Raw genomic sequence first — 288,358 nt, 5'->3', positions numbered from 1 at the left:
AGAAGTCTTCTGAGCTCTATATTGGCAATTCATGGTGTGGCAACTCACTGCAAAATCCGCTTGTTCGTTTTCGCTGATTGAATTTACTGATTGTTAATGTGTATAAAAGTGTTATGTACTTTTGAAGTAATCTCCTGCTAAAGGATTTATAGGAAAGACTATTTTAATGTCACACCGTTTTCTCTGTTGTTATGACAGTATTATTGAGTAAATAGTTTAATTTTAGTGCCCTAGTTAAAAAAAATCCATAATGGCCACTGCATAAATCCTTTGCTGTTTTTATTTCTATATTTAGTTCCCTCTACAGATACTGGAGTTGAAGATAGGCTGGTACCTAAGACATGAATTCTGTTAAATATTAAAGAGATCTCATCAATGATTTTATTAGTCTCAGTACTCAGTGAAGGCCACACTGACATCTGAAGTCTAATGATTTTTTTAATATATTTAAAGCCTTGCACTGCACCTTTAAATATTGAACAATATTGAAAAATATAGAAGTACTTTTTTGTATATTAGCTTTAGGCAGAACTGTTGTATGATTTCCACTCCTTTCATGACATTGTAATGATGTTACCACATACAACTTTATCTTGCATGAAAAGGTGAAGTCATGAGTGATTTCTCCAATTTAAAAGCACTCAACCCTCACAGTGCTAGAAATGAATATTTTGCATATATTCATGCAACAATGATTCAATTTAAGATTTCTATTTTCAAACATTGCTTGAAACCTTCAGTATGTTAGTAGTAAAATTGCCAAAATGTGTAATAAGATTTATTATAGATGAGTAGCATTTTATTTAGTATTTCATGTTAACACGCTTTTAGGGTTACCCTGGTTTAGCAGAAGAATTCATCTTTCTTTTCTAATCAGAGCTAACACTTTATTGTATTATTAAGATACACTTACTGTGTGATTGTATATCATTGTAGGAGCAGAGTTTTCTCTGCCTGGCAAACCTGAGCCTGGTTGATGCACAGCGCCTGCCTCCTGCACCCGAACCCTCCGCTCCGTACTCTGCCACTCCCCACCGCTTTCCTTTTATTCTGGTTTTTAACTGTCCTCCTAAAAGACCATCTTGAGCTCTGCACTGACACACACTCACATCCCCCCCCCTCTCTGCTTTCCTCTCCTCTCTACTCAACCAGACCTCGACTCTGCTCTCGGACCACGGATGGCACCAAACCCTGTGCTGGGAGCTACCACTCCGGTGATCAGAATACAAACCACTCTGAGTTTGTCCTGAGGCTTCTTTTTGTAGCTTCAACATCTGCCCATCACACTGTTTGTCGTGGGACTGGTAGGTAGGAGCCACTGTTTCTCCGGGCATCTGTGGCTGGAGCTTCTGTGTCGATGCATTTTGCTCCCTGTGCTGACACCACCCGGTATTGATTTCATGACTTGGCGTATGGAGGCGTGCACAGCATTGGGGCTGTAGAAATGGGGGATAAAGTAGTGGAGCAGATGCTTAACCCAAAGCATTGGCCATTTTCTTCTCCCTCCCAGCCTTCTTCCCTGCTCTGGAGCAGGTTACATCCCTGCCAAAGTGTCAGTGTCATCATCCTGCATACACAAGCCTGTTTTTTAATGGCTTTGGTGATTAAGGAGTGGTAAGACCAGGCCTGAAAAATTCCTGGCATTTTGATCCTCTGCCCAAGGTCCAAATCCTGGTGCCTTTTTTTGCCTCCTGTAGTCCCTTCATACTTAGCCCTAGTTGCAGAAGGAGATGACACGTTCCACAGGTAAGGGGAAAAACACTATTAAAATGCAAGTGTGAGGGATGTGTGGTGACGAGTTACCGTGCCAGAGTGATAAATATGTTTACATCTTTTAAAAGTTGTAACTCAGCACGGATGAGCTGAGTCCCCCCACCCTTTCACATTCATGTTTGATTCACAAACAGAAAGAAATGATCTACTATTAGGAAAGATTTCTCTTTGACTGGGGAGCTGGAGATGGTGGTGAGAGTGGCTTTCATAGATGAATATAATTGTACACTTTTTGTATTATTATTTTTGGCAAAGAGCTGGCGTTTCAGCTTTCCAGCGTATTACATCATTACTTTGTATAATGCATCATAATGATAGAGTGAATGGAAACGAAGAAATGCCAGCTTCTGTTGCAAGTTTAAAGACAGACACACATTTTCAGCTGGGAAAGCTGCTGTTCAGCTAAGTGTTTTCCTAGATGAAACAAAGCTGCAATCCCACTTGGCATTCGCATTAATTGTGGACTTGCCAACAGGCCAGTTTCACTGGTGTATAAATTAGTGGAGAATTATTCAACTCATCTCAATAACTAAGAGAATATCCTCATAAAGCTTGCTGAGCTGTAAGACATTCCCCCCCCCCCCCCCTTTCCCGGGTTTTTTTCCCCCCATACTTAAAAAAAAAAAAAAAATTTGCTTGCTGTTCCAAAAAAAAAAAAAAAAAAAAAAAAAAGGAAAAAAAACCCATACAAAGAAAGGCATTGGATGTACTGATACCCCAGCAGAGCAATGTGGTGACTATCTGCATAAAATAGCAAGTTTGTATTGATCGTAAACTGTCCAACGGTCCAGATCAAGAGGGAATTTTCTGGTTTGTTGTTTGAGTTTTGAGTTTGGGTGTTGGTTTGGTTTTTTTGTCTTGAAATTCAACTAAAAATGAGAAGTGAAAGTGCCTGTGAAATGCGTCTCAATGCCATCATCAGACACCCGACATTTCGTGTCTCTCCGTTGGAACAAGAGCCCGGGAAGTGCAAACTTCCCCAAACTGTCCTGCCAACAGGCCTTTCTGACCTAAAGGGGGGATCACCTTTATGGTGACAGGATAATTTGATCTCTGTGCCATCTAATCCTTATTTTCTTTACGGAGGCTGCCAGCAAGGGTGCCAATTAGTGCCAATTGTGATGGTGGCTTTTGTGATGCAGACACCTGCCCACTAGGAATTGGACTGGTACCACCAACACACATATGCCACTAAACAGCTGTCAGATGGTAATGACTTTTTGGAGTAGAAGAAAAGGGCAGAATTTCATTCTGAGGCAATTTTCTGAGAAAATTTTGCAATTTTTCACCTCTCTCTTTCCCCCCTCTTTTTCGGTGTCTGAATTCCAGGCTTCTAGTTATTAAACAAAATGTGAATTTTAATGTGTATCTCATAGCACCAACTTCATCCCAAAAACCATGTGTCCTAGATGAGCAAAAGTAGAGTGAGAAATCATATTGACGGTATTCTTACTATTCGAAATCATATTTTACACTTGTTTTTTGAAGTTCATTGCATATTTAGGTTACTTATCCCAACAACAAACAAACAAAATGCTATGTGTTCTTTTACCACTCTTCTGTTTTCTTGGCTAAATTATAAGAGTGAATTAAATGTAAATATCAAGCAACTAATTTTCATTTTTTCTTTTTTTTTGATGGCAAAGTGAAGTGCTTTGCAGCACTTCTACAGCTCATGCCATCACAGGCACAACAGTTCAGGATCTCTCTTGTGCTTCTATTAAATGCTCTTCTAATTTTCAGTCAAATCAACGGTCCCTTCTTTGATGCCTAAACAGGGGAAGTTTACAAGCCTGCTTTGTCCCTGAGGAGTTATATGTGCGTGTGTACGCTTGTAGAAGTGTATAGACATCTATCTGTATAGACACATTCACTTCAGACTGTAAGTTTTTGGGTAATTTTGGCAGCATGGTCATGCATAGACTGGATTTCTTTACGGCAGATGGGAATTTCTGCTCCGTAGTGTTGAGGTTCGTTGTAGCTCGTGAAACGGGTCTGTCGTGAGATGCTGAGCACCGGTTGGTGTTAAGGATGTGGGTGGGAAGTGTGGGTAGTGTCTCACAGGAGGTATTTGGCACTGTGTGAGGAGGGACCTTCAGAGCTGTAAGAGGATTCCTGTATCCTTTCCAAGCCTCGCGAATCGCTGCCGAGAGCTCCCGACGCCTGATAGTCCAGCCAAAGGCCGGGCGCTGGCAATTGCTGTGATCTTTCAGCGCTCAGCCAACACTTACTGCTGCTTCAGCCTTTGCTCTGGCAGGTGTCACACCTTGATTAGTGCAATTGCTTATTGGCATCAGCCACTAAAACGTGGTTCCTACTAGATGGAGAAGGAAACAATCCTAAATAAACCCAGCCAAGGTTGGTACGCGACGATAGGAGATGGTCTAATGCTTCGAGGAAAATGCAGTCACATTTAAAGAACACCACTGTTGCCATATTTAATCATAATATTTATAGAAAAAGTTTGTATGAAGGTTTTCAAGCTAGATAAAACTAGTCAGGGTCATTGGTTTTTTATTAGCATTTGTTCCTGAGGTCTGGGCCATCACTGCTTGTGGCTGTTTCCAGGGAATGTAAAGCTCTGTTACAGCTTTGGACCAGCTCTGTTATTGCCTTCCTATCTGTTTCTCTTCCATTTATTCCTTCCTCAAACACTGACTGTTTTAATGCAGCTGTAACTGGCTGTGGCCTCTGCCACAGAAAGGAGAGAGTTTGCAGATGGACTCGCAGCAGTTTCTGGACTTGGTCATGGAGAACTGTGACCCACGAGGAATGTTTCTATACTGTCACCAGAACATGCTTTGAAATTTCACAGATTTGAAAGGAATGGTAGCCAGAGCAATGAACATTCACGGGTTTGGGAGAGGTAACAGCAAACCTACAGGGGCTCAATCAGCTGTTTTAGTTTCTTAGTAGCTTTTGACTGTGTGTTTTTCTCCACCAGTTAGCTTGTTAAGGGCTTTCAAAACATTTTCTCTACATCTTGGGGTTGTTCCAAGGCTTCTCAGTTAGAGAGGACAACAGTGGGGCTCAGATTTTTGAAACTTCAGCCCCTGTTCTGGCACTTCAGCTGAATGTTGTCTTTACAAAGGCTGCAAATCCCAGCCATTCCTTTCCTGACACCAATGGTCAGATTGTAGAGGGGCTCCTCGCTGAAGTTTTCTTTAATGCACAAGGCACATTATTCTCGAGTATGAAAATGCTCTGCACTAGGTTGTGCTGCTGTTTTTGGGTGGGTGAGTAGTTATTTGCCTGGGTGAGCAGTGGGTGCAAAGTTCAGCCCATTGTTCCATACACTGTCCTCAAATGCAAGTCAAGGAATCCATTGAGCTCAGCAGATCTCGTTACTGGGACTGAAGTGGGGACCTGTGTTCTTTGTTAAGTGTTTTAAACCATGCAAACATGTTTTAAACAGTCCTATTATGTATCTTTTGCACATCTTAACATATAGATCTCTCAGTGAACATATAGCATGGTTTTTAACATGTACTAGTCTTCAAAACATGCAATATTAAAGGAAAATGCGGTAATTCTTTAAACGCCCTATCATTGTGAATTCATATCATATTCATTGTAATAGCATTGATCAAAATGAATTCATTTGGTATTCATGTAAATGTCACATGTACTTCCATAGGTGTTTCATTGTAAATTAGCATTTCTCAGAGGACACTTAAAATAAAGTGTTACTGAAAGTTCTCATTACACATATTGCTGAGATTAGTACATTAAGGATCATGTACTTACATAGTACTAATGCATTTCTGCCACTTAAAATGCTGCATTACCCATTTCTGATATCTAGCAAATATCTAAAGCAATTTTGAGAATTACTGACATCCTGAAGGAAGTGGTACTTTTGTGATTAAAATGGTTTTGTGTGTTTCACTTTGATTTACAAAAAAAACCCCTTATGCCAGATATACTTAATGATTTCTTGATTTAAATTACTTCAGCAGTAAGTGAAACAAAAAAATATGAGAGGCACAACTAATTAGAAAAACAAAACCCAAATATTATAAATGCTTTGGGATCTTTAAACTTGTCTCACAAAACCAAATTAGCTGAGACTTTAGTATACTGTGGCACAAGCTTTCTGATGCATTTGCTTTCAGATTATTACTTCCTAAGAGAAAGCTGAAAAGTTTTGTGGTCTCAGGCAGATGCATTTCTGACGTCTTGAATTGTCCATTACAGCTTGTTTGGTCTGAAGTTATTTTTGAAAAGATGAAGTTTAAAGAAGACTTCAGAGCATTTTATAAATAGCTGACAAAAGGTGCGTTACAGTAACTATAAAAGAGAGCATTGTTTGAGACCTGAAACACTCTAAAGCTGTCTGACAATGCTGTGGATGTCTTCTGAAAAGAACTGATGTAACTATTTTAAGGCTTTTTTGGTAACACTAATAAAAAACTCTCTGAAACTTAACAGCGGGCCTGATCCTAGCCCTTTGGAAAAAATATGGGGAAATGACAGTATTTTGGTGTTTATCTCGGAAAGGAAGAGTCAGATTTGTCCGTGAGGTGTTGCAAAACCAATTCCACAATATAGTCTCTTAGCAAATATTTGTTTGCTCTTCTGGCTTCATCCATGTGTGTTGTGATGTGCAGTGTGGACTTGCAGCAGGTGCAGGTGGGCTGTGCAGGAGGAACCATTCCCAGAGCTGAAAGCACAAAAAAGGAATGGTATTATGGCTAAAACACTACTCTGGGCTGTGCGAGGTTTGAGCCCAGCTCTGGTGTTGTGCCAGTGTGTCCCCCATGCAAAAAAGTGGAGCTGGGAGAGCAAGCTCCTTCTCTCCTGTCGCTTGTCCTGGCACAGATGGATGGGCCTTTTGGGGATGAGCCTCCTGGAAAGGAAGGAGTAGAGGATGTGGAGGAAGAGACCCCCATGCTCTTTGAGATGTTTCTGGTGTCCTGTGCGACCTTAGAGCTCTCATGACCTTCTTCAAACGTGGCCCTCCCCACCCTTGCAGCCGATTTCCAGCATTTGTTGACTGATCCCTGTAGTGAGTTGAGCCACATCTCCAGGAACAAAGTCTGTCACGTCTGGGAGCGGACGCATCCACACCTGAGTATCAGCTGTACATTAGAGCTCCTTTTTGTCTCCTACCTTGCCCATTTTACCAGAAGTTTTCAGTTTTCCAAATGTTTGCCTAGTTTCTGGTGTTTGCCTGATTGGGAGCGTGCAGTGTGTCAGGACATAGGATAGGGTGTAGAATCCAGAGATCCACTTCAGGTTAGAGCCATAATTACCTAATGTAAGATAATAAATAGCTACTAAAATCCCATGGAAAATATGATAGTGCTATAAAGTGTGTTTTTATAATCCTGCTCCTCCCCTTTTCTGCCGCCTCCTCCTCCTCTTCAACGTAACAAGGACCCTAATAGGCTTCATGTATAAGTGCCTATTTTTATTAAAGACAAGTGTAATCTTTTGTAGTCCAAATGTCCCTATCATAAATGCTAACCGAAGAAAATATTAGGACTCATTTATTTATGAACCCGTTAATAATGAGGTGCAGTTATGAAAAAGGCTTTCTCAGCACAAAGCCTACTGAACAAACAATGCACACTGGGGAAAAGGAGCTAGTTAGCCTTCCTGACTTAGATAAAGCTATGGAGAAATGACAAGTGCCAGTAATTAGCAAAGCCTCTTCACCAAGATAACCCTATACATCTTTGTCTTTTTCAATCACCAAAGACTCCGATTCAGTGTAAAATTAAAGCCGGGATGCCATCAATTTCTGTTAACCTCTTTATATTGTTCTGTGTTCATGCATATGTGATAGATAGTTTTTGTCATTTTATTAAATGGTGACATCTCAGTATGCATGTGACTAAAACTGTTTTCTCCTTAGCAAAGTATTTTTAATCATCTCTCCATTGCCTTTATTATCTCGGTCCTAATTGCTTTATTGTGCGGTATCGGAGCTGTTCCAGGGGTGCAAATGTTTGTGCCCACTCCTTTTTTACCTGGAATTAAGAGGTTGGTGCCCTTTCTGGCACTGACGTGAACAGGTAAAGTAGTTCTGCATCTGTCTGATGAGCACCTGCAGAACCTCCTACTGCATTTTTAGGGAACAGGCCAAAATTTGTTTGGTTACAGTTATCAGCACTTACATGCAGTCCTCTGGTGTCCACGAGGGTGGCCTCCCCTCTCCACACGTGTCCAGATAGGTGGTCCTTGTTTGTTTTTTTAGTGATGTAGCTACTGTTTACCTGCTTGAATCACAAGCCAAAGCATGTTGAACTCCTGTCTGCACCCAGGCTGCTTTTTTTTCCCCACCTTAAATGGTAAGCCCTGAATTTTTTTTCCCCTGCAGGCTTCCAATATCTGTGAGCTCATACTCCCTAAATTTCCCTTTGACTCTCAGATAAGTCAGCAAACATGTTCATCTAAAGCTTTGTGAGGGGCAAAAAAAAAAAAAAAAAGTTATAAATCAACCCTGTTTCCTTGACGTCGGGGTGGGTTTGCTGGGAGTGCTCACAGAGTTAGCACTGAGTGACCTGAGGAGTTGCATGTGGCATTGGGTGTCATAACAAAAGTTCCTGCTGGCTCCATTCTCCTGCTCTGTAATGTCTTTTTACTTGTTTTAAGTACTCCAGGCCCTGACTGCTGAGGTTATTAATCTTCATCTGTGCTCTTTTTAAACTTTACTACTAGCACTTTTTTTGCCTCAGATATGCTTTTATTCATTCTTTTCAGCAGCAATAACCTCTCATATTGGCCAAATTAGGAAATAATTGCAAATAATAGAGAATCCTTTTCCAGCACTACAATAAAGGATTATATATGTGCTGTGTGTGAGGGATGGCACAGAGTGTAAATACCAAAATTTGGGAAATAGGCAGAGAAGGGAAGTATGTTGGTTGGCTCTCGCTGTGAATTGCTGTCTGGCTTGGGAGTCTTTGTGTTTAGAGGCACAACCTATGGCAAAAGGTCATGTGTGGTGGTTTGTAGAGGAGAGAAAGGGAAAAGCAGGGGCTGATGTTGCAGATCAGCTCATGCCAGTCCCTGCAGATTGTTTAGGAAAACTGGGGCAGAGTCTTTTAGTCTTCTGTGGTAGAAGCAGGCTTGGGGAATCAAATTAATTCACTTGTAGTTTTTTTAAACAGAAACATCTGATCTATCTTGTTTTTATTTATGTGGCCACAGTAGCCATGGCTTGTTTCTGTTCAGTGCCAATTCCAGGAATTCCACCCCAGTTTTCCTGGGTGTTGTATCAGTTTTGGATCTTTATCAGTTGCTTTGAAACTCCCAGTTGTCCAGTCATGGAGCTGAAGAGTTTATTCCTGCCTTGTATCACAGTCACACATCACAAGCAGCCAATAATCCATCCCAGCTATTGCAAAACTGTTTAGTTAGGCATCATATTAATAATTATTTTTCACTAACAACAGTATATGTAGGACTTTGGGATATGCTTGTGCCATATAAGAAGCCGCTGCTCTCAGGTGTCTGGCTGCTCTCATACATAGGCATTTTCAGGATCAAAGCTCCTATGAATGTTACTCACAACAAATAATTCTACCAGCTCTTGGGAAGAAAATACGGAGAACATTCATGTAATGCTGCCATCTCAGTTGGGGAGCAAGGAAATACGGCGACTGTAGGAGAGAGCAAAGCTCTCTTGGCACTCTCATCACATTAACACTTACCTTCCTTCCTTCCTTCCAGTCAAAGTTCTCTAGCTGCTGCTTTCCATTGTTTTTTATTATTCATTTGAATCAGAAAATAATATTTTTCCTCTCTAATTCAGGAAAAATTGTCATTGCCCACCTCCTGCTGGGAGAAAAAAAGTACCAGAGCCCATCTCCTATGAGCTCCTTCTCACTTCAAATGCAGGCTGCAATGGCTCCTTTGGAAATGTAACAGGCTATTATAGAAATATGTATTTACACAGTATTTTAAGATGCACATTATCCACCTGATAGACCATAACAGCTCACCATTACAGCCTATTGAATAAAACCTCTTTGCACCATTTTTTTTTTCAAAGCGGGTACTTTTTATGTGATAAATTGTGACTCTACCGCATAAAAGTACGAGTTCGTTGTGCAGGACTGTGGGAGGACACCATTTATCTGTAACCTGCTGCAGTGGGAAGTTGGTCTGACCCTGTCCCATGCAATGAATTATTCTGATCAGAGAGATGCAGATAAAAAAAAAGGGGGGGGAGAAAAAAGCTTCATGAACATAAAAGGAAAAGTTGCAACAAATTTTTACCGGTCTGTCTTAAATTATAAGGGAGGTCATGTCCTGCCATGCATGTCTATGAGCTGTAAGCTACTGGCAATCTGAGAAACCACCCTTTGGGGCTCATGCTGTCCTCCTGAATTCCCAAGGAGCTGGGAGCATCCCAGATATTTAAGGAGTTCTCCTATACTACTTTCACCTCCCAGTCCTGGGTCCTTTCATCTCTCCTGCAGAGTCATCTTCCTTCTTCCTTAGCTGGCCCTAGTTTTAAAAGGGACCCCTGTATTCTGAAAACATCTCTGCTTGGCTTTCCTGCCCAAACTTCCTGTGCTTGTTTGACTCCCTCCAGCTAATCCATTCTTGAACAGTTTCTCTCTTCCAGGAATTCACATTAGAACCTGCCCTGCCCTAGGTGCTGTCTCTCTCTTTGTCCAAGTATGCTCCTTTGGAATAGATAATAACCAAAACTTAATGAGCCTCCTTTATTAGCCAGGAGCGAGGCATAAGGGCTCTTTCTGTCATTTTCAGTGATGTTTAACTTAGCGAGAAAGAAAAGACAACAGAGAACACCACAAGACCCCAACTTCAAAATGAAACTCACAGCCAAAGTTCCTATTATCAAACAGACTGAATAAGCTGCAAATAGACAAGATCTCCAACTTGTTGTAAGGTGAAATAGAGCCCAGCCCCTGTTGTGAAACGATTTTACATTGCAGATGTTCATGAATGTGTGGAAAATGTGGTGACTTCAAGTCTCTTTTCGTTCCCTATCTTTCAGGATGTCAAAACTGATTTTTTTAAAAGAAACTCTCTAACAGTTGCAATTGACTCCTGAGAAGGACTTGAATGTGTGGAACAGAAAAAGACTCCCAGCGAGCTGAACAGCGTTGTCTTCTTCCCTCCCCCCACTCAAATTCAGCATACACAACAGAAATACCAAACAGGCACGGGTTTGACATATCATGCCAATTCTGATCCAAAACAGTTTATTAATATAAATCACCTCCAAAAAAGGGAAAGATTTTAAAGGGAAGCAAATAGCTGCCAAAAAGACTTTAGTGCCTAACACTAAACCTAGTGGAAATCATGTAGTTCCATTCTTCATGAAGCCAAGCAGTGGGGAGCCAGCGCTTTGAACCCTGCATGGGACACTTGCTGTGAGTTCCCAGTAGAAAGCATATGGATTGAGAGGAAACAGGAACACCATCCAAAAAAGTGCTGGTCTATAAACCAGCAGATCTGTAAACAGTCTAAACCCATTTTCCTGCCAGAGGGATCGGAAGGGCCCGGTCTAGCCTTTTCCATGACTCTGATGTGTCAGCATGAGCTCCCACCCCTCTGAGATGACTCCAAGCACTTCTGAGAGGACTTTTCTGCCCTCCAGCCCAAGGGTGGAAGCTGATCTCACCTCTGTGGTTTTGTCTCAAGCATCTCCTCCTTTACTCTTCACTCTTGCCTCGTTCACAAAGAAGGACGGAGCAGCCGGAAGTTGTGGTTTTCTGGATTTCCTAGGTGTGTTTGGGAAAACCGTCCTCACTTTTTAAACAGTGTATCCGGTTTAATTTTCATTATTTTTAGATGTTAAATTTCACATCAATACAGTATGTCTTAAACTACTGTATTAGAATGCTGCTTGACTCACTTCCAAATTGAAGACCTTTTAAAAAAATTGAAGCAGTCCAATAATTTTAAATCACTCTGCACTGTGCATTGCAATTTAAAATTATTGGAGTGCTTCAAATTTTTATAAGCCCTTGAATTTGGAAGTGATCGAGGTTCTGGGCATACTCAGTGTAGAGCAATTTAAAATTATAAGAGCTGTCAAATTTTTATATAAGCACTTCAGCTAGAAAAGGGATTTGGGTTCTGGGCATGTGCAAAGGGGAGCAATTTAAATTATTAAAGTGCTTCAATTTTTTTTCTAAGCACCTGATTTTGGAAGGGTTTTGGTTTGTGCAGCCTAAAATGACAACTTCCTTTGAGAGTTTCTTCTTTTAAAGAATTTCAATCTTGCAAACTAAAGTATTCTTTAAAATGTGAATTCACTGATACTTTAAGAACTGATTTGCACAGAGCATGGTGCCCAGAACATCTATTTTTTTTCCACTCATTTTATCATTTTACTATTTAAGGGGCAAATTGATGGTATAGGAATAGCTGCCTCTTTGGATTTTAAATTTTTTCCAACTGTTGCACTCATGCACAAATAAAAAAAATAGAGTGGAAAAATGAAAAATTTGATGAGAAAAACTGAATGCTTTTTCCATGCACTATCCTGCCTGGCCAACAGAATTTAGAAGGGATGCAAAATTGAAACAATTTGTTATTAAATCTCATTTTAATGTCTCTCAACACTCGAAATGAAAGCCATGTGATGGCTGATTGAATCTGAAGGAAGGAAGTTGGAAAGCAGCTTTATTTGCACACTTGTGCTCTGTACTGAAGTGATTCCTGCCAGGAGCCGTGCTGGGATTGCCATCTCTGCCCCAAATTCAGCTATGGCCCTTGAAATTCCAGTGCTGGGCAGTACAGTGGGAAGAGCAGCAAGGGGAGAGGGCAGGATGAGACTGAGGGATGCTCTTACTGAGCTGTCAGAGGATAGAGAGACGGGAGGTGAGCTCTCTGCTCTTGCTTCTCTCTGCTTTCCCATTATAAACCCAGGGATTCACTCTATAGGGCAGGAATTGGGGTAATTAGTCAATTTATAGAGGGCACCGTGTACCTTAAGCCTCGTGTATCAAGAGTATGGGCGGCATGGAACTGTGCATTTCATCAAATGCCAATTCAGTATTTCCTTCCCCTTGAATGCTCCTTTCGCTTGTTACCAGGGAGGTGATAGGTGACCATTTGTAGTTGTTTTTTTTCCCTTGGAAAATGAAGTTTTTGAATAAAAGCCAGTGATCAAATTAAATAGGGGCAAAGATATGTCAGAGGTGAAATTCAAAAGACAATACGTAATAATTGGTTTTAAAGCAGGAGCCAGATTAATCATATAGTCAGGAACAAAGGGAAAAATTCCTGAAAGCCTGTTGCATTTTAACTTGGATTTTTTTTTTTTTTCCTAAAAGGTAAAAGTACAAAAATGGTTTCTTACTGCCCCTGCTATTAACTGTGTCATCCTTTCGGGATGTGAAAACCCGGCGCAGTTCTGTGCGGAAGGACAAGGAACGGGAGACCAAACATATCTTTGCTCGATGTAAGTTGGTTTGGGCTGTGCTTTCTTGAACCCTTCTGGAATTTTGTGGCAGGCACTGGCTGAGCTCTGCCCATCCACACTCCTTGGAGCATGGAGCGGGGCGTGCCAGGGGATTGGTGCGAGCATGGCCGGGAAGCCGCCGCATGAGGCCGTGCCAGCGGCGAGGAAAGGTTTTCCCGGGAAGAGTTTGGTGGATGTGAGCTCTGTCCTTCCCTCTCCTTCTGCCCAGTGCAGTAACACAGAGAAAGACCTGGCCCTGTCTGTCTGAATCCCTGCTCTGGCACAAAATAAAAGAGCGGATCGACTCTGAGCCACCGCCTCGCACAGACACACGTACGAGCACCGAGGCTGCCTTAAAGTTGCCGTCTCGCTGCCTCACTTCAGACGCTGCGTGCTCGAACCCCGCTTTTGGGCTGGATTCATGCTAATGTTGACAGTTTTTTCCTCCTTTGTTACATTGTGCAAACCAAATAGAAAGTGAGGTGAGCTTGTCTGAGCAGATGAAAGATGGCAAGAAATTGGCGCTTGGGGACCAGTGTCTTGGTGACATCGACTCTGCAGTCCTTTTTTTCTCTCTCTCCCTGGCTTCCCCTCTCCCTCTCATTCTCTCTGAAATGGTCTGTGCCTCCAGTAATTTACATAATACTCTTCTGACACCTTTACTTTAGTCATCAATCACGGTACCTTCTCTCAGTCTATCTTTTGTCTGAGCATGTCTCTTCTTTATCAGGCCATGCACAAAAGATTAATTTCACAGTTTTTCTCCCTTCTTTCTTTCCTTGCAAGATACAAAGCTCATGAAATGACAGAAGCAAGATAATGAAAACAACAATGCAAGCAATTTTTTTTTTTGTTCTTGCTGGTTGGATCTCAAGATACTTTTTTTAACCTCATTGTGTGCCATCTGTCTTAGAAAAGGTCTGCTCTGTATTTTTTAATACAATTCTCATGCTGTTCTGAAGACTACCTGGGGAAAAAAATACATATTTTAATCAGGCCATAGGTATTGATTTAAAATTAAATAATAAATAAATAAAAAAGGAATTTGCTGAACAATTAAAGTGAGGGGTCCATTTCTAATGGTGGCATGGGCTACTGCACAGTGCCCATGCCCCAATTAATATTAATGATCTTTTGTGCATAGCAAATTTATGGCATTTGATTGACTCACACAACTACACTTCAAGCTGTCACGTAAAGTGAAATATATGGGCACCATGGCCTAATTTGCATATGCATATGTTCTTAATATTAATTAGTCTAATGGATCTAAGGACCTGGAGATAATTTGAGTACTGGGAGAAGAGAAGCAAGCAAACAAAACAAAACTCGCTGAACGGTGCCCTGGTATGGACTTGTCCTACAATCAAATAACTCTCCCAAAATGCAAAATAATTGGCATGAATTTCTCCTCCTTCCCCATGTCTCTCCCAGGACCTGCTGAATTAAAATCTTATCCCATATAATGCATTGTTTTGGCTCTGACCCTGACACTTTTTAATTTGAAATGCTTAACATGCCAAGTAGATTACAGAATTATGTACGGAGGAGTTTGAGTTCAGGCTTATGGGCGTAGGTCAGGGCTATGAGATTTGCAGCCCTGCGAGGGGGCTATTTCCCAATACACCTGCGTAATTACCATTAATATTAATGGGAACCATGCAAGTTTATTGGGGGGAGCTTGGTCTCCCCAGCTTAGCTTTGTGCTTGCATTGCCTGGTAACAATGGCGCAGATTTCCAGAGGAAACGGCCACTTTTGACCATCGGGTGTTGGTCTTTCAAAGTTAGTGAAAACTCACTTTTCTTGATACTCTGGGGAGCAAGGGGTGCCAGAGCTCCAAAGCAGAGAGGTGTCAGGGTAGTCTTTTTTTGTTTGACCTGTGAATTGGCTTGTGAGAGGGCTGATGTCCAAGTCATGGCTGCACTCCTGCATCTATACAACTCTTCTCCATGCAAAACAGCTTTAAACTTCCCCCAGGTTTGGACCAGTGAGTTGAAGCCAAGCGAGTGGTCAGGGCAGGCTTCCATCAGCCTATGGGAGCACTGACTTGATGTGCCCACATTCAGTGTTGTGCTGGTCCTTTAACATGCACAACCATGAATCTGCAACAAGTCACCTCTTGGAAACTGTTCTTAGACATTCACCGAGAGGAATTACAGGAGTTTACTCTCTTGGGTGTCGAAGCCATCCTACAAACTGGTACATGGTCTCTGCCTGTCTAACTCCCCCTCCTGCAATAAGTGAGTCTTTTCACTGGTTCTGCAGAGGTAGTACGTTTGCTGCACCCTGTGTGCTACCTGTGGCACAGCAGGTGCCACTACCAGCAGCTGCTCCCAGCACAGTGCTGGTGACTTCAGGACAGGTGGATGGGTGCCTTCTTGTGGGTACAGCAAGTCCTGATGCAACAGTGTGACAATGCTTTGTGCAAGATGAGGAGCACATTTGTGTGATGGTGAAGAGGAGGTTGGCAGTGGGGTCCAGGCACTAAGTCCTTCCAGGACCACTAAGTGCTGGGGGAGTTAGCAAGGGAAGGGAGGGAGGGATGCTTTGGTGCCCCTGCAGATTGGCCAAAGGCAGGAGGAGGTGGCTGTCACACTGTGCAGTTTCTCAAGCATAATGTTACCAATGGGAAAGGAGAGTAGGTTCAGCCTTCCGACTGGGAGCTCTCTGGGTGCAACTGTGGCTTAGGACATGTCTGTGCGGCGTTCTGCAGGAAGGATGTGCGGGATATGTCTGGCTGGAGCTCTCTCACAGCCCGGGCTGGTGTCTGTGGGGCTGTTTCTGTGCTGATCGGGAGGTGACAGAGGAGCAACAGCACATACAGCATCACTGTCACCAGGGGAGCTTCTGCACGGGCAGCTTCGGTGTGGCTTGGGCAGCCAGCCGAGGAGCTGGGGCTGCAGCCACAGCACCGCCCCTTCCCGGGCCATCTGCAGGGAGCAAAGCACCACTTTCAGCAGGGGGGGATGAAAATCCCAAAGGCTGGGGCAGAACAGAGGTTTCTGGAAGATTAGGGTGTTTTGGAGCTGCGAAACTGGTTAATGCTGTTCCCAGTCTCAGAGGACGTGGGGGGTGCCTGACTCACCTGGGTTATTTCGGATGCGCTGCCTGACTCACCTGGGTTGTTTCACCTAACAAAGAAAACACCCCACGCGGCTTCAAGCCCATTTCCAACCTGCAAAGCTGTAATGAATCTGCAAGCTGCTGATTGCCTTTACGAGGTGCTAAGCACCGATGGCTGCCTGATACCAGGCAGGAGAGTGCGGGCTCTTGGCCGGATCAGGTCTACAGTGAGTTGTTCTATAGAAAAAAATGACTTTCCTGTACGAAGGCATCACTTATATACCGAATATATATAACAAAACCTGGAAAGCCTCTAGTCACTCATTTTAGCTGCTAAAATGCCTTTAGGCCAACATTCCTGCTGTGAAAGGGGTTATGGACATGTCATATGGGGGTCATCAGTGAAAAATATACCCAACTTTTGTTATTCTTAAGTCTAAATCAAAAACCTCTTTTCACAATCCACTAAGGGACGATTTACTAGAGAGTAGAATGTGGTATCAATTATTTCTGTGGGCATCCTTTTTGTTATAAGAAGCAAAGAGGATTGCTTGAGAGTCAATAGCATGACTCCATCTCAGATTACTAAATAATGAAATGCTAAACTTGGCCTAGAGTAAGGACTATTGCTGTCTCAAAGGGACCAGAGGCTTCAATTAAATCAGAGGACAGTGTTCAATGAATGAGAAAAGGATGCTTAAGGTACGATGACATATTACCGGATTTTACATTTAATTGCAGTGCTTTGTTCTTTTAATAAAAGCACAAGAGCAGTGGATCTCCATTATGGTCATCTGGTAGCATTGTTCACTGTGGACAGTTTATTGTAATTTATTGGCTATGTTTAATCCCTCTATTTTTCATATAAATGAATCCTGTCTGCTTTATTTTACGAATTTTCTTTGCTTAAAAAAACCCAAACAACACCTAATATTTATTTACGCACAAAAGAGCTTTTTCACTGAAATACTCAACGGTGCAAGAAAGAAACAACCCAGCTTCTATGAGACTGGAATGAAAGGGAGAGCTTCTGCCCAGAGGGGTGTAATTCTGCATCACTCACGCAGGTATTGGCACTCGCAGAGCACTGTGGCTTGTGGGGGCAGCATCTTGTGAACGCTGTGCAACCTCAGGGGTGACAAAATGTCCTTGCTGGTTTTCTGGGGCTCTGTGCTGCTGAACCTGCCTGTGCTTGGACTGTGCCAAGCTCGCTGTGGGCACCAGGGCCTGTGCATGGAGTGTGGCTTTCTGGATTTCTGGTCCAGGAGAAATTGGTTTCGAACTCCCCTGCGCCCAGAGGTGGGTTTTCAGCCTTTCTGCTCGGTGCCCTGGGATAACGTACAACACATGGCAGTAGTTTAGCTGGAAAACCACAGGAGCATGTGTATGTGATTATACATGTGTGTGTGCACACACGCATGCATGTATGGATGTGTTTATAGTTTCGTGTTTGCATATAGAGTGATACGTGTTTATTTTAAAATGTAAATCTGTAAGTGTTTTTTAAAATGGTTGTCAGGCAAATACCTCTTTTTAGGCATTTTTGCTGTGACTTGTCTCATCTGAGCACAGCAATCGTATTCCATTATATAAATGATGGAATTGTCAGTGATTTAACTAATGTAACCTGATGCATCAAGGCAACACTGAGGTTACTGTCAGCTTAGGGAGGGAGAAGTTGAGACCTGAAAAACTCAGATCCTCGTCTGTAGTTTTAGGATCTGGTTGGTTTGTTTGTGTTCTCTTTTTATTTTTCTTCTTTTCATTAAAAGGTCCTTGTGCAGGAGAAGGGACTCTTAAATGCAGCTGAAATACCATGTGCATCGAGCACAGGGAGGGGAGACACCCTCTCTTCATACCTGGACAGCGTGTGTCTGTTTTTTGGGCCAGATCCTCCCTGAAACAGGGTCACAGCGAACCCTTCACTTCCCTGTTTAAACAGGTTGGGTGTCTTTCTTTTGTTTCTGCCTTGTTTCAGCTCACCTCGTGTCAGAGCCTGTCTCTGGAAACGTGGCAGTTCAGTGAGGAAGGTGGGATGAGATGACTCTCAGAAGTAATGGCACAAAACGAATGGCAGCCAGCCCTGTGTGAGGTTTCTGGGCTCAGGGGAAAGTTGTGAGCTGCGTTACCTACTGGGAGAGATTTCCCTGTGATTTTATCTGAGGGGTTTTTCGGGTGTGTTGCTTTTCAAGGAGGGTGCAATGCTTTTACCAGCCTGCAGTACCTAATTTTTATAACATCACTCAGCCATGTGGCAGCGTCGGAGTAATGAATTCAGGAAGTGTGCGGCGAGGATTGTCTGTGCAAGAGGGTGCAGGCAGTACTTAACTCCCTATCGATTGCAGTGAGTGACTGATAAACAAGTGAGTGCCTCCTGAGCAGCTTGAAAGGGTGCTGCAGGCCCCAGGCACGTGGCTGTTCAGGTGTGGGACTGGCACTGTAGTCAGCAACAGCAGCATTTTGCTCGTACTGGGGTGGTGGGATTCAAAGGTGGTGGTGTCAGAGAATTCCTCCCAGCTGGGTGTACATCCAGGGCCCGGCTGTGTCCGGGTGTAGGACCAAGAGAACACCCGAGCACCACATGCATGGGGTGTTGTGCTGCACAGAGGAGGATCACAGCTGTGAACTGGGCAGTGGGCTCACCAAAGGCTCTGTGTTTGTCACGGCTTCCTCTCGCAGGGGCTAACGCAATGTGACTCCACCGAGCGCATGTTTGTAAATCACCGTGTGATGAATATGGGGCCGTACCTCGGCGGAGTCTTCCTCTTGACAAAGTGCTGTGCCTGTTCCCAGTTCTGCCTGGCCTCTGTTTTTGTTAATTTTACACTGAAGGATCAACATGCCCAGGATGCACGCGTGCATCCATCTCTCTCCCTCTCAAAGGAAATTAGTGCTTTCCTGTCACCGCAGGTGATATGAGAAGGGGAGGAAGTACACAAACTGATTTATCTGGAGCTGTCAGCTGTTTTGAGGATGTTGACTACTAAGGGTGTCAGCTCCTCCTCAGTAGTTGGCTGACTCTGAAGAAGACCCCATTCCTCATTAAAAGAGCACTGAGCTGCACTTGAAAGTGACTTTCCCACTTGTTCTCCTCTCACAAACATCACAATAACAGATTCGCTGTTTAAAGTGGCATGATCTTCATGCCAGGCCCAGGCAGCTTTGTAAAATACACCTCTGCAGCACTCGGTAGCATCGGTACCATCCATGCAAAATTCATTTGAGGTATAAACTAGAGACTATCATCACAGATGACAGTTATAGCAAATCAGCACGCTGTGTACAGTTTCATCCTTTATTCACATTATGTATCATAATAAACGTCGTCCTAGCAACACAGTTTGTTGAGAGTCAAACACAATACCCCACAATGCCTTGCCATGGATGAATGTGAGGAATTGTGGCTGTAAGAGCCTGGTGCAGCCTGAAAAGGAATCAGCGCTTGCTACTGTCGTTTTAGGGGACTCTTCTCCTCCCACCACAGCCTTGGGAGAGAGATGGGAAGGGAGCCTGTGTAAACTGGGGGTCCCTGCTGCACACTGGTCTGTGTGGGATCAAAGCAGAGTGGTAGAAGCACTGGGAACTGGGTCAAAATGTGTCAAAACTCAGAACTGGAAGGCTTGAGAAACAAGAGGAGGGACTATTGCGTGGGTAAATTGAGTAATATTGGGGAAGAAATATTAGGTGCAAGACTATATTTTCCTTCTTTTTAATAACTGCTTAGTGAAAAAGCACTTCCAAGGTATTGAATGTGGAAAGAAAAAGAAATCTTAATGTAAAAATGTATGTCTTTGGTATAGAATTCCACTCAGACCTGAGAGAGATGTTTCCTGAGCAGAGTCGGGTGTGATTCATATAACATTTTGCCAGCCCCTGGGGAATGTCATCTCCTCCTGATGTCTCCATTTGCAGGAAAGGCTTCATTGCAGGTACAGCACGAGGCTCCCACACCAAAGGGCTGAGTTTGCTCTCAGACCCTGACATGTGCTTGCTCTGTGAGATACAGCAGCCTGTTTTCTGTAATCCTTGCCCTGGGACCTGCTCCAGCATGTGTTTTCCCTTATCCCTGGCCATGAGAGCCCCTGTTCACATGCTCTGTGTTAGAGGGGAGCTGCTCTCCCTGGGGTGCCAGTTAGGCCACGGTGGGGCTGCTGGTTCCTTAACACTGAACCCCTCAGGTGGGGCCAGCAGGATACTGTCCCTTGTCCCTAATGAAGATCATGTGTTCCCACTGCTGGGAAAGCTTTGAGAAGAGAGGCTGAAGCTCCTGTCTGAGGTGTGTCTGGCAGGTGTGATCAGAGATCGTGCTGATGAGCACTCTCACGTGAAACAAAGCTTTTCCAAAATGAAGCACTCTTTTCAGAAGGCCCTGGTTTTCTTTTTCTCCTCCTCCTACCATTTTGAACAAATTTATCACTTGGTATCACTCTGAGATGGAAATATACTAATTAATAGGCTGTTAGAAGTGAGGAAGTACCTGGAAAATCACCCCAAGTGTTGCACCCAATTTCAGAATGAGCTTGGAGCCACGTTCAGAGTGAACCTGATCCAGTGTGTAGTTCTGCAGTTCAAAAGTACCAGAGCCAAGTGAGACGCAAATGCCAGATGAGATAAAGACAACCCTTCCCTGCACAAATCCCCTGGGAAAGGAGGTAACACGGATACCACAGGAGTTCAGCCTTTACACAAAGCAAAATGTAGTACCCAAGCAAAGGCCTGAAACTTTAAAGCCTGGACATCAGTCCAGAACAGAGCCCTCCCAACCTTGCTGGGGAAGTTTATGTCTTTCCCAGGGATGCTGTAAACAGGATCATCCATCATCCTTAAAGTTTATATCTGAGTCCTCAAGCAAAATACGTAGAAGTCTGGACCCAGAAATGGGTTTTGGGGCTCAACTCTGCATAGTTCATTGTTATTGTGGAGTAGTCCTGTAAAACAAAATAAGTTAAATAAGTTATCTTGCCTTTTTTTTTTTAAAGTGTGTGCAGGCTTTGGTGTTACAGCTGAAAGGACAGTTGGGCTCCTGTGGGCAGGAACCCAGAGAAACGCTATCAAAAAAAAAAAAAAAAAGCAAGCCCTTATGGTTATTAATCAGAATTTTGTCTACTTTTCAATTCTCTTCTCTAGGACTGATTCCACTGCACAATAATTAAAAAGAAACCCGTGCTGACTGTGGTGCCCCCCCGCCCGTGGAGCGGTGCCTGGCTGATCCCATTGTCTGCACCCTGAATGCTGAGCCCACAGTTAATAATTAGTGAGCAGGGCTTAAATGAAATCGCACAACCAATTCCCTGGTACACTGGCAGAGGCGGCGGCTGAGCCAGCCAGGACTTTGTCATCTTGGCAGGGAGAGGGAGGACTCGCTGCCATCCTGCAGCCAACGTGCCGTGCAGGGGATCTGGCGCTGCCAGGGTGGTGGGACCAGCAGCAGGCTGAGCCCGGCAGAGGGGTGCAGGCAGGAGGGGAAAGAGAGTGTTTTTGCCACCTTCTTGGGGGGGGGGGAAATGGATAAAAAGGGCTCTTTTTTTGGTAAGGAGGTTTCCAGGAGATGTCCCTCAGGTTCATATTTATTGTTTATTGCCCGTAAAACTGTGTTTCTATGCTTCACAAAGCCATCATTTCGATGTAGTCTGCCTAGCCTGAAATGATAAATGAAAGCAATGAAGGGAGAGGAAGGGTGTTCTGGTGATTAAAACTCTGGATTTGAGTTGAGAAAGTAGGTTTCAGCTCCATCTCTGCCACCAACTTTGGGGTGACTTTTGACCGGCCATTTAATCTCTTCGGGTTTATGTGAGCTGGGGAGAACAGGGATTTCTCCCTTTTTTTTAGGAGTTTTTTTGTGTTTGTTTTCTTTTTTTTTTTCTTGCCTGGTTAGGCTGTCCAAGTGTTCCTGTTGGGATTCCTTTTTACTATGTCAAGTGTGACCAACATAGGATGCCACTGTAATTTTAAACTCCTATTCTCACTATTTTACCAATGGGTCCGTGGATATACAAAGGGAAAATAGTGCAATTAGGAAACTACAAATTAGAAAGGATGTGAGTGGAAAGAGTGTGAACAGTGGCGAATGATGAACTTCAGAGATATCCTTTCCTGACTGGAGCAGGTTTATTTCCCTCAGTGGTGATTGAAATTAATATGGGCTCTTATTTTATGGAGGTACTCGTAAACTGGAGGAAGTGTGATGGCCTGTAGATGTAAAAGGTCAGAACAAATGATCTAATAGTTCTTTTTAGCCTTAAAACTATGGAGGAAAATGAAGGCTTTTAAAAATTATTCTTTTGTCACAGTTAGGCAGGAAATGGAGATGGGGTGGCAAATCTAAACCCCAGGCTTGGACACTACCTATCCCTGTCCCTTTGCTCATTCCTATGCCAGTAGCTTTCCAGCTGGTTTGAAGGTCCCAGAGGGTCTCTGAGCCACCTCTCTAAAGGGTGCCTGCCTGAAAGGCAGCTGAAAAAAGCCTATTGTCAGGAGGCTTTAATTCACTGTTACAGGTGATCACCTCTCCGTGGAGAGTGTAAGAGTCCATAAATCAAGAAATGGTTGAAAACTTCTGCTCTCGTCTTTGCCAGTGGTTAAAGACAGCTCACGTGAGCCACATTTATGTGCCCATCTTGATTCCCCAGGCCCGTTCCTCTTGCTGAACAGGGCACTTCTTGCCACCATTGTCAAACCAGCCCGTGGCCCTCTTTTAATTTTCTCTTTTTCTACTTACCCTGCAATTAAATACCCCTAAAGTGACAAACACACAAAGAGCTTAATCCCCAGCCCTGTTGCATACCAGCCACACAAGTGCACCTTGGTAGGAGTGCTTTACAAAGACACATAATCGCTCATCAGTGCGATTGTTTTTTGCTGCACGTGTGGTCTGGATCAAGGGCTCGGCGTGCACTTGCCAGTGCTGTGATTCCCTCAGGGGTTTGGAGGTACTGCTCCGACCAGGAGCCCTCCTCAACCGCTTCCTTCGGCATCTCCAGCCAGACCCAGCCAGGGAAGGAGGTCCCGTGAGCAACCCACGCCGTGTGGTGCACATCCTCCCTTTGCAGAGGTGATTTTACATCCCTGGTGAGACTCTGCATCACCACAGTGTTGTCAGGATGGAATTGCACAGGGAGGGACCTCTCCCCTCCCCAGCCCTGCCCAGGCAGTGTGTCAGGGACTTCCCAAACCATAGGCTGTGCTGGATCGTCGTGCTTGCCAGTCCTCCTTAGACCCCTCCTGTAAATTTGTCTAATCGTGTTTACAATCCATTTATATTCCTGGTCTCTGCAACCTGCTGTGCACTAAGTTGCATAATTTAGTTATTCTTTGTAAAAGTGTTTCTTATGGGCTATTTTAACCCTACTGCCTCATAATTGGGTGCACCCTGGTTCTTACACTGCGAGAAATAATGACTAATTCTTTTCTATTTGCTTTCCCTGTACTGTTCATAATTTTATAGGCTTTATTGTGTGTTGTCTGATTTTCCTCTATCATTTTGTAGCTTGAAGGGCTACATTTTTTACAGGAGTCAGCACAATGGGAGATAAGTAGAGGATTTGGTGGGTTATTGCAGATCTTGAAATGTAGAAGAAAAATTGATCATCAGCTGAATGAAAAATTAAATTTTAGACTTTTTATTAAAAAAAAGATAAAAAGAAAACCTTTAAAAGGCCAGTTTGACGTTCAACATTAGTTTCTGAGTTTCATTTTAACATTGAACCCTTTTGTTTTTATGCAAGCCGACAATTAAAGAGTATAACAGTCCAAGAGATTTCATACTAAAGGATTGAGACATTTTCATTTTGAGAGTTGCAAAATGTTTGCATACTGCTCTTCAGTTTTCCTCCTCAGCTTGCCCATTCAGTCCAGTCAAAATCTCAGCTATCAGCAAATCTGCAGCTTTTCCACCCAGAAGATTTGGTTTTACCCAAGTATAAAGAGAAGCTGGCTTGAAAAATTTAACCTAAACCACCCATATTTGACTGAATATAAAAACTCTCCAAACACAAGCCCATCAAGGGTCTCATGCCAGCCAGATTTCCCATGGATTTTATTTTATGTGCACTAAACACTCCACAAAATAAAGCCTGTCCAGAGAGGTGAATCCGAGGGCGGTTTAACACCACAGATTTTCCCCTTGTATAACAATTATGGAAGCAGGAATGCTAATTGACATGGGATGCCACATTGTGGATATGTGAATGGTGTTCAACAGCCATCATAATTTCTCATTTTCCTGCTTTTGGTTGTGTCGGGCAGTAGTTGTACATGGTAGGAACAAAACACTCGGCGTTCTAGTGCCATACTACCTGAAGATTATTGCTTTTCCCTGCTGGCCAAGTGTGCCTGGATTTTCTCACCTTTTCAAGCTCAGGCCTTTGTTCCTTTATTTATGTTTTATAAGAGGAAGGAACTAATTAATCTCCTTCCCAAAGAAATGCGGGCGTGTGCTTGTTCCCACCTGAATTTCGCTGAGGGTGAATTCCTCACCGCTGTGGTTTTGAGTCCTTGGAAGCGAATGGGAATGCGTCTGCCTGCTCCTGGTGTCTGCTGGAGCTGGGCTGTCTGTCTGTCCTGAGGTCCTTTTGGGGACCCAAGAGGGTAAAACTTATTGGCAGGAGGTTTGCCCCTTCTGTGGCAATCAGACCCCTGGGTGCCGGGAAGATTTCTCCCAGCACTGATACTATAGGATAGTTTTATGGTTGGCTGTGATTGCACATGAGAGTTCTACCTAATCTAACCAAGCTTTTGTTTCCTTCCCATCCCTGTAGTGTGAGATTCAGTCTTGGTGTCTCTGTATTCTGAGTCTGCCTGAAAACTGATTTTTAGTCATAAAAGGAATTCATTTAAAAATTGATTCAAACCAAATATGTAGACTTTGCTGAAATATATGCAATATCCAGTAAGAAATCCCTTGTATTGTATGCTGGGTTTATTTAGAGTAAATCTAGAGAAGATCAAGACACATTTTAATATACAAATTATATTTGTTTTTAAGCTACAGTGTTCTATCTGGACTCAGCCTGCTTCCATTTTTTTAACCATTAATCTTGCTTTTTGCCCCTAATCCTTTCTTTGCTACAATGAGCTTTCACTATGTGTGTGTGGGGAGGGAAAGCCCTATTAGATTATAACATTTTATGAGTTGTCAACGATATAATGACATTAGCCACCTGACTGAGAAGTAAAAACCTTTGCGGTGTCACATAACAGGTTAGAATGGGCTGGCAAGCCCTTGTGAAATAAACAAGGTAAAAAAAATAAAAATCCTCCAAAATGTATATTTAAATGGGTGACTCTGACCCCTCCCTGCTTATTAGACCACCAAGAGCACATTAAATATTTTATATGTATATATCTTCCTGCCTCTCTAAAATACAGATAGGCACACACACATCCGTACACACACACACACACAGGCATAGACACACAAGTCTTTCAAAATCAGAAAGGTCTCAAATTTAATTGGAATGGAAAATGCTAACTAATTGGCATCCAAATTTGATTTACTGTAGAAACCTCATATTTGTTTGAAACACAACACTGTGTCTTGGAACACAAGCCCAGTCCTTCAAAAATCATACATGAGAACTGTGGAAGAATCAATTAAAGTTGATTTGGCAGATCTGCTTTTGACAAATATAAAGAAATCTCTGATTAGGCTGAGAAGAAAAGAATCCCTCTTTCGTGCTCTCTCTATTCTCTCCCTCTTTAAAGGCAGTAGATGTCAGAAGGGGGTGGGTAGTGATATGCAAAACATGGCCTCCATAACCAAAGTAGCCTGCAAAATTAGGTGTCAGCATGCAAAGCTTATTGATGTATGAATGCGGAAAATGAAAGCCGGCAGTAGACAGACGGGGCTAAAGGTGAGACAGCCACAGTGAAAGCAGCTGTACATCTACGTCAAGGTGTTGCTATATGAGCCTGCTTTTTTTCTGGAGGGCCACAGCCTAACAAGCTGTGCCTGGCCATAAAATGATGAAACAATACAATGTAGGCACACACTGTGTGAATACCAAATAAATTGACTTGGACCCCCCCCCCCCACCCCCCCACCCCTTCAAAGTAGGCCTGTGTGTTCATTAATAAATTCATATTCTGAGTTTTCAATAAAAGAAGAAAATGCAGTGTAAACTGGAGTTACTTAGTGACACCCAGCTCATTGCTTTTTATTGTTGCTTGCAGCTACGAAGCCTTCGCTGTGCACTAGTAGAATTTATTACTGTCTGTCTTTGTGGCAAGTTGGCGAAGTGAGCCTTTTGAAGAAAATTGACCCACACTTCATGAATATGATGAAAAATGCCAATAACACTACAAAGACAAAGCTCTTGACATTAGTGTGCAAAGAACTAAGAGACGGTAATGAAAATATTGCAATTACAAATCATATCCCTCCTCCCCGGCCGAGGGGTGTGGGCATTCGGGGGCCACTGGGGAGCCCCAGGACCCCACTGGGTGTGGGGTGGGCTGAAGAGTGAGGAGGGGTGGGCACCGTTTCACTGTCTGGTCCCTGAAGAGTGAGGAGGGGTGGGCACTGTTTCACTGTCTGGCCCCCTCCCCATCCTCCATGCTTTGAAGGAGGAAAGAGGTGAGAAGAGGAAAGCAAGCAAAGTGCTTAATCCAGCAAGGATTCCCTCCTAGAAGGTTGCACAGCTTCTCTCTGAGCCTGCGTGCACAGGGAGAGTGGTCTTGTTGCTAAGGCACAAGATTAGGAGCCATGGGGTCCAGCTTGAGCTTGCCCTTCAGCCATCCTCCTACTAGAAGCTCCTGGACACAAATCACTGTAAGATTGTGCCTCAATTTCCCCCTCTGTAAAATAATCTTTCCTTCTGTGCTTTATGAATGGAGCTTCTTTGACTGGCATCTCCCCTGAGCTACCTCATTCTTCTTGTGTGCCTGCCCCCCTCCACTCTTTCCGTGTTGCAGGAACAGTGATAGGTTCAAAATTAGCATCTTACAAGCAGAAAGGTCTGTCTCACAGGTTCTGTCCCAGAAAGAGACAACAAGAAGCAATGTGACGTGCAAAAGTTCTTAATTTAATTCTTAACCTGGTAATAAGAAACTTGATCGGTGAAAATACACAAGGATCAAATAGGGTAGGGGTTTTTTTCCCCTCACCCAGCAGCTGATGGAACACTGGAACAAAGCAGCTTCAAGACAAGAAATGTGAACGCTGAGAGAAACTGAGCTAAAAAAAAAAATAAAATAATTAAAATCAACAACTAAAGGTTATTTAGCCCTGTGTTGAAAATTTGCCACTTTCTGAACTTACCATCAATCAAATTTTCCGTCACCAAGATAAACTGTTAGTGCCAGGCACTTTGTTTATGCATTCTGCTCTTATATTTATTGTGGAGAGACCTGCTAAAAATCAAATAAAAAGCAAGCATGCTGTCTACTAAATTTGTATGTGACAGTCATAGGTATATCTTGGATACTGGTGCCAGAGCAAATCAGCTCAGCTCTGCTGTTCCCGTGCTCCTCTTTCCATTGGTAGGAGATGACACTTGCAAATTACAGCAAACCAGGACTGTTTTCCTCTGTGATGTGTGGCTGCTGGTGAGATAATCAGGAAGTCAACTGGAGCAATTCTGCAGGTCTGTGTGAAAAGATGGGCACCCAAATATGGGCTACCTGGGAATGATGCTTCCATCTGACTCCATCAGACCTGTGCTGCTTGTGGATCCTGTGTATGACACCTCATGTAGTACAAGGATGCCCCAAAGCACTCAGAACCCCTGAATGCACGTCAGGGTTATCTCAGCATCATGGCCATCTCATGGTGTGGTGTCATTTCTCTGCCCTGGTCATGGGAAAGACTCACCACATCTGAGGAGTCAGAGTAAATGCTCCTGGGTGGCTGAATCCTTCCATGGAACATCCTTGTTAGAGGCACCTTCAACCCAACAGGAGGAAATGACTCTGCTTTAAGGAGAACTGAATTGGATGTGATACAGTTTTCCATGTTTTATAAATCACTTAAAGTTTTACAGTGCATTATGAGGACAAAAGAGATTGGAAAGGAAAGTGAGTAAAGAAGCAGCATCCAAACAGCAGGAGCAACTACTGTATAACAGGTGAAAAAATAGCAAAATGGACTGATTATGGCTGAACATCCATCCTTCTGAAGCAACTGCAAGTTAGAAATCACTGCTTGTGTTATTGGGCTTTGGAAACAAGGCTGATGCAGAAAGCTCTAGAGGAAAATGTGAGACCACCACATAGATCAGAATCATGCCAGTGTAAGGAGCAAAAAGGACAGAGCCAGCAGATTGCCCAGCTATAAAGAGCAACGTTCAAATCCGGAGGAAAGTTTCATCAAAGGCTGACTTAAGTGCAAAGGTTCAGACCTGACTAAGGAGCAGCTCATTTTTTGTTGCTCTAGAGCAAGACCTGTCTCCCAAGATCTGAGCGAGCGAGTGAATGTTCCCTTGCTCAGCTGAACGAGGCAGTGGCACAGTCTGGCCACAGATGGGGAATCTCACAAGTAAAGATGAAGCCATTAGATAACATATTGGAGTGACTCTGCTGAGCAGGCTGAATGCCTGCTCAGAGAAAAAAGAGGAGAAGAGAAAACACTCTGTAATTATAAACCAGCCCAGTTCTACCTTCTCATTCCTTGTTTCTGTGTTCATCAACATTGGGCTTCCACAATTATTTCCAGAGCATTTTGTGGCTCGTGTCTCTAGCAAGCAACATCCCATTTACGTTAAATAACCTTCCTGATATAGCTACAGGTTTCATGCTGGGACACTCCTTCCTGTTGCTGGAAGCACGGGCCAGCCTTGTGCTGAGCTGATCCCCTGGTCAAAAATGTTTGTTCACCTTGTCCCTGTAGCTCACAGAAAGTGCAAGTAGATAACGGGTCAATTTATTTGGCATAATTGATTATGGCTAATGATGACTGGAAATCCAGTTGTGACATTTCTGGACTTGTCTGCACTTTAGATACGAGGAGATATATTTTTCAGATCCTGGCATGTTTAGCATTTTGGGATGAACAATTTATCTACCTGGGTTCATTCTGCTGCTTCCAGAACTGATTGTATATTAGCATGTCTCACAAAAATCATGCGTGACATTACTCTTGCATCTATATATTGAAAAGAAATGAAACTGGGGCTGGATAAAAGCCCTTTGAAGTCGGTGGAAATGTCTCCCATCAACTTCAATATGAAGAGATGAACCTAGAAATATAGGATTGCAAAGGACCTCCTGGGTCACTGAGTCAGTCCTCTGCTGTCCCCTGCACTCCTTTATATAATCCCTTCTCCACTGGTTGTTTCTCTTTAGCCTGTCTAAGGCTGAGGATGTGCTCAGCATATTGCTGAAATCGTTATCCAGAAGGAGATTTCTGCATTACAGGTAACCAATGGTTCCTGCGTGTTTGATTTGTCAGCTCCTACAGGCGTGAACAATTCCCAGTGCGTCATCTTCAAAATGTAGTCAGGTGAATGGATGCAGGTGTCGGGAAGACTGAAGGGGGGACACGGCTATCTGTATTCAGTCTGTGTGTTTGTCACAACTCTGAATACTCACATTATGGTTTCCAGTAAGTGGTGGATGGGATTCTTCGTCCTTGCAGCAAATAGTGGGGACTGATCACAACAAAATGAAAGGGGCCCGGTTTTGTGGCAACATTAAAAGTTACAGGTAAAGAAGGTCCAGGTTCTTTGGATTTTTTTTTTTTTTGCTCTGCACAGTATTCTAAATGCTGAAGGTGACAAGAAATCATTGAAGGGTAGGACTGGGAGGATTTCATGCCATTTTATTCAATGCCAATTATTTATAAAGAGAAAATAGTAGGGAGGGCTGGAAAGGGTTAAAATTAAAAGCTATTTCTAAAGCCTGCAATAATAATACAATAGGCTGGTGGTAGCCACAGGCAGAATTTACTGTCCTTGGTCTAGTGAACCAGTATTAACCCTTCAAGTGTCCATGATGGCTCCATGCACAGTGTCACTTTCTGCTCCAGTGTAGGGATGTATGGTTTCTGTCAGATTGCTCAATTAATTATAATTGTCCTACCTTTAAAGGGATGGCCCTGGGCATACTAGGGGGTGTGGCCCTCATGGGGTTTTATTTCAAGCCATATCCTACTGTCTCCAACTCACTCAATGAATCTTACTCATCAATATTTAATGACACAAGTGTACCTTCCTTTTTTTTCCCCCTTCCTTTAAATTATTCTTCTGCACAGCCAGACAGGTGCATTGTCTTCCCGTTATGTTCTGGCGACAGAGAAGATGCTGCCTCGCTCTGTGTCAGCATCTAAGAAAGAGGTGGGTAGACCCACCAAAAAATTTGAGCAATGGGCATTACAGGCCTCTTGTTCTGCCTCTGAGATGTGACAATAGGTGTCTCGGTACAGATTCATTACCCAACAGGTATTCATCAGCTTCAAAGCTGCTTTCACTGACTGTGTAGCACACAGGAAAAAATTCGTTTTAAGGAACAGGGCAAGCGAGACATCTCAAAAGACTGTCCTTATTTTATTCTTTTAGTGCTACCTGTGCTGCTCTAAAACCTACCAGTGACACATATTGTGCTGTTCACACCTTGGTATTCTCTTGGACAAGAACCACATCCTGTGTATTATTGATACTTTATGACAAAGTAAAGCAATTTTAAAACATCAGGCTGCCCATCTGCTCTGAACTACTCTCCACAATATTCAAAATAGATGTGTTTCCCTTTCCTGTTTTCATATGAGTGAAATGCAGACCACAGTTAGGTTATGAGACTGGGGGCCAGGAATTTTTCTACTTTTAATCCTGTCTCTGACATTGATTCCTTCATTAGCCTTGGGCAAGTCATTTCACTTGGATATATTCGAATCACCACATCTATAAAATGGAGATGCAGTGAGGTGTCATGGAGATTTATTAGGCTGTGTCTGCAGCATACTTTGAAGAAGTCAAACCTTATACACCTGTTAATGAATGGAATTTTAAAATATGAATGAAAACATTTTCTCGTTTCAGAAGCCCAAGTTCTGATGAAGTGTCCCACAGACCTGTGACTACCACCACAGTCAGCAGGTAGGATTTTACACTTAACTATGTAAACTCATCCAAGAAAAATTACCTGAAAGTTAGCATTGTGGCAGCAGGATTCCAGACAGTTTCCCAGTCAGAAATGTGTTGTTATTGCTGGATCTCTTATTGTCCCCATGAAATGCAAAAAAGCAATTTTTGCAGTTAAAAAAAAATCTCCAGGAGTAATTTGGAGGGTTGCTGCTCTGGGACTGGTAGATGTGCAGGGAAGTTAGATTCCTGCACAGTTTGATTGCTGTGGAATAAAACCTTAGGCTTGTATGAGTGTTTTGCTACCAGCCTCGATGAAGCCAAGATCTCATCCAAGTGACTGGTAAGCTTTGATGGGAGACGTGAAGGATTCACTAGGACTTGAAACCTTTTGCACACCAGTAGCCTGGTCTGGTGAAGGTTAATAATCAATTATTTTAGCCTGAAGATTGTGAGATGGGTTGGTCTCATTCTGTACTGCCCTCACGGGCTCTGCTGAAGTTTTGGTGTTGGCAGAAAGGCATTAAACGGGACGTGTGGCCCTGTCGGCCTCACCAGGCTGAGCTGCACACCTGGGGATGAGGCACAGCTCAGCTCTGGCACCGGCCAGAACCGAAACAAGCTGGTGCCAAACTTACATTGTCTTTAGTCATGCCGGACTTTCTGCAGACAAGAATAAATCTCCTCCATGACTAATCTGTGCATGACTCACTCGCTGTATCATAACGCAAACCTCGAAGAGCTGTGGGAAACAGCGGTGCACTGAGGCGTGTTTTAAATGAACACTGACCCCTCTCAGCAGCCAGAGAGGCTCACACAGAAACTCGGGGCAGGAGGTGGTTTCTGCAGGGATGGGGCAGCAGGAGCACAGCGTGGTTCCCAACCCTCCTGCTGCCCCGCTGCTCGGCCGCTTCCCGGCCGGTCCCTGAGGCTGCCAGCTACCAAATTATTGTTACTGTTTTCCCAGCATCTCTGCCCAAAGCACGTCAGCAACGTTGCAGGGATTTTGAGGAGACCTTGTGAAGTAAAGTGGTGGTGGTACAGCTGGGAACGGGAGCAGGTGATAGGAGCGCAGTCTAAAGAGAGAAGGACACCTGGGTTAGGGAACAGAGGGGATTTGGGGTGCAGTGGGGTTACAAGGACACAGAACAGCCACAAGAAAGATGAGTCTCGTACAGGAGATAAAGTAACCCCCCAAAAGTCATGGTGCAATAATAAGATCAAGTTCATTTTAGTCACCCAAAGCAGTTTGAATTCAGCTCTTCCCTGTTCAGGGATATTTAACATACAGAGCTCAGCTGTGGCTGTTTCCTATGAGAGCTGACAGCTTGCTTCTCCAGCCCCTGCTTAACTTGATAGTCATAACCAAACCCATCATTTCTCCTAACATGTAATATTACAAAAAGAGCGTTTAAAAAGTAAAGAATTTTCCTGCATGTTCTAGTTGTAATATTTTTAAAAGCCTGTGCTCAGGCCTTGCTTCCCTCTGAGCACAAAGCAGCTGGGAGTGTTGCAGAGGGAGCTTGATCAGCCCGGGGGAATGGGTGAAGAGGGTGTTTCTGTGACTTGCTTGCAAACCCCTGTGGCTGTTTTGAGGAGAGGCTCCTGCGATTTTACACAGTCATGTATATCCCTTCTGACTTGGAAAGATGGATTCTGTCCAGGGTTTGGCTAAAAAAAAAAAAAAAAAAAGGAGGGGCCCTGCTCAAAGGCTGAGTTTTGTTGTTTTATAAGTAAAATGTGGGCAATGGACCCACCATTAACCACCTCCTTGCAGTGCTCCTCTACCCATTCCAACATTAAATAAGCAAGCTCAGGAATGAACACCAATGCATCCAAGTTTATTGTGGTCAGGCCCATGGTAATAAGAAATCATCAGGCTCCAGAGGTACTTGGAAGTGCAGATAAGGTCAGATCAGGTCAAAGAGGGATCCTGACAGCCCTGGTCCTGCTCCGTGGAGCGTGATGAGCCCCAGCCCAGCTTGTCAGCAGCAGGTGCCACTGTCTGCTCTTCGGATCTGCCCCCTGCCAGTGAGGTGCCAAGTCCTTTCCCTGGGAGACCATGGGCTGTAGAGGAGGGAAATCACAAGCAAAAGCGGTTATTTCCACTTTCCTTAGTATTCCACTGTGCCCCAAGTTGCTGCTTGCCTGTTAGGCTTCAGGCTGTTTGGCTTTGTTTTTTTGCTTTTATGAATTTGATGGTGTCATTTTTACACTGGAGGCCTGTTTCACCGCGTTTCTGGCAAACCCCATTGGTTAGACTTGTTTCACCACATCATGATCTTTTTTTATAGCCTGCATCTGCCAGGAAAACTTTGTCATTCATCATCTTCCTTTCTGCCGCGTTCATTTTCAGCAAGGCACAGAATGTCCTTGTGTTTCTAAAGTAATGCAAAGCCTTCTGGCTCGGTGGTCAGAGCAGAAGGGATGGATGGTGCGCAGTCTTTGCGCCATGGCATGTAAATAGTTTTCAAAAGTGGGGAAGAGGAGGAAAAAGAAGATCCTCAGCACACACAAAGTAGGCCACTCCTCAGTGGCATCCCTTCAAGAAACAGCTGCCCCGGGCACCTCCAAGTTTACCTGTGTTTAATGCTGGCTCGTCCCGGTGGAGAGCTTTTCCCCACAAGCAGTCCCATGTTTGTAACCTTCAGGGCTGCATTTTTCCTCCTTTTTCCTGTTACTCATCTTGTTATGGATGAGAACCACGTTGGTACCAGAAACTATGTTTAAACTTGGGTCAGAACTGAAGTGCAGTTGTGTTTTGGTCAGTGGGTTTCTACACCCATGGTGGAACTGTTCCAGAAATATGTAATAACACATATAAAGTTGTTTAGCTGCTGTTCATCCATGGTAGAATTCATGGATATTTTGCACAAGGCCTAAAGTGGGAACAAAAGTCCTCCTGACCATGGATTTTCAATCTCTTAGTTGCACCATGTTCAATAAAAAGCCTTCTTGAAGTTCTTTGGAGAAAGCTCACGTGATTTTTCAGCAAACTTGTTTGGGGTGAATCTGGGATGGTTGGCAATTTGGGTATAAAATTGAGGTTTTTGCAACACATCTGCTCCAGGTCACACCAACCTTCATGCTCAACTCAAAGGATGGTTGTGATTGCTCCTCAGTTAAAGAGCTAAAACCATTTTCTAGGCACAGAGCATCATGACCACCTCTGTTTGCCAGAAACTTAGGCATAGGTGGACTAAGGTCAGAATTTAACATGTGAGCAACAGTTCTGTTCTGGTTGTTTGCTGGAGGTGGATTTGGATTCCTGATTTGAAGTACTCACTTTTGATATTTTTGTAGCTGTGTGAATGCCTTGAAAGGAATGAGCAAATTCCCTTTGGCCTTCATGGGCTCCAGAGGAGAAGCCACACTTAGGCAGTGGGAAGGCAGACGTGGGAGCCAGAGCTCTGCTCTTCACCACCAGAGTCTGTCTCGCTCCTCTGCATCTCACTTGTACAGAGGAAAATCAAAATTCAGGGACTTGTGCCACACTCTCTTCATAATGCATGTGTACAAATATTTGCATGCAGCAGTGGTTCAAAGGAGCCTGAAGATAGTATCTTAACTGTGGTGCTTTCCCAGACCATTGCTGTGCTTTGCCTTTGTGAATAAAGGCAGTAGTGTCTGCAGTCAGGAGATCTCTCATATAGATTTAATCTGGCTGCTTTCCTCCCTGGGGAGCAGAGTTGAGGATAGTGAAGTTCAAGGTAGCGTGTGTTTGAGTTTTGCAAGCAGAATAGACATGGAAATTTGAAGCCTAAATTGCACATTCCAGTCTTCTTATGGAAATGGTGAGCAAAGAGGAAGCAGGGCCTTTGGTACTGATCATGTGCCAGTTTTTAAATACCAATACAGATCTAGAGAGTGTATTTATAAACACGGCATGTGTGTATGTGCACATGTACGCCCACCCTGATACGGATACACGCCTATGTGTGATGTTTATAAACATCACACCACCTATCTCTGCTTATAGATTCTATTGATGATTGCTTTATTCATCTCGTGGCAGACCCATTTAAATGAAAATATGTTCCCCATTTCCTTGCTACTATAAATTCTGCGCTATGGGGAAGTAGCGAAGTGCACTAGCTATACATCCATGGAGAAATGCCCTGTTGAGGAGAGGAGTATTATACAGGGAACAATTGACAGCCCTTCACTTCAGTGGGTACATTTCTCTGTACAGCTGCATCACCACTAATGATAAATGAGTAATGTTTGATAGCTGGCTCCGTTGCCTGACAGCTACAGTTTTGGCCAGAGGGCCACGACAGGCTTTAGACTTCTGTTCAAAATGAGTTAAACATATTAGGTATTACGAAGCCACAGAAGCCTCGAGAATGAGTGCTGAAATGAGTTATCAAGGTATGCTCCTGGGTACACAACTTGCAAAGCAGATGTCATTCTAATAATGTGTGATATAGAACATGTCTGGCCTAAACCCTGCTGGATGAAATATGAAGCCCCGTTGGTGATATTTAATACCATTTTATGAGGTGCCATCTTATAAAGACAATGCCCGCCTTATGTGGAATGCTTAAGGTATTTTGCCAAAGGCACTGGGAGGTATCTGAACTAAGTAGAATTTTTATTATTTTATAAGCCTTTACTTTGTAATATTTCTGTTTCTACATTATTGTGGTACTAGCTGCACTAACCCTTTGTGTAGTGAACTTCATGAGCGGTTTGCTGATAGATTGACTGATAGCCACGGCTGCCTGTGGATGTAAAGTCCAGTTCCTACCTAAATATATTCCTAGCAAAAAAACAGAGTAAAGTAGAAAGCAGACTTCAAAAGGAAATAAAGCTTTACAGGAGGCACTCTTGGAAAAGAGGTCCTTGAAGCTATGAGATCCAGAGGTTTCAGTGTTTTTTAAAGGAGTGAGGCCTGGCAAGGCTGTGAGTTTGTGTATTACAGCTGCAGTATTCGTTTTGTCTTGAATTCCTGTTGTAAACTTTGACTTCCTGTTGAGATTTCTGGATCCCTTTGCTGATATCCCAAGGACATGCACTGAGTCGCTTAGTTTAGGGTAGATGATGAGTGTTTTCACTCTCCAGTTCTCTCTTTATTTACATATTTTCATTTAACGCTGCTTTTGTGGAACAAAATTGCCTCCTTGTTCAGGTCTGTTGGAAAGCGAAGGCAGAGTGAGTCCAAGCGGTGATTCTGAGCAAATTAGGTACCTCCTTCCTGGGATGCAAAGACCGTGCTGACAGCGCTGCAGAGTTAAAGACCCCAGTGGGGGCAATACTTACATTTCAGTGATGCTGAGTCAGTGCAAATGGGCTCAGTGCTGAGAGCCCATCGCCGCTGCCGGAGGATTTGGTCCAGCGCAGCAAGGGAGTAGTTTTCTTGTCTTAAATCCTACATAGTTCTGTGTCTCGCAGTTCTTCTAGTCTTCCATGCTTCTCTGTTTTGCCTCTCCCGAGAAAATAGTGCCCATGACCTAGAAAGCAGCCACGTCCCAGAGCACCCACCAGGGAAGCTGATGTGGCCCAGCAGCTGCTTTTGCTCGGTGCTGTGATTCAGTGGGGTATCTCCTGCAGGGCAGGCCAGGACCCCCAGTTCTTCTCCCTCAAGTGCCTCCCGCTCAGCCGTGATCTGACATCATGAAACCCTCACTACCAAGTCCCTGTGACTACTTCTGCTGATTTGCTCGTCTGAATAAACATCAGCACTAAAGAAATTACTCAGCTTGGTGTGCCAGTGACTGCTGTGTACAATTTCCAGCTAGAGAGACGTCCCTGTGCTAAAATATGTGGTGGTTCTTACTCTTAATCCTAACGCTCTCCTTCTGTCTCCCTGGGTAAGTGAACTCTTAACGTGTAGTAGTGCAGCCTGATGCGAGGAGGTGTAAGGTCAATTCCCTTTGATAAAGCCCTACTAACTTTTTTTCTGCCCTTGAAAAACTTGCTTTCCCTTCCAAATGCATCATCCTGTGAGCCCAAGGTTCGCAGATATTCAGATTCATCTTCCTTTATACCATAAACATGCCAGATATATATAATCCATTTGGACACTGGCAAGTGATGACTATCAGAGGCAGAATGGGTACTGAGGGGCCCATAGTTATACAGTAACATCAGCTTGGCAGCAGCTCATCCATCGTGCTAGATGATCTGTCCATCTCCCTGCCTATGGCTTGTAGCACATAAAATACAGAAGAAAAGTCAAACCAAATATTCTGCGTGCAAAGATCTTCGCATCTCAGCCCAGCTTTTCTAGCCTCGGTTTTAAATGCACTTGTGGACCAACTGTCTGGTTGAGACGCTGCTTTTTGAAAGAAACGTGTCTTAGAAATTCCTGAAAGTCGCTGCTCAGTGTATGACATGTCAAGTTACATCTGCTGTGTCACGAAACATCAGCGTGTTGCGAGAGACCATAATGGAAGGTGACAAGATACGCTGTAAACAGTTTCGGTCGATGTTTTTATTTATCCCAGAGCAAATTTCGTGCAATATCATGATCGCGGGGAGAGCTCCATCACTCAGCAAAACTTATGCCTGTGGTGATCAGTCGTGGAGGTAGGTTAGCCTTAAAGCCAAGCGCTCTCAGGATCACTGTCCTTGCCCTGCTCACGTGGCGGTGGGTCTGTACTCGGGCAGACCCCGGGGACCCGCAAGGGGTCAGGAGCTCTGGGTGGCATTTCCCCCCACCCTCAGCTGTGTCCCACCACACACACAGGTGCTGCGTGGGGAATTCCACCCCCCTGCCCCCCCCAGCACACGGGTGCCTGGGCACGGGGCTCCCCGAAAGGACCTGTGTGTGGTGTAAATCAGGTTTCCCACGGCGAGCCAGGCGCTTCTTGGGGCTTTCTCTGCCTCTCAGAGAAAGCTCATAAACTCATTTGCAAATCCTCCGTTTGAGCTGTACAGGTGGCTCATGTTTATCGAGGTTTTCTACTTGGAGCTCATTTCCTTAAAATCTGTCCTTATGTTTGCTAAAATCCACACAGCCCCTGTTCCAAGCTGCACGAAGCTTTTAGCTCCTTTTTTCCTCTCAGCGTTTTTTTTTTGCCTATATTGTTGCAGGAGTCAAATGGGGAAACGCGCAGAGCCGGGAGATTAAAGATGTAAATTTTATAAACAGAAATCAAAGGTCCTAAATCCTGAGCAAAGAAAAGCCTACATAAGTATGAACATTAAAAAACATACATAAATAGTACTTCAAGGCTGAATGTGTTAAATTATTCAACAGTTAAGTCATAAGTGTTCTTAAACTTAAGTATAAAAATGCCCTTGACAATATTTCATAGCTGTGCATTTCTTTAAAATATTTAGCATTCTCATTAAAGAGAATGACTTTATTTTATATATTAGTTACACTCCTGCTTGTTAATATGAAGGAATTTAGTAGCAAAGAGCATTCTTATGTATATAAGCCAAAGACAATTTACATATAAAGTTGGACGACTATTCACTTTTTATTTATTCCTGGATCATCTGCATCCATGCATAGCTATAGAGCATTTAAACAAATTTGTTCCTTAATGTGTAGTATTAATATCTCCTGCCCCAAAAATATCATTTGCTAATGCCATCGCGAAGACAGGTTCATTCAAAGCTACATGGAAGTTCTTGCCTTTGAAAGACTTAATGAACCTTACATTTTTGGTGTACTGCACAGTGTAATGCCTATTACATATTCATTGCCAGAATGGAAGATTTCCTTTAACTCTGAGCTTCCTGGTCTAGTTCACTGTAAAACATTGTCAAAAGTCACAAGAGACTTTCGCTGAAAATTGTGACTCTTGATAGCAGGATGTAATGGGGAGGTTTAGAATAGAAGAACCAGTGGTATATGGGCCCAGGGGGAATCGTTCTGACAGACAAATGGATGGATAATACAGTTTTTGACATAATGGGATGAAAAAGTTTATGCCAGAAAGAACTGAATTAAAGTTATTACTTTAAGGAAATTCTGAAGTTCTCAAGACCAGTGGTATTATCTCCGTGCGTTTCATTTTACTGCATCTCTGCATAACAGGTTTTTAAACAGGCTTGGTTTTGAATTGATTTATAAGCTTACTAACAAACCTGCAATAAAATCACAGTTACTTTCTTGGAAATAACTCCAGTAACATCATTTTACAGGGGGTTGTTTTGGGAGCAGGATTTTTTGATCTATCTGGTTTTTGCAAGTCCTGCATCATCAGTTTGCCTCTCAACTCCCTTTTGTAAGGACAGCAAAACAAAAAAGGCTATTATTCTGCATTTTCCTACGGAAAAGTTGGAGGCTGCAGGGAGCTGTATTATTTTGTATACATTTCTTTTTCTCAGAGCTTCGTGAACTTTGGAAATTAACAGCTCTGTGATCCCCGAGCCCTGGTGAGACACAGAAATCGGCTGATGCACAAACCATTGCAAAATCAAGGCCTTAGTTAATCAAGGCCAGCCAAAAAAAAAAAAAAAAAGAAAAAAAGGACTGTACATTTTTCCACTTGTTATTTTTAGGTGATGGCAGGGCTGAGCTGTCAGTCAGCCACGTTTTTCAGGGGTGTCGTGTGCACGTGTGCACCCAAGGGTTTGACCGCAGGTCCCTGGAGAGGGGACAGTGCAATAACAGCCGCTCCTCCCCGAAGCCTCTGGTGGAGCTATGTTTCATTTTAGCTGGCAGTGACTAAGCCAACGGCTAAAATGCAGAAATAAGTGCGGCGGAGAGAGGCCCTCATAATGGCAGAGATGAAAAATGTGTGAGCGCAGAACAATGAAGTGATGGTAAATCTGAGATGTAGGCACCAGTCACCACTTGTACCATGCTGTTGTCAGAAGTGTGTTGAGATATCGGAGAGAGCAGGCTGAGAAAGGGAAGCTAATTATACCACATTATTCACTTCTGCTCATTAGGTGTAGTACAAAGGCCCTGCTTTTTATGTATATATTAAAGTGCCGAGGACTACAGGAATAGATAACTTCATGTTTCTTTTGTCTCGCTAGTGGGTCAGTTCAGAGAGAAAAATCGTGTTTTCACAGACCTGCAACTTTCCATCCTGCAGAATTAGGGATTTCCTCCTGCATCACCCCTAACTAATAGGAAAAGGCAACTCTCCCCCTTGAAACCCAACAAGCAAAGCTCCTGTGCCCCGTGGCAGTTTCTCACCCAGTGCCTGTGTGAGGGTGTGGGAGATGGTTCCTGCCTTCTCCCCTCTGCTCAGTGTAGTCCCCTGTGTCCATGAAAAAGCTCTTCCTATGTAATCCCTCTTCCCTACAACCCTCCATACCTCCAGGAGCAATTTGGCAGACACCTACCACAGTGTGGGTATCCATCCCTGGGGCACCCTGTCCCCTTGTGCTGTCATTGTCCCTCCGTCGTCCTGAGACCACAGGTATCTCTCCAGCTGAGTTTAAATGAAATTAATTCAGCTGTTTAATCAACTTTGGATTGTACATTTAATGTATTCACTCTTAGATGTTTTACCTGCCTCACAATCCTTGTATTGCATTCGGATCTGTAAATGAGCCATTAGGAAAGATGAACGGGAAGGCAGAGGATGGGTTTATTGAAATTATTTATATATGAGAAATACCTGACTTTCAAAATTCATGGCTCTTTAATGCTCAGATCGCAGAGAACACATTAAATCTGAGAGGAGAAGAACAGGTATTGCACTTCCACTCTGAGGTGAATGAAATCAGATTTGGGCATTGAAATCCACCCTTCTCAACAATGAAAATTGCCTTGCTCTTCTAATTATGAGCATCACAAAAGTCACTGCTTCAGTGAAATACCCTGCAGCTACACAAAAGGATAGACTGGAGAAGCACACATCTACCAATAAGTGGCACTGAGCATCTACTCCATTTCTCACACAGGTTGGCATATCTCTCAGTGGTCCATCTGGTAGAATTGGATGGCATTTATCAGGAAATAATCCAATTGTGGCATGCCAAAACCTGAACATGAAAAGTACTTGTGCCTAGTGTCAATCATTCACCCTCTGACAGTTCAATAAACATCCTTTCTGTGATGGTTTTCAGGAACACTGACACCCAAAATGCTGGAAACAATGCCAGAGATGGAAATGACAATGCTTCTGTGAAACATCAAAAGGGACCGACACAACCTGGCATGGATTTTGCCAAGTGTTGCTTAGCAATACACTGTGCTTTGGGCCGCTGGCTTGTCAGGATTAGCTGCAAAGGGAGTGCTATTCACACCTTTGCTGGGAATGCATCCTTCCCAAATAAAGGAGCACAAAGCAGGGAAGTGCAGCATCAGCAGGAGCAGGGGATGCCGAAGCCACAATATATGATTTTAGGCTTCTGAAAAGCCATCTGCCCTCCCCAGTTGTCTTCCCAAGGCATGGAAAGACCATGTGACTCGTCCCAGTGCCACAAGGACACACTCCTGTCCTGCCCAGCTAGTGATGTGGGAGGGTATGAGGAGTTTTCATGGAGGTTTTCTTTCAGAAGAGACTGAACTTTGCTACCAGCAGCTCTTGCAGGAGGTGCATGCAGGCAGAATTTGACTTGGACTGGCTTGGCCACTGAGCTTAGCAGATGGTGACAACATACAGGAAGAAAGCCTGATCCTGGAACTGGGAGCTGAATGACCAGTATCACTCCTAACAACTGTGAAATAGGGATGGTCATTTTAACAGTGGAACTGGTGGCAGCAAGAGGAGGCAAGGAGGTCTTGGTAGCAAAAGAAAAAACTTGTCCACTTCCCAAATTTCCCAAGTGAGCCCCTCTCCTCAGGTGCCTGGATGCCGCCTGTGTCTCTCCAGCCACCCCTACCCCACCAGGGATCCTGAAGGGTGAAAGCAGCTTTCCCAGAAAAACGAAGAGTACTCAGTGGCCGTAGGGAAAATACACTATTTGGTATTGCAAGCACCACTGGAGGAGGAAACTGAATCGGGGAAAGTGAAATAACTTGCCTGAAGCCACCGACAGACCTGGGAACTAAACTCTGGCCTCCTTCATGTGCCAGATCCTGGAGCAGAGGCTCACGAGGTCTAACCAAATTGCTTTTTATCTGTGTGCCTGGTAAATGGGAGTGGGAGGAACGTCTGCATATCAAATAAGGGGGTTTTGTCCGTCTCGAAATTCCAGGTTTTCAGATCCAGGAATCAACCAACACCTGGAGCGCATAAACTACCTTTTTGGTGTGGTGAGGACCGACCTGCGGGTCCAAACTCAGCCCTGCAAGCCAAGCCTGTCCAAACAGAGGTGCTGGGACCTGCTGCCAGTCTGGAGCCTGGAGGGAGGCAACTGCCTGGGGAGGCACTTGTGGGGTGGCACATGTTTGCTGCTACCCTGTTGGCTCAGGGCTGTCTAATCCATAGGCACCACGGTGGTGGTGAGGCCGCAAATATCATAGAAAAGGTGCTTTCAAAGAGTACTCCGAACAGAAATCCTGAGGTGTGCAGATTCTTATATATACTTATGACAGTTTTCCAGGGAGAAGTGCAAGCTAACTCCATCAGTGCCTTTGAGCCTTGACTTGTTAATTGGCATTACTTCTAATTCCCAGCTATATTTTAAGGTATGAACCTAAGGAATTTTAAAGTCATTATGTGGGTGAGGGACTGATAAAAATAAATCCTTCAGGTTTGAAAGTGGCAGAGAGGGAATAAAAGGTGTTAAGAAATCCAGGAGTTTTCAGCCAATTGGTTCAAAAAAGCATCCGGGTGGACTGCAGCTCCTGGAGAAAGGTCACTGATACTACTCTGGATACCTCTTTTTATGAACTTTATGCATCACATAAAATAAATTTAAAGCAGTTTAATTTAACAGTCTAATTAGTCATGGTTTTTTCATCTTGTCTATTTAACTATACATGGAACAAAGAGAAAGACACAGGGCCAAATTCAGAGCTGGCACAAATCAGCTCTGCAAGTCAAGGAAGCCATTCCTGCTCATCCAGGGCTGAATACGGATGCCAGTGGCCGAATTTGTCCCTGAGGATAACACCCTTAATGTCTGGAGACTTGCACCACAAATGAATTTGTGTGCCAGGAATTAACTCTCTGCAGAGCAGATCCTTGGGTCTCAGTGTTCAGAACTTGAGCCAGGAGAGCTGAAACGTGGGAGAAATGGTTTAAAGATTCAAGGTAGTCTGGAACAAAACTCCTCTGTGTGTTGTCTTTGCAAAAGCTCCTGCAAGCCTTTCCCTTTGCCTCAGTCCTCTTAATTTTCACCCTCTTTCGCTTTAAATTTCAGTGTGCACATAATCTCAGGATCTCCAGCAAACACCAGTCACATGAATGAACCCTCCACTGGAAATGAGTGTCTCTCTGCTGTCTTTGATGTGGTTATATTGGTTATACCATTGCACTAAATTGGCCTTGCTCTTCAGCTCATGTACAAAAACCCACTGCATTAACCAGGTCTTGATGTGGAAACATAAATCCATCCACGTTTACAGAGGTGAAGTTTCTGAGCATATTTCCAGCTCATAAGGTCTTAGGCCAGGTAAAACCTAGACCTCCAACTCTGTAGCTATATTGTGGTATTTGGGAGGGTTGTGGTACTGCTGCCAGTTTTCATTAATGAAACAAATTATTTTTCAAATGTTGTGGATTCCAGCAGAAATCTGCCTCCCATAGCTTGAGGCACAGGTCTCATTTGTTTTGTGATGTCCATTTTCAAGAGCATGTACCAGAGCAGGTTGCCATCTGATGGTGGGAGTCACTAGAAGGGCTTGGGAGGGAACTGAGGTGGCTTAGCCATGTGTCACCCCAACCCTGAGTGACATGAGTCCATTCCAAATATCTCTTTTCAAAGTTCCTGCAAGTTACCATTTCCCCAACCAAAAATAACTACAACAAACAACATGAGAACAATTAAAGAAATTCAAATGTATCTCAAACCACCTAATGATTAACCGTGTTCAATTAGTCTCCGGGCTTTTCTGTGCTTCTGTGTGGTCTCCCTGAAGGCACCACCAAGCACCTCAGAGGTGAGTTAATGAGTTCTGGTTGTGTCTTGTCCGCAAGCTCAGCTGCATAACCACCCTCCTCCTCTGGCCTGGTGTTCCTAGGAAGAACACCCACTTCAGAGGGCTTTCTCCCTTTTCCTGCTGGAAGCTGATGAAACGCTTGGTCTTCTCCTGTAATGCATTTCCAAGGTGCTGCCTCTGCAGGGCTGTGTGAGGTCAGGGCTCAGCAGGGTGCTACCCCAAGCCTCTTCCTGGGCATCCTGACTGAGTTGGTCGGCTTGGTTGTAGGGTGTGGGTCCCCACATCTGTCCCATAAAGCCCAGGTCACTATATTGACAATATAGTTTCAAGACTGTGACTTAATCCTCTCTTTGGGGTGGTCTGTAAACATCAGTGGTTCCAGCCAGGTCTGGCGTCTGTGTAAGTTACTCCTTTTTCTTTTGAAGCTCTGTGTCACTGGACCATTGGGCCTTTTAGCACATCTTTCTCTTACCTCAAATTCATGTTTTGTTTCACTTTTGCACAGCAATACACTCTTCTCAAAGTTTCTTGAAGCTCTGATTATATTTTTTATCCTTCTTTTCTTCAGGTTCAGCCAGCACCTGTGCAGACCCTGGGCCTCCACACTGTCAAGAAATTGCATTTTCCTGTGAAATGCTGCACAATCCGAACAGCGCTATAGGTGAGAGTCCCCAAAGGGAATCATGAGTATGAAGGAAAATGACCCTGTGGACATATCCAACACATTGGACATTAGCCCAGCTTTCAGATGCATCTCTCTGTTAGGTAATGGGAAAGGTACTAATATTATACCTCTATGTAAACACCTGTACAAAAGGATGAGGGGCTGCATTGGCTCCTTCATCCCTGCTCTGCTGGGAGCTTCCATCTTTGACTTTTTCACTTCCTTATTGTACCTTTTTTTTTTTTCTATTAAAATATGTGTGGAGTTGACCCCACACTGACTTGTGCACCACGGCTGGATTCGTAGCCATGAACCTTCTTTTTCCTCTCTGGGCTGAGTTTGCCAGCAGCAGTTGGTGCCAGGAGAGCCCAGAGCTGGCACTGTTGCTGCTGCTGCCATTTTGTTTTCCCTGTGTTCCATGTCCCCTCTCCTGTGTCATTTCACACGGTGGACAGTTTAATGCACCATTTTCTGCAGACTCCAGCATTCCCTGCCTCATGCTGTCCTGGCTGGGATCTGTTTTCTTGCAGTACTTTGCATGAAGTGTCTCACAGTGCTGCTTTCCAGGAACTCTGTTCTGGACATGATTAACTTCTCTGCATGGCAAATTTTAATTGTTCTATCAAGGAATTTTTTTTTTTCCTGAGTTTTCCAGTCTCTTTCCCCGGTGTTTTGCCTCAAATCCCAGCCATAATATGTTCCTTCTAATAAGAGACTCCAACCTGACAGTTGTAAGATTGGCACTGCCACCACACGTTACAAAATCTGGAGTTTGTACCGTGTTATCTTTTTTTCTACGGAAAAATAAGATACTGACATATGGCAGCTCTCAGGAGAGTGGAGGCTGAGAGCGGGAGGCCAAGAGAGCGGCGGCTAATAGAGATTTGGAGGCCTGCAGTGGGAGACTGAGAGAAGAGAGGCCAAGAGTGGGAAGCCCAAAGGCTGAAGGGTGCCATGATCTGCTCTTCAGCCATGCTCTTGCTGGTTTTTCCCCGAATTTCCCCAATTTCGCACTCAGTGCCTGCTGATGCACACCTGTGTGTGACCCCCCCACACCTGAGGGGAGGGCGTGGTCACCTCAGGCCTCTCGCTGTGACTTCGGGCTCTGAGAGGCTCGTAACCCCTGAGCTGTGTCTAATCAGAGCACCTGAGATTAATTGTGAGGGCTTTTCTCTACCCACCCGCAGAGATAAAGGCAGAGGAGTCATTTTGGTGCTTGCATGTGTCTGGGTGCTGTTTGGAGTTGCTCCTGGGCCAGGGTAAGTCCTGGTGAGGGATTATTTGCTGAGTCATGAACTGGACGCTTGCTGTGGGCCCAGCTGATAAAGATACTGGGGCGTCTTTAATGGGGTAGAGCCAGGGAAACAGGGACCTCGTGGGAGTGGTGGGCTGGGAAGGGGTCAGGAAGGTTGTCGCAGGTGAACACCATGATGTTAAAAATAAGAGAGGGGAATCCCCTGCCTTGGCTTTGTTTGGCTCCTTCCTACTTTCAAACAGCTTTGGAACCTGGGATTTCCTGCTGGATCCCTCGAACCAGAAAGAAGGGGGCAGCCATTTTGATCATCCTCCTTGAACTGGCCACACCTCAGGTGAGATATAGTGGTGACAACTCATCTAGCAACACCATTACCCAAAGGTGAGGTGCTCTTGTTTGGTTTTGTAACCTACGGCTTTGTCAGGACGGTGCAGGACATATGTTGCTGTGTCATCCAAGATGCTGGGGTGTAAAGAGAAATAAAGGATGGGGCGGGACCGATTGGTGCTTTACTGGCTGTGGGTAGGTATAGAGAGGGGAAAAGCAGCCTTGGCACCTGTTAGTGGCCATTAAAAACTCCCATGTTCTGCTAATCTGTGCTCGTAAAAAGGCCATCTGCTAATGCTCAAAGGTCATTAAGTTACCAGCCCTGTTTACTCCTCCTGCTCTGCTGGGCCAAGCCTTTCTCAGAAAAGAGGGCTTAAATGGTTATTATGGTGGCGCCTGCTCACGCTGCTGTGTGGTTAAGGGTCTGTCAGTATTTTCATTAGGAACTTAGACTTTCAGGGCTTTTTAAACTTGGCCATTAAAGTACCTGCTTCTTGCTGCCTGGCCATGCTTTGGAGAAGGAATTTTTGTGTTGGATTGGTTTATGATGAAACTGCTTATTGCCTTTGTATTTTCATTACATGAAACAAAGGAAAAGCATAGACAATGTAAGACCACTTTATGTGTAGCTCTAAGGGCTGTGTTTGCTGTGCTGGGTGTTGGTTTTGGGGTTACAGGAGTCAGCAGTATAATCTGCCCATATAGGTGACACTGTCCCCAATCAGGCAGTGCTTGTGCCTCACAAAGTCCAGGCACTACAGGTGGGTTAGGGAGGAAGCTGAGGCCTGAACTGTGAGTTGCCTTGATTTCATAGGTTTTAGTCAAACCTTTAAGGTTACATTAACATAGTTTTCTTGTGGTTAAATGGAACTATCAAAAACTTTGATAATTCTTTTTTCCTTCTGAGACTTCCCAGCGATAAAATAAGATGTAGCTGCTCAAGTTTTTATCCTTCATTTCCGATAATGATGGTGTCTGTCTCATAAAAACCTGCCTTTTATCTTCCCCAATTAGCTGAGTTGCTGCACCCTTGTGCTGCGAAGTTCTGAGTGTGCTGCAGCCTCTTCCTGAGCACAGTCAAAGCACCCCCTCCCCAGCTCTGTGGGGCCAGTCTGTCCACTGCACCCACCCTCCCATCCCCACTCCCTTTGGCATCAGTTTAATCTTTTGCTTTCTACATAACATAAAGAAGAAACCTGGGTCAATGAATAATGAAAGCTCATTCAAAACCTGGACTCTCAGAGTTTGGTCTCTGCTGCTTTTTATTTTAAGTAGTCCTTCTTTCACAGATCTTTTTAATTTTTTTTTTCTTGTTAATGCAGTCAAACTTTCCCTTGTGGATTTTGTGAGGTTTTTCATGCAGGATTTAGGGGAAGATCACACTGATTCTGCGATGCACTTGTTCTTCAGATTGTTTTTATTTCTGTTCTGACTGAGCTCTGAGGGCAGCCAGGGACAGGATGTTGTTGTCTTGGCCACTGTGTGTAAGTAAGGAATATGGACTGCCTTGGAGAGCTGAGAGTCAGAAAAGGGCATGAAAAATAGGGAAGGAGTGTATCTTAAGTTTTTAAAACAGCCTTTACAAACCATGATGCTGAACTTAAAAGGGAAATCTAAAAAAAAAAATAATTCCAGAGCCTCCCTAACTCAGCAGACATGTTTTTTGCCAGAACCCTCTTCTCATCAGCCAGTCCTTCTTAAATCTGTAACAACCCAACAGGTAGTTAAAATAGTCCCAACTAATTGTAACCAGGACTGCTGGCTTCTTCTGAGCTATTGTTCTGATTAGGCACCACAGCCAAAATCATCAGGAGGTATATAGGCAAAGTAGTTAGTGTAAGAACTCAAAACAAGAACAACTACAGGCCTGGGGTTTTTTAATTTATTATTAAACTGCTGTAAAAGCAGGCCCTGGGTCTCTGCTGCAGATGTGTCTGCCATGGCCCAGCTCGTCTAACTTGGTGTTGCTCTGTTGACTTCATGAGAAGAATGGATTACAGCACGTGTTACAAATTGAGGTTTTAATTCACATTTTCTTGAAACACGTAGAAGTGATAAAATCTGTACAATTTCACACCACTATTCTAACATCAACTGTTTCAGGAAAGGTCTTTTTTTAAAAAAAAATGTTTCAACTTTTATTTTTTTAATTGTATACCGAATGCTAGGCAGGACTCGTGCTTGTGAGAAAACCTCTCTTCTTCAACAAACAAGTGGTAGAGCAGGTGGAAGTGTGAGGTCAGAGGGGTGCAGAGCAGAGCACATAGGTGATGTGATGGTCTGTGGCCTCTGAGGTTGGCTTAGCCCACACGAGGACAGAATTTGCTGGTGACAACAAGGAGTAGAGACTTTAAACTGCTAAACTGATCCGAGAAAATGGATGTGGTTGTCATGATAGCACGTGAAACCAACCTTTGGAATCTCTGGGACAAGAGACTATGGGAGAAACCATCTTGTGGTAGACACTGTTAGGCATTTGCAAAGGCAGTGAGGCAGTGAGCAGCCACTCATCCTCCACACTGGAGTGGTGGGAATGCCACTTTCCTTCCCCCTTTATCCCTCTGTTTGAACCAAGTACTAAAAAAGGTGTTTCATATTTTTGCAGTAGTCAGCACTTAAATATTTTGGTTCCTTATAGGTACTGGCACAGTCTGTTTTGGTAGTACACATGAAAACAAACAAGGAAAGAGACAGAAAACACAGGCAGTTCCTTGGATGTCATGTTTTGCCGAGGCTATAAAGTGGAGGAGGCAGAGATTTGTTGGGATTCTTGCTCGGCACACACAGCCCAATTATTGGTGAGTTTTGGACTTGAGGGAGAACAATATTTTGCCTGGGGAAGGGTGAGGGATTTCACTTTGCAGATATGCTTCTATTTTACTGTGTGTATTTATTTGTCTCTCTCTTGCTTAGGAGTGTTAGGTAGGTCTGCTCCACAGGATTAAATCATATCCCAAACCATCCTGGCTTTGTGACAGTACAAACATTATTGGATTTAGTTTCCTTCTGCTTATCCACCTCCTGTCTTCCAAGATCCCCGTTATTATTATAATAATACCCACAAAACTCCTACTCTGAGATCAGAGGGGTTTTCAAGTGCCAGAGCAATCAACAAAACATACCTGGTCCTTTTAATCTTCTTTAATCCCATCACGTGGGACTATCCCAATAAATGATCACATATCCAAGAATTCTTTCTGTGTAATGACATTTGAGTTTTAGCTCACAGTTCTCATGAAAGTGTCTCAGATATGAAAGAAGATGTACTGGGACCTTCTTATACCATCAATAAAATAAAAGTTTGGGTTGAAAAATTATCTTATGGAATAAAACAGAATAACAAAAATCCATCATTATCTGTGTTTCAGAAAGGGATTGTGTTTTGTTTAGCATTTTGGTTAGAAATGATGTATGACTACATCATAAAACACTTATATTAAAAAGATCTTCTCACCCTGAATTCAAAATATATATTGTACTCTCTTATCATCCAGTCATTTCAGAGTGAAAGTTAAAAATGCCCATCCTGTGGTAGTAGTCGCCTGTGTTATATCTTATAGCTGATATATTCTTCTAATACTTTTACTTAAAAGGGCTTTTACTTGGGGCTCATGAGAGCAGATATTTATTTTCTTATTGATAATGGTAACGCCATGGGTGCTGGTTTTGTGTTTAGATCAGTGTTTATGGTGTTTCCCCGGGCTGCTGAATCAGCCCAACTTGGGTTCCGAAAGTTTGGGTCGTGTCTGTACCTCGTGGAAAAGGAGAAAATATTTCCATTGGATGAGAAGAAGCAGGAAACAGGAGCTTGTAGTGTTTTGCCAAGGCTTGCTCTGTGCTTTCTGTTGGATTTTCTTTTTTGTGCATATGTGAAAACGACTAAATTTTAAAGAAAATCAAGTGTTAGCAGAATAAAGGGTGGCCCATGCCATGGTTCAAAGTGTTGAGGTCTTGAGCTGTCCAGGAGTTTCCACAAAAATCCCTGTGTCAGGAACAGGAAATATGACAAAAAGCAGGACTCTGCAACATCCTGGTTTGATGTTTGAGAGATGAAAAGTTTCTCCTGCCTGAGGCATAAATTTTGGCTTGAATGAGAGAGCCTAACCCTAAGGGAAAGATGCTGGGACCCAGATTCCTGTCCCTGGTTTGAACCACGCAGAGCAGAGACTTAAAACTGACTTTATCTTGTCCTGAGTGAACGTCTTCACCACTAAAAAGTGACTATTGTCAGGGAAAAAAAGGAAAGGGGAGAGGTTTTTCTGGTGGTGGATTTTTTGTTTCGTTTCATTTTGGTTTTTCTCCTAAGGAACGTGGATCCATGCAGAACATCAGCATCTCTGAAAACTCCAAGTTCTACAAGAATGGGAAAAAAACCTCCTTTCCCATGCATCTGATTTTGAGTCAGGTTGTAGGAGAGTGTAAGACAGAACTGGGTAAAGGCAGAACAGTCACTTTTGTGGAGAAGCCAATACTGGGAAAGGAGGGAATTCTGCAAAGTAACTAACCTGGACACTCTGGCCTGCAGAACAATTTACTGAAGGGGTGGTTAAATGGCACAGATTAAGCTCATTAATGGTTCAGATATTTGCTTGGTTTACACAATGCTGTCCAGCAAATTATATTGATGCTTGACAGAATTATTGTCATTATTTATTTTGCTGTAAGCCAGATTTATAGATATTTGTAGCTTTTGTAAGACTAAACATAAGAAACATTAATGGCTTTACTAATTATATCACTGCTTTAGAGATATAAATAGTGATAAAAACGCCAAGTAAAGTGAGCTAGTAAAACATTTTAAAGAGAATTTTAAAGTGAGTTACTGATTGATGATCCCTTGGGTCAGTCTTAACTTTTGAATGTGAGAGCACAAGTGCCTTTTGCCTCCATCAGCTCTTCGGGCAGAGACAAGGAAGAACAAGAGTTGTATTGAACAACTGATTATTAAATCAGATTGCATAATCTGAAAAATATTGAAATCCTATAGTAGCATAAACTGAGGCTGAACTTATTACAGCAGAACAGAGTGGTTTTGTTTTTTTTTTTTTCACCTTTACATCGTCCTCAACCCTTCCTTCCTCCTGGATGGTTTGTCTGCACTTCTTTGTCTCTTACATGTTAAAACTGCAAGCTCTTTAGAGCAGGAGCTGCCTTCTCCCTCTCTCTTATTACACACAGTAATAATCCTCTGATGTGGATTTTGGGGTCCTAACAACAATATGAATAATAACTTTGTTGTTAAAAAACAAATAAAACCTTTAATTGCTAAGCAGAGTCTATACAGGGCTATATACAAATTAAAGGTGTGTTTTTTACACAACTGTCAAATGAAAAAATCTGTTTTCCTAACTATTGATCCCGGTTTTGCTGTGAGCACCCTCTTAAGGAGGGAGATAATGAGTGAGAAAAGAGTTAATAAATGTTCAGCCATTACTGCAAGCATGAGTGGAAATCCATCATCGGTTTAAGTACTGGATGGGCTCTAGAAGATAATCCAAGGCTGTTTGACCACCATCAGTGCCACTGTGAGGAAACCCACAGGGCCCTGGGAGCTGGGATCCTTGGGGATGGCGTGTGGTTCCCTGCTTTCCTCTGATATACAGCACTGCAGAGCCCTCAGTTTTACTTGTCACTGGGTTTAGTGATGACCTGGTTGAAACTCCCTTGAAGCCACTGGGAAGACTCACAGTCTCTAATGGCCTTTGGATCAGGACTGTTGCAGCATTTTCTTGGAGTGAACAGCCAGTGGGAATTTTCTCCCAGGTGTGTGTGGGGAAAAAAACAGTTTTCTTTTTTTTTTCTTTTTGTTTTCTTCCCCTCTTGCAATTTCTGATTAATTGGTCTTCCTAACACACTTGTGAATAGTGTATTGTGGAGGTGGATGTGCCCAGGAGGATGAAGTTGGGTCCCACCTCATCTGTGGTGACACCTTGTTGCTGTTTGATGGGATGAACACAGGGGCAGTGGACTATGGGCAAAGCTTTAGAGCAGACTGGGCCAGGCTTGTCATGAGGATGGGGAATGTGATCCTGAACCCACTGAAATCCTCAAAGTTTGGGCTGCCTCCTTACAGTGTGACAATAGGTCAAGCAAGTGACAGTGGGACTTAACAATCCTCATTGGGAGATCAGGATGATGCATCACCACTGAGCCGGGAAAGCTGCAAAAATTTGGCAGTGGCACCCAGCCACGCAGCATCCCAATGCTCACCCACCCCACAGGGTCTTGGCTGTGCTGAGCAACTCAGAAACCTCATGGGAGCAGGCTTTGGTGGGAGATTTCTGGAGTTTCTTTCCAGGCATGCTGTAAAAATCACAGGGGCTGTTCTCCCTTTGATCCCAAACCAGAGACCAAAGGCACAATTCACACGTGTTGTTGAATCATACAACAAATATAGGTTGATGTTGGTTCCAGAAACAGGCCAAGATGTAGGACAATCTTATTTTTTTTCTGAGATATTTGAACTGTCTCTTCTCACCATGTTATGAAACTTGGCCGTAGCCTTAGAATATAAGCAGAGTGTGCTGTGGGATTTAATTCTTAAAATGTGGGTAAAAGGAAGAGTCTGACTTAGGTTAGCAGAACTTTCTACTCAGTACTGAAGCTCAAAGTCAAATCACTGTGCTACTCTCTGATTCCCTTCTCTAATATAATCTGTAGCACAGAACTGAAATTTAGGATCTTTAGAGGGGAGGTTGTTCAATTCTTGTGGGTTGTGAGTATGGGGAAAAAGCTTCACGTGTGGTTCTAGCTTGGAAAACAAGATAAACAATGCTTTTAATGAGTAGTCCTACTGACTACTACTAGTGTGTATCCTACTTTTATGAGCATGTTTTGGACCACTGCTCTCTACCTTCACTCAGCTTCATGGGCTTCCTTTGCTTTCACACTCATTCCCAAGGCAGGTGTTCAACTTATAGGTATTTTAAAGTTCTTGGAGCCCCAGAATCTGGTCAGCTGTCCTAAAAATATGACATCTGCCAGTCTGTGAGTGTAAATCCCGGTTTACAGGTAAAATCAGAATTTATATTTGCCCTCTGTTGATCTTCAAATGAAATTATGAAAAAATTGTGGGGGCTGAGGCGGTTTTATGGTTGTCAAGAAATGCCAGTCCTGAAGTTCCAGAAGGTTAATGACTGTCTGTATTGATAAAGAATACGACCCCATTTAACTGTCTTGTGCCAATAAGGATAAGGTTTGGCAGTTGAGTGAGATTATGTCAGGACTAGTCAAATAACGTCGATATTTTTTACCTCCACACTTTTTTTACCAAAAAAAGAGGGGATGTAGCATCTTTAATTAAATGTTATATGAATACATTTCAGATAGACCCAAACACAGGGCAACTGTGTTTCGGAAATGCCGTTTCTACATTTAAAATGTATTTGAAATGTAATTTAAGAAAAAAGATAATGGAAAAAAACCCCCTAAAATAACTCAAAACAAGCCAGAATATAGTAGCTCATCATTACGCTAATATATCAAACAATATGAGCTTAGCTTAATTATCCCCTTTGAGAGTTGAGAAAACTAAGCACAACCTTCAATTTACAGCTGTTTGGTGCCGGGAACCTGAATTATTATTTGAGAAGAAGGGGGGATAAAAAAAAAAGTTTATTTATTGTGACCTACACTCAGTTTTTATTCATCATGGAAAATCTGTATATTCACAAATGAGGGCTATTCATCTGCAGACTGCAGCATTCTTCAGCTGTCCGGGGCTGCATCAGCCGCACTTCTTCAGCTTTTGTGTTCATCTCGAAGCCTCTTCATCCAAATTGTTCATCATCTTGATGGCGGAGCTTTATCTTGCTCTAGTGCAGCTGCATTCCCCTTATCCAAAGTGCCGAGAGATACAAGGGAGAGGGAGAGAGGGAGAGGCAGAATAGAAAAGAGAAAAAAGCAATGGCCAGTGCTCATATGAGGATAATTTGTAGTTTCTCAATAATAATAAAAAAAAAAAAAAAAAAGGAGGACAGGCTAATTACTGGCTTAACTAGGGCAGCCTGTGGATCCTCATGTCAAAAGGACTAGCGTAATTATTTGCCATCAAAGCACATTCATATTGTGGTACAAAAGAAGGGCCTTTCGCAAATGGATCTCACTAATAAACAGGGCTGAGAGGAGCATTATGTGTCTCCCTGGATGCAAGCGCATTAACACAGTGACATGGAGCATAACTCTCAGCCTGGAGAGTGGGGGGGGGTGGTGGAGAGGAAGAATGATAATTATCCCCCCTCCCCATCTTTCCTCTCCTTTTTCCTTTGTGCTGGGCTAGCAAGCCGAACGCGACCCGCTGGAAGGCCCAAGGCAGGCTATTAGTGACCTCTGAGCATTGACAAGGTGGCTACACTCTTAAAAGCCCGGCTCTCCATGTCAGGAGGGTCGCAGGAGCCCGGGAGAGGAGCTTTAAATGGTCCAGCAAACACTTCAACCTTAAAGACACCTGGAAGGTCGCGACCAATTTAATGTAGATGAATCTGGCACGAAGAGGGCTCTTTTGAATCCACAGACAAAAGTTTTTGGTTGTTTTTTTTTTTTTTTTTTTTTTTTTCCCTTTTTTTTCTTTTTTTTTTTTTTTTTTTTCCTCCTCCACGTTGTTTTTTTCACAGATCTTAGCTTGAGAGATGCTGGAGAAAGGGACTTGATTCTGGAGGCCACTCCTGCACTCGCTGAGCAGATGTGGTGCCAGGCGGCCTCGAAAGGCTGCGGCTTTTCATTAGCAAAAGTAAACAGGTTTGGAGAGAAAGAGAAGGGACTTGTATGTACCTTCCAGGGATGTCTGCAAGCATTGATGCACTAACACGTTACAAACTCAGATATCCTGCAAAACATGTGTGTGTATCTATAGATATATATGTTATATGTTGAGAGGACTGTCTGTTTCTGGGTTTTTTTTCTTAGTCCTCCAGCTACATCACTTGCAGCCAGTGCATGGTGGGGATGGGCCACCCAACCCCAGCATTCCTTTGCTCCAGTGGAACTCAGAGGTTTACAGTGTTGGTTTTGTTTTATTTTCAGAAAGAACCCTAATTTCAGTGTTCACCTCACAGCTTCTTTTAAACGATTGGGTTCTGTGTGGGTTGTGTGGTGTAAAACAGCCCTACTGGTCATCGAAACTGGGATAGTCCTTTCTTGTGACAGCCTTGCCTGACACTGTAAAACACGGAATGTGCAGCTGGAAAGAGGGAAGGTGTCGGTCTGAGTCGGGAACGCATGGCACACGGTGACATGAATCCCTACATGTGGCCACATGTGACTGGGATCAAGGGATTTTGAAACCCAACTCGTCTGTGTGACAAAGGGCTGAAAGCCAAAGTTGTTTCTTTTCCAGCACTCTTCTAGGTCACTTCTAGGTCATGGCACAGAGAGGAACCCCTTTTCCTTGCCACAGCACTCAGGGACATCCTTGTCCATGTCACGTTGATGGGAAGTAGAAGCTCAGGTCTGCACATGTCTGTTAACATCACTCACCACAGGAACAGCTCATGGAGCCACTGGGTTTAGGATGAGAGTTGCCAAATTGTCAACCTGACACACTTGGTTGTGAATCAGATTTGAAAAATGAGGAAATGAAGTGGCTTTTAAATTTGTGGAATTAAACCAGTGGCAAATCTTTTGTTTCTTCTTCTCACCTTCTTTTTTGTCCTTTTTATTTTTTTGTTCCCCTTTTCCTTCTTGCTTGGTAACCTTAGAATATAGTTGGATGCTTTCTCCATGTTGTGCTATGCAGGGAAGAAGAGTGGTGAACATGGGCTTGAAGGGGGAGAAAATAACCCAGGAGGAGACTTTTTAGTACAGATCACAGAGACCTGATGCAACTCATAGTAAAACAGCAAACATTAGCAATACAGGAGTACAGCTACACTCCTATCCAGGCTGGGCAGTGCTTCTAGGACATAACCAATGTCTGTGACATAAAAAATTCCAAATATTCACCCACCCAGGAGCTGTATAGCCCCCCCAACCCCAACATGGTAGTGCTGGAGGGATGGGGACCCACTGGAGCAGCCAACAGCAGCAGCTCACCACCAAGGAGACACAGCTTGTGCTCCTGGATGTTTCCTTGTCTCTGTAGCCCTGCAAGATTTTTTTCCTTTTGCCCTTATTTCCCTGGATGTTAGAAAATTTTGCATACAACCAATTTTGCCTTTAGTTTGAAGGAAATTTTAACAAGGGACCTAGCAGCAGAATTGGATCCACTGAGGTATGGATGTGCTGGAGTATAAAGAACATGGTTAATATCAGCTTAAAATAAATATTTCTAGGGAAGGGATTGGAAAAGTCACCTCTGTAAAGATGTGAGAGTGGGGGTTTTTTTGGCATTTTTAAATTAATCCAGGTAAACTTTCCTGGCTTAGTTGTATCCAGCCATACCAAGGACCATGATATTGGCAACAAAGACAATGTTATTAGTATCATTACATCAATGTAAAGAAGGTTATAGAGTTAGCATTTGTTACAAAAAATCTGTTAATGGTGACTTTTTCCCATTAACTCGCTCTTTTGCAGTATTTTATACACTTATATAGTGTTTATGAACCTGGATATGTATTTCTACTGTTGCCAAGAATAATCAAAGACAAATATAGCAGTTGCAGGGTTTCTTTCCTGATGAAATTGTACTTCAGCTTCTAAACCCAGAGCTGGCCTCGAGTAAGGGACTGTGTCCTCTTAAAGTCGAAGTGTGGTGCTTGAACTTTGCTATCACATAATGCTTTCAAGGTTGCTTGTCTAAAGTGACTTAATTTGTACTGCAGAACTAGCCTTGTACCCACAAACACGCCAAAAGCTGCAGCGAGCCAGGGCAGCAGGGTTATTACTAATTTTTTATTAAAATCCCTTAGGCGCTCACAGAAGGCCCAAAAGCAGCTTTAATAATAGACAACATACAGCACATTTTTCTTGTATTGCCATGTAATCAAATCTAAAGCTTCTGTTCACTTTCTTTGTTTTACCTAGAGGACCAGCTTCCAATTTAGTTGTGGCCTGCACTAAACTGATTTTTCATTGTAATTAATGCCTACTTTGGCCTCAGCCACTTACACAACTTTCCATTAGAGGTTTGCAGCCATCCGCTGAGAATTTCACCAAGTTACCCTCCCGATCCTGCTACACTTGCAATTTTTGTTAAACTGTTTGGGTTTTTTTTTGTTTTGTTTTGTTTTTTTTTTACTTTATTATTATTTTGCAAAGAATGTTTAAATTACTGGGCCAAATCGCTTTCTTTTTCTCTTCTATTTTTCTCTTCTTTCTCCCCCCCCTTTTTTTTTTTCCCCCCTGCCTGCTGCACCTATTAAAGTGGTTGGGCAGGAGTCCAACTGGAAGGAAAGCCTTTAAGTGATTTCAGAAAGGGCTAGTGGAACTTATTTAGGCCTGGGGTCTGCTGTGGTTAATTTTCAGTCTGTGTTTTGTGCTGTCCATTTCCTCTGAAATACTACCTGGGGTTTAAGGTTCCTCAGCACAGGATGTTAATAGGCCTCTGCAAACATTCAAAAGGCAGCTTTCCCACCACTAACCTTAAAAAGATTGTGGCACCGGGCCCAGGGTCAGATTGAATAGATGAAAAAGTATATGCTGTGCTTTTGCTTGCTCCTTGGACCTTTCCCTGTTGGCTTGCCTGACATTTTCAGTGACTTTTCTTAGTACCTTATTTTCAGCGTGCTTCCTAGAAAATTCTGCTTATTACCTTCTCCTCTCCCCCAATAGCATTACTAACTCGAGAAGCACAACAATTTGTAACTATACTTTGCTGTCTCCTTGGACTTTTCCCTCGCAGCCACGAGCTGCTGCTTCCTGTGGCCCTGGTGGACCATCCAGGCTCCTTGGTATGTCATCCACATGCCATCCCTGATACCTGGGGATACTGGGGCCCCTCCTGCAGATCTCTGGTGTGGTTTTTCCAAGGATAACACCTCTGCTGTGAGGCTAATGACCAGATATGTGTATGCCTGTGCTATATTGTCTCTCCTCCCCAGCACAAGAAATACAGCAGTGGGAACTCCAGGGTAGGCACACGGGTTTTTGCACACTGGGGGTCCCACATTTCCCAGTGTTTGGATTCAGGTACTAATCTTCTTGCCTTGCTGTGGCATTGCTCAAAAGGAACTACAGGGTTCTGGCTCTGTGTGCACCCTCCTACACGGGAGATTAGAGAAACCCAGTGCCAGAAGGTGTCTGGTGTCCTTCAGTCTGTGCCAGCAGGTTGTTGGTTGTACTGGTTGAATGTACTGGCCTGGTGGCTCTGTGCTAAGGGGCCAGTTGTGTTGGTCTCCTTTTTGTAGGTGCAGCTCAGCTTAGGAAAGGGGGGTGGCTGCATTTAACTTGATTTAATTTAAGGGCTCACTTTGGGGCAGCTTGTGGGGTTTTAGAAATGTGTCCTGTTAAACTTCCTGGGACTGAGGAGGAGAGGTGGATGGATACCTGGGATCACATAGGTCTGCTCTGTGTTGTTACTGTGTCAGATGTCCCCACCTTAGGGTGGGAAGAGTAAGAAGCAGGTCTTTTATTTTTGTTTTTGTTTTGGTTTTTTTTTCCAGAATAGTGGTAGCTCTTCCTTAATTGACAGGGGAACGAAAGTACCATTTGAGAAGAGTATGTGGATGTTCCAGGTGTGCACATGATGGCCACAAGCTAGGCTTTGAATCCCAAACAATGGATTTATATTCCTACCCAAGCCAGATGCCCTTCTGGCTTTTGGCTCTGGTCCACAGCTTGACTCGTCTCTCATGGACCCATTTACCATCTCAGTCCTTTCTTGCACCTCTGGGAACCAGAATTGTTTCAGGTGTAGCAAGCTGAGAAGGAAAACAGTGGGAAAGACAGATCAGCACCTGCTCTGTGCGAGGTGGCGGTGTGAGGTGCGGATACACCGAATCTGGGATATACAGGACCCATGTTCTGTTGTGAGGATCTGCCCCCTCACACCTAATGGCACAACTTCCAGGGATGTTCCCTCCAAGGGTGACCTGCAGCACTGTGCTCCTTCTCCATGTACTATGGCAGCAAATCCCTTGCTGTACATGTGCCTGCATGAGCACCCCCCCCACACACATAGAAGCAACTGATATTGGTCTAAACACATTTGTGTATCTCTGCCTGACATTTGCTCTGTTAAAAGGTCAGGCTTCTGCAGCAGAGACAAGAGCTGTCTTCCTCATTATCACATATTACTGCAAATTTCCATTTCCAACTCCAAAGTTTCCAGTGATTTTTTTCTGCCACTGTGTCTGGCGCAATCCAGCGCAAAGTGCCATGTGCCAGCCTGGAAGCTGTGCCTGGTACCACACCAGTGATGCTCTGGGAGAGAAGCAATGACTGTTTGGGGAATATTTGGGAAAACCCAGTGAATTTCTTGCTGCAGTAAGTTCCTTGCTTGCAGTGACAAGCTGGAAAAATATGTGACAAATTCAACTTAGAAATGCAAGTCTGCAGAAAGGAAGGGCCGTTCTGCAAAGAGCCATTCATATTTTTCAGTCTTCCCACGGAAGTGCTGCTCTCGGTTTCTCTGTAATCTCTGATATTTCCTAATATCAGAGTGCAGTGCTGGCAGAGGCAGAACCTGAGGCTAAACTTCAGTCTGTGTTCTTGCTCAGAGGAAGTGGATTCTGGGATCTCTTTGGCTTTTGAACGTCAAGAGACCACACTCAGAAGCAAAGGAGAAGGGGGGGAAAAAAGGCATGTTTTTCCTGTTAAACGAAGGTCTTGCTGATGGGGAGACACAGGTGCCAAAATAAAAGTGTGTATGACACTGGAGCTGGGCAGGCTCTTTGGGAGTTCACTGGGTAGGGTTGTTTGTTCTCTGCTTTCCATCTCACCCCCTCTCCCACCAACCTCAGGAGCAGTTATACAGATCTTTACATATAAAAGGGACTGCCAATGTCCATGGGGTGTCATCACTGTGGAGAGAGCAGATTTTGTTCTTCTTGCATTTATCTGGTTATGTACCCACAAAGAGGCTCAGGAAAAGCATTTGCTTGATTGCTGGATGACCTGGCTGGGACGTGGATGGGCGTCTGGCTGGTCCTGCTCCGAGTCCCACGTGCAGTGTGGATGGCCACTGGCTGACTTCCCGATTTTTCTGCTGACTGCTAACGTGCTGTAAGGTGGCCACTCAGCGGTGGCCTTGGGAGAAGGGATGATAAACTGCTGATTTAGTAATGGAAGAGCTGGGGGAGAGGAAGGACCTTACTTACTTTGGCCTCAGATATGGGTGAGACCTGGGGAGCCCTTTTACAACAACAAAGTCGAAAGAACAAACGCTGTGCAGCGTAGTTTAAATGTAAGGCTGGTTTTTTTTTTCCCCAATAACAACCATAAAGAAAATATACTTTAAAAGCAAAATATTTTTTTCACATTCTTCCCCTTAGTTTTCATCCTTAATGTGGTGGTGGCAGAGCACAGAGCTGCAGTCAGGGAAGGCAAAGTCCAAACTGGTATCTACTCTTAAGATACTCAGATGCTACAGGTTATGGTGTAGTAATTTCTCTAAGAGTGATGCACCTCCCTGTTCAGTCTGTAGTGCAGTTGGGTACCCACTGGAGAAGGATTCCCTTTAAGATGGGCTGCCACCAAAGCTGTGTGAGTCTGCAGGATACTTTAACCATTCACCTTAATAGCCTAATGTGTCCCTCCCTGCCAGATCTGGAGTGACAGCAACACCTGACTAGGAAAGAGTATTTCATATAATTTCCTTGCCCTTGCATTTTTCTCTTATAGAAAACATTATTGGGTTGTTTTTAGGTGCTCAGGGTACCCCTTTCCCCAAAGCATTTACGGGTGCTTTAGGTACAATGCCTTGCACCAGTTTTTTTGTTTTGATTCAGTAAAGCAAAAAGCACTGCATTTGAGTTCTTTGCTATTGAAGTTGTGACTGAGGACAGTTGTAATGTGACAAGATGAGGACGACCTCCCTTTATCTGCTCTTGCCACTGTGGAAAGAAAGTTAGTGGTAGCTTAAACCCCTGGTTGCCATTAATGAAAAATTCCACTATTTTTATTAAATTTCAGAATCACCTCAGCTAGCATGAAAAACAATGATATTGGATTTCTTTTTAAAATTAACAATGTATGTAACACAGTAAAAAAAGCTGACATTTACTTAGTGCCTGGAAGCAAAGAGACTGCGAGGCGGATGGCGAGCTGCTGCGCGGCTCCCCTTCATCCTGCAGCCTGGGAATGCGGTCTGGAGACGTGGGGAGAGGTGGCTCGGGGTGGATCACACAGTATAGGACAGAAGCCAAGAAACACCACCGCTATTGCTACCTTTCTCCAGTAGGAGAACATCAGGGCTCACAGGGGAAAAAAGAAAAGATTTATTTTAGCAGCTGGCCTGGATGTCTGCCAAAATGAGAGGGAACTCTGAAGTGAAGCCGGGGATCTTGCTTCAAGGAAGTGTGAGCTGGGGCTGGACAGTCACCAACTCTGACCTGTGCTGTGATCAGGCTGGGAAGGGACCTTAAACCTCCTTCAGATGTTGAGGGACATTCTCCATCCAACCGATCTAAGAAGCGGGGATGGTGCACGGAGTGAGGAGCCAGCCAGTGAGGGGAGCTGATGTTACTGTAACTTGACTTGAGACTTTTAAGGCATGTTTATTTATGGTTTAAAATTATGGAGTTAGTATTTTACCTTGGGTTAATTTTCAAATTCACTGTCTTTAGCAATTTTCTACTGCAATCAGCAGGATTCCTTATAAAAGTGAAAGCAGGGAGCTGCTTCATACCTGCTTGCAGTCATTGGAGAGGTTGCAGTGTCTGGTAGAGACCAGCCTGTCTTAGGCTGGAAGTGTTATTTGATTAACAGTCTGGGGGAACCTGGAAATGAGCTTGCACTTGAGGAGAGTCCACAGATCACCGGGAACATATTCTTGTAGGGAAGTATCCTCATTGCCTTCCTAATTCATTCCTCCTCGCTTTATCCAACATGCATTACTACTGGATTATTGACTATGTGATTCCTTTGCTTGATGCCACAATAGAAAAGGCATTACAGTACAAGACAGGGAAATAAAGCAGGGCTCTGTGTGTTAGGCTCGTGGTGATTTTGAGGAAGGCTGGTACATGGCATGCTCGTTCTCATTTCAGGCTTGGTCCCCACCCTCCTCTGTGGATGTTTAGGGGATGCTCTGGATGTGCAGAGCAAATGTGGGACCAGAGATCTGTGCCAAGGTCTCCCCTCCACCCTTGCTGTGGGGGACTCTTGATGTCTCTGGGTGGCCTGTATAGTACAGGAACTGCCCAAATCTAATGGGGGGCTGTGCAACAACTAAGTGATGGCAGGCAGGACAAGGCCTTGTGGGTTATAAACTGATTTACCTGGAGCTGGGAAAAGTCATCCCACCTGCAAACACTGAGCATCCAAGGGAGACTGTACAGGAAACACCAGTAAAATTCTGTGTGTCATGAAAACATCAGTGGCACAAATCTGCTCTTGGCACTAGAGGGACTGTAGATACTCACACTCTTCATCCGCTCCAGTTCCCCAGGTACAGCTCAGGAGCAGGATCTCACTGTACCATGTGTTGTGTTTAAATTTCATCCTTTCAAGGACCACTTGTGAGAGGATGCTGCAGATTCCTCCTGTTACCTAACTCAGCTTGCAGTCCTGGTTTGGTTTGCTCCTGCACATGCTAAGCAAGGACAGATATCCATGTAAAGGGTGCTCTATATATCTATACGATCATCTGATCAGTTCTTATCAGCAGTTGGGAATTATAAATAGCCTAAAAGCAGCTAACCATCAGCCTATGCCACCATGGTAATAAATAAGTGCGTATTTTTGAAAGGCTTTTACTCTTAGAAGAGAAAAAGATATAATAGCTTTTTTTTTTTTTTAATATGTCACATAATTTATTCCGAAAAACAGATGCATTTTGTTGTTGCCATTATCATTTGATGAAATACTTTAAAGCTGGTCCAAGGTGGTGCATTTTCAAATATAATGTATACAGTACATCTAGCAGTTAACGAAATTTGGATGTGCAGCATAGAATGGTCATTATTTTTACTGAAAAAAATAAAGGCACTAATTACTTACAGACAAGATACTTAGCACAAACAGATAAGCTTCAAAATGAAAAATTCTCGGTTTATGATAATTATGTTCTCTGCTTTGTTTTCAGAGACTGATAATTTGAGGCTTTAAAATCACCAGGAAGCCATTAATTGGAATTCTTCAATAAAAAATAAATTACATAGAAGTTCATGATGAGTTGTAAAAACACAGAGACTGTATTATGCAGTGAGCGACATTGCTCTACTATTTATAGACATGCACAGCTATGTAACAGCAAAACTGTAAAGAATTTGAGATGTGCAGATAGCAATTATTCACGGATCCCAACGATCTGCAGATATTTCAAATAACTGCTTTTAGCAGATCAGCTATCCAATAAAAGCAGGGCTTTATTTCCAAGTGGCACTCTTCTAGCATGTTGCTTCTTGTTTTTGACATCTTATATGACATTATTCTCCTAGAGCTGATTATAATGAGGAGACGTGGAAATCCAGGTGTCGGGAGCAGAAGAGCCACTCCATGTGTGTGTTTATCTGTAGGAGCTGAGGGATTTTCTCTTAGAAGGGTCACTGTGGCCCTTCCTCCTATACCAGGCTCAGATCCTGAAGCAGCTGACCAAAACAAAGTGTTTGATTTCTCTGTCTTGTCCCATTTTTCTGCTCTCCCCATCTTCTTTACTTTTCACCTGGGATCAAATCCTGAGTGATGATCCTGTGAAAGCTGGTAGAGCAGGTTCAAGGACTAAGGAGTTGCCCAATGGCAGTGATCACAGAATTTCTCTTTGACTTATGAAGCAGCCAGACTGAGTCCTCGTTGGAGCTATGTAAGAAATTTGGAAGAGTTTAGGAGACCTGCTATAGAGATCTTCCATCCACCCATACCCCTTAAAGCACCCACTGCTGTCCTTCTAAACACATGGGGCAGAGCCACCAGGCTTCCAGCAGCTTTCCATCAGAAGTCAGTCTCAAAAGACTGGTAGACACAGCAAAGTGTATTTCTTTATTCAGCTTTTCTCCTGCTTTTCCCTAGCATCTGGGTGAATTCCATGAGGAGACTGGTCTTCCCGCTTTCCTGAGGGAGAGCTGACACCTCTTTGCTATTGCTTGGATCCAGGCCTGAGACTTGAGCTGCTAATGGGACTCGGTTAATTGTCTGACCCAGAGAGTATAAAATACTGTTATATTCCAGCAATGCTCTTTTTGTGACCACTGACACCCTGGGCTCCTGCAAGGAGCTCTTTAGATAAAGCAAGTAATAAAAGTGATCGCAGGGATCCTTGACACATGCCACCTAGTAAAGGAAACAGAGCAGGTTTCAGCTCATTCACCAGTGAGCTCAAGGGGATGCACAAAAGAGTGAAGTGGCCTTGGTAGAGCCTGGTCTAAAGTTACACTTCAGGAAGACAGAGGAAGTATTTCCTGAGGACCTGATCAAAGGCTCTCTCTTCAATGCCAGTATAATGCCTCCTGGCCACCTTCGTACACAGGTAGCATTCAAGGGCTTGGTGTGACTCGATGTGAGTTAATTCTCCCAGGATCAGCAACCACAAGAGCTGATTTAGTATTTTGTGGCTAAAATTAATCAAAAGTATCAGCTGGTTTATTCCCCTCTCCTTGTTTGTTTGTTTGAACGCGAGTTAGTGTGATCACAGGGAAGGCAGGACAATGCAAGTCCAGGGAGACAAGGATAATGTGAGACAGTAGCAGAGAGTCTGCAGGGAGATCACTGTGGTGTCAAGACCAAATGGCTTAGTGTCAGCAGACAAAGCCATACAAAAAAAATATTGGGTCTCTGCTGGCACTTGAGAAGTACGGTAATTCTTGGAGAACAAAACCTACCATACATCATCCAAAATCAATTGATAAGAGATCTTGGAGAGATTAAAAACTGCTCCCTCCCGTTCATTAGTAAAGGTGGCTTCTGTCCAAGGCTGATTGTTGGTGTGGGCCAACGATGATAAATGCTCTCTTACCCACCAAAAAGAAACACTTCCTAATGAGCTATCAGCTTGTGTACATTTTAATTTCCACATTGCTACCGAGGACGTACAGGGTTCCCCAGAAGTGACAGCGCTGCTCAGAGGCACGATATCACAAGCAATACTTTATTTTTTTTTTTTTTCTGAACCAATCCCCTGACCTGATGACTGTGTATTAATTATATTGCAGCAATGAGCTATTAACTTTTGTTTTCACGTATGGCAGTACTCCTTACAGGAAGGTGTTTGGAAGTGGTATTAGCACCTGTGTGTTTGTGGGATGGGATTGCAATGAACGGGCACCCACCGCTCCTGCTTACTCACGAGGCAGGTACTGAGCTCAGTACCTTTGAGTGTCAAAACATTTCGTTGTGGGGAAAGCTGCTTCCCAACAGAATGATTCTGCCTGTGCTCCGTGGCTTGGTTGTGCCCTCTTTGTCCGTGTATTGCTTAGCCTAAGAAATGTCCTATAGTCCTTGTGCTCCTTTGGGAGGGCAGACACCAGGATGTCCCATGGAGCAGCCTCAGAGGAGTTGACAAGGACACATGGAGTCTGCCTTTGCTTTCCTCCTGCATCCCTGATGTTTGCAGCTCAGCAGTGAGCCAACTCTCAGTCCTGGAAAAGCCTTGCATGTCCCATCCCATCACAAACCCCACAGCTCTTAAAGAGCATCGGTGACATTTATCCCATGTCTCTATTCTCACTAGAGTGGTGCTTGGGCCAATGACAGGGATGCTGCAAAAGGTCACTCGATGGACCTCGATGCTCTGTTTTATTTACTTGGTTTATTCAGCTTGCGGTGGAGACAGGACATGCTCAATATGTTGTCCACATAACAGGCAGCCAAGCTCCAGTGCTCAGGACCTCCTTGGATTAGAGCCTTTGTAGGAGGTGTTGGAAGAAATGGAAGGAGTTCAGCATGATTTTTTTGGTATGTCAGAATTTCAAAGGATTTCTGAAATTTAATGAACTCGTTTAATAGGCATAATTGTCTTGAGTACATGTGAGAAAACTTCTGAAATAGCAGAATTAGGCATGCTCCATTTTGTAGCCTTTCAATGACCTCCAGCAAACGTGTGACCCAGATATGAGAGCCTCCTGTCCACTTGCATAAACATGATGTTTTAAAAAGGCAGGGAGGGGGTGGTGAATAAAAGAATTGAGCTCTTAATGGCACATGGACAGAGACATACTGCAATTGCAAAACAAATTCAGGAGCAGATAGAGAATCGCCTCGAGACTCTGCACGCCAAAACTCAGCCGCCTCCTGCGAGACGGAGCTCTGGCGGGCGTGGACCTTCGTTCCAAACTGCTCTGGAATTCCCTGTGCAGAGTTCCAATTGTAGCAAGGGGCACAGATCTGCTCTAGGCCCGTGAAAATCTCTGCTTTAAAACCTGAGCGATGTCCAAGCTGCTGTTACACAGTGTATTCAGGATAACCTGTAACGTACGGCACTTTTTGTTTCTTGGTCTTGTTGGAGGATATGTAGGGGTTGCAGAGGCAAGGAGGTGGTAGCTGCTCTCTCCAGCCCTCCTGCCACTTGCATACCAAGAAAAAGCTGTATTTTTAAAAATCTCACTAATTAACACTCATTTTTAATACATCATTAACTTCCTATCACATGTCTGTCCTGCTCTCTCAGTCCAGAGGAGTTCTGCGGCTGGATTCTGACCACGGACTTCTTCGTCCCTACTTGCAGAGAAGAGTGAGTGGCTCTTGATTAGTTTAGGCCCACCATTACCATAGTAACCAGCCCTGATTGGCAGGGCTCTGAATTAATATGCACACTTAGGAGAAGTGGATGGGGGTCCTGCCAGGCGTGCCCGTGCCAGCACACATGGGGTAGTGCTGCCACTGCCGGCCCTGCTCATCCCAGGCTGCGGCTCCAGCATCCCACCTATCAAATCCCCGCTTCCCGCGTTGTTACGAGTCAGGTTTAATTAAAAGCAGGAACTAGCAAAGTGTGGCTGGGATTTAAAATTATATGCTGTTAGTTATTAACTGCTACAAATTAGGTAGATGTTGTTTCAAGGAGAGCAATTTCCACAGACGGCGCTGGTAAAGCAAGTTGGCGTGGGGGACCGCACAACTTTCCAAAGCAGGGATTGCCAGCTTTCTCAGAAAAGAGCTTTTTTGGCCACTTCTTGGGTTTTATGCATGACTGAGATTTAGCATTGTTCATGCTTGCTTGCAGCAATGATACTTCCCTGTCTATGAAAACTCATTTTTCATTTTAACAATAATTCACGGGCAGGAAAAAACACGTCCCGGTTTCTCTGCTGAGCCAAACGCCGAAACAGAATATTGGGCCAAATTGTGCTCTGATTTTGCAACTTTAAAATATGCCTTTGCAAGTTAGTGCTGAATTTAGTTCATTCCCCTCAGGCATTTTCCATGCAATAAAAATTGTGTTTCTTTTTTTTTTTTTCCCCCCCTTTTTTTTTTTTTTCTGTCATTTGGGGAAAAGGAAAATTCAAACGAAAGAATGAAGTCAATTGTTAGATTAAAATTATCTGAACTCTTGTTGTTAGAGGAAAACCATAAGGAAGGATCATCTTGCCTGGAAATCTGAATTATCAGCGTGACTAAAGCTGCTGATACAGAATGAGGCATTTTTAGTTGTGGCAGCCAGTCATAAAAAAAACCCAGAGAAAAATAAAACTTCGAGACTTCAATCCTTCTGTTCGGCAGTTTAAAGGGAGAAACCAGTGAGCTGGTCTGAAGATTTTCCTTCCCCACTACTTTTGCTGCTTCCACAACCCTGCAGGGGAGAAGCAAACAGTCTTTGAGCTGTAATAGGTGTAAAACTAGGCAAATTCAACAAAGTTTTAGTGAGCGAGAGCAGCGTTCACAACATTTTATTTGGCACTCCCTTTATAGGTACTCAGACGGGGAGACTGGGAGTGTGACACACAGAGACAGATTGCTCTGGGCTGGAGAATGGGGAATTTAAGGTACCATGCATAACACGACTTTTACTGGGCTAAAAAATGCAGAGTGCAAACCATGGTCTTTGGCACAAAAGAAAAAGAAAGAAAAAACTCCTCAGTACCAAAATCTTTATGTTAATCTGGTAAAAACTATTACAATATCTATCATTGCTAGCTTTTTAAAAGCCAATCAGGCTGAAGGCCACAACCTCCACGTATCTTGAGTAGATAAATCAAATTGTATTCCAAAGTTAACTGCTAAATGGCCTGTATGGGTGTGTAGGTGTATGTTTGAGTGTGTATAAGTATGTATAGGCATGTGTACGCTTTTTTGTGAGTGTGAGAAACAAAGTAGTTAGCAAGGGAATGTAAAAGCTTGTTGATATGTGGCAAAGGAACAGAAATTAAAGAGGCTGGAGGGGAAACAAGCAGCTTCAGCTGTACTGACGCCAGTAACTTTTCACGGGGGTGAGTCAAAGCATCAGGATGTCAGACCCTCGTCCTGCCCTTTTGAACTTACTTGTATAGATCACGATGAAATAGAGAAGTGAGAGAAAGATACTCCTGTCCCCGGTGGGGGGGAGAGGAAACCGGCCACTCATGCAAATGTTTCAGATGAGAAGCTGAACACACGCCCTGCCCACATCCGCAGGGACAGCCACGACAAGCAACACCAATATGTTTGGGAGGCAGAAACAGGTACAAAGTAACAAGTACATGAAGGAGAAGTGGGGCTTCCTCATGCCCACTCTTGTGAAGTGGAAAATAGTAATTCAGCCATTACTTGCAAATGCATTAAGTGCAATGGTGGTGCTCCTAAACGTGGGTTATAGGAGGTGCAGGAGGAAAAAGCTCCTCCTAGGACGGGGGAGCATCCTGACCAGGCTGGGGCTCAGCTGTCCCCAGGCACAGGCAGCAGCTTGGTGGGTCGTGTTCTGGCTCTGGGCACATGGATGGTGTCTCTGCCTGCAAGAACCAACGGTGTCACATCCCTGCTGCCACCGGGGCAGTTTACGCTGCATTGGCACCAGTTGCCCTGTGGAGATGTTTGTGCTTGGAGTGTTTTGTCCCTGAGAGCTGGCCCTGAACGTCCCCTCCATGCTGGGACGTGACGTGTCAGCAGACCTGCTGCTGAGACTGCTAGCCCTGCTTTTGATCTGGCCACGGGGCTTTCCACCGGGCCCCGCATTGCAGGTGTCGGATGTGGAGTGGCCACCACACGCCCCAGTAGCTCTGCAGATGTTTTTGGTGTCTGTCTGCTACTCAAATGGCAGTGGTCGAGGTCCCACCGGGCTCAGGAGACTCTGTGCCTTAACGCTGTGTGGCATCTCATGGCCTTTGGTTTGTTTTCTGAAAGCAAAATGAGAAGTGAGAGGTGGCTGGCACACTCACGGACCTTTCATGAAAAGGTGGCCCCCAGCTTGGTCTCTGGGACAAAGAAACAGAGTAATTTGCAAAACTTAAATTCTCCACCGTGGTAGCACAGGCTGCCTTTCACTCATCTAAAGAAACAAAGGTAGCAAGTAATGCGCAAAGTTGAATGATACCCAAGTGTATTTTGCTGTCTTTGGTTAAAACAAGCCACCTCTGAAATCAGATTTCTGCTGAGGTCAAGAGATGCTGCTTCTCACCTGCTCTTTCTGCTTGATTTCTTGCCCCAGTACCTCAAGGTCCCAGCTGAGACACGAGTCCCACCATGGCAGGAACTGTGCACACCCCATTGAAGAAAAACATTTGCTGTCTCACAGAGATTCAGATTTAAATAGACAATGGTGGAGGGGAAAAAGGAAGTAAAGTGACTCAGGGTTGCTGGGCTGGCAGGTGGCAGATGTGGGACTAGACTCTCCCTCTTCTGCTGTTCTGGTGGCCTCAGGATAAAGCCATAGTGCTCTGTCCTGATGTGCTGAGTGTGTGACCTCCTGGTTTGTGTGGACTTCATGATGGCATTAAGCACAGAGAAGAATTGGGGGTTTTATGCATGTGTGCATGGTCAGTGTTGTTCTCAATATTACAATGAGTTATCATTGATTAGAAGTTCAGCTGCATTGAGCTGGCATGGATTGAAAAGCTGGAGACACCTGTATTTCCAGAAAATGCCTGTATTTCCAGACAGCATCACTGCTGCTCCATGGAGCAGTGGAGGAGATATTTTACATGAGTGGATGTGTTATTTAAAAATGTGAAGACCTCTCGTGTTACATGGAGAGGCATGTTTTCAAACAGGGAAACAAGCACAAAATATTCTCTGAAAGTCCCTGGAAGTATGAGTGTCATTAGTATCTCTGCAAAAGTTGCCCTGTCTGCGCTCCTCTCACAGTGCTTTGGTGACAATTTGTGAGTGACACTTCAAGGCTGATTTTAGCAACCCTGATTCTGCCTGCGCTTCCCAGACCTTATTACCCATGCCTCAGTTGTCCAGAATTTGCTGTTATTTCAAAAAACTGTGTGTCCCAAGGAAAAGTCCTCCTCAGTTCTGTGGGTTAGCCCAGAGTTTGATCATCTGCATCTTTTTTTTTAAGTGGCTCCAACAGTTTAGATAGTTTGGGGACTTGTAAAACAGTGAGGGATGGTTGCCCTTTCATGCACTTTAAATTTTCACCCATGCACGTACTGGCACTGGCGTTTTTTCTTTACTGTGAGTAGTTCAAAGGGAGCATTGGTCTGAGTTTCCCTGATGGTAAATATTGCATAGCCATAGCTGCTTTTACCCTTAGCAGCACAGAACATTTTCTGCATTATTTTGTTTTATATTCAGCATTTCTTTTCCAGCAGCATTTTGGTAATTTGGGTCCCAAGCCTCACTTTTAACATATTTTAACACTACTAGGTTGCATAACCTTCTGGAATTAAAATGCAGTGGGCACGTTACAACTGTTTAGTTTGTTACAAAACCCCTTCATGATCCTCATTGCTTCCCAGATCTTTTGGGAAAGTTCCTGAACCACAGGTGTAAGTATTTTGGTGAAACTCCATCACACAGGTCGGTGTTCACCCAAACCTCTGCTGCTGCTGGGGATGATGGACAACAAAGTAAAATACTACATTCAAATGCTGAGAGGTAGAAATGTCCTTTCGGGAAGAAATATTCAAACCAGGTGCACTGCAAACACAAGGAAAAGTGGAGTGGGGCAGGAGTCAGGGAGCAGCAGCCTGTCCCTTGCAAGAGAAAGCAGCAAATAACGAGTTGGTTATAGGAGAGATAAAAGAAAAGCTGACCTCTGCGATAAGCATGGAGGTGGTGGAACGGTGAAGCAAGGAGGCAATTATCGCAACTCTCCGGGATGAAGTGGGTACAAGAGCTAACGTGGCTGAGCAGTGAATTTCAGCAGCAGCAGAAAAAAAAAAAATGGATCGTGCACAGCTGCAGGGGTTACTGCTGGAGACTGTATCAGAAGGAAGAAAAATGGATATTGCCTGCAGAGGGACTCGGCACTTTATTGGGCTTCCAGGAGAAGTCGGCTCCAGCGTACGCAGGAATTTCTGAGGAGATGATTTTCCGGCTACTTTAGATTCACTGCAAACAGGTTTCAAGTGATAAAATTCTTTGGGGGATATGGGTTATAATGAATGATCCGTTTTAGAAGAGGAAACAAATAGTGGGATGTTGCAATGTTTTAGCAGTGAGAAAGCCATTGTTTCCAGATTTGTATTAATGATATGGAGTAGAAGGAGAATGGTGAGATGACAGCGTTTGTAAATGAGGGAAGTGATCAAAGATCAGCGGTAGTCCCAGGAGGAAGGGTGAGAGCAGTTGGAAAATACTAAATTTCAGCTCCAATTCTCACATATCCCTTAGGATATTTTATAAATTTATTTTTTCCCCGAAGAGTTTGCTGGGCACCTCAGCTGGAGACAGTGCATTAAGCCTCCATACCTCTGTTATTTGGCCAGCAGTTAATGCAGCTTCAGCTGCTAATATGGATGAGCCTGGAGTCAGGAGAGCCTGAGACCTGTGAGCGACGGCCACCTGACATTATTCCAAGATTCCCATCACGAGCACAGCTCTCGCCACGTAAACGAGCCTGGATATTACTCACAACTTGTAAGAACAAAGTATAGTATTTGAACTGCGTTTTCCAAACACAGCCACAGGTACTGTGCTTTGAAAGGAAAAATTTCCTGTCAGGAGGCATTTATATGAAGCATCAGGAAAAAAAAATTATCTGCTCTGGAGATATAGATCTGTAGGCAAAAAGATGCTAAGTAGGAAATCCCAAAACACACAAAAAATTATGTTGCTCAACTAACATAATATTTCTTGTATGATAATAATTATAAACAGACGCACCATTTGATGGTTTACAGATTTGTTTCTCTTCTTTACTTAGTTCAGCTAAAATTTGCAAAGTATTTCCCTTCATTTGTGGAATAATTGACTTGTTCTTATGACATCCCCAGGCTTATGATCCAAAGCTGAGTGTGATCTTTCAGTCGAAGCCGGATGTCTCTGTGAAACAAGCACTGGGACTTCATCGCATCTTACTGGGTTTGGTACAAAAATTACTGTTGGATGCAATCACCTGGGCTGTGCAGAAAATGATGCCAGATGAGTGGAGGGATGACTTGCACCCATTACATGCACTGAAACAAGAAACCCGGTGGCTCTCCCCTTTACACAGTGTCCGTAGGGATGCCAAAACCAGAAGTTTTGGAGATACAAATGTTTCAAAGAACTGCATGTCAGGGAACAGCATGAGAAGGCATTCTGTTCCCAGAGCTGTGAAGGTCAAAACCCAGAAATTTTGAAGAGACAAATGTTTTCAAGAACTGCATGTCAAGGAACAGCACAAGAAGTCTTTCCATTTCCAAAGCTGCACAGGCTCTTTGGAGAGACCTACTCTGCTGTGACTATTGGTCAGGATCCCCACACTTCCTTTCCTTCACCTGCTCCAACCACCACCCCATCTTCTCCATTTAAAGATAATTTCTGCTGTTGATGTGTTCTTTAGGTGAATTTGCTGACTTGTTTTGCCAGGCTGTTTGATGCAGTGGGATGCCTTGGCACAACATCAGCTTTGCCACAGCTGGGCTTTGCCACTGGGTTCCTCCCCAAGCAAAGCCCTTGTGTGTTCTTTGTCAGCCCTAACACCTGTGATGCTTTCCTCTAGTTCAGGTGAGGATGCACACGTGCTCCCAACTCTCTGTCCTCTCCATCAGCCCTTCCGTGTTCTCCTTGCAAGAGCATGGACCCGGAAGAAGGCTCTCTGGTACCATGGAGTGAGCAACCTGTCTCACCTCTGAAGGCACAGGTAGCTACCACACTTCTCAGGAGTTCATGTGACACAAAATACCTGTCTATGTATACAAACTGAGCCACCTTCTGCCTGTAGTTGCAGTCCTTGTCAAACATTGTTTCAAGCGTTATCCTTGGCAATGCTGTCTCGTTCAGCTCAGTCTCTTCTCCCCAGTGACCATGCACTGTGGTTCCCATCTTTATCGGAATGGGCAGCTTTGTACTTAAAACCTGCCTTTGTTTTTGCTGCTTTGCTTTTTGTTGGGCATTTTCTGGTGGGGAAATTGTTTTCCCCTTGGACCACGCTCTTTCATGCTGCCAGTTTGGTCTGTGCCTCCTCACTGTCTGGTTTTCCCAAGGAGCTGGTCCCTCTTGTGTGTTTCGAAAATTTGCAAAATATATTCACTGGGAATGAGATACTAAGATATTAAATAGAGTTAGAAGAGGAGATGTTAGTGGCATAATCCCTTTTATTATATTCCCTACAGATCTTAAGTATAAATATTTCCAGTGTTGTACAAGTGCTACCTTAGATCATTCGATCACTCTCTATAGGATGCAGCTCACTCAACAGCAAAGCTTTGTCCTGTTTCCAACCTCTCCTCAACAGGCAATACAGGATTGATCCATCGTATTCTCTGTTTTCTCTTGTGCTTCCATTTTCCATCCTTCTTGGCCTTGTACTTTTTCCCCAGCGGGGCAACTGGTAAGCAACCAGTATCTCACTGTGATTATTTGACTCCATTAATTTAGTCTTTACCTGTAATCAGGTGCAAATCCAGCCACTTGCAGAGTGTCAAGAGCTTTTTTTTGCATGGGTGACACACCATGGATGACTGGGGCCAGGCTCCCTTGGACATCTTGTCTGGTTCTGTCAGCAGAGTTACACCAGGGAAAGGTTTGGCACATGCTGTAAAAACTAAACCTTGACCCAACCATGAGCAAATGAGAGCAAGACAGCTGTTTGAAATGCCTGATGGTGAATTCAGATTAAACCATTTCAATATTGACTGAAATACTTAGTTTTATGAGCACTGGCTACTATGAACGTATTTTCCTCTCAGTTACAAGCGGTGGGATTACTCAGCTCAGAGGTCACTTAAGTGGACTCTCCCTCCTTAGCTCCTCTCTGAGGACAGGGCTGGGAGAAAGGGTGATCCTTCACATGGGTCATCATCCCTGTGTCCTCATGCCTCTGCCCTTGAACACCAGGGAAAGATGAATCAGATTGCAACTGGCTGGTGATCTGGTTTTCAACCCAGTGGTTCTGGCCGGAGGATGTTGGACTGTGTGGCCAGAAGCCAGTTAGCTGCCAGCAAAGTATTTGCACGATAACACATGTAACATCTTTTGGCTGACAAACTGCATTATATGTCTGTCCCTGTGCCCAGGAGAAAGCAGAGCATTGCTTCAATTCACTATGTTACATATATCTCTCTATCTATATAGATCTCTCTCTCTCTATATATATATCTGTATCCAAAAATGTAAACTCCTTGTGGTGGTGATGTTTTCCAAGCTATTGTCCAAGACAAAGCCAATGCCCCTGGGATCTGTCTTGAGAAGGGGAAGGCACTCCGTCTCAACTACTGCTGCCTGATCAACTTGCTGACACCAGAGTCCCTAAAAAATTGGCTTAGCAGCGGGCAATATCCGAGCCAAAAACTGGCAGATCAGCAGCTGCTGGAAGCAGACACTCCTTCGCAAGTTCTGGTCCTCTCTGGTGTCACCCAAGCTGCTTTCCTGACTTTGTAGCAACGGCTTTTTGTTAATTAGGTCACGCGTGGCCCTGTGTGCGAAGTGCTACATGCTCCAGCAGGAACAGTGTTTTGTGCCGGTGTGTCTTTTCACTCTGTTAAGTCTCGCATTTTCTTTGCTCTCCAGGTTATGCTGACACGGAAGGAGGGACTTGGAGAGGGGAGATTAACCTTTCGCTGGCCACGATTCGTTCCCTCTTATCGTGGAGGATTCGGCAACCCACCCCCCTCCCACCCAGCCTATCTGTCTGAATTGCTGAAAGCATAATGCTCCCATATGAGAGATAAGTAAGTGAGCTCTCTTTCTTTTCCGTAGGGATGAACTATAGTGTATGCAGATTATTAGGGGAAGAAAATAATATCAGAGAAAGGTGGCTTTCTTAAAAGGCATCGGTAGCATTAGTGTCATGTGTGAAGCACCCATTTGTGACAACTGTACAGACCTTTCAATGGAAAATTGTGCTGTGCTACCTTTTAAAGTATGAAATGCTAATTTTGGATTTGCAGTTTTTGAACTGGAGGGCTGCATTTTGCATGGAATTTTGTTTAATTTCCCAGTGAAAAAAGGCATTTGAAACACAACTGCCTACAGCCAACTGTCAACAAAAATCAACTGTAATAACACGCGGCCTGTCACTGATTTATGTGGTGATGTGGTAATCTTCTCAATTTAGCTGGATATTTCTTCTTCATACCAAATAGCTGAAAGTCTTGCTAGACATTTATGAATATCGGGAGGTACTATTAGGATGATAATGGGGCAAGATTAAAGAGGTGTTCACTAGTTCAAAGTGCCAGTTAAAGAGACAGCGAATCGAGAGGTGTAGATATATATGGCCCATTGGTATAAGTGAACTTTATATTCTCAGAGTTGCTTAAGATTTGGGAGACGGCATATTGAGATCCATCTGCCATGAGAGCATCTTTCTAAAGGGAGACTGGGGGAAGCAGCTCCACACATTTCCCCCCCCCAGCCCCTAAAAAATATGCTTTTCTTTAGCAGGGGGTGAGTTGAAAATCTTAGGTATCGAAACTGAAGCAAACGATTTATGGGTGATGCTTTGGCAAGCAGGGTGCTGGGAATTTTCCCACCTTTTCTCCGAAGGTTTGAGCCTTAGACATGGTCATTTTGCAGCAGGCTGTGTCTCAGCCAGGACTGAAGAGTGAGATACCACGCTCTGCATATTACAGCTAAGAAAAGTAATTGGCCTCTCATAAAGCGCTAGAACTAATGCAGACAAAACGATACTGCAAGACTTGAGCTGCAAATAAAGAGACAAGTTTGTGTTTTACAAAAATGTATAATTTACCAGGCATTTCATTATGCTGTATAAAAAGGCAAAAATGATAATTGAAAATAAATGCGGCTGCCTAGCTACAGTATATGCTGCCAGCGTTACTGGAAATAGAAGTGCTTTCTTGCTGAAGAGAGTTAAAATTTTCATACAACTTCTGTCTGCAGACTTGTGTAATGTATCTTGTTAAATTTGTTTCAGTTTGGGTATTTGTTAGAGAGAAGCAGGCAAAATGTGAGGCTCTGTCTGTGTATTTATATATCAAGGGGGTTGTACAATTCTATTAATTATTAGCAGCATCTTCTGCAGATGCACACATCTGTGGGCTCTGAGAGAGGATTCATGTTGCTGAGTTTGTTTCAGAGTAGGCAAAGCACATTGGTTGCCTTCAAGGTTGCCAAAGATATTTCATTGCAAGCTCTTGTCTTACAGGGAATGTGGTTACAAATGTAAATATACCAAAGTAACTTCGTTAGGTCATTTTTCCCCTGAAGCAAAGGGAACCTTGAACTGCCATTTTATTTTGGCAGCATACGAAGATGGGGCTACTTGGGCATGCTGAGAATTACTGGAGGGGGGGGAAGACAGGTCTGGGAATTGTCATTGCTTCTACTCTGACAGCTTCTTTCAAGAGGAAGTTGCCACAAACACGGTGTCCATCTGTGTCCTAATGCAGCAGTCCTGGTGCTTTGCATACCCAACATGGGAAAACCTCTCCCGAGGGAGTTTTGGGGAAAAAGCCCTCTCCTGAATTAAGATTTTTTTCCTCCAAGCTCTTCAATTTCTCAGCAGAGAGAGCTGCAAATGGCTCCAGGTTCACTTCACAGTGTGTGCTCGTGCCCTGCAGCAGCAAAGGGCTGGGCAGGTCACCCAAGGTACGAGTGAAACTACTGAGTTTCCATTAGCTGTGGGATTAAGCTGAAAGAGAAAAAGTAAGAGGCCTTCCCTTTACTGAAGGAGGCTTGACATCACCCAGGTGGCTTTAGAGATCAGGGAGGTGGGGTGAGAGAAACAGCAAATGAAATGGGTTGCTGTTGGGATTCCCATTCCCCAGTTCCCCCACCAGGATGGCAACACAGTGGGGCAGAGTACTGGGAAATGAACTATTCAGAAGAAGGGTCATACTTTCACATATTTGTTTAGATACATTGTTTAAAATTATCATTTTTCCTTCTTTCTTTCCATTTGGGCTCTTTTTTATCTATAGGCTCGGCTGGGCCGCATTGTTCAGACAGTCGTGGTTGTGTTTGGATGGGTCAGGCCCTGTGAATTCACTTGGCCTTGAAGCAAAAAACTCATCACGAATAATGAAAGAAAGGAAAATAATGCCCGAGACAGAATGACTTCAAAAATGATTAATATCTATTCTTTCCCTCATAATTTGCCTCCAGACTTTTCTCTTTTCAAAATAGCTTGCCATTAGCAGTTGAACTTTCAATAGTCGGTACTTTGATGGAACTAGTGCTCTGAAGCCAAAGGGAACATTATTATTATTATGATTATTATTATTATTATTTTATGAAACTAAGGTTTGTTTTGAGAAGTTCAAAGCCCTAGATGAATATGGAAAGGACCAAGTCCTGCCCTCAGCCACATCCAGCTTGTTCAAATTGGCCGCTTGAAACACAGCAATGTTTGCCAGAGAGATACTGAAATTCTTGAGACTGTAGATGTGTAAACACCAGCATCAGTTCCCATCCAATAACCACTGACAGAAGAACTGGTCCTGTGCAGAGCAGCACCGAGGGGATTTGCAATTATGAAGGAATGGGATATATCAGGGATGCAACTGACTGCCACTAAGTAGCTCAGCAACTCTCAGGGGCCTCCACTCAGGCTCCCAACGCCTCGTCTCAGGCAGGAGATTTTCTTTCTTCAAAGGCTTTTATTAAAAACCAGTTCAGGTAAATGCTGACAATAAGCAAGCAAACCTGTTGAGCTCCGAGTCCACAACTTGCCAGGCAACAGGATGCTTCTCCGTGACATTTAGGAGAGCTAACAGCTGAAGAAAATATTGCATGTTTTACCCTTTCTACTTAAAATAACACCAAAAAAAAGTGCTGCTCTTGCAATTACATTTAGGGCCATTTTCAGCAGGCTGTCTCCACCTCTGTCCCTGGAATCTTCCAGCTACCTCCTGTTAAAGGAAATTTTTTCATTAGTGCCCTAGCCAGGACTTTTACCTAGAGCAGCTTTATCTACCCCAGAAGGAGATCTACACCAGAAATTAGGGTCAGCTGAGTCAGGGCTCCTGGCAGGTGTGGAGTTATTACAGCCAATGAGCTAAAGGGAGTTAATTAATGTATCCCAAACACCTGTGGAGCTGTTTCCACCATAGTTTGAGCTTCAGTTTGCTCCTGGTGCAGGCAGCTTTACTGTGTGCTGCTCCACATTCCCTCAGAGCAGCTCCATCCAGCCACATGGATCTCCTTGTCCTGGGCCATCCTGAGCTTCATGTAAGTCTTTCTATTATTCTTAAAGTCTTACAGCATTGCAGTGTGGCAGAGCTTCAGGGGTTTTTGAGGTGATAAACAGAGAAAGTTTGATGATTGTTGGGCCTGAAGTTGCTCCTTTCTATGGCAGTTGCAAGGGGGAGTAGCTTCTTGATGTGAAAAATGATGATTTTGTCTTTCTCTGGTGAGATCTTGATTATTTTTCCTTTAATTTTCTTTTAAGCCCTCCTCTCTCTGTATTTATCCCCCATTCCATAATTCTGCTTTGTTGGCATGTTTAACCTTTAGACACCTGTGTACATGTATTGCCTCTCTTGTGAGCATTTGCCCTAGCTGATCATCTGGAGAGAGCAGCAAGATTTTATGGGAATTGGTACTTCTTAAGTCAGACTTCTTTGATTTTCTGTCAAAATAGCGGATGATGATTTTGTTTGTAATGGTCAGGTGTGCCAGTTCTGTGAGCATTATGGTCTTTGCAGTACATGAAGTCAGAATTGTTACAGGCTTTAGTCAGGCATTGCTCCTGTTGAGTCTGCGGATTTTACCCCGTGGTTAAAACGGGGATTGCCCCAAGCTTCCACTTCATCCTTTCCCTGGTCTCCGAGGAGGGTTGGGAGAACAAAAGGTGCATCTTTATTTTTCACTGCAAGAGTTTCAGAGAACCTCGTCAGTGTTAACAAGGCACAGCTGGCCCTCGTTTAAACCCTCAGGGGTAAAGGGTGGCAGTGAAGTCCCGAGAAGCTACCAGAACCTTCCAGGCCCTTCCAATCAGGCTCTGGATTAATTAATCATCTCTACCTGTGCTAGAGGTGGAAGACAGCCTTTCAGTGTCTGCCAGGGGATAAAGCTCCTTTTGCTGCCCACTGAAAGCATGGCAACCTCAGCTTAAATGGCTTGAACCTGTGTCAGGTGCTCCATTTTGGGGACTTTAAGGCTCAGGGGAGAAAGGCTTATGTGGCAAACTCCACCGATTTCAGGGGTGGAGCAGGCTGGGTTTTAAGACATAAAAATGCACTTGTGTATTACCTGCAGAGATAATTGAATGTATAGGCCTGTTCCCAATAGGTACACCTGTGCTGCCTCCCTGGCATGCATAAGTATTCCCTGCATGCCTGTGTGTTCTCTGCAAGCTACACTACACATTAATAAGACAATCCATATATTGCATTAGGACATATCGTATGCAGACAATGCTCCAGGTACTGATTTTTTTTTTTTTTTGTGTAAATCCTGAAATATGGCTGATATGGTCCACTGCAAAATGAACCTATATTGGAAATGGCAAAATTGTAATGTAAAATATACTGGGGTCAGTGGGGTGTGATGTTTTTTGCATACATTTTTTCTCCCTTGACCCATGCCATTCTCCTGCATATCGGGGGAAAAAAAGCTTCATCTCGCACAGAAATGTGATGTCCTTTACTGCCAGAGGCTGTTGCTGTTTTAAATGAGGAAAAAGCACAATGCATGAAGAAGGAAAATTAAAGCATATTCATTTTGGAAATTAGATACGGTGTCAGGAGACTCTCTGGAAATAGCAGGGTTTGAATGGAGCACCAGACTACAAGACAGTTCACTGAACTTTTGACCACTATTTATACTATGGGAGCTTTTGAAATGGGAAGACAGCGAAGTATTTTATAGCTGTTTAATAGTGGATTGTGGTTTTTACTAGACATTTATCTTCCCTCTGAGTGTATATAAGATAAGTAAACATTATGTGGTGTAATTGCGTTATGTTGGGAGCGCTTTAATTTAGGGTTGGTTTATGTTCCCTGTTTGTGGTACGTCTCATCCCCAGCAGCAGAGCCGCCCACTGCTGGGAGGGGGTGCAGTTACCACCTGAATGCCTGACTCCATCCCAGGATCTAACGTGCAACTGAGGCCGCTCCTGGGATCTAAGGGATGCTTTTGCTGTTTGTGTTGGGCAAAAATTTAAGTCTAAGGCAGTAGTGGCTGTGGCCCTGGACTGTTTGGGAAGCTCAAGTAACTTCTAGCTCTGGGCCTGAGTTAATTTCTCTCGTGCTTCTGTGGGGGTGAAACTCATTTTAACTCCTGTATGGCTTCTGTCCCTCTTTAGCATTCCAAGTACACCAAGCAATATACTCTTCCAGGGTTGGCAGCGGTCTCATTACAATTGTAATGATGCATCACCAGGCAGACATGCATGAATGGAACACTGTTTGCAAAACCAAAAATGTGTTTGGGGTATTTTTAGGTCCTATTAACTTGGCCTGTTGTTCAGGGAAGTAACATGGAAAGATCAGAATTTTGGTGTAATCTGAGAAAGTGTGATCTCGGTGTAGTCGAGACTCTTTTTCCCTTCTCCCTTTTCTTTCCATCTACATAAATTTAGCTTCAGGTGGCGTGGGGAATGTTGCACCATGGCTCTGGATCTTACAGGGACCAATCATCAGAGAGGGAAGTACTCTGGAGAAGGAGCTGCCACCGTCAAACCAACTATCTTCTGTAGCTGAGGACTCAAATGGAGTCGTGCTGTACTGTAATAGATGCACATGGTGCTATTTTCCTTTTCTTATTCCTCTTGGAGACAATTATAAAATGGATCTGTTATTGCTTAATACTGAGAAGCAAACCATAAAGCCTTTTTTCCTTTTTTAATATGATATTAGGGAAAGTCTAAGCTGATGGGCACCTGTTGTGTAGTCCCTTTGTCTTTTGTCAGTTAACCTTTCATATAGTTTAGCCTATGTGGGAAAGAAAAAAAGAAATTTTCCTTCTGCCATGGAAGATGCTTTTCTTCCTTGGACCAGAAGCTCCTCTCCTATCACTAGCCAGTAACAACCCTTCTGTTCATCCTTATGTCAAAGCCACACTACTGAGCTAATAGAGATCGCTGACAATTAGAGATGAGCTGAAATGATTTGGCAAACTCCGGGTGCTTGTGAACCTGAGGGTGTTCTCGGATCCCTTGGAGCCTGCCGGGTGCATTGCCAGCCGTGTGCTTCCCACGTCCCCCGTCCTAATGGGGAGAGCAGTTGGGACGTGGAGTCCAGCTGGGCCCGGAGGTTGGAGGAGAAGGAGAGGGGGAGTCTATCAAGATACATCTCCTCCCCACTGAGAGATGCATCTCTTCCCTGCTTCCCTTCTTGGCTGCTCTCTGTTGCTTCTTCTTGCCAAGATGTCCCAGGCACTGTCAGGTTTCTTCTCCCTGTGGGAGATGGATGTGACAAGATCCCAGGAGGGCTCTCTGTCTTTTGCCTGTGAGTAGCTAGATGGGCCATAGCTGGAGAGACAGTGTCACTGGAACAGACAAGAGACAGAACATAGGATAATGTTTTAAAAGGAATGTGAATTCCCTATCAGTGTACACATCCTCAGCTGTTTGGCTTGTTGCCTCCTTTTCGTAATGGTTATTCATTTTACTTTATTTTTCTCTAGACTCCTGAAGTATTTCTTTCTGGTTGCTTTCCAGTCACCCAAGACAATATCATTAAATATCACGAGATCCTATTTGTGCTAAAACTTTATAGGACAAGTAGTAATTCCAGATGTTTTCCTTACTTTTTATTCAGTGTGAGACTGCTTGAATGTAACAACTCGAAGCAATACCTCAAGTAACCACTGGTAAAAAAGCAAACCTACATTAGCATACCTCAAAAAACATCTCAAAATTAAGAGTATGTCATGGGATGGTCTTTCATGGGAAAAGTGTTTGGCTGATGGCTGAGCTGTGACCAGCAGCTTGGCATCAGTAGCATAATTTCCACCTTGAAAGACTGAGTTTACCTTTTATGCTCGTTCAGTCCCGAGTAGCTATTTGTGGTAGTGTGGAGAGAAGCTGCTTCCCCAGCCTCATTAGGGAGCTGTGCTGCAGGAAAATTACTCAGGGAATTTTTTGTACATCATTTGAATCCCGTGAAACTGAAATGAAGAGGTGTATTTTCATTATTTTATTTTACTTTTTTTCAAGGCTCCAGGGCCTCTTTCACCAGAGTGTGGAAATTTGTACCTCAGCGTTCCCGTCTGCCAGTGTGTCTGATATTTGTGGAGGACTTTGGGAGTGCCTTAACCTGAAGTCCAGTAAATCTTTTAGCCTGCACCATGTCTATTGAACAGCAGTGGTAAAGTGCAACAGGTGGCCAAACCCTAGAAACTAGCAAATTTCAATTTGCATTTTGGAGGTGTATGAAATACATCTGTCTGGGCTCTAGAAACGCAGAGAAGGGACCATGCCGACAGTTAGATCTTTACCCTTCATGGCTGCACATGCTTTTCTGTAGGAAAACATAGAAAACCACACCAGAGCGAAGGCACAAAGGCGATGAAACAAAAAACCCAAATGACTTGGCCCCGTCCTTTGCATCGTAGGCCATGCGAACACATTAGACACAAATTCTTTGTGTGCGTGAAGAGATAACAGATCCACATTAATTTCAGAGCTGATTGCTGTTCTTTATTAATAGAAATGTAATGTAGTGCCAACGCCAAGTCCTGCCAGCCTTTCCTTTTTATCTTCTCTTTCAAATGTAGACAGCGTCGGAGGTCTGGTCGGAGCATCCCTGCTCCCTGTTTCTTTCGGAGCTGCTTGTTAAGCTTGAGGGACAGTAGTGGCACCTTATTGTGGCTGAGGTGACGATGTCTTGTCAGCAAACACCGTAAATATCACTTGAAAATTTTTTTTTTGAGGCTGAAAATAGTTTCCGTGGAATAATGCTAATTTAATATAGTTTCATAAATTGAAAATAATTGAATGAATGACAGTAAATCTCTGAATAACTTGCAAATTGAAGCAGTGATAAAATTTGCCAAATAATGTGTTTTCTATTAATAGTTTGCTCTGCTCTGTGTAGCTGCGGAGCCGTCTTGGTTCTCCATTTCTTTTTTGAGGAAAAGCTGGATTCTTTTTATTATTTTTGTTATTTTCTTAACACTATCCCTTTATTTTTTTCTTTCCCCTTATTCCAAGGGCCACTGTTTACTTTTGAAGCAGATGAAAGATGAATTCAGGTTACACTCTGACATTACAATGAAATTGTCAATAGAAATCAATGACTTGTCACATGATGAGTTAGGGGCTATAAGACAGCCTAACAGTGTCCCTATATCTTCAGCCTCCTTCATTGTGCTGCCCTCCTCGGGAGCCAAGCGACTGTACTGTTACAGAAGGGGGTTGTCATCGTTAAGGGGATAGTAATGGAGTTAAATAAACCTGGGAGCCAAGGTGTGGAATCCTAATATGGGTGCCAACGCTATAAAGTGACGTGTTGTCTGTAGGGCCTGGTATTTATATCTGTGTTTATTGACCCTGGAGAGGTCAAAGAGCTCACCTTGAGCTGCTGCACGTGCCCATGGAGTGGAGCAGGTTTGCACGCTCTGCCTTGAAGCACCACCATGTCAACTCTGTCCTCCCAAAGACCTCGGTGCACTTAGACACAGTTGCTTTTTAATGTTCCCTTGGGAATGGCGACAGAATTACTTAGCCTTGGGGAAGTAAGCATTGTAAACATGGTGTTAGCACCCATGGGGGCTGTATCCATCCAAACTGGGTGCTAAGGGGCTGCTGAGTGCTCCCAGGACATTCCTAATGTAGGTCTTGCATCTTAGACCATGCTTGCTGTTTACAGTCTGTTCACTTGGGGCAGCTTGGAGCTTTTTGTCCTCTCCAGCTGTGCCATGGAGCTGGGAGGATGTGGGTGTTTCCTGGCCTGACCAGGAGAGTGGATTCCCCTCCTCCAGAGGGTTGGAGCAGCCAGTTTGCTGCTGATTTGAGGGTGACACCCTCAAATCTGGCCAGATTGTAAATTATATAATTTGACTTCACACCCTTTCTGGAACAAAGTGCCTTCAGATTACACTAGTTCAGCCCCAGAAAGAGATGGTCCTATGCAGAAATTATTATTGTTATTAAATTTAAAAAACCCCAACACACCCAAAGAACACAATTCATAACAAGACACAGGAACAATTTATTCTCTCTCCATGGATTAGAGGGGTGGTACTTGGAGCAGCTTGTTAAACAGAAGTGCTTGGCCCCTGGCCTTGCACTGCTGTTTAATGATCCACTCTTCATGTGCCACCTCTCTAATCCATGGAGAGATAGGTACAAATTGTATCTATAATGTTATATTACTTAACAGTATAATGTATTATAAATCATAGAATTGCATCCCTGCCTTGTAATTGGTGAGATGTGTTGCATGAGAAATCCCCTAATTCAATATAAAGTGGTTGCTCTTATGCATAACTACCTCTCTGGATCAAACCAATTCAGCCCAGAAGTGGTGAGGGGAAAGTTAAAGCTTTTATAATTAAAAAGAAAAAAAAAAAAAAAGGAAAAATATGACTTTGCATGGCTTTATGGGCCACTCATTGGCTTTATAGGCTCCTGCCCTCCAACGGTGGTGGTTTAACAGTCCCCTGCTCTCCAGGAGCTTCTCTCTGCAGCAGGAACTGGTGTGCAGTGTGTCCTGCCTCTTCCTGGAGGGTGGCTCCCTGCACACCAGTCCATTTGCACCAGGAATTATTCTCACTTCTGGTGGTGGATCTTCCCCTCTGCCAGAGGGAAGTAAAAATGGAGGACTTGAACAGCTGTGCCCCCAACCCCTTTTCAGCGCCCGTCTCGGTGGTGTTGGAGCAGTCCTGTGGGTGAGATCCAGACTAAGATCCATATTTTATTAAACCCAATGTCTTGTCCTTCTGTAGTGACCAGAAACAACCACAACTTCAAGAAAGTATCAAAAATATCCTTATTATGTAACACTTTGTCAGCAAAAGAAGTTATTTTCCTGACTCTGATAGTAATCCACTAATGTCCTAAAGTAAGTTGAGTGATGGGCTGTCTGATTTATTCCATGAAGTTGCAACTACAGATGTGTCTGCCCCCACCCAGTAAATAACTAACCTTTCTTTAATAAATAATAAATAAACCCTGGAGCTAGTCTGGACAAACTATGCTTAATTAAAGCCTGTGGCACTAAAAGAAGTTACCTCTCTTTTCAATTAGAAAATGCACTTGTGGCAGAAAAAAAGGAAAATTTAGGAGTAAGAGTCTATTCAAGTGTGTGACAGGAGTGGGCCTTAATGAAGGTAAAGAAAAAAACACTTATTTTGGTTTTAACAAAGCTTGGCTTTGGGGTTAAGGGCTCTGGGTGATGGGTCCCTGCACCCCAGCCACAGGTGCTATCAGGGCTCCTGGCATTGACCTCACTGGACAAGATCCTGTTGGTCTTATATGGATTCCAAAAGTGCTGGAGACCAGTAGTCAGACAGGTATCCAATCTCTTCAAGCCTCTTGGAGGCAAGAAGTCTGGAAGCCCAAGACAAATAGTAATTTTTATTATTTTTTTTTTCTCTCTGCTCATTTTGGGCTAATCCATAAATATTTAGGAAATCTCATCACAGTCTTTCTGCAGTATTTCGCTGATAAGAAAAAAATCTGTTTGGCTTAAAACAAAGAAGGAAATAAACTCTTTATACCTTCTAATGACTTAAGATGGTGCAAATTTGCATTGGGGCTGGGGGGGAATGGTCAGTCTCATTTTAGGAGGAAGTGATGTAGAGTATGCTGCTGAAGCAAGGCACCTGTTCTGCCCTGGATTACTGACTCAGAAAAGTTACTTCATGTCTTTGGTACTTCATTTTAAATGGGAAAGCAAATATCCCCTCTCTCTGTGAAGGGAGGTGGAAGGTTGTTTCTCCCTAGTTTTACATAAAGCACACATCAGGTCCTACCATTTATTAGGTCTTTTGGGGAAATGGGAAAAAACTGAACTGTTTGTGTTGAAAGTTTGTTTTGCTTGGCAGATAGTAAGTAGCGAGAACCCGACAGATGATACTTTTATTTGCAAACAAGTGTTTCCTTCTGAATCTGAAACTTGCAGAGAGGCAGGCAATGCACAAAATTGATATTAGTCCCTGCAAGAGACCTAAAATCTCGATACACTGATTGCTTGTGCTTTGGCTTTTTGCTTTTGAATTTATTTTGCTGAGGTGAAAAGATGCCACCAAAACCCCTAGCGAAATTTTCCAGCCTTTTTTTTTACCAGGTAAAGCCATCAGAATAATGACAACACTTTTCAGAGCAATTAGGCAAGACTGTTTTTCACACAGGTTGTTATATTTGTTTGTGGTACCCAGGTTTCCTTCTTGCTCAAGTTGTTTTACTTTTGCTGAGTACCAGTCGTTCACAAAAGGAATGTTTTTATACATTTCCTTCTCGTCTCCTCTTCTTAGTTGGTTTTACCTGCTCTTACAAGTGAAAGCCTGGGGGTGAGGAAGAAGAAAAAAAAAAAAAAAAATTGTTATGGTTGCTCTCTGAAAGCCCCAAATAATTGTGATAAGTGGGGCAAAGTATTTTTCTCTCCCGTGCCCAGCTGCAGTCCCTCCATGCCCTCCTGAACTCCTTGGGGCACTGGATTTTCCTCCCCAAGGTGGGCAGGGGCTGGGATTCTGTGAGTGACCCTGAGCAGAAAGGGGCCTGCCTGGCAGAGTTGGGTCGTGCCGTGGGGAGCAAAGAGTGGGATGAACAGGAAAAAAAAAAGGGGGGAAAAAATGCTCCTTTCTCAGTGAGCTTTAATCAGTACTCACATCATACATTTGTAAAAACGACTGCCTAACGGGGGGAAAAAATCTATTTCTCCGGCAGCACACGCTTACTCTTAAATCAATCCAACACAGTAGGGCACTTATTTTTTCCTTCTGACTTTTCTATTTATTTGCTTTCTGTGACAACAAACTTGCTTTTTTCCTCGACTGAGTGCTTTGCCTCCCTCCTTTCTGTGGGATTATTGTGACTGGGGTATAAACACTGACTCATTTTGTGGAGTGTTTTTATATGCGTGCCTGCGTGAAAATAGGATGTAATGATTTGGGGGATTAAAGGTACGGTCAGAAACTTTTTAATATGGTATGAAATACTTGCAAGGAGCGCAGCTCTTTCTGACCCTCCAGGACCTCCATACTGAACATACAATAGCAATAAATCCTGGAGCAGATTCAGCAATTTCCCCATAGTGATGTGTCCATTGGAGTTTCAAATAACCCAGAGTGGCTTGAAACATTTGGATATTCCAGTCTGTATCCCATCTGTATGTAGAAAGTTGATGGCAGGGCAGCATTCTGAACTTTGACTCCTTGTAAAAGTTTAAATTGCTGCCCTGCTGGGCTGAGTGAATACTAATTACTTTGTCTCTTACAATACGTCCAGACTACTTATTTAAAAAAAAAAAAAAAAAAAAAATCCCTGAAGACACTGCTTTTGCATGCCAAATATATTGCACTCAACAAAACACACACAAAATAGTGGCCCTGTTTGCATACAGCCAGTGCCACTGCAAATTTAGGGTTTAGCAGCCTTTAAGAATAATTTCAGTTTTTCATGCGAAAACTGGTGATAAGGCCAAGCAGTGCTGGCTTGGGCACTGCCCACAGTGGCAGCTGCGACACACAAAAGCTGTGTGGGTTTCTCCAAGGACCTCGGAGCATGTCCCCCAAACAAAGATTGTCTCGAGACTGAATCTTGTGTATGTCTGAAACAAGCAGAGTTCCTTGCAAGCAATTGGGAGGCTTTTCTGGGCTGGTAGCAGGGCAGGCATTAAACGTACGGTCAAAATAGGGCCAAAGCTGTAACCCATGGATGTGGAGTTTGGAAGGGTGTGTATCTTCCTGGAGATGCTCAAAATCTTTGCTTCTGGACTGCCAGAGTCTAATAATTATTAACAATTCTGTAATAACAATATTAATTACCAGGGAAGCCGAAGTTCACCGGTGGCTGTTTGGCTCCTTTCAGCAATCATTAAGCACAATTAGAAGATCAGAACTGATGAGCTCCTGGCAGTGATGCTCTACGTAGGGGACACTCCTTGTGCCACTGCTGCAGAGCAAGGAGCTGTTTATGGAGTTAAGGCTGAAAACGTGGCATCAGTTTGTCCTGAAGGGAATAAAGGACAAAAAACAAAACAAAACCAAAAAAAAACCCCCAAAAAACCACCAGAACAAAACAAATTCCTGAAAAATAATGGAACTTATGAGTAGGGATGGACAAATCACCCTGGGAAGTGAGAATCTAAATGGTAGCCCCTGCCCCCCTGCTCTGCCCATGCCAGAGTTGTCACTGTGCAAGCTCACTCAAGTGCACCAAAAAGCTGCTTGTTGGCTACTTGGACTTTGCACTGGACCAAAAACCAGCACCCTAAAATTTTCCCGAGCTTTGGTGGAGCACACAGGGATTGTGGTCCTGCTTATTCTCTCATGGACCTTGAATTAACTAGAAAGTGGTGTCATGTCGTGGGGTTTTTTCCTCCTATGCAGAAAGCAAACTTGTTTATTTTCAGCCAGGATAAGCTTGTCCTGCAGCTGGGATTTATCTGTCACCCCGGGGAGTGTTGGGGATGCTAAGATTTGGGGAGGAACTGTGGGTTTCAGCCCACAATAAATACTTTTAATAGAAGACGATCTCCCAGACACTGGGCTGGGAATGCTGCGTGGCTCAGAACTAATTTCAGATGTTGTATCTGAGTCCTACTCCCTTGCAAAGGCAGCCCTGGAAATATGCTCTAACATGTACCAACTGCAGGGAGTTAAGACAAATGTGGGGAAAAGAATATTGGGATGTCCCAGGCTGGAAGGTGTTTGTACTCTGGGTGATGCTGTGGTCCCCTCAAAGACCCTTGGAAATACCCTTGCCCTGGTTTCAGACCTGTCAAGTCTTTATGTTGCCCTGTGGCCCTCCCAGGATCGTGTGAGGGGATGGGCAGGTGCACTGCTGGCCCTGCACACAGGGCCAAGGGAATATTTTGGAAATAGGTTAAATGAAAGACATTCCTAACATGCTACCCACCAAATATCTCTATGAAAAGAAATGTCTTTTATGGATGGAAGCAGCCTGCAAATAATTAATTGGGGGGGGGGGGGGGCAGAATTAAAGAATTTCATAATATTTCAGACTCAGAAAAAGTGTCACCAAATCAACAAACAGAGTATTCATTAGGAAAAATTTGCTTAATTTCAGACCAGGGATGTGTAAGTGCCGTGAGAGTTGTTCTGAGGGAATTTTCGACCCAATCAGAAATGAGAGAGGACCACAATTATTATGGGAGTCTGTTCTTCTGAGAATGGCAACCCAGTTTTGCAGACCCAAGAGGTCTGAACAATCTCAAATCAGGTCTGGCTGTACAACTGTTCCTCCCACCGCTGTCTGTGCCGAGCGAGACGTGAGGTTTCTCGTTACTGTTTTCAAAATCTGCGTGGTGTTTAACCTCTGAGACTCTCCTGAACAGAGAGGGGGGAAGCAGGTTTATTTGGGCTACCTGTGTTGAAGAAAGGTGTTAAAATCTCACCAGCGAGTCAAGCTCAACTCCAGAAAGTTGACTGACTTTGCTGAACTAGGTCTCACACGGGGCAGGGCTGTGGGATTTTGGGAGTGTTGTGTACTGAGAGGACTCGCTGCTGCTCGGGCCAGGATTCAGCTGGTCACGGATGTGCCAAGTGCACATCTGGGCATTGTGTGAAGAGCCACAATGAAAATAATTGGACCACAGGCCGCAGCTCCTCCCTGGAGGAGCTTGCGAGAGGTCACCCCGTAGCTTTTCCCGCTGGTGAGCAGTCCCAAATACCAAGCTGGCAAATGCTTTTTTGGATGCCTCCTCCTCAACAAGCAGCAGCACGAGGATGCACAGACACCGAGCAGGTCCTGATTGCTTGTCAACCAGGGCTGATTCAGTAAGGGACCCGCAGCGCAGGCAGCGGTGTGGTGGCACTGGAATTAACAACTCGGTGTTTTAGATTACTCCCTGGATTTATTACCTTCTGGGAAAAGAAGTTATTTCTAGACCCTCTGCCAACTCTCAATTTCTAGTAAATGAGAATATACTAGTTCTGGGACTTAGGATGCTTTATGAAAGGAGGGGGGGCAAAAAAAGAAATGATGAAGGGAAAATGATTTTGATCTGAGACAGAAATTCAGACAAAGGATTACCTGTGTTGTTTGAACAGACAGTGCATAAACATTACCTTATATTAGAAGGAACAGAGACTTGCAACATCCAGGAAACTACTTTATTCACAAAATAAAACTAGGCCCATTTCTGCTTATTCAAATACCACCCACAACTTTCTGGGGAAAGATCATATGCAGAGCATATTTGGAAACATTATTAGGAATGCATAAAGTACAGTATTAGTCAATTTTATATGCTCAGTTGCATGAAATCTGTGTGTTTAAAAAATATAATAATTTGCATTTCATGGCTTTTGATAACCTCAGGAGTGCACTTGAAATTCAGCACATGCCCACAGCACCTCCCAGCTCACCCCATTTTTAACTGAAGACCAATGGTTTCTATTAAGGGATCAGGCAGGGACTCTGACAAGCCAGTCAATAACTATGTGAGGTTACTTCATTAATGCTATAATGGCTGATAGAGTGAGAGGCAAAAAACAGGTTCCTGACAGCAGCAAATGAAAATGATAGAGATTCCTGAAGCAACGCGCCTTTCCTTTGTCATTGTCTTTTGCTTGGCTTATTCAAAATGTGGCATTTATGTATTCAGCCTTGATGAATGTTGCAGGCTTTAAGTACTTTTTCCATCTCTAATGCAGTGCCGATTGCACATTGTTCTTTCTTCCTCTCCCTCTCTCTTTTTTTTTTTTTTGCCCCCCCCCCTTTTTTTTTTTTTTCCCCTCCTATAACCTCTGCTGTCAAGGCATTGCGGGCTGAAGGGTTGCAGGCACCGGCTAAATAGCTTTTTTGCTGTAAACGGTGAGGGTGACGGGACGATGTATCATGAGCGCCGGCGGGGTCACGCGGCGAGTGGGTGGCAGAGGCTGGAGCTGCAGCGAGGTGGTGCAGGAGGCCCAGCCCTGCTGCTCCCCTCGGGGAGCAGGTCTTCAGGCACAAAAAGGCGGTGACCCACCACCTCATGTGTTACCAGGGTGGTTTAGGGGGGACCCCACTGGTGCTCGGGGAAACTCGTTGCCAAAGGGCCCCGTAGTGAGTGGTGGTTCTTCCACAGGGCAAAGCAGGAGCTCCCAAATCTGCAGCATCCCAAATCTGCTGGGGTGTCCCCTCTGGCAGCTCTCCCAGGGTGGTCTCCAAAGGGGTGCCACGTTTCTGATGTTCCTCCAGAGCAGGGGCATGTGTGGAATTGGAACACTGGGATAATGGGGCTGGATAATTTGGCTTCTTTAAAGGTTTGTGAGTATTGCATCTAAATGCCCATATTGCAGTTGGAAATATGATACTTTTACAGTTTACTTTCACTCTTATTCCCTTTCATTTAACTGTTTATGGTATTGCACATTTTATTTTTGGTCACAGGTCCTTTCTAGAAATTGGGGTTTTTTTAGGACAAACAGACCAGAGGGTCAAGGGAAATCTGGCCCAAGGCTCGCCCCTTGCAGAACCCAACACCTTCGTGTTTGTGCTGTGGAAAAAAGCTGCTAATTTATCACTGGCCAGTCTTTTAAAAGGCAGTGCTAAAGGTGAAACACAAACTTGTCAAAGTCACCATACAATGAGTTAAAAAAATATTTTTTTTAATTGTTCCCTTCTCATAATTATTCCAGATATCTCAGCCATATGTTGAGTATTTTTGTTAAAAATAATCTGTTCCTTTCATAGGGTGTTTGTGACACCTGGTAAATACCTTCCCATCCCCTGATTTTCTATTCAAGGCAATTCTTTATTTGCCTAAAACCAGTTTGTTTAAAGCCAGCTTCTGAAGATACTGAGGCTTAATTCAGTGCAGTGTTTAGGCATGTGCTTATCTTTAAATAGTCCCCCAGCAGTCACGTTGCAGAGGCAATATTAGACACATGCCTAACTCTCTGCTGACTTGAGCCTAAAAGGCCTAAATATCCAAATAATTAGATTAATTTGTGGCTTGATAGTGGAAGACTTTTGGCCTAGGAAATGAGGATGCAAAAAGTATGTAAAGCAGTTGCAGATGTGTATTTCCCAGCTAACTTGGAAGAGACCGCGAGGCAAAATGTTGATACTGGGCGTGCAAGTATGTCTGAACATTAAAGTGCTTTAAGCTTCTTTAAGAAGCAGCTTGGGTATGAACCAAAGCTCGGGTTTAAATTGTTTCCGCAGCAGAAGCAGAGAGGCTCTGAGCTTGCATTATTTATTTTTTTAAAGGCACTGGTAACTTCAGGGATTTTCCCATGTTTATGGTTTAACAAGGAGAGAGCCAAGCGTGCTGTGGTTAATGACATAAGCATTAAAAAAAGAAGGATGCGGGAGATCTGGGCTCACAAACCTCTTTGGGGGTTTTGGGCCAGCCAAACGACCCCCTCAGCAAAGAGGGTGGCCGCTGCTTCCTCCAGGTTTTCTCTGTGAGCTCTCTGGCAAGGACTGCTGCTCTCCACAGGAAGGGTCTCCAGGAGAAAGTCCTTGGGCATTGCTGCAATCTCTGTGATAGCAACTTAGTCACCCAGATTCTGAGAATGGCACAAGCTGCTCGTTTCCAGTGGCATAGGAAGACCTGGTGCACAGAGAAGGGCACTGGTGTTTGTAGCAGGGGTGGTCATGCAAAGTACATTTGCCTCTCTCTGGAGGCTGGAAAGGGAAGCCCAGTTTGGATACATAACTTTTTTTCAGGTGTGTGGTTTAACAAGTCATAAAACCTCCCTTGAGGTGGACAAGCCCATGTTCATCCATATATTGCAAAACGATTTTCCCTCTTAACTAGCCGAGTTCTGGGTATTTCCCACCTATTTGTTGAAACAAAGCTTTGTGGAAACCACCAACCTCTTCCAAGAGGAAGGAAATCTCACTCACCTGACAAATGTTTGAAGTGGCCCAAATTTCCAGCCAAATACTCATCTATTTGAGGCTTGCTAAATGCACTGTGTGTGTCTGTGTAAACTGATGTCAGTCTGTCCCACTGTGGGATGTTAGAAGAATTCCCAATAGGGTTTTCTCACACAATGTCCATCATTTGACTCGGTCTCTGGTTGCATATGTTGTTTCAGTGTGCCTCTGTTGTTCCTCATACAACTAATTCCTCAGTCTGTATTCAGCCCTAAATTATTCCAGCTTCTTCCAGGCACTCAGCACCTCTCTTCCCCAGCCTGTTTCCCAGATGGGAAAGGCTGTGATCCCTCCTGGTGCAGCCAGAACAGGCTTGGCATGTCTCCATCACTGCAAATAATGGAGTTGTGGCAATCCCTCAGGACCTGAGTGATCCCAATGCTTCCTGCTTTGGAGTTGGGATCTAGGACTGTCCTTGGATGAAAGCTGCCTTCCAGGGGAGGACTTGCTCATAAAGAGTGGTTGTGCAAGCAAATTTTGCCCTCCATTAGGATAAAACCCCCTGGAGAGGCAGCTCTGGGAGATACAATTTGCACCTCTCTGCACAGGCAGAGGAGTGAGTTGAGTGAGGAAGCTACCAGGCTTTGGTTCCTCAATGGGAAACCACCAGGATGCTTTTCTACCAGGGAACAAGGGGAAAGGGACAGTCATTTTGCACACTCCAGTTTACCATCCTTGCCCAAGTTGCGTTTTGGGGGCCTAACAATCTGGGAAGTGGGTTTGTGGGTGATCCAGCACCTCCTGCCCTGCTCCTGTAGGGTGAGACCGTATCCCTGGGCTGGTCTGTGGGTGGGAGAAGTGCTGGACCCGGGTGACAAACCTCCCTTCACTAAAAATTGCTACAAGTCCTTTCTGTTGCATTTTTAATTGATATCTGGATGTAAAATCTGACTGTTTTGAAAGGTAGCAGAGATCCATGAGTTAACAGTAATCTAGCATGCTTTTATGTGCAGAGCTGGGTGGTGACAGTCACGTTTTCTTGACTTTTCAAAGTTGCTCAGGAGTATCTAGAAAATGCTTTTCTCCAAATCTGACGGGAAACATTACACCTATTTTACCAGTTCACGTTCACAGAATGTGCTGAGCACAAAGGAGGGCGTTTAATGAACTTAATGAATCCATCAATTAAAGAAAATTCATCTGCTTTCCATGATGTGCTTGTTAATTCAAGGCCAAATTCTATTCATCCCAGCCCAGTAGTCCCTATCAGATATAGCATCAAAATATAATATCAGTTGTTGCATGTGGTTTATTTTTTAAAAAGTGAGACTAAGTGAAAAGCATTAATGCCTGTATTGCACAAAGACAGAGATGTGCTAAATGCTTTCACAGAAATGTGTTTTTTTAAAGAATCTTCTGCCAATTTGCCTGCGTTTATCATTTGCTCTTTTAAACAAAAGTTAGAGAAATTATTGCTAGCAAACAAAAATCTATCTTAGACAAACACAATCTGTCCTCAAAGATCCAGTTTGTCGTGCCGATAGTCTCATTGGCTGTGATTTGTATATTAAAAAGATTTTAATTGCCCAGGTAAGTGCCTGCACCTGCTAAGACATTGAATATTAGAGCACTTTATTCTAATCTCTTATAATATAGGGCACACTTCACCCATAAAATTATTCTCTGCACAATTATAGCTCGGTTTTGCTGAGGTAGAAAGTGCAACTTAACAGTTTGCTTTCACTCATTATTATTAAAATCATGCAAATGAGGATCATTAGGTAAGAGTTGTGTAGTTAACCACTCAACAGCCTGGTCACTGCTTTTCTTTTCCACTACAAACAACTACAGGGATGGAGATGTGGTATCTTGCAGCTCAGGCTGTGCTGGGGTGGCCACTGAATTTTAGGAGCTTGGAATCCCATCCAGTTTCCCTGGGTGTTACACAATCCTTACTCACACACATCTCTCTGGAAGAACAGCACCGCATTTCCTGTCTGTGTTCTGAATCTCTAGAATTGTCCTGGTTCTTCCTGTGCTGCTCAGTGCCTTGGTTTGTCTATTCAGATGTCCCTAAAGTTGCTCAAAAGTCTCTGGAAAAGGGAATTATGTGTAACGTTGCCATCCATTTTGTGTGAGCTGCTTGGTTTTCTCATACATCATATTTCCATTTAACTGGGAAATCTGTGATTTCAAAACAGGGAGATTTGTTCTGAATTGGAACAAAAGCACAAAGTTCAAAATTGCCTGTGAAAAATACATTTCTAGGACATGCTATTTTGAATTAGTCAAAACGTTCTAGTTCAATAAATCAGAAGGTTTCATTCCAATTTTGTACTTCTTTTATAATTAGGGATATAATGTAAAGTAACAGTTCAGAACAACTTTTTCTTTTGCAGTGAATAATTGACTCTCTCTGTTCCAATGAAATTTAATTTTAGAGTTTATTCTCACCAAAACACCGTGGTTCAATTTTGTTCTATGGGCAAGTCTATCAAAACGTGCTGGCTCCTGCACCAAGTTCTTATCTGACAAAGTGGCATTTCCTGATGGAGAATGTTCTATCCCAGCTGCTTTGGCCAGTTCTTGCCTACCTCCCCAAATCTCCAAGCAAAACAAGGTTATTAATTACTCTCCTTATTATTCCCTGTCAATGTGAGGGGGTCACACAGCAGCTGTAAATGTAAAGGGTCTGAAAATAGGAGTAAATATCTTCAGCCAGCTGCTCGCCAAAGTGGTGAAATCCACCCTCAGCGGATCTGTCTGCTTGACTTCTTTAGGACAAAAAAAATTCCATATGTCTCCTCTGAGGAGTTTGGATAGACAAGAAAGCTTCTAGTGTATGTGTAAGAGGAATTATCTGGGATATTTTAAGTGGAAAGGGTAATGGGATGAAACTGAGCTAAGGAAAACTTAAAGCCACAGACCAAAAAAAACACAGGCTCATGGTCTGTGCACTGGTCTCTCGAGAGATCTAGGAAAGCCATGCCATGCTGGCCGGTGGAAACTGCAGTGGGAATAGACTAAAGGAAAATATTTTAGTTGTCAGCAGGACAGACAAGGTGCCCTGTGGGATTTTTGTAGTGATTCAAGGAGTATTTGTTTCCATGTTTTGTTTTCTAATTGACCAAAACATATACAGCAGTCTCTCACAGGACTGTGCTGAGCCAAAACTCCTGCTGAAGTCAGATGAAGAACTTTTGAGCCAGCCCTGTTGGAAAATGTCCACGGGTGAAACTGTAGGAGGTATGAAGCTCAAGAAATTCCCACCAAAAATGCTCATTTTGCTGTACATCCTCCCTGCAGGGGACATGTGTGTAATTAGCAAATGCTTCCAGTAAATGGCTCTCTGATCATGATGACAATCCAATTTGGAGGAAATTATTGTAAAAACACGATTTATGGCTGGGCCCTCACACTGACAAGTGGCTCGCTGGTGGAACACCTCTGCTTCCAGCCCAGCATTTGCCAGACGTCGTATAAAATGTTGGGTTTATGGTTCATCTGCCCCAGGCCTCTGGCAGCGTGGTGGGGAGGGAAGGGCCCTCTTGAAGATGGCTGATCTTCCACTCCGTGACATTCCGTGGGTCACGGAATGACCCGTGCGTGCGTGGTCTCAGTGGATACAGCCCACGAAGAGACCTCTTAAAAACAACTCTCATTCAGGTCTTTTGTTTTGTTCCACTCACTTAGAGTAATATTGTCTCTTGATGTGCTGCTGATGTAAAGCCCTTACTGTTACATGTCCCACGGGGGAAATCCTTTTTCCTTCTCACCAGCTGGAGTGTCTGGGCTTGGTATAATTGAGGATGGAAATCCTTCTCCCATTTATTCCATTCTTTGTGAAACTTTACTACTTCTTCAGGCCAAGATGGTCCCTCCACTCTCCCTGATCCGCAGAGAATGATCCTTGAATCCTGTGCTGATCATCAGTCTCTCCTGCTTGTCTCTTATTCCATGTTTCACCAAGGACACTTGTCCTTGTCCTGTTCTTTCCAGGCCCTTGGTGGTTGTACACAAGCACAGAAGCAGCTTAACACTCTTGCAAAGCTGCCAAAGAGGGCTTCTGATCACCTTGGTCTTGAATTTTAGCCCCCTCAGGTCTAAAATTGCCGTGTCACTGAGTGCCCAAAGTGAGGAGAACACCCTGGATCTTTATGCTATTTTATTACTACTACTATTATTATTATTATTATTGTCAACAAGATCATTATCTGCAACCACATTCATACCTTGTGCATCAGATCTTCAGGCACAACAACTCCTTGCCATACAGGCTGCTTCCCTCTTGGTTCGTTTTCTAAGTAATAAATATTACAAATTGTGGAGAAATTCTATAAACAAAGAGGTTCATATCTGAACTCATCAGGACAATGCTATGTTTATATAAACTGCTACTTGTGGTGAGGGGGTATATGGCATTTTTTATTGCTGGCAGAGGACGTATTATTCAAATAAATGTAGGGAAAATAAAATGAGCTCGATAAAATTGGGATGCCCCTAGCAATCGGAGTTTCACTTTAAAATAACAATAATAATTGAAGCTCCATTGTGCTCACCTGAACTGCAATCAGTGGCGCCGTATTCCATTTGCTTCCATGGGCCTCCTCCTGCTTTGAGGAGGAGTCTGACCCCGGCACAGTCACCTCTTGCTTTGGAGTCTCAGCAAGTCCTACTTGTAAACGAGCACAGAAACCGTGATGGTTTCGCTTCCCATCAGGACCAAGCACAGGAGAGGTGCATCGGCAAGGCCGGTGCGTGCCGGGGAAAGGCAGGAGCCAGGCAAGTTGTGTGGAAAGTCGGAAGCAAATTGCAAATGTCAGAAGTTTCTTATTTTGTGCAGCTCTCTGGTGGGTGAGGAGTTATCCCAGCACAGAGTGAGCATCTTGGGAGTGAGCTGGAGCATCACACCCCACTGCTGGACAGGCTGCCCTGTGCCAGGATCTGGCTCCATGGGGCTGCTGCCTCCTGGCTTTGCCTGCTGACCTCGGTGCTTTTATCTGGAGTAACCACACGTGCATTTATCACACAACTTTATGAACAGTGAAGGTTTATTACATTGCACTTAAACCTCGTTTAACCTTTCCTCAGGAAGCAATGCTCTAAAGTGGGATTGCAGGAGTTTGCAAAATCCTGCGAGCCACTTCCCGAGCGGGGTGTACACAGTCTCCCCCCAAGACAAAATGCAGGTGCAAACCCCCCACATCTGTTGCCTTCGTATTTCAGCTGTGAGGAAAAATACTGCAGTCTGGGAAGGATTTATCAGAAGATGTACCTTTAGATTTTTTTTTTATTTTGTTTTATTTTTTTATTTTCTAATTTAATCTCTGGCTCAAAAAATACGTCTCAGTGCATCTCCCTCTTCCAGGGTGGCACACACCATCCTGATACCCCTCTGTGCAGTTGGCCTTGGGGTAGTCCTCAGGCCCAAAGACCTCCTGTGAGCTGTCACGCTGCTCTAAAAACTCTTCTCCTGGAGGGAAAAGGGAGAAATAGAAAACTAGAGCTGAGTAGTGCAGAGAGCTTCCTGGCAGGAGCAGTCCCCCAGGGGAGCTAATGCAAATCCCGTCACTTGGGATGGTAAAAACTTGAGTGAATGAAGTTCCAACCTAAAGATAGCAGGGAAGCATCCTTCACAGGTGAAAAGGGACTTGGGAGACTCCCAAGCTGGGTAGTGTGTTTCCAAGTATAGTTTCAAGGATTTACATTCATGCTCTGGATGGGCCCTCAGTGTGTAAAATGTTTGTGCCACTTGGGAATGGGAAAACATGATGAAAAAGATCCAAGAGATGATCAACAGTGTTTAGTGAAATTAAGAAAATCTTAATTCTGGCAGAGAAAAAAAGCTTTGAGCATCTCACACCCAATGTCCCCTCCACTTCCTTGAACATCTTCTTTCATGGAAGCTTTTAAGCACGAAGGTTCCTCAGCATCATCAATGAAGACATTTCTCCTTAGAAAGTCAGAGCCCCTGCTAGAAGCAGCCAGAAATAAAGACATCTTCCAAGTCGGTGGCAAATGTTAGCAGAGGTTGATATCAATGATTTTCTGTAGGTTGGGCAATGAGTGGAGGAGTTGTGGGAGTGGCTGTATTGAAGGTGCTTGGGCCAGAGAGTGCTGCTTGCAAGGCAAGCTGAGGATTAAATCAATAATTTACCTAGTGGTACAACTGTGATGGGTTGAGTCTTCCCAAGTCAACTTAGAGGTAAGCAAGTATGTGCCATAACAGCGTGTTTTTGAACCACAGGAATAGAGGCTTAATTGATTTGCTCTTTATTCTTTTCAAAAGACAGCTGAATGTCAAAGGTCTTTCTTTTGTGAAGTACTGGAAAACCCGTTGTCAAACAACCTCTACTCATTTAATAATTTATCCCATTTTGTAAAAGAAAGGCAGCTGACACGCACTAAATCTAGTCCATGTTTAAATTACTGCATTGAACAATAATAAGAGGAATGAATAATCTAGTACATCTATTTAAAATTAAACATATATGAAACTGTTTTTCCAAATGATCACCAAGGGCTATAGTTTAAAGGCAGGACAGAAGCCACGTGCAGAATGAAAATGCCGAGCAGTAGTTTGCAAGTGGCAGCAGAATTATTTATTCTATTTTTTCTATACATAAGGAATAGAGCTAAATGAACAATGTTTAAGCATGTCAGAATTTCATCAATTTTGCATGAGCATTCACAAATATCCTGGTGGGGGTAATTGCTTGCAAATACATTTAAACTAATGATATGTTATATCCTTACTTGATATAAAACTATTAAAAGATACGTTATTGCATTTGACAATGCCATGAAGCTGGGTCAAAGCTTAATGACAGATTTCTGCATTTGTAAATTAAGATACACTCTGCTGGAAGCAAATATTTTGTAAAAATAAAAGCCATCTACTACGAAAGTTTGATCATTGATCTAAGGTTGCTCTTTGGTTTCTCCAACCACTGGGCTTGCAAAACTAAAAGGAAGGGAGATTCCATTGCAGAGCCAACCCTGGAAATCCAGTGTGGCTGTTCCCTATGCAACAGGAGAAACGAGGCTTGTCAAAGATGCTGTGTGTTTTTAGCAGTCTGATTGGAGGCTTCAGGGGTGAAGCCTATGGATCAGCTGGTGAGAGTGCTTGGGTTTCCTGAGGGAAGACCGAGATGGTTAATTCTATCTAGAGTTTTATTCTGCCTTTTTTTTAGCCTGGGAAAAGAAATTCAGAAAACCAGCACTGATGGCATCAAAAGACTGAGAAAGCCAGTTAGTTTGAGGCTAGTGTGAGAAGTTTGCTAAGGACTGGCCATGTCCTCCCTTGCTCAGATCCCTGTCAGAGGTGTCCCTGGCTGGTTCAGCATGGCAGGAGTGTGCCACGGGGCAGCTCCGTGTGCGTCAGCTCTTCATTTGTTTTTTTCTTATGCAATCCATGTGGCATTTTGCTGGTGAACAATTTCAGTTAGATTATAATAAATACGAAAGATGTCCACTGGATGCAGCCAGGCAGCCTTCACCAGGCAATGGAAAGGTCTTGGAGCCGTGCAGACACCTGGGAAATACTGTGTTGTCCCAAAAGAAGCCATAGGAAGTTATGACCATAAAAGAGGTAGTGATACTTTTACTAATGGTTTCTGGGTAGTAACATTGTGACGATGCACTCCATAATAGCAAAGAAAACATCTCCCTTGTGAGGGACAGTGCATCCCACAGCGATGCAGCCACACATTGCTGCTCCGTGCCCAGCAGCAAGTGGAGAGGCAACAGGAGTAATGATAAACCCTCCTTTGCCCCTTGCGAAAAGCTGCCCCAAACCATCGTGGTGGCAATATAAGCAAGCTCAGATGGGTCCTGGCCCATCTTTGGGAGCTGGCTCCGATGCTGGCGTTGTGGTGGAGGTTTTAGCATCTGCTCCAGGATGTTTTATGGCCCCGCTCGCAGCGCCTTTGCCGCAACCCGTCCTCGCTCCGTGGCAATACTGAAATATCCTTTCCCGTCACCTCTCGCGCTCTTTCACTCTCTGAATTGCTCTGATTCCCAACATCATTGAGGATTATTATAACCTCCCCACGTAACGTACTATAAATTTTATTATAAAGCACAAATTCTTTGGCTCCCAAGCCCCATCTTGCAGGGAGACAGCGCGCTGTAGTTCTTCCGCTCGCGGTAATGTGAGCAGAGAGCTAATGAAGGTCTTTATGTAAATTTTCCAGTTATCAGGTGAAATCTTCACATCGAAATCTGTCACATGTTATAAAAATTCTTTATGTTATCAAATGCTAATGATAACTCAGAACACAGAGCCCACGGAGGAGCTTTGAAATCCTTCATAAAAACTGCATTCGGCCCCGGCAACCAGAGCCTTGGATTTCTACTCCGACTACTCCAGTTTGTAATTAGCATAGTGCAGGCTTCTCTGCCCTCTGAAACCATAATGTTAATTACAAAAATTACACTGTGTTTAAAAGTGCAATTAAGAGACTGTGCTGCACAAAGGGAGCCGTGGAACCTCTTTGCACACTTTGAAGCCAGGTCACAACGCAGCCCATGAAAGAGAGTCCAAGGCTCGCTCCCTGCTAAAGGCTTGGGAAGATCATAGGGAGAGCTCAGCTAAAATGAGCTCCAGTGGGCTCTGCTCAGCCCTTAATGAATAATACTCTTACTTGGGAGGGAAAGTGGAAAAAGGCGGAGGGTGGGGGGAGAATATTGAACTAATTAAGGACCTGATCCTGCAGAGGTTCTTGTGTCTGCTTGGGATGGCTGTTGCAGTGGGGAGTAAGTGCAGGATCAGGCCTTTGGAGGTCACGGTGCAATCGCAGCTGCAAGCAGCCAATGATTGTCTCGGTATTTACACAGCACCTGAAAGCAAAATAACCCCATGTTCCTTTGTGTCTTTGCTGTATTGAGTAACTTAGACAAAATTTAATCCTTCTGCCCTGGCCCTTGGCTGAGAGATTGTTCTGCCCGGCAGAGCTGGGGTGTCCCCTGTGGTTCAGGTGGTGCTGGTGCTGAGCACAGTGGTTGCCAGTCGAGGGAGCCCTTGGTCCTGCCCTTTTCAACTCACAAAGGGGAGGAGAAGGGAGCTTCTGAATATTTGTGGATGGGCAAGAGAAAGGTGGAAGGCTGAATTGCACAGTGCCAAGTGTTACATGAAAGGCTTGGGAAAGCAATCACTAAAAGAAAATAGATTTTTTTTTTTTTGGCATTAAAAATCACTTAGTAATATGAACTTTGGTAGTCTCCTCCACCAAAGGCCTTCCAAGTGCCTTGCACAAGGTGTTAATTAATTAATTAAGACCCAGAGCACCCCTCTGTGGTCAGTATCTGCACACCAGCTTCTACAGAGAGAAACCGAGGCACAACCAGCAGCTGAAGGGGGTTTGGGCAGCTGCACCCAGGGCAGGAGGGCTTGTGGGGCCCCATCTCTTCCCTCCACACCACCAGAATGTTGTTCTTGTACACGTGCCTGGCTGAAAAAACTCGGGCATCCCTGTGGCATCGACCGCTGCTGGATGTTTTGAAGGAGGATGATGTGGGTAGCAAACACCCACATCCCACTGTTGCAGCTCTCTGCCCCAGTCAAATTCCAAGGCCACCCATGACCTCCACTGGCACAAACTGGGTGCTTGCAGTGCCACGTGTGGGGCAGGATCAGGGCACGCCGGTGTCTGAAGGCTGCGAACCACTACCTTTATGTAGTCGCTCCTTGAATTTTCCAGTAACTTTTCCATACAGCCTCGTGTAAAAAAACTTCAATAACTGTTCAATAAATCATCAACCTGACCTTTTCCAGTAAAAACGAGCACTGCCACGGGTGACGCCGAGTGTGTGTGTGTGGTGGGGGCGTGGGGGGAAGGCAAGGGGGAGCCCGGCTTTGCTGAGAAACTTCAGTGCAGCTGAGCGGCCTTGGGTTTATTTTGCTTTGGTGCCTGAAAAAATAAAAAAAATCCACTTTCCTTCTCTTTGCCTTCTACCTGCCCAACTGGTTATAGACCCAGACAGTTTACATATGTGATCCTTCCTATTTAGAAAATTAATGGTGTTTTCTGGCTCCAAATCACAGCTTGTGGTGCTCTGCAGGCGATGAAAAACTTGGCCAGCTTCAGCAGCAAAGCAGCCATTAGAAAATTAACCCTTGGTGGCAAAAGAGCAAAGGTACCCCAGCGAGGTCCACGAGAAGTGGCAGGCTGCAGCTTTCAGGTGTACCTACATATGTTAGCAATGTAAAACCAGCGCAGGCAGTCCCCCCGGAGAGTGCCCATCAAGCGTGTTTGTAGCTGGATACTGTGGAGAGGGCATGGCCATATCACTTGGCAGCGAGAGCGACCAATATGCCACGGTTTTCATTAGAGCACAGGAGAAGTGCTGAGTGGAGATTATGAATCAGAGACGCCTCTCTCAGCTCTACCTGGCTGCACAGCACTTGGGCGGTTGCTCTTTGGTGCTGCCCCAATTCCCCACCGGTCCGGCCTTAGCTGTTCTCTCGTCTCTCTGATGTTTGTTGTTGGCAGCGGTGCCAGGGGAGCGGCAGTGGATATCGCAGAAAACCTAAAATGTTTTTAAAAAAAGAAAAATAGGGGAGGTGGAGCTCATGCATCACTACACACTTCTTTCTGGCTTTGAGGTGTGAACTCTTGAGTTGCAAAGGATGCACCCCCAAATCCCGTGGGTTGTGCCAGTGCCACTCATCACCCCTGTCCCAGGGAGCGGTCTGGGGATGCGTGAGCTGCTTGAGGGTTTTGCCAAGATCTTAAATTTCTGCACTCTGAAAGTTGTCGTTTTGTGCCAGGGGGTTCAGTGGGGCTTCCCCAACTTCCCCATAGCACAGAAAAATAAAATAACCTGGAGCATACAGAGGAGCAATAACGCTGAGTCTGAGCGCCTCAATCATGTGCATCTCACATGGTGCAGCTCCCAGGTGAGCAGAGCAGGGGGGATTTGGACCCAACACCCTTCTGGGGATCCACAGGGTGCCCTGGAGCACTGCAGGGTGGCCATAGCATGGGTTAGGGCTGTGCTGGCTCTAATTTGGAAGCAAATGAGGCGACACTGTTTGAGATGGCCTTGGGACAGGGTAAGCAGGAGGATGCTGCAGTGACACCGGTGGTGCTTTTCTTCCTGGTGAGCTGAGGAATCTTTGCAGTGGGGTCTCTACAGTGGCATGTGGCTGGGGGATCATTCTGGCACCATCCCCTCAGGAGAGGCTTCATGGTGCTGTTCCACCCTGTCAGGAGGTGCAAAGGAGAAGGGCCACTATTTGGGTTTTCCTCCTGCTTGCTGGAGGACAAAGCATCTTTACTCCCCAGCCACTGCCCTTCCCACGTGCCTGCTTGCCCCTTGTCCTACAAGAATATTTTTATCACAGCCTGTTTTTTAAATAGAAAGGCATCGGGGCAGGCTGTAGTTGTCACTGCCTACCTGCAGCAGAGAGTGAGGTGCCAGGACCAGGGGTCCTGTGTTGGATGCAACCAAAATGAAGCAAGCATTGCCTCTGCTACCCCTGGTCACATGAACGCTCATCCTGCAGTATTAAAGCTGGTTTTATCTTTGGGCTTTATGATACAGGAAACCACGGCCGTTACTTTTGCTGCCTCTGACTTGGGGCTGTGTGGAGCTCAGTGAAATCAGTCTGTACTCCTTCCTGCTGCCGCCTCCCCAAAACTGGGGGTAAATAACAGCAGAGCCTGAATCACTCCTCTCTAGTTTACTTTGACAAAAACACCCTAAACCAAAGACTAACGTGATTATAGATGATGCATTTTCAATTAGCCTTTGTTAACGCTATTAATAAGATTAATAACGTACAGTAAAAATGTCAATAAGCTTATCTCCATAATTTTTGGATCAGCCTTTTGGCTGGGAGCAGAGAGCCCTTCCCTGCGCAGCCTCGCCGGGCTCGGGAGCGAAGTTGCCGCAGTAGGGTTTGATTTCCAGAGAGCAGATAGGGCACGTTCCTGCTCTCCCTTTGGCAACCGCTGCTGTAACGCTGCCTGTGGACCCAGGGCTTGCGCTCAAAGCGCCGGGGAAACTTGGCACAGCCAGCCCAGGACTTTGCAAAGTTGCTGCACAGCAAAATCTTCTCTAAAAAAAGCTCATTTTGTATTACCTGGGCTGGCGTCGGTGACCCCGTTATGAACCGAATGATAAATCGTGCGAGGAGCTTTGCTTTCCTTCTCTTTTTTAAAAACGTGCGACACGGCAGCGACCACTGTTAATGTATAAAATTAATTGCCCCGGTGAGACATTTCTTCCCAAAAAGTAATAATAGTCAGGATTTAGCCTCGCGAATGTGAAAACCCTCTGGTATACTAATAAAATGAAAAGGTTTTGCAAAATAATATCCCAAATAATTGGGTTCCCTCTACCAAAGGACCCCATGTTGTTTCTCTTAAGCAATGTATAAAAAAAAATTGTGATTATTCCTTTGGACTTAATAAAACGTAATTGGAAAAAAAAAATCTTTAAAGGAAGCGTAAGGTAATCGCTTTCACTTTTCCCAATCAAATTGGTGTTGCTTTCACTCTTCCATCCTCCTTGTAAGGTGAAGAAGTCTTTAACGCATTTGGATCATTCAAGAGGTAAAAAAAAAAAAGGGGGGGGGGGAATTAAAAAAAGAAGCAAACCAGCTTTTTTCTCTTTTTATTTACAAATGGACTCACAGTGTTTATTCGTGGTGGTAATGCACCCACTGCAGCTCCCTTTGGTTTGAAGGGCTGCCTAGTTTGGTGCTGGGGATTTTTTAAAAAAAATTTTTGGGGGTTCCTGACAGTTAGAAGGAGGGGTTTTTGGTCTTGATAATTTTTTTTTTTTTTTTTTAAGGCCCATTTGACCGTTCAAACTTTTCAACGGCCCCGGCTTGTAAATCCAGTGCCCGTCGCCCCCTCCTCCCGCTCCCCAGAAACTGCATGCTCCTACTGTGCTGCATTCATAATCAAATTAGTGCACTGTGAATAGGTTAAAAAAACTGTTATCCAGCCGCTGCCACGAAAGATATTTTAGCCCACTCCCCACAAAGCCCTCCCTTCTCCGCTCCCCCCCCGCCTTTTTTTTTTCCCTTCCTACGTGAGACATAAAGACATCCACGCGGACGGAAAGATCTTTACCTTACTTCTCCTCTGCAATCTTAGCCTCTTTATTTATTCCCCCCCACCCACCCAACATGAGAAAACAAAAGTAAATTCTCCCAGAAATGAGCTGCTGGTGAGAGAAAAAGGGGCGCTGGGGGGGGGAGGTGGGAAGGCGGTGGGGCTGCTGTGCGAGGGATGCTATAGGGAGACAGCGCTGGAGATAGTTGTCCCAGCTACGAGATAAAAGCTACATTACATGAAATTAATGGAGGCTGTCTGAGACATACATGAATCACTGTTTCAACACTAAGAAACCAGCACAAAAGAATAAAGAAATCTGAGTACTAACTATATCTTCAAAGGTCTCCTATTTACCCAGCTATACCGGGTACTGACACAAGTGGGGGGAAAATATAAGAAAAAAGCACTGCTGTGATCGAATGAATGAGACCATATGAGCTATATTGGTGCCGTATGCATTCTATTTAGCTGATATCAAACACAGTTTAATGAAAGTTAAATAGTTTCTGAGGAGTGCATGAGCTGGAACAGATTAGATTCCACCGAGGGGTCTGTCAGCATATTGTTGCTCACATGTATTCCCTGCTCAGAGCTGCCACAATTCCAGCACTCCATTAGCAATACACAAAAGACTTATGCAGATAGCGGGCATAAGCACGTACCGCCATGTTGGGAAATAAAAAAAAAAAAAAAAAAAAAAAAAAAAGGGGGGGGAAAAAAAAAAAGAGAGAGGAGAGGAAAGAAAAAAAAAAAGCCCCCAGATGAAGGGTTTTGTTCGGTGCGTTCATCTGAAAATAGATCTCTGTAATTCGAAAGTGATAAGAATAGATGGAGAAAAGGAGAAGCAGGGGCTGTAAGAAAAATGAAATAAAATTTAAAAAAAAAAAAAAAAAGGGGGAGAAATATGTAAACTCCCTTAAAAGAACAGATATGGCACCAAGTATATAATGAGGTTTTGATCTTTCAGGGGACAATGACATGGGTGAATGCTGTGCCCTTTTGATCTGCAAGTTACATCTGGTCTTAAAGGCACAGCGGTTCCCGTGGCCTCTCTCCCCAGAAGTTGCAGTGGAAGACGTTTTTTGGAGGAATAGGGGAAATTTCTTCCTACAAAACAACATCTTTCAGGCTCCTCTGTCTTATTTTAAGATGCAGAATTCATCCCAGAAATACCGCCGGACAGCCTGTGTGCCTGGTACAATCGCTGTCACAGAAAGTAACATGAATTGAGATTAATTTTTATCACTTCAGAGGATTTTTATTCCTCTCCCTGGGAAAAGGAAAAAAAAAAAATCCTCCTTCTCAGAGGTGTCTGTTTTAAAATTAGTAGTAGGATAAGGCTGGTGGGGGTATTTAGATATCAGATGGCAATTGCTCAGTGATTATTGCATTTTGATTTAATCTGACAGAACTGATCTTGCACCATGAAATCTGTATTTTCACAGGAAAATAGGAGTTGCCATACTGGAACAGACCATTTGTCCACCCAGTCCAGTGCTCTGCGCCAGCCTGAACCCATCCATGGGGGTAGCAAATCTCTCCTCCTGTACTTGCACCCTCGGCAAGTATTTATTATTTATCACAGTGGGGGGAACAGTGTTTCTCCTTGCTCCTGACTGACAGTCCCTTTGTACCCTAGGACACCAGCATTTCTTTACCCTGAAACTTTTTTTTTTTTTTAACCCACCCGAGTGCAACCACAAATATTATTTCTACCCACTGCAAACTCTTTTTGGAGCGTGGCAGGGACATTTCCATCCGCTCAGGTGCGGGAGGAGAGGTGGTCCCCCCCATCCTCAACCCTTCTCCTTCCCTCCCCATCCACCTCTCCTCTAATTTGGTCAAAGGAAAGGGGGCACCAGCGAAAACACGATGATTTGTTCGGGTTTCTTTCTCTGCAGCTGGGAGCCTGCCTTATTAATATTATCTGGGCTGGGAGCGCGCAGTGTTTCCTCAGGCATCTCTTCTGAGTCATTTTATCATTATTCATAGGGATAAAAATGGCCCAAACCGAGGATGCTGAGGATCCATTTAGGGTTGCCTGTCAGATCCACTAAGGTAATTGGCTCCATTTCTTCATTCCCATTCTAAATTAAAATAATTTTATTAAGTGGTACAGTAGGTGTTTCACCTGTGTCACCAGCTGCCTATTAGAGCCAGAAAGGGCTTTTCCACATTATTTCTACCTGTTCCTATAACATTTTGTCATCGTAGTCCGTGGTACATCATGTCAGGGGTTGCGCGATCTCGTGTACTTAAGTCCAATGGTTACAAAATGTAGGTCCAAGATGCCCTTTCCAGGGTGGGGGCAAAGTCAAATACACTTGAGTGTTCCAGCTCTGCTCACTGTTTCCCAGATAGAATTCATACAGCAGGAAAAATGACTGTATAACCAAGAGCGGGGTCCACGGTGTGATTGAAAATGTACTGTGAACCAAAACGATGAACCAGTGGTACTGGTGAGGTTCCCAGCAGTAATATTTGGAGAGGAAGAGCTGATTTTAAAGCTGCACTGCCTGGGTCTGGGAGGAAAACACTTGGGTGGGTCTCTGTGGAGGGGAAAATGTTTAACAGGACTGGTCCCTGCAGGTAGCAGCTACTGGTGGTGCTGCTGCTGGTACTACTGTGGTGCTAAATATTAGGAGGCTGGACAAGTGTGCTTAGGGTTAGTTTTTTCTTCAAAGCAAGATGGTTCTTCCTGGTGGGGATCTGCCTGGGGTCACCAATCACACTTTAAAGAAGTGGGAACTGAGATGAAGCTCAAAAGCACCATGTTGAAGGTGTTCAGTGTCAAAACAAGGAGTTTGCCACTCCAGTTTCACGTTTGGAGCATCCAGCCACGTCAGTCAGGATGAGGTCTGTGTAACCCACAGTGGTGTTTTCATTTAATGTTCAAATACAGCACAAAGCATCTCCAGACAATGTCTTGGCAGTGAGAGCACAGGTGGATGAGTACACATTTGAGCATCCATCTGCATTAGACATCTTGGGGATGAATCCTCAGTGACTGAGATCCCTACATCCCATTGGGGCAGGGGAACCAGGAGCAGTTACAGAAGAAACATCAGAGAAAGCTGCTGATGGATATTTTAATTTAACCTCCCCATAAACCACTAGCTACCAGTCAGGTGGAAGTTTCCACCAGCAGATAACACAAGCCATGCAGTGAGAAAAGGTCACTTTTCCAACGGACAAAGTCGTTTCCGTCCAGAAAAAAGGTGCAGTTGCACAGTAACATTCCTTGTGGTTAGATAGGGGAGGAGGGGGAGAAAAAAAGGCATGTTTGTTCAGTTTTCAGGGATCTTGCAACTGTTTTTCTTCAACCTGCAGGTGGCATTAGCACTAAAAATGGATTTTTCTTTCTTTCTTGAAAAGTGTTTAGCAATGAAAGGAAGAAAGCTGCGAGGGGATCTGTAGTAGGACGGCGTGCTTGGAGTTAGTCATGCTAACTGCAGATGGCATTTTTGCATGTTTTATAAGGCAGGGATATACAAATGTTTTAGCACCCTGAAATATAATATCTCCAGTTTCCGGAAGCAGGCGGGCTGGGAGGGCCACAGGAGCTGAGCTTACGCTAAATCTGTGCAACTGTGAATGAGTTTGTGCCACACTCGGAGCCGCGCTCGCTGCCAGCAGCACCGGGCTGGCACCTGTCCATCACGGTGCCACCTCTAACCAGGCAGCACCTTGAGCTGCCATCCCGTCCCCAGCCCTCAGTTTCGGGTGTCCCACACTGCTGAGGAGCAGCTTATTGCAGGCCAAAACCGATTCCCACTAAAATCAATAGGATAACTCCCTCGGAGCTGGGTGGAGCAGGATCAAACCCTCCCGCACAGTGAGAAGTCTGGGGAAGTGCTGCAGACTTTGATAGTCTGGGCATGGGGGGCTGGAAATACTAATTAGTGCTGAAACAAGGCTTAGAGTGTAAAAAGTTATTTCCCACCCCTCCCTTTTTTTTTTGTGTGTGTGTGTGTGTGTGTGTGTGAGGAATGGGATCGAGCTCCCATTCTAAATTGTAAAATCCATTCCAAACCCTGACACTAACATCTCTACTTCCCCAAAACACTGAGTGCCCCATGGGGCACAATCCCAGTGCAGTTCCTTCCAGCAAGGCTGGAGCCTTGTTTCACCTTGTCCCAGTGGACTGAAAATGAGCCTTTTATGGCCATAATTATTCAGATTTGAATTCCTGTCCAGGGAAAGTTCACTCAGGATGCACACAAAGAGCAAATATGGAAGAATGAAGCCTTGCAAAGGTGGAGCTGAGTCAGTCTTTATCCTGCTGCCCAACTTTTTGTCCAAGAGCATGACAACCTGGGGCAAGGCTGCCTTTGCTCACTGCTCTGTCTGTGGCAGTTCAGGTGGAACTACGTGCAATCAGCTTAGATCGCAAACCTCCTCACATTCCCCAAACTAAAACCATGGAATAAGCATCATAAGAAAACACAGGGGCTGCAGGTTCCACTGATATAAGACCCCAGAAGAAAGCCAGGAGAGCTGGGAAGGACAAGAGTTGCAGCAAAATGTTACCAGTGCAAGAAACCATGAGCTGAGGGAGAACCGAAGCCACAAAGCTCTCACCAGAGGCTGTGTGGAGATAAATTTTTTTCCCTTTTTTTCTTTTTAGGCAAACCATTTTGTTATTGGAAAGTGCTAATTTGTGAAAGCAAAACAACTCCAGGCAAAGGGTGTGCTTTGACGAATTTCCCATATTGAGGAGGGGCGGGGAGAGGCATGAAAAAGAGGAGAAAATAAATGTAGAACGATTGCAATGTCATGGGGGGTAAGTGGTACGTTTGAGACAGGGGCTAAATCACTGTTAAATCACTGCAGGCAGAATTGATGTGAGACTGGAGCACACTGAGAACTGGGCAGGGGCATAAACCTAATTGATTTGAGGCTGGAGCAGGGAGTTAATTGGGGGCCAGGGTGGAACAGTAACTAACGTAGTGCTGTGATAGCCAAAAGCATATCTCACTCTACGCCGACCGCATCACTTGTCCTGCCCGTGCCGGGTGTGAACGCCGCTGGCAGCTGGGGATCACCCCTGTAGCTTAAACCATGATCCCACCGTTTGGGTTTGGAGGGGCTGGCCTTGTGCATTGGGAGAAGAGCTTGAGCACGTCTTGAGAGCTCACAGTTGCTCTCCGTCGTGATGGACCTCGGGAGAGAGACGCCGGCAGCGCTTGTCATCCCCAGCCTGGCTTTGGCTGGGGAGGGGAGGAGCGATTGGCTGCCAGAACAATTATTGCAGTGGTCGTGGAAAAACGGGCACTTCCACAGGGAACTTCATTCCTCTCAGAGAAGCGCCACACGTCCCCAAGGAAACCACCTAGGCCAGGTCCACGGTTGTTGCTTCTTACAAATATTCCCCTTCTTTTTTTTTTTTTTTTTTTTTTAAAGACTGTTGAATTGAGCACTCAAAATTTGAAAATGCAAAGATGAAGGTTGCCTGGGTAACTGCTTTGCACTGAATGAGGAAATGATCTTGTGAAACAAACATTAAGTGATCGTGTAATTAAAGACTGAATCAAAATTCCATTGTACCAGGAAGGAGCCTAAAATAAAGTTGACCATGCAACTTTCTGTTTGGCATTTCCTAAATTTTAAGAATTTGATCTCAATCAACTTTCTTTAATTTATGCAGTCTTAGGGTTTTTTTCTCCAAGGAAATTTATGGCATATTGATGTTTTGTGACCAAGCTCACCTCTAGCCACAATCCAAGTTTCAGCCCAGGAGCTGTAGAATCCCAGATTCCCAAACGCCTACCACTGGGACAGAGGGTACAACTTTCATCTGCTGCCCTTTGGGGAGCGACAGCTTAGGGAACAACGTGACTTTTTGGTTTGTTATTATGTACAGTTTGTCATGCTGTGTCAGATGGGCACTGAATTTATTCTACATCAGATGCACCAAAGGAAGATGCAAGGAAATAGTACACAGATTTAGAACAGTCTGTCCACAAGAAGACTTCACCCAAGCCACTAGTAGTGAGAGGTTGTTTTAAACCCTCGGGAAGAATTTTTATTTCCCTTCCAAACCCAACTTTTTGTTTATTTTTTTGGCAATGGTTTTGGTTTTGGATTTCACCCTTTCACCCTTTCCATTACCCAATGTGTCAGAGGAATGTGGTGACTCAGTATTCCTGAGGTTTGCTTCAAGCTCTGGGGCACGAGTGTGGTCCAAAACAATTGTTAGCAGTCAGCCACCAACAGGACAAGCAAAGACCTCAAAACTGCAGCATTAAATGCCACTTGGTTAAGAAAAACTTCAAAGTGATGTCCAGTTCTGTGTAATGCACAAATCCTTCTGAATAATACCTCCCATTTTGTTCCTCTTGCAAAACCACAGTGGCATCTCCCGATGCATTACAGCGTACTTGCCATTTCAAACCCGTATTTAAGACTTTGCATCAGCAAACTCCTCTCTCTAATTCATCTGGAAACACACACGCACACATTTTTAGCTTGCACGTTTTTTAGCTTACTAAGTGATAGTTGCGCAGGGCTCTGCCATTCTCTTGCTATTTTCAAGGGCAAGAAATGTCCGTACACGCAGCATGTACTGGGGCCTGGCTTTTATTATTATAATTGTTATTGTACTTAGCTATCTGTCAATGCAGAGCTTCAATTTGACACAAATTATCTCCGCAGTGGTGCGTTCCTACCGTGAGAGATGCTCTCACGCCTCCCAGCTCCAAACATGAAGGCAAAAGACTAGTTTTAACCTTCTCCCATCTGCACCCAGTCTATTTTTGCCTAATGATCTCACTTATTTTTTTTTAATGTTCTTTTTTCTTTTTTTTTCCTTGTAAATCCCAGGATATGCAAATAGTTCCTAGGAGTTATAACTGGAAATACAGCGATAGGGAAGTTTTTAGCTTGTATTTATAGAACTGACTATGGGTTTGGGGCACCTCAGTTCCCATCTACCTTTCCAGGGAGATTCAAAGGGAGCACTTGCCCATGACTGCTTGGCTGGTTTCTCTCAGTAACTCTTTCCTCCCATCAGTCAGGTAGTCTTTGTCAATGTAGACTCTTGTTTCTTGTAGTGTGTGCCACCATTATCATAGAATCACAGTATGGTTTAGGTTGGAAGGGACCTTAAAGACCATCTACTTCCAACCCCCTGCCTTGAGCAGGGACACCACATGACTGTGGATCAGAAAAATTCTCCAATATCTAGAGATATTTGTTTTCTCAGTTTGTTTTGCATAACAGTAGCTGTGTTAATTTTTTAATCTTTATGATCATTGTATAATTCCCCCCCCCACCCCCCCATAGTCAGTGTTTGTGCTGGCAGCAATGGCAGAAGTTGATGCTGTTTTGGGATAAAGGGGCTGGAAGACCTCTTCCACCTCTTCCCTTGTGTATGCTGATGAGCACAAATGGTGCCTGTTTCTAAGCAGAGGAGACTCCGTGTCTGCTGAATTCAGCTTTGTACTGCTCTCATTTTTCCAGGATAGGTTGGGAAGTTCATTCCAAGTTCTTCCTTTACTTTGGGACATCCCTGACATTTTCCCATTGACACAGACCAACTGGTGTGATTCAGTGACCTTCTGCACCAGTACTTCAGTTGGATTCAGTTCCTGCTTCCTCACCCAGCCTGCCCCACCATCAGGTCCTCGTCCAGCTCCACTGTTTTGCTGCCACCAACTGACTCCAAGTCTCCTTGCTTGGCCAGGCACAGGGTCTCTCTCTTTTTTTTTTTTTTTTTTTTTTTTTAGTTATTATTATTCATACAAGTGTTTTTATCTCATGACTTTACCCAAACAGTCTTACTCTTCCACTCATCATTTAGCATTAGCTCCTCACTGCAGAGTCTGTGTCCACCCAAGCAAGACCAGCTGTAACCCGTCTTTCCCATCCCGTATTTCAGTTTTGCTTGACCTGTTATCCCATGAATTTCTTTCCATCCTCACAGTCTTCCTCACATGTCCTCTTCTCCCCCCATTAAACGAAGTTGTTTCTGTTTCTGTGTTGCTCAGACCTGGAGATACCCAGGGAAAACCAATTCCTGTTGTTCTCTGCGAGGCCCCTCTTCCAGCAGCTGGAGGCCACAGCTATAGAAAAAGTCTGGTTTGAGTTTGGCAAAGTTATAAGCACGTGAAACAGTCTCTTATAATGGGAAGTGTCATACAACCTTAGTAATAGACAGTGCCATCAGCCCCACCTATAATATGTATGTGAGTGTGTGTAAAAATGAAACCTGAAAACTGAATGAACATGAAAAGGCCTCGACCTACTTTCAAACTGATAGGAATGCTCCCCATCCCTAATGGAACCAGACAGGACAGGTCTTGTACATCTCTGGCTTCATTTTGCAGGAGTGTGTTACAAGTAGAGAATTAGTGTGGAAAGGAGTCTTGCAGACAATAAAACCAGGGAAGGGTTTTTTGCAGGACTCATTTGCACACGGGTAAAGCGTACAAGCTCTTTTGAATCCCATCCGTGGCGGGTCAGACAGATGCTGAAACATGAGGTAACCAAAAGGAGGTCCAAGCCTGGGCCCTCTGGTAGACAGATCTCTCTCCTGACAGTCTCAGAGTCTGCTCTCCAGCTGCAACCCAGAGGAAATTTGGAGGGAGAGAGAGAGAGGGATTCAGAGCGTCCTCTTTAAGCCCACCATTAGCTTATTAGGAAACTGAGAGCTCTTATTCCTGGAAGCAACGTTTTGTGAACTGTCATACTCATTTCCTTCACACGCTGGCACAGATTGCCTGCTTGACCTGAGGGCTGAAGCCATTTACATTTTTGATCTGCTCATCTCTCAGAAACCTCCACAAATTAGAAATACCACAAACCATGTTTGTTGTCGCGAGGGCAGAGAAGTCTGAAGCGGGGTCTGGGCATCGTGTTTGACCTCGGCTGAAATACTGGTTCAGAATAGACCTTCTTTGAAGAATCTCAGAGTCTCTAAACTTCAAAGCGCTGGCTAATGTCTAATTGACTGTAGGTGAGTATTTCTTTACAGGAGAGCTCTTCTGCACCAGAACTCTCAAACCAAGCTTCTCCAGTGCCTTATAGGTGAATGAGAGAATTCAAAAGCTACTGCGATCTCCAAAAAGATTTTGAGTTGAGGCTGCATAATTGCAGGACTATTTCCTCCTGTGTTAAGATTTCTAGTGAGCTTTTTACAGGAGACTCTCAGTCTCTCTGCTGAGAAATTATGTAAGACAGAAACATCGGAGACTTTACTTCCTTAATCTTTATTCTTCCTCGTAGTGTCTGCCATGGGTGTGCTCTGTGTTCTGCTTTTGTAATGAGGACATGTCTGTCCTTTCTGCTTTCCTGTGGTCCCAGCCCCCTCTGGCTGGGACCCTTGGAGCTGGCCCACATGTCCTGGCCTCAAAGGAGGCAGAGCTGAGAATGAAACCTTAGAAGCAAGCTGGTAATGCTGCAAGACTGAGTGTTCAAAACCTCAGTATTTTTCTGTGATGAGGCCGTTTATAATTTACCACCATTCCCTCCTGCTGAAAAATTCCTCTAATTCTTCCCATGTGAATGGAGACCATGAAAGGAGCACCGAAAGTTTCCTCTCTTGTTTTCCCATTCATTTTCTTTCGCTAAAGCCCTGTGGACGAAACCCATTCCAGGTGCCAGGGAGCTTTTCCTGTAATTTACCCACGGTGTCCTTATCAAAAGTGTTACCTCCAAAACTATTTCCTTTTAACATTAATTATCCTTTGAGCCAGCTCACTCGCAGCACGCAAAAGGGTACGGAGGCTTGGCAGGATTTTTTTTTCCTTTTTTTTTCTCCCCTTTTTCATTAAGTACCACATGTGCCTCTCTTTGCATATACAGAGGGGCTTCCCACCACCTTGAAGACATCACAGCATGTACTGCAGGAACCCAAGCTAACAGGTTTAAATGGGTGGTTATTGTTCAGCTATGTGCTGTAATACTTCCCATATGATCTAGTGATGACGCTTGTGCTGCTGGAGGTATAAGAATTAAATCAAAAGTTTAAAGAAATAATGATTAAAAAAAAAAAAGGACATAAACTGCTTCTGGGATAACATCTTTGGAGGCTGAATCTTCCCTGCAAAGTTTGGTGCACCCATGTGGTCTCACCCAGCAAGGGGAGATGAGGCTCCAATCATCCCATGGGCGTGGAGGTGGCTACCTGAAGGCAGTTGGACAGAAGCTGGGAGGAGGGAAAGGGGTTAATCTCTTGTCCTCTGCACCCAGGGGAATGTTTATCACCTTGCAGGGAAGCTCTCCTTTCCTTAGGTGAGTTAAGTCAGCCTGTGCTTTGTTTGATGCTGCCCATTTGAGGAAAGCTTCTCCCTGACCTTCTGCCAGCGAGACTGATGACAAGGACAGTTTGAACTAACCTTGACATTCACCAGGGTAAATGGCTTTTTCCACAAGTAGTCAGCAAGCCAGGAGAGCCAGTCAAGAGCTAATGAATCTGTACCTGTGGGAAACCAAACAACAGTTGTACTTTTAAAGAAAGAAAGTCTTCCTTGGCTCCATCTGTGCTTAAATGCTGGAGGATTAACTCTTCCAGCTCAGGCCTGGGTCTTGCCGTGCTACTTTTTGGCTGGTGGCGGGGAAGCCACCGGTGGAAGCATGGGTGGGAAAGGAAGCCTCAGTGGGGAAGGACAGGTGCTCAGCTCTCTGATTGCTGCGATTCTGGATGAAAATTCTCCCTCCTCTGTCCAGGGCAGGTGATAACCCTCTCACAGCCCCACAGGGTGTCAGCCAAAGGGACGCAAGCAAGGACCGATGGGGGATTGGGTTACTGCTGCCTGCAGGTGCTGCAGCCCCAAAAACACCTTCAAAGGGAGTTTTAAGGCTGAGTTTCCATCCTAGGCTTTAGTGCTGGGGAGTGGAGCAATCACTGTGGCCGTCAGCAGAGCTGGCTCAGGTCTTGGTGGATGAGGATGTCGCACGTGGGCTGGTTTGTAACACAGGGAAGGACCTGGCTGCTGCACCTCAGCCCAGGGTTTTCACTGGGGTCTCCTCACATTGTAAAAGCAGAGGCACCCAGAGCCTGCTGTGCCCTCTTCCTGCTTGAGGGAAAAGGTTTCCTTGGCTCCTCAGCTGATATCTGGAAACAATAGAAAGAGCATTGGCAATCTTAACATACTTCACTTTTCTCAGTACTGTCCAGATGGTGTATTCTTAATCCTAATTAGGTTGTTCAAAGCCTAGTTTTTGTGAATAAGCCATCATTGTGAGAAGATTGGCCTGACAGTCCTCTGGCCTGTTCATTCACAAATCTTGCCTGTTGCTTCGTTTAGTGTTAACTCATTAGGGGATTCCTCCTGTGGCTGGAGGGAAGGGCCAGAGGTGTTGCACTGGAAGGAGTTCCCTGGAGAGATGGATGGAAATTGGGGTGTGGCTGATTTCAACCCACTTTGATGAACCTCACTATTTCTTGGAAACTCACGTTCTTGCAAGAAGTTTGCAAGGGGGACTGGCTGGTGGAGCGAGAGCCCATTTTTCTGGGATGCTCGGGAAGTGACTGCAGCCAGCTTTTGTCTGGCAGCACTTGGACTCGAGGCACAGGGAACTGCTTTTCTGAGTCTGCTACTAATTCGTGTGTGCATAACTCCTACTGGCTGGACTAAATCAGCCTCTGTAAAATGTATTTATTAATACTTACTTCCTAGGGCTGTTTATTTAAATGTTTGCAAAAGGCTTTGGAAGGCTAAGCAAGGGGAAGGCACGAGCTCCAGCACTGAATCTTAAGCACTGGCAATGGAGATGGTTGGCAAAAGCACAGCAATGCATTTTCCTCGGGATAACAAAAGTAGCGCCGATGCCATCTTTGTCTCACAATCTTCTTCCAAGGGATGATTTTAAAAAAAACCCTCCAGTGTTTTAAGGAGGGAATGGAACAACGCTGGGAAAACTAAATGCAGCTGGGATGTGAGCTGCGTGTGTTGGCTTCTGAGATGTCCCCAGTGGGGCTTTGCCCAGGTTTTGCCACTGTGTGCCTGTGGCAGGAGCAGAAAGGGGCGATGTCAGGGATAAACTGGGACTGGAGTTAGAACGGGGTGAGGATCTGCCAGGCTTTGTGTCTGCTGATCAAACAGATGAGAGGGAACAGCCCAAGCACAAACCAAACCACGGTTCTGGCACAAAGGGAAGGACCAAATCCTCCAGGCCAGGCCAGTGAGCACCCTCTGGGTGTGTAACCCTGCAAGAGGCTGGAGATAAACCCGTGGCGCTGGTGAGGCTCCCGGGGAAGAAGTTGTATACACTGGAGGAGATAATATTTCATCTCCCCGCGGGTCAGTTGGTTCTCGGCAGCGTTCTCTGTTTGAGATTTGAGGATTTGCAGACAGACAAACTCCACAACCCAGCAAAGGTCAGTCTAAATATCAGACAGATAAACAGCACCTTCGCTGTAAGCACAACTCCGATTTATGGTGCTCAATTTTCTCTTTCCTTTACATGATAAAGTGGAACGTGTGCTTCTTCAGAGGGCGGCAGCCGAAGAAATTAAAGTAACATAACTTCCTGAGGTGTTTGTGAAGAAATATGCTTTCCTGTAGCCACAGCCTGCTTCCTCTTTAAGGGTTTTTTTTTTTTCTCTCAATTATTTTGCTTTGGAGAATTTCTCCTTCCTGCCCACCCCCTGAGTCCCACAGAAAAATGCAACACCTGCCTTGTAGTCGCTTTTCTAAAGGAAGACCTGAGTGACAGTGTGTCTGTGGGAGCACTGCATTGGCCAGGAGTTGTTGGGGTCTCTCCCTTGGCTTCCTTCAACCTGCCCTCAATAAAGCCAACAAGGTGTAGGGCAGCATTTCGGATCTGATTTGAGTTAATAACACAACTCCTTTATCCCAGGTGAAATCCTTGTAGCTAGAATTTGCTGGTGCCATCCTCAGCAGAGCCCAAATTTCCCCATGCCCTGTGAAGTATCTTCAAAGTGAATATAAATTATGTTACAATGGAAAACTGCCTTTAACAGTACTGGAGTGGGGAAAGGGAGTCACAGTAAATCAGGATCAGACTCCCCATAGTTTTCTTCTTACTGACCTTGCAGACAAGACCTATGTAATCAAACCCTCTCTGCAGGTAGTAAAAGTGCTGAATGCAGAGGCTGTATCAAATACTTTTTTAAAGCTAAACTGTTTTTCATTAGTCAAATAATTGAGGAAATATCGCACTGCATCATAAAACCACTACAAAACCTCCAGTATTTGCACTCTTTAAAAATATTAATGTTGGGGTTTAGTGTTTTGGGGGTTTTTTGAGGGTCCATTATTTCAGTTTGTAGAAATCCTATGTGTGCTCTCGTCAGGACTGAATTCTCTAACCATTTCTAGGAATCTTATGTGTCTGTACCTTGGATTCTGGGACTGATTTGCTTCTAGGCTGACTTTCAGAGCAGTTACTTAGTCAATCTGCGGAAGGTGATTTTTAGTATCGCTGTAAACACGACGTAGTTTAATATTTTCAAAAAAAATCCACTTCTGAATCCCCGCAAGGTAACGTTTGTCAGGAATGTGCGTGGCTATGGGCTGCTTGTCACAGCAGTGATCCCACCGTGGATGCCAATGGAGCATCCTCCTTCAGCCAGTCGTTTAGTTTGCTGCTGCAGCCTCGAGATCATGCAAATTATCTGCCTAGTCTGTAGTACTAATACAAAAAAAAAAAACCCTTTTAAATAATTTGTAAGGTTTTATAGCACAATACAACTGTTGTAACATTACGAAAAATGCTAATATTAGCTTTAAATGCTTTGAAGCTTGTTCCGGGAATTTGGATTTCACAAGGATGTCCCTGCAGCTTTTACAGCCAGTAGAAGACATTTGGGTGCAGAGAGGAAGAAAACTGAATTTTCTTCTCTCTTCCAAGTTTTTGAGGCTTTGGAGGGCTCCAGGCAGGGGGTGTGGGATTTTATTTTTTAAACAAAAGCAACCTTTTTACCATTAAAAGGGAAAACAAAGTTTTAATGGCCTTTTAAGTTCAAGTTTGACATTTTATATTCTGTTTTGTTTTCCTGTTTGGGCGCCAAAAGGTGGGTTTATAGTCCTGATAATTAAATCCCTCATGAGGCAGGTAACCCCCTGGGTCCTGGTGTGAGCAGGTCCCTCCACTGCATCTCTTACAGCCTGTTCACTCCTACTTTACGAAACAGAGCAGTGACATGCTATTAAAATTGGTTATTCTAGATAGTTCACCTCAAAACGCACTGGGGATTTGATATAATTACTGGAATATTCCCCCGCTCCCCGTGGTCAGGGCAGTGGAGATGCAGTGCCACGTTGTGCTGCTGACAGAGCCCGGCGTACAGGCGGCTTCTGGAGGTTGTAATAGAAACATCATCCAGAAATTATTTTCTTTCTAGTAATTTTTGACTCACTCTTCCGTGACTCAAGTGGACACAGCCTGAGGTGCACATCCAGTAAGGTAGTAAATAAATCCATCAGTCTGTAGGCGTGCAAGTATCCTGACCTGAATTCTGGGTCGCTCTGTCGTGGAAGAAACAAGCTCTTTTCTCGTGCAAAACATCACGGGTGAGAGCAGCAGTGATGACAATTACCATTTCATATCCTCTGGAGAAAGTTAGTTTTTAAGCTTTTGAGGTACTGGCTCAGACCCAAGGGCTGTGTTTGTCTCCCAGGGGAGCAGCATTGGGCCCGTGCTGGTTGTGAGCTGGAGCCAACCAGTGCAGCTGGGACAAAGTTTCATGGCACCACTCTGTGTGTCATGAAAAGCCACATGATTTTCTTTTCTCTTCTTGGGATTCCTTCAGGAAATGTTACCAGTCTCGGTGGAAGACCTTGTCGCACAGGAGGAGAGATGAAGGGATATGCGGTGTTTCTGCATCTCTCCTGTGATGCTTTTCTGGGTTTTGTTGGTTTTTCCAGTGTCGGGGTCATGCTCTCACCTCTGTGGAGTCAGCAGGGGACAGACCCCGTGCTGCTCCCCCAGTGCCTGAGCATCACCAACCCAAGCACCGCTGGGTGTTTCCATGGTGACCATAGCGGGGCCAGTCTCCATGGATACAGTGGTACCCTGCCTGTGGGATGGGGAGCTGCTGCTGATGCCTGGGGTACCTGGCCGTCCCAGGACAAGTGGCCTGGGGGGCAGTGGGGCTGGCAGGTTGGGGAGAGCAGCAGGTGAAGAACGTCAGGTCATGGGCAGCAGCTGGAGGACTGTTTGTCACTGCTGCCAGCCTTAGGACACAGAGCATCTCCTCCCTGAGGCCTGCAGTTTCCCTGTGGGAACAGGACCTAAACCCCAGCTCCATTAATCACCTGGCTCCAAATACCTCCCTTTGTGTCTCTGTGTGTCAGGCAGTGGTGGGATCAGTGTCCCACCGCCGTGCAGGAGGGCAGGGGAGCTCAGGAGCAAGACCCCCCACAAGCATGGCAGACAGGGACTTTACTTTGTTTTGGCTCATGTGATGTGACCGTGCACCTGCTCAACCTGATCTTCACCAGATCACGAGCCCTCTTGCCCCCCTCCTGTGAGAAGAGAGGCTGCTCATTGCCACCCATGCAGAGATGCTCGAACGCCGAGCAGAATGTGCTTAAGTGAGCAAATCCTGGTGGTCAGGGATGGCTTTCTGTGTCAAGGAAGGCTCAAGTGGGTAAGGCGAGACATGAAAATAATCTATGCACCTGCTAAAGTGTTGGGTGGTTGTTTTTTTTTTTTAATTTGTACTCAAGACATTAAAGGTGACCTTTGTATTTCTTGATCACTGGGCAGTGAAAGGAGCTGTGTTGGCTGCTTTTATCCCTGCATTAGTTTGGTTGAGTGCTGCTGCATCCCCACTTCATGATGTGTGGACACTCCCTGCTATACTGACCTAACCATGAAATAATCTGCCAGTTCTCAGATAAACCATGGGCTGTGAGACTCAGGAGCAAAGGCACAGACTGGTGCTGTTTCCAAAGTATTGGTGAAGGAGTGGCAATTCATTATTTCAGATGATCTAACCCTGGTAAGGACAAAGAGTGACACAAGGGCAACAGAAGTGCAATAGTAACCAGTGTTAGTGTCACTGAGGGTTCTGGGAAGTGTTGGATCATCTTCATCTGACTTGGCTGGAGGTTTCTTTTTTTTTACTTTGCTCAAAATCTACAGATGATCCAATTCCAATCCCTATATGGCTATTTATCTTGGTGTCTCTTGGAGGGCAGGCAGGCAGTGCCTGCTCTGCCATGGGATAGGGGGAAGGCAGAGGAGAGAAAGATTAACCTGGGAGTGATGAATTTGTGCTAAAATTGATCATGCCAAGTCAAAAAAGATGAGGAAGGTGGACTGGAGAGGCTGAGTTCAGCCCAAACATGTGCCCATTGAGAAGAAAACCTGTCCACTTTGAAGCACTTCTTACTAAACACACGCAAAAATTTGAGGCACCTTCTTCTTTTCTACCCAAGAACCTGTGAATTTGCCAAAGGTTGATGACCAAAGAAACTCCACTGTAGACCATCACCAAAGTTCCTTTTTTCTTTTATTGTTGCAGTTCAGATGAACCCTTGGGTTGGTCCCAGAGGGTCTGTGTGTCCCACTGGGCTGCACAGGGGGCAGGAGTGTGCCCTGGAGCTGCTGCCCCTCAGGGGCACCGTGGCCAGGCAGGGCCTGGAGCTGAACACATGAAAAACTGTGCAAGTGCCTACTGTGCCTCGGGTTGCAGCCTCCCAGATTTCAGCACTTGCTGGAGTTTATCTGCATTTTAAAGTGTATAAAAGAGTTTAAGTGTGTGTCCCGTTTGCCCAGTGCTTGAGGATTAGAGGGGTCTACAGTGCTTAGCAACTTTCTGGATCAGTCCTTACGGGTGGAGCTAAAAATAAAAAAACAGAGGTGATCCCCAGGGATCCCCTTAACAACTCCAGGGAGAGTGAGGTGGCAGGAGCAGCCTCACCATGCAGCTGCACCCCTTCCCCTCTCTCAAACCTGCTTGTAGAGGAAAATAATTCAGAAAACGCTGCCCTTATCTCCCGTCATTCCTGCGGAGCAGCAGCTCCGGCTGTGCCGGGGTCTTATCGGAGGCCCGGGTGCCCCGTGACACCTGGCTGTGGGAAGGTCAGCGCCGGGACAGGCTGTGCTTTCGGCTTTGTTTTCCCTCCTCCCAGGGGTCGGGCTGCAGGAGCGCCGAAAGCCCTGGAGATTGTTAAGCACCGAATTTTGTTTACTCCCTCTTTTATACGAGCATATTTTCACCGGAGAAGCAGAGGGAGGGCTCTGTGGCTTGCAAGGCGAGCATCCTCTCTGCATCCATTTTAGGATTGTGCCTCTTAGGAGGAGTTATGTTGGGGAGAGGAGCCACGGTCTGCAGGATCGAGCCGTGGTGAGCAGGGCTCTCGAGTGTGGGGCCACAGGAGCGGGTCAAATATCACCTCGCCTTCAGCAGGGATTTTTCTTTCCCTCATGAAAACAGAGTGGCCTCTGAATGTCAGCCCAGCCTGCCTGTCAGTTCTCAGCTGCACCATGGGATAAAGCTGCTGATCCCTTTTATCCCCTTCTGGGAGTAGTATTAATAGTATATTCATTTTTGTTCCATTTATAATTCATTACTGCCCAGTTATTTGGATTTACTTGTGTTAAAAGGCATAACGAGACAAAAACTTAGCTGGTTATGAGCCCAGGGAGGAGGGGAAGGCTCTTCCCCTCCCTCAGTCCCTGTCTTGCCACCAGGGCTGGTGAGAGCAGCCAGCCAAGGCTGAGTTTGCAGGGTGAGCAGTGGAGAAGGGAGGTCACTTTGTCCCTGGTCTGTTAAGCTTTGGAGGTCACCATTGCTTTTGTGGCTGTTGCCTCCAAACCCATAGGAAGAGCTGTGCCAGTTCTGTCCAGACTGGCGTATCCTTGGACTGCTGCACCTAAATCTCACTGAATTTAACTGCAAATCAAGCTCCCGTGGGTGTTTAAAATCCCTCCATACAACTAAAATATTTATACTAAACAGAAAGGAGCATGCATTCTAAATAAAAAATTTCTCCTTATTGTTTTAACCTCCCACTTCCCCCCCCCTCCCCGCTCTGTTGTTTTTATCTGCTCATAGTCACGTAAGTCCTGGCTCTCCTCTGGGCACTGCAGGTTCAGGGCCAGAGGGTCTGCTCTGCCCACAGCACACGCTCCAGGAGAGGCCCAGATGTTCAGAGGGGAGGGGAAAAAAAAAAAACCCAAACCACAAGAACAACAAAAAACCCTGTGGTTTTTAAACCACCTTTACGCTTTCCTGCTCCTGGGGCCAGCCCCCTGCATAAGATAAAACAGCCTGGAGTCTGCTTTATCTCACCCCCAGCTGCCCACCATCCCGGGGGACGCTCCGGCAGAAGGGCTCAGCCGGACACGGCAGCTCCATGTGCCTCGTCCTCGGCACCTGGGGACGGTGCCCAGGGAGGGGACTGTCATGGGACCAGTCCCACCGGGACCTCTGTGGCCAGGACTCACCCCCATGGCCAGTTGGGTTGGGTTTTCCTGTCTGGTTGTTTTGCATGAAGCAGCTGGGGCCAGTGCTGGGCTGTGCAGTCCAAGGTGCTCTGCAGTTTTATTTATTTTATGTTTAATTATTTTTTTCCCTCTAAGCCGTCAGGCTGCTGTCCCCGGTAAACTGTGGCTTTGTGTTCCCTCCAGGGACCCTGTTTATGCCAGGACAGGATCTAGTAGATTCCTTCTATGGCTTGGCCCAAGTAGGAACACACTCGCTCTTGCAGATGGTGCTGGTGCCCCCCCACCTCGCTGTTACAGTTTTTTTAGCTGGCTTAAATTAGCTGCTGATAGAGGTCTGGACAGGTCAGTCTGGACACTCACATCCCAAATATTCTTTTGGGAAATGATCTAAAATATAGGCAGGAAGTTTTATTTTGCAGATAGACCCATGCAGAGTTCAGCAGACAGAGATGCACAGATGGACACATCAGTCAGACTTTGATCCTGAAAGCTCCCGGTCTTTGAAGGACTTTTTCTGTGAGATTCCTAGCCTCAGCCATCCCTCTCACCCTGCCTTGACCCAATCACTCCCTTCCCAAAGGGCTTTTGCAGATGTAGACCCAGAGTTGTAGATGTAGATTTGTAGATGCAGAGCTGGTGGGCTCCCAGGAGGAGAAATCCCAGATTGCTAAGGGATACACTGTGGGTTCCCCAACTGTAGCTCCCCTGCTTTTCATTCAACACCCAGAATGGCCTTTCTGAATCCCATGGAGCCTCTTGGGAAGAGGTTTTCATATGGTACTTGCTGTGTGGCTCCATAATTTTGTTTTGTTTCATTTTTGCACGGTAGTGGACCAGAGGGTAATGCAGTACCAAAGGCTCATCTTCTGGACATAATGGTTACTCAAGATCAGTACTGGTAATAAGTATTAGAAATATATTTTCTATTGAATTTTATATTCAGTGTTTCCAATGAAACTTTATTTGTTCTCCAGTAGGACAAAAATGACAATATTTAGGCCCAGGTACTTTCCAAACTTCTTTAGCACTCTGGGCTGGATACTGATCTTCACTGGTAATATTTGGACTCTCTCCCCTGTTTTTGGAGGAGTTACCCAGTATTTGGTTGAGCATAAATGAGATGAGAGCTTAGCTGTATCCTGTAAAATGTCTTAACATATCCTGTTTTTATCTCATCCTCTCTGTTAAGTAAGTCATTGCCTTTGCTATGAATTAGATGGGAGAAGCACATCACAGTGTAGATACATGATTTTTTCTCTTTTTTGTTTTCCTCCAAAATTCACCACTTAAACCAAAGAGAAGCAAAGCCAGGTCTGGACCCCACACCTCATTAGTGGTGCACTTGTCTGACTTTGCAAAAAAGGCCAAAATTGGAGGCCAGCAGCCCATCCCAGAGTGTGGTGCTGGTGCTTTTGCACTCACCCAGATGTGGGAGCAGCGCTTGCACTCAAATCTGTGCTTTGCTTTTGTCCTTGCCGCCACTTTTAATGGCACAGGGAGCAGGTGGCGCACGGAGGAATTATACAGTCATCGGCACTGCTAGCAAGTGCCCTCCCCTTCTGAAACACAGCACCTCTTGACTTTGTCCACCTCTTTGGTATGTCTTTGGGGTCTAATGTATTTCTGAAAGGGGAGCAGAGACCCTTAGAGGGCGGGGGAGAGGGGGCAGGGAAGCTGCTGGCAGCCCCTCTAACAGGAGCACGGTTTGCAACCCCATTCACAGACATTGTCTGGCATTGTTGTACCAGACACGCTCCATTCATGGCCCCTCTCTTGTCCCTTTTCAGCAAGTGCCCACTGGTCCTGCTCTGTTTGTCGGCAAGAATGAGCTGCCGGGAGGAGGAATGTTTCCCAGACGGGGGGTGAGAAGGTCAGTCTGGACCTCTGGACATTTGCGGCGCGGGCTCGCAGCCGTGGCATGTGAAAGCAGGGAGATCCTTTGAGGGCCTGACGGCCGTTTGTTTGGATATGTGCAATTCAGATCCTGAGATTAGCTGTCAGGTCATCTGCTGTGAAATCCATTATGAAAAACACCCGGAAACCGATGCTTGACTTGAAATCCTTAGTTTGCTAAATTGCAGAAATTATCTTTCGCAGCCTTTGTCAGCTCCTGTACAGAGGTATTATATATTTATACACGCGCACATATGAAATAATGTTTGCAGTAATGCCTCATGCAAAACGCTAGTTGAGTAAATCTGTCACTGAAACTTCAATTCCAGATTACTACACTCCAAGATCTGCTATTATCGGTGAAAACACATCTTTAGAAAGTTCACAACAGTCTGAAGTAGATGAGCTATTGAAATGCAATAGAAAATCTACCCCTTACAGATTAGTCAAACAATGAATGTAGTCCTGCACGTAAACATTGTCTAACTGTATTGGCAGGGTAAATGGCTCCTGATTTACTGCTGCAGGGATAGGTGGCATTTCCTCAGACTGTGAATACAAATATCAATTATCTTGAGGAAAAATACATTTCTACTCCGTGAACGCGGTCAAGTGATTCAAATGCCGGTAACAAATCAGTCAATTCTCAAATTATTAAACATTTCCAATATTATTATTAATCTCTGGTTGCAACAGAGTACAATTTGCCAGAAAATAAATCCTTGGTAGATCTTGGAGCACTTGAAAAAGTAGTTTTAATCTGTGGACCTCCTGGAAAGGCACAACTGAGCAAGGGAGATCAAAGAGGAATGAAGAGTCTGTTTTTTTGGATTTCAGAGATATCCTTTTGTGGTGGTAGCTGTTGTTCCCTCCCTCTGTGTTTTCCTCCTGCACGTTGCCTTGTGTGCATCATGGATTTGTGCAGTAATAGCCATATTTACCTTTGCAGCCATTTGAATGGAGCAGCAAAGCATGAACTCCTGTAGGAGAAAAGATAAAAGAGGGAAGCAGAGGGATGCAGGTGTTTCTCTGCTCTCTCAATGAGGAGAGGTTTCTGCTCCATCTGCAAAGTATTTCCGTGTCTTCCACATGATCTTCTCAAAGGATGATCTCAGTCCAGTGTGTTTTGATGGAAATATCTGAGGGACATGGAGAAAGGAAGAATTTAGATTCGTGGTAGATGGAAAGTTTAGATATTTTAGTCGAACCCATTGGAATCTTTACCGAGATGGTTTTAAATTTTAATGCCCTCCCAAAAGACCCTTGGTACCAACTCAGCGTACTTACTACGTGCTCATACACACACAGAGCAGATTTCTCCAGTATCTCTTCTTAGAGTATCAGCCTCATCTCAAACCAGCTTCAGGCCCAAGCAAAAGAAACTGGTATCAAAAAAGACCATTGAACCAATGACGCCGTGGCTGGAGGATGCAGGAAATGCTCTTGGTGGGAACGTGATCACGGATTCATTCAGTCCAGCCCCAGCACAAGCAGATTGCTCAAGTCATGGATGAGCATGTCACCATTGTACTTTTTTATTTGCATAAAACAATTATCCCATGGACAGGAGCTTCGGAGTTGTCTAGACAACATGCTTTCGATGGTATCGCTGACCTCAGACGCACTGGGCTGGCTCTAAATTAGCGATGAGCAGGGCTGGAGGGATGTATTATGGTAGTTATAAACCATAAGAAGGTATTTAAATAGATAGATAAGACACATGCAAATCTTTTCATTGCCATGACAACCATCTTGATATAGGTTTTCCATACGTAGCAAGAACAGCAGAGCAAAAAGGCACTGGAAAAATAGCAAGAACCTGTAATGATAATGAACCCTGACAGTGTATTAGTCTAGATTTTGGTCACTTATTAACTCTTAATAGAATACAAACTTCTATAGTAATACAGTGTTCATTGGGTCAGGGAGCAATTACTTCTAAACCTTTGCTATAAGGATCTCTGCTATATGGCTATACCTAATGTACCAATTCTTCACAAATTGATCTGACTGATTAAAAAACACTTTGCTATTAGATGTAAATTGCTTAGCTGCTCAAAAGCGCTTCGCGGAGCCGGGTTGCACAAAGCATGAAAATATGTCATTTATGGACATCTCTATATTTCCCTCCTGGTTTTATTGGCCGGGCGAGGAATCTCGTAAATCTGAATTCCCGGATAATTGTCATGTAATAGCTGGGACCGCCAGTTTCCGAAGGGAAATGCAGGGCAACCCCCAACACGTGTGTGACCCCTCCATACACCACCACCTGTCTGGGCAGTCCTGAGCTGGGTGTTTATTCCTTTTCTGTTCTTCCTTCATTTCTTCGAAGTGCAAACCCACTTCTAAGTGGTTTGAAGGCCAGCTCACGGCTCTAATGATGCCTCCTGTGGCCAGCAAGGGTCCCCTCCAGCAGTGTCTTCCTCAGATAGATGCACAGGATGAAAGCAGCTGCCAGAGCTTGGACCTGGAGGCGCCTTGTCCAACCTGTCTGAGTCCTCTGTGCTTGTTCTCTCTTAGCCCAGGGATGCTGGGGCGCGGGTGGCCAGGTGGGAAGGACACAGACATGCTACCCCGCTTCAAACAGTTTTCTCCACAGATCAAATGCATCAGGAGTGACTGGGCTCTTGGGAAATGAATTAGGGTTAACCTTGCAGGGCTTTTTTGTTGTTACTGCGGTTTTTCTTCATGGTAGTGAAGATGCTTAAGCTGAGGGGTGACCTAATTGTGGCTTTCCAGTACCTGAAAGGAGCCTAGAAGAAAGAGGGAGAGGGAATTTTTGCAAGAGCATATAGTGACAGGACAAGGGGGAATGGCTTCAAACTGAAAGAGAGTAGATTTAGATTAGATATTAGGAAGAAATCCTTTACTGTGAGGGTGGTGAGGCCCTGGTACAGGTTGCCCAGAGAAGTTGTAAATGCCTCATCCCTGGCAGTGTTCAAGGCCATGCTGAATGGAACCTGGGGTAGTGGGAGGTGTCCCTGTCCATGGCAGGGACTTGGAATGAGATGTGCTTTAAGGTCCCTTCCAACCCGAACTATTCTATGATTCTATGCAGTTGTAGGGACAACCCTGTTGCAAAGTAATTCCTTCTTACCTCTGCTTGCCCTACCTGTAATGGGTAATTTTGTTGTGTCAGGGTGTTTGGAGGCGGATGGCCCACACCATGCTTTCGCATTGTCCTGTTTCCTTCCACCCCAGCAACAGTGGGATACCCCCCTTTCCCAACCTGGCTCTGGATTCAGGGGGATCTGTCACAGCCTCTATGCTGTCTCCTGTCACCACCATCCGCTGCCTCCTTGCTCTCATACCCCACATAAAAGCCTTGTTGTCTTTGTCAGAGCCCTTCCTAAAACACTGTCCTTTGGTTTATGCTCTCAGGTAATAATTTTGGGCAGCACCCTGAGGCTTTGATGGTGCAGCTCCCCATGACACTCACGCCAAGCTTCCTCCTTCGAATTCCTTTTGGGCAGTGACTCCTCCAAGCCCTTGAAGACGACAAGGCAGGTAGGGTGCAGTGACAACTGCTCATTATTTGAGCTGCAGCCATCTCACCACAGCCTTGTGTTACCTCTCTGCCCAACTTGGGCAGGCAGGAAGCAGTTTGGGTGGGCCCCATCCTGTCCTCCCGCAATGTGCAGCACCGAGCACAGCGGCTCCGACCAAAACCCTGCGGGTGATACCGTGGTGCAGAGAATAATTAAAAAGCTGCACTCGTTTCCCAGATGAGATACACTCCTGTAGTGTGTAAATCAGTCACAGTCCTGGAGGAATAATCCAGGCGGGATAATTGTGCAGGGGAAAGGCCCCAGACGTGATAGGGGTTTGCATTAGCAATGCCTTTTCATCCATCTGTCTTTTGACCAGAGCTAGAGAGGGCCAGAATTTGACTTATAAGGATGTTTTGATCAACTGATTATTTCAGTGACAGAGCTCCTGAAGTACAAGCTCCTGAAAATACCTTATTTGTGTACAGGAGCAGCTAGGAGCCAGGGACTGAAAGGTTTCCTTCTTCAAAGATTAATCTGTTTAGGATCTACCGGTTCCCTTATAATCCTGGAGAATTCAACCATCAGCTTGGCTGGGGGAAATATTTCACCTTGACTGTTTATCCACTGAGTACAGTGGAAGCAGAAACAGGACAAAGAAGAATCTGGCTCAGAGCAGGCATTAAATTATATAGTTTATTGGGATGCTGCTGTTATTGATTAATTAGGCTGAAGAGGAGCTGGAGAGCCCTGATCATGGACTGAGCTTGATTGTGCTGTTCGGGTGTGTCAGGAGCCCTGTCGGACACCTGCAACACATATCTCACTTTTTGGTGTCATTTGGGAGGGTTAAAGATGGGGGAAATGGCTGGTACCAACAAGGATCCCGAGAATGAATGTGAAAGCAATGCAAGGGCAAATATATTTGTCCTGTAGTCAAATGCTTTTTACAAGTCCTGTGTTACACGTGTGACTATGCTGCCAAAAGGTGGATTCCACAGTTTAGAAAAGGCACTTTGGTGCTGTGGAGGAGAAAGCATCTATGACACAGTCCACCTATGTATTTTCCTTTTTAAGATCATCTAAACTTTATTGAAGACTAAGCACAGAACTGAAAATTGTTGGTATTAACACTCTAGGGCATCCTGTGTACTGAAGACTCAATTTCTTATCCTGAATACGTGTTCTGGCTGACAAATTTTGGGGTGTTATTTTGCCTTCTAGATATTCAGATGTTCTATGGACATCTGGGAATTTAATTAACAGCTTTTGCATGTATTTAGAGCAAAGTAAACTTTCCTGGAGCCTCGTGTTGGTGAGGAGAAATCTTATTTATGAACACTGGCACCTGTCATGTTAATTTGTACAAAGTTTTTGATTTATCCTAAAAGAACACATTACACAGTGGATTTGGAGGAGTTAAAGGGAACCTGCAGGGTGACTTTAATCTTTATGTCTTTATATACTTGAGGGCATTTTACTGCACCTCTGCACTGCTTTCACTACACAATCATTTTCTGCTTTAGAAATGTAGCCATTTGGATCAATAGTTGCAGTACAATATATGGTACTTCTGATGGGAGCCTCACAGGACACCTAAGAAGCACCGTGGTAATTTCACAAAACGCTTGGCTACACTCTGAAATATATTTTAAAAGCAGAAGTTGGCAAAACATACGCTGTGCAAAATTACAAGAGCCCTATTGAAATTGTGCTTACTCTACTTACTTTTATTAGAATTGGATTAGGAAAAATAGGATGTAAAGGGATGTTCCTTGCTTGAAATGTGGGTGTTTCAATAGGAAGCTCTAAATATTAAGGACTGGGCTGTCTCCATTTATTGTAGCAGCAGTTTTAAACTCCCATGGAACGTGTTGGCTTGTTTGGAGGGATTTTTGAAGGGGAAGATTTCTAGCTGATGTGATAAGCATGTGTTTGCTGGGCTTGATTTAAAATAAAGCAGAAACAAAAAAGGATGTTTGAAGAGACATTTACTCACAGAACAAAAAAAAACAAAAACAAAAAGAGGATCTAAAAATACACGTCCCTTAAAGCGTTAACAAACGTATCCTGGACTTTGCAGATTTTACAGTAAATTCTTTATCTATAAACAAACCGGGTTATCACAGCTGTTTATTGTACTGCTAGCCCTGATCCTAACCTTTATGTCTTTATTGCTTACATACCATTCCCTTGTTTATATGTCTGTACCAGCCTGTGCCCTTGAACTTGGCCCCGGCGAGCCCCGGCCCGGCGCGCTCGCTCACTCACGCGGGTCACGTCAGCGATCACTAAATGGGAGACGGGGCTGGCGGGCGGCCCACGGGCAATTAACACACCACCAGAGCCCTGCCAGTGTGGCTGGAGGGACAGACCACCGGCCACAGGCGGTGGGTTACGGCAGGGACAGGAAGAAACAGCAAGGAAAAGAGTGAGAGGGCAGACAGGATCCCCCTTGGAAGGTGTTTTGGCCGCGGTGTGCGATGCCAGCTGTGTGATGCTCACCAGCGCCCAGCAAACCTGCCTGGAAAGCAGCCCTGGGGGCCACACTAGGAGGGGGTGATGCCTCACCACTCCAAAACCATCAAAGCCCCCTCCTCTTCCAGCTGGGGCCTTGGCAGCGCATCAGAAATGAGAGGAGAGCCGAGTGCTCTTCCGCTGTTTCCCCCCTCCCCGCCGTGGCTGAGAAGCTGACAACCAGGCGTGCCTTGTTCTGATAACTCAGCAAAGTTTGGGGTTTGTGTGGACAAACAACCCGTGCCCTCCAGCATCTCCACCAGCAGGGCTTGAAGGGCAGGACGGAGCGGGCAGTGCAGGGAAAAGCAGGGACAGGGACGTGGTTGGGAAGATCTGACTTCAGATCACTGATAAACTTCAACCGTGAGCCAAAAAGTACTTTAAACACACCCCCCACCCCGATGTCCTACATGCTGGGTTTTAGGGCATGAAAGATTTGGCTCAGCTCAGTGGGCTGTGTCACAGTGTTCCCCATCAGGACTACAGCTGGGGCACGCTGTGGGATGAGCCCAAGAGATGGACTGTCCGAAATGTGGGCAGCACCAAACATGCTGGTGTAGAGGAGTGATATCAGTGTGTGCTGGGAGCCTTCCTCACCACCCCTCGGGGGCATCAGGCTGGGTTTGGTTTCAGCTAGTCAAACTGGTTCTTCACTAGGAACAAACCTCCTGGTGCAAACATCTCCAGGTCTGAATCAAATCCTTCATTTGCTACTAAAAATAATGGCAATGAATGGAGGAATTCACAAATTCTCCCAGGGAAAGGAAATTATGATCCCATTAACCTACATTACAGCCATCACCATTAAGAGATACCATTAACCTGCAGTTCCCACACTGGCTTATCAGAGATACTACAGTCATCCCTGTAATTCTGGAGATGCTACAGCCATCCCTGTAATTGTGTGGTAACTCTTGGCAAACGCTGACTTTTTAATAGGCAGTATTGCAGCCAAGTACTTTGTCGGATTATAAGCCCCAGTCCACGTAGCCTTTCATGAGTGTTTTGGCTGCTCAGGCAAAAGCCTGTTTCAAACCACACTTGGGATGAGAGCTCCAGAACAGGATTGGGTCCCCTCCCATCTCAAATGATAGGATTTTTACTGCCTCACAAGGTCATGAGCAGTCATAATCGATCAATACGGAGGATGACGGGAGTATCAAGAGTTTTAATGACATAACAGCGTGTTTTAGGAGTTGTTGTTTCACTTTCCAAAGTAACATATAGATTTTCAGTGGCTTTTCTTCACACATTTACTGATATTCAGCCACCAAAGTGCTCTTGAGTACCCATATTTGGTGTATGAGTTTAACTGAGTCCTGCTAGTTGGAGAATTGAAATATTATTGTTTTATATATATATATTTACAAACACATGGTCAATATCCTATTTCCTAATCTGTTCTACTTACTTTACACATTTAGGCTCTGATTGCAAACACTGATTCTGTTAAATTTAGTAATCAAATATTCATATATTCAGAAGGTTGAGTTTTCCTCAGCTTTTTACTTTGCACTGTCCTGCCTAACAGCCAAAAATTTTGTTTTGTTTTATTCCTTTGGGGGTTTTTGGGTTTGTTTCTTCCCACAGAGGAAAGAAATGCAGGGAAGTCAGTGTGGTTTTGCAGTAAAGGAGCTGGAGGGGTCTTCAGGACTCATAACTGGACTTACTTTAGGTTCTTTGTTTGGCCACAGACTAAATTCAATTCTTATGCCTCAGTTTCCCACCTGTAAGATGGTGGTAAGGCATTACACTCATGAGTAACATTAAGATATATTCAGTATTTGTCTGCTGTTCTCAGGTTGAAAAGGGATAGTTTCAGAGAAAGCTGATGTTAGAAATGGGCTCTTGGACATCCACAAATCTCTCATGATCTTAATTGTGGTGCCCAGGGGAAGAAACTCTCCCTTTCCTTCCAGAGCAGGTCAAAAAGCAGTTGAAAAGCTCTTGGTAACATCACCAAAGCAAAAGGTCTTGGGGAGCTTCAGGTCTGAAAATCAACCAGACAACATGAGGACAGAGTCCTACAACCTTGGCCTCTGTTGCCACACTTGAAAAAAGGCAATAAATACTGTTTCTGACTAAGTGTGCTCCCTGCAGAGCTGCTAACTATCCTTCCCACTTGCCTAAGGGTTAACTGAGCCCTAAGAATGTGGTTGATATATTATCATAGCCCTGATGAAGTCATCAAAGAGTTCGTAAAAATGTGCAGTTCTCATACCCTTCCGTGAGAGATTTTAGAGGTTTTTTTCCCTACCCTTGCAGGTTGTCTCTTTATAAAAGTAATTTCTCAGAAATGTTCTCAAATGTAAAAATAAGCAAATCCGTATGTTAAAGGCTACAGTAAAGCAGAACCTTTTTTTTTTTTCATAGGTTAAAAAAACCCCCACCAAACAAGCCCAAGTAATAAGATGTATATTTATGTAACGAGAAGTCAGATTTATGAAAAATGCTGTTGTGGCTTGTGATTCCACATGAAATGGTCCAGTCTCGGAATAAAAATCGTTGGATGCTGACATGTAGTGGTGTGCAAACTCCCCTGCCTGAGCTGAGTATATTTCTAACTTTGCTCTAATTATCAATCACTTGATTCATGTCAGACCACTCACATTTAAATCAAGTTTTTGTGCTATTTAGACAGATACTCTGTAAACACAGGGAGAAGAGATGGTTTCTGGAATGATTGGGAATGGCTGCCTGAGTGGCTGTCAGGAGTCCATGTTCTGTATGAACAAATTAAAAGCAGGAGTCTTTCATGCTAAATTTGTATGGCCCTCTGCACAAATTGCCCAATTTATTAAAGTATTTTCTGGTGGCTGGATGTTTTGGGTCACGAGGGTTGATAAGAAGCATTAAATAAAACACTGCAAGTCGAATTTAAGGATAAAATGAAATTCTCTCTGTGTTGGGTTTGATGTTCTTAATATAATCCCTGGTGGACAGTAGTCTGCATTACAAAACCTTCACACATAATTTGGCACAGTTTGGATGATTTGCAATCTCTCCCTCGCTCTCTCTGCAGAGGATGCCCTGAGCAGATCCTGCGTGGAGGCTGAGTGACCTCTCCTCTCTCAGGAGGGTGGTCTCCTCAGGTCACTGTTCAGGTCATTTCTGCAGCAGAGTAAGGAAGCTTTGACTGTTCCTTCTCTTGTGTGGATAAACAGAGGGCTTCCATTTCCAGCACTACCGGTCCCTAACCTTCAGAAGCTCAGCAGTAACCGAGGGGGATGGGGAAGAGATGCCAAAAGAAAGTGCAGAGCAAAGAATGTAAAGAATTTTGCTTATCTGTGACAAGTTTCTAAACGTGTTTGATTATGGTAATAAGGATACCTCATTAACAAAAGATTTTAAAGGCATGTACACCATTGATAATCAACCCTGGCCAAAGTACACTGTACATTTTTAACTTCTCTCCCCCCCCCCATGGGATATGTTTGAAATACAGCAGCACCTTAGTTAAAATGTGGAATTTCACTCGGTGCAGGAGGGTGGGGCTGTGGCAGCCAAGGAAGGAGCCCTATCTACCTAAGATAAAGTCCCCATCACCAAGAGATGACTGTAAAACATGCACAATTCCCAATCCTTAAAACTCTCCCTAATTGCAAATCTCCTCATTGTTTTAACTTATCTCTGCCAGTGCTGTGCTGAATTAGTCCTTTGGAGTCCCTGAATGGCATCAAGGGAAGAGAAGAGGAAAGGAAGGATGGGAATGAGAGCCAATGAGAAACAGAAGAAAGCAAGATAGCCAGAGAAAAGGAAAGGGGATGGGTGTTAAGTGTAATTGCCCTTTGGCTTCCTGTGAAATTGTAAAAGCTTTTTTGAACACCCTTGCTGAACCAGCCACACTGATGTTTTCTGCACCCCTGCTGCATGGGAGGGATCTGGTGCTGATGGGAGGAAAAGGAAAGAAATAGTTCAGCAAGAATTTTCCTCCTCTGTTCAGGCAGTTTCTGGTGTGTGTCTTGCTGGAAACTGGCCCAGTGAATGTCCCCCACCACCAGCCGCTGCACTGATCTCTGTGTTAGATCCCTTGACCATCTCCCCCCCCAGACCCAATTCCCCACTTGTGGGTGGGAGATCCACCACCTCTGTGGTCACCCCCTTTTTAGGCCAGTCTGACACTGTAGCAGGCAGTTTTTTCACCAACAGGCACTCTGTGGGAATTTACTCCAGCTCCACCTGATACCTGGAGTATTCCTATTTTGGCATCCTTATCTCCTAATGAGTTTATAATCTAGAACAGAACAGTACCCCTGCTGTTCTCCTGCCTTCTTATCAAATGATTTCACAATCAGACACATTCAGAGCTGCTTCTGGCCCTTTGTGGGTTCCTCTGTGGGTGCTTTTTTCAGCAGGAATGGACCTGAGCAGAAATTTTGTGTTGTGTCAAACAGGAGAAGAATGAAACCCACCTATGCACGGCGCTCTTGCAGCTTGTTCCAGGTCTAACACTGGAGTGCTGGCTGCCCAGCTCTAAATGTGGATATAACTTAGTATTTCTTCTTCTAGTGCCTTTGGGTTGAAGAAAGCATTTTGACATCCACACACTTCTAATAAACTAAAGCTGTAACGAGGCTTTTTCTATTTGTATTGCTCTTTTGTTGTCTCCTATGCGCATTTACCATTGATTTTTGCCAAACTCCCCTATACTGTAACTGTGCAGTTATAAACTGGTGTTATTGAGGGGAACTGAGGAGGGAAAGGATTGCCATAAAATTACTGGCTGCAAACAAACACTGCAGCTCTATTTGGGTGTTTCTCAGAAACACCTGGAGATTATTGCATACAACCTTCTTGATCAGTAAATCAACCAGCCACTGATTGTTTCCTTAGCCGCATCAGGCACAAATGGAACAGCTGTTTAATTTACCTTTTTTTTTTTAATGGTAGAAAATTCATATCCTGAATCATCGATATCTTTATTTTGCAACATGCTGACATTAATTTTTTTCTTTTCTCTCAGTGTTGCTGTAAAAGACAGGAGGATCTGTCTGCGTGTTCGAGGTGCGGCCTGATGTCATCCTTCAGGGCGGTGCCCGCATGGAAACCAAGCAAAACTCTCTGGAGCTTTCCCAAGTAAGTTGGGACATCCTTTCAAATCCAGGGGTTGGGTGAGGGGGGGACACTTGCTAATGTGAGCAGGAACTGAAGGAGCCAAGGCTTTGCAAGCTCTAGAAACTCTGAAGTAAATGGCTTTGGTTGGCTTGAGACTGTGCAACAGCCAGCTACAACTGAATGCTTTATTGCCGTCTGGAAGTGTTTATTTTCTGAACATAAATTCAAGGGACAGATTCAAGGCATGTCTAGAAATAAAGCATATCATCATGTGAGCTAAGCTGACAAGGACAATTTACTGTACCCTGCATTCGTTCTGGGCCAATCGGAAGAGAAGAGGCTATTAACATCCTGAAATTCCCGCTGTTCGGCTCTCCCTGTCCCTTCACTGAACTCAGGAATGGCATGTATTAACCCCTTGAGGGCCTCCCGTGCACATCCGAAGAAGGGACACTTGTTTAGGCCCGGTAGACATGTGCAGTATGTCCAGCTCTTATTGACAGCAGCAGCAAACTGCTTTAAGAGCCGTGACATGGGCTGCGCTGTCTGGAGGCCCAGCACAGGGTTAACGTCTGTCCTAGAGGCAGTTTTCGGTGCTGTGGATGAGCACTGACTTACTCTGTTTAAATACGAGAGTTCACTGGTCAGCTTGACCTTGAATTCTCTTGCAAAGACAGGAACAAGTTGACATACTGTTCGTGTTTTCAGTGGCTGCAAAGTTCAGGGAATACAATGCAACCGCAGCTCACATGCCGTGAGCATCACTTAGAGAAGAGAAGGGAAAGTTCATTTCCTACTTTTTAAATCCCGCCAGCAAGAAAAGTAACAAAACCAGAAGAGAGTCAGAAGGTAAAACACAAAGGGCACAGCAGCAGATATTGCAGAGGAAAGGTACCATTCACAGTCAGGAATGTGTTATAATAAAATCCACAAGCAAAAGTCCACAGAGGACTGTTTGCATAGCAGCATTACAATATCTACATGTGTAAATAGAGGGAACAGCCTTTAAATCTACGTTACAGCAGCAACTGTTGGGTCTTTTGCCTGCAGACACGCTGCTTGAAGTGCTCCTTCTGACTTAGTGGATGTCCTTGTATAGGACAGCATGATCAGCTCCATTGGAACATTGCAGCTGAGTTTGGGAAACATGTTGCTCTGGCTCCAAATAGGAATATTCTGTGTACAGCAGTGCAGAAGGGCGGTGCACTTAACTGGTCTCCAGCTCCTACTTTTTGTCCTATCCCCTCTCTGCGTGGTGGAGGATACAGATTCAGCACAGCAGCTCATTCCTGTCCCTTGTTCCCAGTGAAAAGCGCATCTCCCCACCTCCTTCTGTGAGGAAAATATAAGCTGGATCCTCATGGAGTGCACGGGGACAGGGAAGCATGAAGAGAAAAGTCCTTATTGACTTTCCTAGGTTTTCTTTTAAATCAAGGCAGGCTCACTTGAAGCCTGGTAAGGCTGAAGGCACAGCACACCCAGGCACTCCTGCAGCTGCAGACCTGGAGAGGCAGGAGCAGGAGTAGGTGCTGGATCCTGGGTCATGGTCAGTCCCTCAGACATCTTCTCTGTTTGTTTATCACTGTGCCTGAGAACACACCGAGTAAGTCCACACATATTAAAAACACACACATTCCCCCCACAGTTTGGTCCCATTTTTCATGTGGGCCTTAGTAATTCCTCTGCATTTTGGCACAGAGTTGTGCAGCAGACTCTCTCTACTATATTGGCACAATGTTCACAGCTGGAATAAAAATATTTGTTCTCCTGCCTCCTCCCAAGTCACTTGGGCTCTCTTCTCCCACTGAGGAGCCTGTGTCATTCATTCCCTGGCAGTACACAGGGCTTAAGTATTGCAACCTTCAGTACTAGACCAGAATAATATAAGAACCACAAAGAATCATTTATCTGGCATGACATATTTTGTGCTCTTGTGTAAGTTTTCCTAAGGGAATTTTGAATGTCCTACTGGGTGACTGTAAAGACACCAAGGACTCAAAGTCATGGGCATCATCTTTATTACAAGCCCTAAAACACTCAGCACAAAGACAAAGCTGGGTGATTTTAACTTTTCTGAAATTAAGAGACTATATTGTGTCACCAAAGTCCTTCCACAGATCCCTTTAAGAGCAGAGTGGTTTGGGGCTGAAAGGATCCTTGTACTGAAATTGATCTTAATCTTCTATTACTATAGAAATGTTTCTGTGCTTTAAAAATACACTCCCCATCTCTTACTTTCAGACTACCCTAATCTCAAATTAGCCTTCTGAGCAAAGGTCAGGAGTGCAAGAGTGCAGGTCTTACTGGTTCAATTAAAGGAAATAACACAAAATCAGACATGCTATTGCAGAAGTCTTTGTCAACAACTTCCTGAATGCTGAGAGGCTGTTCAGGCATAAGCTGTCTATACTGCCGGATAATGCTGTTATTAGAAACACATTAGTGTAAGAAATTAAAAAAAAAAATAAAATAGATATACATGGCTAATAGATACATTCATCTTGTGGCTTTCACAGTAAAAGTCTCAGACTAGTGCTTGTGATTAATTATTAATGTTTGTCATCTTGTTCCTTTTTTTGGTGTGTTTACAACTTAGCCTTGCCTCTCTATTTTTTTTCCAAGCCACTTGCACATAACAAAGCCCAGATAACTACACTAGTAGCTGTCGTGCTATTACTCGCTTTAATAATGTCCTTAATAATGATGAAATGTTAAGTATAATGTACCAATAAATATTTTGGAGTCAGGGAACTGGCAGGTACGTGGGGAAGGCACTTTGTGTTAACAGTTGATATACTGTTGTTGCACTTATGAAAACTGCCTTTAATGCATTTGCGTAAAGATCCTCTTTTTAAAATGATTTTCCTTTCTTCCTTTCCTTTTTTTTTTTTTTTTTTTTGGTTGTGTCCTTGTGCCTGAACATTTGACCCTGGGGGAGTAGGATGGAAAGATTGTTTAAACAGCAGAGAATTGTTTATTTCAATTTTCTCCTTCTTTTTTTCCCCCTTTTCAGTTCTCTTTACAGGTAAATCACTTGCGATATGGGAGAATCTCAGAAAGTTCAGAGGTTTTGGGGCAGGAAACGCCTCCCCTCCCCCCGAAGTTTGGATTCAGAGCTAAATTTATCTGAATGCTGTCATTTCCCTGCTTTTCCTTCTCTACCTCCTTTGCTACATTCCTCTTTCTCCCTCCCCATTCCCAGCCACCCAGATCTTATCCTTTCCTTGACCTGCAGCTCCCCCTCCCTCGCCTTCCACGGCTCTAAAATGTCCGGAGGCCTCGGCTGAAGGTGGTAGTTTGTCCTGGTGTTTTTTTTTTCATTCCTTGGCTGTACTATAGCAAAAAATGCTCTGTAATCCCCTGCCCTCAGAGGTTGTCTCCATCAACAGATGCTAAAAAAAGGTTTGGTGGCCCCTTAAGAGGAGAAGGCAGCAGTGCCCAGCAGAGGAGTCCAGGCTTGCTCACGCCTCGCTGGGTGCAAGTGTCTGCTGGTGATACAGTAAAGGGCTCACGTGGGTGCAAGCAATTTGTTTTAGGTAAAAGGATTCAGAAATAGGTGTGGAAGTTCCTCCAAATTTCCATCCTGCTCCTGCTTTCCATGATACATTCTGCACATTTGCATCACTTATCACTATCTGGAGCTGGTCTCTCCTGGTAGGGAATACACAGAGTTCAACAAGATCCTTTTCTTTTTGTTTTCCCTTTTTCTTTTGTTTTTAAATAATATAGTCTTGCACTGTGGCTATTCTAGTTTTTCACAGAAGTGGCAGGCAGCCAAAGACTGGAGTCATTATTTGCAAACTCTAAAAATAGAGCCAAGATTTATAGGAAGAAAACAGATATGTCTTGTTATAAAACCATGAATAAGGATTGGCACGAACATAACGGTTTATTCTTTTTTGATATTGGTTATTGTAAATTGCACTCTATCTTTCTGGGAGATACACTAGATAGTTACAGTACAGAAACGTTTCCTTTACTCGAAAGTGCTGGAGAACTGCAGTTTATTTGTTGTAAAGACTTGATTATTCAAAGGAAGAGATAAGAGATGAGGTAGCCCCTGGGAATTTTGTGCATTGTTGGGGTGGACAGTTTGTTTTAAAAAAAAATTATTAGTGATCTTCTTCTGCAGGTCACTGCTGATAAAAATTATATTCAGCATGTCTCTTTGCCCAGTGTAAAGGCACCTCATGAATTGCACTTCTGGTTAATACTGCTTGTTATTGTAAACCATGAACATCACATCCCTGATCTAGCTGTTGTTAATAACACTCCCTGCACTATCTCCTTCCTCGTAGGCTCTGGCAGGGCAGCAACGACGGAAAAAAAATAGGGTAAAAAGAAAAAAGGAAAAAAAAAAGGGGGAAGCAGAGGCAAAGAGAGGGAGAGACTTTCACAAAGAGTTAAAAAGGCCTGATGAAATCCTTACAATGTACACCATATGGCTTGACATTTACCAGATTAGTTAAACATTTCTACTGGGGATAAATATTCCTGCACATCGATGTAAAGAAATTGCATGAGACAAGGGCACATACAGCATATTTATGCCATGGAGTAATCTTTTTTTTTCTTTTTTTTTTTTTTTCCCCTCCTCCCTTCCCCTTGGCTAGCAGAATTCAGGTTACTGAATATGTAAGGGCCAAGTGTACTAAACCCAAACAAACCCCGCTCCTGTGCACTCCTGAGCTGCTGTCGATGTGGCTTCCGGCATCGCCCCAAACGCACTCAAAACCCCCAACCCCAAAAAAGTTTTGAATGAGTAATCTCGCTGTAAAAAAAAATACCAAACCCCAACTCTGTGGAGAGGCTGAAACATTAAAGTTTGTCAAAATCTATTTGAGCGCTCGGGTTGCCCGTGGAGCGATGACTGTGATGGCTGCCAAGCTGATTTGAGCGGGTTGATGCAGAGGAGGTGACTGCTGGTGCCCGTGTCTGGTGTAGCCTACACCGCTCCTTGGTGAGCAGCCCTAAAGCCATAGATTTCATCTGATCTTTGCAAAGGCTAACATTTGTCTGCTGTCATTTTAGTGAGATTGATGACAGGCTGGGATAGGGGAGGAGGAGGGGGAGTGCAGCGGGATGAAGCCTGATCCCCACAGCCCTGATCACTGGGGTCAAGTCTGCCCAGAGCTACTGGCCCAGATGCTCTGGTCAGCTGTGGCAGTGGCAGGGAGTTGCTCCTGCACCTCTCCAGCAGGAATTGCATGGGGTTGTTACAGGAACTCAGAGACAGAAAGGCAGCACTTTGCACCTTATGTATCTTAGTAGATTATTCCCGTCACAACCAACACAGAGCTAAATGTTGTGACAACCATAAGAACGTAGTTTACTGCAGCTTAATGTGGCTGGGCAGTACAGGGTAAAGCCATCAAAAAGTGCTTTTTTTTTTTTTAAAGTTTCCAAGAGAAACTAACCAATGTGGACATGCAGCTATTTTTACACAAAAACCTGACTTTTGGCAAACTCTTTCCAGGCTATAGCAGAAAATGCTTACTCTTTATTAGTAGTAGTATTATCTCAGTGCCAAACTAAAAACCATACACTTTCCCTCTTGGAAGCTTTCTTGTAAGCTGGTGTAATAGGGGAATCTTCTACAAAGGACACGTCCCAAGTTGCTGGCTGCAGCATGCAATATCCCTCAGAAAAAAATATCTTTCATACTTAGGCAGGATGAAGTCTGTGTATCTTTTTCCATGAATGAAAGAGTGAATGAGTGACTATCAATGCTGAAATTTGATCTTACCTCAAAATCCTAGAGATTCGTGTTTTACCAGGCACACATATCTACACAAGAGGGACCTCGGCACTTCTGGGAAAGAAATGCAAAGTAAGAGGGTTACTGCCTTTGTGGATTGGGAGTGAGAAATGTAGCTGCAAATCTTAATCCCAATATTAGATTGGAAACCACTGAGGCAAGGGCTGGAAGCAGCCCTAGATCCTCTCTGGGAGCTGGAGGGAAGACGGGTGCATGAGCCAGTAACTCTAACAAACTGGAATTCAAAATATGCCCGACCTAAAACCCCAGGCTGGGACATGTACAGGCTTGGGGGAATGCTCAGCTCCAACCCCTCCTGTTTAGATTTACAGTTCTGAGACCAATACCATGCAGATTTTATCCACCCACTGTCCCATCACAACAAAATGATATCATGTGAGGATGGGATTTCGGCTGCGGACAGGGACAAATGTAGTGTAGAGTATGAAAACAAGCTGTACACTTCTTATTGTTGCTGTTCAGAGCAGAGCAGAGACTCCCACTCGAGTGGGAGGGCTGGCTTGGGCCCCACATGAACCTTGCGCTTGGGTGATCACGGGTGGCTGGGTTGATAAAGAGTGAGCCAGAGAGATAAATACCCGTACAGAGGAAAATAAGAACAGATAATGGATTGGTGCAAGTCGCAGTATATTTCCTCCTGGTGATGAAAGGCTAAGAGTGAGTTATAGATCTTTCCTCACGATAAGAACAGATATTTCTTTCCAAATCATTTATCTATAAGATACTGAGATATTATTTAGGTCTGTGTTTGTATTAATCTGGCTCTTTGCATTCCCATCCCGGTCCTTAACAGGTGACAACATTCTGGTAGGGACCCTAGAGGTTCTGTCTGCATCTCCCACAAGCGAGGTGTTGCTTTTCATCACTGGGAGCTGGGAAGGAAGAGGGAGTGTTTATCCAGGTGTCTCAGGTGAAGGTGATATGGCTATTTATGCATTACCAGCATTTAAGTGTTGGTTTGTTCAGGCCCTTAGTGTACAAGAAGCATCACTGAAAGTGTTATAAGATCTGTTACTGCTCTGGGATAGAATTAACTTTAACCCCCCCCCCCCCCAAGCATTTACATGTCTGGGAGATACGACACGTGTGCAGCACGTGTGTGTGTTTGTGAGGGTGGGAGCCTTGGTCTGGAGAGCATGTGGGGAAAAAAATGCAGCGTGGTTTTGTCAGTCAGGAAATACCGGAGCACCGAGTTTGATAGTGAGGGAAATGGCTTTTAATTTTTTTATTATTATTGTTAATATTTCTACTAAGTAAATGTTTTATATAATTTTAGTAAATGCCTGTTCCTCAGCCACCTTCCCCTGAGGCACTGCTGGTGAGGTGAGGGCAGGGTGGTGGGAAATGGTGGGGGCAGCTCCCACCCCCCCTCACAGTCTCTGTGAGGGGATGTACCTCCGGCATGAGGGGATGGTGGAAACACCTGGGTCAGGTGAAAACACCTGACCTAAGAGGAAAGCACAAGTGAGCTGGGGCTGGCGGGAGGTGCCAGCCAGGGCTCGGGGCTGTGGGATAAGGGGTTCATGGGCAGTTGGGTGCCATGTGAGGGAGGGTGCCATGTTCCCTCTGTGAGGGCGGGTGCCACATCCTTCCATGAGGGCAGATACCATATTCCCTCCATGAGGGCAGGTGCCATGTTCCCTCCAAGAGGGCAGGTGCCGTGTCCGTCCATGAGTGCAGGTGCCATGTTCCATGCATGAGGGCGAGTGCCATATTCCCTCTGTGAGAGCAGATGCCATGTTCCTCCATGAGGGTGGGTGCCATGTCCCTGCATGAGAGCGGGTGCCATGTTCGATCCATGAGAGCAGGTGTCATGTCCCTCCGTGAGGGCGGGTGCCATGTTCCTCCATGAGGGTGGGTGCTATGTTCCCTCTGTGAGGGCAGGTGCCATGTCCCTGCGTGAGAGTGGTTGCCATGTTCTGTCCAAAAGGGCAAGTACCATGTCCCTCCGTGAGGGCAGGTGCCATGTTCGATCCATGACGGCAGGTACCATGTTCCCTCCATGAGGGCAGGTGCCATGTCTCTCCGTGAGGGCGAGTGCCATCTTCCCTGTGTGAGGGCGGGTGCCATGTTCCTCCATGAGGGCAGGTGCTATGTTCCCTCTGTGAGGGCGGGTGCCATGTCCCTCCATGAGGGCAGATACCATGTCCCTGCGTGAGAGCAGGTGCCATGTTCTGTCCAAAAGGGCAAGTACCATGTCCCTCCGTGAGGGCAGGTGCCATGTTCCATCCATGAGGGCAGGTGCCATGTTCCCTGCATGAGGATGAGTGCCATGTTCTCTGAGTGAGGGTGGGTGCCATGTCCCTCCGTGAGGGTGAATGCCATGTTCTCTGTGTGAGGGCGGATGCCATGTTCCATCTGTGAGGGCTGTTTTCCCACAAAGGTGGTGGCGGGTCTAGGGGACTCAATGCTCTGGTATATTTTCACCTGCTGTAATCTCAGCAGGAGCCTTTGCTGTCCTGCGTAAACCTCTGCTTTTGGATCTTAAGAGAAACCTTTGCAGTGGTCAGTAAATCCTATTGCACTTGCTCTAGTTTATGAGATTTCCAGTAGTGCACGGCTTCGGAAATTTGTCACTTGGTGGATCAAACAGCTCTGAGGGCACCGAAGATTTGGGATGAGGGGGGAGAACTCAACTGTCTCCATCTTGTTTAAATGAGCTTCAGGTTCAGTACATTAACGTGCTAATAAGGGAGCCTTGTGTTCCCACAGTGCTCTTACAGGCGTTCTCACACTGCTGACCTGACCTCCTTAATCCTGGCTTTCCTGAAGGAAAAGCTGATCCATCAGGCCTCCTGTACCTAAAATGGGATAAAAAGAAGCAATGGACCTATTTCAACACTGATGTTTCTCAGTTACCTCAAGCAGCCTTGTTCTTTTTTGTATTCATTGCTTATTTCCCTGGGAAGTGAAAAAAAAAAAGGGAAAAAACCCTCTAGATCTGAGGGCTCAAATCACTGAAGATGAGAAGCAGCAAAAGGAAATAAAGAGGTCAAACACCTAAGTTAGCTTATGATTAAAAAGAAATTAGTGGGACTATTTTTAATTTGTTTAAATATATTACTTTCCATTAAAAAGGATCTTAATATTTCACTACGTATGAGATGAAGTGTGTCACCAGAGGAAGATTTTTCAGTTTTAGTATCTTTTCTCTTAAAAAATTAGAAGTCCAACGCCACTGAAGTCACAGATGTGAAACCACTAGGAATGGCAGCAGTGTGGGACCTTACCTGTACAATCCACCAGGGTTGCCTTCCAGTCAGGCCAATTTGCAAGAATTCAGGGGAGAAAGATACAAGCTGTGCGTAACAGGTACAGTAGGGGTAGGTCTGTGGTACCACATAGCCCCCCAAATACTCAACCTGAAAATGTCGTGTAGCCTTGAGAACCAAAACTCTGCATCTCTGCACTCAGACCCATCCTAAGGTGCTGGGTCCCAGACTAAGGAGCTGCTGGGAGCCCTCTTGGGAGGCTGAAGTGCATCTCATATCTGAGTTTAGCTGCCAGAGCTTACGTCTTTTTTTGTTAAATCTGCTAGACTATGGATATTTTCAGGCTGCAGCTGACAGAAATTAGAAAGGAGAGTTGTAAACAAAGTTTTGTAATGCCAGAAGTCTATGACGGAGCTTTTTTAATCAGTGCACAAGCTGAACAGTGATCTGACTGTTCTAAGGCTTTCCATGAGACTGCTTGTTTTTCCATTTTTCTTTTCTTTATTTTGTTAAATGAAGTTCCTTAAGAGTCAGTATAGCAACTGGGTGAGTCTCTGCAAACTCACTCATGGGGGAAATCCACCATAATGTTTAAAAAAAAGTAACAAAACATTTGCATAGGAATTTACCACAAAACTCCAAAACAATGCAAACACCCTCAGTTTCATGTTTTGTTCCCAGCTGGAAAGCCAGGCCAGAGTCACTGAACATTTCACCAAGTCTTGCTAACCTTCTGAGCTGAGTTGTGAGAAATTGTTCTTGACATCACATGAGCTGGGCCACAAGGCAGGACTAATGTGATATTTGCTGTCGAAGGTTTCCTAGGAAACATGCTACTTAGAGCACTCAGCTCTCCCTGCCACCCTTCCCACATCCTCTGGCTTCACCGGCTCCCACAGGTTTTGCAGAGGGCGGCGATGTCCCCTCTGACCTCCGGGCACCCTCGGCACAGACTTTCCCAGCTGAGCAGAGAGGGGCTGTGGAGATTTTTGAAGCTCACCCTCCTAATTGCCTTTTTTTTTTTCTGATTTATCCCTTTCCCTCTTCCCCCCTGCCCTTCCCCAGCAGTCTGCAATGGAAGAAGTGAGAGAAACTAAGCTACATCCTGGAAGACTGGAGGTGGAGAGAAGGAAGTTTTAGCCTTCCCAGCAACCTTAAACTTTCCTGCCAAAGGGGAACTGGTGGAAAAAGGTTAGGAAAATCAGCAGATAACTTACAACTTTACTTGCCACAGGGCTCCTCATATTTTACCTGCAGTTTGCAATGCAGTAGCTGTTATGGTACCTGTAGGGATTTTTCAGTGCAATGGAGCTCCCCAGTTCATTCCCATAATTTCACCTGTAGGTACTGTCCTTGACATCAGACCCACAGAAATGATTCCTGTCATTCAGGCCAAACTTTTCAGCTTGGCCATTTGGAGCACCAGGATGGTTCCCACTGAGGATGAGATGAATGGAGTCGGTTCACACATGTTAACCAAATGCAAATCCATAGATGGAAACTCATGGTCAGCTTTTTCCAATGCTATTTTCAGAACTTCCACAAAAGACTGTGCTGTGATTATATGTATTCATGATATGTATATCATGTATTCAGCTCAAACAATATTTGAATGATGCATTTAGAATTCTTCCTAAAAAAGGACCATGCTTCTGTAAACTGCACCATATTTGTAAAAGAGGGGGAAAAAAATCTAGCTTGCTTTTCCTTTCTTCCTCTCTTTCTTTTTAATCTATCATTTCATAAGGCTGTTAGAATTGGTGTTAATGCTACATTACACACAGACACACTTCTACATAATCATATGCATTTGCCTGTATTCCATACATAAACAACCCTATGGAATCCCGACTCTTCATTGTTAAGTTTGTCTCCATATTTTTCAAAGCAAAGCAGCTCTGGGTGCCAAAAAGTTGCTTTTTTCACTCTCTTTCACTGGCCTTTACAGCAAATACAGCCAAAAAAATAATGCATTGGGAGTTTTGTGGCTTGGGTGGTTTTTTTGTTTTGGTTTGGGGGGTTTTGTTTGTTTTGTTGTTACTGGTTTTCTTTGGGTTTTTTTGTCTTTATTTTTGATTTGTTGTGGTTGGTTGGAGTTTTTTGTATATCTTATTTTATTTGTTATTGTAAATAAACTATTGTTTGTTTATGTGTATTTTATTTTGTTTGTATATATTATTTTGTTTTGTTTTATCTTTCCTACCTGGCCATTTATAACTACCTATTTTCCCTCATGTCTCTATCACTGATAAAAAAACCCAACAAATATTTTTTGGCTGTCATTAAGTGTCCTTCACATTGCCAATATTGATTTCCCTAGCCCCTTGAAGGCCAAGAGTGTCACCTCCATGATGCTCCCTGAAGCCACTGACTTGGAAAACAGGAGTGCTAAGGTTGCTGTTGCCAGACATTGGTTTCCCACATGGTAAGACTTAAGACAAGTAGCCTTAAGTCACTGGACTGATTAATTTCTCTCTGTGATGCCATTCACTTCACCTTACCATGTTTGTGTAGTGAAGCTGTTTGGCCAACATGCCCTATGGGCCTTGTCTTAGTAATGAAAGTGCAGAGGGTGGAAAAGAAATTCCATTCTGGATTGTTTAGCTCTATCTTCAGTTTCTGATGGCATCCAAAAGATTGGGCCGGCTTTTGGGCTGGCTTTTCAGTGTGCTTTCAGGTTCAGAAGAGCAGCATCTCCTAGGCCCTGCAAAGCCAGTGGGGCTTCACCTGTGTGAATCTGGGCAGAACTGGGGTCTTCGTGGCCAGAGAAGGAACACCAGTAATACTCTTCCCTTTCTGTTCAAATCCAGAAAAGTTTCTTCCAAGCATTAAGACCATGATGTCAGTCAGCTTCAGAGAAACAGCATCAGATCACCTGAGAATCAGCATGCAAGCCTCAGGTCTGTACCAATCTCTTACATCAGTGTTTTTCATTGCAGAGTCAGGATTTCCTTGCATGGAATCCTGGTGGTGGATTTGCAAATCAGCCTCTACCTGTGAGTTACCATCATGAAACCACATTGCTCACAGAAGGCAGAACTTTTCTGAATTGTGACAGAATACCCAACACGTGAGATTCTGGAGGGCCACCCAGACAATTTATTGGTTTCAAAGCGCTTTCAGAATGTCAGTCCTCATGGCACCACATAAAATATGTGTCAGGGGCTATTGTTAAACCCCACTGCCAGCTGAGGAAGGGAGGAAAGGAGATTACAAAACCACAACTTGAGTTATTGTTAGAGGCAGGACTGGAACTCGGGATTTCCTGGGCAGATTACCACCCTTCACTTCTCCCTCAGTTGATATAATTAGCAATGTCCTGGATCTCTCTAATTCCCATGCAAGAACACATCTGAATGCATTTTTCTTTGAAATTGTCCATCTTAGGGTCATTTCTGTTGTGTGGTTCTGGCTGTTAATGATCTGTTTTCTGCAGTGAAATGCTCACTAGTACGCTGTAAATCATTAAGAGATGTAAATGTATCCATTTGTGACTACTGATTTAATCTCTCTGGATTTCTGGAATTGGCTACCTGTAAAACTGTGGGAGCCAGGTCTTGAAAAAACGGGTCCTTTGTGTCTCTTTTAATATTTTTGTTCTTGGCTGGTAGCCATTCAGATGGATGGCTTACATCCTTGAGATGAACTTAGTGCAGTCCTCATTGACCTAGCAAGCCATTTCTTCCCTGACGACAAGCCGGGATCACATTTTGTAATGACTGCTGCAAGGTTGTCTTGTTAGGGAAAGGGCTAAGGTGGGATCGTCTTTAATGACAATGAAAGCACCTCATAAAACCTGATTCCTTGGTTTTACAGGCATGGCTCTAGAATTTTAGCCGATGCAGACTTAGTGAATCAGTCAGTCAAAAATTATGTCAGTTGAAGTATAATGTTCATGGCAGTCCAAAAAACCTGAACATGTAGGTGATTTGGAGGGCATTTTGTTAACTCTTTAATTGGTCGTTTGAGTGCTGGAGGCAGTAGCTAATTGCCTGTAGGTCAGAGTAGTCCTAGAGCTTAGGTAAATGTATATTGTCATATGTCACATTTTCATATGGCTCCTTTGCACAGGTTGGTAAAAATGATTGCTGCATAATTAAAATTAAGACAAGGTGGGAAAAGTGATTCAATTAAACCCCTGAAGCCATTGCACAAATTATGTGAAGTACCAAAAACTAATGAATAGTTAAAACTAGTTTTATCTTTTTACTCTTCATTCTTGAATCCTGAGGGTATCAAAATGGCGATTGAACCTCTCTCAAAGTTCTCAGAGGTGAGTTTTTGGGTGGGCAGTGCAAGTATGAGTCAGCTCAGAGGAATCCAGGCCTTTTAAAATACCAGCACACAGAAACTTTGTTACCTAGTTGTTTTGAATTGAAAAGAACCAGACCTTATGCACAAGAGACCTTTTGGTTTCTCCACCAGCCCAGAATTATTTTGAAAACATCTGCAATATTTCACTCTGCGTGCAGCAGGTATTATATACCAGGGAGGGTGATGACAGTAAAAATAAATGAGATATGTTGTAACCAAAACATCCCAAGTTTTACATCATACATTTCACAGCCTTAGCAAGCATCCTGCGCTTTGACTTGAAGGCTGAAGGCGTGTGGTAGTTTTACAAATGTCTATTAGTATTAACAAATATGTTCCATTATTAGACAGTGTGCCACTGCCCCAACCTCCCAGTGCAAGAGGTGAGTTAATATGGCTTATAAAATACAGGAGTGCTGCAGGCACAGGCTATGGAAATCAGAGCCCTGGCTGAGCAGGAGGTCTCTTTACATTTCGTGGGACAGCTTACTAGAGGCCTGAACATGGGCATAAAAGCTGCCTCCCAGCTCAGGCTTTTTATGGTTCCTGTCCTTTCCCAGAGCAATACAACTTTAGGAGGTTTAGAGCAACAAGGTCTGCACCTTTGGATACTGGCAGTGTGCTAATTCTGGCTGGGTTTAAAATGAGAAAATTAAGATATGTATGTATGCGCTGTCCCTGAGATTTTTAACAGAATGTTTTAGTGGCTGAAAGTAGCAGGATGCTGAGAGTTGTGCTCTTCCACAGTTGCTGTTTTTTGGGGGTTTTTTTGCATGGCTCTTTGCTGTTAGCTGTAAACCTCCATTTCTGAGACACAGAGTGTTTCTTGGCCAGGTTTGCCAGGATTGTGAGTGTCTGCACAGAGAGGGCCTGATACATGGAAACTGGATAAAACAGTGCACCTCACGAGGAAATAAAGAAGTCTTGTTGCTCTTCATTAGAACAGATACTTCCCTGGAAGATGCTTAAAATATACCCTAGTAGAGTCTGTCTCCAGCCATCCAAGTAGAGGTGTCTGTAGACATTTCCCCTTGCAGGTGTAGATTTATGGTATAAATGAGGGACACTTTTTATGCTTCCATCTCTTTGGAAGGTATTCTCGCGCTGCATTTGAAAGTAACAGTTAAAAAACCTGTTCTGATGCTTATCCAAACTTAATCAGAAATCTTAAATAGAACTAATTTATTGTCACAGGTAGGATGTTCATCTAACTACTGACTTTATCATGAAAAAAAAAAAATAAAATCCCTGCTGAAGGCCAGGGTGATTCAGGGAATAGTAGGTTATGGAAACATGATGATGTCAACTCACTAGATGAGCCCTTCATTAATGAGTAAAGCTTCTGTAGGTAGAAAAAATAAACCTTCCTAAAGATTTCTGTGGATCAAAACCCCAAGAGATGAGAGCAGAGTAGAGAAGAAGGAGAAAACTGAAACATAGGAGGTGTTCAAATCACGTGAGCCCTCTGCTTTCCCATGCTTCCTGGTGGAAAAGCAAACAGCCAGACTTTGTCAGGAGTGTCCTAAAAAGTCAAAATTGTGAGGGGACACATTGCAGTCTCCCCCCAAAATATTTTCTTCAGTCTTTTTTTGGTGTGTGTTCAGCCTAGCCTGCTGGTAATCAGAGGCAAAATTTCCAGTGCCTGTGATTCAAGAAAAACACTGCTTATGTGATTAAATAGGGTGTTTTTTTCTGAAGCCTTTTCTGTATAATCTTGGCCTGAGACCACCCAAATGCCGGGTAAAGTACTGCATGAGACAAGCCAAAGTTTTCCTTCCATTCCAAAGGCATAAGCAACAGGCTACAATTGCTTTTATAAATGCAGATTGGGATTTTTAGGAGGCTACCAACAGAAACCAGGTTATGGTATGGGCTGTTGTGGATTGCACCAAGAGAGCACTGAAATTCCTGCTCTGCGTGTAGGAATGTGGAAATGACCCAGGAGTGTTTGGGATGCCTTTGTGGATTTCATGTATATATATATATATATATAGTATTGTGTTACATTTATAGAGATGTATATGGCAATACCATACAGGACTAATATGAGACATAAAAGTTGTTATGTGACAGATTCACAATTTTTCCTCTGTGTATAGAGAGTGATTCAAGGTCATGGCACCAAATTCATCTTTCAAAAGGGCCTCATTTCACTGCCTATGGAAGACTTGGACCAGTGTCCTGTATTTACTATAAAAATACATATTTAAATATATATTAAAAAAAAGAAACCAGCAGTATTTTGATCTGTTAATATAGACCTTTTCAAAGAAAAGTGCAAGCTGTTGCCACCAGCCAGGTCCATTCCCATAGCCTGCAAATAGCAAGTGTATGCAAAGAGTTTAAAACTTGGATTGAGGATGCAGCCAGGGTTGCTGGTGGAGGAGCCAGGAGCACAACCCCTGCCTGCTGGGCTTTGTGGAGAAGACCTACACAATCAAAGCTGTGGAATGGGGCTTTGGAGAAATTCTTTTAAAAGCCTCTGGAATTATGAAGACAAGTGAGAAAGGCCTTCCCTAGACTTTCTGGAAAGTGAGTCACTGGTGTGTTCCCCTGGGAACTGAGGGAGGCAGCAGGAAGATAGTAATGGCCTGTTAAACTTGATAGGACGTGCTTTGGTGGTGGGTGGTGGGACCATGGCATTTCCAAGTGTTTTCACAAGCAGGCAGCAGGAGGACGTGCACATTGTACTTCCTTTGGGGTACATTTTCCATGCAGTGAGGTGGGGATGAGAAGGCAGCTGCCTTCTCCCAGAGAGCCGGAAGCACTGAATTTCCCTCTGGAGTTGCACTCCTCTTCATGTGCATCGGTAGTTTAACGGTATTTTCTTGTAAAGAGGAGGTTTTAAAAGATACTTTTAGTACATGAGACAAACTTATACCTCATTAGCAGTGAGTCTGGGGACCCCCCATCCTTGTGTTATCTCAGGGAGGCACAGCCCTTGCTCACAATACCTCCTGTGCAAGGACCAAAAGCATAAACTGTTTGAAGCAACAGTTCTTATGTCAGCCCCAAAAAAGGCAGGGATATGAGATATTCCGTTGGCAGTGTGGTTGCCTGGGGATGCATCTGGAACGGAAGGTCTGCTTTACCATGAGCAGAGCTTTTACAGTGCTGTTACAGCCTTTCCAAGAGGATGAAGTTCTTTGGGTGTTCCCACCTTCTCCTGGCTTACACATACGATGACAACATGGCTGAAAAGACCCTGCTGCATGCCCAGAAAGGGACAAAGTTAGTAATGATCAGCGTGCAAAGAAAGATTAGACATGAACAGAATTGGATTGATTGCTTTGGACAACTTTACGACCTTTGTTTTCCTTCCTAAATTTTTTGTGGGTTGTTTTTTAGTAAAATAAATCACAGCACTATGCAAACCCCCTGTAATGTCACTGTGTTTTTGGTGGCTCACAATTAGCCTTGATAACCCAAAGGATGCAGGCGAGCATATGTCATGGGTGGAGTCAGGAATAATGTGCATCTTTGTGTCTTTTGACGTATGACAGATTTCTTCAGTCAGATGCAGGCCTGGCTGAATTCAGCCACCTTGGCCTGGATATTATCCATGTGGCTAAAATTGCCAGTCCATTTACCCTGGAAATTATTACCGTGGTGCATTGCCAAATGCACAGTTGCATTGTTCCTGTGCTTCGTGCTGTTGGGTGTTAAATGTACCTCTGAGCCTTAAGCAAGTCTAGATTGAGTGTTTTTTGTTTACAAGAAATTATTGGGGGGGAGTGGAATCTTTCAGTGTTCTTTCAAAATCTACCAAAACCTTTGTCATTTACTTCTAGATTAGGTAGTTATGACTTAAAGGATAAGAAGGAAGTAAAAAGGCTTTGTAAGAGTTCAGATGATGGATCACTTGAATTTATAGTGGGAAATCTGCTTCAGTGAAGGCTGGAGTAGGAGCTAGAGTGGGAGCCAGAAAATTCTCCACTCAGCCAGAGATCAGTGACTAACCCAAGTTTGTGAGCCATAAAATGAGCAGAGTGCTGAGATCTTAGATAGGTGCTGATGATAAGTGTCCTGATGATGTGGAGATGAGGGTTCTCCTATCCTTATCTACAACAACAACTGTTTGCACGGGAATACACAGAGAGAGACTTTGCTATGCTAAAAAAACACTGAATGCTGGGATTGTCCTGGCTGGGAATTGTGTGAGTCCCTCTTTAAAGGATGAACATGCTCAGGTATCCCTGAAAAGCAGCCATTTGGGACATCTTGTCTTCTGGAAAGCTGTCAGGATCTGCATGCTCAAGAGGCATCCCAAGCTGGGGAGGAGATGTTTGTTTTCCAGTTAGCTCTCATCTAAGGAATAGACCTAAAAGAATCAGCCCTCCTTTAGGAAAATTAACTGCGAATGACAAATTCTTTGCTGTTGTTCCCAAAGCAGGGAGATTCTTTCTGTCAGGGTCACCCATTGTGCAATAAAAGTTCTCTTACAATTCCATGAGGAGATAGTCTTATGTCTCCATGGAGAAAGGTTCATCTCTCTGTGCTATTCTTCTTTTGGGCAGGATAAGGAAAGCAATTGCAAGGATTAAAGAGTCACAGCTCTCCTGAAGGAAGCAGGACAGCAGCCCTCCCTGGGAACCAGCACTGCCCATCAGGGAGAAACTCTGTTCTTGTCATACACACCACACATTTCACTGTGCAAAGGTTGAACATGATACAAACCTACATCTTAGTCAATAAAACCTGCACACAGAGAAGAAATATTATGCCCTTTCTTGTTTGTTTTGCAGAAGAGAACAGAGGCTAGCTGGCACTAAGAGAAACCTATTTTTTCTTTTAATTTTTGGCTTTCACTGCCATTTTTCCTCTGTGGAAAGAGGGAGACATTCTGGCTGTAGTTGCATCTGTTTTCACTATTACCAAGAACAAAACTTTCATTTTCCAACTGAACTTAAAGTCCAGTTTCCTTCAATAATTCCTGAATCTTTCTCACATGATCAGCTCTTGTCATGATGAGCATGAGAAGGAAACCAGGAAGGGCAGTGCAGCTTTCCAAAGCAAGATCTTTAAGGCTCTTTCCTGGAAGTCTCACAAATCCGGGGCAAGGTTTATTACAAGGTTAAATTACAAAATTACATGGCTCTAGATGACTGGTCTGTTCCGTGCTGCCAGCTCCTGAAGCCTGAAAGGCTCTTTGTTAAGGCGACCACTAAGCCTGGTGGTAGCTTGCAAACCAAAATAATCCCACTGCTCTCTTGCATGGATTCACCCTTGGCTCGTGGCAGTTGACAGTCAGGGTGCATGTGGCCAAGTGTGTTTGAAACAGTGCAAATGGTACATGAAATATAATGTGCCTTTTCACCCCATTTTCTTCCTACCTGCTTTCTTCCATTTCCCAGCACAACAGCATTTTTTTAGCCCCCTTTTCCTCTCCATCTGGCGTTTGCCTCCTTCCTCTTTCCTAGCAACCCACAAATGTTTGCTGCTGTCTTGGTGTTTGATAAACAGGGGCTAATCTTGAAGGAGCACATCCACCCTGCTGGCCATGCAGGAGGAAGTGGTGGTTTTCCTCAGAGCACTCCTCTGGCAGCAAGATCCCACTCCCCACCTTCCCCTTCCACCCCTTCTCCTGCATCCCCATCCCCAGAGTGAGCCCTGGGCATTGGGGCCAGAGAGGTCCCCGCTGAGCAAAGATGATTAGATTCTGTTCAAAATGAAAAATGTGATTGATCAGATGGATCAGACAGAAGACAGATTGATTATTCTTCCTTTTTTTTACTTGAGTAGCTTGAAATTTTAATAGTAAATTGAATTTTTAATAATTGTAATACTTTTTAATTTGTTGGGTTTAGGCTGGCCGAAGGTAAAGAATCTACAATTTGAGCAACACTACTCTGTTCCAACTGGACACTTGGTATTGTTTATTTGTAGAATGAAACACTGTACATGCTCTTCCAGCCCAAATGTGAGTGTCCTTTCTGAAATTTTCTTTCTAGGAGTGAACACCCCCATAATAGTCATTGCTGAACTGTTTGCAGTAGACAAACACAAAAGGGCTGCAAATGCAGCCAGAGATAGAAATCAAAAGAAAGATTCTCAAAAATGTTTGGCACTGTTTGCTCACCTTTGCAATATACATCCTGCCCTTCTTCTTAAAATACTTTATTTTTTTAGTGTAGTTGGGTGAGCTGGTATTTCTTCTGCTCAAGCTGTCTCTAAACTTATATTTCCAACAGTGGCAGCAGATTATGAGACGATACTTATAGAAATGACATTATATCATTCGTTAAAATACCCATCCTGAAAGGCAAAATCTGCAGAAATTATAGGACTAAGAGGCCTCCTTAGAGAGGCAGAAACTATTTTAACTCGTTATTTTTAGAGCTCTGCAAATCACATATTTTTCTCTTCACTGGCAATTCAAAAAAAAAAAAAAAATTGGAAATTGTAATAAGTTTTAAAAAAAAAAAGAATCCTTCACAACTTTTTTTTTTTGGTAAAATGGAAAGTTGAAATATGTCATTTGTGGGCAAATGAGATGCTTCACTTTAATTTCACCACTTTTTTTAGTTCCTTTTCTTAGGAAAAAAAAATTAGTCACAGAATAGTCTATTGTGGGCTGGCTGCTTGTGTGGATGGGATGGGGGTTCTTGGCCAGGACAGCTGTCCTGGAGCACCATGGACACATGGACAAATAAAGGTGTTCTTAGCTGGCTGTGGACCTTGCTCCCACCTCCACCACGTGCCACAGTTTGTGCAAGATTAAACAAAGAGATTTGACCCGGAATATTTCAGAGGAATAATGCTGATATCTCCCTGATTGCCGGCATTATCCTCAGTTTCTTGGATTAGCCTATTAAGTCAATTGCCAGGGTGGGAATCGCTGTGTTGAGCTGTGTGGGGAGGGGTGGATCACCCACCTATGGAGCACCCTATGGATGCTGCCCTCCCATCCTTCCTGGTGTTCTGCCCACCAGTGCCTGGGTGAGTCATGGGAGCAGCTGTTTCCAGTGAGGAGATGGTGCTGTGAACAGAGCAAACAGCTCTGAAAGTTTCTGGTATCGAGAGAGGTTGAGCGCTGATTTCATTTTTATGGAAAGGATTTTGAAGAGGGTCCTGGTTGGTAATAATCAGACACTCAAAACTGATGGGTAGGGAAGAGGTGGGTGGAAAAAAGAGTAATAGTGGTGCAGGAATTCCACGTGGATTCAGGAGAAACTGGCATTCAGTGTAGCACAAAATTTGTCAGGATTTGCTTTGTCTAATGCAGGATTTATGAACAAGAATGCTGCTCACTTGGGACAGTTCTAGCAAAAATAAAAGGTTTGGGGCAACGAATGAAGATATTTACACTGTGAAGCAGAGGGACAGGAGGTCTGGGGAGGGTTAGATGACCAGTGGGGATTGATATGATATTCTGGGAGAAGAATTATGTTTCCTGGGTGTCTTATGGGCAGCTGGTTCACTGGGGTCCCACAGGATCTCACACAGGGAGATCATCATGGGGAACTAATGATCTTGTGATCTCACACTCAAGGGGCAGTGTCAGAGAGCACCTTCATGTGCCAGACACTCTGCTCACAAGCAGATGTCTCAGAAGATAGAGTCCTGAGCTTTTTCCAACTCAGGCAAGGACTGTTTCAATATTCGTTGTCAGTAAAGAACACTAATGCTTCTGTTTCCTTTTTCCTTTCTTCTTTTTCAATGAGAGAAGATCTCAGTCCGAGAAACTTGTTTTTCAGACATCTCACTTTCAAAACTTTTTCCTCAGAGTGATTCAGCCTGCAATTTAAGAGTTTTTGTTTAATTACATTTTTAAACTTCCCGCCCTTAATTGCTCTAATTTTTTTTATTAACACATAAATATGCTACTATTTGGGGCACAAACAGACAGAGATTACAATTAACAGAATAATTACACTCTTTTTGTCAGTGTAACCTCATGGTACAGAAAGTATTACAAATCCATTTTAAAACATATTAAATGTTCATATTAATGAGGATAATAGAGAACAAGTACCAGCAAACTAAATATTGTTAATGATTTTGAGCTATTAAATTCATTACCATTTCCTTTCATAATAAAGTGGTTACTTGCTAATTAGACCTTTTTTAACTCAACATTATTGAATTCATTACATTGTGTGCAGTTAACCCTTGAAGATCTGCCTGGGTGTGCAGATGCAATTAAAAAATAATTTCAAGAGCGTCTGAAGCTGATATGCTGTTCACAATCCCGCTTGTATTTTTGACAGTAGCTCCATGTACTTTTCTTCTGGTACATTTTCTTGACACATCATGCCCAGCAGCTCCTTAGCTGTCACAGCAGCTCCAGCAACACGCACGATGGAAACATGCTGTATTCATTTCATTTAATAGCGTTTAATGTTAAAACTAGAGTAGAACCCACTTGCTTGGCCAGGGAAAAAATTATCCATCAGCACACTAAATGGTTGACGTCAACGAGCTGCTCTTCTCCGAGTGAAATCTGCTGAGAGTTGGGATGATTTACCTCTTCCTCCTACGGAGACGGATACGCTTGTGCCTATCTGGGTATCTGGTCTTTCTCTGCAGCCCTAGATGGAAATCTCATCCCTGCTAGAGTTCATGTCAAAATTTCTCTTGGTTTCGAGGTATCCCTGAACTCATCTTTCAGCAGCTCTGAGGGGTTTGCTCCCCACTTGGGAATGGGGTACACGTTCACCATGCCTGTATCTTATCCTGCATATCTGATTGCTGGAGAGGGCACTCTTGGGGACTAATCAGAGGGTTGCTTTGCTTCTCCTTCTTCCTCCAGTTCTCACTTATTCAAAGGAGGGAGAGAACAGAGCCTTCATCTCTTAACTTCTTTCTTTTTTCACCGTGAAGCTTTTTATTCTTTTCAAAAAACCCCAAAACACAAGCAACACCCCCTCACACCAACCGCTTTGAAGTTATAGGTACTTATATAACACAGGGATGCTTATTCTGCAAATCCCTGGGGTTGGTACCTTGCCTGGTTGTGGCACAGCAACGTGGAAGGAAAGGGGTAATAATTTCTGAGTGGAAAACACCATTTTTGGAGCAACTGTGCCGTGGCAGCAGCGGCTGCCGCAGCACCGGCCGCACTGGCAGCCAGGCGTGCGCCGCTCGGGTTGTGTGCCGTAAGCAGCCCCACCAAGGAATAATTTTACTTGGGTAGGAAAGGCTTCCTGACACTTATTGCTGCTGTACCTGATGGCTGGAAGCTGGGCTGATGGATACCCTGCAGATCCAACAGATAACAGATTAGATATGCAGGTCCTGTTTGGCTCTGGAGAAACACTGTGCCGTTCCTCAGCTCCGGCCGCCCTCCTCCTGCCGACACGGAGCCGCGTCTCGCTGTGGGTGAGATATGGGGGTGCAGCTCTGGACCCACCAGTGGGGCCCCTGCTCCTTCTCCTGGCTCAGGCACCGCAGCTGCACCACAATATATAACAACAACAACAACCCCACGTATTTGTAACCTCTGTTTTATTTAAAACCAGGTCCCGTTCACCTGTAAATAGCGAGGGTATAAATGTGCCTCACCGATCACGTTGGACTATTGTATTATACAGTCTATTGAGTGTTTTTGGCAGGCACGAGCCCCTGTGCTACTGTGTCCTTATTTTATTATTGTTTTGAGGGTAGAGCTGTGTGATTATCCATTCTTGCTTCAGGCATAGCAAGCCATCTGGAATGCTTATTAAACCCACAGGCAGATCAGAAGGATATAACTCTGATGATGTACATGTACATGGGCTGTACTACATCATCAGAGCATTGCTCCTCTGATGATGTAGTACACATTAGTGGGCCTAGATAATGGATTAGAACTAGCAGAGTGAAAGTTAGACTTTTTGAAGGATGGATATGGTGAGGTTTTTTTCTCCCTCTGGGTAACTGCTGGCATAAGATGTGGAAAGGAAAATTTAAAAGTGAGCCAAGGAGGCTTCAAAACTTGTAAGTGCTTAGCTTGTCAATGGGGAGGGACAAGTGGTGATCAAGAGGCTTAAGGAGACAGCTTTGAAACCCTGAATCATTGCAAAGAGGTCATATGTACTTGTCTGCTCCAGTGAAAAGGGACATGGAATGTGTCCAGAAATAATGCTGCCTCTCCAATCCTCCTTTGGCTGGTCATCAGGGAGTGGGTTTTTGGTAGGACTTTGGCTTTTCATCATACTTCAGTCCCACATCAAAAACCCAACACCCTGTGTTATGACACATAGAACTAGTTTTTCAGCAGTTTCCAAATTTATGCTCATCACATATTTGCAAGTACTATTTAGAAATAAGCTTTTCAAATGAACGAGGGATCTGATCAGCTTTCAAACTAGCCATGTGTCTTCTTTTCTCAGTATGAAAAGAAAATCAACATCAGTAAAAAAGAAAAACAATCTGGGCACTACGTATGGGCTGTAGGTGAAGGAAGGAATAACTATTTGCATCTCTGTGGAGTTCTAAATATAATTTCTATTTCTCTTTGTTCATAACCCTTTTTGCAATGCTTTTCCGAGGTAGCTGATATTTGTCTAATCATGGAAAGGTGTTTCGTGTCTAAACAAAACCTTTTCCTGTGAAAGCTGGAAAGGTTCATAAAAGTTAGGTCATTCAGTCGGGAAACTGAATGTGTGCTATGCAATTTAGATAACAAATTGCACACTTTAAATATCAAACTGTAAATATCAAGTACTCAAAAGAATATTGACATTTTTGAGCAATTCCAAGGAGTAACAGAACTTTCAAAGGGGAGCCGTACATAGTGAGCATATGCTCTGAAAATCAGGGCTGCAAAGTAAGGCAAATGCCTGTTTTAACAATGGCAAATAGCAAGTAGGGAAAGGTATGGGTCACATTTTATTAATGCTTAGTGTGCCTCAGGTTTGTCAACACCCTCACTGTGGGCTGTGTACACCTGTGTGGCTGAGGGGAGGGTGCAGCCTAAGCAGGGAAATGCACGTTTGTTAAAGCAGCAGGTGATTATTTTGGGTGCAGAACAGCAGCTGTAGCAGCACTTGAGTGCCAGAATCTTTATTTTAGGGGGACTGTGTGTCTTTCCAGTTTGATGGTGACCAGGTTATCCTGGAGGTGTAAGGGAGAGTTAATAAAAATTCCCAGTTAGAAGACCAGAGTTCATAATTTACATGACAGTAAACTGATAGCTTCCCTTTGACAGATTTTGAGGTTTTTCTTGGTGAAAGACCATAGTGAACCCCAGTTGTGACCATTATGTGCTCTTCTTTACCTGGGCTTGACAGCCAGTAAGAGAGTTTGTGCTCTCTCATTCTTAGCAAATATCTAGAGAAGTTTCTGTTTCGTTCCTGTGCAGAATAGAAAGAAACTTGGAAAACTCTTCCCTCGCTCTGCAAATCAGATGGCTCCTTTTTGGATAGTCCATGCTAGCACAGCTCCTAGGTAGCAATTTTGGCAGGAGGGGGCTGTGTGGGTGTCTGTGTGTGCATGTTGATTTCCAGATTTGCACCCCTCTTAGTGAAGCATCCAGCTTTTGCCCTTTTTCACGCCTTCCTTCTGTTCTTTCCCTGGGTGCTTTGCCATGTTTGCACTCACAGGAACATCTTCCTTCTCTCCCACATGATTATCCCTCCATCCTCTGGAGTCTGCTCCCTTGCAGCCCCACTGCTGGGCTGTTGCCTTACCCCAGCAAAGCTGTCCATGTCCCCCACTCACCTTCCTGTGCCAGTTTGCTGCTTTCCCTGCTACCACTTTGTCCCCAGCTCCAGTTCACTGGGGAAGGAGATGACAAACTGTCACTTTCTCAAACACCCTCCACCGACTACTCTTAAAGAGGCAGTGGGATAAATGAAATGCAGCATTCGAAAGGCTCAACTCCTCCAGAAAATATTCCACCCACAAGTGGGGAGCTTCAGAATCCATTCCTAGCAGTTAATGCTCCATCCTAAATGACACAGCTTTTCGGTAGTGACATGTGCATTGATCTGCATTACAAAAATAAGAGAAATAGCACTTCTTTTCAGCAGCAGATAATTACCAGCATACATCAGGTTCCCTCCTGCTGATACCCACAGGGTGGAGGGGATGGGAGTGGGCATTAGGTGGAGGGGACGTGGCCGGCTTGCACGTTCAGCCAGATAAATAATATTGATTGGGACTTGTGTGGAGCCTCAGCAACACCCCCCCTTGCTGGTTTGATTAGCCACAGGGGTACATTCGCTCCACTTAGAGGATTTCACCCCAATCATGTCTGCCATGCAAAGGTGCTAGTTAGGCTACATGCAGAAGCAAGCTGAGGGGTTCTTCAGCCCTAAGCAGAAAGGATCAGAGCCAGGTGACTGTGGCCCTGGTGGAAGAGCTGGATGAGCTATGGGACAGAAACATGTAAGAAACCCCCTCAGTGGGGTGCAGGCATCCTGGCATAAGTGCAGAACTCCCCTGTGTCCCTTCCCTAACACATTGGAAGCTTAAGAGGTAAGGGAAGAAATTCCCAGTGGCCAGCTACTGATTTTTGTAGTCTGTGTGATGAAATGACATGCAGCACTGGGGCAGGAGTCTGCCTGATGTGTTTGAAAGCTCCCCCTCTCTGGGGTTTGGCTCTGTGTCCCTGATAAGCAGCCACCACCCTGTGCAAGTGAATTCAGCTTTGCAGGAACTTCTGAGCTCCTCTGCAGTGAGCCCCCTCAGGCAAGAGACACTTCAAATATTTTTGAGGGAAGGGGTGCCACTCACCAGCCACCAAACACCTACACTGCCCTCCAGCAGGACAGGGGCCTTTGCTTGGCTCACCTCTCTTTGAGGCAGATGACTAAAAAATCACTGCTGTCATTTTTCTGGCTGAACCATCAGTACACAAAACCACCTTCATTTTCACAGGAGTGCTGGAAAAGCTGCAGCTCTCAGGGAAAGGGGCTGCTGCTGCCTAAGTGGGACTTTCCCATTTCTCACTTCATAGTCTGTTGTTCTTCAGAGGCAAATAAAGCCCATTGGCAAGGGGACTGAAAGTGCTCTGTGGGTCTAAGCACGCTCCAGTGTGTTAGCTCGGCTGAATTTCCTCTCATCAGTGAATGCAATCTGCCGTGAGAAAGTTTTACTGTCTCCGAGTCCTTATGAAAACATTCTTAGATAATTGAGACATTCCCAAACAATTAAGATAACCAGATGTGTCTGTTATTTGTAATTACCTGAACATGAATTCTTTTTTCAAGAACAGTTCAATTTTTTTGTGCTTTTTGAATTACTCTCGATAATGGATAGGAAGATTAACTCCTCTGAAAAGTAATCTGTGGTTTGTACCTCGTATGTCTCATTCTGATGCAAAATCACCTCCTCCCAGAATTAAGTACTGGGGCTGAAACAATATGTGAAATGAACTTTCCAGTTCTGCTGTACTCGTGATCCATAGCCTGCAGTCCCCTTTCAGGTGACACCATGGGGTGAACTCGGAGGCTTAAAGTCTATGAACAACCCATGAAGAAGATGCTAAAATGATTTCTTCAAGCAGGGAAAATTGCTGAAGGCTCGAAAATGGTTTCACAAACCACTTCGTTAAGTAGCACAGTTTGAATAAAAAGGCTTTTGCACATGCTGCATTTGCACCTAGAGCTTCTGCAACGTTTTCATTTTACAAAGTGCCCAGCTTTCGCTGCATTGCAGCACACGAGCAGGAGGAGGTCGAGGCACCCTGACAAATTCACAGCGTAGGAAAGACACCTCTGCGTTTGGTCACTCCTTCTCCTAGTGCCTCAGTATCAAGTTGGACTTAGCCCACGCCTCAAAATTGTTATTTTCAGGGCAGTAGTCATGACTTCTTGTTGCTTAAATGTGTCTTTGAAGTACTCCCGCTTCCTCACTTCATCAAGCAGGGCTTGAATCAGAATGGGCCGTTCACACTCAGCTCTGGGGGGTGCATTTGACCATCCCTTTTATCGGGAGCCTCCCTCCTTGTGGCTTGGTCCTGATGGGCTTCCCTCCTGCTGTGCGTGCAGGTCCTGCTGCAGACAGGTGTTTCATCTGGACACTGGCTCCACTCCCATGTATTACAGGCTTTTTGTGGGCAGCTCCCTAAATTCAGCTCCCTCAGGGACTGTGTGTCGGGGTCCTTTCTCCACTGAGGGCTGTAGCTCGCTGCCCTGTGCTGGTAATTCCTGATTTGGGGTCCTTACCCCTCACAGTCCTCCACTGACGTTTGCACCACTGACTCCTTCCAAATCCCTGCTTCTGGTCCTTGTCCTGGCATTGTCTCTGGGGAGGGACAGGCAAAGGGGAGCACTACTGCAGCTCAGGGCAGTTAGGCTGCTTAATCACAGCTATACCCTCATCTTTGGTACATATCTTACTGGTCATGGGCACTGGAAATGGGAAGGGAGGGAGTATCCAAATCCCATAGTCCTTGTCTACTTTTCCACTTCTGTTTACTCCACCTTTACTCTGTGAATCAATGGCCTCATCTTTATCTTCTCCCTGACAACTTCCTCCTGTATGTTTACCTGAGCTTATTATTAATAGTGGCAAGACCAGTGGTGATGATGTCACCTCCAGTTATTGCAAGAAAAGTTTATTTTTCAGAAAAAAAAAAGGAGAAAAGTAATTCTTGCATGAGTACTTCATGACTGGTGAGTTCAGAATAGGGTTTTTTTCTTGAAGCTCATTCAAACCTTCCCTCTTTCTCTTGACAGTTTTGCCCTGGGCACTGTTATCTTTATTGTCCCAAAGGAATATCCTTGAGTGTGTTAGTCATGTACATATCAACTGAGACTTTTCACTTTCCAGCCTGCTGAGGACCTAAAGATCACAATATTATCTGGGGGCTGAAAATAAATGGGACTTAGAGATGGTTTGGAAGACTAGTGAGAAGTGGTTGTTTTCAGCCCTGCTGACTAGTTTGGTCTACTCAGTATGAGGTGAGTTCCATCCTCCCTGCTGCCCACACTGAGATATGGCACCCTTGCCCAGGTATGAGGAGTACATGGTGGAATAAATACCTGGTTGTTAAATTGCCACCTCCCTCTCCTTCAAAAGTGGAAGGCATCATTTAGTTAGTACTTGGAATTCCATGATGTTTTCAGGAAGGTCTGAGCATTTTTCATCCCTGGTAAAGCAGGATTTCTGGTGCGCAGAGGCAGTTTATCACTGATTTCTTCACCAGGTTCCTTCAGGACTGATTCTCCTCAATCAGACCACTCCTTTTTATTGTTTAATATTCCATATGGTACCTGGTTTTGTGTTGCAAGAGAGGAACATGCAACTTTCTTTGGTTTGGTCATTTTGTGTTAGTCTGTAGCTCCATGTGGCAATCTTGTGATAAATCATGTGGCAAACTGGTGGGAAGAAGGTGACTTATCTGAAGCAAACCATGTGCTGAAGTTTGCCTTCAGATGAGCTAAGACTTTACAAAGACTGGCTTGGGATTTCAGGAGTGGCTTGAAGACCTATAATGAAATAGAGAGTTACACAAAAGGATTTAATTTTAATAGCACTGTGTGTGAGAGCGAGAGGGAGAAGGCTGGAGTCCAGTCACACAGAACTAAATATAAGGGAAGGGAAGCAGAGGGAGAAGAAAACTGGGCTAAGACAAAAAGATTGCAAAAAAATTATAATAAAAAAGACAAGACAAAAGCATGAGGTATGAAGCAGGCTAGGAGAAAAGTGTTAGTTCAGTTTGAATGTATTTGGTACTGGGGTGAGGTGAGAAAAGGAGGGAAAGGAAATCAAGCCTAAAACTATTTCTCTAACTACTGAAGAGTGGCTTTTCATCCCTTTTCTTGGAGGTTTCATTAAAATGTGTGAATCCCTTTTTTCCAAAGAGTTTTTAAGTGTCTTTTTGTACTAACAGTACATCAGACATCATGGTCCCATGGGGAGCAACATAGAAGGTGTGGCTGCAGGTGCCTAGGAAAACAAATCCATGGAATATGTCTCTTTGTCAACACCTAAATCTTTTGTCAGGTGCAAGTTGGTCTCTTCTAGAGGAGCACTTGGGAGGTCTGGCAAGGCTTGGAACTTCCCAATGCCAGGTCTCTATTCCTCCAGACTGCTCAGCTCCTTCTCTGTCTGTGCCCAACAGTCCTCACAGACATAAAAGGGCAGTTTACATCCCCTACCTTTCAAAAGCACTGTGCAATTCATTGGCTGTTATTTTCCAGCATGTGGAGGGACAAGGAGGAGAACCAAGACAGGGCTAAGCCAAGGATGGCCAAGGATAGCACTGGCCTTGGGGGGTACCACTGAGACTCCCCTGCATCAGCAGCATTCAGGCCTGTTTACCCAGCCTGCCCTCATCACAAATCTTGTGTTTCCAAATGAATATTTTAACGGAAGGGAATTGTGTAGATTGTTAGTGTAGCTTATTAGGTTTTAAAAATTCATGTTTCTAAATTCCCAGTATTATTTTCCCCTTGCTTTAAAAAAAAAAAAGAAAAAAGAAAAAAAGAAAAGCAGGGAGGGATGAATCTCTTTACAATAAGAGTTTAATTGTCTGTTTTATCTGGAAAGCCCTCTGAATTGAAACTCCCTTCTCCACAGTGCTACCTGAGCACTTCACAATTTTATTCTCTTGAAGTGTCTATTTTACCATTTGTCTCACTTTCAAGCTTTTAGCTAGAACTGGACATTTGTGGCCAGACAAAGGAATTTAAACTAAGTAGCGTGTTATGGACGACTTCAGGTGACTCTGCTTGGATTCTGTCACTCTGACACTACAGCAGCTAAAGCAAAGGGCATTAACACGAGTCTATTGAATGTAGACCTGCAACTGAGATGAGAGAATTTCACTGCATTTCCCATTGCGTCTTTCTAATGACCTTACCCCTGTGTTTGGGAGATGCCTGAACTAAGGGAACTATTTTATCTTTTTTTTTTTTTTTGGTTTTTTTTAAGTTCCTAGAGAAAGATGTTTATGTATCAGGAAATGATACATTTAACCTGCAGGGTCTCAGGATATGGGAATTTGGTCTTCTGCCTCATTTCATTACCAGCTTGGAGCTTAAGTTTGAAAATGAAGTAGACTTAGTGATATTTCTGGTGTGGCAGATGGGGCTGCCTTGTAATATCTGGTGAGGACAGACACCTGAATCTGGCAGGTTTTGCAGTAGGGAACAATAATGAATATGAGGGGGTAAATCAGTGAAATGACAGCTAATTCCTCACCAAAAACTCAAAAGAGCCACTGGACTGGAGGTGCTGTAGGACTGTGAAGCAGTAGCTGCCCCAGAAGCGCCTCGTTGTGCTGGCAGGCAGACGTACCAGCACTAGGAGGGAATTTGGGACATAAAACCCCTCTGCTGTTACTGTCAGTACTCAGGTAGGTTGCTGGAATGCCCCTTCCAGTGCTGCTTAGAACCAGTCCAGAAGGCATAAAATATGCTAAGCAGCTGTTAAAGGGGAAAAAATAACATGTGGCAGAGAAAAGATGAAGGATATGCATAAAAATATATAGAAGACACTTCTGATGGGAATGTGAAATGTGCCATTTTTCTGTTTGTGGTGCTACTGAGTGCTGTAGCTGTGCTGGTGGCAGGGCTGCAATAGGGTTGTTTTTCTATTAAGGGCAAACAAAATGAGGGTAAAATTTTAAGCTGAGGAATTTTCTGCTGCTGGAAGGCAAATTACTACACGCACTACTACAAAAGAGCAGGGGTAAACAATACAATATGCTGGGAATTGCAGATGCGTGTGCAGGAACGCCGTGAATACATTAACTGCCCGTGTTGTCAAGGCAAGTGACAGCAGCTGACTGAAATCCAGAAAGGGGCTCCTGTCAGCACAGCCCTCGCCAGGGCAAAGGCACATTGCTCCTAATAACAAAGTCTATTCCGTTTACATCTGACACGGGGAGCCAGAGCCTCTTGTTTGGGGAGTTTTATTTATTTTGACCCAGGGAAGTCCACTGAGCTGCTCCGTCAGGCTCCAGCCTCCTGCCACGGCAGTTAGACAAACTCATCCACGCTGCTTCGTCGGGAGGACTGAGTTTTCTGCACCCTTCTTTCCTTTCAGTACATTTTTTCCCTACTGCTGGACTTTAGGAAGGACAAAAAGAAAAACACAGGAGTAAATAAAGAAAGCACTTCTTGGATGCTCCAACCATTTGTGAAGTTATTCCATGAGGGGCAGTGAACCATGGAAGTCTGTAGTATTTTTTTTGCCTACAATCTGCACCAATCTGTGCAGAAAAGGGACTGCACGGCCCCAGGTTTCTCTTTCCTTCTGCTTTCCTTCTTTCCTTCTCTTTTCCCCAGGAAAACCCTTCAAAGGCCAAACCAGTAGATTTAGTCCATGTCCCAGTTTGATTAAGGTAGGTCTGTAGGTGACTTACCCTGGGCTGAGCATATCCAAGGCAGGAAGGTAAACATCCCATTGTGCTGGATTTGATGAAAGAAAATCCTGGAAAACGTTGTGCTTTTCTAAGAAAACTGCCAGAGGCAGATTATTAGGTCTGAATTAAAATGCAGACGAGATTCATTAAATTGTTGACCCTGCCCCCTCCAAAAAAAAAGTCAGGTTGCCATCTTAAATTGACAGCATTAGAGACAAATTATGTGCACTGATTAATAAGTGTGGGCTAAATTACGGCTCGGAGAGCGGGCGGAGCGCTGTGGGAGCGGGAGCGAGGGAAGGAGCGGAGGAGGCGACAGCCATCCTGCCTGTGGGCACAGAGCAGTGCCAAGGGGTGAGGGGCCCTGTGGCACCAGAGGTGCAGGGGGGGGACAAAGGAGCAGGAGGAAGGAGCTGAGCCTCCTCCAAGGAACCTGTTCCCTCTGTGATGGTGACCTGGCGCCCTGGTGCCAACGTGCTCCTCTGGGACATCAGCGCTGGGGATGTGTGCTGAGCTCAGGGGCTGTGGTGTCCCTTTTCTTTGGGGTAGGGGGAACTTTTCATTAAAAAAAAAGAAGGGAAAAAACCCACCCAAATATTGGAAGACTTGGATTTAAGAAGTTAAATAAGAAAAGTAGGGTAAATTAGAGACTTGAGAAGCTAATTTCTATCGCATTGGTGGAAAAAATACTGACCATTTCACCATCTCAGACAAGAAAAAAAGGGAAAAAGCAGGCATAATAATATGTGTATTGCTCACAAGACATAATTCTCTGAGAATACTATGACCGGTATATAAATAGCAGAATGAATGTTATTAACATGTTAATTTTACTAACCCTTTAACCTATTGATTAGCCAAACAGAAGGAAACAGCATCTTTTCATGCTTCGCCCCCCCCTTGCCTTTCATGTAATTGGATTCAAATCCACATCTGTAGCTCCTAAACCAATGTTTTCAACCTTTCTTCTGCACCTCCCCACCCCCAACTGTTTAACCTCCCTTCTCCAGAGCTGGCATAAATGTAAGCCTTTATTTGTGAATATTCCGATAAGCACTTTGCCTCCAACTATATTGTTCAAGTACCAGCATCATTGTTACAGCTGTAATTGTTACTATCAAGACACAGTTCTTTGTAATTAGAAAGTCAAGATGGTATTCAGCAGTATGGCAGCACAGATTCTCATTTGTTAGGCTATTAGAAAAAAAATGTTTACAGAGAAAACAGTGTCATTGTTTAGTGCTCTTAATTGACCATCTGCCTGGTAAAGAAATGTCCAAAGAAGGATAAATAAGACTATAGTGCACTTATTTATTTATTTTCTTTGTGCAATGAGTAAATTAGGAAAAGCAACAGCAGATCCAAACTAGACAAGACATTGCTAAATCAGGCTGCAAGTGAAATCATGTCATGAATACATTAACTTTTATTTCTCTCAGTGTCAAGACTCATGTCTGCATCTTCCTCAAAGTTTGTTGGGAAGAAAAAGGAGGCCAGATCTTGGTGGGCACTGTGGAGTTGACAGCATTCATCTTTTAACAAAGTCAAGCATATGCTGCTTTGAGTGCAGCATCTTTGCATGCTCAATGACGTGTTTAATGTCACCTTTCCCACTGTAAATCATCCCTGAGTAAATCCACAAGGGAGAGTGGTACTAGGAATTAAGCAGGAGAGAAATAAAATTCATGACCATGTGGTTCTATCTCAGGGAATTTGGTACGTATTGACAAGAGAGATTCACACCTGACGGGGCCGAGAGCTAATTTGTAGTAGGGCTGTTTATCTTCTGCCTGAAAGGAATACTTTTTCATATTTAATGTGCATTTTCCTCATCTCCATGTGTGTATGTGTTTGTGATTTAACGTGGCTAAGGGTGCATCTGGTGCTAAGGGTGCATTTTTGCTGCTTGGCAAAAATGTAGTTTCAAATTTCGGGATAATTCCAAATTCTGCGTTTTCCCTACGAAAAAGTAAAGGAGGGGCAGTTTGGCCTTCCAAAACCAGGTTTGATGTTTTCATTGCACAAGGCACTGTCTTAGGTAGGCAGTATTTGATCTGTTCTTGCAGCATTTGTTTACAGTTTTGAAATGAGAAATGAAAAAAAACCCATGAGTATTACCATGCTAAACCAATATGGTAAATGACCAAACTGATCTTTTGTACTATTTGTCTTCCAACATTCCAGGTGGAAATAATCCACTACATTTATATGTTGATTTATTACAGTGTGGAAGAAAAAAAACCCTAAAAACAAACCATAGAGAGAAGCAATAGGGAAAAAAAAAAGCAGGGAAAAGAGAAATTAATTTAAAAAGTAAGAATTGCATTTAATAATGATTTCTCAAAATATTACCTTCCAGGTTTGAAAGGCACCAGGACACCTGCAAGAGGAGCCCCAGTTGTGCCTCCTCCATGATGAGGCTCATACAGAGGTGCAGCCCCTCAGATGGTGACAGGGAGACAGCCACCAGTGCCCTCACAGCACTGTCACTGTGTCTGACCACGTTCATGAAGAAGGTAGGTAAAACTTCCCAATACTTAAAAAGCTGACAGTGTTTTAACCATCAGTTCCTCAAAGGGAATTTTCTTTCCATAAAACCTCTCCTTTGATGCCTTCACCTGATGCCTCAGTGCATCATCCCTTGTCCATCTGTTCCCTACTGAAACCTTTCCTTTTTTTTTATTTCCCCTGATTGCTGTGCTAAATACTGATCCTAGTAATTTTTGTTTCTTTTTCTTCCTTGATATTTACTCTCTTTTTTTTTTTTTGAGTTTTGAGGGAGTACCTCAAAATCTTGGTTTCCTGCCTGATGGCTTTTGAGGAGGGGTGGTAGCTAAAGGAACCTAGCTCATTTTTCTTAAAAAAAACCCCAAAAAATAGGTTTGCCTCTAAACTTAGAATTTTCTTATTCTCCCATTTCTGGAGATCTTTCATTAGTGCCAACTGCATTTTTTCAGAAAGCAGCAACCCACATTTTTTAATTTTTTTGTTTGTTTTGGTTTTTTGCCTTCCACTAGGGAATATAATAAATATAATAACTTGCACCAACGGGTGCAGGAAGGTGAGAAGTGCACAGGGCTTTCAGGGTACTGTGCCTTTTCCCTGTCCTACAGACACAAATATTTGTGAGGTTCAAGGCCTTTCTTTGATATCTTCTGAACTGGAGCCTACAGAAGTAGACATCCTACCCTACCAAGATGGAGAAGCCTGCTCAGACATCCTCCTGCTCGAGCATGCTGGCATCCCCATCCACACTGCCCGTTTCCTCAGTGCTGTACTGGTTTGACAAGTGTTTAATAATGACTTCTTGCAGGTGCCTTTACAAACTGCACCTGTACCTGTTTCCCCAGCACTAGGGCTGTGTGCTGGCACCTCACCTGTACGAAGAGCCCGCCTTTCACCTGCGTGTGCTTCGGAGCACCGAGCAGAAGGGGCGGCTCAGAAAGCTGTGACTGACACCAGTAGTTGGAAGCTCATGCATGTCTGGCTACTTGTTCAATTTGTTTAGTCCAGTGGTCTCCTTTATTAGGAGCCTTAGGGTTTTTCTTTTGATTTGGCAGGGTGATTATAATGAGAGCTCCTTAGTGCTACTCCACCAGGGTATCTGCCCACTTGCTCTCAAGCCTCTGCTGTATAGCTTGTGATTAATGTAAAACAGTCAGATGCCCTTCAGATCAGTCGAATTTGGGGATTCTGTTACAAACATGAAAAGCGTGCTGACCGCACAAAGCCCTTGGTGGTACCAATTAAAGACAGCGTCATTCACTTGGCACTTCTTATGCCGCTGCTTTTTTTTTTTGCTTTTTTTTTTCCTTTTCCTTTTCACAGCAAACCTTCCCTGGCAGTGGTGGCCCCTCTGCCACCACGCACCTGTGCCACGCTCTGGCCCCAAGGCACGGCTTCCTCAGCTAGTGGGGAAACACCTTGCTTCCCCCTCTCGCTGCCCAGTTTCTGTGCCCCTCAGCTAGTCCTCCATCTGGCCAGACGTGAGCGATGGGATTTGAGTACAATATCTCCTCATGTCATCATGCAGGGATGGGAAGTGCTGCCTGGACTGCCCCCAGCAGAAAGCCCCGTGGTGTCCCTTCCCCGCTGGTGCAGAGGCTCCGGGCTGCCACCGCAGATCATTTGACAAATTTCACGGTAAGACCCCAGCTTATCAGCATTACCTTTTTATTCCAGTCAGTTTTCCAAGTATTCCTTGAATGTCACAAGTGAAGAGCTGGATTATACACAAAGTGTCCAGTGTTAAATCCTATTTACATGCAAAAGTTGTGCCAGCTTACCCTGAGGTTAAATCAGTGCAAACCCCTTCTGTGAGGACTCTTCTAAACTAATGAGAATGACCTCCTATAATTTCTTTAATTAAAGAACAACAACCACCTAAATCAAGATAAAACATGCTTCATATTAAATAAGGTTGGCCAAGCAAATGGGTTTGCCTTGCTTGAAGTGCTGACTCCACTTTTTGCACAGACTGAATTATCCAAGTGCTTTGGACAGAGCAAATCTCAGCTCTGCTTTCTGGCTTTCTGCAGCAGGGAAGGAGGGGGTGTCACACCTGCCCCCACCAAAGGCAAACAGAGATTTTGCCTCTACCTGTGAGGTGGCCACGGTCTCTGTCCAACACACACATTTTGTGTTAAATCCCTTGCACCACATTTGATATTCCACAAATCCTTTCCCAAGGGCCTGGATGAAAGTGTTATTTTTCATGAAAGTTACTCCCCCCTCCAGTGCTCCGTGTTTGTAAGAAAGGAATAAAACTGCACCATATAAAAGCAGAGAGCAAAATCCTTTATTTCTGAAATTTTATCTTTCAGAGTCAGGTTTGGTTTGTTTTGGGTTTTTTTTGCATAAGGCTCTTCATAAATCTAAGATCTTGAAACTTTGATCTATTCACCCTCTACCTACAACATAGACTCCAATTGCACCTCTTACTTACTGGATTATTAGGAATTGAGGAATCCTCATGTAAAAAAACCCCAAACAATACTGGTTTCTTATTTCTCTGATCATTTCTTAAAAAAAAAAAAAAAAGACTCTTAAAAGCTACTAAGATGACACTTTCAGCTGTGAAGGCAATAGCTTTTGCTGTTTTCACTATTTCACTCCTTCCTTTCACTGCTGATTCAGGGAACTGCTGAGCACAGAAGTGGTGTTGTTTCCATTCCAACAGCAACAATCTCGTCTCAGATCTTGTGAGCGTTGTTTATCTCAAGGTATCCCTTCTAATCCAGCTGTTTTCTAACTCTGTCCCGAGAGCTGATTATTCAGTGACTTTTCACAGACCTAAACCCTTCACTTGCTCAAATCACCTGCTCATGTAGGGATTGTGCCGCTCTTCCCATCAGTGCTCAGACCCTCCTGGAAGGGGCAAAGCCAACCAGAACAGTTGCCCTGTGAGGCTTTGGGACATCAGTGGTGTTCACCGTGTCCATATCTTGCTGCAATCAGAACCTTATGAACAAAATCACCACAATTGACTCCAGCAGAAAATACGCTGGAATCACTGGAATGTGATTTCTTTGCAATCAATACTATGGAGCTCCCACCGATCTTTTAATAATGCTTTATTCATGGATGAAAAGATGCTGGTGTCCCAATGCATTCTATCCATCCATTCATGTTTAGACCTGTAAATGAACCCCAAAATAATGGTAATATTTGGTTGCCTGTTACATGTATACACTCGGCTTACTTGTATATAAATTAAAGATAAACTGTATTTAATCCTGTTAAGCATTAAAACGTAAGCAAACAAATTGACTAACAAAGTACAGTGGGGTGGTAGAAAAAGAAAATAAGCTCAGAAAATAATTGGTTCTAAGGCAGTTAATGAAAGTTTGTAGCATGCTTTTTATATGAATAGAGTTCAGAAGAGATTATTTTTTTGAAGTGTTACTCACAAATCTCCCGTATCCACAATAGATCTTTTGTTAACTGTACCTGCACATTTATTGTGTACGACAGTCTAATAAAATGAAGTCATTTTAATAAACATTGTATCAGAATATCCTATCTGCTATGTGGCACTGCGAATTTCCACTACTGAAGGAAACATTTAACATTCTCACCATTTTAATACTTTTAATAAATATTTGCAATTCCTCTGATAATGCATAATGGCAGAAAAATGCATTGCCTCCAAAATTTATGTGGCTGCTGGCAGGTGGCCATTTTCCAATTTTCTGTCTCTCTAATATACATTTATTATGTATTTCCAAGGGCTTTTTTTTTTCAGCTTTTGGCTTGCCATAAAATTACTATTTCTTTTACAAGAGGAAGCGCTCATGACAAAGAAATTTCAACCGAACCTAAACCTGACAAATGGACATCTGCTGGCCAAACTGGAGAAGGAAAACATTTGCCCATCGTAGCTCTCAGTTTGATCCCTTCCCATCAGCTGAAGCCACAATATGTTTGGATCAGAGAGTCATATTCTGAACTGATAACAAGAATCAGTTCTCACTTAGTAATATTTTCTGAAGTGTGACACTGCATTGCATCATGTTATGCATGACATGACACGAAATAACAGAACATTACATGATGGGTTATGACATAGGGAAGTAAGATGCAAGTTAATATCGTGCATTACATTTTATTTTTTTTTCTAAATTGTTGGATCAGAGCACATGATGAGCTGTGAGTGGTCTCTTCTATGCTGGCTTTATACAACAGCCATCGATAGAGTGAGTACCTGAGCACCAGCAGCAGATAATTAAGTCTCTATTGATAGCTGAAATCCTTGAATCTCTCAATGAGCACATATCGTTCTCTGTATTTAAGTAGCAGCATTCATTTGAAGAGCAAGGGAGCAGTGACTAAGTATGAAGCCTAAACAGGCAGTAAGAAGTGGTAACACTACAAAGATGATACATTCTTATCCTCGAAATGGAAGGAAGCTGATTTCGTGAAACTCTTTATGGCATTCACAACAAAGCAGGGGATATCCTGTGTCACAGAGCATGTGCTTCTTGAAGATCCTTTCTGGTAGCAAATGATGCTCAGAGAGTGTGATTTGTTATCAGGGAGCTATTTACGATGGCCAAGATAGAAGGGCACTGAATAAATATCTATAGCTCTCAGAAACTGAGACATGATGGTGCAATAGATGGAAAGAAATATCTCAAATAAGCAGAGGAACAGAACCTCCCTACCAAAGGTGACTGCAAATGCAATAGCTTTTTCTCTTGTTTTATTTTTTCAAAGCTGTGAAGCAACAGGATAATCCACATTAATAATATACTGTATGTTATGTTTTACAATAATATACTTTGATTAACTAATTCCTGGAATGATAAACGCAAAGGAGACAGACTGCTCTGTGTCTGTGCTCACAACAACAGTAGATTTGCCTTATCAGATATTGTTAAATATGCTCAACAAAAAAGAACTTCTCGGCCATAAAGAAGGGAGTAGCAAATATGGTTCACTTTGACACCTTCCACACACTTCATAAAATCAGGGAGCATCGGTGCATTGTCAGCACCTCAAAGAAGGCACTGATGAGAGGGTCTTTTTCTGATCTAAAAAGGGGCAACACTACAGTTAACTGAGCAACTGGACTGGCTAATGTGCAAAAGGTTTAATCTCTCATTTACTGGGGAGTTATGGGCACGTTGCTTCATTATCTGCATTTTTGGTTTTCCTTTTACTTGGCCTATCTTGGCCCCAGCTCAGGAAAGAATCACTATTTGCAAAAGGTGCTTACTGGACCTAGTGGGAATGTTTCAGTGTTTTCCTGAACCAGTCCTGGAGATCCTGCAGAACTGGATATGGAGAAGGCAAAGGCACATTTTTGACTGATGATCATGCCAGGACTAAAACTGTAGTTGGGAAGTGATCAGGTAGAAATTTTCTATTGAAAATTAACGTATCTAATTATTTTTCAAGAAAAGCACCCATTTATCTATTTTGAAACTAATTCAACTGAATTGGGTGCAAATTCACAAATTCTCAACAGAATTTCTCAGAAATTACGGCAACCTTCAATATCTGCCAAAATATATAATAAATTTTATTAAATAGTATTATATAATTATTTAAATTAAGATATAAATTTATACATTTATTTTATAGATAGTAAACAATTGGTAAAATATATTAATAAATATTCTATACATATACCTATCAGTAGATTGTGAACTATTAATTATTAATTAATTGCTGATTAATAATCAACAATGTTAGCTGTTAATTAATTAATTATATTCAATAATTTGTTAGTTAGCTATTAATAAATATTATGACTATTTTATGCAAATGTGTAGTAATACTTTTTACCAATTATTTACTATCTATAAAATAAAATTATGGACAAATATTTGTACAGATCATTTAATATAGGGTGATTTCTTATAGAGATCATACATTACAGAATATTACATGATACAATCTCCTCTCTGTTTATCACATAATACAAATAGTATTGTATAGAAATATATAATTAGTATTAGGGATTCAAGAGAAAAAAAAGTCATGATTTTTCTTGGCAAAGGATAATATTCAAATATTGGGGGGAACAGATGAACCCTCCTCCTGCCACTTAGACTCCTGCAAAGTGTAGACTTTCTACATACTTTTCCTTTTTTTTTTTGTCTAATTGATTTCTTCCTGAATTTACAGCTATTCTGCCTTTTTAGAACTGCTTTGCAGACTTGCTCCCATGTAATATTTGGTTGTGATCAATCCATCTCACACTAGAGAACTGTCTGTGCTTTGTTTGCATTTGTTTTATTAAGTGGAGGACACGTCATTAAGTTTTTGTGTGGCTCATGTTCAATGTGGGTTGATAAGAACCAGATAGCTGAAGAAATGGAGATTAAAGATTTCCTGTCCCCTCATGGCCAGCTTTCTCTTAGATGAAATGAAGGATACAAGGGAGTGATACAACCATTTCTCTACCAGTATCTACTGTATCGGTGGCTGAATCTCAGCGTTTTTGATAATGATTGTCTTCCAAGAAGAATTCATGCATAAGTATTTCTTACTCTTGCTGCTGATTTCATCCATGTCGGTGAGTTTGTTCTGCCTGCAAAAGATTTCTCAGAAGTAACTTTTCCTTGCAAAGGGTGGCCATTAAAAAAAGGAAAGAAACCAAACGCAACAAAAACAGGCAAAGAAAAACACCTGACAACAGGGAAAAACCGTGGCACTTCCCCATGAATCTTCTTAAGCTCATACATTTTATAAGTATTTAATGTGATACCTTGTAGGAACAGACAGCAGCAGGTGACTGCAATAACTTTAAAGAACAGCTTTTTCCTGTCACTTCTCTTACAGTGTGGCCCAACATGTTCCTAACAGATACCGCTTGCACAGCATCCCCATTTCTCTTAGGAAAATCAGTATAGATTGGTAATAAAGCATGGCAACATACAATTAAAAATTAATAGCAAAATGATTACATTATTCTCTTCTAGCAGCAAAAAAAAAACCCCTTCAACCTACAACAAAGGCCTTTAAAGCACTTTGGCTGTTTTCCAAAAGAGTTGATTAATACTCCATGCAGAACGACTGCTGTGATGCTATTGCCAGGCAGGAATTGCTGACTGTCCGTCGAGGAACCGGGCAGGTGGCGGGGAAGGAAGGCTCTGCTCCACATCCCGGTGCCCTCGGCACAGGAAAAGCTGTTCAAATGGCAGCAGCATGGCAAGGCAGTCCTTTAGATGATTGGAATAATCTGTGACATTCAAAACCGAGACACAATGCGTCGGGAAGCCTAGAGAGAGTGGAGTTGCTTTCCTCAAGCCCAAAACAAAGGCTTTGCAATGTTACATATATTATTCTGATCACAAAAGTCTCTTGCATTAGGGCTTTCAGTGTGAGATAATTGACCTCGACATTGCTTTCAACTGAGGGCACATAACTCTTAGTGCAGTGACTTACCTTGAAGAAAACTGTGCAACTGCAAAGAATATTTACTTACTATCTTCCCTTTTTTTTTTTTCTTTTAATTCTTGAAAACTGTGCTCTGCAAGGACAAGTAGGCAGAAGTGTAGTGAGGGATGGAAGGTATTTTATGTGGATGAACACATGAAGAGGTGATTATGTATTGCTAAAAGTCTAATCCCTGGATAAACTACAGTTTGCTATTAATTCTTTGGACTTGCTTAGCTGCTACTTAACATTTCCACGACTTAACAATTATATTCTTGAGCTAAGAGTAACTTTTCAACAAAATGTGTAGGGATTAGAAACATTGATAATTATATTAATTAATATTAATGGGAGTGACAATATTTGTAGTCATATGACAAACATAAGGAAAGCAGGGCTTTAATTTTATCAATTAATTCTGTTTCTAATTGCTTTCACTATTCAATTGTCAGAACGTGTTCTACTTGCAAGAAGGAATGTGTTAAGCAGGCAAAACACAGACCAAAATTGAGGGGAAAGAGGGCTGTGTATTTGTATATGGTATCATCTGTTATCCAGAAACATACTGAGCCTTCTCTCTGGGCTTTGGATTTTCTCCCCTCCAGTTATAATAAATGCCAATCATCTGGAGTAATGGGCTCACTCTCATTGAGATGGGTTAGTAGGCAGAGAGGCCACGAGGAGCAGGAAATGCCACTGATTGAAGAGCTCTCCAAATTATCAGCTATCCTTCTTCCCACACCTTCCCAGAGGTGCAGGATGAGCATGGGACAGCAAGACAAGCAGACCTTGGAAAAGAGAGCCCAGTGCATATGTCTATACTGACTCCTCAGATTTAATACATTGGATTCCATGAAAGTTGTCTCTAGAGGAAGTCAGAGTGCTGCAGTCCATTGGCCTTAATCCTTCCCTGCGCTCCCGTATCTTTATACTGCTCCACCAGCTCCACACCGCCGTAAAACCAACACAATCCACCCTCCACGCTCCCTGGTGTGAGGGAAATCCCTCACCAGGTCCCTTGCTGAGCACTGCAGCTGCCACAGAGGCTTCCTGGCAGCGGGAGGAAGGCAAACCCCTCCCCGCAGATGTGTCCAGTGCGGTGGGATGATGCTCTTGCTTGGTGTCCTGACAGGCTGGGGACATGCAAACCCCACTAAGGGTGGAGGTGTGAAAGTCTTCACATCCTGAAACCAAGATTTCAGCCCAGAAGGAAATCTTAATGTGCTCAAGTTTCCCTCTGCACAGAGCCTCCACCACACAACAATACGAGAGGCCAATAAAACAAATAATGACTATCTCCTGGGGCAGCTGCAATAAAAAAATGCTGCCAGCTAAGAATGGTGCCTTTGATGGCTCTGCAGGCGAGATATCAACAATCTCTACAGCTGCTAATCCCCTCGCGTGGTTTTACACTCTCTGCCCTCGCAGCCCGTGCCCAGATGCTCTGTGCAACGTTTTGGGGTCTACTTTTCTTCTCAGCTCATCCCTCCTCTGGTCCTCCTCAGGATTACACCCCTGTAAGGCAGTGAGTTTCTCACCAAGCACTGCATGTACAGGTGAAGGAAGCTGTCACCCAGCACATGCTGCTCTAGTGGCCTGTGGCTGCTGCCAGCTAACCTGGGAGCAGTTGCTGCCTGCTTTCCTTAGCTCTCTGGATGTTGAGCTCTGGAGTGGGAGAGAAAGTGGTCTGGGGAGTCCTCACTAAAGTCCCAGTGAATAAAGGGGGATTCACTGATGAGGATGAGGGAATACCCCAAAATCTCTTGCCTTTTGTGGGCTGGAGACTTTGCCCATACCATTCCCCCTCCTTGAGTTAAGCCAATGCTGATCCCAAGCATATTTGCATCTATGCTTATTTTCAGGATAAAATCAGGGAGCACAATTCCATCTTGTTGTGCCAGCCACATCATTGTCGAAAGGCATTCAGGACAGATTCAGATCTTTTGTGCTGCTATAAATGTTACTTCTTCCCCACGTCCTCATCAGGGGACAGAGTTCAGAATGAGTCCTTTTGTGTTTATTTCCACTACTCCGGGATGGACCTGGAAGCCTTTGCTTTTCCCCATCAGGAAGCAGAGATTTAACGTATCGAACGCACCAGAACTGCTTAATGAGTGCACAGTGAATATTAATAAAAGTTTGGACGTGACTCAGGCTACAATGGCTGAGAAGTTTGAAAGCTTTGGTTCAAGATTACAGGAGGCTGTGAGAAAATATGGTATCCAGCAGCTAGCATATAGTGCGGATATTTCACTATCCAGGGATCTCTAATTACTAATAATGTACAGGAACAGTATGATATGTCCTTACAATTGCAGAATCCTTTTCAAAGATAATCTTTAATAGTTTATTTGACAACCTGTAAAATTATAGAAAATTATTAGTCTTGGGAATTACAAAAATCCCCGTAGTACAGTCAAACAATAAAATTATAATTACCTGTGGGTAATTGAAATTTAACTGTTTTTTTATTGTATATTACACATCAATAGCAACATAAGTTCAAGAGTGTCCCCCTCCCCTCCCTTTTCTTTTCCCTACAGAAATGGGGAAAATGGACAACCCTGCTGGTAGCTTGTGAGCCCTTGTCACAGAACAGAGCTTGAACAATTTCGATTAAAGCAGTATGTTCGAGACTGTCATTAGACCTGCATTAAATTACATATCTGGAATGTTAAAAATAAAGAGTACTGAAGCTTATTCACAGCTGCCTGTCGTAAAGTATGCAGTCAAGGTTTTTATTATCTTTAAAGTTCTTATTTTTCTCTTTTCTAAAACTTATTGTTTCATCAAACAAATATCTAGCACATTTAAGAACAGTATGAGCACAAGAGCAGAATTGCTTGAGATGGATAAAGCATTAGCGTGTTTCCATTCTGTGCTCAGTAGTATTGTTTAGTACTAACAATGGTAATTTATCAATTATACACGAGGGAACAAAGCCCTTCACCATCTCACAGCTCCAGAACTACCTATTACAAGGCCCAAAGCTTGAGACCCCTCCCAGACCTTGTTAGGCACCATTTAGTGTTAGAATTTGTAGTACCAGGTTTTGCCTTGTCCTCTCTCAGTGACCCCATGGAGGCTCCTCAGTACTCAGCTCCATGGCACATCAAGACTTTCCTAAACCAGGAAAATTATAACCTTTTTTTTTTTTCTATTTTCCTTCTGAACCAGGGCTTTTGATACAGGCACAAAGGTTCACAGCCGGCTCTTGTCTAGTTGGTGAGACCGTCCAGTCCCTCTTGTGTCATTTGTGGTGGCATTACAGACTTTGAGAATGATCTGAAGGACAAACCCCAAGCTGTTTGGATGCTGCTCAGCCCAAAATACGGTATGTTTGACAATTAATTGTCTATAGAGCAGCTTTGTTATACACTACTGAGATGCACAAAATCTTCTACAGAAGGATCAGACTGGCTACTTTTATTCTATTCTGTAAAGTGCTTTGTGATCATTATGTGAATATAACTGCACAAGTGAAAATACCTCTGTTTTATTAAGAGTTTCAATTAAAGTGTTTAATACACAGATTTTATCGTGAGAGAGGCATCACAAAGACTGAGTACAACATAATGGCAAACCAGGTATTGTTATGATTATCATTACTGTTATTTATGTATAATCATTGAAGTATTAACTGAAAACTGGGAAATGGAGTTCCTGAGCCCCAAAGAGCTCATAGTAACAGCTTCTTGTGGAGAAGGCAACAATAGCAAACCAGCTCTGCTTCATGGCAGAGTTAATGGTGCATGCAGCCCAGGTTGGAAATTCCTGATCCTGCATGGGTTTTCCTGTTTTCAAAGATCAGAGGAGGTAAAAAAATTCAGTTGGATCCCGCCTTTTTTATTTTGGTGCCTCTTACTCTTCCCACCACCTCTTTTCTCTGCCTGTTGGTGAAGGGCATCCCTGCATGTTGGGACTGTGATGTGTCTATTTACCCAGCAAAGCAGCTGGAAACTTCTCATCAAAGTGGGTTTATTTGGATGCCTTTACAAGGGAGAGATATTTTCTCTCCCTCACTTGTCCTTCCCATTGGAGATATTTAAGTGTCTTGGGCTCCTAAAAGCTAAAGTGGAGCTTTCGATTTAGATTTAAACCGAGTATAAATCTTTCAGAAGGGGAAACCCCAAGAGGGACTGTATCCTCAGGGCTGTTAATGGGCTGAGCTGCAGCAGAGGAGAGACAGGGCTGGCCCAAAATCATGGTCCTTGTGCCAAATAGCTGTGACTTCATGCAACACACCAAGGAGATGGAGCTGAGAGGTTGGTTTGGCTTTGGCTGTTTCCTAATCTTGACCCTTGACCAACACCTGAAATCTAGGGGGAAGTTTTTCTCCATCCTTACCTCGACCCTCATTTCCTGGCAGATTCCAGCTGCTGAGCTCAACCGCCCTAAAAAAGAAGCTGGAGAGCTGATGTCCAGTAAGATTTATATAGATGGGATGCTTGGAAGCTAAATCTTCCAACCACTACAGTGCACCATACTGTAAGACAAAGAGCAGGAGATAAATTTTCCTGCCTTTGAAATTTCTGCTCATGTCACTCTCTGGGGCTAATTTTTACCATTTTGTCTCCAGTGAGAAGAGCTATTCCGACGTGAGTTTCTTCTCTGCACTGCAATGCAGGGATGGAGCTAAGGATGAGCAATGGGAGCACTGTCAGGATTACAGCCAGGTCAGATTTTTCATTTTGCTAAAAGTCACTTCTTTGACACAGGAATCAGGAAAATACATTGATGCAACATGTTGAAAAGAATGAAAAGGTTGTTATTTGCTCCTACCAATATGATTCAAATAGAGAGACCCAAACCTTATGGTAAAGGGGGAAAATGTCTTCCAACAAAAAACACAAACTTTGACACTGAGTACAATATAATGGGAGGGCCCAAGAGGGGTTTTGGGGAGCTCCTCATGGAAAGGGAGCTTTCCATGGGCTTTTTTTCTCCTTTCTGTAGGGTGAGCACATGCATGTTTATGTAAAGAAGGATGCAAGCTTCCAAATTAAAAAAAAAAAGGGGGGGGTTGGCTATTTTTCTTTCTCATCAATGAGGTTAGAAGGTTAATAAAAGAGTTACTCCCAGCCTGCTCTGCAAAAGGGAACAACTCACATTTGTGAGACTTTAAAAGGCTTCAGAGTGTCTGTGTATGGATGTTGTTATTTCCTGTCAAGCCTATCCCAAGAAGATGGGGGGCCGGGAGCTGTTTTTTGGAAAAGGAGTTTGTCCGTTAACTAAATCAGGTGGAGTGGAAATAAAAAGGTTTGTATAAAATGGTTTTGAGAGTAAACTCCAACTCAATAAAGCTCTGGGTATTTTTTTTTTTTTTGCCTGTGAGAACATAAAATTAAAACTTAGTTCAGAGCAGTGGAGGCCAACCAGAACATCTCAACCAAATGACCCAGAGAATCCGGTTGGCTTTTTTTAAATTAAAATAAAAATCCATTAACATGAATTTAACTTTTAAATATGTGAATGGTTTGAAAGATAAAAAAAAAATAGTCAATTTAGGAAACATTCAGCAAATTACAGCACCAGGCAGTGATTTACAAGGAGATCTGCGTGTCCATTTGCTTTGCAGCATTGAGGGAATGCTTATTGCACAGCATAGAAAATTACCTCAGGTCTTTTTGGGCTTTTCTGGAGAAATATATACCACAGTCCAGGTTACTGATATCCCTCCATGCCTTGGTGTCCCCCTGCACAGCTGAGGGTCCATACTGAGACACAGTGTAAATGTTATAGTCGATATCCCTTGGCAGAGAAACTGCACTGCAATTTCTTTTTTCCTACTTTCCTTCCTTTTGCACGAGGCTCCTGCGCTACCAGCTAACCATTTCCTATAAGAAAATGGCATTGTGTTAAAGTTATATAGTGTATCATATTAAATTTTATAACAGTGCTTTGTGTTTTGAAAAGACTTTGGGGGGAAACAGCATCAATCAGGGAACCACATTTGATAGACTTGGAAGGGGCCTCCTGGGTCATTTTGTCCAGGACCTCTATGAAACAGGAAGGCTTCTGCAAAATACCTTTCCCATAAATGTATCTAACCTTTCCTTAAAGACACTGAGTGATTGTGCCATAAATACCTCAAGCAGCTAAACTAGTCTGATTGACCTTACGATCAGTAAGTGTCTCCTAATACTGTACAGAAGGTACAATTTTCCATTCTCTCAACCGTGGCTAAACAAGAAAAAAGGGCAAATACACAGTAATGGGCAACAATACAGACTGTGCAAACAGTTTTGCTTTCACTTTACTGCCATCACCTACCATAAATCTGGATGTACCATTGATACTTGGTTTCCCAGTGTAGTGTCTGTGATCCTTGTAGTATCTATCTCACTTTGACTTTTGGAGAGCCACCATTACAGGGTGTAGAAATAAGGAAGACGTACGAGCAGCACTTTCCGATTCAGAAAACCATTCCAACCTGATGCCAGTAGTTAAAGTATTTATTTCTATCTTCTATTTATTAGAATTTGTGAGTTCTTTCTTGTCAGGACCATGGGAGCGAGGGGAAGCACAGGGCTTTCTATGGTCCCATCAGAGTGTCAAGGAATAATTTTCATTCTCCATTTCCAACAATTGTGCATATTGAAAAATAAATACATGGTAGTTTAGCTGTTTGTTGTTGCAATAGCAGTGCCTTGTATGCTGGTTCTGCCCCACACTGCTCTGCCTTCTTTCTCTCAGTGAATATTAGAAGTGTCATTTTGGGTAGATGTGTTATTAAATCACAGACACATTCAGTGCTGAGAGCTTCCTGAGCTGCACATAAACCATCTTTGGCTTGAGGTTTTTTGTCTTATTTTCTTTTCTGCAAGCATTGAAAGATGGTGAGAGAGTGAAGGGCAGTTCTCAAACACCTATTTTCATCAAGTATACACTTACTTACGGAGAGGGGTTGTCTGATGGTGTCCCTCTCACCTGACTGACCACTACCTGGGCACAGGAGAAATTTAGACACCCTTCAGTGTCCTCGTGCAACTCCCAGGGTAAAGCATGTCTTTAAAAGCTAAATATGCCACCTTGGTGTCTGTGAGACATTGATGCACAAAGGAACAACCATCTCAGAGTCATACAGGTTTTATTGTGGTCACCAGCCACTTCCTGAACACACAGAACCATTCCCAAAAGAGACACTGGGAGCTCCAGTAAAAGCTGGGACAAAGACTGTCTTATCTGATACCCAGCAGAAAAAAAAAAAGCTCATAAGAATATTTCACTCCTGACCAACAGAAGTGTATTTCAAACTAACTGAGGAAGACTCCAGAGGAATTTCTTCTTCAGAAGATGAGAGAAAAAGGTTTTACAAGGTTGAGGCATCCTCAGCTTGGTGTCATTGTCCATTCACTGTTCTGGGTTAGATCAGGCTGCTTTTTTTATTTTATTTTTTGTTTGTTTGTTTGTTCCAGAGTTGTAGTTCTTGTACACAAAAGACTGGTGCAAAATGGGCCAGGAAAACTGGAGTTTAGTCCTAAAAGCAAAAGATACAGAAAAGATAATTTAGAAAGAATATGGTAATCCTGTGTTTGAAGACATGTTGGTAGCTCTGTATGTCCCTGCCCACATTTTTTTGCTGTGCCCTCTTTATGTCTCGTGCTTTTGTGCAGGCTGGCACTCACTTTGTAGTTCTCAGCTCAGGGCTCATCATTTCCTAAAGGTCTTAAATCAGCCCTGAAAAACACATGATTTTTTTTTAATGCTGTCTCTCTACAAATAACTAAATGCCATCCTTTCTCTGATGTGCAAAGTTGTAAAATATTTGTTTAGTATTTAATCACGTAAAAATATGTGAAATTACACTAGAAATACACCTCACCTTAGTGTTTAAGGGCAGAGGCTTGTGAGATTGTGACAAGTCAATCTGATATTATAAAATTGTAAAATATCTGTGCCGAGAAAAATACAAATACTAACAGACCTTCTTTTATTGCTTATATTCTCTTCACTTTTTCTCACTGAATCACCAGATCAGGCTTCCCTCATCACAACAGAGTTGAGCCAGCCCCAAGCCCAGCTCACCCCTCACTCCTCTTCTGCCTTAAACTCCAGCTCTGAAGAGCAGCTCTTCTCTGCTGGGGTGATCTGAACTCCACATTTGCTTAAACGGTATCCTGGGTACTCAACTCCATGACAAAAAGTAAGATCCTCCTGCTTCAGCCCCTCATATTCCCCATTTTCCTCTCAGTGAAGTATTGTAAATACTTCTTGTGGGGAAAGAAACATATTTTATTTTGTTATGTTAGGAGGGGGGAATGAAGGCAAACAGGGCTTTTTCTGTTGTTTTATTGTTGTTATTATTATTGAGGGAAGGTTTGTTTGGGTTTTTTTTTCAGTACAGGCAAGTTCTGACCCATAACTGTGCTCTTAGGCACTCCTGAAAATAAAAAGTACGTTTGCATCAGGTGCACCTGAAAAACAACAAGAAATTATATATTGTAGAGGTTTTCTGATACTGTTCAGTGCACAAATGCCAATCAGAAGCAAATATGGGGCTGTATCTTGCAATCCATTTTGATATTTACAACAGAACATGGCATATCATTTAATTTAAATTTGCAGCATGCTCAGTGTAATTAATGCTGTGCAGTGCCTAGAAAATCGTGATTTCTTAATGTGATACAATGCCTGCATGCTGAGAGCATTTTTTTTTTAAACTACTGTATCATTTTGGAGCATTAATGGGGAGGCACTGCCATTAAACAGGAAAAAGAGCCATGCTCACTTGCTCTTTATGAAACTTCCATGCAGCTCCCCAAAATATGATGCAAAGTACAGGTTTGTTTTAAAAGAGAGGGGAGAGTCAGAGATTTAATTTTCCCTTGACACAGCATGATGCCTGAATAGCCAGACAGCTATTCCTAAATTATGTGCATTTCATTCCTAGGAGCTGTGAGCATTTTGAATGGGCTGTTGTTAAATACAGTACACAAGCATAAATACTCCAGGGAACAGCAAGCTGAAATTTTGGCATGAGCAGAAATCTGATGTAGTATCTGAGCACGTAATAATAATGCATATTGATTTGTCAGGAGTGCTAAGAGAGGGGGGGTTGGTATTCTGGGATGAGAACTGGTAAACTTGGGAACATCTTGTGTGATTAGAATAAGCTGTGGTATTTGTGTGCTGCGGTTCTGGCAAGGTTCACCTTTAGACCTGGAGAGTGGTTGGGGTCTCAGTTTTGGGACTGAACCCAAGAAACTGAATGCATGATAAAGACATTTATATATTATCCATAAGTGAAGCATGGGGAATTTGCATCTTCACCTAGAAAATTGGGCAATGAAAAGGTAATGTGTTTGGCAAGAAGGGTTGGGACCAAAAGCCCTTCAAGGTCAGGAGCTTAACTGCCTTGACTACAATGAGCTTGAGTGTGAGCTTACCTGCTTTGTGATTGAACTGTGCAAAAAGAAGAGGAAAGAAAAAAACCCAAACCAACACTCCTCCTATTAATTCACAAGGAATCAGTTTCTGCCAGATATGCTGTAAAAGCTCTCTTTATAGACCTGTTGATAGCAAAGCAAATTCTTCAGGTCCTCTAAATAAATCTACTCCTAAATATAATGCTTCAACTTCTATGTTCTCATCTGACACCTGACAATTCAACCTTAAGAGTAATTGGTCCTGTCTTTGAACCTCTGCAAATGCTGCATGAGGAGAGTGGACAATTTATTGATTTAGATTGATTTTTGTAAGAAGCCTCTGAGACGGACGCGGTGTCCAGTGTCACACGCTGTGTATATCACACTTCTCGGGCATATCCATGGGCAACCAGGAGGGTTCAGGAGTATGTGGAGGTGCTCAGTGAGCACCTGCAAACCATGCTGTGTGGGACCTCTCTGAGTGATCACCTTGGAGAGAGACACCAGTTAATTGGCCAAGTTTGAATTTCAGAAGGGTGATGACACAGCTCTTCTGTTGGGAAGCCATCCCAAGCCATGCAGTATCTCCACAGGCACGAACCAAAGGGTTATTCTAGTGCAGGTTGCCCAATGTGTTGATCTCCTCATACTGTAGTTTTTGGGAATGACTGCTTGGATATTTCCACACCTGTAACTGTATTTTCCAGTGCTGTGGTTATTCGAGAACATTACAGGACAGGGCAGTGGATTTGTCGGGAGTGAAAGGATTTGTGAACTGGCTGTTTAGTTTGTGACAAAAAAAAAAAAAAGTCATTGATATTAATAGCTCTGAGCCCCAGAAAAGACCTAAAAAATCCCAGGGAAACAACAGAACAAAAGAAGACAGAAACAAGATGGCACCAAGGGTCTCATCACCAGGGATGGTGATTAAGATGTGAGGCCAAGGGCTGCCCCGCTCGTGTGCGAGTTTGGCTGGGGAAATCACCCTCCTCCTGCTACCTCGCCTCCCTCATCCATAATGAGGGAAAAACTAACTTTGCAGCACACTTTGCATTGGCACTGCATGCTAACTTCATTACTGTTTGCAACAGCCTGTGCAATCCTCAGAGGAAAGGAATAATAACAAAGGGGAAAAAAATGATAATTACCAAGCGCATAGTTTTCATCTGTAATGTTCATTTCAGGATTCACTCTTCCCGATGTCAATATTTTATAATGGAAGAATGAGATATGCTAAGTTTCCGTTTGATGGAAGTAAATTCAGATTTAATATTGCCAAGGAGCTGAATTTTTAATACAGCAGAGCAGAATGCAGCCATTCCAGCCCCTGTTTGCAGCTCCTGCCACTCCTTTGTACCAGCTCAGCAATGTTCCCATGACCAGGTGGAAAAATGGGAAGAAGCTACTTGGAATTTCCAGTGGGGTGACAGTACTTTGTCATTTAGCTCTGTCACGATAATTGGGAGTGTCACACAGTGAAGCAACATGACACACCCCTGGTAAATGAAGAGTTTTCAAAGTGATGTACAACCCCTGTCAACTGCCAAAGCTTTTGTTTGTTCATGGAGCGAGGCAGCATTTCCAGAAGGAAAACCGCACTGGAGAGGCACACTTGGAAAGTTTGCTGTAAATTGATTTCCTCTGTGTTTTCATAAAATGGGATAGATCCTATGAACAGTAGGAGAATACCCTCTTTTATCACACACTCCGACCTGCTGAGGACTTTCCACAAACTCTTTAGGAATTTACCTCTTTTTGTTAAATTGGGTTGGATCTCATTAATAAAAGAATGGTATAATGGAAAAGAGTTTCTAAAATTATACTGTAACCTAGAATTGCAGGATTCAGCTTTCTCTGCCTGAAGAAAAAAATTCTGAAGCATTAAACTTACTTTATCAAGCATTGCACCTGACATGCTCTCATAAATTTTACATACATTTTAACTTATTTTAATATTATGCAGGCTTGGTTTAAAATATTCCCATGAAGTAACTAAAATGAAGCTGCTCAGCCATAAATTAGAGCTAAAAAAATACTTGTTCCCCCCCGCCCCATCAATATTTCTTTACTTAAAATCATGTGTTGTATGTAAGTTAAATTTTCCCTTGCTGAGATACTTTGTATATCTTAATAGGAACTACCACAGGCCCAGTGAGCTGTATTTCTGTAGGGTTAAATGTACTTTCTTTGCTTTTTTTAGAGGTGTCTTGCCTAAAAGCAGATATCAGTAACCCTTTGCATGCCATAGTGCAGCAGGGCCCACAGCTAAACATGTGGTCACATATATATATACACACACATACATATTTATTTTATACATTTTTAAACATCTATTTTTATGCTTATATATACACACATAAATATATATTTATAAAATGCATATATATAAATATATAAAATATATAAAATAATTATAGATATATATATTTATAACTATATTTTCTACATTTATAGATATTTATATCTATACATATACACACATATATAGATATGTATATGTATATATACATGTTTATATATATACACATATCTATATATGTGTATATACACACACATATATCATAGAATGGCCAGGGTTGGAAGGGACCTTAAAGCTCATCCAGTTCTACCCCTGCCATGGGTTGTTCCAAGCCCTGTCCAACCTGGCCTTGGACACTTCTAGGGATGGGGCAGCCTCAGCTTCTCTGGGCAACCTGTGCCAGTTCCTCACTATCTTCACAGTAAAGATTTTTTTCCTCATATCTAATCTAACCCTACTCTCTCTCAGTTTGAAGCCATTCCCCCTTGTCCTGTCCCTCCAGGTCCTTGCAAATAGTCTCTCTCCATGTCTCTTGTGGGCTCCCTTCAGTTACTGGGAGGCCACACTTAGGTCACCCTAAAGCCTTCTCTTTTCCAGGCTGAACAATCCCAGTTCTCTCAACTTGTCCTTGTAGGAGAGGTGCTCCACCCCTCTTGTCATCATGGTGGCCTTCTCATGTATATGTATCTAAAAATATATACATATTTTTCCAGGAGCAGCCCTGCTGGTCGGATGGGCAGATGAATGCACCGACAGAGGCTTCCCAGTGTGACACTCCAAGGCTGCCCCTTCCTGGGGCCAATGTCCTCATCCCACAGGTACGACATCACCCACAACTCATCACAAAGCTCCGTTTGTGAGTCCTGAACCTATTTCAAAGCCCAAGCTAAATTACACAAACACTTGCCTATAGACATAACAGGACTGTTATGAAATACTGTCAGCTTGTTGCCATTTAGCCCGAGCACACCCTGCATGTGTCTGTCAGGCCATACTTGGGCAGCTCTGCCGCGTGCGACGTGTCCCAGACACTGGGGTGATTATGTCTGAATGCTCCTTATCTGATGGGGCAGCCGACAGTGCTGCACATCTGTGCTCCGAGGCTCTGCTGCTGCGCTGCCACGCCACTATTTATTTTGCTTCTGCAAGTTAGTTTTCCTTGAGAAGCAGCAGGGGCCTTCTTCAATGAACTGAAAAATGTGTATTGTATGAAGGTCTGCAGAGGGTTTGTACCGTAGTTCAATGGGCAAACGCGAACCCAGGGGATGACATTTCATTTAAACATTTGGTTTACATCTTTACATGCCAAAAATATTAATATCCCGACTTCAGCAAACTGAATTCAGCACTTTCCCCCCCCCCTCCCCTTAAATGAAGTAATTATAGCCAAAACACTCTGTGGGTATTTATTCTCCCTTCTCAGAGGTGGAGTTTCGCACACGAACATTTGGTTTCAGGGCTGGAATCGTCAGTAGCTGCTCACTTGACACCTTCCCGTTCGTTTGCATTGGAAACCACCAGTAGTTTCTTTTCTTGTGTTTATTGTATTACTCTCAGCCCTTTGATCGGGACATCTTGGATAGCAGCAAAGTCTAGCTTAGTGCCTGTTTGCTAGTTAGAAAAAAAAGGTGAAGAATATGGTTTCTGTCAAAGGATCTACAAAGACAGTTAATGTAATTGAGAAGCAGAAGGGCATTTATGGAAGTGCATCTGAATGTCCTCTTCACATGTAATTGCATCAGGAATTCTACATTAACATGCAAGTGCTGTCCAAAGGGAAAAAAAAAAAAGAAAAAAGCTTATTTTTAGGTAGAAGCCCTCAGTGGGCAGTAAATTACCCATAATATCCCCCAAACTAGCAATTAGCCCTGTTTGCTGACTACCTGAATTGTTTCACAGTAGTTCAGCACAGTCTTACCAGTTATCACCATACTTATAATCAGAGATTCCGTGTATGATTCCCGCAGCTCCACATACTGCCTGCCTAAGGTCAGCAGGAATAACAAATACATTTTATTTGCTTCTTTTGGCCCTTTAAAGCTGTTTTCTCAGGCTACAATATGTGAGGAAAGCTGATGCTGCTGTGCTGCTTAACTGGCAAGAATTTGAAAAGAGGAAGCAATTCGCAAGTGTAGGTGTACTTTGGTATTAGTTAATATTTATTTGTTTGTGTTATTCTGTATTTATTCCCTTATTAGCAGACAGTCCTGCCTGGAGACTGAGCTTTCTACCAATTTCTGAGGTTTGCTCTTCAGAAGTTCTAACACTGGAAGACATTTTTCAACACGAGCCTGCAACTGAGGAGTGGAAAACAGGAAAATATGGAATCAAAACCCTATGGAATTTTTTCCCTTAAGGTGGCGGAGCAGTTTTCATATCCCCAAATATCCATGCTTTGCCAAAATAGTAATTCAGCTCAGAAAACAGTAGCTATATTGCCTGTTTCAGCAGTAGAAACAATCATGGGCCTCCACATGCACACAAATACAAGCACACACATCCTAACAGCAGCATTGGGCTTAAAGAAAGACAACTAAGTAAAAATGAGACTAATGAGGCATTTGAAAAAGAGTATAGAAATGTTTGGACCCTGAGCATTAAAGGTGTTTATTAAGTGCTGCATACACCTTTCTGAGTAATGCTTTAATTGACATATTATTTCTCAGGCAAAATCCCACTGAATTAACTTAGTGCCACCATTTAAACCCCATTTTCAATGCTGGTTCTGTGTCACATTACACTGACATGGACCTGTATTCCTGTCTTTGATCTCTCGGACTAGATCTGGGTAATGAAGGAGATGGAACAGGAATTCATGTTCAAGATGAACAACTAAAGACTGTCTCTCCTTTGCAGAGGCACTCTGAGAAGCAGAGAAAACAAAGGCCAGTGGCACAGAGAGGACTGTAAGTAAAAGAATTACTTCCTTCTCTGTTGGGTTTTAAGCCAGGACAAGGAGGCAAGAGTCGTATGACCAACTTTACAACCCCAAGAATCTCCCAAAATGGCCCCAAACTTTTACTGTTCCAGCAGGAGATCCTCAGGTAGGGAGTCCATGACTCCCAGTTAATGGCTTAGTGAGGCAGTGACCAGTTTGGCAGTCAAGGGGAAAAGGGAAGACTTGGTGGTGACAGTGCCAGCAGACTCGTTTTTCAAAAGAAGAACTTGTTTTCCAGAAAAAAAAATTATAAATCTTTGGGATGAATGCTTTTTCCACCCTTACTAATCAGGCCTTGACTAAGAAAAGTCCAAATAAACTGATCATAAATTAAGTCATCCCCATTATGAGCATGAACACACGTACCTGGCCAAGGCAGGCAAAAGCAGATTGATGAAACAACAAAGTTCACCTTGTTTTCTGAGCTGAAAGCTCACGCTGTTTCTTGGCAGAACAGGCATGTCAGGCCTGTAATAACCACTTGCTACCTTGCTTCAATCAGCATTGAAAACAGCACAATATTAACATCTTGGGGAAAATCCATCTGGAAACTGCTTTCTGGGGTAAAAAAATGAAAGGGAGATAATGGAATACCACACCCCCTGATTATTTATTTGTTGATTTCACAGTAACTTTAAGGAACTGGAAATTTCTCTCCCCATCACCTGAAAATTTTGTATTTCAAACATTTTCTGTCCATTCAGCTGAATTCCTGTTCAGAAAGAAGTGGCAAAGAACAGCCGTTCTTCACCTGAAGGAAAACGACTTGTCTGGCAGAGGCAGAGGTCAGTATTTGCTGTTTGGTTTTATTTTGGAAGAGTTTTTGTGGGCACATCTTCCCATGCCCAGTACAGCAGGGTGGTATCACTGGGACAAAGCCAAGCTGGCAGAGCCAGGCAGAGCATCCCCAAGCTGGGATTCAGAGCAACCCCACTGACTTAAATGTGGGCATCTGTTGCATTGACACCTCAGGGGATTGAGGTTGGAACACAAGAGCTGAACTTTAAAAATCCTTCCAAAAATGTTACTTTTTGCTGACAAGATAATACTCAAATTGACTTTTCCTTTTGCCTCCTGATGGCCTGGTATGAATACACACTTGGCATTATTCTGCATCACTACTTCTTTCCGTTGGATCAACTAACATGATGATAGTTTCAGGATGCAGAGGATACTTATGTTTGGCATTAAAAAAAATACATTATGTAAATCCTGTTGTTGGAAAATTAATACAAAGTCAACTGGGTAAGTGAGCCAAAGAAAGCCTTTCCTTTATATTTTTCTGTGATTTTTTTCCTCTTTTTCCTGAAGCATTGCCAAAGTTTGAGGACAGTAGTGAAGATGCACAGCACACATGCTCTAAAATGCATCTACCCTATGTAAATGTACCCTGTACTGCTGGTGCAGCTTGGAAGCTCACTGGGCATGTTTTGGAGACTTTTAGCATCTCCAATATATTTCTGGAAAGGAAGCAAACAATCCAGGGTCTAGGCACTGGACTTTTAAATTAAAAGAATATGTATTGCTTACTCTGAAAAAGACTTTGCCAAAAAACCTGGGCTAAGGAGATGTCATTTGGCACTGGATTAATTTTAGATGAAGTTTTAGGACCAGCCTAGGCTGTAGGTTTCTATTCAGTGGTGTTTAAAAGTAATGCCCTGGCCAGTAACTGCCGGGATCAGGCTCTGCCAAATTTCTGTCACCTTGGGCTTCATTAGCATTTGAAAACAGACCTCTCTTGGCTTTGTGTCTCACTGAAAAACAAACCACCGGGGCTGGTCCACAGCCCTCTGGTTTGGCCAGGGGTGTAGAGCTGCCTCATGCACTCAGCTTTAATTTTAAAGTTCATTTTTTCACTACAGCTCTTCAAAAGTTACCAGAGTGAAGGTTCCTGTTTACAACGGTGAAGAGTAACTCACGTAAATTCCTAAAGGACCCATGAGCATTGGCTGACTAACTATTTAGCAGAATGAGTAAATATTTTGTAATTAAGTCCTTAATTAAAACTGTGGTTTTGATAAGAATAAAATCCTGCACTGCCATATGAAATATTTCCTGTGCACTTCAGGGGACCACGGGTTGCAATCCCTATCTCCAGCCATTCTAATAGTGAGTGAACCAGACCACTTAAAATATTTGCAGAAAGAAATTCTGAATGAATAACACAGATAACTAACATGTCATTTTTCTTAAATGAAGAAACTTCCCTAAGTCATATCCATCAATCAGGGAAAAGAAACAGCCCCACGTAACCAGTCTGTGTGCACAGCACAAACACCATGTTTTACCTTTGAATTTGCTAGAGAGGCAGGAAAAGTTATCCTCCCTCCACAAATTTTTTTGGGAATAACCAACATCTAATAGAAAAAAAATTAAAAATCACAGTCTGTTCATAGACAATGTGAAAGGGATGTGATATTTATGAAGGTTCTAATTTGTAAAGAAATTATTCCTTGTTTTGGTTGGCGCAAAAGTCTTTGAACACAAATTCTGTTAAGGGCAGTAAGAGTCCAGGGTAGATAGGAAAGAGGAAGGCAGTCAAACTTTTGGGAGGACAATCTGGGCAGGTCCAGACCATGCTGGGATCTAGTCAGCACTGGTGAAAAGAGCACTGCAAATGTCTATTTACTTCTTGTACTTATTGGCTTCTTAAATTAAAGAACTGATACCATTTAAAAACCCTGACTGTGCTGTGCTTTCCCTTTCCTTACAGGAAGAATGAGCATCAGGTAATGGGATACAAGTGGAAAACTCTCTGTGATGCCCATGGATATCAGTACAAACCCCCTTTTTCAATGCCAAGGTTATGGGTAAGGTTTTACAACAGCATCATTTCATAAGGCTAAAGTACCTTTAATTTTTTTCAAGCCACACAATGATTAACACATGTAGTTTTGAAATTTCTGAATCACACATCAGTGAAAATCCATGCTAATCCATGTTAAACTCCAAGTTCAGTGGAGTAACACTAGGAGTAGAATGGCTTCAGCTGGGATCAAAGACAGAGTGCATTTCAATTGAGGCTCCATGAAGGATTTTTAGACTCATCCCAGTTTTATATACCCAAAGCAGCTTGCTTCCTTGGCTTGCATGAGGAGGATTTCATCTCCTTTGGAAATCTGGGGTAAACTGTCCTTGTACAAAATTTGTTCAGGGTCAAGTTTTAGGCAGTATTTTGTGCTGCAATAACCACACCATGACAGACAACCTTTTCATCAGATAAGAAAAAAAATCCTCTTCTTCAGGTCAGTACAAGAAAGGAACATGACAGAGCTATAAATACAGAGCCCAGAGGTGCAAAATCTCCTGCATTAAATGCGGTCATTGGCCACATTTAAATTTTTTCCCAAACATTTCAGGTGTTACAGCAGAGAAGCAAATGTACACATGGGGGAATATCTGCAATGAAAGCAGCTTCATTGTTAAATGAGCCTCATAATTTCTGTGCGTATTTTTTCAGACAATTATTTAAAATATATATAACTGATTAGAGGGAACTGAGTTGGGTAAATCAGGTACATGTGCAATCTCAGATTCAGAGGTGGGAGAAGTTGGGAACTGAGGGAAAAGGCTGCCTGACCACATTTCCATTCGCCAGGTATGAGCCAAGGAGACTCAGTGGGGCTAAAGGAAGATTTTCAGATGACAATTGGAACATTTTAGTCTGTGATACTAAAAGAAAAGCCCTGGTCACCAAGTAACTGAAGTTAGACACATAAATTATGCAACTGATTTCCAGAGGTGTGCAAATACACTACAGTGCCCAGTAAAGTCAGAGAGAGGTGAAGGGGGGAAGAAAAAACCATAAAAAAACCCCACTTGATGGTCTCAGGAGTGTAAGACAAAGTCGAATCACTTAAGTAGTGATATTTTAAATCTCGTCTCCAAGGGTGCCTTGGACAAGCCTTGCTGTGAGGGTGGTGAGGTCTGTTGTGATGGTTGGGTGAAAAATTGGAAATGGCTGTCAGAAAGTGCCATCTGCGTTGGTTAAAAAAATAACCTGTACCCACACTGAGAAATTATAAGGATTTGCCAAAGGTTACCATTGGCCAGAAAGAATTTTGAGTCTCTATCTTTAAAGCTGTGCTTAAAGCCAGATATTTTTTTGTGTGAATGTAAGTGGCAAGTGTCTGGAGGCTCACCCAACACTGGCTTAAATGAAGCCATGCCCAGGTCAGTGCAGCCAGAAGGATGGTCCTGATAAGGTAAGAAAGGAATGGATGTGAAATGGGAGGTACCAGTGATTCATTGCTAATCTGAAGAGTTTGCTTACTCACCTTGCCAAAAGCCCAACACCAAGTGGTACAAAATTAAAAAAAAATAAAATAAAATTAAAAAATACTCTTCTCCTAATGAAAATGAACTCATTAAAATTAACTCATTGGTTATTTTTTTCAACTCAAGAAACAAAATTACTTAAAAACTTTTACTTTTTTTTTTTCTGAGCATCACTTTGGAGTTGTACTTTTTGAGGGGTTGGAACCAGATGATCTTCAAGGTCTCCTTCCAACCCAAGCTATTCTATGATTCCGTGAAGACAAGTTCTCAGTTTAGCAGTTTCCCAAGCCCTTCACTCTGGGGGGGGTTCTAGAGGGCTTTCCTCAGACATCCTGTGCTAAATGAGCTTCCAGGTTTCAGTGAAAAAATGGCACCACTACAATTTTAAGATGACAGCACTATGGCAAACCTGTCGTCATCTGCTTGAGTTACCAGCCCAAGAGGTAGATTTAGAGTATTATGAAAATATATGCATTTTGAAGTGCTGTGAATTATACAAAATAATCCTGAATATCTCTTTTGCTATATTAATGAATCAAAGCAGAGCTTTCCACATTATCTGCAATCACCATGGAGAAAATGGGTTTCACTGTACATAGTTTCTGTATAAATAGTGCATCTCCAGCACATTCTGTAAGTAAGTAGTGTCTGATTGCATAATAATAACAATAATAAAGAGAGAGCTGTCCAGCGTGCACATGGGCCAATTAAAGGATCAAGTGCACGAGGCTGCAGCATTCCTGGCAGGGGAGCCAGGGTGCCTGGCTTACCAGTGCCCTCCCCTCCATGCCTGAGCCTCCCACCAGCCCTCTGGCCGCAAACCATGGAGCCTGGAGACCTTTTTCCCTGAATCCTTGCATGGAAGCAGGTCATGGGGACAGCACAGCATCCAGAGCTTTAGAGGCTCCTGGCAGAAACCATGGGAAACGTGCCTGCAGCACGAAGGCACAGCTTACTGGTTTGGGTGAAGCTTCAGCACTTGAGCAATTCCCAGTGTGCCTCACAGCTTTGCTGGGCAGGATTTGCTCTGGTTGGAGGGACCAGACCCAAGCTCCCCTGCGTGCCATAGTTATACTTGAGAATTCACGGAAAGCTGGAGGAATGTACTTTATGGGGTGGCTGGATCATATGTTTATGGCCTGAAATAGGAGATCCCAACCCAAACCACTTTGTTGGTTTCTAATGGTGAGAAGCAGAATATGAACATCATATAAATTCATGCTGGGGAGTGGATATGAAAAGAGAATGTGGGCAAAACCTGGGACAACCCACGGCCTCGGTAGCTGCCTTGCCATTAATTATGGCTAATGGGCTAATAAACACCTTCACATTTAATGCACTGCACATCCAGCCTGTGGAAACTCCCTTACAGAGATGACCCAGAAGAATTAGACAAATTAAACCCCAGGATGGTGGAATTATGCATTGCTAACAACATTGGCATAAAAGTAGTAGAGAACTGAGTGCTCTGGATGCCTGGAAACAATCATTTACCACCCAAAAGGAACTTCTGACAGTTGATAAGATTCATAAAATACTTTTCGTACCCTCTGCACAGGAGAAGTGGGTGGTCACAACTATTCTGGTGTGGGTGGAAGGGCTCTTCCATGTGAGTGCTGGAGTGGGCCAGGTGGCTGGAAACACAACACCTGGGCTGTGATTTCCCGGGCACATCCCAGCCTAGACACACGCATACTAATGCACTGCTCCGGGGGCCTTTTCCAGAGGATAATTGCATGCACTGCCCCAAGCTCCGAACGGGCCACTTCAGGGAAATGAGTCTGCTCCTCAAGAAACAGCCACTTACTCCCCTCTCAGCTCTGCAGAAGGGCAAATGTCCCCGGTTCAGGCCTTGGAAATAATGAGGTAAAATGGACTTGGCACCGTTAAAACCTCCCCAAAGACAGGCCGGGATATTTGAATATCTGATTGGGAAAAACCAATGGGCAAACACAGCCTGCCTGGACAGGACCCCTCCTCCCACAGAGCCATGGAAAAGGCTCCCAGGTCATAGAAGGAGAGGTGGGAATTAAACATCAAGTAGCCTGCAGGGATTCTAGAAAAAAAAAAATGAGCCAAAACGCAGCTGAAGACACTGAAAAGGGGGTTCTGCAGACAGTTTGCAGCGCTGGAGGTGGAGACCACGGTTTTCCTTGTTCTCCCAAAAAAACCAGGCCAACAGTAGGACAACCAGGCCCACCATGCTGGCTTTCCCAAATGGTGGAGCATCAGGGCACTGCTGGGAAAACAGGCAGCTCTTTATTTTGGAATCCTAAATACAGAACCAGTGCCCAACTTCAGATAATCCGAATTTTATCCTCTCTACAAAGACCTTCCAAAACACAAGTGACCACTGTGAAACTAGGGGTTGCTTTTTATGCTTTAGCCTAACTTTACTGAAAAGACTCAAAAGTTTCTCAGTACCTTTGCTATCAATTAAAAATAAAAAAATATATCTTGTGACCCTTTTCTAAGGAAAAACAGAGCGGATGTAGCTCTGCTGCCCTGGCCACACTTACATTTAACTTGGTTCACTCCCAAAGGCCACGATCCAACCAGATACTCAAACACCTGTATAACTTAAATACACTTTTAAGTACTGCTCTGAACTTTGGCAAAAGTAGGGAAAATAAATTGTGTTAAAAAACCACTTTATTTCTTTCAAATCTGATTTTTTTTAGAATCTTGACTGCAATGCATCACGTAAAGCATTTCCTTCCTCTTGCAGAATATTTTAATATTAAGCCAGATATTTTTATATTTCCACAAATTAAATGCACCATGGCTGAAGGTTTGACAGAAGCTCTAATTTGCACATAAAAAGGTAGAATGATTTCAGTTTTGACAGCACAAGCTTTTGATTTGTTAATAAAGGCAATTCTTTCTCAATTGTGAACATACTCCCCAAATAAGACAATGTAGTTTGTAGCAAATAAAAAAACCCAACATCTTCCTGGCATGGAGACTAAACTTTTGATCCAAAGTTATTACAGAAATTCAGATTTTATAAAAATAAAAGAATGAAACTTTTGCATTCAAGCAACAGAGCAGGAATCAGAGGAAGAGACATGTTCCTGCCACATTCTCTGTACCTGTTGTTAGTAAGCTACCTTCAACATATTTGGATAAAGTTCACTGCGAGAAAGTACCTGTGAAAACTGAAGTAGTTTTGGAGGCTGGGGGTGAGAAAGCCATGTGGAAATAGTTTTGGTAAAAATAAACACAGATTTTCTTTGCAATGTTCTAATCAAACTGCAATCTAAGAACACCAGGATTTCAGACTCTCGTGATGAAAGCCAAGTTTATAAACCAAGATACAACCAAGGCCAAAGTCAAGGCCAATTTACAAGAGGTCAAGCCTTCAGAGTGACCCTCTGTGCCCATGTCAGAGCTCTCCTTTTCCCCTGGGAGACCACAAAGGAGGAGAGCACAGAGCTCCAAAACAGTCTGGGCAGAGCCAGCTTAAGCATGGAAAAAAAAAAAAAAAAATTCGAATTTCTGATCTCAGATCAAATTATTCTAAACTTTTCCCTGTCTGACAGCCAAAAGCTTCAGCATGGAAGCAAAGCTCAAAGTGCCCAGGATCCATTTCAGGATATAAAAGGGTAATGAAGGACTCACCCACAGTCCTGCCAAGGCTTTTACGGTCTCGACACATACTTTGCCCTGGCATCAAACGTTGATTAAAGCTTCTCAACGAGGTGAGCAACGTGTCCTAACAGCCTGAGGCACAAACCAGCCCATGGTGTTACTAAAAGCCCCCACTTTTGAGAGCTGACACTACCCCAGACCGCAACCAAGGGCTGCTGGGTACCACTTGTGTGGGCGCAGGCAAAGCAATGAGCACACGCCATGAATGTGCCTGAGGTGAGATCCAGCACTTCCCACGTGTTACTGGAAAACCCTTCCTGGACATCTGCAGCCATGGCATGGAGCTGGGGACTGTCACAGTCACTGGGGACAGTGGTTACTTACTGGTGACTGGCAGCAGCACATCCTGCTCTAATGCAAACTGAGCCCATGACACAGCCTGCGAGCAACCTCTTACTGTACTGCATGTGGTGCTTTGCACTGACACCAGACAGTGCTCTACTGGCCCACAGTCCTTCCATTTAATGCAAAAACTCTTGATTTTTGTAAACTTCTAAGCTTTTGCTGGAGGAAGTAAAGGAGTTCATTATTGAAAGGTATTTTTGTTTTCCAAACAGTGTCCCCTCCTGCTTTTCTTTGCTTGCATCTCACCACAGTTGCCTCCTAATCCAGTGTTGGTGAAACAAGGCTGAAGGTATTTTGGTCATGTTTTCACACTTGTGATGTACAGTTGCCTTGTCTCCTTCCACTTTCTTCTGACTACACTCTGCTTCACAAATGCAGCCATCTGGCACAGCATCTCAGTTTTTTCTATCGACACCTGAGTAATCAGAGCCCTTTTTTCTCTCTCTTTTTTGTTTTTATTTTTAAATAAAGCAAGTGTTTCCAGTGCCAGTGCCCAGGGTTGTATTAGGCAAACCACACCCCATTAATGAAAAGCAGCAGAAGTGAGAGGTCACTGGTATTAATGCTAGCAAACATTTAAGGTGAGATGAGAAGAGGGGAAAAAAGCACTCAGCATTTTCAAAGAGACTATCACAAGTCATCTCCAGCACTTTGTTGCCTTTGCATTGGTTTACAGCTTCAGGAATGGTTATTTTAAAACTTAACCTCCCTTCAGGTTTGTGCAGTAGTGGCACCCTGGCACAAAACCTGTGGGGCACCAGGGATGGCAGGTGTGGCACAAGCCAGAGCAAATCCAGCTTGGAGTGGTAGGAGGGCATTTAAAGAGCCCTCAGCACTCATGAGGTATTTCCATATATTGTCAGTGTGAAATACATTTATGAAAACATTGATGGCAAAGTTGTGGCCCCAAAAATATTACCACACATTGCTGTATGGCCAAAATTGCATTCCAAGAGATTTTTTTTCCCAGCCTTGTCTCAAAGGACATCTCTCAGACTTACTCTTTCTTGCTAACACTCACCTTTCCCATGCCAGAAATAAATTTGACAATGCTGACTTGATCTCCATCTGGCTGCCAACTCCTCCACATCTGATCCTACCCCTGAACTCTGTCCCTCTTCAAATAAAAGACGGGCACCACCCCATGGACCAACTGACCTGGAAACCCTGCACGGAGATACACAGGCAGTGGAGCAGCTGTGCCAAAGGACACTCACAAATCACACCCTCTGGGCACTGGGACAACTGGCAGAGAGACAGAACACAAGGGCTGCCTCTCCACCTCCCTCAGGCTCCCTCGCCCGACACCACTGCGGTCTGTGCTGAGGCACCTCTGCACCACCTAAACCTGCCGCTTCTCTCACAGGCCTCTTGCTGCAACCCTTCCAAGCAGGAGGAGCTGGGGCAGTCAGGAGCCAGGAGAACCATCTCCCACCAGCTCAACAGAGCCTGAGCAGGGGCAGAGGAGTAGAAGAAGGATGGGGGATGAGGGGCAGAGTTCCTGTATGCACCCACCTGGCCAGTCCCTTGGGGCAGTGCAGCACGGTCGGGCAGGAAGCAACCACAGCAGCGCCTGAAATACAGACACAAGGCCTCAGGGACGAGAGCTGGTGCCCCGTCATCCAAACTGTCCCAAAACACAGGTGTCAGCAGTGTGATTTTTGCTGTCAATATCCATTTGAAAAGTGCCATCAATAACGTGCCAGTACAGTTCAGTAATGACTCTACAGACTGAACCTGCACTGGAATCCCTGCTTCTTCTTCCCATTTGTTTTAAACAGAATTTTCCAACAAGCGCACTGGGCATCTGTGCCACATCAGCTCAGGGATTCTGCTTAGGTGGTTTAGAAAGGATTTTTTGATGCTACAAAAGGATTTTTTGATGCTCCCTCTGTGAGTGGTCAGCAGGGGCCACAGCATCCTTTTTGGGTGGATTTACAACTCACGGAGATGCCAAAGGGGAGGGAAGAAGTTTGACATGAAAAGCTCAATCTAGACCCCTTCAGAACCTGAATGCAAACTTAGAACCAGACTAGGACAATCTGGACTTGGGTTTGTGAGAAATACCTTGTTTTCAAGACACAGCCATCTGGAAGATTCCCTTCTTCTCTTCAGCTTGAAAAGAGAGATGGAGCAGTTAATGGGGAAAGAGAAAGGCTGTGAGAATGACAAGCTCCGTGAAAAGTTTCTTTGGAAATAACAGTTTAACACTAAGAAGTTAGGTTAAAATGGTTTCAAAGCCTAAAATTAGTTACGTTTTAAACTAACAGCATATGCTTTTATTGTCTCTGATCTAAAATATAATCCCAGGAGGCTGTGAAAAGCATGCAAATTACGGAAAGCTAATTTGCTCCAACAGCGACACCTCCCATGTAGTTGGGAGGTCTATTAGACCTAGTGTACTCTCCATTATTTGCATATTAATAGCACCTGCTGAAATACTTTGGGATTTACTTTTCCTGCCAGCAGAGGGACAAAACAAACAAAAAATTGATATAAAATTCCTTTCCTACAGATTTGATGAACAATAAACTATTTAGACTGTGTGAAGAATGCCAAATTAGTGAGAGGCAATGGGGTAGGACTGTGACACCACCTGGGATTTTCAGAGAAACTGGACTGCAAGTCTGCTTAAAAAAAATAAAAAAAAAATCCCAAACCAAAAAAACAAACAACAAAAAAGGCCTCTCTGGAAAGTGCTGGGTAATTTGAAATTGCTCACTTGGCTCAAGTCTGAAGAATGGAAAAGTTGAACTAAAGAAATCCAGACACTGCAGTAAGTAAAAAAAAAAAAAGAAAAACACGACAAAAAAAATCCTACACATCCACAAGCCCCAAAAGCAGAACCCCCCAAAGTGGACCTTGATTAAAAATCTACAAACCCCCAGGCTTTGATATTAGCCAGGCCTGCAAGGCCTAGTCTCCTGCACATAAAACAAAAAATAAATTAAAACCAGCTACAGTCTGAGATTTACTTAACAAGCCAACTTCCAGTCTCTGCTCATGACCACTGCTTCCCCTTCTGGCCCCCAAGCTATAAAAAAAGCCCCTTGTATATTCCTATAGCTCATCTTCCTCAGGGTGAGGGTGAGAGCAGCTTCCTTTCCACAGTAGCACATGGAAAAAGCTCCCTTTGCAGCTCCAGGCCGAGCCAGAGCCGCAGGCTGGATGTGTAACGTGTGCCTCTCTCTGCAGAGCGCAGTCAGGAAGCTGACCAGGGAGACAGGGACATTCCCCAGCACCTCTTTTTCCAAACAGGCAATTGGTATTCCTAAAGAAGCGCCAGCCATGTGCTCATGTTCCCTGCAAGAGTTACAAGGGGCCCGTATTTCTCCATATTCCCTCTGCTTTAATTCCCATTATGCACCCTCTTTTACATAGGCACGGAAAGGCCCACCAGAGTTAACTTACTGCTGGTGTGCCAAATTTCTTTAGCATTTTAACTACCTTCATATTCCCAAATGAAGGAGGCAATTGACTTTAAGTTAAAATGATTAAATTGTTCTGTACATATTCAAAAAGTAGTGAAAGGGAGTTTAATGCAGGACAACAAAGCACCAAAAAGTGCGGCAGCAGAGCCGACTCCGTCCCTTGGCACCGTGTGACCCGTGTGAGGGAATTGGGGAGAAGAAGGGATGTTACTGAAAAATATATTATTATTGGCCTCTTCTCTCTTCAGTACAAACAGAGCCCAACATGTCTTTCAGCTCTGCACAGCCAAGTGAGACCTATGAAAAACGTGCTCAGTGTCAATGGTAATTACCGGAGGAGGCAATCAAACATTACAGCAACGGGGACCCCTGAAATGCTGCACACAGACAACTCCCACCATGGCTGTCAACAAATGCTCATTCTCATTAATGTGTGTAACTCCGAAATGCTGCAGCACTGGTAGCTATTAGTATTAGCTGGTAGCTAATTAGTAGTAAGTAGTAGAACTAGTTAAAGTTGCAGGTTGGCAAGTGGATGCAAACCGGAGGGACTCAGCTCTGAGCTTGTGATCACTGTTGGTGATAATTTTCAGCATATATTTCCAGAGTCAAGAACCTCTAAATAGCTGGAAGGGAAAGGGGTGACCAGAACAATTGCTGGGAGGCCTCAGTGGGTCAGGGCACTGAGAAGCAAAGCTCCCTTCTTGTGTTTAAGGTACCAGCTCGAAACTGTTAAGAACTGAGCGTTGCTGTCATTCAGATGCCCTGTAAAATGGGTTTGTACTCCATTTCTAGAAGAGGATCTGCCTCCTTTAACTTTCCTATGTATCTGCTGTGGGCTGGTCATGGATCCCGTGCTTCAAGGATGGCAGGAGCAGGCATGGAGCCTCAGAAGGGGAACCTGGGATACAGCAGGGCCTGGAGACATGGCTGTTACTGCTGCCATGTCCATGGCTAAAAACATCCTGTGCTGCCTCTCAGCACTGCCCCAGCCTCTCTGTAAAGTGTTCTTCCAGTCACAGAGAGCCCTGTATTTGTAATGACAGCAATAAAAATAATAACAGTAATAATAATAAAAAAGCCACCCTAGAAAGCAAAACCCTATTATAATATTACCTATTATAACAAATTGGATGTTCCTTACCTGAAATTTCATGAGCAATTAGCAAACAGAATTATCCACAAACCTGTGTATGCCCTGTTATCCTTGCAGTGGTTTCAGCAACCACATTCCCAGCCTGCAGTTTGCTATCCAGCAGCTTCCAAACCACAGCTTTTTCTTCTTTCTTTTTTTTTGCATCATGAAGTTCATGGCAGCCAATGTTTTACCACCTGCACACCAGGGGAGAAAAAAAAGAAGGGAGGAGAGGATCAATATATACAGTATGTTTATATTCAGGAAGAGCATGTTGCAGAGTGGGGAGCTGTGATGTGTGTGTTGGCATTGTGTGGGAAAGGATCCTTAGTGGCACTGCAGCTGGAAAAATTAGTGGAAGATCAGGGGACTGTCCTCAGTGACAAACTTTCATCTGGCAAGTTACAATTCTGTCATAGGAAATGATACCTTAGACTGCAGCTAATTTGTGAATCCCAGAAAAGGTAGATCACTGATTCTTCATCAGGACTGCAGAACCTGATCTATAAAAATTTGGGCCTCAGCAGGAGGTTGTGTCTAAGTGTGATTTGCATTCCAATTCTTAGTGCACCACAACCTTCCTGCAGCACTATCACAATGGAAGTTTTTGGTCTCAGTGTGCTCAAAATACATATCAAAAAATAAAAAATCCTGGTACAATGGCAGCCAGTTGTTAATGGGAAGGAAAGTGGCATTTATGTTCAAATTGTTTCACGAAACAACATTACATCAGAGTCTTTCATCATTTTCTGGGGGATCGAGTCCCCTGACACCATCTTCGGGGACCTCATGTGGTGCTCATCACTATCATTCCACTTGCACAAACACCCCAGCCCTTTCAATTTTTATCTGCCCAGAACCCAGAATATGTTACATTATTTAGTTTTTGTTCTATATGAAGAATTTACAACAAATAAAAGCCATTTCCCTGAAAAAACAAGGCTGTGAGTGACAGTTAAGGGAATTTCAGACAGACCCCCTTTGCAGGAGGGGCAGCAGCTCTGCCATCCCTCCTGCTGACTGATGGCACAGCTCCAACTCATCCTACATGGAGCAGCCACCAGCACTGGCAATGATGGCATGATGCTCACTTGTTTCCCTAAAAACCTGTCTGGGTCAAGCTCTGAACCCCGTGTATGTGCTGGAGATGAATTATTCATAGGAACAGGAGGGTTTTCCTTCACTGTCGCTGAATCAGGGAGAGGGGTTTGCAGAGAGAGGTAAAAAAATCCACTCCTGACTCCTTTAGCCAAGGAAATGTTCCATGTCAAACCCTCACAGCCTCTTAACCCAGTGTCAACAGAGACAGGTCTTCATGCCCTTCCTGTGTGCTTGGGAAGCCAACTGAGTCAAGCTCTCTGAGAGGAATCCAGTGTGCAGAGCTGTCCACGGGCCAAGGAAGAGGGTTATTAATGTTCTGGCACAGCCCTGCTCCCTCTCCTTGCTGTTCATGGAGCCAGCTTTTGTCCTGAAGAGCTACACACGACCACGAATTCAAATTTACATTTATTTTTGCCATTTGATCCCTGTTTTCCTATGTGTAGAATATTACTGCCACTTACTCAGATATGGCTAAACTCAATGACCCTTTCCAGGGACACATTCTCCAGCTGATTAAATTTCCAGGCTCCAAACCTCAAAGCCCAAGTAAAGGGTGCAGGAGTGTGTCTGCCACATCAACATCCCAAGTGTGTTTCCAAGTTTCTTTCTGCTTTTGCTGTTGACAGGAGTTTTTAGTGACTCGAGCAGGTAGAGGCTGAATGCAGGGCATTTTTTTCTACCCATTTCAATCCCTCTCTCATTAGAGTGTTGCCATGTTGGGGCCCAGTGATTTGTTTCCCTGCACAGTGCTGCGAGCTGGCATTTGCAAGATTGCAGCACTTTGACTGTGAACTTTCATACCAGCTGCTCCCCTGTGACAAATGGAAATCAAAGCTCCACACTGAAGGTTGTGGCTCTTCTTGGAACACACTGAGTGAAGTGGGTTGTTCCATAAAGGAAAGGCCAAGCTTTGGGGAACTCCCTCCTGTATCCCAGTGCCTCTATTCAGAGACATTTATGGGGCGTGATTCTGCAATAAGACACTGACTCTCTGGGATTTCTGGCCTGGGACAATCGCTTACTTTTCAAAATGTTTGCTTTCACTCCACGGAGTGTCTGAGCCCAACAGGAATATTTCAGACTGAAAAAGAAATCTGGTCCTGAACTTCGTGCTAAAAATAAATAAACAAAAAAACCTTCACACAAATGCAAGATAAATAATTTTTTTTTTCTTTAAGGACACTTGTTAAGAGCACAGAAAGGAGTCAGAAGTATGGCTTTTACTGACTGCTCTGCAGCTCAACATCTCTGGCATTCAAAACATACAACTTCTGTGTTTGTACTACATTTCCCTAACAGCTTACATCGAGGCCAAACACACAGCGTTCTGCAAAGGTCCTCTAAAATAAGCTTATTTAAAAGAGCAAGGTCAATGCCCAACACATGTCAGATTCTGTGAGCAGAAATCAAAGAGTTCGGAGCAAATGGAATATGTCAGAACTCGGTGGATTTCCATGCCAGGCTCTTTTACCAAGTTCACTTTGCTGCTGCCAAAACCAGTAACAATCTCATCATATGGACTTCAGCTTTGGAAAAGTGTCTGAAAAAAACCCCAGTCTCTGTACATGGGCTACTTAGCTCAATAAATAAAACTAAGGCATAAATGTGTTTATCTGGACATGCTATTTATTGTCCCTCTAACTGTATTTTTCCTTTAATGGGACACACGCTGATTCCATGCTTCAGCCCTAGGCTCTATTAAAATCAAATTAAAAGCATTAGTAATGTAGTTAATTCCATTTATAACATGGCCATCAAGAGAAAAGAGAATATTAAAATAGGAAAAAAAATATAAATGGGATTTAATTTTTTTTTTTTAAAACATAGTTCCATTTTGATCTCTGCATTTTTTTTAATAAAAAAGGGAAAACTTTTTCCTCTGTTCAGATAAAGTAACTCTGCCTGGTCTTTTAAACCATATCTTGCAGACTGATATTTGTGATTTCAATTAAAATATGCTATTGTCACTTTAGCCTCCCTCTTTGGTATTTTAAATTGATCCTAATGGCTTTGCCTTAAGTGATTTGCGTCCCATAGTGAATCCCTGTCACTTACAGCACCTCCCACTACTGCCCTCCCGAATAATCACTACCAGATAATCGCTCCTTCCCCCTTCTCCCAGCGTTATTCCCGCTTCCCCCCCGACTCCACATGCTGGTACTGGCTGCGAAGTATTTGCTCTTTACCATCTTTAACATATGGCTTGTTGCTCTGGCACACAACAGTCAAGGATTTAAAAGAAGGATAAAAGCTGCATGAAAAAGCCAATCTGGTGGCTCTGGAGTTAAGGCTTGTGTGTCTCCGGCCTGTTTTCCAGAGGGTGAGGAGGAAGGGGATTGGGTTGGGATTACCACGCCTCCAGCACTGTACTCACAGTGTAGATCCTGGCAGGTGCTCACACGGCCCAGGTCCACTTGCTGCTTCCTAACAGAGCTCTGTGAGATGGACACCATCAGAGGAGAACCTGTTTAGGAAAGCAAAATTCCCAATGGAGACTTCCCACCATCAGCAGAGCCCCTCAGGTTTTGGCTGGGAGCTGCCCCTGCCCTGTCCCTCCACATCCCAACCCTTGCACACCCTGGTGTGCACAGGGAACCATGAGCCTTCTCCTCCTCAGAGGAGGGTCCTTCTCCTTTGCCTTTCATGGATCTCATTATTAATTGAAGAATCATTTAGTTTGCATAATTGTCCTCTGCCATACATAATTCCAACCTTTCTCTTTAAATTGGCTTATTAAACTAAATACAGTCTTCTGGTTTTGGTGGCTCCAGCTATCAAAGCTTCTAGATGGACAGTCAAGCTGATGTGGAGAAAAAACCAAACTAATAATATTAGGAAGCATCTTTTTATGTACATTTATGAGATCTACCAGCAGGTGACTCCATTCTAAAATATCTGTTTTTTCATAGAATAAAATGCTTTCTTTCCTACACCCTGATCATCATCATAATGCCCCACTCTGAAAAAAAACCAGTGTTAAATAAATAGCACTTTCACTTAAGCTATGAACTATTTCTTTCTGAATAACACATGAAATTGAATTAGAGAGATTCGGTGATTTCCAGAGCAGCCTGATCTGTTCCTGTCTAATCAGACCTGATTAATTCAAAACAAACTGCAAACCTCAGTTTTATTTTGCTTTAAAAACTTGAGATCAACAACAAGTCAGCAGTATGTAGATATCACAGAAGCAGTTAACACAGAAAGCCTACAGACACCGACTCTCATAGAGTCAAACGGATGTGATTAAACATTTGGCATCATTTATTAATATTTTATATATTCAAATATATACAGAGCAGATAGGACCAGTCAGAGGGATGCTCTTCACCGGGGACAATTATATTTATGCCTAAGAACAGGAGATCCAGCTTAGGTGTCAAAGGGTGTTTCTTCAAAACAGAAAAGTTATTAACAAATCATAGGGTTATGTGGGAGGGTTTGTAACACAGAACTGCACTAAACCATGCAATGATCTACACACACAGTCTAAGTGTTCGTGTGGTACTGAGCACAGTAGAATAAATTAAGTAAGATAAAACAAAACAAAACAACCTCACAAATGCAAGACTGCAAATGCAAAACAGACAGCCGTGCAAGGGGTATTTCAGAGACATACTGAGCCACTATTCCTGTGGAACGTGGGCTCAGAGAGGCTCCCAGACCTGACCAGTCTAATCCACATCAGCGGGGCAGACGCGGGGTCGGGAGGCTGACTGTGGACTTGGGCGCTTGGCACAGCTGTTTTCCTTAGGTGCAATCCGCTTGTCACTAGTGGTGGCACTCTGCCTTTGCTGTATGGCAGCATATGTGCTTGCCACGTTGGGGACCCATTATATCTCCTTCCTCTGCAGCCACTTCCCTTCCCTTCTCGTTAGCTGCATGTCCATATATTCTTCCCTGCTCTCCCACCACATCGCAGTGCCAGCTCTTTGCCCCCTCTGCTTGCTCTGCTGACTGCACACACTGCCTGTGCCAGGGACAAGCTTCCCATATTCCAGCCATCTGGAGATGGGGCAGAATTTTGATATACATTGCCAAATTTGCATATACATATGCACATGTGTGTGTGTGTGTATCTCTACATGTACATACAGACATGCTCTATAAGAAATCATATCTATTCCATCTCTAAAACACTCACCTGTTCAGAAATAGTTTTGCTACCAGGGAGAGCACACAGAGACAAAGTTGAAGAACAGCCAAGGAAATCTTTCAAACGTGGTGAAAACCCAAACTAAAAGCAAAGGTGGAAAAAAGGGAGGGGATGGGCTATACATTCACGTTTCAGCCTCTGCAATTAAAAGCCTAGTTACTGCACTAGCACAGACCCATTAGTAAATGCTGATATATTGGCTTGCAGATGAAGCAGTACCTGACTGCCTGCCCAAAGAGGCACTTAAATGTTTCCGCTTGCTTTGTACACACAGGACTGACTGCAGGACTCATTTTTGCTCAGTGTTGGGTCACCGCATACGACAACAACAGTTAAGAAGAAATTTGGTTGATGTCTCATTTCGAGGGGCTCTAGTACTGCCAGCCTCCTGACTCCAGGTACACACAGTTTCCTACCAGGATGCTGGGACACAGGTACAGGGGAAAACATCTCCAGTGTGGAGAGATGAGCTTGCCCAGGTGAGTTCCCACTAAGCAGTGGGAATCCCATGGAGAGTCTTCCTCGGGTTCCCTGCAGGTGTGGGTGTGTAGCCAGTAAAGGAACACTGAGCTTCAGATAAAGGAGCTTTTCACTCTTTTAAAGAATATTAAAAATGCAGCAGGTTCTGATTCCCATTTATACAGCTATAAAGATGTCCTTGATTACTGAAATTCAGATGAGGTCAGATTTCCTTCTCATCCCCCTCCAAACCAGAGCATCCCAGGGTTTGGGAGCTTCACACCTGAAGCCAGTCCAGTGGAGATGCCTCTGGGAAATGCAGACCCACATTCAGCTTTTCATTTCCACATACATGAGCAAGTTAAAATCAAAATTTCCACTCATAATAAACCTCCAGCCTCCAAACTCTAATTAAACAGGTTTTAAAAAATGACAACAAAACAGCAAACAACTACTGAGCTTTGATCTGCTGCTTTTTTCATTAAATTTATCTTTAAGTATTTTCTAAACCTCTCATCCCAAGGAAGCAATCACAAAAACCCATTAGGGTTATTTTTATACAATGGCAAGAACATTGCATTACCTTCCTGCTGTAGTTCCTGTCTAGGTAACCGACACAGCCAAACCTGGATCTGCATGTCCTATGCACCTGCTGGTTTTAAATGCTACTCCAAGGCAGCAGTTGGGAAAACAATGTTCCAGCTGTGGCCTGGGTGGGCTCATCTCAGGGAGCGCCGTTCCTCCCGGCAGCTGCTCTCAGCAGCTCTATCCCTCACCTCATGATTGCCTTGTTCAGCAACAGGTCAGCCCAGCACAATCCCTCACCTACTTCCAGGCTCCCTAAGTACCAGTGACAGAGGATGAACCATCTCTGGCTTTCTCTGCAGCCCCACTACATTAATGAACACATTACACAAAAAATTGCTGCCGACAACTAAATCCTTTCATAAATCATGCTGCTTTTGAACATGTCCCTCCATTCTCCCACCCTCTTACACATAAACAGGGAGAAGGTTTAGGAAAACCAAAAAAATCAGGGTTAATTTTGGTCTTTCCTCTGAGGCAACTATTCGTGGATCAGCTCAGGAAATCAGTCTGCTCACTTTGGGATGCACTTTTGAGGCAGTTGACTGAACAGAGAGAGAGAGAGAGAGAGAGAGAGACCATCCATAGATAAACCAGAGGCAGGTTTTCCATTGGTACCTGTTGCTGCAGGAAAAGTCACAGCTGGGTCAGGAGAGGTGAAAGGATGGAAAATGCCTGTCCATTTAACATAAATAGTTACACCATGCACATACATTTCGTGCCATCTCGCTGCCCTCAGAACCCTCAGGAATGTTAAGTAGGTAGGGGGCCCCTCTGAGCAGGGAGATGTCCATAGCTCAGGGCAACACTCCCAAAAAACAGCCTGTGGGGCTAAGAAGGTTTTGCAAGCAACAAACATGTGATGGACTTTTTATTCACGGCCATCCCGGACAGAGCAGCTGATCCTCAGCACGGCAGCGGGGACAAGGTACGCAGAGGTTGTGCAGGTCCCACCCAAGGGGGAATTAGGTGAGGATGCTGAGCTTTGCTTTGCTTTGCTCCACCTTCTGAACAGAAAGGTTCTACTTCTTGGATGAATTTTTGTTCAGCAGCCCCCAGCCACACCATGGGAGCAAAAACTTTGAAACCTCCTGGTTGAGGAGCCTGGCACTAAAGCTCCAACCTGTGACCCGGGTCGAGGTTTTATCAGCCGTCAAGAAACAGCTCTTGTAGTACATGAATGGCCAACTCAACTGCTTGGAGAAAGGAGCTGATTCAGGCTGCCAGTATTGGCTCTTACACAGATAATAAACTAGACTGGCCTTTCTCCTGACATCACACTTCAATCAAAAACTTTCTCGCAAAATGTCACTTTCAAAGTTGCAGCTTTAAAAAAAAAAAAAAAAAAAAAAAAAAAAAGAAAAAAAACTCTTTATAAAAAATTCATGGCCACAATGATCTGATAATGCAGCTTTCTGATACCAGCAGATGTTTTGTCTAACATGTTCCCTGAAGCTGTACTCTGTGCCTTCATATCTTTCATTTCCAGTTGCTATCTGCTGACTGTGGGATGTCATGTACGTACCCTATAGCGATGCACAGCAATTCGCATCTCACACCGCCGTGCGTAATGAGCTTCACAAGATGCTTGTCGCAATAACTCCGCACTTCCCCAACCATATGGAACACAACACTCCAAAGCCCACAGACACTTTTTTTTATTACAGTTCAGATCCTTAAAACATAATCTGTGTGATGTCTAGTGAATGTACGTGAAGAGCTGCTGAAAACAAAGTTAACACTTGTTCACATCATCTGTTACAAATGTCCAATTTGGGACAATAAATTTCCTCGGAACCTGTTCTTTTGCTGACTCGTTGCTTTATCTTTTTTCTCTTTCTCTCACGTCGTTTTTTTTATGAACTATGCATATGTATTAAATGGGATTTGTTGTCCCTAGATACCAATTTGCATAAAGTGCAAGCCATCATTGGTTGGAGAGAAGCAAATTACTTCTCCAGCAAGATCACACTTCTTTTTTTTTTTTCTTTTTCCTTTTTTTTTTTTTTAATTTTAACAAACCGCAGGCAGAGGCTGTTAACAGCACTTAGCCAGATATGCAAAGTATCACTTTTCTCAAAAGCAGCTTGATCAATGAGCAAAAAAAAAAAAAAGAAGAAAGGGAAGGTATTATTCAGTTAAGTACAATGCAGAAATGTCCCAAGACTGAAGCTGGTCACCTGTAACTTGAGCTGCCTGATTCCCAGTTAAATACAATCCCAGTATGGCTTAGCACTTGGGACACAAAGCAAAACAGCCTGATTGAGCAGAGCCTCTCAGGATCACCATTCCCATTGTCCCCAGCGTGTTCCTGTAAGTCCCAAGTGGTTATTCCACATGTTGCTCAGCTCCCTCACTCATTCCTTGCTTGCTCATTCCTGTCCCCACACATTTATTCACCTTGGGCACTCCTGAAGGGCTTGAAATGCCTGTATAAGTGCAGGGAGGCTCTCTGATGCCCTCCTCTAATTTTCCTGGCTCCCTGGCGCAGGGATGCTCCACAGGATGGCAGCTGCCATCCTAGCAGGCTTTGGACAAGTGCAATCTCCTTGTTTTCCTCGTGCTCCTCGTTATGCACACCTGGGACATGTTGGCAAGAGCCTTGGCTGGAAGATTGTGACAGATTCCCAGGTTCAGAGCAGCCCTGCATGAGCCCTCTGCTTCTGGGGAGGAGGAGAGACAGAGCAGGGGATTTTACAAATTCCTCAAGAATCAGATTATCTGAGCAGAGCTGTGATGCACAGGCTGATGTACAAGTGCACCAGCCCACCACTAAAAGGATTTGCAAGCCATGAGCCAGGCTCAGTTAAGAAGTGTGAGATAGCAAAATCACTGAAGGGAACAAATCAGCAAGGATGCTGAGCTGCCAAGTTTCCAACCAGGTCTGAACTTCCCAAGAATTTAGTGCTGGGACATTGCTGGGGGTGCTGGGGAGAAGGGGTCCTCTTTAAAGATAATCCTTTCTTCTCTTGAGCTCTCTAAAAATGACTGCAGGATCTGCCTCTCCCTAAACATTCCCTCAGAATTCAATCTCAAATCCATCAATATGATGTGTTTGGATTATTTTACTTCTGAATTTAATGGACAGATGATGCTTTCTTAAGAATGGTTTCTGGGATCACACATAACATTAGTAATTGATTGCAGACACAGGACAGTTAATCTGGGCAAAGGTGAGGACTTGATGCTGAGATGTCTTTCAGGGAGGTGTGGGTGCCAAAAGAACAAGGAAGGGCCCAGAGTGAGTCAATTCTCAAGAAATAGTCTGTATTTTCCTGCATCTATCCAAAGACACACAAATACCCACAGATTTTACGCCGTGTGGTGATTCAAAGGTGGAAAAAATAGTTTCTGTCTGCAGAAATATTGGCAACTTCCTGCAGCTTTTGCAAAAAAGGCAAAAATGCCCCAATTTCACACATCTCTCCTATTAACGTTTGCTGCTTTGTTTCCCTATTTATATTTGTCACATTTAAAAGGAGTAAAATAGAATTTAAAAGAAGATCCTGACTCCCAAATGAGCATGGAAGCGCAAAGAAGTCATGCAAAGATTATGAGAAAAACTCACAGGAGGGAATTAAGTGGAGGCTTTGAAAATGGGGCGCTTTTTTTGTAACCAAGGGCACTGTCACTGTTACCCAACAGGACTGCTGTGGGACTGGGTGAGTCCTGTTTGGGACACCCTCTCTCAGACAGGGAGAAGCACATGGAGCTCGTCTCCCTAAATCTGCAGCTTTGAAAGGCGGGAAGGATCAACAACGTTCTCTCTGAGGCTTCTCTCGCTTGAAATGCCTGGCACGCTCACCTGGCAGTGCAAAGAGGCCATGCCTGGGTGCCTTGGTACAGGTGCATCTGCAGCCCCATCCCTCTGGAGACAGACATATCCAAAGAAATCCACTGCTGAGCTCATCCCAACGCCGCGGATGAGACCCAGCTGTACAGTAGGCGCCAGATAACATGCAATCATGGTCTCCCACTGCAGCAAATTCTACATAAACCCAGGCCTTTGAAAGAGCAGTAGTAAAAAAAAAAACAATGTGTTTTTCTCATTCCTTATCTGTACCTACTCCATTTTACCTGAGGCTCACTATTAGCTCAGCTGGTGATGTCACTTACTTCACTGGAACCTGTTATCAGGAAAGATTTCTCCCAGGATTTTCTGTTTTGCCGGCGTTGCTCTTTGTGCAACGTTGTATTTCATTCCATTAGATAAAGGGTTAAGTAATTCACGTTTTACCCATATAGACTAAGTTATACTCCCTGTGGGTTGCTGGCTTCCTATTGGCTGGAACAATGACCTTGGAAACAGACAAAAATGATGCATTGTTGCAATAAATATTATAGCTTGCACCTGTTTCTAATTAAGTCTGCCAAACAATTTCAGAGATACTGAAAAGAGAAATGTGTTGGCTTCTAATCGGGTGTTCTTTGCTGTTTGATCTGGATTTTTCAGCCCCCCGCATGACCTCGCCTTCTTGGTTCTTGTTTTTCTTTTTCTTTTCAGACTTGCAGAAAGCAGTAGATTGAAAGGCGGCTTCTGAAAGAGGGGCATCTCTGCCTAAAATCAATTGTAACTAAAAACCTGAAAATTGATGGATTTACACCAAGGCTGAAAGCAGTTTATGGCTGGAGACCTCAGAAATCTCCAGTATGGATTACTGCTTTTATAGGTCTGTTCTGGTCTTCTCCTTTTCCTTCACCTCCTCCTTCTCCTCGCTTTTAAACTTGAGAGCTCAAAACAATCTCTAGCAATTTTCAGTCAGGATCAGGCTGACTGGGAAGCAGGAGGTTTTTGCAACTGGACTTCAACATGTTGGAGAAATAACTGAGGAAAAGTTTTCCTGCTACCGCTCACCAAAGAAATGTAAAGGGAGCAGTGGTCACCTTCCTCTTCCAGAGTTAGCGATACCTTGGGAAGACTCTGGCAGTCGTTGCTGTCAGAGCAGGGGCTTTAGGACAGGCTTTAGGAAGAGAGCACTGAGGCTTCACAGGTCGTGGTTTGCAGTTCAGCATCACACTTTCCACTCACTGTATCAATTCTGAAGTTCATCTCCCACTGAAAGTGTTCCTTGGTGCCTCATTCCTTGCACACTGACCTCCCCAGGCCGTGCAGCCTGCATGGATTTAATGCCTGCTCTATGATCCAGCTCCATGGACAAATGCAAACATATGTGGCAAATGCTGACAGTTTTCTCCAACATAAGAAGTCAAGAAATAAGGAATTACTGTTATCTCCATTTCCTAAATGGGGACTGGAAGCCACAGCTCAGCCAACACTTCTGGCTGTCAATGACAGAAGCAGCCCAGTCCCTTCGGTCCCTGTGGGGTCCCTTTTCTCACGCTGGGATAAGCATTTGTGCATCTGTATTTTGGAACTGATTGAGGAACTTATCCATCTGAAAACTAATCCAGGGAGGGGAAAAAAAAAAAAAAAAAGAGTTTTTATTTCAGCCACATCAACTTCCTGATTTTGGTTTGAATGCAGCCCAGCAGGACGGGACTGAGCAGCTACGACGGTGGGAGTGGAATGCAAGGATTTTGGATGGAATTACATGAAATCACAGAAGAAATATGACATCAAGAAGACAATGTAGGTCTCCAGAATGCACAGATGCCTTTCTCTGTTGTAAATGCCATCCCCTCACAATCTAGCAGAGGTTTGCTGGCTGTCTACCACTGCTCTGAGCCACCCAAGGTTTATCCTGTGTAGACAACATATCTCAGGAGTGTTGTGTTTGGTGGAATTAAATGACCCTCTGCCCAGTCAAAAGTTAATTATTTGGGGGTGGAGGTTGCAGGGGGATTATTTCAGCAGCCACACTAATGAAGGTGGGATCAGACAGGTTAAAAATAAGTGTAGACACAAGGAAGACATGGGAAGGGAAAAAAACAGCTTAACCTATGCAGTGGGACGATGGCCTGCATCACTATTATGGCAAGAGTTTTGTTCAGGAGGAGAGACAGAACTACAGAGATATTTTGCAGGGTTAGCACGTCTTCCTCTGTCTGATACACTCCCTGTTTCCCACTTTTCCCTCGATGGCAGGTAATAAAATGCCTGCTGGTACCCCCCATGACTAGAGGTACCCGGAGTGGTTCAGCCCATCGTGAGTGCTGTGCCAATCATTTAACAATTCCCACAGCTGCCTTTGTGAGAAGCCTCTCTCTTAAGCCTCTGGTTTAAGAATTTAGAGTAATCATGTAAAAATGATACCCCTGTGCTCTATGATCCGCTGAATCTCACTAATGCCGGATCCCAGAAGAGGGCTTATTAATGAAAAGATGCAATGCCTCTCTCTCTGCTCGTGTTTCACATGAATATCTCTCATGGATTCGGCAGTAAACCGTACTGCTGATAAAGTGGGTATAATGAACCTCCGTGCTCCACGAGAAGGAAATCTCGGACTGATGGAATAGTTACCTGCTCCACTTCCCAGCACAATGGCAGGCTCGGCAGGGACAAGGAGAAGCACTCGGCTGCCACGGGAATAGCGGTGCAGGCTCCCAAATCCTGGGCCTGCTTTGCAAGCGATGCCTTCGGCTGTGTGAAAAGATCAAGAGTTTGGAAGGGAGCGGTTCGTAATTAGCTGAGAGAAATGAAATTATGCTTTGCTGTAAATCACCGAGTCAACAGACGGAAGGAGGTTTTTAAAGGGACAGCAGCACCTTGAGGCTACTCTGTGTCCTTTCAACATCACACAGTAGTCAAAAACCCAGCTGGCTCTCGCCAGTTGGCCAGATTTTCAGCAAGGACGAGCACCAAGTGTTCTGCAAACAGCAGGATCCCGCCACTTCCAGCCCCTGACATCTAATTTTCAAATACTTTCAAGTACTGCCTCTGTCCTCAAGCTCCCCTGTTAACGGCAGCAGGTTTTGTCATCAAGAATTTCAGATTGTTATAAATCCTTCTGCTGTAGCAAAAACAAGCAAATGATGGAAAATCTCCACACTAACAAAAAGAGAGGCAGCTTCCATGTCTATCCATGGGAAGAGAAAGCAAGTGACTACCCAGAAAGCAGTGTGAGGCAAAGAAAAGGAACAGGTAAAATACTGTAGGCAGCAGTGCAGTCAGGTTCTATATTTCTCTGAGGCCCTCTGTGATTTATGATTTCCATTAAAAGAAACACATGCCTTACAAATTACCCCTAATCTCAGCATCAGTAGGATAGCACAGGGCAAGCAACAAGAGCCTGGAAGGTGTCACTCAGGAGTATCCCAAAACGACAACAGAGACCAATTTTGAGTCCAACAACCAGACTGTATCTGCTCGGTGTATCTCTGATACCTGGATCACCTTTACAGAGCCAGCCCCACGTAGCCAAGTCCAAACCTCTGTGAGGCTCCAATCTGAATACAGAAAATTATCACAGAGATGACAGCACTGCAGGGTGACTATAATCCCATCTCAAACACTGGTTGTTATCCTCTGCATGTCTGTTCACTGATTTACCAATCTGTGGAAAAGTTAGCACAGTCCCTCACTTCCAGGGGATTCTCTGGTTAGAGGGAATTCAAACACCCTGAAACTCTGTGAAACCTTAAACCTTCGTGTGAGCAGCTTGGGTATAACTCCCCATGTTATTAATACCTAAATGCCCCATATGTTGTCTTTAGAGAGGAAGGCAGTCCCATCACCTTTATGTGTGTGCTTTCTTCCCTTGGCTTTTACATTTCTTCCACACGCAGAATGTACTTAACTCGCTGCTTATTGAATGAAGGATTAGTATTATTTTCCTTCCTCCGGTGAACTTTGTTTCACTTCATCCTGCATATATTTTGCTAGGCTGTGTTTTCCTGCCAGCACACCACTGTTCAGCAAACCACCGTACTTAAGGCCAGCCAGCTAACACAGTGATCCCTTTTTACTCACGAGGAGTGTTTCCATAATCATGGCTGTGCTCGTGGGATGAATGACAGCTTACACCAAGGAGCACGGAACGCACTTCCAGAAGCTCTGCCGAGCTGGGACGCAACTAAAGCAGCTTCAAACTGCCAAGACACTTGAAACATCCAGGGGAAGACACGGTTTGAAATGGAGCCTGCTACTTAGCTCCTCTGCTGGCATGAATGTTGACCAGGGACTTCTCCATCCTCCCTTTTCTGTGCTGCTCTATCTCATGTTGAGCTGGACTGGGAGCGCTTGGAAAAATGCCCAGCTTTGGGCCCCGTAAAAATTAGTATAAAACAAACAGGTAACAAATTTGCAGTGGCTCTGTAGGAGGTTTACAGTCTCTTTTCTTTTGTTGGGAAGATTGGTTATGTTGCCCAGTAGGAAAGCAAGTGGAAAAGAAGGGTTTCTTTACAACTCACTGTGCTCTTGGAAAAATGGATTGGGAGTTCCTGTTCGCATCAGTGCAGCAATGCAGACCTCTCTGGTGGAAGTATTTTCTTTTTTTGGTGGAATTATACCTCAAGTCCTGCTAGGTAGTTACTCTCTTTGTTCCTGTGAGCCAAGCTAGTTGCAAGATCATGCTATGCCATGCTTATAACCTCGCACTAAAGAGATTACAAAGGGGGCAAAATACCCTAGAGGGTTCCCCTTTATCAGAACCTTCCCTGTCAGTTTGCCTTCTCATTTCCTGAGCTCTTGTCTGATTATTAGTGTACTGACAGAATAAAAATAACCTCATATTCCTACATGAATCATAAATAAAACCCTTTTATTTCATCAAAGAGGTTGGCAGGTTTATAGTCCTTTGCAATGCATGCACAATGTGAATGACATACCTTTAATTTTGCTGACAAGCTTGTCGGGGTCCTAATGAAAAAGAGTGAAAAGTGGGTGACTTCTCTAAAGGTTTAGCAGTTGCTTTTTGGTGAGGATATATATTTCACCTTGCCACTGTAATCAAGGACCCAACTGATCTTGGTAATGAACTCTTCAATTACAGTCCACTCCTAACTCTTCAAGAATGCCAAGGCAACAATGCCACAGTGATTATTGCTGATATTACAGATTAAAGCAACCTGGGGGAAAAAAGGAGGGGGAAAATAGAAAAGAAAACCTGAGCAGTGTCCTTGCTACGAGCTCCAGGTATCAGGGTACATCAGCAGTGATCCAAAGAGCGATCAAATTCCAGATTTTGGACAGCTAGATTTTATATCCCTGTTGTACACCAGGCAGCAATTAAACCACCATTCCCACCTGGGTTTTGACAGCATGTGTTCCTCCCCATTTGTTCAACCCGACACTTTGCTGTTAGAGACCAGTATCCAGAATGGTAGAGGTTATCTTGGGACAGCCCCATGGAAAGGAAAAGAATGAGCAGAGTATTTCTTTTGGTGTCTCTGACAAGCAAGCTCCCTGATAAAGGTCTCACAAAGGAACACAGAAAACAGGCACGGGACAAACAATCAGAAAATCTTTCCTATTTCCAGTCTATGAGAGAGCAGAAAGGTTAACTGCTTGCACAGAGGGAGGCAAACAGTTAAAAATACATATTTTTAGCAGTATTGAGAGTTCTTTCCCCTTCTCCAACACATCCTTTCTTATTTCCACTTTCATTTTATGTCTAATTTGCTTATGTAAAAGTCATGAAGAACACTGGCCCCTTAGTTTGCTTACTGACCACAAACAAATCATCAAAGCCATGAGCCTTTTCCCTTTCCTAAAAGGATTCCTGCTTTTTTTGAAAATGTCCCAGGTGTTCACTTAATAATTCTGAAAGAAATTAAGGGAACAGGACAACTTTATTTGATCTCTTGGAGCTTAACCTTCTTTTTTGGTGGCAATTCCTGTCTTTAGCAACACCTCATCAGAGAAAGTCTGGGATTTGGCAAGTTGTCCCAGCCTGTTTGCTGCGGGCTTTTTTTTGCCTTTTTATTTTTATTTTTGGTTTTTTGTTTGTTTGGTTTGGTTTTTTGTTTTGTTTTGGCTTTGGTGGGGGTTTAGAGGTGGAACTTCAAAGAGGGAAAATGAGAGGGACATAACTAAGGTCATCTGACTGGAGAAAAAAGCAGAGGTAGCGTGTGCAGGATTGTGTGTACGTGGGGATATGGGGCAGAAAAAAGGAAAATAAACCATGGACACTGGATTCCAGATTGCTATCTTGTCAGGACTTTACAAGATTCCAGAGCTGCACTTTTAATTTTCATTACTTTCCATCTTCCTTTGATAAGCTCAGAAGCAGTATCTAATTTTATTAGGAGCTTTTCATCAAACGTGGATATCTTCCTTCCTCCAGGGATTCCCCAGCCACAAAAACATCAGGTTCTGTGAAACATTAGCTAATCCCAGTTAGAGTTACTTGACCCTATCAAGCTAAGAAATAAATTTTACTCTTCATGAGAGTCCTACTGTTTACACTCCAGACAAAATTCTTAGATCTCAACGTTTTCAGAGGAAAAACATATTTCATAACGCCAGAAAACTGGCCTTAAGGACCTGGGCCATACAAACCTGAAACTGTTTCTCGTTTCAAATTAAATATGTTGACAGACTTCCTCCTGACTGTGGCTGACACCAGGGCCTGGTTTTCTTGGCATGAGATCCAAAGGGGTGACAGGAGGAGCCATCACTGGCAGCACCCAGTCCCATCCACGAGGCTCCCTCCTTCCCGCATGGCTGCACAGGGAGCGACACTGCCCAGAGCCAGAGCACTTCTCCTGCTCAGTGCAGTGCTCAGAGGGGAAAGGGAATGTGGTTTGTACTTCCTTAGTGCCTTGCTCAACCAGCACAACCCCAGTGCTTTGGAAAACAGGGGACCAGGTACTCTGGCTGTTGTGCTGTCACTCGTTCAGCTGCTTGCAATGTAAGGGCTTGCTAGAAAAGGTTAAGAAAAGACTCATATGCTCCAAAATTATCAGTTTGTTATCACTATTAATAATACTTTATAGTACTTAACATGCTACTTTTCATCTTCAAAGCACTTTGCAAATATTAATTAATCCTCACAATCTGCCTGGGGGTAAGCAAATGCTGCTGCTCCCAGCAGCTGAGTCACAGGGTTCACTGACTTGCCCCTTCACATCCTGCTCTGATGCTCAAAATATCTAAAGATGCCGTTTCCCATCCTCTTAGATGGGATGGTGGATGTGCACCACTCTTGTACATCAGATACTTTCTTACAGGGCTGACTTGATCCGATAACTGCAGCTCCAGCTGCTTGGACAGGCTGCAGTTTGCTCCCTTCGCACGTGTTTCTGCATTGATGCAAGAGGTGGGCAATTACCACTGGGCAATTAAAGGACTGGGTTCATGGAGGAGCTCCTGGCTGATTCCTAAAACTACCTCCCAAACTCTGCTTTGCAGTGGAGGGCTGTGCCTGTGTGCACAGAAAATGATCAGAGAGCCACAGCTTAAAGAAGCAGCAGATTTCTTTAAAGATTTAACAGACCACCATCACTGGAGACATAACCAGAAGGAAGTGTTTCACTGAAAGCAGCCTGTGTTTGTGTGGACTGATTAGCCTAATGTTTCGTTTTTTTCTTCACTTGTGGGCTGAGCTTGTTTTGTTTTCAAACAACTTGCAACACTTCCAGCACCAACAACCAAATGAAGGTTTAGGGGAAAGGAGGACAGGCCCATGATGTGGCTTTATTTGTCCATGCTTCTTTGAGTTGGTAAATCACACTGCATTGCTTTATTGAGTGTCCCTTTAGGAGTATATTGGAAAAAATTCTATCTGCCACAATTAATGCAGCGCCTAGTGCATCACACGGCACAGCCCCGGCGTCCAAACTCAGCATTCCCTGGGAGTCCTTTGGTCCCACACTGGATGCCAGAAAGGATAGTGGCTGTGACATGTGATACAACTGCTGATAAATGATGGTGATAATGCAGAACAAAAAGGCTAATGAGTTCTCCCCAACACCACGCTACTTTCATGAAATGAATGTGATGATGACCCTATTTGCTTGCTTTTCAGTTTTTTTTTTAGCTAGTGAGTTACTTATCCCTTTACCTGCATGTTAGTTTTATCTTTTCTGCACAACACTATGGAGAGACAGCCAAAATTAATGTCAGCATCTCCCTTCACTTTTAAACTATAAAAGAGCCTTTGAAGGTAGGGTAAACCAAAGAGGCCAGTAACTAATTATAACCCATTGTACTGGACTTTGGGAATAATGAATAGAAGCTATTCCCCGTGCGCCTACCAGAGACAGTGGTGTCTTTGTGGGTGAGGGAGATCCCTTCACTGGACCAGAGAGAGCAGAAATGGGATTGTTAATGTATGTAAGAGGCAGGAGGATTTCTATGGTACTATTTCATTGCAGAGGCAGAAGGTAGCAGAGCCAATCATGAAAAGCGTAAAGGTGTGAAGGCACAAAGATGGAGAGTTGATTAAAAGCTCCGTGGGGAGCGGGAGCGAACAAATCAGTGGTAATGATGGGATTATGCCTGAGCGGAACCCAATGGTCTACGGTGTCCTGGTGACTTGGCGCTGGGATTAAACACTGCAAGGAGCAGAGCCTGGCCCTCGTCCAGCCTGTCAGCACCTGGAGATGGGCTGATGGATGGGACTGGTTGTGCTACAAAACCGGGTGAGGTCTGTTGAGGAAAGACCCAGCTCAGCACGAGCACCTCTGCAGCCCGTGAGATGTGAGGGCTGAGTCCTGCCCGGCCTCGAGCCAGGGGAGGAGCAGTGGTGTCACGGTGCCTGTCATGGCTGTCACACCCAGGCAGTGGGACAGGGCTCATCTGGGGAGGTGGAAACACAAAGTAAGGAAAGGTAGAAGATGAGAGTAGGGGCCTGAGGGTGCTCAGTGAGGCTGGAGGCAGCAGAGCGGGGCCATGGAGCTCATGGCTGCGGGAAGGGATGAGCAGAGGCACCAGGGGCTGAGTGGGGCAGCAGGGCAGGGGCTCGGAGGCACCGGCAGGAGCTGAGGGAGCACAGATCAGAGCCAACTGCAAACGCACGGAGAGAAAGGCCTGGAGCAGCTGGAGGGAGGGAAGAGAGGACTGGAGCAGCCAGAGAGATCAGTGCAGGACTGGCTCCAGCTGGGGCAGCAGGTGCCTGCCCTCACTGAGGGCCCTGTTGCCAGTGACTCCTCCACGAGCAGTCTTACACTAACACAGCCTGATTTCCCTTCTCCTGCACTATTTTAGGGATTTCTCTGTTGGTCTGAGGCACATATCTTTATGTACATGTGTATCCCAGAAGCCCCTATCACCACAGCAACAGGATCTGTGGTTATTGACCTCAGGAGGAGGGACCTGGGGACCTTTTGCCTGCCCCAACTCGGTCACACAGTGTTGCCACGAGTGCCACAATTCCGATGGGTACAGGATGAGTCAGTGAATAGTGCCTGTCAGGATCGACAGTGAGCTCTGAGGTCTATCCATGAGGGATAAAATCATGAGCATGACTAAGCCATAACAATGAGCAACCCAAAAATTTTCTCTCTAATGGCATCAAACACATCACCTCAGAGCCAACTGTCAAGGCAGCACTGAGGAATGCTAGGGGACAGTTTGACCTCAGGTTTTGCATGACAGGAGATCCTCCCACACCACGCTGCCAGAGCCAGACCTTTAGCAAATACAAGGGCATGCCTGGGCTTTTGGCATGAACACACGGTGAAATAAGTGAAAGCTAACCATTTTCAAAATCAAATATTTGCCCAGGGGTGAATCAGGCCACTGAAGCCACAGGGAAGCTGTTCCTAGGTGGCCTCAGCCAGATCCTGCAGGACCACTGTGTTAAGAGACCTTCAGATTGCTGGAGTCCACTTGTGCTCAGGCCAGCTGGGTAGGACAGAGCCAGTTGGACTCATCCAGACTCTCCAGAAATAAAATTCTTGAAAGAAAAAGACAAAGACTCACCAGTAGAAAACGCACAGATTCTTTCCAAATGGTCTTAACAAAGATGACTTAAATATGGAGAGTTAAAACATCCCATATGTCAGCCCTCTTTATGTAGCTTTTATACAGGGTCAAGCCTGAGCACAAACTAATAACCCCCTGATCTAGAAAGGAGCTTGATATCAAAAAGGACAATCTGGTGTTTGGCTCCTTCTTTGCTTTTTCCTAGTAATAGCAAGTGAAAAGCCTAAAAGAAAAGTATTAAGGCTCAGAATTGGGCCTGAGCACGTGTCCCTGGATGGGCCCATTCTCCAGATATGTTTTCTTCACTCTTGAAAGCACCAAGCACCAGAAACTGGAGAGGGAGATCCAGACACGGCACAAATATTAAATGTAAATACAACACATTCCAGTACAGACCCTTCACTGAAACAAGCCCTAGAGCAAAGCTATCTCTTCCTGTTGATGACAATGCAAAGGACTTCAGCATAATATTATTTACTCAGTTAAATGAGAGCTGTAATGCACTTCAGCCTTAGAAACAAAACTTGAGCTACTGAAGTGTCCTGTTTTCAAACCTGAGGGTTTATTTGCAGGTGGCTGTTGACTTCAGGGGGAGTCACTGCTGCCACCAAAGGCTCTGCTTTGAAAGCCTCCTCAGCAGGAGGAAAGGCTGTGCTACATGGCATGGAAAATGATGCCCTTCTGCTTTAACTCAGGCAGAACCCAGAGCAAGGAAGTGCAGACTTCGTTCAGATACACACAGAAGTAAAAATACATCTTAACTTTAGCGGTTTCAACTTTGCAGAGTCAAACTAACCCTAGAAACACAGGGACAATTGGACTTGGCTTCTTGACCAGTCAAAAACTGTACCTCAGAGATGTCCCCACCAAACTCCATGAAATTTCCAGTTGAGCACTACCTAGGATTCAGGAGCTGAGCTTCACACCCATTTGTCCATTGCTCTGCCCAGTTACCTTATGCAAGTCACTTCACCATCTTTTATTTCACTTTCCTTCAGTAAATTTGGAATAAAAATATTCAATCTCTCGGAGATCTCTGGGTGAGAATTAAGTATTATGATTATTATGAGGCACACCTACACTAAAAGGGTGATGCCAACGTGGTAAGTAACGTGTCTTGTCTAGTACAGAGCATTTTTTGGCAGGATGTGGTAATTCTCTTTCTCATAAAGACAACAACTGTCCTCATCTTTGTCCATGTATGCGAGACACTTGAACAAAACCTTTGCTTTTGTAGATCCAGCAACTTTGGAAGACAGGAATGAGTAAACAGCAGACTAATCATTCTGTCTCCATTGACAAGCAGTGAAGGAGTTAATTATCTGCTTCTTTTCACTAATTCTGTTGCAGAGCTCAGTTGTGCATATTAAATGTCCAAGTTACCAGATTTAAAGAAAAACTTGATCTCAATTTGGCTACATATTAGAAGTGCCATTCCCTGTTGTCCTACCTAGCACTGTTAATTGCATACATTTAGCCCTCTATTGGAGAATAATTTAGCTTCAGATTGAAAAGAAACAGCCCTGGCCTTGGTTATTTTGGCATACAAGACTCCAGTATGACTCTGTTTTCTAAGCAGACATTAATGATTCTAAAACTAATATTCATTGTTTGAAGAGGCATAGCAGCCTTGGCATTTACTTAACCTTTTGTCTCATGTATGAGACTGAGTCAGCCTAAATCCTTTTCTTAATTAATATCTATTCTTCTTTTTTTCTGTCCAACATTATTTATTAAACAATTTGCATGCAACAATTAGAGTTGAGAGATTAGAAAAAAACCCACTGCACGAGCAAGCTCACTTCATACAACAACCACCACGAAACCGGTCCTCCAGCTCAAACAAAGCTCTGAGCAGGAATGAGATGGGAACAGGGAGTAAGGAAGGTCAGGGGAAAAAAATGGAAAACCAAGTCCCACCATTCACCTCTTAGCCCTAACATTAAGCTATTCCCTACTAAAAAAGTAATAATTCTAGAGGGAAAGAGATAAAATACTACTGTAAAAGCACAAAACCCAGGGATCTGACACCTCTAGTGAATGTCAGCAATGATAGTTATGGTTGTGAATAAAGTGCAATCACTGAAACTGTTTGCTTATTGCTGTGGTGGAAAGAAATTATCATTTCAGATTCCTGTCGTGCCTCACAGGAGAGCACTGGCTGCTCCCAGGAACTGTCTCAACTGGAGCTCACCACTCTTCTGGCCTGTTCATTTCCATGCACTTCTCTGCATGGAATCTTTTGTGATCACATCTACTTTGGACATAATGCTGAGTGTGCAACAAGAGACCCTTGGGAATGTTGAGATCGACGTGGAAGATGGCAAGGACACCTCTGGCAATGAAAGAAAAGCTCCTGACCCACATCTTTCACATGAACCAAGGGACAGTGAACCCTCAGGGTCCTCAGGGTCACATGCATGACTTGCTTCTTTGCAGGGGGAAAGGACAGTGAGGAAACAAAGCAGGGCCATTGCTTAGAAACCTTCCTGAGAGCTGAAGTGGACCACTGCCACTGCTCCAGAGCTGATGCTCCCAAAAGAAACAGTCCAGGGATCCAGACATGTCATCGTATCCACAACTACCTCGCCAATGTGACACTGCTTTAAATATTATTTCAGACATATAGTTCAGCAGGTAATTCCAGGGCATGAACTTAGACAGCAGGTTTTAAAATCCAAATGCACGTCTATAAACCCAACATATTAATAACTTAACAGTTTTCAATAAGACATCAACATTTGCATGCATCTTCCTACTTGTTATGTGCAGTACTACATTTTTTAATGTTTCTTGGATGGCAGCCAGAGAGTCTGAGTCCCTAGTTAGTTCATCTATTACTTTCTTGCCACAATAGATCTGGGTCTTGGCCAAGTACTGGACTCATACTGCATACAAAACCACAAAATTCTCTCCCTTATCTATTGGTAGTCTTCCCTTCCCAGGGAAGGGGGGAAAAATAGCATAAATTAAGATAAATAAGTAAATACATAAAAATTCAGAACAAACTGTAGTAGAAGTATTTTTAGCATTTTTAACACTATGTGTAATCAAAAGATTTCCTTATGTATTTATACTGCTTTAGTCTCCCAAGAGTCTAATTCATGACTATTCACCTGAACGGGAGAGGAAGATCTCTTCTTTAAATCCCTCCTGGAGCTCCTCATGCTTTCCACAAGAGTGAGCAAGGTTACCTGACCTGAAATAAAACAGGGGAGGAAGAGGCTTCAGTGCCATCCTTCCTCTTTCAGTGTTTCTCAGCCTATGGACTATGGAAGGGTTTAGAGAGGCCAGGAAGGGTTAGAGGCGGCCTCTGTTTTACATTTGACCTTTTTATCCGTTACTCGGGGCCTCTGGTGTCTGCAGAGGAAGACAGATGAACACAGAGGAGATGCCTTTTGAGAGTCTTGAAAACATTGTCCAGCGCAGCTCTGATGGCAGGGCAATGAATGTTGTCTTTTATTGTGGGTTTAAGGTAGCCAAGTAATACTTAGGTTAACAAAGAGCAAGGAAAAAAGGACGGGGTGACGCGGCGATCCCGGCCGCGGGTTCACAGCCACGTTAATCCGCCTGAGCTGCCCCTGAAAGGGCTGGTCCTGCCCACCCAGCCCTGGTGGGAATGTTTTTCTCACTTGTAGATACATATTGGATCAGAGAATGAGTGGGCTAAAACATCGTCTGACCCTAAAAACGCCCCTTGGTGCTGCTGAGCACAGGGAAACACAGCGCTCCTTGGAGCAGGGATGGGATGGGAAGGGTGCATTGTGTCCTTGTTGACCACACAACCACCATGGAACCCGAGCCAAGGACGTGTGGGGCAAAGCCAGGAGCAGCAGGGAAGGCACCTCCTCTTCCCCTGGGCTGCAGCTAAAATCCCAGCCCAGTCCACACGGAGCACTCTGCTGTCAGTGGAGCACTAATCACAGCAGTGAGCTGGGTTGACTTGTAAAATTTTGCTAATAATACCAAGGTAGCTGACAAGTTAATAGAACACGTGATTCCTGCACCTTCTGCCTGAGCTGTGTATTTTTTTCTGCTTAATTTGCCCAAACAAAGCATCAGTGCCTTAATTTCCGTTGTTTCAGAAATTAGATCCTCTTGAAGAATGAAAGGATGCTGTGTTTGAGAAGGGCAGCTTTTTTATGAAGACACGTAATTAATGGAAGCCATTAAAGATACTTGTAAAAATGATTCAGATTTTTATATATGATGACTAACTAACTTAGTATTGCTCTTCTTGGTCAGAGATTAATGAGAATTTCTTAAAGGATAAAGAATTATTTAACAAGCTGCAGGATATGTATGGGCTTGGAATACACTCTGTAATAGTGTGAATAATAAGAAATGTGGCTATTTATTTCCTTTACTAATGAACCAAAGCTAAATTCAGAGACAGCAAGATGTCAAAAAAAAAAAACAACTCCCCCCAAAAAAACCCAACCAAAACCTAACAAGGCAAGTGGATGTTTTTTTTTACATGAATCTAAACATAGAGTTTAGCAAAAAATCCCTACCATTAAAAAATTCAGGTTGCCATGTGCTCTAACTCCAGGCAGTAGAGCAACACACCAGCACGATCTCTGAAATGAGTGAGAGGCACCAAAGACTTTAAAGAAAGAGTTTAAAATCAGGTGATGCTGAATATTCAGCAGCTCCTTGTGAGGGGAGAGAGACAGCAAGGCAGAGAGAACAAACCACTGCTGCTTGCAAGAGCTTCCCACGAAGAAATTTTCTTCTCAAAGCAACGACAACAACGCGCTTGGTCAAAGATTTCTATGCAAGGAAAGCTGACTTCTAAGATCACAAGTAGTAGAGTCACTTGATGGTTTCCCTTGATGATGGCACACGTGGACAGCTTTCATTTTCCCAGCTCTTTCAGATTTTAAGTGACCTCAGTGTGTATTGAAGTGTCATGTCCCCTCTGGGTTGAAAAGCACGTGCAAAGAGGGAGTAGAACATCTCTAGGCTGACTTTGGCTCCAAGGGAAGGGAGCAGATAACACTTCAGGAGAGAAGGAAGTGGAAAGCAAACCAGTTTCTCAGGCAGCTGAACAGAGTGTTTGGTTCTCTTCACAAGTGATTTGACAAGTATTTTCTGCAGTAACTGTTCAGAGCTACAAACTGCAATGTTCCTGTAACCAGGTGAAGCAGCAATAGTTCCCCCTCTCTGGCTGAAACAAATAAACACAAACTAGCTGTTTTCCAAAGCAGATGCCAACCAAGCCAGGCAGTAGCAGTGAGCCTTCTGCAGCTTGACACCCAATTATTTTAATATCCACTCTATCTTCCCCCTCTCAGGGCTCATTGGGCTTTCTTCTTTAACTTTTTGAAGGCACACAAAGAATTGAATAACCTTTTCTCTGCATACCTGGCTGCAGCCACATCACTGAGGGGGGTCCTTTCGACATTTTAAAGGACCTGAAGTGTGTGACAACATGGCACTGCAGTCAAGAATCTTGCCGGGGAACAGAATAAGAAGATTTATTTTATTTTTAATATTTGAAAGATTTCAAAAAGCATTCAACTGGATTTCTCACTAAGAGGATGAGTGAAGAGAATCCTTTGTAACTAAGCTGGGAGGCCCAAGTCTTTTATCCATTGTTACACAGTTTTTCCCCAGGGCAGAGTTAGGAAGGCCTGCAAGCCCCAGAAGCTTAACAAGGCGAGTACACTGGGTGGGCTTTCCTGCCATTGCCTAAGCTGCTCCCGAGGTAGGAGCCGGCAGAGCCGAGCGGGTCCCGCGCTCCATCTCAGAATATTTGGGAAGATCCTCGCGGCAGCCCTGCTCTCACAGCAGGGAATCTGCCCAGCAAGGCACACACCCCCTCAGTACCCAGCCACCTGCAAACCTGCTTCCTTAATAAACCAGGAGCAAAACCATTCCACAGCAGATTAGCACAGAATTGGCACTTGGATTAATCACTGTGCGTAGGACTTTGCCAAGCTGCCTCTTCCTGTTGACTTTTCCAACTGGTTAGCCCAAGATACCTTATCTCTTCCAGGATAGATGGTGCAAAGGGAGGAAACCAGTGTAACTGTGCTGCTAACACCTTTTTTTTTCCCCCCTTTTGAACTTTTAACATTTGTATGTGAAAACCCGTCAACGTTGATGCAAACGAACTGGTGGGTTTTGATCAAATGGACTTGGATACATATTCCCTGAGCTTGGTTTAGAGCAGTGATGGACTCATCCCTCTTTCCCAGGGTTGTTTGCATGTGGGTGAAAGTGAGAACATTGTTTGAGTGATTCCCAAGTGCCAGTAATGTGTACAGGAGCTCAGGTCCTGAAGCAGGGTACCTAGGACATGTTCTAACCTCCCAAGCCCACACACTCGTGTTCCAGGACTTGACCCACTCCAGTTGACCACTCCTGTCGATTTGTGCCTCAATCAACCTGTCAGAGTTCACCACCCAAAGGTGCACTCAAATAAAAGGTGAAATAAAAGAGCTTTTAAGTAATTAGGCACCTCTTTCCAGACTCACTAACCCTAACATAGCAGGAATTTTAAAGGCAAATATCTTATGTCTGAGTCCATCTCCCAGCAGCAGGAGAATGTGGAGTTTGTAAATAACAACAGCAATACAAGGACTGCCTCTTTGCTTACCTGATCCCACTGAAATTAATGGTCTGTGGTTTAGGTCTGTGTCAGTGCCATAAAGCAGGATATGCCTGGGGACCAGGAAGTGTCTGCTTCATGTGTTAATGATGGAGTTATGGAGTGGCAGAAGCCATTTCATGGTCAAAGTTGCAGAAGGGTTTTTACTACGTGCTTGACTCTCCCTCTTTATATGGCAACAAAAAGCTGAAGAAATTCCCAGGTCAGACCTGGAGCTGAGGTTGAAAATTTTCTATAAAATCTGAAAGGGATCCAGCTAAAGATTTTCAAATGATGCCACCCCTGAAAAAACACAGCTCACAAGCACAGGCCGTGCCCCTCCGAACACTCAGGTGTAAACTCACACAGGGGTGAGAATCTGAGTATGAGCAAAAACTGTTCAGCAAAATTACTGCCCCCTCAAGCCTCTTCTCCACTGAAGCCCCAGCTCTCCTTCTCCAGCCCCACCATCCACATGCTCCAATCACCCAAGAAAAAATCATCATACTTGTGTGTTATATTTTAATGTTTATGCTGTGGCTTTTTGTATAATAGGAATAATCGCTGTTGCTTTGTAGTACACTTACAACAAATAGCTTTGGAGATTGCTCAAACACTTTAGCTCCACTTCAGCTCTTAATCAAACTCAGCAGCTGTTTATTGCAATTACACCATAAAGCAATAGACATTATCCCTTAACTAACTGTCTTATTAATATAGGTAGTTACACAGCTATTTCATAGTTAGTCTTAAATAACTGCTTTTAATTATTTTATTAACATAAATAACCATCTCAATAAATTTAAATTAAATGCATATGTGAGAAAACGCAATTTAAAGCATTGCACAAAATTGCATCTGTTTACTAATGTTCAAATTGATGTCATTGTGTAATTCAATTAAAGTGCAACTTTAATTTATTTCAATTTTTGATGGCCAGGAAACACCTAAGACACTAGAACTTCCTAAATATTGAAATGGGCACTGTCTGGTCCTCTTCTGTCGCTATATTTTCATTGCAATATTAGTTTCCTGCCAGGGGAATGAGATTCCTTTTTTACCCACAAAACTTACAATTTAATATCCCCATTTAATTTTGTTTTCTTCCTATTCCGAAAGCAACAGATGACTGGATTGCATTTTGCCTTCTAGTTCAGTTGTGCAACTCTGCTTTCAAGAGAGAAAAGGATTTTATTTTCCTGTGCAGCACTGGATCCTCCATGTCTTATGCCATTTGTTCTGGTAGGATCAAGCTTTTTGCCTTCAGCTAAGGAGAAGGGAGATGTTGCCTGACCTGGCCTGAAATCCCCTTTTTCTTCCTCGGGGGGGGGGTGCTGGTTTATTGTTCAGGGGGCTCATTCTACCCAAAAATCCTCCACTGCAGAGCAGGCAGCACTTGCACAGCAGCTTTTATCCCACAGTGCCAGCACGGAGCGTGTCCCTGGAAAGGGAGCACAGCCCACCCCTCATCTCACAGAAGGGTCTGCCTTATTCAGATGCTCTTTGGGGATGAAACAAAAATCTCCTATCCTTTCTCAGTTTGAGATTCCTCCCCTGAAGGATAAAGAGGAAAACTTGCTGAAGAGCAAGGAGAAAAGGAGAGGGACTCCCTTCACAACTTGCCACAGAGAGGAGAACAGAAGATCTTAGGAAGCACTGGGAGAAACTTAAAGTGCCAAATAAAAGCCAAGGATGGGGTGAAAATAAGGCTGAAAAATAAAAAGGTGCAAAAGGAGGCGAAGGGGCCTCACATGTTTTCCTGCCAGCCATTTTCTTCTGCCACTCAAAGCTTTTTGATTTAGTTCTATAGTTGGTGCAGGGACCTGCAAATGTGAACTGGTACCTCCCTGAGATCAAATCACAACAAACCCCCTCAAAAGTAACTGGGATGTATTGAGAAAAAGTGCTGAAGGCAGGAAGATGCAGAGCAAAATTTCTCAGAGGGTCTTGGTTGGGATCTCAGCAGCTTTTTAAGGCTCAAAACTGTGGATATCGAGCCATATTTGGCTCTTGGATATCAGTCAATGTCAAAGATGTCACGGGAGAACAATGAAAGAAAGATTTTGGTCCCTGAAATCCAAACTACTAAGGGTGAATTTTGCTAACTGGCAAAGTCCATCCCACCCTCTGGCTGCTCATGAGAGGACATGATCTCCCTAGGAGGAATCATTTAAGGAAGGCATTTCCACACAGGTACAACACTGTATGAGGAGGAAGGTGCCTATGGAAAAGCAGAGCTAGAGACAGCAAAGATGAAAACAGTGATTTATTTATTTTAATTCAGTGTACCAGGTAACATGAAGGGATAATTACAGGCTCTGTCAGAGAGGGGTTGCTGATGCTGTGATCTGGCAGACACACTAAGCTCCTCAGGAGACGAGCTCTTAAAAGTTTACAGACTCTGCTGGGCAAAGACAGAGGTGACTCAGTACAAAGGGTTTTTACAGAAAAATGTGGAAATCAAGAGTGAAGGAAGACATGCTTAAACTTCAGGTAACTGAGAGTGATCAGGGGTTGGATAATTGAAGTTCCAATGTATATTTGCCTACACTGTCGCTCACCTTTGAGCCCTACCTAGGCATCTTGACATTTATGTAGTCTGAAATCCTGAAAGCTCTGAGTTTAGACAACTAAATTGTTGCTTGTCAATTTAGTCTTGACTGAAAGACAGGTGTTTTGTTTCAGAGTAACACTCCTTTCAGACTCCTCTATTCCCAAGCTCAGATTACTGAGCTAAGGAACTATCAAAAATGAAATAACTTACAAGCAGGCGAACACATTTACATACCTTGAACAAAGGAATTCTTTGGGCAAAATCGGGATTTTTAATTATTGCTTGTTTTCTGTCATGTGGGACTCTCATCTCGAGCTCTCTGGTGGGAGCTGGAGGAGCTTGGAGGCTTTGAAAGTTCCTACAGTTTTGGTAGTGCTGCAGATCCTCTGCTGCTGCTCTGCAGTTTTACAAGCCTGTTCTGCTGAATGCAAAATGCTCTCTGAGCAAAGATCCAGCCGAGAATATGAACCAGAATTCTCCAAAGACGCAATTCTGTGAGCAGGCCTGTTACACAGCTACACACAGACCCCAGATTCTGCTGCCTTTGAGCTGCTGCTACCCCTGAGCAGCGGGTGAGTCCATTCCCACAAAGTGCCTCCCTGCAGAAAGCACTGACCCAACCCTGCCCACGTTCCTGCCCTTGGAGAATTCAGGTGCTCCTTTTTCCATGTCTCTGTGCCTGGGTGCTGGTGCTCACACACTTCAGACAGAGTTTGGGCCTTAATTCCTTTATTTATGCCATTAAGGGGGCTGAAGGCAATGGAACACAGGCTTAATCACACTGACCTGCCAATAACCTCGGCTCTGACCTGGAGGGATCCCATGTTTTGGCATAGGTTAAGGTCTTATTTAATTTAGAACCTTAAGCTGGATTTGAACTGTAGCCCCAGAAGTAAAAAGCCAGCCTTTTTATCTGGGAAGCCACATGGCTCTGGCTTCCTGACTGGTACTTGTGACATCCCAGTATTGGCAAACCAGGGACATATTAGCTGTGTGCTCTATTTTCTGCCCTTAATTATGGCCAGCTAGTCTGAGTTTTCTTTCCTTCTTTTTTTTTTTTTTAAGGATTTGAGTGACAAAGTGACTATGCATATCATTCCACATTTGAACTGTAAGACTTCAGTATTTCTACCTCTAGTGTGTAATTGGATCAGCTGCCAGTTACAGAAAGGAGCTGGGTGAGTATTAAGTGTGTGGAAAATGAAGAAGAGTCCAAGTGTGAAGGGGAGGAATAATTTGACAAAGCCTGCAGTGAGCTGTACGTGGTTTTCTCGTTCCAAAATGGAGTAGGTTTTGAAGCACATGAGGAAAAACTGGCTTTGATTTATTAGCTTTGGTTCACAGAATGCTGGCCACAATCTTGGAGAGTCTCAAGACACGGGGAAAGCCACAGGCCCTGCCCCGAGGAGCTCACAATGCCGACATTATCATAACGAGGATGGACGGGTGCCAAGCTGAAAAACACTCTGCTTTCATCTGACTCCTAAAGCTGTGCCTTCAACAACCTTGTCAGGCAGTGCACAAAGCTCCTGCCACGGGCTTGGTACCACAGCAGGACTGGGGTCTCATGTTATCGTGATGTGGTGGTTCTCAAACCATCACACCCAGTGCTCTTCTGCAGGTCCCCACTGTAGCACCTCCTTACCTGACCTGGAGCTTCTCATTACATCACAAAGCTAATGTAAGCGTGAAACAGTTTAAAATCTACGACAAAAATCCACAGTAAAACCTCAGCCCTTTCAAAAGGTGAGAAATAGAGGGGGTCTGTGTCCAGTCAGAGAGTGAGAGTGTTGGCCTCAGGACAAGAAAGTTGAGTTTCACCATTAAGCACATGAAGTTATGGCAGGATCATACAGCCAGAAAGACAGTTCTTTATCCAGTAAATGTTCAACTGTTTATCCCATTATAAAGTGCAAGCAAATCCCCTCAGATATGAACTGGCAGTCTGCATTGGTGGGACAGGAGAGCTGCTTTCTGAGTGGGTAACCAGAACTTCCTTCACTTTGCATCTCAAAGCAACTTAGGACAACAGTCTGATCATGAGGTGCCGCCCAGTTTAGGGCATTAGGAGAGAGGACTGCAGCCTAAAATCAAAGAAAAGGTCACAACATCCAGGGCAGCTTATGAAAGAAGCAGAAGAAATGCCAATTACCTGGGAATTCGCAGTTATCCCTCAGCCGTAGAAATCCTCCATAAAATCCACCATGCTGATCTGTAAAGAGAAAGCAAGAAACTTTTATTAGTGGCACAAACAAACTCAGAGAATTACAAATACTCCAAGTGACTGACTGCCTGGTAGCAGCCAGGATGTGGACAGTACTGCCAAGAAGGTGGAGAGAGCAAAGAGCAACTGAGATTTGCTACTTCCCAACTCTAGGTTGCTCTAGGCTACACTTGGTGGCTTGCTGACCATAGGACCAAACTGATATTTTGGGATTTGGAAATGCTTCTGCTATGCCTTCAATAGCAGCCACTAATTGAGAGGAGCAGTGTCCTAAAGGGCCCCTGGGTTACTGCCACAGAGCCACATCCTCTCTGGCTGGTATAAAAGCCCTGCAGACAAGTCTATCAGGCAAAAGCACAACAAAAAGCATCTCAAAATCATTTCTCTCTGGCTCTCCAAGGAGGTTAGGGCATTAAGACAGAATGCCCTACCTCAAAGGAAGTCAAGATTGGATCAGAACATCTCAGAGAGATAGAGAAGGAGAGATGGCAAGAGGCAGCAGTGTAAAGGTTTTATCAGCATGACTTGGGGATGACCACATTACTCATAGGTCACTGTGCTTTCCAGCTGACTAGCAACAGATGAAATAAGGAAAACAACAGCCTCTGGATTTCCAGGTAGCAGCTGCAGCCAAGTCTGCCTTTTCAGATGCCCTTTTAGTGTGGAATATGCACGGTGCTGCTCAGAAACCTGACTTCCCATGCAGAAGGGAACCCACCGTGAGATCCCACTGTCACCAGGCAAGTCCAGGAGAGCATCAAGACCATATTTGTGTTGTTAGAGGGAGGAAAACTTCAAATGCAAGGCACTTGGTTCTCCCTACCATTGGCATACGTCCAGTATTTCCTAATATTGACTAGAAGTACTTCACAGATCTTTGTGGATCTCATCTCCAGCAGAAAGGCACCAGGAGTGGGTTATCCTGCTGTGAATCCTCAACCTTTATGGCAGCAAACAGGTACAGCTGCTCATGTCCCATCACAGCAGCCACAATACTGAGATTTTGTTACGTAACAAAGACTAAAATATCATTTATTTATACTGAAGGGGTGCCCTTCTGCCAGGCACCATACAAAGGCTTTATCAAGGACTGCTCGTGTTTTTTGGAAGGTGCCATTTGATCAGATACACACACACAGATCCCAACAGCTGAGTGGAAAATAATACTGCCATTCCTGACAGTTCTCAAATTAGCAAGAGCTTATAATGAAGCTTTTGTAAGGCATCCCTTTCAAGGATTTGCTGGATACCTCCCTTGCTGGGGGTGGGTGCACACGGGGTAACTGCCCTCCTGCTCTGTGCTTAATTCTCTCACCTCGTGCTACGTTGCTTGTTTCCTGCACTCAGAGATCTCCTACTTGTGTTTGAACTCTCTGAATACTACACACAAGGAGATAGAGGCCTTGGTAACCTCCTACTACAGCAGTTCTTTTCCTGCAGTCAGGAAATTATCTCCCTTTTTTTTTGTTTTCTTTTCTTTTTTTTTTTTTTTTTTTTTTTTCCCATGCCCAGGACTTCTGCCCTTCCCCCTTCCACTGCCTGGGCTCTGATGGCAGTGATTGGTGACAGCAGCAAAAAACCCCAAGCCACACCACTCACAGACAACAATGTCTCATTTTGCATCAGGTTTTATGTCAATATTTTGATAATTTCAGCAATTCCACATTCATGTTGGTACTGAGATATCTAGGAAACAAAGTATCCTTCAAATAATTCAGTAAGTGTCATGATAGGCCTGTGTGAATGCTTCTAATTCCCTCCACAAAGAACTCAAATCACATAAAACTCTGAGACCTGATTTTCAGCTGATATAAATCCACAAAGATGCTGTAATTACTGGTAGGACAGTTTACACTCTGAAATATCTTGGCCCCTCTCTCCTTCATGCAAGCAGAGGGAACAGGTACCAGGAGGGGAAGGTTTCATGTCTCTGCCTCCCAGATGTGAGTTTGCACAGGGAGCTGGAGGCTGTAGGTGCCTTCTGCCCTGGCAGGTTTTCTTTTTCCTTCACTCAGGAAATTGTCTTTCTCTATTTTTTTTTTTAATGCAATTAACAAGAGAATTCCCCCTTCTGTTGTTTCTGAGGGCTGTGGAGGGGATCAGAGAGGAAAAGTAAGTGGCACCTCTAATATATTTTCCCATGGAAAGAAGATGGGAAGAAGATAAGTATGAGACAGACAAACAAAACATAAAACTGGTTTAGGAAAGAAGGGGGAAAATGCCTGGAAAATGTAGTAATAAAAGAACCTCACCAGTAGCAACATTTCGAGGAGAAAAGGGACTGATGGATAGCTGTGCTGGCACGAGTGAGGAAGGGTAAACCAAACCTTTTCAAAGCACAAGAAAAGAAAACCAAATGGCATTTAAAAAAACTATTGAGAAAAAAATAAAAAAGCCAGAGGACAAATAAAACAGAGAGAGGGAGGACTTCTATGAGCACAAAAGCAGAGGTCAGTACCCCGTGGTCATTTCCTAAGAAAGGAGGAAGCAGAAGTGAAGGAAAATCCCTAAATATAAAAGACTACTTATAAACAAAGGACACACTGACTGCTACTCCATGATTTTTTGAAGGTTTGCTATCAGCATATTTCCAGTGATAAATGCCTTCACGTGATGCCAGCTTTCTGCAGGCACAACTGCAGCAAATCACTTCTGCCAGGCAGAACATGAAGAAACGAGGAATCATCTCCTCCCCTCCACGTGGCACTGCTCTGGTCCGTGCACATCCTCTTCACACCAGCCCTCAGGAGAGGAGCACATCGGGGCAGCAGGGCAGGAGGATGTCCCACAGAACACAGGATGAGAACACAAATCTAGGTTGGGAGCCTGGAGCTTATTTCAAACAATGATTACACAGGTCCATCTCTGACCAATGCTCCTCATTGCACATCCTGCTCCAGTGACTCTTTTGTCACTTGGAAACCAGTTTGTCTAGGCACAAAAAAAATACTTCTAGATCATTCTTGCCATGACCATAAAAGCAGAAAATTGCCAGGTGCCTCCTCTGAATGGCAATGACATCCACAAAAAGACTGGGCTGGTAAGAACACGTCCAGGAGCTCTTTGGTCCACTGCCATTCATTAAAGCCCCTGAGAGCTCAAGTTACTGTCTCAAAGCCCCTGCCAGGTGCCCTGGAGCACAGCTCCAAGCTCACCTTCCCATGGAGAGAGGAGCCCCTGAGCCACCCTACTGACCTGAAGCTACAGCAGGATGTGCAGGCCCAATGCTGGGCAGGGATGGAGCTCCATGGAAGAAGGGAAGGCCTAGTTTTAAAAGTCATGGGTATTCAGAAGCTTGATGGGGTCAAAAGTTGTGCCCACTGACATGTTTTCAAGCAGAGAAATACTTGCAACTAAACCCTCAGGCATTAAACTGCATATGGGCAAACGTTGTTCTCCCTTCCACCCCATCAGTGGAGTCCCACAATTAACATTAATCATTTCAAGGGTAATATTCTGCCTATTGACCAGAGCCCCTTTCTGGAAGGGAGAGATTCACACTGACACTGAAAGGTGAATTTGCAATGTCTGCATGTACATTCCCTTGCAACAAAAGAGTCACATAAAGTCCTCTATTTATCAGGAAGACCCAGCTAGCTCCTGTGGTATCACACCAACATAAGTGAGATGAGAGCCCGGTCCCAAATCCTCAATCCCACAAACTCCCACATCGTGCTGCCACAAAGAGGAAGCTGCTCCCAAGGCTGAGATCATGCCCAGATCCTGCAGTCTTTACTCAGACCTCAGCTGTAATGGAAGTACTGCCTTCCCTCACCACAGCATCTTCACTACGAGTGCTCCTGTACACAGCTTTTTTTGCCAAAATAAATACTGCTGGGTTATGGGGTTTTGGGGTGTTTTTTTGTTTTGGTTTGTTTTTTTTTTTTTTTATTTGCGTGGTTTTGGTTGGAGTGGGAAAAAAGATGCAGATTAATTTTTTAAACAGAAAAAATAAATCCACTTTTTTTTTTTTTCTGGAACAGCCAGCTTAGAAACACAGAACAGCCTTTTTTTGTCCCCCCAAGCCCTTGCTCTGTACACCACCCCAGTGCCACCCTTGCTTTAAGATTAACCGTCGATCTGTGCCGTCCTTAAGGCCAGACATTCTTTGGATTTGGTTATTACATCAAGGTGCATTTGTGCTCCTAAATGGGCAGTTGTACTGGAAATGGAGCACAAAGGAGCAGAATTCAGGCTGTTCCAGCGTGGGTCCAAAGCCCGGCGTGTCTGCGGTGCTGTGAGTCTTTTGTTTCAGATGCAGAGAGATAAACTACAGCCTTTTTTTCCACGGCGGTTATAATGCAGAATATGAAAAACTCTTGGGATGGTTTAAGCTGCAGGGTATTCTCCCAGAGTTCTGTCCAAAAATAATCTAGTAAAAATGTGGACAGAGAACCATCGACCTCTGCTTTCCCCCGAACATATGCAGCTCTGATCAGTCTGGTATTTCAAGAAAAACAAGGTCCTGAACCCTAATCCTCAGACACATAACAAAGCGCACTTCACAGCTGTGATGCACAGCTACTATCAGCTCCGAGGCCTGAGTGGGTCCCAAGACAATGCCTCCTTTATCACCCAGAGGACAAATATCTAGACAGCAATATTTTCTGCTTGAATGCTTCAAGCATCTCTCGCAACTCCTGACTGAAAGAGAAAACTGAGCTGAGAGTGTTTGCTGAGTGATTATTTTAATTTACTACTTGATGTAAATCTAAATGAACTGACATCCAGCTTGAGATGGACAGAAAACAATCATTGTGAAAAAAGAAAGAAGGCTAATATTACAATATCATTTGAGTAGCACAGGTTTAGGCAACTTTAGCAGTGGCAATGTAATAGATAGTGAGGCAGGGTTTGCATTTCCTTTTCTTCACTCAATTACCATAATAAGTTCTGTAATTTTAGGGCTGTTTATTTATCAGGCGACGATAACAAAGACGCTCAGAACACGGTGTCTGAATGCAATAGTACAAAGCACCCCAGTGTCAGCCCTACATGCAGAGGGTTTGCTGACTCTCACACACCTGATTATCCGTGGGTACCTGTGCCCAGAACCCACAACACCCCCCTTTTTGTTAATGGCTAAAATGGCACAAGCTCTGCATCTGACTCGAGGCAGAGGGAGGGGCAGGAAAGGCAGAAAACTTCCTGCTGAAGTTCTCCAGTGCTTTAAAAACCTGTCAAGTCACTCTGTTGAGCTTTCTGGTATGAACAATAGATTTGGGACCTGGCCTGCCTGCACCAGGGAGTCTGTCACTGCTGCTCTCTGATCCGGGTTTGCAGCGTTTGATGGCTGCGCGGTGTCACCGAACAGCTGGAGGAGAGGAGCCCCGGCTGAGCGCCTGAGATGGAGGGGAAAAAAACAACAAACACAAAGCAAAAGAAGAGATTCCTTTGTGAGGCAGACACACAAATCTGGGCTCTGCCAGAGCGAGAAGCATCACCTTGCGGGGTGGCCTGTGGTGCCCTGCGTGGAGACGAACAGACACCACGGCCCCACAGGCCCCCTCGCGCCCCAGTGAGGACCAGGGAGAAGGGGAGCCACGTGCAACAGCAGCCCAGGTGGAGGTCCAGCAACAGCTCCCTGCCACAGGGGCTCAGCAGTGGGTTCACCACCTCCTGCAGCTCCTCAAGGCATTTTTCCAGCGGGAAACCACCTCCTTGGGCCCATCCAACTGCATGGATGAGTGGGCAGGAGGCACCACTAGCCCATCACTCCATGCCCCTCTCAGCACATCAAAGACCATGTTGCACACCCCCAAGGCCGACTGAACCCACCTGGGGCAACTTCTCACTACACTGACATCCTTATGTCAGTTTTTGGGGTATTTGTGGTTGGAAAGGCTGATCTACGTGCATAATTTCTTGTACATTGCCTTAGAAGAACGTACCTAACATGAAACAAAACTCACCATTTTGTGTACACCAAAGATTGATGGAAAAGCTCATAACTGAATAGGAATAGAAAGAGCTGAATAAAAGTGAAACTCAGTGGGTTTCTGAGAATGCCACTCAAGAGCCTCGAGGTTTTGGAAGAATACCAGGCCTTCCTATTCAATGGTTTGAACCACTACCTTAAAGAAATCTCTGCAGTTCCCTCTTAAATTCTACAGGAGGCTCAGAAGCACGTCGGAAATATTTTTACTCCGTACCATAAGATGTTTTTCATCAGAGTAACATGCCTCTTAACCCATAGCCATATATTCAATTAAATTGCATGGGCATATGTGTGTTTATTTACATAATGTGTAAATGTATAGCTGGGTATGTATAAACAAAAGGCTTTCATAACACAGAGGAACACACATGGCGGTGTAATTTGTGTATTACACACTGTGGAACTGCAGCCGTTCACGTCAACACCATTCATCACCTGGGCTCACCAAAATCGTGGCACTCCTGCTCCACACGCTGCCTGCAACTTCACCACGATGGCAATCTCCTTCCTCAATTAATTAAGGACAATTTAAATATTTTAAGCGAATTACATTAACATGACAAAACAGGAAAAATTTAAATTGTGGAGCTGTGAAGAGAAAACCTGTGACAAAGTCCCTCTTTCAACACAGTCACAGGGAAAGATTTTACAAATTGACAGTGTACATTATGCACAGCCTAACTGTGGACATTTTCTGTCAAGCACTTAAACAGAGAGACACAACAACGGCTCCAGTGTGAAAACAGGATTGTCTGTAGGGGACTGGTCCTCACTAAGGGCAACCTTGACAAGTCCAAGCATGCACCTAGATCAGCATTTGAAATAACTCTGCCATACCGAAGCTGTTCATCAGGAAGCCCTGTCTAAATTATTATGGGTTTGCAAAGGACCTTCATTAACTGCCCTTACGAAAAAAACACTATCAGAGTATTTTTTAACTGCCCCTGTCAAATATTGCTTCAGTAACAGGGTTACAAACATGTGGCATGAAACGTCACAGATGGAAATCATTATTATGTTTTTTTTGTTAGTTCTAATCTGAAATTTTACATTCAGGACTCAGACAGCAGTAAAATAATGTCCTCCCTTCTAGGGACAAAATTCTGCAAGGAAGTTTTCAAGAAATCTAGCTTGTATTTATAGCCCTACCATGCAGCTACTACAGATCTAGCACTCCCTTCACTGATGAGGTGTCTGATTAACACACACCGTTACTGGGATTTGCAAATTAAAGGCTGGGTCTTGCCACACTTGTGTGAGTCAGCCTGAGTGGCATGAGCAGCCCCGAGCAGGAGCAAACACTGTGGGATCAGGCCCTTCCAAAATGAGCAAAGCTCCATGAGCCCCTTCATGTGATTTTATAAACATGAATGTTCTAATGGGGTTGTAGAAACACACAAACTCATGTTACTCGTGTGGGTACTGCCAGAGGCCTCAAAGGGACTGGGGACTTCCATGAGTAAAATTGGGTTATGGGAAGACGGGCTGATGCCACAGAAAAAATAAGAGAGAGCAACGAGTGCTCTCTCCATGTCCCTCAGATTACAAACACCATAGAACACACTACAAATATCAGTGCAGGGGGGTAGGTCTGGCTTTGTTGCTTCATGAAAAACACAACTGACGTTTAGCTGTGGAAAAGTGCCTCCCTGACACGGCACTGGATGCCCCTGCCCAAGAGAGGTGTAAATGGGGTTCTCAGCAGGGTAAGGGACCTCCCCAGTGGCTCTGGGCCACCAGGCTTGGCCACCCCTTCTTCTGCAGGTGCCTCGGCAAGACCTGAGGGTGCTCAGGGCTCCTCATCCTTCACCAAGCCCAGCAGAAAGGATTCCGATGTCACAAAGCATGAGCTGAACCTGCCTGAAACCCCAAAGAACTGATGGAATCCCCCCGGGGCAGTTTTCCTGCCCATGACCCTTGTCATGAGAAGCGAGGGACTGATCACCCTTTCCCTGGAAAACGCACCTGCCTACCCAGGAAAAGAAACCTGAGGTGTCAACATTTCCACTGCATTTCCTGTTGGCCATTCTTAGCCGTAATTATGAAAACCATTGCAATTAGGTTATTCTAATTGTGAAAATCTATTTCCTTTTAAAGATTTCAGAGCAACCTTTTTTTCCTTATGAAAAAGAACACATAAAAACACTGAAATCCTTTGAATTCCTCCTCGTGCCACGGAATCTGAGCACAATTTATCTAGATAAGTTTTAATTATAGCCTTTCCAGAAAGACAGTACTCTGTATAAATAAAAAGAAATATAATTGATAAATGTAGTCAGATGGTACCAGGTTGTTTAAATAGACCATTAAGCTCAAAATGTCTAAAGTTAAATTAGATTGTATTCTCTTTCACCTAGGGCTTTTGTAAGGCACAACTGGCATGTATAGTCTTGTCCACATTAATTTTTACTGCCACGGTCAAAAAGCAGCATAAGTCTGCAGCTTGTGTAGAATTTTCTGTCTTTATTTGACGTGATCACAGTAGATGAATTAGCTCCCTTGGTGCAGAGAGTGAAAGAAGGTTAGTTGAGGGAAATAAGGAATTTTCAGAGGAAAGAAAAAGTTTGAGGGAAACATATGGTTTAAATGCTCTTGCCTATTTCAGATCAAGCTGAGAGAGTTGAGATCTGTTGGTTCAGAGATCCAGTTCACTGCACATTCCTACTGTGCCTGCCTACTAATTGCATCCCATGTTTGTCAATCAAATATTTGCAATTAACAAAAATATTCCCTTAAGAGACATATAACAGAGGCTGCTAAGGATCCATTGCTTTGCTATTAGAGTCAGCTCCAAATAAAAAAACCAGAAAGGTCTTTAAAAATATTCTGCTGCTGATGACACTGCCAGACACTTCCAGTCAAAACATTAACAAGCAGAATAGGTGGCATGGGGGCTTTTCAAAGAGATTTCTTTCAAAGAAGAAAAACTTTGATCTTAGTGTTTCTGACCCATCCTCCACCTCTGATTCTTCAATCTACAAGTACATATACTGGTTTAATTTCACTCAGTGCATAACTTGCCTAAGGATAAACGTTGATCTAGATTTTTTTTTTATTTAACTCCAATTTAACTGATGCTCTAAAGCTGCCCTATCACTGCATAATACACACTCACACAAGGTTTCTGAGCAGAAACTGAAGAAAGCAGACTGGAATAATAAGAAACGCACAAGGTTCAGAGGAAACATTAATTTGCAAATAGGTAGAAACGCCAGTAATTTGTTGGGAATTGAAGACCTTCTGTCTGAAACAGTGAAGCTTAGCAGCTGTGCACTGCTGTTTTATAAATCAATATTACATCTGAAGGTGGTGTTTGAATGCTTGTATCATTGTGGTTTGAGTCAAACAAAGTTCTGTGATAAGGAATGATCAAACAAAACAAACAAAATCCCTTCCCCTGTCTCGCCGGATAAATTCCAAACATAATTCCACAAGAGGGATAGAACATTCAAATTATGCACTTTTTTATAATTGCATAAACCCCTCAGTCACAGAAAGATGATTGGATTGGTGATGGACTATTGTATTCTCAAAGACATGGATCATGCCAACGGAGAGCTCCTGCAAGATGATAACAGCGTGTGCATTTTCTGTGTGACCTGTGGTGAGATCTAAACCCCATCCAAGCCAAAATGCCGCGGTCTGGTGTGAACATGACTGGGACCAGGGGACTCCAGCCTTCCACTGCCACCTCAAAAACTAATTCCTTCAGTGCCATGAGCAACCACTTATCCTCAGTGCTGCAGCTTCTCCAGCTAAACACGGCGCTAAGGAGAAGAGCTCAGGCTTGGGCCAAGTCTACCCAAGACAAAATTTGGCAGCGTGGCTCGGCAGGTACAGCTCGATTAGCGGATCTGCCTCGTGTCGACATGGCCTGCACCTGCAAACAGAATGCTTTTCCTGCCATCTACCCATTCTCCCACGCAAAATGAAGCAGAATCCCAGCTATGTTGATGATTTTCCCAATCAAAAGTCATCTAAAATGTTGTATGCCTCCATGAGTGACATTGCTTCCTCTTCTCAGAGGCTGTAAATAATCACGAAATGTTCTGAAGACACAGAGGAGCTGCCCTCCCTTGCCAGTTTTTTTTTCATCTTTATAAACCATTTCCTTAATTCAGGTTGTGGTTTAAAAAGCCTCAGTATCATGAAGCTGTGTATTTGGGGCTGTAATACTTGCAGAGAATGGGTAAAGAGGTTAGAGACAGTATTTCTCATAACCCACCAAGCCCAGTTTTGGGAGCCTCAGGAAAGAGAGGGATATGGGAGAGCAGTGTCTGCAAAGAAATATCCTGGGAGACATCTGCTGGCCACTTGTACCTAGCCCAGCTCCGTTCACCCACTGCACAGCCTGGGACTTCGCACTTCCTGAGTCAAGGGGCAACCTGGGGGTCACACAAATCACAGCTCCACAGAAAGCAAACACCAACCAGCAGCCCTGCCTTCGGGCTCCGTGAAGGATTTAGCGACATCCTTCTTGTCTGACTTATTGCAAAAGGAAACAAATCACAGCAGACCGAGCAGGATGCGGCGCTGGGCAGCACAGACCGGGCTGGGGGGCAGGCAGGGCCTCCCCAGCTCTCAGGTGGCTGCTGTGGGGCACATTCCTAATCACAGGCTCGCATCGAAGAGCCCCGTTTGTAAACACTCAGTTATCATTCTGCAGGGGGCTGTCAGATTACAGAATTTTATCGTCAAGTTTGAGGTGGGAAAAGAAGAGGAGGAGATGGAGGAGGAGGGTATTTTTGTTCCTGTCCTTCATTTCCTGATAAGGAGACACTTCTGATCCAGGAGAATTTTTTTTCCTTTCCTTTTTTTTTTTTTTTTTTTGGTGTTTTTAATCTGGTAGCATAAATTCGTTTCACAGGATGCAGGTGTTTGAAAAATTTAAGAAGTTCTCTGGTTTTGTAGTCCTGGCCTCATTGATGAGAAAGCTTACGCATGATGACATGGTGAGTTGAAGCAATGATTAAAAGGCTATTGCATATGCTCTTCCCAGCTGAGTTGTTGTTCCCGTTGTTGTTTTTAGAGCACAGAGAAAGTGTCTGCAACAGCTGCTAATAAGCTCTTGTGCGACTCTAACATCGTGATCTGATCACCCCAGAAGTGCAGAGTGGGAGCTGAAGAACCTGGTCTCAGCAATTTGACAAAAACATCCCTGACATATTTCAGCTACCGCGGAAAGTTTGTGACACTGGAAGGAAATTAAAATGCGTGTGGAAGGTGGAACAGGAACGTGAGGCTTGTGTTTTCTGTGCACATGAGATTTAAAGCCACGGGCAAAGCAGGGCCATGTGTGTTTTCAAAGGCACAAATGGGAATTAGACACACAAATTCCATCGACTTTCAGTGGAAGGACTACCCCATGTGCATTTGAAATTCTCCCCTGTTATTTACTGTACCTCAATAAGAAACAGCACTGAACACCTTTGTGCTTTAGAAGGTATCACACCTGGAGTGCTGCTGCTGCAGGATACTAATCCAGAGGCACAAGATGAAACCACCCCAATATACCAATCTTGTTTATTGCACAGATATCTCAAAAAATCAGCTTATAACACCAGTTATAACACTGCAAATTCAGAGTGCCCTGCAAGTCTAACTCGACCTGACAGCGGGACAGTTGAGGAATTTCCACTCCACACTGGAAGGCACAACTAATTGTTATCCCTTCCCGGGCAGGAGGAGTAGGATAATTATATCCAAAGGTCTAACCCTTGGAATTCTCCCATATAAACCCAAACTGCATTGTGTCACTGGCAGAGGAGGAGAGAGGATGGTACATGAAGACAGGTGTGTGCTCAGGGGCCGTTTGGCTCTAATTTTGGTAAATGTAGCAGTAGCTGCTCAGCTCGTGTGTTAACAGTGTCGTGCTGTCTCTGCAGGATGGCTGTGAGCAAACAGTCTGAAGATGTTTTAGCAGTGCATATAGCTGCATATATTTTCCATAAATAGGAGTTTATTCTTTGGCAGACAAGCTAGCATTAGAGCTGCAAAAACACAAGGAATATAGTAAGTGCTGGGAAAAAGAAAACCAAGCAGAGAGACAATCTGTGAAGCAGGAGAAATAAATAGAGACTGAACAGAAAGAAAAATAGAAGAATGAGGGGAAAAACTAAAAAGCCAAGGCAAAATGGAGAGGAAATGGTAAGGAAAAAAGAGAAGTCAGGTAAAGTATTGCAAACAATTTGTGTATTTTTAAAAAAGGGCTTAAAAGCAGAAGAGGACTCAGAAAGCATTTTAGGTGTTTTTGAATCTGCTGCCACCAACAGTGTGGTGGAGGTCCTCAGCCCTTCCCCTGAGTGATGCAGCCCAGCAGTGCTTGAGCAGTGAGAGGGAGCTCTGGTGGCTCTGTTCTGGTAGTAATTGAGGGGAAGTGCTGTTGCCATTGTGTCCGCTCGGCCCCGCACCGGCCCCGGCGCCGCAGACACAAACTCTGGGGAAAGGTTCTTGCTGAGAGCAGAGAAGAGTCAGCTACTCCACACGAACCTCTGAGGCTCGTTAGCAGGAGAGCTGGGAGGTGACAGCTTTCCAGGCTTCTGGAAACGCAGAGCAGGGCTTTATCCAGCAGCTCTGCAGGCCTGGACAAACAACCCCTCCCGAGTGCTGCACAGACCCCGAGCAGTTAAGGGCTGTGGAGGACTTGTGGAACAGTTTATTTACACCTTATGTACAGCTCCCCTATGTCTGGGCTCCCTCAGTGGTGGGAATGGCACAAATCCATCAGAGATGCTTTGCAGGCCAGGCTGCAGCAAAAGGCAGTTGATCCCCAAAGCAATGGGAACAAGTCCACAATTTAAAAAAATTTTTATTAATCCTTATCCGTAATAATTAAAACTGACCTATTAAAATAAGTACCACTGGCTTCTTTTTTTTTTCTTCTTTTTTTTTCTTTTTCAAGTGAAGTAGAAACAAACAAAAAAAAAAAAAACCAAACCCAAAAAAAAGCTTTTAAGAGAGAGTCAAGTCACTATGGTCAGGGAGACCAGCACCTATGAAGTGCAAAAGCACACCTTTGCTTAATAGAGAAGGAAACCTGACCACTATAAGGTGCCTGAAGTGGTGCAGACATCAACTTCCTCCCTTGTTCACACACATGCAGCAATAAAATAAAAAAATAAATTAAAAATAAAATAAAATTTTAAAAAGGCCAGGTCGTTCATAATTTTTCCTGGAGTTTTCTCTGATTTTACAAAATCCTGTTTAAATGAGCAGAGATGACAATTTCTGCTTGAAAACAAAACTCTGAGCTCCACAACCAAAGGGCAGTAAAACCCCTTTCTTTTCCTAGGCAGAGCTGAACTCAGCATTAATTAATTTAGGACACAACTTTCTGGAGCTCGGTTATTCCCCTGGGCAACAACTTTACCTCACATTAATTTACAGTTCAATGGCAATTTTATGGATACTTGAACTTTTATTACTGTATAACCTATACAACCAGAGTTGAACAGATTTTGCTAGTAGGATAAATGATCACTTGGTTGTAAAATGAGTTATTGGAATTGCCTTTTCCATACATTACAGACGGTCAGTGGCTGCTTTTTCTGATCACTCAAGTCCCCTACCCCAGTACCACCAACACCAGCACAGTGCCATGAATTACCCTCTTTCACATTCCTTTAATGACCAGTTATTTCTCTTCAGAGTTTTGTATCTCAGTGATATCCTTCCTACACTGGGCTCTCACACTGCTCTCAGCTATTCCACATTGGTCACAGTGTCCCAGGATGTGTTCCCTCCTGGAATTTACCTTAATTCATGTTAAAGGCAATCAGGAAAATCCCACTGTGGAAAGCACAGCCATGTTAAAAAACATTACTATGGGCAAAATTATCAGTAGCTTATTATTCTTAGCTCAGAATATTTATCCTATGATATTGATTTTATTACAGAAAGCTCCTTATATTATGTAATAGATACCATAAAAACTGCTGTTTCGCACTGCTTGCTTAAAAATAGCACTCTAATATTTAAAATAAATGTGTGGCAAATTATTTTAAGATTGTGGAAAGGACAAAAGCCAGTGCAATGAAAAATCCCACTTTTCAAGAAAGAAAACAGAACGAAATATTAATATTGCCTCAGTCAATATTTCAGTTTTAGATAAAATTCACCTTGAAATCTAGCCATCAATTTCTTATAACACCAGAATTGATTTTTTTAAAAAAAAATCTAGCAGCAACTTCATTTAAATCCAGTCTTTCTAAGTCTGTAGAGCTTCAGAAAACGCAGCTGAATGGAAGAAGCCCCTTTTTTTTCCAGCTTTAAATCCCATTTGGTGAGTACCTAAAATATGCACCTTGAAGGAAAGTGTGTGTCTGTGAGCAAATTCCTCGTGGGATCCTTTGGAGGCTCTTGGCTGCAAACACACTGCTGGTGCAAGATCACTGCTGAGGGGAAGGGCCTGAGATTTTCAGCTGCAAGCTCTTCCTGAGAACTTGGGAGGTCTGGATGCAACAGTGAAAAGTGGGAAAGAGTTTGCACTTGAAGAGAATGGCTTTATGAAACCCTTCAAGTATTTAAGAATTAGAGCTATTAAATGCATGATCTATGACTTTTAAAGCTCTGATCTGCCTAATCTTTCTTCCATCCCTCTCCCCCAAAGGCATTAATAAAGCCCAAATTAAGCCATGCCAAATCCTCATTTTCCATCTGAGTTTGATGTTTCGAAGGCTGCGCCGTTCCACCTTTGTTTTGACAGACAAAAATGTCACCTTTGCTTGGAAACGTGTGTATTTGGCAATAAAAGAGGAAATAAAGGCTTCCCCTACACTGTAAGCTGCATGTTACAGTCTGTCAGCAATCAACAGGGCCAGATGTTAAACTCACCGTCCTGTCTTAGAAACTGTTCTTTAATTCATCAAATTCCTTTCTTCCCTGTAGGGTGAGTATAAAACGAGAGGTCCATCATACCCATTAGCCACTTTCTCTACAGGTGTGATAACAAACTAGCCCAGATTTAGCTTCCCAAAATAATGCCATCCCTAAAGCAGGATTGACCTGAGCGGTGCAGACACATCAGCACATCACCAAAGGCACCCTCAGCTTTGCCTGACTTGGTGCACAAGATCTGCAGAGCCTGCAGGGGATAAACCACCACCAGGTAACTTTGCCCACACTACCAAACCTGTTGCTCACAATAATGCCCTGACAAAAAGGCAAATTCCACAGGGAAATAGGATCTTTCATGAGGCTCTTGGAAGAAACTTAGAAAGAGAAGGATGAGGGGACACAAGCCCTGCTTCAGACATTACACAGAAGGAGCAATATTTGAACTATACAAGTTCTACTTTTGCTTCCTTTCACACCCAAAAACCGACTTTTGTTCCTGAAAGCTTTTTTTTCCCCCCCTTCCATAATTGTTGTCGTTGGTTTCACAAAACATTTTATTTCTCTTCACAGCCCACGGCACAATTATAGCCAAGGTGTATAAAGGCCAGAGCAGCATTTTACTGATCCCAGTAAGATTATTAGAAAAGCATCTCAATATTTTACAAGCCCAAATTTTTTACTTTCTACACATGGGTGGTGCCACTTCCCCACTGTCACTTTTAACTATTTCAATGGAAAGAAAAGATCAGGAAATGGAGATTACAGAGAGTTATTTCCATGTGTGCATCCCCCAATGCCATTTTTGGGCAGGTCAAGAAGAATCATTCAGCAGCAGGCATTAGACCCCTGGATCTAGTCCTTCCGAAGGTTTTCCAGGTGAAGCTGGACACCTCCACCCTTTATTTCCCTACAAAGCATGCTGCCTTCCCCCACCCACCACGTCAACTCCTAAAGCACCACCTGAGCCTCCCAGCCCGGATGAGCTGCACTGGAGAGTGAGGAATCACATCTGGCCATCCTGGAAATCAGAACTGCCCATTCCTCCTCTTCCTACTAATTTATTCAGGAGAGGAAGGCATTTCACACACTGAGTTTTAGTGGCTGTTATTTGATGGTAATCGATTAATTTTTAACTATCTTTCAGCCCTTTGATGTTCTATAAATAGCCCAAGCTAATAGAGACATTTTTACACTCAGAATGCAGATCCACTGCGAGGTTATTTGAAAGAAAAAAAGGAGTCTGGTGTAGTATGTTTGTTCAATGTGTTATTAACTCAGAAAGGAAATTGAGCTACAGTGAACTATGTAGATCTGATTCGGACAGCTGCAAACAATTCATAGTGAAAATGACTCAGCCTAATTCACATTTTTTAATTATTTTTCCCCCCACTTTCTTTTGCAGCCAGATAAAGGGTTCAAAATGACCTTGAATTGAAAACCCTGGATTTATCTCAGTGTTTTCTTCTTTCTTAGTGCTATATCCAAAACTTCCTTACTGGGAAGCCAGTAAAATCAGGGAAAAGCCCAAATAACAAAACACAAGTTTAATGTGAGGTTTCCAGATACTGAAAAGGGAGGAATAATGTGAATATAGACTTGATTTACGCAGCAATTCCTCATCCAGCTGCCAGCACAACAACACAAGTCTCTGTTGCTTTTCCCCTCATTTCCCAGCACCTTTCTGATGCACCTTCTCATTTGTTTCAAATACTTCCCAGACAGTGCCATGGGCCATGTAAGTTGTTCCTCAGAAATTCAGTTTGGAGGGATGGGATAGACACAAACCCTCAGCTGTGGTGGGAAACTCAGAAACTTTAGTGGCCTTTTTTTTTTTTAATTTACATTTTCCCTGTTAGTTCACCCTGAGATCCCAACGGCACAATTTACTAATTAATTACTATTATTAGCTAATGGCAGTGAAAACTGAAATTACTGCCTGCCTTAAGCGTAACAAAATTGACAATAAATCTGTAGTGTGTGAATCACTTCCTTGTGCAGGTCTGATAACCAAACAACAACAACGGTGTGGCTGGCTGGATGCTTTCCAGAAAAACTCCTGGCACACATGGATGTGCATCTTCCGTGTTCCAAAGAGAGGCACCAGCAAGAGAGGGGATTAACATTTGCAGTCCTGAGCACTGGCAATACAGGGGCACTGCCAGATTTCAGAGGACTTGATCCTCTTTTTCTGACCAAAAACATGGGTGATGGTTCTACAGAAATATGGGCTGGACTTGGCCCTTTCAAACAGCAGCACAGGAATTATATGTTTGCCCCAACAAGGATGCACCCAACGACGTCGAGGTGGCTACAGTTATTGGCACCAGGCACTTGTGAGTTGTATGTAAAATATTTTAGGGTTTTCTCAGATTCACATTCTCCATTCTCCACTTTTTAATGCCAAAATGTAGGCCTCTAAATCCTTTCCAGATGACTAAACAAGTGTTCTGGTTTACAGAAGCGCTGAGTCTGTGAAGTTCCCCTTTAGGGCTCGGCCTCAGATCCATGGGATGGGTGTGATTTCTGCACCTAAGAGCTCCAAGGCCTTCCAGGGAGCTGCTGTGCCATTCAGCCCTGGGTAAGGAGGACATGGAATACCAGAGAGCCGCTGGGCTGAAGGGAGACTCTTCCCCACGGGTGTTTTAGGGCTGCTGCCTTGGAGGAGTCCGGGAGCAGCAGCAGAGGAGCCTCCCACGCCACGGGAGTGGGCAGCACACAGAGGTTCCCTTGGGATGTAGCCACTGCAGTGTGCAGGGTGGGAAACCAGTGGGGAAAAGCCTGAAAGGGTTTCTCAAGGATGTGGCTGAAGACAGGAGGAAGAGGAGGAGGGCATACCGAAGCAGTGAGCAAGGAGCCTGCGGGACACAGGAGCTGGAGGGACACAGGGCAGAGCCAAGGGGTCAGTGCTGGGCTGTGGCAGAGGTTGTGCCAGGACTGCCAGGGAAGGGAGCACTGCTCAGCCAGGGAATGCACTGGAAGAAGGTGGCTTGTAAGGGTGAGAAGCACTATGTTCCACATATGTTCCAAGTGCTCTGGTAGTGCTCCTGTGCCATCCCCTCACTGGGTACAGGGGGGATGGGGAGAGCCAGGAATGTGTGTCATTCCCTCTGTAGCTACTTTGCAGGCCAGCTTCACCTCCCAGCAGCTCAGGAACCCCTCCCTCCATATGTATCTCCTTGCACTGGTGACTGCTGTACTATTTAATGCTATTACAATTTCCCCAAACACGGGCACAACTTCCTCACCACACCTTGCCCACCCTGCAGGCCCAACCTCGCCCCAGTCCAGGTGAGACCCACTCTTCTGCTCCCTGTGAGAACTGAACTGCAGAAGAAGGTGTCCACCCTGAGAGCAGGTGTGTGGTTTGTGTCTGCATGCATGTGGATGCCTATATAACAATTATTCTCTCTCCCAGTCTGGAACAGTGGGTGGTCACTAATGTTAGACCGAAATCAATAGGTAGAAAAGAGACTGTTTACAAAAGCATGACAATGACTGGGTCACTCAAGAAGGAAGTTTGCCTCCTTACAAGAAGAAAACACTCAGAAGAGGCTATAATTTAGTGCCTGGATACCACAGTGACTGGGAACTGCATGGACAGATTAGGCAAAAAATTAAATTTGTTTAAACAGACGAGACGCAAGAGTCAGATCAAAGAAATCGGCTTCAGTGTAGTGCAGGGAATACTCTCCCACCCTCAAAAAGTGTACAAAAGAAAGCAGAGACAAGGAGCTGCCAGCCAAAATTACCAGTGCAGTTCCATTTAACAAAAAATCAATATTACAATAAGATGCCAGTAATAAAAGAAAAACCCACAGCAGTATCTCAATAAAGATTACAAATTACGAGATTATAAATGGAGAGCCACAGTCATTTTGGACAGACAAATATGACCACAGTACAACTGGAGGCCAAATGATGGTTTAGGAAAAATGCCTGCAGCTTTCAAGAAAGCCAATGGGAGAAGCAAACATGCATCTAAGGGCAGAATTTGGCTCTAGGACTTGCACATGAGTAATTGTGGCAGGGAGATACAGAATATCACAGAAATAAAAGACCTGCTCATTAGAAACCCATCTAGCTGAACCCATGGGGAGATCCTTAAGTAAAACCCCTGCCATTTGTTATTTCCAAGAACCTGGTGCCAGTCTTCAGTCGTTTTTAAGGTACCAAAACTGGGGTTTTTTTTAATAGTAATTTCTTTCATCCATAGAGCTTGTAAGTTATTTACAGGCCTTTGGCAAACGGGATTCACCACAATCCAAAACCTGCTCCTATGGATGCCAGTGGTGAGGATTCCTCACTGCAACAGTCCAGGATCCCTCTCACCAAACAGACACTCAAGCAGGTAAAAACAGGTGGCTTGTTTTGGAAACCAGAGAAAGCACAGGAACATTCCAGTGACTGGTTCACAGTCTTGCAATGAGGCAGAAGTAAAGGATGGAGCACAGGATTATTGGTTTGGAACCGGCTCGTTTCACCCTCAGCCCATCTCAGCTCTGGTGCAAAAGCTTATCTAAACAAGACAAATAATACTGGGAAAAATCCCCGCCACACTTCCATCCTGGCACGTCCCTTTCATTGAATCACTACATAAATAAAAAGCAGAATGTGCTGTGTAGATCTGAGACTCCTTTCTGTTTGTGCAGTGTCATCCAAGCCAGCGCTTAAGAGATGTTTGTTCATCCTTGTCCTCTTTATTTCATTAAACATACAACAACAGCTTCACAGCACAGAGTATTGTCAACACTTTTATTTCTAAATAGGCAAGTTGAAGAAAACCCAAACCAACACGATTAGAGGATCAGAACAGATACTACATGAGTACGAGACAGTCTGGTGGAAATGACTGAATTAAATATGTAGATAACACCTCCAGAGCAAGGCAGAAAGTGCAGGTGGTGCCATCAGGGCAGCACAGATTACAATGGAGTGGGAGATACCCACCAGAGCTGGAAAGAGAACAGATCACAAAGAAAATACAGACTGAAGCCAATAAACTGCAGGAAAACTAAAATCAAAATGATAGGTGAAAGAAATGCATATATCTGCATTGTGAGAAGTCCATTGAATCGAGCAAATGATACTCCTCCTGGGGGAATGATTCATTACCATATGGAAAAGACCCAGTCTATGATAAAGGATGGGGGAAAACCACTGAATAGCAGAATCTACCAACGGAAATTGAAAAAGAACATTCTTGTTGAATTGTGGCAAAAGTGCTTCAAAATTCCAACAGGCCTGACTAACACAGATACGGATGGGAGGGGGGAAAAAAAAAAAAGCATGTTAAAATATGTGATATGGTGCCTACAAGCAAAGGGTGAAGGTCGAATCAGAGAAAATTTAAAATGTGCCGAGAAACAAGCGGCATCAGCAAGAGCGGTGCCAGAACGAACAGATTTTATTCATCTCCACTTCAGGACCAAGAGAGGGGGAGAAAAGAGAAACACTGGAAGTCCTCCTTACTTGGGGGCTGTGTCTCCATGCCACTGACCTACTTATACTTCCAGCTCTAAGCTTGGAGAGATGCTAATGCTGGAGAAAAAGGTCTTATACCACAACAATATTGTGCTACAACAGTGCACACAGTCTGGCTGCTCGGGGATTTATAAGCCAAGCACACAAATAGACAGTAATGAGTTACTCACCAGAGGCTGTCAGCAAAGTTGCTAATTAGTACAAATGGTAGTGGATCTTGTAACGCTGTCCCCTGCTTTAGTGGGAACGGTTCCAAGACCACCTAACCTGTATCTCACTGGATTAAAGACGGGCTTAACTCCCCTTAGTCCAGTGTGGCATTTCTGAGGATTTTACAGGATGAAGTGAACACTCGGGTGCAAATTTAACCACCCAACCAAACCGACTCACAACTGCCCAACTCCTGATGAGACACCCCACGTGCAGAAAATAATTACTCCTCGCTCTCCTCACGGAAGACCTGATCCACCAATGTCAACAGAAGCCCGTCAATTGAATTTTGCAAGAACTGGGCCAAGTCCCAAGACCGTGTGTGCCAATGCTGCTGTGGGCACCAACACACCTTGAGGTACCCAGCCCACAAAACTGATGAAAACCTCCTGCTAACCAGCAGCTCTGACACGTGCACTACACATAATGTGCAGATAAAACCCTCAGAAAAGGCAATTAAATGGAACACAGTTTTAATATGCTACTGTGGAGCAGAGAAACACTTCATCTTCTCAGAATTTCAGGGGATCGTGGTAACAAACTGTTGACATATTGCAGCCACTACTAAGAAATATGATGCTGAAAGGAAAATAAGAAGAATTACTGACTGGTTATTGCAGTTTAAATATATTTATTATTTAAGAACTGCAGCAGAGTTGCATTCCTGTTCCCTTTGCCAACGAACGTGCAGGAAAACCAGCACATCGAATTTTAGAGTATTTCTGGCACTACTTCCTTCAAAAAGAATCGGGTTTTAAAAACCACTGACCTGTCTAGCCACTGAGAATGTAAGACATTTTTTTCTATTAAAATATGTCTTTCTATCAGTAGAAATATTTTCTGTAATATTTTCTACTGCAAAAACCCCTAGGAAATTAAACCAGATCAGAAATATTTAATATGTATTAAAAAAACAATTTAGACAAGAGGGGTCAGTAATGGAAAGGTGTGATACCTACAATCAGAGCCAAGTTACTAAAAGGGTTAGCCATTTGTAGCCAAGTTAAACAACACACAATTAAGGTTAACTTGGCTCTGCTGGTGTGTGTAAACCCACACATGAGGACTGTGGGGGGCAAAGACAGTTTCAGTGGTGTCTTATTTACTTTGGCCATTCTCAGGGCTGTTTTGTAGACTGGTTTTTGTAGACATCACACCTTTTCACCCATTCCTCACACCTGGCATCTTATCACATCCTACAGGTTGCCCCAAACGTTGTATTTGTTTATAAAAACTGATTGTTAGGAGTCCATGAGAAGGAGGATAGGAAAAAAAGACGTCCTGTTACGTCACTGAACGTGCAAATTAATTCCCGTGTGTCACAAATTCAAACAACAAATTCATCATGACACTTCCTTATAGAGGCTTAGAGGAATTGGGCAATGAGAAGGACACTTCACTCCCCTTCAGACACAGCTGGACTGGTCATCACAAAAACTCCTCCTAGGAGATGGTGGCACAGGGAGCTGTAGGACTCAAAAGGCTGATGGGGATGGCAACAAAATGTCCATCAAAATATTGCTCGGCAGCTCAGACGTTTTACTAGATGAAAAAATGCACCAGAAAATGGTTTATTTCTACCAGAAACATATCTATATTGTAAAAAGTTAATTACATTTCAGTTCCAGTCTCCTCTCAAAGCAAACAGGTATATTTTATAGTGGGGTAATTCAGTCCCATGCTGTCTCATTACGTGGCAATTCCTCTCTCCCAGCTCTGCTCCCCTGACACACAACACACCCTGCAGTGTCCAGCATACAATGACCTCCCAGAACTACATTTCACGAGTGCCTGAGCAGATGCCTCCCCTCACCAGGCTGGAAGAGCCCCAGCACAGTCACAAAGCCTGGCTGGGGATCAGTCTCTGAAGTTTGCCCAGAGAAAAGAGCAATGTGCTACAGCTCCTTGTAGTAACCAGGAATAACACACTTTCCTTTTTTTTTTTCTCTGCTCAGTGATTTCAGTGCAACTCAGGCTCCTAAATGCTTTTATGGATCCAGGCCAAAACATATTCAGTAATAGATACTGAAACAAATTATTTCATGTGCCAGTTCTGTAGGTTAATTCACATAAGTGAGAAAACAGTTCTGATTGAAGGGCGGAGTGATTTTTAAAAATTTGATTCATACAGAAGTGTTAACAGCCTTTTGCTTATACCCACAATTGCTGAACAGAATAGAATCAGTGAAAATGTTATTTCCAAGTTCTGTGGTGTAAATAAAACCTCCTCTCTCTGACTCACTTAGTGAGTCATTTTTGTCTGTACATATTTATGCCGAGGGGGGGATATAACTCTGAGCATTCTTCTCATGGAGAGCTTCTCATGTCTCAGATTCTCTGTTGCTCTTGGGCTTTGTGGACTCTTAAAACGTCTATCTCGAGCAATCTCCCTCTTGTTTACTGTAACCTCATCCCACTTGTTCAGCTTGCTGGCACGAGTGAAAAAAATGAAGTTATATCACTTACAGAGTTGGCACTTTATAGGGAATTATATAGAAAATGATAAAATAAGCATGAAAGGCTGCATTAGAGCAGCAACACCTCGGCAAATTTACACCTTGTACGTACAATAACTGTAGGGCATCGTCAATTACTTCAGCTGAAAATGTCTGAACATCTCTTTTTTAAGGCCCTTTCTGCTCAGTTTTTACCAAACCATCCTCATTTATGCTGAAAAGGCTGGCAAAGTGCAAAGGCAAAAAGCTGCTGAGCCCTTGTGACAGAGGAAGGAATGGGAACTAAACCCAGCCACATCCCCAGCACACTTCCATATGTGTTGTCTCTATTTTTAGCCTCCTGAGAGTCCTGAGAGACAAAGTGAGATGTGACATATTTATGGGAAACAAGGGGGGTCCCGGGGTCCCTCCCTTCACCCTCACAGCCCTCTGACAGGGATGGGTGCTGCTCTTACTGCACACAAACTTCCCAGGTTTTTGTGCCTATCCCAAAATCCAGGCCTAGAAGGAGCTAAAACTGATTTTTGTAGAGGGTTAAAGACAATGCCCATCCCTACTGCACAGTGTTGTTCATCCTTAAAATATCCTGAATGCTAAATGAGACAAGAATCTAATAGGGGGAAATCATTGTAGTCAGGTGCACATGAATAAACATATAAAGTTACTACATGCAGGAGAGGGCCTGCATTAACAGGTTTAAAATAAAATATTTTATATATATGTATGTATATATATATATATATGCAACCCCCCTATGTGTATATACACAAGAGACTTGATTTGTGGAGAGTACTTCCAAATCCAAGTTATCTAAGACAAAGAAGAGTGATGCTACTTTCTTAATTCTGACAGTTTATGACAATCCAAATTTTTTTGCCTTCTGTGAAATAAATGGAGGTGGAGGTTTTAAACAAATCAACCTTATTTGCCAAACAAATCAGGTTAACAGACAAATAATTTTCTGTTTATTGGTTCTCTGTGAGGAAAAAAATTAAATAGTAGGTATTAGAAGTGTATTGACTCACACGTAATACATGGAGAGGGCATGTGAGTACTACTGGTTTACTCCCCTTAGTAAATCCAGTTTTCCCCATGGCTTCCATGACAAAAGTAGCATGTTCCAGTGGGCAGAGCTCTTTATAATTCAACACAGTGGATCAACTAACAGCAGAATATCTGAGACACACACCAATAAAGCAGCTCGCAGGTGTCATCTTGGGATTCCTGAAGTGTTCTCAGCAAACCAGGTGCCCACAGGAAGAAGAGGCAGTTTAGGGCTCAGTTATCTCCTTACACCTGCTTGCAAATGCTGGGACAGACCCTCACACCGAGCACTCAGCCAATGGGAAGCTAATGTACAGGAGCCACTAATTGATAATTAAAGAAACCTTTAGGAATACTATAAAATATCTGGCACAGGATTCTCTCAGCCACTTAGCAAAGGCTGCTCTGCCATGCACTTATCATCCTGCTCTGCTAGTTTTCGTAACAATTAAGTTGGTGAAGCCGTGTGAATCAGGGGTTCAGTTGCAATTTTCAGTGCACTGCCTGTGTTTTATTGTTGTCTGATGGCTCCTTCTTTAGTCTGCAGAGGGGATCACTCTATTACTGTGGTTGAGACGGCTCACAGGTTGGCCCTTGCCCCTCTCTTTCATAAAGTAAGTATAATTAGATGATAATGCCCTTCTTGTCAAAACTTACCGCTTATTTAAGCCTGCAGTAATAATTTCAATTTATTAAAGATTTATTCAGATAACATTATTATCACTGTTTATTCAAATGGACAGTCTTTTTTCTTTTCCCCTTGTTTTTTTTTTTTTTCCAGGGGAACAAAAGACATAATTCCTGCAAACAGATGTAACAAACCTGTCAAGCTCTCAAACGGTTAAGTTGAGCATTTTACTTGGAAAGGCTGACAAATTTTCTTCACTTCAAAATATCATTAACACCAATAACACATTTGCCCAAGCCTATTTCTAAGTTGTAAAAAAAGATTGCTACAGATTAAGACCCTTGATATAATGCTATAAGCTCCTAACAATGGTATCTTTTATAGTGAAGAGCAACTGCAGACACAAATTGCCCCCTTTCCTGCACCTTTTTCACAAAAATCAATATTAAAGTAGTAGCTGCCTTAACTCTCCCATAGACTATATGAGAAAAAACCACAGCCACGCTTAGGACAGTTTAGGTCAATAAAGAATCAATACTGTGGTTGAATCTGTAGAAAGATAAAAGACTTGGAACTCACTACAGTGTGCCCTATTGTTTCTCTCTATTTTGAAAAGAAGCTGAAGTGCTCCCTTTTTTTTTCCAGCCAGCAATGAATTTAGTGTTTGTGGAGAGCGAGGGAGGTCACTGGGGGCTGCCTGTGGCTTCAGTGTCTGCAGACGAGGGGTCTGATCTTGTTCACCCACACCTCCCATTCGGTTCCAGGGGAGCCCAGGGAGCAGCAGGAATGCGGCCCCGGGCCCAGGCGGGCTGGAAACCAAAACACTGCAACACCCTTCCATCAAGCCCAACTCATTTATTAACTATGGAGAGGCTACCCAGAGAAACCCTGGAGTGGAAGGGTTCTTATCATGATTTCTGGCTCCCTGTCCACTGGGAAGAAGGGAGTTGATTTTGAGCAGGGAAAGCTCTGGGATGTATGTGGCAATTGTCAGACATGGAGATCCTGCTCACAGCTCACCCTCCACATTTCACAGTGTGATTTGAGCAAATTTTAATCCCTCGTGGAAAAACATGGGTTCAGAAGCAAATAAATATCTCAGCAGACACACACACATACACACACACATCTCCTTACACGTGGTTTGGATTTGTGTCCCTCTGCTTTATCCCTTTCAGTGCTCTGTGCCTCCTTTATAAGCCTGAGAACTGCAACCATATACCTGTCTGGAGAGTAACTGAACATGAAAAAATATTGGTTTGTGTGGACTGGAGAGTTCAGATAAAAACAATTTATGAGCCCAAATCTTCCAAATTCTTTACCTGAAGATGCACTTTGTTATCCTACAAGGGGCAGCTTCTAGCACTTCTCAGCTTACAGCAATAGCTCCTGCTTGCAAAACCTCAGAGAAAATCTAGATAAAGCTGAAACTACAGCTCTTCCCAGAAATTGGTAAGGAAGTGGGTAGCAACAGAAAGGACAGCCACAGTTTTAAATGCATTTGGCTTTTGGAAGAAACGGCTGTGCTCTGGAAATGCTGGGGCTCTCAAGTTCACAAGGAACACTCCCAGCCCTGATCTATAGTTTAATTACAATTAGAAAAAGCAAATATGTGTTTTTAACATTGCAGACTGAAATGTTCCTGCCTCTGAAAAGAACAGTTAACAGTAACCCAAGTAGTTTACATAAAGGGCAACTGTAATTCTTCTATTCATCATTAACAGGATTTTTTGGGCTAAATAATTAGTTGTTATCAATAATAACTAACGCTAGTATTAATATTAGTATGGTAAAATTCTCTTTTATTATATTGTCTGGCTCCTTTTCTATGGCACAACACCATCCTGACCTCCTCTGCCACTGCAAATACTGGAGACACAGAAATGGGTGGCAGCGAATGCACAACCACCTTGGGGTACTGATAAATGAGTCTCTGAGGTGCTCCCAGTTTGGAGAAGTACTTCCCACCATGGAGAAGATGGAACATATCCACTCTTTGCTCTGAGCACAGCACAGTGATGGGGAAAGAGACATGGAAGTGAGTAAACAAACAGAGTCTTTGGGGTAGAAGTCTCAGTGGGCATTATGGAGGTCCAACAGAACATTCAGCTAAAGTTGCCTTGAACATTCACCACTGGAGTCCTCAGAAACAAGAGCAAAATTTCTCATGTTCAACCATTTCAGCTCCAAGCCTTAGACTTTTCTTTTTTTTCGATTCAAAATATGCTCTTCCTATATATTCTGGACCTAAACAATTCTTTCTTTTATCACTGTGCCATCTCATTCCCACACCTGCCCTCCCATCCCAAGCTGCTGCTCATCTCTCTCCCCAGGCCCTGGCTACGATTTTCATCCTCACTGACATTTTCTCAGCTCCTTCTTCAGGTTCTGCATTAAGCTTCTTAGACCTTTCCAAATTTGTGGTGAGCCTCTGGCACAGCATTCCCTTTGGATGGCTCTTGCTACCTGGCACTCCTCCGGAGAGGTCTGACAACATCTGTCCGCGTGCTCGTGTCCCAGAAAGGTTTGGAAAGGGAGATGAGCCGGGAGGTTTAGTACAGGTTGTCAGGTGGATTGCAGCTTCACAGAGGGCTTCAAACAAATCAGACTTCGTGATGGGAGGCAGGGGAAGGCAAGCAAAGTGTGCTGACCTCTTTAAGTCTGCAAAGAGCTGACGTTGGTTTAAGATTTTAGGACCCTCCAGTTGGTTGTTACCCCTGCTCTGCTGGTACCTTAAACGGCCAGTGCGAGCAGCGCGTTGGCTTTTGTGCTGAAGCAGCTCTCACACACTCACCCAGCTGGGTTACTGTTCCAGTTTGCTCCCAACAAGGCATGTGACCTAATTGTGGCTCAGGTTAGTTTTTGGGTCGAGGTATGGCTTCGGTTCCATAAAGGCTCTTACTTTCCTAAACTTGCCACCAACTCATTTAACCACAAGCGCACCAGACAAACGTGGCACTGCTTCATCTGAGCCTCACGGCACGGATCAAACTGCAGGCTCGACAAGGGAGTAAGCTCTGAGTAATCTTCCCCCTCAGTTACTCTGTCCCCAGGACTAATCCTGCTCTGACTTCGGCAGCACAGGGTCAAGCACAATATCATTATCTTCCGGTTTGATTTACGCTAAATTATGAAATCAGGGCTTTGAGTTAAACAGTGTGCAAACATCAAGAACTTAACAGTTAATTTTTCCTGTATCTCCAACAAGATCTCCTACACTTCCCCTTTTCAATTAACACCACCTTTCTGAGTCAGTTCCTGAGATGCATCTCTATGTGCCTGAGTGCTGGTGCACAGGGCACGCTTAAAGTCTGATCCCTATTATAGCCTGGAAGACAAAAATAATTGTAGACTTAACTTGATTTTTGTAAAAGGCAGAAACAACAAAAATTAATCTTTACACAAACAACCCAAGGGAGCGTTCAGTGGGACTTTTCAATCTATTCACGATCTGTAATTCCCAGCCCCCAAAGTTTCCAAGTTACAGCTTAATATCTAGGGACTCCATATGTTGAGGGAACGCAGCAGAACCAAAATGAGCTGAAAAAAGAATGCATTAGATTCAAACATGGGATAAAACAGTACCCATGGAGCTCTTGTTTCATTTTCTCTACCTGGAACCATGGGACAGTGCAGCCATCTCAGCCTCATTCAAGTGTAACATTTCTTTTGAATATGACAGTGGTGGTGACCTTGTCATTAACTGATGCTGCTAGCAACACTTCAGCTTTCATAATTCAGTTAATTTTCAAGCCAGTGGTTACTGAACCCCCAATATAACTTCCAGTACAATTAAACTGTATTAAAAAATAATAATAATAAAAAACCAGCCCACCTTCTGATCAAATACCAGTCAATGTTTGACTTGAACTCACTAAAGCAAGGAACTTCTCAGTTATGGTTTAAGCAGCATCCTTAACTTCTTGTTGTCATGCCTGGCACTCAGGCATGCACACAACAGCCCCTGATATTCAGTAGCTTCTTGCTCTGGATGAGGTATACAAGGAAAATTCCCAGCTGCAACGCTGAGGAGATGGGGCTGAGTCCTCTGCTGCAGCATGTTATGTGTGTATGGAGAGCTGGGCAAAGCCACACTAACTCCCTCCTGTATTCCCACCCTCAATCCATGAGGCAGTGAGGCCTGACATGCCCTGTGTGCAGGCTCTGGGTTAGGACCAGCCTGCTTCGAGGTGACCCCCAGGACTGCTGGTGCCATGGCACTGCAGGGTTAGAGGAACTCCTATGCCATGAGCCAATTTTTCTGTGCTGAGAGAACCCCCTCAGAGACCAACCCACTCCTTGGATTTGCTCTTCTGCAAGGGTGCAGAAAAGACAGACTTCTGGGAGCAAAATCTGCCTCCAGGATTTTTACAGACACCAAGATGGTAGACAGTCCAATGGAAGTGCTGTCCAAGGGTGCCCAAAAATCCTCATGCTGTGAGCACAAAAGTGAGACAGGGAACACATTTCCTACGCCTTTGAAAATCTGATCTTAATCTCTTTTTTTTCATATGAATACTGTGCTAAGCACACTTCAGATCCTTCCTTTCTTTTTACTTTTTTTCCCCCCTCTGCTATTGGCAACAACCACCAGAAACTTGAGAATGTTGCTAATTTCCGGGTGGATTTGCCCTCTCCTGCTTGGCAAGACAAGTCACTTTTCCCTTCCATTTTGTGCCCCCCACATCACCAGCCTTCTGCATGTGTGCACTTGGTGCTCTTTGCAAAGCAGAAGTTCCCCTGTTGCCTTTCCTTCATTGCCTCCTCCACCACCATCACTGTGCTGCCTTGTTTCCCTCCACTTGGCAGGGAACATATGGCAAGTTGGGAATTCAGTAGGGGTCCTTTATGGATGGTCAGCAGCAGCACAGTGAAGTTAGAATTCATGTAGGAAAGGAGGGAAAGAGGAAGAGCAGCTTTACTGATGCTCTGCCACACTGCTGGTGACAGTGTCCCTCTCCTCTCACCTTACCCTGCACTTAAAGCCTTCCAATCAAAACCAGGTTTCAGTCATTCTACCTCCTCCCCTTCTTGAGAGATAACCCCAAAAAGAAGCTTGCCTGAGGAAAATCTGAGGGCCTACAAATCCAGCCCTCTGAAAGCAGCAGTGATGTTTATATCACATACATTCCCTTCCTGTCCTCTGCCTGAAATCCTGCAGCACTTACAGCTGCATCCAACCCCTCAGAAAGGACTCAAGATAGTTATAAATCCAAGATCTTGTTTCTGCAGTGGCTCTGCTCGCCATGTCTCAGCTCAAAGATAGTTTTTTGGGGCCAGGCAACACGTGACCCCTGTAACAAAAGGTTGGAAAGGTAATACAGCCATGCCTTTAATTACACTGCTGGTAGCAGATGCACCTCAGCAACAGACACAAGACAGACATTGCAGAACGTGGAGTTGGGTTCCATCTAGAAGATGTGAGAGTTTCAATTAACACAATCCTGCATGATTTAAGAAAAATATTCAGGAGCAGTATTTATTTAGCCTGCAGCCAAAGTCCATTACTGAGAATTACTCTTAATTAGAGTTGTGCGAGGTTGGGAATATCCACTCCTATCATGATTCTTTCACCTACCAGAAGAACTACCAAGCTTGCTGAGCCTCTGGCATTTCTAGGCTGGTTAGAAAAAATAGCCAGATGATAAAAGTATTACTTTAAACAAGATAATCTAACCAGTAACACATAGAAACAATATTTGTTTTACTCGTCCTTTTAATCTGACATCCAGCATCATCAAAGAAGCTCTGCCTAAAATACTGCCCCAAAAAACTCGTGTGAGAACAAGGTTTACCAAACACTGAGCCACTCTTAAACAAATGCATGCTTTGTCTCAGGTTTTCCTGCCATTAATTGATAATTTCTCTGCCTTGGATAAACACAACCCAGACCATTCCCTTTCCAGGGGCAGCTCTAAATCAGGACTGGGTTCAACACTCAGTGGAATTGTGGGCAGGGTGACAGAGCCTCACCAGCAATGTGAGACAGGTACAGCGAGCAGAACTGAACTGGAGCACCCAGGTGGGAGGAAGAACAACACCTGAGCAAAAGTCAGCCTTCATTAATGCCAAAATCCAAGAGGCTCAGGAGAGGGTTTGAAGGATCCCCCAAACAAACTGTTCCCAAACACACCATGGAAAACTCAGCTCCACCTCCAAGGTGAACCCTTCTAAGGAGGTGGGTCTTGATGCTCCTTGAGAAGATGGCTGCAAACTGTTCTCACTGAGTGCAGGAGGCTTGGTGGGTCTCCAGGCACCACAGAGAGCTGGGATGGGCTCCTGACCTGTAACTGGAACTCCCAACATGCCAAAAGAGGGGATATCATGGTGCTGGCCACAGTCACGCCTTTGGCTTGACCAGCTTTTCAGCAGTTATGTCAATCCCATGTCCATAATAAGCTTTCAGACACAGCAAGGAGGGATGGAGTAAACAGTGATTAAACACCAGTCCATCTTCTGCATTACTAAGGAAACATAATCAGTAAATGATAAGACCAGAATGACAAGACTCATCTGAATTTGTTTCAGATGAGCTGAGGAAATATCAGTATTTATTTGGGACTCTGAGACATACAAAATGTGGCTTGTCTGCCATTCTTATTTCACTACCTGTTTCTTACTGGTTTAAATCTCCCTGCTTCCAGTGGCAAAACCAGTGGCAGAACCTCAAAGATGATAGTAAGCCAGAAAGAAAAAAACAAAAACATGGACAGGAAATAAAGGAAAAGATTGAAGTTCAACAAACTTAAACTCCTACGAACAGGCTCAGTTTAAGCCTAATGGGAGCTTGAGTCATTTCATCTGTTCCTAATTGCTTTGCTCACTCCTGGTGAGAGCTGAGAGCCATTGTCATGTTAAAGGATGGAAACAGGCCAAAAATTCAAAAGCTCGTGACTACATCATTACCAGAAGAGGAGGAAGCAGTTGAAAGCCAAACCACAATTCACCTTTTTCACCCACCCACCCCAGTCCAACCTGCAGATACACAGTCACAGTCTGGATGTATAACTTTTGGTGTGTATGCAAACTCTCTATTGATTTCCCAGGTTTTTGGACAAGTGATGTGTGAAAAGGGCATATCAGTCATCTAAGATACCACCAGAAGACCCTGCAAGAAGCTACACAGTTCCATGGGACTGAGTAAATCCAGAAGGTACAAGCCCCCTGCAGCACCAGACCAAATGATATTCATGTGAATGATTGTTTCAAACTATGGACTCAAACCCTGGGGAAAATTTAAGGGGCAATAAGACTTTAAAGCGAGGTAGAGGCAGGAGCCTTGAGCCTTATTAAACAAAACCAATCAGAGTATCCACATTTTTGTAGTCCTACTGTGAAGGTCCAATAAACCTTACCCAAAAAACTCCATAACACTCCTTTACCCAGCTTCATGGAAAATGAGAAGTGATTCCAGAGGTTGGCTGACTATTTAATACCTCTTGTAGTAGTTAAAAAGGCCACTTTCTTCTTCTCTCTCACACTCTTTTTTTAACTTTTACTGCAAAACCATTAAAGAAAGAACTAGTTCTAGTAATAAAAGGTAGCTATATTCCCACTGGGAGAAGGGGAATGGTGGTTCCTGTGTACCCTTAGCACTCTTGGCAGGGGTACTTATAAAGAAGGTGAAGGTCGCAGGAAAGAGAACAGAGTATTTTCTGTTTAACAGAAAATGGAAACTTCCAAATGTGAAAAGGAATTTTAGCCAAGTTTTATTTCCCTCTTTTACAGCCCTGACATCATATTTCTCCACAGTGACATCATGGCTTTAAAGCAACAGCTCCCAATGACACCAGTGCATCAGAAGCCTTACAAAGCAACTGCTTTTGGTGTTTCTGATTTTCTGAGGCACTGATGAAGTCTCGGCCTGAGTAGATTTTTGGTTTCTGTGTGTTTAAACACTCTTCTTCAAATCCTGCGAATAAGACCTTGCTAAAGTGCCCAGGGCTGGGAGAGTACCTTTGATGGAGGGAAGTTAGAAATGAAACTGTAAAAAATGCACAGTTGGGTTCACCCAGTCAGACCTTGTTTTTCTTCTGCTCCCTGTTTCCTCACCCAAATCAACCAGTCACACCCCGAAGCAATTCCTACCGGGACTGCTCCCCCAGGGAAGCTGCATACAACTCTTCTCTCATTACACTTCCAGGAAAACATGGTTTTTTTGAACTGCATTGTCAAACTTCAAGGCAGCTCAACAGTGATTCGGTGTGAGCCTTGATTTTGACTGGATTTCCCCTGCTGAAAGGGAGAGCAGGATTTGGCCTGCTTCTGTTTCTAAGAGATCTTTTCAGCGATGGAAATTCACTGGTCTCTGCTGCTTGCTAATAAACAGATGCAACTGCCATTCCTAGTTTAAGAGGGAAGGAGCTGGAGCCAGGAGAGAGCTTCAAAGAGCCTGAATTACCTCTCTCACCTGTAGGGATGTGATTATGTCTGGCAGAGTGCTCTGGGGAAGCAGCTTTCACCAGAGCCGTCAGCAGCCCGCGGAGCACCGGAGAGCTCCGAGCCGTCTTTTCCCTAAACTCCTGTACCCTTCCTGAACCGGAGCGTTTATTCGACAGCAAGAGATAAAGCTGCACATTTTACAGTACGGAGGTCACAAACCGGGGACAGGCTGGGAATATTTTCTGCTTCTCTCCACACGCCCTCTGAGTGGACACCCCCTGTCCACACACACCAAAAATACATGGAATGAAGGTAATGCCCTGTGATTAGTCTGCACCAAACTAACAAGGACTGGTGGTCCATGTGCTCTGGCAGTCAGCACTACTGTTTTCCTGGAGGGCTCTTTTGTCACTGAGATTCACAGAGTAGCAGCGAGACAGGGAAAATATGGAGCCTCCCTTTTAAAAGTCTCTGTGTCTCCAACAGGTAACAGCTGTTGCTGTTTTAATACGATCTCAGGGCTCATATAGATGTGACATCACACAGAACTAAGGCTTGGCCATCGATTTTACTGCCAATATACCTTAAACTGTAGGGATCTTGTTACAAATTTGTGTGTTGCATGTGTGTCAGAACAAAATCTGCAACTGGAAACCTCTGTGCGGTTTCATCCCTTTGTAGCAATTCCATGAGCCATAAACCGGTTCCATTTCAGAATTAAAACCTGTATTAATTTTAAGCTGAATAGTACTGAGTGAGTTTATCACTATCACAATTTATTACACATCCAAACAAAAAAAGAGTTTCGAAATTTGACTGGTAAGCCAAGCAAGAGGAGGTGGGGATGGTTTGTATTCTAATTTCAAGCTGCAGGGCTCCCAGGTGTATTGTATAGGATTTCCTGTAATTTACAGGCAAAATAAGCAGTCTACAGGAAAATGTTTGCCACACCGTACATGTGTATTAATTACACAGCAGGATACAATGATTTCTTTGTGATAGGAAGGGATGTGATCTACAGGCAAACTATTAAATTGATGTGGAAACACAGACATTCTTCTGCCTTTAAAAAGGGCTGTTGGATTCGGGGAAATAAAGCTGGTGAGTGTCTTGTCACACTTTGTATCCCCAGCTCTGTGACTGGAGTGCAGCACAATGTGCCAGGCTCCGTGGGTGCCCGGGAAGGGAGATGTCTCCTTACAAACAGGCTCTGGGAATCTCGCTGTCTCGGCTGTCCTGCGGGAGCTACTTCTGAACCGAGTTCCTCCCAGAGAAAGACCTCCCCCCTCCAGCGAGAAAGGAGGACTTTTAAGATTCCAGGTGTGCATTGTTCAGCATCTCCCCGAGCTCTGTGTAATGACACAATTGAATCCTTCCCAGGTTCATCACATGGATATCATTCCTTCACCTACCACTGAGCACCAAGAAAGCGCCGCTTTTCATTACCGCGTGTTAGCGCGAAACGGAACTAGTTGGAGTGAGACAACACGGCACATCACAACCCCTCTTAAAAAAAGATGAGGGAATTTCTTTTTAGATATGCAATCAAGGCTTGGGACATAAAGGGATATGAGAGGAATAAATAAAATATTCAGGCTGCTTTTCTCAAGACCAAATTTTGAGTAACTGCACAGGCTTTTTCTCGCTGTGAGATGAGCAATTCTCATTACACTTGTTCAGATGCAATTTTGAAGCAGAACTTCAGTTTTTTTGTTGGATTTTTGTGCTTTTTTTTTTTTTTGACTGGTGGGAAGCAGAAATCTCACCCGCCACACGCCTCTCCCCAAAGAGCTGGGCTTGACTACATATGGTTGGCACTCAGGAGGGAGAAGCTCAGAAAGGCAGTTTTGTTTGACTGAGGCATTCCTTAAAACATAAAGCCCTCAAAGCAAAATTTCTGCCCATGTTATCTGAACAATAAGGCCTGGGATAGGGCCTGAGAATCAGATTACACCAAGGCTTATCTGCAGATGCATGTGGGCATTTAATGATGCCCACTTTTACCATATGCATTCAGAAGGAACGCTTCAATCACACTCCAGGTTAGTGTTCCACTTTAAATTAGTTTTCTTTCCTTAGCTGAGAGGGAGCAGCACGACAGCTCCGTGGAAGGACATTAGGACAAGGCTGAAGAAAGGCTCTCAATCCTGCCTCTGGGAAAGGTTTCATGCCTTTATATCAACCAATGAAACAAAAGGCAATGCCAAAAGAGAAGGGGAATATACTTACATGCCAAATATACTATACTTATAGTATATTTATATACTAAATATACTATATAAATAGTATATATACTTATAGTATAAATATATAGTATACTTATAGGCCCATGGGTGGCAGTGGGCAGCAGCACCCACAAGGGTCCTCGGCCTCCCTTCCTCTTCAAGGTAAGAGGGAAAGAAAAAAATATTGCTGAAAATTTCTAGACAACATAGAGTTTAATTTCTTGGAGGTGTTTTGTTGACAAGAAAATAGAAAGCATGTGTCTCTGCTTCTCTTATTGTACTTCCAAGTAATGAAAGTATTTAAGGAGGTACAATTATGGACTTGGCAAGCACCTGGGGCTCTTGGAACTGCTTTTTCACACTGAATAAACACTGCAGTTAATCTGTTTATGTTACACTGCACTGGGAAACTATCTCCAAGAAAAGGTTGCAAGCATATATTTTCCACTCCTTTCCTTTGTTTTTAATGTTAAATTAATAACTTGTTTAAAGGAGCTGATTTTCTCTCAGGACGTGGTAGAGGTGTAGTACAGGGCAATTTTGAATATGGACAATGTAATTAATCAGAACAGACTGAAGTTACCCTTTAGGACATTAGACAGCAGAGCTGAGCTATACCTGCCCCCATGTGCAGTATGGCCTTAATATTCATGCTAAAGAATAAGCAAACGTGTCCTTTATTCATGCTCTCAACTACAAGCAAATCTAGAGAAGATTACACAAACAGCACAAGTCAGCCACGGGATGCTGAGCCTTGAAAGAGAATCACTGTGTCCTGCCCTGCTGCCCTCAGATCCTGGAAAAGAGCAGCCAAGAATGTGAAAACACTAGGCTAGAAGATTTTCTTTTGAAGTCCATAAAGTTGTACACTTCATCTTTTTCTCCCATTTTAGGCTCAAATCCTCTGGTTTAATTTGAGTATATAAAGTACCAAAGCAGAAGCCAGTAAGAGCCCTTTTATTGACTTCAGTTGGCGTTGTGTTGGGACCGGTGTTTTTAAAATCAGAACAGTGCAGGGAGGTAAAAGCGGTGCATCCGTAAGGTGAAAGGAAAGTGTGTGTGTTTAAAACATTGAAGAAATTGTTCTGAGAACAATTCATCTTTCTGAAAATATGAACCCTATGATGCTGCCAAGGTCAGGGAGAGCTGTGATAATTTAGTGCGTAAGTGCTACTCATCCAGCACAATGCCACATTATTTAATTCTGTAACACATTCATACAACTGCCTGACAACAGCCATGGACGGGAACACTACCTGTGGGCTCAGGTCAAGGCGAGGCAGTTTAACGTTAAAACAAAGGAGCTAATTGGATTCCTGTTCAAGTTCCAGCTTTTTATGGGATCAGAGTTACTTTTCGTCTTCCTGCCTCGATTGGCTCGCCTGGAAAGGGGGACCAGGGTGTGACTCGTGGCTGAAGGAAAAACCCAGTGCACATGCCTGGCTTATTTGGCCATTCTTCCTAATTTCTCTGTCCCCTCTTTTTTTTGCCATTCAGCTCTGGTTTGTGAATTCCAGGCCATTCCCCTCAGAGAGCAGAAAGGCAGCTCACCTGGTGAAACGGGAAGGACTGTTTTAAGAAGGAGAAGCCATCTTCAGCTGTAAAAATTACATGTCTTGCTAATGCCAAAATTAATAAGACAGAGATATTTGGGGCTTACACTTCATTCTTACAACTGCCAGTGCACAGAATATTTTATAAATAAGACTACATCACATACCCCAAACCTTACAGAGACAAATAAGTGCCATCTCCTTTCCCCAGAAGAGAAGTATATACACAGAGTAGAAAAATGAGCAATACAAGGTGACTGAAGAAATTCAAGCCTGAAAAACCAAAACCCCAGAATTTTTGCCTCCTTGTTTCCAAACTCATAAAGAAGACTTTCTCTCTCTCTCTCTCTCTCTCAAAAAAAGGGGATTAAATAATTTTATTAAAGACATAACCTTGTTTTATATTCAATTGCGTGCAAAGCTCTCTTCTGCTTGCAGAGGAGCTGAGAGTCACCCTCTGCAATGGCTGTTGCATAGTGTGACTTTCAAAACAATATCCTTTCAGTTCACAAAAGGAGAGAGCAAGAGATATATGTCCCCTGGCTCAACGTGGATGGGTGTCTCCAAGGAGCTCACACAGATGATCAGACCACAGACTGTCAAATGCACAGAGTGGGGATGGCAGGAGGGAGAACAGTCCTGGCTCAAGATTAGAACAGGCTCAACCGCCAGCAAACTTCCAGGAGGAAGAAGCACCCCTTTGCCCCAGGAAAGCTGAGTTTTGGGCTGCAGCCTTTCCCTTTGGAAGTCCTCCCCCTCCCACACAGGGCTGCCCACAATTCCCCGAGTAGCAAATGCCTTAGTTTCATTTTTGGGCAGGACCACTGCAGGGTTCATCCCTGCATGCACAAACTGATAAACAGGCGGATCCAGTCCCTGCAGGCTAAACTCCAGTTCCCTCTGCAGATGTATTTTTGTTATAAGCTGAGGCTCACTGCTGTGCCGTGTAAAAAATGTAGTTATTCAAAGAAGTGGTTTTAAGTTCAAAGATAATGTCATGTTCATTTGGAATATAAGCATGAGCAGCACACTCACAGATACACTCCCTGTCTCCCTACATCCCTATCTCAGCTGTAGGCAGGGTGGTAATATATAAAGAGAGAGCAGGTGGGATTTTTTTTCGGTGGGGAAGAAAAAGGCTTATGGCTCTGAAGCTGAGTTCACTGCCTATCCCACATTTTGGAAAGGACACAAAAATGCCTCATGAATCGAGCAGGCATGCTGCAAAATAAAAAGAAACAATAGTATGCAGAGAAATGTGGGAAATCCACCAATTAAAATGCAGGATTTTATTTCAATAGAGTTTGGGCAGAGTCTCCATTTCTTCTATCACCGGTGTGAAGGGGCCACTGGACTTACATGTGCAAAAGCCTTTTATCCACTTACATTTGGTCTCTTGCAAGGTCTGAGTCCTGAAGGAGCTCAGAAATAAGGAGCTTTCAGGTTGGCACCTACCTAAATAGCCCTGCTGGCTCTATGTAAATGGCCTCGGTGCCACGGAGATTTTGCTGAAGGCATTTGCTCTGTGCACATCACTGACACCAGCCCGAGGAGCAGGGCTTGGGCTCTGATCTCCCTGAGCACTCAGAGGAGAGGGATAAGCCCCCTAAGTGGGATGAGAGAGCGGCTGGAGGACTAAAGGGATGATTTAACACACTTTCTGTGAGCAGGCAGCCCTAATGTCGGGACTTCAGCCTCCCAGTCCATTCCCTGCCTACTACGTTTTATAAAATGCTTGGGAAAAAACACTTTGCACGTCATGTCCTGCACATCAGCAGTGCCAGACAATTAATCAGGGATTCCTGTGCCACGTCATAAATCATGGCACCTCCTGTCACTGACACCTGAAAGACAATATGTGAGAATCTGTCTACAGTGATACCCTTTAACTCAGGCAGAATCCCTTCGGGTGTGTTTGCGACCACCATTCCTGGCAGCCCACACAGCTCCAGGGTCTGATCCTGATCCCACTGGTTTGGCCATGGATGCTACAGAGATATTTTACTGTGAGAAATGTAGTAACACCAAAATGGAGCCTTCAGCTGACTTTTTACAATACCACAGGACAATATTCTCCCCACTACTTATTCCATTATCACCAACTAACTGGAAGACCTGGAAAAGTCCCTCCATGTCATGAGCTGCCTCCAAAATGAGAGCTGCAGCACATCAAATTCTTCACCACAATGTCTCTCTCAAGCAGGAACTGAAGGCCAGGCTGTAACTTCCCCACGAGATGCGCAGTGGTGAAATATCCCCAAATTAAACAATTATGTTTAGAAACACAAACACACAGAGACCTCCCACTAACTCAGCAGATTCTTTTGAAAGTTGGCACTGTCAAAACAAACACAGTCGCCTGTAGCACCCTTCCACTGCTCCTGCTGACAGCGCTAGTGAGGAGGAGGAGGTGCTGAGTACTTTGTTATTATGAGGAGGAGGATAGTGTTGGGAAAGGTGTTGAGTTTGACACAGAAGTATCAAGAGCAGGAAAGCGAAAGTCAAGGAAATCAGCCTTGTGCCACCTAAAATTGCTCTGGCACTAAACCTACAAAAAAATCAATGACTCTGCTTTCACAGGAGTTTTCACATCAACCTGAGGGAGCGTAAAGCCCGAGCTGCACCAGATGGAAAGGCACTGGAAGTAGGGAGTGAGACAGGAGCAGTGCTGGTATCTATCAGCCACCTCAAACACAGAATTCACAAACAGTAATTAGGGCTATTCACATCTCTGCCTGCCTTTTACTTCTTCTGTACCAGTGAGGAGGGAAAGACAGCATAGAGAGAAAACCGAAGTGTTATAAACATATCTGCAGGTACTAAAAGGATTGTTTATACTCTTATGTATTTCTGCCTGTTATCTGAGTAAAAAATTTGGTAATACAGCAATCTGAATTTTAGGTGTGAAGTTACCTTTCCTTGGTTCCACCTTTTCAAACTCATTTAATCACAGCATCTTGTCTTCCTTTGCCCTCCCTCACAAAAACACCCCTCCCCACGCTGCATTTAAAACCTCACAAAGAAAACCGAAGGAAAATAATTTTTGTGCAACTTATCCATCTTTCAAAGCAGCTTCTGGCAGAAGGGAGCTGAGAGTGATGAGTCCATAGAATAATAAATAATAACAATATTGAGCAGTTTTGCAGAGCAAATGTACATTGAAAAACTTTTCCTCTTGAGCGCCTGACATTATTAATTTGTTCTCCAAATACACTAGTGAGGGGAGTCAGCCCATTTTTACAGACAGGGAAAGTGAGCATATAGATTTCAATAATTGTTTAAGACACAGAGGAGTCAGCTCCAGAAACTGGGCAAACAACTCACAGGAGATCACAGCCCATATCCATGGCAACATTTGGGCAGAGCCCTGCCACCACAATAATTGCTATCGGCAAGTGACACAGGTTGGGGGGTTGTGACACCCGTCAATAATATCCTCCCTGCACTGCCCTTCCCTGGGCTCCACACGGAGGATGTCCCAGGCCGTGAGGAGCAGCAAAGGCTGAACAGAAGTTCCTGTAATTATTGATGACAGAAGTGTTTCGAACCCCTTCCCAGCTTCTGCTTAAAAGGGTTCAAACTCACACTAATCTACTGCTGAAGTCATATGTGACATATCCAAACAACTCATTTTGAGTTGCACAGACACTCACCTGGGACATCCTTTCCCAGCAGTCCTGTGGAACGGCAGCATTTTTATTTTGCACCACGAGAGTTGTGTTTTCAGGCCCATTACTGCACAGCAGAGCTTTCAGATGAATTGAGGGGAGGGGGAGAAGACCTGAACTGACTTGCTGTATCCACATGAAATGGGTTGTGGATGACCTTGTGTCCAACCTTCTAACATCTAAGACAAAAGCATGGAAAAGCTGAACAAAGGAAAGTAGGAAAGCTCACTGAACAGGGGGTTTATGGGGATGTGTGTGTTTTGTTTGTTTGCATAGAGATACAAATTGAGGTTGAGAAGAAGATAAATTAATTTTTAAGTCTTTCCCTGTTTCATAGTACTTGTAGTAGAGTCACAAAAGTAACAAGAATTTCCAGGACCAGCACAACACCAAAAACAGGTCAAAATCTTGCTTGCTGTACTCACACTAACGAGGTCTCAAAAATAAATGGATGTGAGGATTCCTGTGTGGACAAACATCACTTCCCCAGGTTCCCCTGATAATGGCTTGGTGATGAAAACCAACCCTCATCCTCCCTTTTCCCCAAGAGCCAGATTATGATGCACGAGTGAGGCAGGCAGAGGAACAGCTCTTGTGTGTCACCCCCTGCTTGCCCTGGGCAATGCCTGGCACTGGCACACCACTATGATATGCACATGCTGATGCACCAGGGCTGCTGCTTCTGCTTTTTAGAACTATTGATTTCCTGCCCTTTCTTGTAAAGCATTCTGTGAACTGGAAGCAGTTAAAGGTTAACGGCAAAGATTTCATTAAAAAGAATATTTTAGAATTGTTTAAAGATTCTAAATCATTAGTAGTTAAGCACCTACACCCAAGAACTGCTCTGAAATTTGTGTCTTTAGGCAATGAAGTTCCAAGAGTTACCTGTCAATATGAGCTCTCCTGACTCTGCTTGCTCTGCTCCAGCTCGGCGCCCGAAGGCAGCTCCCACATCCCGGCAGTAGCGCTGGCTGTCACCAGGAATCCTCCACTTGGGATCTCACTAAGATGAGGAGGAAGAAGAAAGGGGTTTTATCAGTTGGCAGAGCCTTAAAGTAATCGAAGCTTGGCGTTTTGGTGAAAATGAAAAGTCAGAAGGAGATGCTGGGAGAAGGGGAGGACGTGCCTCTATCAGCACAGCTACCCCTGGCATCTGTGTGACCCAGCAAGGAATTGCAGCCTTCCAGTCCCTGAAGGGAGTCAACAGGAAAGATGGAGAGAGACTATTTGCAATGGTCTCCAGTGACAGGACAAGGGGAAATGGGTTCAAACTGAAAGACAGTAGTTTAGATTAGATAATAGAATAAGATTCTTTACTGTGAGGGTAGTGAGGCACTGGAAAAGGTTGCCCAGGGAATTTATGGCTGCCCCATCCCTGGAAGTGTTCAGGGTCAAGTTGGACAGGGCTTGGAACAACCTGGTCTAGTGGGAGGTGTTCCTGTCTACAGCAGGGGGATTGGAACGAGGTGATCTTCAAGGTCCCCTTCCAACCCAAACCACTCAAGGATTCCATGAAAAGGACTGCTGCCCAAAATACAGTTCACACCCACTTGTGTGTGCGTGGAGGGGGATTTCACACACATCTTGTTTACAAGCTGTACATCATAAACTGACATTTCTGTTACTGTGGTTGTGTTTCCCCATTTATGCTCCTTCTTTTTTTGAGTGGCATTTCCTTTGCTTTATGCACAGTCTTAGGCCTTGGAAAAAGGGAAAAGTTCTCTGCCTGAGAGCACCAAGGGGAGCAGTTTTGCTCACCTGGGGACCTGTGCAGGCCTGCATGTGTGTGTTAATTTTAGAAGGATCCTCCTGACGTCTGAAACCAGCATCCAACTGCTGCTGACAGCACCTGGCACAGGGGCTACATCCTGCGCATCCCTTGGCAGGTTTTCTGGGAAGCGGCTACAGCAGAGCTACAGTACAGATGGTCCTTCATTTGGGGGTGTTTGGATCCAGACCCTTCATTTGGGTCTGTCTGAAGGGAAAAACTGCCTTCAATACACACAAATATTTTGGTTTTAAAGCTACACGGACGTGGCTCAACTTATTTCCCTTCTCTCCTCCAGCACCAGTTCCACCTCATTCAGGCAGTGCTAAGGTTTCACCTGCTGCAGCTAAAAAATCCTCTTCTTCTTTCAGCTGGACACCACTACCCAAACCTTAATGGTGGGGACATGCAGGCTGTAAGGGCAGGACACCCCAGCAGCCTTGGGGGGGGCAGAGTTCCCTTGGGAACACTGAGGTGAAATGCTGCTTTGTGCTGGGGTGTATCAGAAATGAGGGGCACGGTATTTAAAACATGCCCAGCAGGATCTATCCCCCACAAAGGATCCAGCCACAATAGCTTCATTCAGTCTTCTGAGTCATTAGAGTATTTCCAGCATTATTTTTTAAAGATTTGTTCTACCTCCTAAAGAATTGCTTCTCAATGCAAAAGCAGAATGATGAATACACATCTTCCCTTTCCCTGCTGAATACAACTTTGAAAAACATAATGCTTCTCATCTGATTTCCTCCCCGAGTCAAAATAAGCCAACCAACTCCTGCACTATACCTATCAATACAAACAAAAGATTCAGGGGTGGTTTTTTGTAGCAGAAATAAACACAGTTTAGGGAATGATTTTCCTTTCATGACAGCTTAAGGTCCTTCAAACTTGACAGAATTGATTACTGAATCAAAGCAAAGGAAGGCAGGGAATGGAGTTTTCTTGCACACACCTGTAATGTTGCACACTCAGGGAAGGAAGCGAAAGGCTCGAGCTACTGGTAAGGAAAACCCAGGCAGGGAAAGAGAAGAAGGGATATCTTGGGATTAGCTTTAGCATAACATCCTACAGTATGTTTACTTTGCTTCTCCATCTCATATTTCTTCCTGGGATCAGTCCCCAGCCCTGCAGACCCTCCCAGGAGTACAATGCCCCTTTCGTGTATTGTACGAGTGGCACCGAGAGTGCGGCGGCTTCCAAACATAAAAAGGAAAAAAAGAGTCTCCCTCAACGCCATCATCATTTTTAAAAAAGGCAATTGATGTCGCCTGAAGCAGCAGCTATGAAGCCCAATTATACCACATTTCATTCAAGTGTCAAAAATTGGAATAATAATAACCAACAACGAGGAGCACATATAGGAAATGATGCTGCCATCTTCTTTTGTTTTGGCCCCACGTTTTCATAAATCCAGGCTTTGAGCAGCCCCAGTGCCACATTCCTTCAAGGACTTTCTTGTTCGCTATTGTTTTCAGTTCTTAACAATTGGCTTCCCCGACTACTTTCCTCGTGTTGACAGTCGCTCACAGAGCCTCCATATGCTCCCACTACTTGGGTAGTCAATCATTTGTGAATTAGCTACCCAATCAAAGATCTACAAGAGGGCTGGTGGTGTTTATTCCTTGCTGGTGTTTTGAGTGAGTGTGTTGCTTGCAAAAGGTGTCAGATTAAACACGCAGAACTGAGTTTACTCCCAGAACACGGATTGCGTAGTCGGAAGCAGAGACGCGAGCGCCAGCCCGGGTTCACTCTGGTTTTCTGTGGGTTTTTTTCCCTTTGTTTCGTTCATGGTTTAAACCCTGCCAGAGGTAAGATGTCCCTGGACTCAGGAAGACTTCAACCACCTGCTTACTTAAAATGGAATATTTGGAAAGAGGCTGGAATCTTGGCTGGAAGCAAGAGAGCGGCTCCAGGGGCTGCCTCAGTGTGGAGGACAGAAAGGTTAAAGCAATCAAAGACATCCTGATGGCATGTTTTTCTCATCTCAGATCATGGAGGTGCACAGTGCAGCCCTGAGAAACACATTCCTCTTTGCATCAGCAATATTCCTGCATTCCCAGCTGCATGCATGGAGCCTTCATAACCCCCAAGAAGCACTTGTGCCTGATGCTGTGTATGATCTCAGACAAAAGCTGTCCTTCTTTTAAGATCTGCCTCAAAACACCAACACAATACTTTCCTTAGCTGTCATTTTGGGGGAATTTAAAGGCATTTTAACACTGGCCAACACAGCCTAAAACAAGCAATGCCAGCTTGCAGAAGAGCCAGCATTCAGGGAGCAGAGTTGTTCCAAATCAGGATTATCACTTGCCATCAGAGACACTGCCTAATTCAGAGCTGGACACAAACCTTCACAGGATTTAAACACACAGCCCAGACGAACTTGCCTCTTTTTATAAGAAAAGGGAAAAAAAAAAAAGTTGAGGTAACGAGGTTGTGTTTGGAGATCTCACTTTACAGCCCAGGTTTACACTAAAAGATGACTAACATAAATATCCACAGGGGCTCCATATTGTCACCTTTACCTGACTTTAGAGTAATCTATTTATAAGCAAAAAAAAAAATATTTTAACTGCCAGTCCAAAGAAAATGTCACTGGTGATGAAAGAATCAAGCTGATTTCTTTTCTTCTCATGAATCATTGTCACAATAAAGGGTCTGCGTGACAACTCTGCCCTTAGCAATCACTGAAAAACCCAGTTCCTTTGAAATTAGGAGTTGGCTGGTCCTTATATTGATAGTACTTGGTGACGATGACAATGATGCACAGGGAGAAATGTAACTTAGCTGCCTGCCATAGTTCTTACTTCAGCTGACTTCCAGTAGCACTTACTATTCTGTATTAATAGAAATTAAAATATTAAACACTTACTCATTAAGGTATGCAGATATGATTCACAGGGAGCTAGCAAGAAAATGCTATTTTTAAGTGGAGATATTACAGCAAAGGATATTTCAAGTCAGAGCTTCTCAGAAGAAATAGAAAGCACTTGTTTATTCAGTGTCAGTTGGAATAACAAAAATTCGTTCCACTGGTAATAGTACATCAATACATATTAAGCCAGTGGTGATTTTCCTGAAGTTTTTCCGTCTTCGGAATTCATGAAAGAAATTTAAAACACTCAAGGCAAATGTCAGTGCTAGGGACAGTAATGTAAAGAATCAAAGTGGAACTACCTGGAATGTACATTAAATAAAAGGCAGAGAATGAGCACCGAGTGAATTTTTATATGTTCACATTACAACAAACTAGTCAAAGATTCTGACCCCTGGCACCGCAGAAATCTTCCCGGTTTTGATATTTTCAATAAAATAATTCCCAAGAGGGCTAGGGAAAAAAACCCCCCACACTCTTTCTCTCCCTTTCTTTCAATAAAATGAGACCTCATCTGTATTACAAGAAAGAATACTAATAATTTGGTAGTGTTCTGAGGTAGCTTTTATAAAGCTTTTGCTCGGGATTTAATATTGCCCGGGAAGTCCAGCAGATTTCCATGGCTTTGCTGGAGAAGAGCGAGCAGCACTGAATGTCAGCTCCTCGTGCAGTCAACAACTTGTACCTCGGCAAAGGGAACGTGGAGGGGATGTGCTCCAATCCTGCACAGCCAATCCAGGGGGAAGAATCCAGAGAGGAGCTGGTTCCGATAACGTGGAGCGGGTGGGTCCCACCTGTACACAAGAAACGGCCTGATAAGTATGGAATGTGCTCCCCACTCTGCAATGACTTTGGGACATCTCTGCCTGGAGGGCCTTGACTCCCCCTGAGCTGATGGTACACAAATATTTGAGTGCAGCACGAGATTATGAGATGAGGGAAGGCAAAACCAGAAAGGCAGGAGAGGTGGCAGTGGTGTGTAACAGCGAATAGGTGCACACCGTCACAACAATTAATGTCACTCTGCAAGCTCTCCGGGAAATGTAGCAACAGAGGGAACTCACAGATGGCTCCTTTCCAGTGCATTTTGGAAGGGGGTAGGATGGGCCATGCCCTGTAAATCCCAGGCTGAAAGATGAGAAGGACAAAAAAAAAATAAATATAAAAGCAGAGAAAGAGGGGAAAAGTGTATTCTTTTTCTTCCTGAATTTCCTCTTCAGAAATAAAGCAAAATAAATTGGGCATGTGCAGCCAGGGCAAAGATTGAATCAGAGGTTGGACAGCCTAATGCTACAGATACACCACGCTGACCCATAATGCCATAAATGCTGGGTAGAGGACCAGAATTTTCCAGTGCTCAGCACCAATTAAGGCCAGGTTTGCAGAAAATGTCCTTCCCAGGAGGGCCAGCATAGCAGAAAGCATTTGGCTCCCTCTTGATGTTTGCAGAAGTGTTTTCAGAAGACCTTCTTTTCCTGGCATGCTGCCCTCTTTCTATACCTACTTATTTAAACAGGGCTTTGGAAGGCCGAATTATTGTCTCCCTGATTTTCAGTTTCCTAACATTAAAATGGGAATAAAAATAAACTTCTTTCGTGGTCAAGGAGGATAAATGCAGAGGTGCTTAATGCTCGGAAATCTCCGTTCTGGGGGTCAGGTAAGGAGATGATTTTTGCACCAACAAGTCTTACTTTGCTCTTGCTGTGGTGTTACCCTTCATTAAGTACTCAAACATTCAGAATAAAATCAGATCCTAAAGCAACAATGTTCTCTGCTCTCAGAAATCCTCCCTTTCCAAAGCTGCTGAGCTGCACTGCTCACTGGAACTGTCTGCCCCTTCCAGAGATCAGTCTTGATTCCCTTCCTTCACCTTCAGTTTGCCCAGAGCTTAGTCCTGCTTTCCTCAGGCAGACAGCTGATGAGCTGGGCACGTACAGGAGCATTACACTCATGTCTGTGGGTGTGCATCTGTATATTTGGGTATCTGCATATGGGAAAAATACACACAGATGCATGTCCATGTTTAAGCAGCGTTATTGCTGGGAAAGGATGGACAAACAGCTGGACATAACTTCTGTCCTTTCTAAGCACCAGGCAGGGGATTGTATCAGAGGGGCAGGGAACACCACTCGTCAGTGACAGGAAATACAATGTTCCTGGGGTCATTCCTGCCCCCATTGGCTCCAGGCAGGTAAGGATGATCCGGTGTCTGTAACTCACCTGACGCTGGCAGGCAGCAAACACTGTTGGAAGTCAAGCCAAGAGCAGGAAAAATTGTCCTTTTCTCCCATATTTCCAAGCACGGTCTCACATTCACCTTATTTATCACTCGTCAGGCGAAGGGACAGAAGAGGTGAATTTACCAGACACAGGTTCCCTTTTAGATCTCTCCTTGCCTTTTCCTATCAACATCCACAAACCTCTTTTATAAAGGGGCCGTTTCCCAATCCCAGAGAGGTCAGGAGCCTGCTGGGGAAGTTCTGAGGTGTGTCCCAGCTCTGGTAAGACACCACTCCAGGTCTGAGTAAGCCCCACACAAAAAGAAGGCCAAACTGCACATGAGGTGGGCTCAGCAGCCAGGCAGTGGGTGGTGGCCCTCAGTGGGCCCAGGGACGAGAGCAAAGGGGACAAGTTTTGTGGAAGACCTGAAGAGGTAATGAGACACCCACAGGTGGGTCATGTAGGTTTGGGGTTCAATGCTGTCAATGCTACACTGGGCAAAGGCTGCTAAGGAAGAGCATGGACAAACTGTGTCGTTTCCACCTTTTAGGCACAAGGATAAGTGGAATTATTTCATCAGGTAAGTCATAACCACAAAGGGCTTTCCACCATACTGATTTCCTGTAAAAATATTTGAAGACTTGTGCACATCTGAGGGAAGGACTCGGAATAAAAGAAGGATCCTCCTCTGTATTTTAACAATGACTTCTGAAGAGCACTTACCATGTTTTACTTCAGAAGTACATTTCCGCACACATGCAGGTGTAAGAAGTTTCATCAAGTTTGGAGAAAAAAAGGTAAAAGCTTTTAACATTAGTCAAGGACACAGAGTGGTTAAAGTGATATTTCCTTCCCCCTGTTTTAACCAATTACTCTTCTACTCCTGTGCATGATTTCAGAACATTCTGTTCCAGGAAAATCCTGAGAAGAGCCCTTTGCTGGAAGAAATACACATTTTCAGCATTTGTGAATCTATTTCTAATAGCTTGGTAAGCAAACTGTGCTCCTTATCTGGAGCCTGGTAGATAAAGGTGCAAAAAAAAGTTATTTTTGCTGCCACAGTGACAATCAGAGCCTGTGTGGTCAGTGGTGCCACCTCTGCCTCTGGGATGGGCACACCTGTCTTCAGGAAGTTTTGCTTTCTTTAGGACACCTCATCCAGTACCATCTTGTCAGGGAAGAGTTTTAGCATTTTCCAACACCTGAAAGAGCTGCTTTATCCTGTGCTTAGAGTGAGAAAATAACCCTGTGGCTTTTATGGTGGCCAGCACACACCAGTCCCCAGCTGCTGCTCTGGCCTTGAACAGATGAGCATCACAACCCTCCTCTTCCCTTCTCCAGTCTAATTAAGATGAGGTTTTGGATTAGGTTTTTCTCTCCTACTCAAGCTGAACTATGAGCTCCTTCAGCTGTTCCTCTTCCCCTTCAGCCCTCTCCATCCACCTTCTCCGTCATCCCATATGACCATTTATTTCATTTTGCTTCACTCTCTGCTGTGTCCAAGGGGCTGAGTCTGGGGAGATTCCAAGGGGGGAGGGCTCCTGCCCCTCACAGATGGTCAGGCAAAGCCAACAAAGAATCCCACAGTTCCTCATTCTGCAGCTCCACCATCTCTTCTCCAGAGGGCAGGGACTGGGTTTTCATGCTGCCAGTCATGCTGTTCTTCCATAAGCCAATCCATGCCTTTTCCAGGTTGTTCCATTGGATGAACAGACCCTGTAGTCCACTCGAGCTCTGTAGCCCTCAGGGAATGTTTTCCTCCAGGATATCAGGGCATAACAAAGCGATTGTCTCACACGGACTGACTTCACAGCAGCTTCCCTTAACTAGTCCCAGGTTTATGGGGAACTTAATGAAGAGCTAACCCAGATAACAGAATGGGGGCACAGGGTCACGGGGAAGAGAAAAGATGGTCAGAAAACAACAAACATGGAGTGAAGACAGACAGACAAGGAACGAAGGAAGATACTCAGAAGTCTCAAGGGACAGATCAGTGACAGGAACCGCAATCAAAGCTAGAAGTGCTCATGTGTTACCTCATTTGGGTCAAGTGAGCCAATTCCTCCCTCAACTGTCATATTTTTTCAAGATTAAGGCAAGGAAGGCTTTGCTTTTCCTTTCTCATTCTGTGGTGCCTTTTTTCTATTCAGGAGGTTCAGTGGTTTATTTTTTGTTGGTTGGGTTTTTTTGGTTTGTTTGGTTTTTTTGTTTTTTTTTTTTAATTACCTTGATCTTGCTTTCCCTGTTCCCCATTTGGTCACTGTTTGAACAGGAATGAATTCCCAGTCTCCAAAGCCCATATGTGATTTCTATGGAGTGCTCCCAAATTACCTAATCTCAGCTCATATGCCAGTGCACATTCACAGTTTAACATCTTTTTTTCCTTGGAATTGGGCACAGAAACTGCTAGTTGGCTCAGATGTAAAAATAATACTCAAAACACCGAGGCCAAACCCTGCACAATAAGTCTACATATGTGGTTGGGCACTAACAAGCAAGTAAGAAAATGATCTATTTAAAGACTCACTTCTGATTTAGACATCGCTTTGAAGCAGTGTGAGTAGCCAGCAGAGTCTGGTCTCCATCACAAT

At 43.8% G+C, this 288,358-nt stretch overlaps 5 long non-coding RNA genes across 5 annotated transcripts in view; 2 read left to right on the top strand and 3 right to left on the bottom strand.

The window, feature by feature from the left end:
- Nucleotides 1–13,076: 13,076 nt before the first annotated feature.
- On the top strand, nt 13,077–44,878 carry LOC113952080. The gene is made up of 3 exons (XR_003529375.1): nt 13,077–13,168; nt 31,203–31,259; nt 44,720–44,878. It is a non-coding gene; the product is annotated as an uncharacterized LOC113952080 (long non-coding RNA).
- A 22,155-nt stretch (nt 44,879–67,033) lies between these two features.
- Nucleotides 67,034–222,159, top strand: LOC113952075. The gene is made up of 15 exons (XR_003529370.1): nt 67,034–67,098; nt 75,441–75,601; nt 138,075–138,187; nt 149,968–150,057; nt 172,072–172,228; nt 173,746–173,855; nt 182,775–182,931; nt 184,177–184,273; nt 191,978–192,082; nt 193,305–193,621; nt 194,907–194,987; nt 196,065–196,175; nt 196,916–197,012; nt 212,574–212,697; nt 217,848–222,159. It is a non-coding gene; the product is annotated as an uncharacterized LOC113952075 (long non-coding RNA).
- LOC113952077 lies at nt 186,671–204,595 on the bottom strand. Its single transcript, XR_003529372.1, has 3 exons — nt 204,544–204,595; nt 203,992–204,049; nt 186,671–187,077 (listed from the first exon to the last, which is right to left on the bottom strand). It is a non-coding gene; the product is annotated as an uncharacterized LOC113952077 (long non-coding RNA).
- Nucleotides 208,932–238,476, bottom strand: LOC113952078. Its single transcript, XR_003529373.1, has 3 exons — nt 238,413–238,476; nt 210,518–210,607; nt 208,932–209,255 (listed from the first exon to the last, which is right to left on the bottom strand). It is a non-coding gene; the product is annotated as an uncharacterized LOC113952078 (long non-coding RNA).
- Nucleotides 238,477–279,795: 41,319 nt separating this feature from the next.
- Nucleotides 279,796–288,358, bottom strand: part of LOC113952074 — a 165,397-nt gene continuing 156,834 nt past the window's right edge. Inside the window, exon 6 of the long non-coding RNA XR_003529366.1 lies at nt 279,796–279,907. This is a non-coding gene — a long non-coding RNA (uncharacterized LOC113952074). The remainder of the gene's footprint in view (nt 279,908–288,358) is intronic.

The sequence above is a fragment of the Corapipo altera genome, unplaced genomic scaffold (assembly GCF_003945725.1).
Source record: "Corapipo altera isolate COAL_440 unplaced genomic scaffold, ASM394572v1 70, whole genome shotgun sequence".
NCBI lineage: Eukaryota > Metazoa > Chordata > Aves > Passeriformes > Pipridae > Corapipo > Corapipo altera.
The sequence above is the reverse complement of the archived record's forward strand: the minus strand, read 5'-3'. Positions and strand labels throughout refer to the sequence as shown.